This window comes from Calliphora vicina, chromosome 4 (assembly GCF_958450345.1).
Source record: "Calliphora vicina chromosome 4, idCalVici1.1, whole genome shotgun sequence".
In the NCBI taxonomy this organism is placed as follows: Eukaryota; Metazoa; Arthropoda; class Insecta; order Diptera; family Calliphoridae; genus Calliphora; species Calliphora vicina.
The window spans coordinates 57,420,488-57,686,227 of NC_088783.1; the positions used below are offsets into that span (position 1 = coordinate 57,420,488).

General features: G+C 30.3%; 21 protein-coding genes and 2 long non-coding RNA genes across 34 annotated transcripts; 16 read left to right on the forward strand and 7 right to left on the reverse strand.

Moving 5' to 3' along the window:
* Positions 1-8,386: 8,386 nt before the first annotated feature.
* On the reverse strand, positions 8,387-84,239 carry Dsp1 (Dorsal switch protein 1). 6 transcript variants are annotated; one of them, XM_065507816.1, is made up of 8 exons: positions 84,009-84,239; positions 83,000-83,465; positions 61,796-62,365; positions 24,932-25,111; positions 24,033-24,062; positions 10,642-10,805; positions 10,346-10,520; positions 8,387-10,266 (listed from the first exon to the last, which is right to left on the reverse strand). In XM_065507816.1, exons 2-8 carry the CDS (start codon positions 83,021-83,023, stop codon positions 10,075-10,077), a joined length of 1,335 nt encoding a protein of 444 aa, XP_065363888.1. In that variant the 5' UTR covers positions 83,024-83,465; positions 84,009-84,239; the 3' UTR covers positions 8,387-10,074. The 6 variants fall into 6 exon arrangements, with proteins under 6 accessions (XP_065363888.1, XP_065363887.1, XP_065363885.1 ...); XM_065507815.1 differs by having other exon boundaries at positions 61,796-62,386; XM_065507813.1 differs by having other exon boundaries at positions 61,796-62,413.
* Positions 52,941-142,523, forward strand: Arfrp1 (ADP-ribosylation factor related protein 1). Its single transcript, XM_065507817.1, has 5 exons — positions 52,941-52,950; positions 141,393-141,565; positions 141,629-141,881; positions 141,949-142,120; positions 142,237-142,523. The coding sequence occupies exons 2-5, from the start codon at positions 141,473-141,475 to the stop codon at positions 142,319-142,321; spliced, it is 603 nt and encodes a 200-aa protein (XP_065363889.1). The 5' UTR covers positions 52,941-52,950; positions 141,393-141,472; the 3' UTR covers positions 142,322-142,523.
* Positions 86,162-86,835, forward strand: LOC135958989 (uncharacterized). Its single transcript, XR_010576487.1, has 2 exons — positions 86,162-86,659; positions 86,707-86,835. It is a non-coding gene; the product is annotated as an uncharacterized LOC135958989 (long non-coding RNA).
* On the forward strand, positions 89,205-92,633 carry DIP1 (DISCO Interacting Protein 1). Of its 2 annotated transcripts, none has more exons than XM_065510274.1 (3): positions 89,205-89,340; positions 90,815-91,046; positions 91,497-92,633. In XM_065510274.1, exons 1-3 carry the CDS (start codon positions 89,281-89,283, stop codon positions 92,315-92,317), a joined length of 1,113 nt encoding a protein of 370 aa, XP_065366346.1. In that variant the 5' UTR covers positions 89,205-89,280; the 3' UTR covers positions 92,318-92,633. The 2 variants fall into 2 exon arrangements, with proteins under 2 accessions (XP_065366346.1, XP_065366347.1); XM_065510275.1 differs by lacking the exon at positions 89,205-89,340 and adding an exon at positions 90,433-90,686.
* Positions 92,643-97,066, reverse strand: LOC135959187 (nucleolar complex protein 4 homolog A). The gene is made up of 5 exons (XM_065510273.1): positions 96,871-97,066; positions 96,043-96,811; positions 95,641-95,976; positions 92,876-93,069; positions 92,643-92,805 (listed from the first exon to the last, which is right to left on the reverse strand). Exons 1-5 carry the CDS (start codon positions 97,000-97,002, stop codon positions 92,689-92,691), a joined length of 1,548 nt encoding a protein of 515 aa, XP_065366345.1. The 5' UTR covers positions 97,003-97,066; the 3' UTR covers positions 92,643-92,688.
* Positions 97,412-98,044, forward strand: LOC135956532 (uncharacterized protein C1orf131). Its single transcript, XM_065507065.1, has one exon. The coding sequence runs from the start codon at positions 97,458-97,460 to the stop codon at positions 97,998-98,000; it is 543 nt and encodes a 180-aa protein (XP_065363137.1). The 5' UTR covers positions 97,412-97,457; the 3' UTR covers positions 98,001-98,044.
* Positions 98,142-98,577, forward strand: NdufV3 (NADH:ubiquinone oxidoreductase subunit V3). Its single transcript, XM_065507066.1, has one exon. The coding sequence runs from the start codon at positions 98,222-98,224 to the stop codon at positions 98,495-98,497; it is 276 nt and encodes a 91-aa protein (XP_065363138.1). The 5' UTR covers positions 98,142-98,221; the 3' UTR covers positions 98,498-98,577.
* Rpn12 (regulatory particle non-ATPase 12) lies at positions 98,542-99,719 on the reverse strand. Its single transcript, XM_065507064.1, has 4 exons — positions 99,490-99,719; positions 99,243-99,418; positions 98,981-99,188; positions 98,542-98,918 (listed from the first exon to the last, which is right to left on the reverse strand). The coding sequence occupies exons 1-4, from the start codon at positions 99,595-99,597 to the stop codon at positions 98,613-98,615; spliced, it is 798 nt and encodes a 265-aa protein (XP_065363136.1). The 5' UTR covers positions 99,598-99,719; the 3' UTR covers positions 98,542-98,612.
* On the forward strand, positions 100,131-106,092 carry LOC135956647 (M-phase inducer phosphatase). 2 transcript variants are annotated; one of them, XM_065507198.1, is made up of 3 exons: positions 100,131-100,541; positions 100,613-100,781; positions 101,710-106,092. In XM_065507198.1, exon 3 carries the CDS (start codon positions 101,740-101,742, stop codon positions 104,986-104,988), a length of 3,249 nt encoding a protein of 1,082 aa, XP_065363270.1. In that variant the 5' UTR covers positions 100,131-100,541; positions 100,613-100,781; positions 101,710-101,739; the 3' UTR covers positions 104,989-106,092. The 2 variants fall into 2 exon arrangements, with proteins under 2 accessions (XP_065363270.1, XP_065363269.1); XM_065507197.1 differs by lacking the exon at positions 100,613-100,781.
* On the forward strand, positions 108,810-110,371 carry LOC135957954 (ribokinase). The gene is made up of 3 exons (XM_065508805.1): positions 108,810-108,927; positions 109,004-109,552; positions 109,616-110,371. Exons 1-3 carry the CDS (start codon positions 108,863-108,865, stop codon positions 109,968-109,970), a joined length of 969 nt encoding a protein of 322 aa, XP_065364877.1. The 5' UTR covers positions 108,810-108,862; the 3' UTR covers positions 109,971-110,371.
* Positions 110,024-110,525, reverse strand: LOC135957955 (uncharacterized). Its single transcript, XR_010576437.1, has 2 exons — positions 110,417-110,525; positions 110,024-110,316 (listed from the first exon to the last, which is right to left on the reverse strand). It is a non-coding gene; the product is annotated as an uncharacterized LOC135957955 (long non-coding RNA).
* LOC135956443 (ADP,ATP carrier protein) lies at positions 111,748-120,342 on the forward strand. 2 transcript variants are annotated; one of them, XM_065506944.1, is made up of 4 exons: positions 111,748-111,895; positions 118,772-119,075; positions 119,218-119,345; positions 119,428-120,342. In XM_065506944.1, exons 2-4 carry the CDS (start codon positions 118,776-118,778, stop codon positions 119,900-119,902), a joined length of 903 nt encoding a protein of 300 aa, XP_065363016.1. In that variant the 5' UTR covers positions 111,748-111,895; positions 118,772-118,775; the 3' UTR covers positions 119,903-120,342. The 2 variants fall into 2 exon arrangements, with proteins under 2 accessions (XP_065363016.1, XP_065363014.1); XM_065506942.1 differs by lacking the exon at positions 111,748-111,895 and adding an exon at positions 115,761-115,890.
* On the forward strand, positions 121,543-122,952 carry LOC135956442 (ADP,ATP carrier protein 2-like). The gene is made up of 3 exons (XM_065506941.1): positions 121,543-121,891; positions 122,013-122,140; positions 122,211-122,952. The coding sequence occupies exons 1-3, from the start codon at positions 121,592-121,594 to the stop codon at positions 122,689-122,691; spliced, it is 909 nt and encodes a 302-aa protein (XP_065363013.1). The 5' UTR covers positions 121,543-121,591; the 3' UTR covers positions 122,692-122,952.
* Rpt6 (26S proteasome regulatory subunit Rpt6) lies at positions 123,243-124,757 on the forward strand. The gene is made up of 3 exons (XM_065506940.1): positions 123,243-123,408; positions 123,466-123,607; positions 123,676-124,757. Exons 1-3 carry the CDS (start codon positions 123,391-123,393, stop codon positions 124,728-124,730), a joined length of 1,215 nt encoding a protein of 404 aa, XP_065363012.1. The 5' UTR covers positions 123,243-123,390; the 3' UTR covers positions 124,731-124,757.
* On the reverse strand, positions 127,799-128,623 carry insb (insensible). The gene has a single exon (XM_065508476.1). The coding sequence runs from the start codon at positions 128,503-128,505 to the stop codon at positions 127,957-127,959; it is 549 nt and encodes a 182-aa protein (XP_065364548.1). The 5' UTR covers positions 128,506-128,623; the 3' UTR covers positions 127,799-127,956.
* Positions 134,373-139,904, forward strand: LOC135957243 (NECAP-like protein CG9132). The gene is made up of 5 exons (XM_065507949.1): positions 134,373-134,574; positions 135,611-135,816; positions 135,890-136,080; positions 136,144-136,343; positions 138,613-139,904. Exons 1-5 carry the CDS (start codon positions 134,492-134,494, stop codon positions 138,671-138,673), a joined length of 741 nt encoding a protein of 246 aa, XP_065364021.1. The 5' UTR covers positions 134,373-134,491; the 3' UTR covers positions 138,674-139,904.
* A 1,225-nt stretch (positions 142,524-143,748) lies between the features above and the next one.
* AP-1gamma (adaptor protein complex 1, gamma subunit) lies at positions 143,749-182,461 on the forward strand. Of its 4 annotated transcripts, none has more exons than XM_065510216.1 (16): positions 145,460-145,829; positions 153,689-153,832; positions 159,989-160,050; positions 165,543-165,684; positions 165,801-165,989; positions 166,163-166,401; positions 168,491-168,567; positions 174,509-174,765; positions 174,819-175,203; positions 175,265-175,475; positions 175,541-175,679; positions 175,744-176,017; positions 176,081-176,557; positions 176,642-176,782; positions 177,050-177,157; positions 177,329-182,461. In XM_065510216.1, exons 2-16 carry the CDS (start codon positions 153,816-153,818, stop codon positions 177,428-177,430), a joined length of 2,820 nt encoding a protein of 939 aa, XP_065366288.1. In that variant the 5' UTR covers positions 145,460-145,829; positions 153,689-153,815; the 3' UTR covers positions 177,431-182,461. The 4 variants fall into 4 exon arrangements, with proteins under 4 accessions (XP_065366286.1, XP_065366288.1, XP_065366289.1 ...); XM_065510217.1 differs by having other exon boundaries at positions 145,460-145,801; XM_065510215.1 differs by lacking the exon at positions 145,460-145,829 and adding an exon at positions 145,995-146,013.
* A 344-nt stretch (positions 182,462-182,805) lies between these two features.
* LOC135957611 (phospholipid-transporting ATPase ABCA3) lies at positions 182,806-198,431 on the reverse strand. Its single transcript, XM_065508391.1, has 11 exons — positions 198,298-198,431; positions 196,397-197,605; positions 193,623-194,347; positions 193,277-193,563; positions 192,901-193,029; positions 186,959-187,099; positions 186,711-186,846; positions 186,459-186,641; positions 185,735-186,394; positions 185,589-185,654; positions 182,806-183,057 (listed from the first exon to the last, which is right to left on the reverse strand). Exons 2-11 carry the CDS (start codon positions 197,537-197,539, stop codon positions 182,817-182,819), a joined length of 3,711 nt encoding a protein of 1,236 aa, XP_065364463.1. The 5' UTR covers positions 197,540-197,605; positions 198,298-198,431; the 3' UTR covers positions 182,806-182,816.
* Positions 198,432-199,758: 1,327 nt separating this feature from the next.
* On the forward strand, positions 199,759-200,356 carry SLIRP1 (SRA stem-loop interacting RNA binding protein 1). The gene is made up of 2 exons (XM_065508287.1): positions 199,759-199,910; positions 199,974-200,356. Exon 2 carries the CDS (start codon positions 199,993-199,995, stop codon positions 200,254-200,256), a length of 264 nt encoding a protein of 87 aa, XP_065364359.1. The 5' UTR covers positions 199,759-199,910; positions 199,974-199,992; the 3' UTR covers positions 200,257-200,356.
* Positions 200,349-201,190, forward strand: anox (anorexia). Its single transcript, XM_065508286.1, has one exon. It carries the CDS (start codon positions 200,349-200,351, stop codon positions 201,120-201,122), a length of 774 nt encoding a protein of 257 aa, XP_065364358.1. The 3' UTR covers positions 201,123-201,190.
* A 723-nt stretch (positions 201,191-201,913) lies between these two features.
* On the forward strand, positions 201,914-203,545 carry LOC135957446 (transcription factor IIIA). Its single transcript, XM_065508188.1, has 2 exons — positions 201,914-202,134; positions 202,200-203,545. Exons 1-2 carry the CDS (start codon positions 201,949-201,951, stop codon positions 203,478-203,480), a joined length of 1,467 nt encoding a protein of 488 aa, XP_065364260.1. The 5' UTR covers positions 201,914-201,948; the 3' UTR covers positions 203,481-203,545.
* A 27-nt stretch (positions 203,546-203,572) lies between these two features.
* mRpL22 (mitochondrial ribosomal protein L22) lies at positions 203,573-204,727 on the reverse strand. The gene is made up of 3 exons (XM_065507990.1): positions 204,394-204,727; positions 203,925-204,138; positions 203,573-203,854 (listed from the first exon to the last, which is right to left on the reverse strand). Exons 1-3 carry the CDS (start codon positions 204,619-204,621, stop codon positions 203,634-203,636), a joined length of 663 nt encoding a protein of 220 aa, XP_065364062.1. The 5' UTR covers positions 204,622-204,727; the 3' UTR covers positions 203,573-203,633.
* A 1,069-nt stretch (positions 204,728-205,796) lies between these two features.
* Positions 205,797-211,107, forward strand: LOC135958031 (post-GPI attachment to proteins factor 2-like). The gene is made up of 5 exons (XM_065508893.1): positions 205,797-206,045; positions 210,056-210,238; positions 210,300-210,573; positions 210,647-210,868; positions 210,943-211,107. The coding sequence occupies exons 1-5, from the start codon at positions 205,878-205,880 to the stop codon at positions 211,104-211,106; spliced, it is 1,011 nt and encodes a 336-aa protein (XP_065364965.1). The 5' UTR covers positions 205,797-205,877; the 3' UTR covers position 211,107.
* The last annotated feature ends 54,633 nt before the right edge of the window (positions 211,108-265,740 follow it).

Consider the following 265,740-nt stretch of genomic DNA (forward strand, 5'->3'; position numbering starts at 1 on the left):
TTTGTATTTAATAAAAACAAGTTTTTCTATGTTTTATTACTTTTTTTGGGATTTTTTTTTTATATTTTATTTAATATTTTTTTATTTTGTCACTTATTTATTTTTTCTCTCATCAAACTTAGATCTGCAGTATTTATCAGTAAGAACTGTAAGATGTTTTATTTATTTTTTTTTTTTAAATATTATTCAAATTGTCATACATTTGTTTGTTTTATTTTGAATTATTTTATTATATAATTTTTAGATGTTGTTGTTTTAAACCTATATATAATAATTATAAATGTATGTATGTTGTTGTTGTTTTTTAAATGGTATATAAAGTATGATGACATTTGTTTGTATGTATATTGCATTAATTTTTGTTTTTTTATAATAATAATTATTTTTTATTTTTTTTCATACTATAATAATAGTTTTTCAAATATGAGGATTTTTGTTTTGTTTATTATATGCTAAAAGTTTGTTTTGTTTTTTTTTAATAATTACAAGTTATTTAATGATTTTTTTTCGAAATAATGATGAAGGTGTGGTGTAATGTTATGTATGTAAGGGGGGTTTATGTTTAAATGTTGATTTTCCTTGGGTAGCGATTAACGAAAATATATTATTCATACAGTTTTAAAGGTTTTATATAATTTTGTTTGTTTTGTTTGTGTAAAAGTGGGATTAAATACTTTCTAAAAAAAATTTACACAATATTTTATAACAAACTTGCGTTTTATACTTTACGAGTTTGCAAGTTATGTTTCGTATTTAATAATATTTTTGTTTTTTTCTTTCTTTTTCGGAAATTAAACTAGTTTTTAGGCCTAAAAATTTGCGTTTTTCCATGTTTTCTTCTTCTTATATATTATGCCCTAAAATATGCAACATTTTTTTTCAGTTTGTTTTTGTTTTGCTTTGCTTATACTTTTTCTTTGTTTTTGTTTTTTTGTTATTAAAGTAAACTAATTAAATTTAATAATTTCACAATTGTTTTTAATTCATTTTATTTATTTTTTTATTAGTTTTATTTGTATTTTTTAGAAAGTTCAGTATATTTGTGTGTGTTTTTTTTTATAATCAAATATTTAAAACATAATTACTAAGTTCTGTTTGAAATGGTAATAATTTCTTGTTGTTATTTTTTGTATAATTAATAATTATTGTTTTGTTTTTATTATTTAAAAGTTAAAAAGTTGTTTGTTTTTTTTATACTTTTCTTACAATTACTAAGCAAAAAATTAAGAAAAATCAACGCTTAATTATTTTGCAAAATTAATACAAAGAAAAAAACTTTAGTTTTTAATTTTTTTGTTTTCATGTTTATTACTACTTTAAAGAAAATTTTAAGTTTAAGACAAAATTATAAAAAAAAAGTGGGGAGATGATAAAAATACAAGTTAAAAACTACATAAAGTATATTAAATTACAAAATATTTTGTTTTTATTATTAGTTTTTAATGTTGTCAAAATAAATCATTTCAATTATTTTGTTTTTAAGTAAAAATAAAGAAAAAATTTTAAATATAACCTAAAAAATTATAAAATGTTTTTAAAAAAAAAGAAATTAGTTGCTTTATTATTGTTGCTTAATAAGAATTTCATGTTGTTAGAGATTTTGTAAAGGGGTTGGGGATAAGTTTTTCTTATGATTTATTTGCTGTGGAAGTCTAATGCTTGGTTTTATCTTGTTTAATTCTAATTTCATTAAATTTTGTTTGTTTTTTTTATTTAATTTATTTTTTTTATATTGTTTTTACACATTTTTAGTTAATTGTTGTTTTAAGCAATATATTGGTGTTATTTTTATTAAAAAAATAGTTTAGGTTTGTTTAAGGTAGCTCCTATAATTGATGTTATACTAAACCAAATTTCTCTCTCACTTTTTAGTAGATATCTAAGGGGGTTTTTGAATTTTTCGATTCAAAATTCTCTTAAATATTAAAATGTTTGTTAGAATCTCAGTAGCCGAAATTTATTCGAAATTTAGCTGATAGTTTTAAAGAAATTACAAAAAAAATCGTATATTATACAGTAACTCATGTGAATTAAATTTACAGAACTCGAAAAACAAAAACATTACACGGATTCGGTTCTTAGAACAAGGGGTAAGTGATGTAAAAAATATTACCCAGAAGGTATCACACCATCGAATATGTCAGTTTTGTTTCCATATTTGTGAAATTAACAGGTACAGAAAAAACACGTCGAAAAACCAAGAAACGTTATACTCAACAATAATGCGGAATACTCGCTCTCCTGAATCTCAACGGACCAATGGAGGATTTTCGGGCAAAATTGTTTATGAAAGACGAGAACATTTACGTTAAACAAACAACATTTTCGCTTCTGGAGCACTAAGAATCAAGATATTTTTCAAATTCAGTTCATGGTGCCCCATTTTCGTAAGCGATGTTATCAATCCATAGAGAATGCCAAAACTTATACCCCAAAGTTCTCGCCAGAACTATTGAGAATGTACAAATGATCATCAACTATTGCGCGGCACACAGTAAATAAACACTACAAAGAAATTATGATAATAAACTGCACGCTTTGTTTGTTTAAGTTACTTAGCAACGATAGCAGCTAAGAATTATTTGGCCTCTAATAATACATAACGCCATCTCCAATTACGGTTTACGACTAAGAAGAACCTTAACTAGGAAGCTGAAATTCTCGAACACATCTTCTCAATTTTATGGTCTCCACCAAAATCCAAAATGAGTTTTGTTTGGTACTCCACCATATATCAAATATAATTCCAAGGTAAAAATTTTATGTTAAAACTTGGAAAACCTTTTGAATTTAACAAAAAATTTCTAAATCTTTGATGCAATTATTATTAGAAGAACAAATTAAGGCTTTTCATTAATCGGGCTAAACATTTTAAAAGAAATTAACAAATTTAAACATAAAAGAGAAAATTATTAGGGATTTAAAAATTCTAGCTTTCAGATCCAAGTTATAGGTTTTTGCCAGAGCTGTAAATGAATCATTCTTTTTTGATTTTAATTCATTATGAATTAGCTAAATTTTGAATTAATTCATTGAATTGAAAAAATGAATTGAATGAAATTTGAATCAATTCAAACGAATTAGGCAGAAATGAATTTCAATTCATTTTCAATTCAAATGAATTTGTAAAAATGAGTTGCAATTCATTTACAATTCATTTGAATTGAATTGATTTTGAATTAATTCAAATGAATTAGAAAAAAGAATTAGCAATTCAAATGAATGATTCAAAAATGAGTTGCAATCAATCAAATTCAAGAGCAGATCTCTAGGGGGAATGAAAGATTTCTCCTACCAAAATGAAAATATCCAGTACAAAAATTGAAAAGCCTTGTCCTGTATACGCGCCTGATCAATGAAAACATGGTGTTTGGAGTTTATTTCTTCAAGAAGAACTGATTTTTATTTTGAAATACACTGAACGACAAAACATATTTAATATTCAAGAAGCAATTAATAATTTTTGAAATTTTGTGACCCACGACCACCCAACAACAAACTTTTTGCTAATATTTATATTATATTTATTTCAAAAAAATAAAACTATCTTCCAAAAATAATCAAAAATCAGGAAAAATAACAATGTATGTAGTTCAAAACACAATTGAGTTTCATAAATAAGGCTAATTAGATTTAATTAGAATGCATCATTCACCTTAAACAACAATAGCTTTTCAAAATTATCATCTGAAAGAAATCCACGTTTAGGGATGTTTAGAATAGAGGCGTACGAAAATAATCTTTCAACACCAGCTGACGATGGTAACGGCGCATTATATTTAAAGGAAGACTTTTTAACCGTCGATTAATTATACTGCATACTTAATGACATTGAAGAATCTGCTAAATATGCTGCGAATTTCGCGTCGGAGTTGGAAATGAATTGCTAATTTTTTTTCTAATTCGTTTGAATTAATTCAAAATCAATTCAATTCAAATGAATTGTAAATGAATTGAATTAATTCAAAATCAATTCAATTCATTTGAATTGGAAACGAATTGCAATTCATTTTTACCAAATTCATTTGAATTAATTCAAAATCAATTCAATTCATTTGAATTGAAAACGAATTGCAATTCATTTTTACCAAATTCATTTGAATTGACTCAAATTTCATTCAATTCATTTTTTTGTGTGAATGATTCGCGAATTAATTCAAAAATGATTGATTCATTTACAGCTCTGGTTTTTGCCCTTATTTGTTTCATCGTTTTCTATATATGTTTATAATGATTAATAGTGTTTTTTTTTGTTTCATTCATTTATATATATAAGTATATATAAGTATTGTATGTATATATAAATATAATTCTATATAAATATGAATATATATTGATTTCTTATATACTAAATACACATTAGTACATTTGTTTTATATATATTTTTTGTATTATTTTAATATATTAAATGTATGTATAATATTTGTCATTAATAGATATAATTTGTTCCTAAAAATGATTAATATTTTCTTAATATTTTTCAAATAGGAATACTTTTCGAGCCTGAACTTGTTTGCATTGTTTTCTTTTTATTATTATTATTATATTATATATATTATTATTTCTGTATATTTAGTTATTATAAACAAAACAAATTTAAAGCACAAATTTATGCAAAAAAGTAAATGATTAAGAAAATAGAAAGAAGAGAGATTTTTAAAATAAAAATAAATTTCAAGTTAATTTTTTTTAAGAATTATAACCTAAAATTTGTTTTTATTTTTTAAAATATTGTATAAAAACATTACAAGATGTTTTTGTTTATTATATTTTATAAAGAAATAAACAAAAAGATGTTGTAATAGTAATATGTATTAGTTTAAGCTAAATAATTTAATCTTTTGCATAAATATTGCAAAATTGTTGTAAATAACTCAAGCTGTTTGTGTGTTTTTTTTTCTTTCTTTTATACTGTTTTTATGATTTTTATTTATAAAATTTATTTACATTCACTTTAAATGAAAAAAAAAACGTTTTATTTACAACAACCAGAGTTTAAAGATTTTTATATTTTTTACAAAAAATAAAATTTTTCAAATACTGGATGGTTTTTTTTAAGTATATAAAAATTAAATATTATAAACATATTAGTGGTATACGAAAGGCTTTATTTTGATGGAAAAGAATATTTGGTTTATGATTTAAAATTAGATCTTCCAAAAATCAATTTAATTTGAATTCAGTATTCAAATCAAATCATACAAAAAAAATTTAAATTGGTTTCCGATCGTGTTTTTATTTTACATGTATTTTGTTTTTGTTACAATAACCAAAACACATGTAAAATTTCTACTCAAAGTACTCGCTTGTATTATAAAAACAGCACATAAGTGTTTTTCATACAAAAATTTTAAAATTGTTTTCCGATCGTGTTTCTGAATCAGGGGCCGAATTACCGTATTTGCATCTACTCGATAATAAGAAAATTACAATCAGTTTTACCAGTTGTCTAAATGATATTACAGATGTCAACTGGCAGCTATCATTTCGGTTGCCAAAGTGGCAACCAGAAATTTGTGTTTGCCCTCTGGCAATGCAACTGAAGTTAGGTCTTTGACAGGAGAGTTTACGATCTATGATTTAAACACATGTTCGTTTGTTTTATATATTAAATAGTTCAAATCTATAAATCTAATCATCTAAAACGAACTATATTCTATGTTTTAGAGAATTTAATTCAGCTATTATACAAATTTATACGATTCATTGTAATGGATTTAGATATTCAGCCCAATTATGAATAAAAAATTCCGCTGGAGTTTTTTCCCATTGAATTTGAATAGGAAAAATGAGAAAAGGGGAAAAACTCCGGGGGAATTTTTATTCATAATTGGACTGATTATGAAAATTTGTAGAAATCTTAAGAAAATTTAACAATTTTGTGCATTTCTAAAATTTAAGTTTTGAGAAATATATCTTCATAATCTATTTCTTTTCGAGCAAACCAACCTGTTTTTTAATATACAAAATTGTGCGATTTTCAAAACATCAATTTCTCATTTATGAAAATCACTAGTTTGTAAACCATTCAATTTAAAGAACAGTCCCGAATGTTAAATTTAGGTTAGTAAAACCCTAACCAAATTTTTGGAGAATTTATTTTAGAAATTTTTAGCCGAATATTAAAAAACTGTCAAAAATCTTAGGAATATTTACACTTTTTTAATCATTGGTTGATATAGCTTACTATTCATGTTCATTGTTGAGAAATTAATAAAAATGTATAGAAATCTTTGAAAATTAATCACTATTGTGCATTTCTAACCAAAGTATACCAAGTAGTCCGACTCTTTGATAGCAGTACCTAACTCTAAACATGTGTTAGTGAAAAAGTACCTAACTCTAAACATGTGTTAGAAACAAAAATGTAATGTGTTGGTGCCTTTTTAATTTTCACCAGACAGAGTTCTATAAAAATGTTTAAATTTGAATTTATTAAAATTTTGTTCTATTTTCAATACCTTTCTAACATTGAGTTGTAAAAACCGGTAATTTAAATATAAATAATGGTCAATTTTGCGAAGTAAACCCTTAAAAAAATTGTTTTGGAGATTCTCCTGAATTTTTTTTTTTGGCAATTTGAATTTTTTTTTAAATCTTTGTTGAACATTTTTGTTCTCTAGTCTAATTCTTCACAAGATTTAGAAAAATTTAGTTTTGCAGATATATTGTACAAAATTTTCTAAATTTTTTTAAATCTAACTTTAAAAAAATCCAATATTGAAAGATTATTCTCTTAATAAAAGTTCAATATCCAATAGTACCCGACATTCAATCAGGATTTACAGTGCAATTTGATTTAATAATGAAAATGTTCGAATTTGTTTTGAATTACGCAGTAACCTTCTTTAATCTAGTACAAAACTTTCGTAGTTCGAGTTGAACTGCTTAATATATACCCCCTGAGGGTTTCAACTGTATTAAAAAGTTTCGTATTCAATCCTTATTCAAAAGATTTCATGTTTGATTTCGTTTCTATATTTGTTTTAAGTTTTAAAAGAATAGATTTAAAAATGATTCTTGAAATCTATCCAAATTCATTACACAATTTCAAATCGATCGATTTCCATTACATTACCGCAGTCGAACACGATCGAATATTTATTCGAACGTGTGAGTTTTTTCTATTATTGGGATTCTGTTATTCAATATCAAATAAAATTTTAATGCTCGAAATTTATTTCAATGATTTTCAAATCTTTTGTGTAGCGCTTAAAAAAAACTTTTATTTCGAAAGGATTTTTTATTAGATATCTGATCTCTTTTGTATTTGTCAGAGAATTCCCCCCTCCGCGTTAACTTTTTTAACTTCTACAAAAAACAATGGAACAATTTATATAAAAAAAATATTAAAACGAATATTTTTTAAAGGGCTTAATTTGAAAATAATTTTAAAATCTTGTGCTATTAGCCGAAATATTTAGGTTCGTCTTTCGAATCTCATATGTTGGAATATCATTTTTGAATTCAAAAATAATTTTTGAAAAAATTAAATTCGAACTTCGATCAGTACATGAAATGTACTGATCAAACCCGCTAATTCACAAACACGAACGGAAAACAATTTTAAAAATTTTCTATGAGAAACACTCAAAATTTATTTAAAAACTGAATTTTTGTAAAACAAATTTGCTGTTTGTGCTTCTGAATCAGGCCCTTAAATCTTAGAATATTTTTATTTCATTAAAATTGCGATTTAAATTTTTGAATCTTAAATTTCAATTTAAATCGATTTGAGTAAAAAAATACTTAACAATATAATCAGAAATATGATTTTGACAAAGAATAAGTCGTTAAATCAGTACATGAATGAAACATTTTAAAAAACTTCGTACTTCAGTTGTTCGAATATTAAGGTTTTGAATTAACCTGGGGAGTTACTCGATAATTCGATTCGAAAGGAAATCGTTTCGAATTACAATGTAATTTAGTACACCGTTTCGAACATCTCCATTTTCGGTTTGAGTTACGCAATAACCCCCTGATTAATACGCCTTGTGGTGTTATACCTTCAGAAGTTTGTAATTAAAACAATTTTGGATTCAAACAATTTGAATAAAAACTCTTTATCGCTCTAAATAATTTTTAGTCTCACAAATGGAATTACTGTTTTGATATATGAATATAAATCTGAAATACAAATCGAATTTGTTTAAAAATAAGATTTGTGTAGAAGTTTGTAATCAAAATTGTTTTGTATTCAAACTTCCATTGTTATATACAATTTTCATTATAGCCCAAAGTTTAAAAGCCAACTTACAATTTGGGATATTTAATAAATAATACAAAAACTACTAAAATTATGGAAATACTTTAAATAAGTTTACTGCTACTTTACAACTCGTATTTCTAACAATTTCAAATTAAAAATTTCAAAAATAAAATCTTTTGTTTTTTTAGTTTTTTTTTTTTTTGTGAAATTTTATTTTAAAATCTTACAAGTTTAACGCTAAAGTTTTACATTTTCATAATTCAAATTCCAATACAAATATTTGTTAAAACAATAAATATTGCATTTTGTAGTAGTCTGTGTCTAGTCTAAAAGATGCTACAATAAATTTTGTTACATAAACCAAATATTCAAATCAATTTTCCAAAAAAATTCACACTTGGTCTTAAAGAAAATCAGAAATTTTATTTAAAAAAAAAACGTATTTATGTATGTTTGATGTTGGTTGATGTTATGAGTCTAAGCATTGGGAGGACGAAATGATGAATATTTTGTTGCCCAGATGCTGTGTTTGTTATACGTACTTTGTACATAAATTAAAGATTTTTGTGGTATTTTTTTTTTTTAAATATATTGCTGTATTTTTGTCTTTATTTTCTAAATTTCTATTTAAATTTTCTTTTTAGTTTTTGTTGTTTATAATTGAATATACATACGTATTTGTGATTGTTAGTTAAATTTTTATCTTTACTTTTCCTTTAATGTTTTGGTTTTGTTTTTAAAGATGATGACGATTTTATATTCTGTAGTTGTAGTTGTTGTTAATTTGTATCCTTTTTGTATGAGTGTATGTGTGTGAGTGTAAGTAGTTTTTGGTTGTTTGAATTATGAAAAACCAAATTAAAAATAAATATTTTACATTTTTTTAATAATGGCAAAATAAAAAATTGGAAAAAAAAGTTGAATCAAATGAAAATAAAAACGTCTAACACAAATATAATGGAATTAATAATCTACATGCAATCATTTTGTTTTTGTTTGTTTTTCATTTTTAATTGTATATTTTAAATTTAAAATAAAAATAAAAAACTTCATTTCTTAGTTTAAAAAAAATATATAATAATGAATTCAAAAGGGGGGAGAGGGAGAAGGTGGAGGATTTAAAATTAAAATTCACTTTAAAATTAAATATTTAAAATTTAAACATGTCGAGACATGTATGTGTGTGGTTTTCTAACCAAATTATTTATGCTTCAAGTTTGAAAATTGTTTTTGTAAAAAGGGGCGAAATTATTTTAAAAAAAATTATAAATGTATATTTAAAAAAATCAATTACTTGAGGTAATTTGCAAAAAAAAAAAATTGTAGAAAAAAATTACACAGTAATTTTTCTTTTTGTATGAGTTTTTAAAATTACTACTATTTTATTCAAAAAAAAAAACAATTTTCCATATTTTTATGTGAACATATAAATAAAGGGAAAATAAGCTTTCTTCGTATTTGCATAAATGAAAAAATTAGTAATAATAGTAGTAGTATTTATGTATTGTTTAATAATGCTGTTTTATATTAGAGAATTATTAATTATAATCATAATAATAATAATATTTGAAAAAGTGAGAGAAAGAGTATGGTTGAAATTTCGTTTGTTTTGAGTTGTTGACGCTTAGAGTGTAAAAAAAAAATTATAATATAAAACATTTTACCAGAAAAAAACCAAGAACAAAATCATGGAGAAAGTTTGTAAGGTCTAGAGAGGAGTAGGGGGTTATTATATCAAGCTGTTGAAAGTAAGGTGGAATTAGTGAATTTCTTTTTTTGTTGTTTGTTGTGTGTAATTTTTTTTGTTTTGTTTTGTTTTTGTATCTCATAAGCAACATTTTGGGCATATTAATATTTTAAATCTATTGATTTTCATCATCGTCACCCTCGCCATCGTCATCATCATGGTCATCATGATGTTGAGCTGCTTGCTGGGCTGCCTGTTGTTGAGCAGCCACTGCCAGTAATGCGGCTTTTTGCGCCGCTTGTTGTTGTGCTTGCATGGAGGGGGCAGACATAGCAATTTTCCCACTTGTTTTATATTCGGTCATTTCCTAATAATAATATAAAAAAAAACAAACACACTATATAGTATTCATTTTAATTTGTTTTATTTAAACATTTTCAACTTACTCTTTCATATCTGGCCTTGTCTTTTTCAGCCATTAATTCATATTTTTGTTTAACCTCAGGCTCAACATCGGCCCATTTACGTCCCAACTCTTTAGCAATATCGCCTACACCATATTCCGGATTAAGAGCTTTAACTTTATTACGTTCATCATTACAAAACCAAAAGAAGGCAGATCTAAAAAATGCGAGAAAATAATGCAAAAACACAACACATAATTAAAAATAATTGTTTTTCATTTCGTTTAAGAGGTGCTTAAAGACTAGAATTTCTAAAAGATTGTTATCTACGAACTCACAATGATCGTTTCGGCGCATTGGGATCTTTCATTTGTTTCCTTTTCTTGCCGCGTCCCACTACTGTACCCTTGGGTGGTACATAGTTTTGCATTTCCAATTCATAGCGAGCTTTGTCTTTTTCGGCCATTTCGTGGAAGCGTTTCTTTTCCTTGTCAACCATTGTCTATAAATAAAAAACGAATTGGAAGAATAAGTATTGATTTCTTTTATAGATGCTATAAAAAAGTCCAACGGAATTTTTTTTAATATTTTAAACATTTTCTTTGGGAAATTAATAAAAAATATTACTTCTTTTCCAAGTCTAGTTTGAAAATACATACTACATATATAAATATTTTACAAATTTTATTTAAATAAAATTTCCCCAAAATTTTACTTAATTTTTATTTTTGTTGGAAATTGTCATATTTCTATAAAATTTCCCTTAAGGGAAACTTTAAAAACAAGGAACATTTTTAAAATTTTTGCATAATTTAATATGTCGATCAAAATTATTCTAGAAAATAAAATAATTTGCAAAAAATGTTGTTCTAATAAAATTTCCTTTAAAGGGATTTTTTTAAGCACTAGGGAAATTTTCAAAAAACTAAAAAAATATTATTTACTGTTAGAAATCATGCTTGAAAATAATTTAATCTAAAAAAATCCCTTTTAAATAAAATTTCCCGTAAAGGGAAATTTTTTAATAAAAGGGAAATTTTTAAAATTGTTGCGTATTTCAATTAATTTTTTGAAAACATGTTTGAACATATATAAAACTTTTGAAAATCTTGTTTAAATAAAATTTCCCTTAAAGGGAAATTTTTAAAAACTAGGGAAATTTACAAAAAATTAGCAAATTATTTTTTCCTGTTCGAAATCATGCTTGAAAATAAATTAATCTACAAAAAATCGCTTTTAAATAAAATTTCCCTTAAAGGGAAATTTTTTAATATAAGGGAAAATTTTAAAATTATAGCGCATTTCATATTCTTATTCCAAAACATGTTAGAACACATATAAAACTTTTGAAAATCTTGTTTAAATAAAATTTCCCTAAAAGGAAATTTTTTAATATAAGGGAAATTTCCAAAAATTTAACAAATTTTTATTTTTTGTTCCAAATCATGTTTGAAAATCTCTAAATATGTATTTTAAATATCTTGTTTAAAAAAAAAATTCCCTTAAAGGGACATTTATTAATTTGAAGGAAATTTACAAAAATTTAAAAAAAAAATTTATTTCGTTGCTATTGCTTATAAAATTAATTAATTTTCAAAAAATCCTGTTTAAAAAAATTTCCCTTAGAAAATCGTTTTGAATATTAGAGAAATTTTCAAAATTATAAGCTCATTTGAATATCTTGTTCAAAATCATGTTTGGAAATACACAAATACTGTTTATATAAAATTTCCTGTAAAAGTTAATTTTTCAATAAAAGGGAAATTTCCAAAATTTTTGCTAATTTCTATTTTTTGTTAGAAATCTTATAAAAAGAAAAAAAATTATTGTTAAAAATTAGTTTTAAAATTAAATTTCTCTTAAAATTATACACATTTTTTTTGTTGGAAATCGATAATAAAAGTTAATTTTCAAAAATTCCTGTTTCAATTAAAGTTCCCCTATAGAGAAATTTTATAAAACAGGAAAATTTAAAAATTGTAATAAAATGTTTTTTTAAATTATTTAAAAATATATTAGGGATTTTTTGTTCTGTAATAAAAATTAAATTAATTTTGCGTGAATTGTAAAAAGTTTTTAGTTAAAAAACTTTTTTTAAACATAAAAATAAATAAAATTGATTTGTTTCGTTTTATGTAGCGGCTTACAACTTATGTTTTGAGTGCTTAAAAATATTAAAAAACAGCAAAAGTAGCAAAAAGTTTTTATAAAATTTTATGTTAACCTATAAATCAAGATAACCTATAAAAATTAGCTTGTTTTACTAATAAAGATCTTATTTAAAATAAAAATTTGTTGCTCCATTTTCTCAATGTCAGGCAACTTTCTATCGTAACGATATTGTCATATTCATACAATTAATTTAACTGGGTGAATATCGTAACGAAAAACCATAACCAGACATTAGAAAATAGGGCATTAAAGGATCGGAAAATTGATTTTTTTAAATAACTAACATTTCTCTAAAGTAGCTCTTTTAAAACATCCTAAAATAAATGATATTTGTATAAACATCTTTAATTTTCCAAAAAAAAAAAACAACTCAACAGTGTGAAAAATTCAATTTTAAATCCTTAAATATTGTATTAAATTAAAACTAAAAAGGACTCTCACTCCACACTCAGGAAAAAAAAACAAATAGTTAAATTAAATTAATTTCCTAAGAAAATAAAATAAAGCAGAGGAAAAAAAACAGAAATTAAAATAATAAAAATATAAAAAATAACACATTTAAGTTTTGATGGGCACCAACCAAACAGGCTACAACAACAACAAAAACAAGGAAAAAATTAAACTACGACGTAAAATACAAGAATACCAATTAATTTAACGCCCAACTCCCCAGATTTAATAAAATTTTATAACGTTTTTTTTATTATTTGTTTGTTTCGTAGCCATACACTCACAGACACTCTCTTCCTTTCGTTTTGTTTTAAAATTCAACATTTGTAGGGAGGACACACACAACTGCTGTACTCATTTATATAAAAAAACAAAATAAAACACTCAACATTCACAGTAACGTAGTAGTCGTTCGTCTCAGTGTTTTAATCTCCTAACGGGAACAGGGGAATACAATTTGGTAGAAAATGTTAGTAGGGAGAGAGGTAGCTAGGTAGAGGCAGCAGTGTCAGCCAGGCACAAATGACAGTAATGCAAACAACAACAAAAATAATAATAGCACAAGAGAGGGATTATTGCCGTCATATTATATACATCTGTATGGATGTATGTAAAAAGAATGAACAAAAAAAACATGCTACTTATAGAGTTGCCAAATTGTTTGCAAAAGAAAAATAACAGCTTAATAGGAAAAAAGTCAAAGGCTCCTTGATCTCTGAGTGCCTGTGGAATGTTCATATATAATTTGTAAAACAACCTAACCTCTCCTTAACCTAACTAAATCAGCAAACATCATGAAAAATAGCTTACTGTGCTTTAAAAGAGGCCTTAAGTTTATGTCAGGATAATACATCTTTCTCCTATTCATATGATCAGTATCTATTTTTCAAGAGTCAAATTCAACAATATTCTTTTTTATCACTCAAAATATCCAATGGATTGATCATTCATCTACCTTATAGAAGGCGAACTATTTAGGTATTTCCTTAGATAAGAAACCATACAGGAAGAGAAATTGCCACTCCTGAATTGGTGGAAGGTTCGAGATTTACACGAAAATAATTTGGATCAGCGATGTCCTTCATCTGGTATTACTGGAGCTGTAAGGAGTCTTGCTCAGGCGGCCCTGAAGACATTCATGAATCGGTGAAAGTGAGACCAAGCCCATAAACAAAATGTTGTTCGAAATTAGTGTCCATGGGATTACGGATAACAAGGTTACGGGAATCGAATTCGTTAGAGATCCCCGATAGGGATGTCTGGCTTGAGTCGAAGAGAATTTATGAAGGAGAGCAATATACACAGCTAGGTTGAGATTATTTAGGTTGCGTCATTAGGGAAGATTAGCTCAAAGGTTTAAAGTACTATAAGGTCAAATCCAAGATTGTGAGAGAGACTTATGAAGGGAGGAAGTATTCACAGATGGATCGTATGTGTATATAGCTGAGACGGATATTCTAATCCTATATAGAATTTCCGACAAAATATTTCGTTTTCGATGTTGAGATTATGGCGGTAGCTACACTAGAGAATATGGAAGTGTCATAGGGTCAAATCCATGTTAGTGGACGACTGTGACCGGATAGACTTTATGAAGTGAGTGCAATATTCACGAATGGATCTGATGCCTGTACATCGTAGACGGATATTAGAATCTTATAAAGACTTCGACAAATATAGTATCAAAGTAGAAGATATTATAGCGAAAGTGTTACTAGATGAGAGAGGAGGATGAAGGTTTTGAACTGTAATTCAATGAATGACTGTGTTCGAACAGGCTTAATGAAGGGCCTGCAGTATTCACGGATAGATCTAATATCTACAATATATAGCAAAAAGGGATACATACAACTTATATAGGCTTTCCGAAAAATATAGATTCCTCTAGGTTGAGATTATGTTAGTAGCGTCACTATGACGCTTTGAAGTGTCATAGGATAAAATTATTGGACAACAGTAGAAACTTAATGGGCTCGGGCTTTGTTGAATTGCTGGGTAGCGAAATGTGTATCATAATAAAGGTTGCAGAAAAACTTGCTAGACAAGTGAGGTAGATTGAAACCGCCGATCAGCCACATGATCTTGGAAGCTCAGTAGCCCAAGCTAGAGACTGCAAGTACTGCTATTGTAGAGCAGGAAACTACTGACTATATTAGTTCTCATTGTCTAAAATTACAATTTTAGATTTAGATGGATAGGTAAACGATTTAATGAGAGACTTGAGGACATCACGAGTTGCTGACTGCAGGATATATTCTGTTTCATTTTGTACTTGCTTTTCTTATTTGCTTCACTTCCTAACATACAGGTTTGCTGTATGGCAGTAATGCGCAGCCCATACCACAATTGTGGAAAATAAAATCACACGTATTCTTATGCTCTTACATTTTAGTAGTCGTTGTCCACTCAACGAGACAACTAGGAATACGCATGAGCACTGGTGTATTTCTTTATTTTTTCAGTTTTTGTATTTGTGTGTTTGTAGGTGCACTGAATAAAATAAAGAATTGAACGTGTTGGTGAGAGGATTTATTTTTGCGAACCTCTGCTGTATGGTGTTGGTAGATGAGAATGAATAAGAGAGCGTCGAATTGTAGCTAATCCAAATATGTATTCTGCAATGAGGTCAAGACAATAAATTGTGCTCATTCTACAATGTTATTTCTTAACGAAGTGAAGTAGTTTTGTCGGGCAGTTTAACATGTGGAAATGTCATGAGATTAGGGATGAAACGATACCACTAGGGTATCGATATATGTACTCGATGCTGTATCGGTAGTAAAGTATCGATACCTACTCGGTATCGAACAAAAAGCATCGATACTTACTTGTATCGGTCAATTTCTTCACATGATTAGAACCAGTGAAAAGCTGAAGTAAATTTAAATGTACATGGTTCTAAGTACGTGTTGTACTTTGTATGCGCATACTTGTATATACATATAAATATTGTTTAAACCTCTATTTACTGAAAAAACGCTCTACAAATCAAATTTTTATAAAATTTAATTAAAAAAGAAAACTTAACACAGGCTTATTCTATGAAATATATACACATACATACATGTATATAGAATAATATCACTGTCTAACAAATTGGGACTTTTTGATTTAATATCGACCCTATAATTCTGAAAGATCATGTTATATTGTGGAATTTTATGGGGATAATTTTTGTGAAATATCTTAACCCTCTATCTCTTTTCTTTAGGGGTCAATTTGACCCTGCTTGTGCAGATTTAAAGAATTGCCAAAATACCGCACGCTTTCGAAGCATTTTTTAATTTTTCTTTTGTAAAATATAACCACACAGCCGATTTTGTGGGTCCCATTTCTAGGGATTGTTGACCAGATTAAAGTTTTACAACACAAATTAAAAATGATATTGAAAATAGCGTCAACTTAGCTTTGTTTTGTTTAATAATATGAAACGAGTATTTTTTACCGATACGAGTACTTTTAACCGATACCTACTTGGTACTCGGTGCTAAAGTATCGATGCTAAAAGTACTTGGTATCGAAACAAAAGTATCGATATTTACTTGTAGTTACTCGTATCGTTTCATCCCTACATGAGATCTCTGAACACAGAAGTGGTCATCGCTCCAGGAACTTGTTTTTCATTTCTACTGTCGTCAAAAGTTCTTCCCTGACGAAGCGAATTATAGTTGGCTGGGAAATCGAAAATGTTTGGGATCCACAAGCTGGACATAAGTTGGGGATTGTACGGCACGTTCTTTATGCTGAATCTAACATTTTAGAAGGCTTTCTTTCACAAAGCATCTGCAGGGGAATTAGCCAGGGCAGGATAAGGGTCTAGAGAATCTTTGTGGCAGGAGACAAGAGGAATATCCACCTGTATGATTGCCGTTATCTATATATATAAAAATGAAATGGTCCATGTATGTAATGGCATCACGTGAGAACGGCTGGAGCGATTTGGCTGATTTTTTTATTCAATTCGAATTTTTCTGGAGATGGTTTGTAAAGAAACAAATACAAAAATTGCGGGTAAAACCCGGAAAATTTTCTTAATTTTTTTGAGTCCAGTCAACTGTAATAAAAAAATATCCCAAAAGTATGCAGTACAAATTTAGATATTTTATTTGCAAATAAATAAGAACAGGCTGGTGTAGGTGGGTTGGAGAAACTTGAAGAACTAACCTTAGTTAATGCTACCGGGCGAAGCCGGGGCTGTCAACTAGTAGTATAATAATTAGGACTGATGATTCAATGACAGGTTAAAAACCACTGAATGAAACCTATGAAACGATAGGACTGTCGGAATTGAGTCTGACAACCAAAAATTTCTAATCTAATCTCTACTAAAGAACAGCTTGGCAACGTATGAAGTATCTTTTCTGAATCCTTACAAGTTAAAAATTCTTATTTGACAGAAATTTCAATTTGATTTTCAAATATAAACTGGCAACTCTACATTAGTTATTTGTATGCCAAAAATGGAATAGAAAACACAGCTCAGCAGCTTGGATAAATTGCTTGTGAGCCCTTCGTGAACTTTACACAAAATATATGTATAGAATGAAGCATGTATACACCAGGCCACACACAACCCTTATTATTTTTAGTGTTGTTGTTGTTGTTGGTATACCACCTCCCCTTCCCCCTGAACTTCTCACCCTACATATACCACCTCTTTTTTGTTCTAGCAACAGCAACAACAACAAACAACATAATTTATTTAATCACGCCTGAACTGTTCAAGGCACCAACGAACTGAACTGAATTCACAGAACCCAGAACAGAACACAACGAGCCAGTAGAATAGTTGATGACGATGACGATGATGATGAAGAACAACAACATGAAGATGTTGATGGTTGGGAACCGAAAAATAAAGTGTATTGCTGTTAAACAGGCACCACACAACACTCAGAAAGCAAGCAGCAGCAGCAGCATCAAACTGCTGGCTGATGACTTTAAGGAAAAATTTGAGACTTTTTCAAGTGTAAATTTTGCTTTTAGAGCAGAAGTAAAGCAAGAAATTTAATATATTTTTGTTCTGCCATAAATTCAACACCATTTAAGACAATTCCCTTAAGTTGCCAATAGATTTTTTTTTGTTTTATTTCATTCAACATTTTTGTGATTTAAAACATACTCTTTTGATTAACAAAAATAACGAGATTTATTAAAGTTTTATTTCAATGAGTCTGGTTACAACTACTAATAGGAAACTATAAAATTTAAAGCTAAATTTTATTTTAAAATTTCCTTTATACAAGAATGTTTAAAATAAAAAGTTCTGTATAACACAAAAATAGCAACCACAATTGTGTTTTTAAACAGAAGCAGCCAGCAAGCAGCAGCAGGAGGTGGAAGAGTATGAGGGTTGATATCTTAAATTTAGTGGTGGAGGTGGTGGTGGTACTGATTGCTGGTGGTGGTGGTGGCAATATAGTAGTGCCAGTGGGTGTATAAGTGGGGTGTTGCCTTTAGAAAAACAACAACAACAACACCAACTACAATACTAAAGTATAATAAATTTTAATTTTAGGTTGAGTACGTTTTTAAAGTGTTTTTCGCAAAATTTTAATCTAAACTGAAGTAATAATGAAAAACAAATAAATGAAAACATGATGATTTAAGAAGAGATGAATGTGTAAGAAATTTTATAAAGGGGAAAACAAGCAGAAAACTAAAAACAAGTTCTCAGATAAATGAGAAAGAAACATAACCTCAATTAAATAAAATTTCAATAATGATTAGAATTTTAGGCGGAAGTGTTTACGAATTCTTTGTAATATGATACAATACATTTAGGAAATCCATACTTTTATCAAAATTACTATATCATTCATTCCACCATACATCACCCAAAAATGTTCCTTGGGTCTTTAGAACCATTTAGACATTTTCATTTTGAAATATTGAATATGATTTTTGAAATTTGAGAAAATTCAACAAAGTATTCAATTTTATGTATTCATATCTTGCAAAACTATGGTCGAATCATGTTGATTCAGGAACCATATGAGAGGTTATTTCCTCATATACACACACAGCCAGTTACAATTTTCCACTTCTTATTGATAAATTACTCTTGGTTTTGATAACAAAATGTGATATTTTCGAAAGTATAGTATGGCAATAATATTAAGTTTAAGTGGATTAACGTTGGATTAGATTTTTTTTAAGATTAACTAATCTGCTTATTTGGCATTAAATCTTCTTGTCAAAAACCCGCCCTTTGTCCGAATATCTTTTTTAGAAATACTCTTAGATCTATATGAAATCTCCTACATCATTTGCTTCTTGTCTTAACAATGATTTCTGTTTGATGATGAAAAATAGCTACCCAAAAATATAAAAGAAAAGAAACAAAAATATAATTCATATTTATGTTTCCCAAGAACCCTATATTTTACTACGCTCCGTTGCATTGTATTTTATTGTCTACACATTTAGCAATCCAACAGCAAGCAGCAACTACAGCAAAATAATGAACGAACGAACAAACCAGCCAGGCAGCCAGCCAGTCAGTCAGCCATCCAACTAACCAACCATCCAAGCAAAAACCATTTTTCCTTCCTTTCCTCTGTAACCCCTTTATGAGCCTCATATTTGGCACTTTATAAATTGCTTTTTTCTTCGTTCATATTGCAGCAATATACAGAGAAAAACGGCATGTCATGCAATAATATATAAACATGAGGAGAAAGAGTAGGAGACGTGCAACGAGAAGCAGGAGTTTGCAACAACAACAAACAAATGGAATACTAAAGAATAATAGGAAAGATAACAGAAAATATTAAATGCCAGACAACGTTAAAGAAGAGTGGCTGGCTGGCTAGCTGACACATGAGTACTAGAGAAGAAAAATGAGAAAAATTATAAAATGTTGAAAAGTTGGGATCCTAAAAGGATCAAAATTTATAGGATTTTGATTTAAATTAATATCCTAGTCTAGGATTCCTAGATAATCAAGTGAGTGATTTACTCAAATAAAATTGTGGCAGAAATTTTTAAATTGGTTTGTATAGAAAAAAAATTAAAAAATTACAGCTAAAACCGGCTTTTTGAGTCCAGTCAACTGTAATAAAAAAGCCCCTAAAGTATGCAGTACAAATTTAGATATTTTATTTGCAAATAAATAAGAACAGGCAGGGTTGGAGAAACTTGACGAACTAACACATTAGTAAATGCTACCGGGCGAAGCCGGGGCGATCAACTAGTATTAAATAATTACATTATTCTAGATAATCCAGTGATTTAGGGACCTAGCAACTATACCATAATGGTCTGCGTTAGCTGAATTCTTTGAATTCTTAACCTCTTCTCCTCCTTCACCCCCCATTTTTTATCTATTCTCTACTCTTGCAAATTTCACTCCAAATCAATCTCAATTTTCTCCGACTTCTATTTCTCTTTCTGTTTTTCATTTTGTTCTTCAGGTATCACAAAGGGAACGATTATTGGACCCAAGTGAGCTGTACGAGACGAAGGTTTTGGACGGCTGCCTGATTACCATACCATCCCGGTATCAGTTGTGCCTGAAATACTCTTGTTTTCCGCTCTCTAGGAATCCGGAAGATTTTCATTATGATCAATGCCAAGAAAGTGTGCCTCCTAAGGGTTTAGTTCATACATCTAAAGGACAAAGTTAAGCACAATTGGCTGGGCATAAGTTGGAGATGGCACGTCGCGTTCTATACTGAACCAGTTTTCATTAAACCTGTTACATCATCATGGCCTCACTCATATTTACTGCTCTTTTGTAATACGGAGATTTTACATTGTGATCAATATACAGGTTAAGTTCATAAATCTACTGAAGCTTAATTGGCTGGGCATTTTAATATGTTGGGTACCTAAAAGCTGGCAAAAGTTAAGGATGACACTCCACTTCTATGCTGAACCAGTTTGCATAAAACAAATTGTATTTCGTGGACGGTATAACCTTCGTTTTCTCTTGTAGACTTGGAACGAATGGAAAAATATATAGCCAATTGAATGTTTATAAAAAAAATAAAAATTTTAGGTTATGTCAAATTTTTAGGTTAAAACGTCACTGGGTCGTAACATGTTTGTTTTCTGACTAAATTTGAAATACTTTTTATGAAGCTTGGTGGGAAAAGAAATACTTTCTTACTAACTTGTTAAAAATTCTCTGTTAAAATGCAAATTTAAAACGTTAATATCTCTTTTTGACTGACTCAGACTTTGGCCGTTACGAACTGAAGGTTCGTAATGTGCATTTCGTGTTTTGGTTTAGAAAATACAGCCAAATGATTAGTTATAAATACAAAATTTTATATTTTTGAGGTTATCTTGAAATTTGCTTAAATTGTGTTTTTAAGGTTATGTTATTGTTTATTTTGCTTGCATATGTCATTCACTTGAAACTGATGTCTTATACCTAAATGCAGCAGCTTTGCCAATTTAGCGCATTTCACACTGTTTAATTTAAAAGCGCCTTCGATGTTTACTTTTATTATCTATGGCTTGTTCACATAAAAGCTAAACATCAAATAAACAAGTTTTAAGCAATCAAATCTGGGGATCTTGAGATAGTAAAGACTTATGGAAATATCGCCCTGCCGGAATCACAAAATGTACATTATGAATCTTCAGTCTCAGAATGTGTAACATATTAGTTTCAAGTGAATGACATTTGAAAGCAAAATAAACAAAATCATAACCTAAAAAAACACTATCAAACTAAATTTCACCATAACCTCGATTGGCTGTATTTTGTAACAGCCAACGTACGATGGTTTTATTTAGGGGTGTAAAGCACCCTGGAATAAACATTATTAATCTTCGGTTCGTATTAATCTTCGGTTTTTGGACGGAGTCTCACTCGTCCAAAAAGAAATATTAAATCTTAAGACAAGTGTCACCTTAACGTAAAAATTATTATCATAACCTCAAAAATCTGAATTTTATTTGTTAATAACCAATCAAGTGGCTTCATTTAATATTCCAAATTTCCGTCAGAATCTAGAGTTAACAACAGTTTGAAAATAAAATTAAGAATGATGTTACGAGTAACAAAAAAGTCGATACCATATATCTGGAAGTTATAAAATATACATACATTATGTACAAACTCTTATTTCATTACTGAAGAGAATAAAGAGTGAACTAATACATGGTTGAACAACCATGTTGTAGCAAAAACCCTGCAGCAAAAGACAATGATGATGATGATTACGACAATGATGATGAGCATGATAAAATGTTTGTGATATTTAAGTAAGATTTATACAATGATAAATTGCATATATTGAAGGGATACACATTAAATGCAAGTGCATAAAAAAAACACACAAGACAATATAAAATGTTAAAGCTAAATTTAAAATAGCATAGAAAACAAAATTAAATTGAAATATTCAATAAAAACTAAAAATTTCATAAAAAAAATAAATGAAATGAAAGGATTTCACTGTTTTTAAATTCTAGTAAAAGTGTTAATAATTTGTAGTAAAGAAAATACATAAATTTGTTTGCTGCTTTTTTAAAACACCTCATAAGGAGTTTTTTTCATATTAAACAAAAGCATATAAAAAGTACTTGAACTTCTTGTTTAGAGTTTGTAAAGACAAACTCTGAGGTTGGTTTTCAGTATTCTTTAATTTTTTTTATATTGCACATACATACAGCAGACATAATTCAAAGTTAAAAGTAGAAAAAAAAGTGGAAAAAAAATCTTGAACAAATTTCCACATAAAAGGAATTTTTCTTTTTTAGAATCATAAACTTGCATTTGTTTGATTGTTTTCTTTCTTGAATTTTTTTCCTATACAATGATGATGATGTATTTTTATGTACATATAAATAGATAGATAGCAGCAGCAGAAATAGTAATACTCGTAGTTAAGAGTTGTAAAATAAAAATATATAAAAAAAAAAATTAAACAACAAGTATAGAATTTTTTACAAGGACGTATTAAAAAAGACCCACTTATAAAATATAAATACAAACAAATGAAGAGAACTTTCACTCTTTACACTTGTAAAACTTTGCCTTTTTCTGTGCACAGTTTTGTTTTATTTTTACGAGCAAGTACTACTTATAGCTCCGCATTGTTTAAAGGCGTTTTGTATGAATAAGATGAAGGCAGTCAGTCAGTCAGTGTTTATTTTTACTTATCTCACCGTTAAGTGCAAATTTTCACACAGAATGTTTTTTTATGTTATTTTTTTTAAATACTTAAAGATATTATTAGGGGGAAAAAGTAATTATAACTGAAGAAACGTGAGTTTTTTTTAATGAAATTTTTTCAATATCTTTTTTTTGCTAATTTGTGGGAAAGTTTATATTTAATATGCTACTAAAGTTCTGTGTTAAAAGGCAAATGTCAATTAGATTTCGCAATAGTCAGAGACTTGTTCTAATTAAAACGTTAATTTGAGTTCTGGCTGAGTGAGACTAGGGTTTTTACGAATTGAAGATCCAAAAAGTGAATTTTGTCCTTTTGTAGAGGTTATGTTTTGTAATTTTTTGAAGTTATTTTGACATTTTTAGGCTATGCTTCTTATTCTTCCAAATGTCATTCACTTAAACTAATATCTTACATATAAATGCAGGTTTGCTAATTGGGCGCATTTCGCAACATTGCTAGTTAGCTGTTTAATTTAAAAGAGCCTTAGATTGGCACGTTTCACTTAACGGTCGTTTATAATAGGATTGTTTCCTAAATTTGTAGATATTTTTAAGGTTATGGTGAATTTTTTTATGTTATGCTTCTTCTCCTTGCAAATGTTATTCACTGGAAACTGATTACACATCAATGCCATGTTGCCAATTTAGCCTTTTTTATTTTGTTAATTAGCTGTTTAATTTAAAAGCTCCTAATTAATATTAAATTGAATTGTTTCCTCAATTTGTCAATATAAGTTGTATGATTGATATTATTTAAAAAAAAAAACATCAAAAGCTGTAAATTAATTAAATAAAATTAAATCTACTAAAAATTAAAAAAAATCTTTTTACAGAAACAAATCAATTTTTTTTACAAATATTTATGTTTTTTTTTAGTATAACTCACGCAAAATTGTTAGTGTGTGTGTGTATTTGAAATACCACGAGAGATACCCATTGTTTAACACAGTTATTGTGGGGGCCCTAATCACTTACATCTTTTCCTTCCTCGGTGGATTTGAGTATCTAGGAATGAAAAAAGGGAAAAAAAATCGGTCAATTTCTACTGTTTTGATTGAATTGATTTGTTTGTTTGTTTTTATTTAAGGTTTTAATTCTTAAATCGAACAGAAACATTAATTTTGATTTTGAATAGAAGAACAAAAATGTGTTAACAGCGGCTTGTTATAGAAATTTGTTTTCCAAGGCCCCTTAAAAAACCGTATCATAGCCATTTTAATGGCTTTAAAAGACTAGATTTAATAAAATTGAATGTATTTAAGAATATTTGTTTAAATATTTTTCAGAAAATAAGAGAAATTGACTGATTTTTTTTTAGAAAAAGAGTACTACTTTACTAGTACTGCTCTTTAAATATAAAGGATGAGTTTTAATTTAATAAAATAACAAACGGAATGACGTTTAAGCTTCAAATACAAGAAATTTAAGAAGAATTTAATTTTTAGAGGTTAAGGGGCCATGTCATTTGGAAAATGCCTTTTAATTTAAAATTAAGAGAGAAACAAATTAAAAGAAAAACCAACTGTTTTAATAAAGAAATTCAATTGAAGTTGTTTTTTTCTCTCTAAAGAGAAATATTTTACGATAATTTTTTTTAAAAAAAAATTATCCAGAAAATTATGAAGAAAAAAAATTGATTTATTTCTGTAAAATATTTTAAACTAAACAATATTTGTGAATGAGATTTCTTTTTTAGGGAATTTTGTTTTTACGAAAAGAACGAAAAAAAGTTTCTGGCGATTAAGTCAGATAAAAGAAAACTATAGTAGTCCTGTCCAGAGACATAATGGACCACAAGTTTCTTTTAAACGTAAACAAAAATTAAAATAATATGTAATAATATGTTTTAAAATATTCATATTTAAACAACTTACCTTCCATCTTTCAGCGCATTTTCGGGAAAATTCAGCAAATATAACTGTCTCATCGGGATGTTTTTTCTTGTGTTCTTCACGGCATGTCTGTACAAAGTAGGCATAGGCTGTCATACGTCCACGAGGTTTGGCATCCGCTTTGCCGCCTCCACCTCCGGTACCAGTGCGCACCATATTGTTCTGTGGATGATGATGCAAATCAATATATTGATGTTGTTGTAATTGTAATTGTTGTTGTTGTTGCATAGGATTTGTCAAAGTTGGGTTAATAGTTGTAGAAGGAATAGAAGAATTGGGAATGTTAATAATAATAGATGTTGCAGTATTTGCTGCAGAGGAAGTATTAGAGGTAGAGGAGGAGGTACATATTGTTGTTGTTGTATTAGTAGTGATAGTAGAAGGATTTGAGGAAATGTTTTGGGCAGCCTGTTGATGTTGTAGCTGCTTTTGATCTGTTTGTTGTTGCTGTTGTTGTTGTGTTTGTGTCTCTACATTATTAGCTAAGCTTGTTACAGATGTTGCTGTTGTGGCAGCTGCCAATTCATTGGCAGCAGAAGTAGAAGCTATAACACTTGTCTACACATTTTTTTTTGTTCAAACAATTTTTATATTTTTTATACAAATTCATAAAGAATCCATGTATTTGGCCGGGAAAAAAATGGAAATCAAACCCCATAGAAAAAAGAAGAGAAAAAAATCATAGACTACAATTAAAGAAAAATTGTTTTTTTTGTTTTGTTTTTGTGGAACGATAATAAAGTGGAGTAATAAAAGAAACAACTGTATGGCAACACCTTTTGTGAGAATAATGGCAACAATGTTGGAAAGAATACAAAAACATACACATCCATACATACAAACACACAAATGTCAAGTCAAGTAAAACGAACAATAGCAGTAAATTAAGCTGCAATTGTTGTTGCATTGCTGCATGTTGTTGTTGTTGCTGCTGTTAGTAAAGTGTCAGTCTATCCATGTTTCTATGATGAGAATGATGACGATGATGGAGAGAATAGACAACAAACAGTTTTATTTAAATAAAACACACACACGTATTCATACATATGAACATTTACAGACATTACACAAAATGCAAAACAAAAAAATGTGATGATGATGATGATGATATTAAAGATTGTCATTATTATCATGATTGATGATAACAGTAATAATGATGACACTGCTGTTGGTGATAATTATATATTGTATGTGTATGTATGCATATTGTTGCTGGTTTTTTTTACACTTTGTAGCTAGGCAGCTGCCAAGAAACTGGAATAAAAATTCCAATTTGGAATGTTATTGGAAATGCTGATGATTTTATTTTGTTGGCACAAAATAACAAAAATTAAAAACGTATTACAAGGACATTATGTGGTTGAAACATAAACCACAAAATGGGGGGGAAATAAAAAAAATATTGCAAAAAAAACCCATAAAGCCTATAAATTTCAAGTTTAATTACAATAATAAAATTCATTTAAATAATTAAACAAAAAAATATACTAAAGTAGCTTCTAGCTAAATTCTTTTCTAAAATGTTTTCAAAATTATTCATTTAAAAGTGAACATGATTTGAAAATTAAGCTCATAAACTCTTCGAATAGTAAGTAGTAACTACAGTTTTAAACATAATTCGAAAAATCCTTTACTTTACCTACCTAATCCTATTTTAGAATGTTATTAATGTTTAATATGAGTCAAAATTTATTTCGAAATTATCCAAAATAATTCTAAAAACCCTTAATTTTTCTAAAATATTTCTTTTAATCCTTTATTATAAACCAAAATTTATTTAAAAATTTAAAAATGTTATTTTATTATTTAATTACTTATTTATTTGTTTATTTATTTAATTATACTACATATGTATACAATAAATAAATATCTGTCTGTTAGGTATTTGTTGTTGTTTTTGTTATTTTTTTTTGCGGTCATTAGTTTGTTACTCATTCATTATTTGCATTTTAATTAGCACAGCTGTTTGGCAAGTTCAAAAATAAGTAGTACGCCGTTGAGTACGTGTATTTACGTGCAATAAAAATGTATACAGAAATTTTCGTATTTGTTGTCTTTTCAATGAATCATACCATGTGTATGTATAACCGGAAAATATAATAAAAATAATAATAATAATTTATTGTAGAAAGGCGTTTATAAAACCACAAAAAGTAATTTACTTTTACCTATACACAAATCTATATAAAATAAATCAAATCTTAGTATTGTTGTTATTGCTATTTGTGATTGTGAAATTGATACAAACGTCATCTTTGTCATAGAGAATGAAAGAAAAATAATATATGTTTGTGTATATGTACATGAGTGTATATTAAATGTTGTGGTAAATGTCTGAAGGAAATGAGAGGAAGACAAATAACAGTTAATTGATGAGTAATAAGATAACAATGTTGCCAAATCATATGCTAAACAGTTGGCAATGTTGTTTTATACAGTACTTTTGGTTTTACACGTAATGTACAGAAAATCTTAAACGTATTGAAAAAATAACTTACATTTGTATAAATAAAAATGAAAAAGAAGCTGTATATGAAGTTGTTTTTATTAGATTGATAAATGCTCAATTAATAAATCAGCAATTACAAAAATTATAAACAAATTTCGTAAGACAGATACTGTAAAAACTCAAAATTAGATAGAAAGCTAATAAATCTACTCCAAGGCAATATAATTAAATAGCAAGAGTTTAAGAAACTCCCAAAAAATTATTCCTCGGGAGTTTAGCAATAATCTAAAATTGCAAATTATTTGTCGAACTGTTTGTTAGCTGTAGGTAAATGAGGCTGATCTTGGTTGATATCACTCCGCGTAAAAACCTAAGTTTCCATTGTTTTGTCAATACCATAATAATGAATACTTTTTAGTTTGTTTTCTATTATCAGAATTTAATTTTAAAAAAATTTCATAAGAATTTGTTTGAATCATAGAGAACATAGAGCGGAAACTAGAAAAAAACTCAAACAAAAAATTACTCAAAATAATCACACATACGAGTGTTGTTTTTGTTTTCACTGAGTTAGGTTTTTGACAGGAGAGTTTCCGCTCATTGTCTATTCTCTATGGTTTTAATTTTGATCCATAGAAAAAATAGAAAAATACTCAAAAAAGTTACACGTGTTATTTTTGTTTTCATATTGTTTTATACTAATACATTCTCACCACTTAGATTTTTGACAACAGAGTTAGGTCTTTGACAGGGGAGTCTCCGCAATAAGCATTATTACTGGAATTCAAGTTGAAAGCAAGTATAATTCAAGCCTTGAATTAAAACATAATTACATTAGCATTCAAGTCAAATTCCCACAAAATGTTCAAGTGCTTGAATTTTTGGGGATTTGGTGCTTATTGGAAAATATTTGGAAAGTTACCATTGCAATGTCAATCACTCCCTAAATCTCTAAACTTAAATAGTGATCCTCGTTTTCTATATTTATAAAAATCATTTAAATTTCTACTCTTAAAAACACAACATAATTCATTGTAAATTCTTTTATCATTAAAAAAAACTGTGTAATTTTTAATTAATAATAATAATTCCACACTTGCCTTCTCTTTAATTTATGCTGCGAGCGAGCTACTGTTGTTGTTGGCATTTTAAACGTCATATAAAATTTTAATTGTAAATTATGAAAACTGTGTCAACAACCTTTTACAACAACAACAAAAAACTACAGCAGAGAGATAGTCAACAATTTCATTAGAATGCATTCATAAATATGCATGTACCTACTACACAAACAACAATCATTTAATATTCTCCATATACAACGCCTTTTTTTCTATCTAATAATAGAAAAAATACACGCAATGCATTATTATTATTATTATTGTATGTATTTTAAACTGGCAATAACATTTTAAGGGTTTACACTCCCAATCACACTATGTACAATTTTCTCTTATGCACGGTGTTGGGTAAATTTATTAAAGGTAAACAAAACGAGAAAAAAAAACAACGGTTTTTGGCGCCACTTTTGTTAAATCACAACAACACTTTACATAAACAGTTTGTAATTGTAGGTGGATGGGTGGTGAAGTGAGTGTGTGTAGAGAGAGGTTTAAATTATTAAGGTTGCCAACTTAAATTTTCGTTGAAGTTGATCCTGTACATGTCAGGTTTTTATTAAGAATTTTCTATAAAATTTAGAAACAATCGGCTTGTATTGAGTAATGTGTTAAATTGTTGTAATATTTATTTAAATATTAGATCAACAAGATCATTGAAATAATTTTTTTTTTGTACAAGCAAGTAAAATATTTTTAAAGCTAGTTTTGATCTTTAAAAATAAAATTTATAGTCAAACTGTGATAGAATATGCATATTTATGCAAGGTTTAGTAAAAACATTCCACTCATTCATTTAAAAAATATCGTTTTAAACAAAATCTAAAAACAGAAAAATTAATATTTTTACTATTTACTACTATTCCACAGCTGTTGTTGTGGTTGGACTGATGCCACCCCTTTTGTGGCTAATAAATAAAAAAAAAAGTGCGAAATTTTTAAATACTTTTGTTTCTGTATTTGTTGTATATTTCACTCATTTGCTGTTCAATCAATGAATGAATGAATAAAAATATACACTAATAAAAAACCACGTACAAACGTTTTTGTTTAGATATGAATGAAATGAAAATACAACAGAATCACAAAAACAAAAAATACTTAAATAAATGACTAGTAGTAAAAAAAAAATTAAATAAAAGCAAATATCAACACACAAAGTCAAGGTACGTTTTGGTTATTTGTATTTAAAAACAATTTAGACAATAAAAAAAATGCTACTACAAAAACAGTAACATAAATAATACTTAAATATAAACAGAAAGATAAATAATCACACAACACCTAAACACAATGGAATTTTTGTTTATCAAAAGGAGGCAAAATAAGAAGAGGAAAATGTAATTAAATGGCAGCACACACAGTTGCAGAGCTGACATGTTAAATGGGGAATTATTGACAGCATCATAGCTGAAAGGATGAGGGGAGGAGAGTGAATAAACAAACATGCCGCCATTGTAATAAAGTTAAGCTAACGGCCATTGTTGCCACACAAATTGTTTTTAAAGAGCCAAAAATCCTTAAAAATCTATAATAAACTAAAAATCTGATAAAAATTAAGAATTTATATAAAAAATAGTGTGGTTTACGGTTGGTATGAGTAATTTTTTATATTAATTATGATCCATTACTAGTAAAATTCAAAAATCAGATTAAAATTAAGAAATTACATAAAAATAGTGTGGTTTACGGTTGGTATGAGTAATTTTTTGTATATTTATTATGATCCATCCAAGATTCACAGTTTGTTTTTTCTTGAAATTTTCTCAAAAAGTAAACATTTAAAATTTCTCCAAATTTTCTTAAATTAATATGAAAATAAGTTTTAAAACCAAACAAATTCAATAAATTTTAATATAAAATCAACAAAAATCGCATCATAATGCTATTTAGTTTTCACCGATTTCGGCAGACACTTTAGCACAGGAATGTTTTTTGAACTACGGGTGGTATGAGTAATATTTTGCCAAATAATAAATTGAGTTTTTGTTGAGTACTCGTTTTAATTATCGATGGACCCAGAATTGCTCTTCTAAATATGTATATTTACGTTTTGCAAAGTTTCGGAATGTGTAATAAATAATAATTTATTTAAAATTTTCATAAAATGAAGTAAAAAAATCTTTAAATCTCAATAAAGAATACTTTTGACCCAAAAATATACAAATAAAATTTTAAAATAGCTAAAAAAAAATCCCTTTTACTTTTACAGAAATTCTAAAAAATAAAGCAAAAAAACAAAATTTTGTATAACCTAATGGTTTGATGACGTATGTACAAATAATTTTTTACTGTTTCTGTTATTGTTACTAAATGTTTATAAAAGCCGGCTTTCATACAATGCCACAAAAAAAATTTATTCATCAAAATATATAAAAGTTTTTCTCTGCAGACAAGAGTCAAAAAAATGCCGGCTTTTTATAGCAAAAAAAAAAGATATAAAGAAATCCCCACAAAAAATCATTTTACTAACACCCAAAACATTTGCACACTAAAGATAAACAAAAAAAAAAGTGAAGAAACAAAAAAACTGAACAGGAATACAAAAAATTCACACAAAAAAAACGTGTACAAAGCCAACAATATGTAAACAACAACAATAGAAACTCAACATCATCAGGCTAGGAATAAAAAAACAACAAAAAAAAATAAAATACAAACCACAGAAAAACTCAACTGTTGCTTCCGTGAAATAATAATAACAGTGAAAAAATTTAAAAAAAAATATATAAAACCAATAAACAAAAAATGTATATACACACTCAAACATAAATGCCAGGAAAAAAGGCAAAAAAAAAAACTGTAATAAAAGAGTAGAGTAAATAAATGGCAACCCCACAAAAGTCTTTCAACTAAAACAACCCAACCCACCCACTACTTCCCCACTTACATACATTCCTTTCATACATCAGTCAATATGTTAAAACGAAAAAAAAGAAGAAAAAAATACAACAGTAATACAAAAGTAATTGTAATAATCAAGGTCCCTTTTTTGAAAACATCACAATAACAACAACTACATGTGGGTATAAGCATTGAGAAGAGAATGTCTGTCTTTCTGTCTGTCTATTCCTCTCTAATACTCCATATTAAACAACAACAAATTATATTGTATGTATGTTTGTTGGTTTTTCATGTATGAGTGTTTGTTTTCTTTTTTGTAATATGCATAGAAATGTCTGTAATCATAATAAAATATGAATTAAAATGTTGTTAAAATAAATGCAACAGGTTTTCTTATATTTTGTAGGATTTACAAAAGGTTTTTTTATATTATTTGTACATGCAAAAAAAACTTGTTTAAAGACATAAAATATGTTGGCAGCATGCGAATGACAAGTAATTGTCAAAACGGTTAATTTTTTTTGTAAACAAAACTAGTGGAAGGGTGGGGCGGGTTAAGGTGTTGCCAATAGCTTATTGTCCTCTAGCGTTTTTAAGGTTTAATAACTTTAATAAATGAAGACAATAATAATTTAAGGAAACTAAGAAAAAAACATCTAATCCGGTTGATAATAAAGTGAATATAATAGAATACCAAACAAAACAATTTAAGATTGATACGAAGTTTTGAATTACAGCAGACCAGAGTTGTTTAAAATTTTTCTCGAAAAGAACAAAATATAAATTTCGCCAAATTTTGTTAGAATTTCTATACAAAATAATAAATTTATTATAATTTTTTTTTTTCTATTTTAAATTCAATAAAAATGGAATAATGCTATTTAGAGTCCAACATTTTAGACAGATTTTAATCATGTTAGTTTCAAATTAATCAAATTCAAACATTACATTTTTAATGAACTTTTAAATTTAAAATCAAAATGTCAAATTTTAATTTAGAAAATTCCAACTTAAATATTTGATTTTAATGAATTTTAAAAAAATTTCCAAATTTCATAACATAAATTTAAAAATTCATAAAAAAAACAAATAATCAAGTTCAAATTTTGTAAATTAAATTCGAAGTTTCTGAAAAAAAGAGAAAAGTATTCGAACTTAATTTCGAAAAATGTCGAATATTTTAAATTGATTTAGATTGATTTGGAAAATTAAATTTAGAAAATTCGAACTTAAATATTTGATTTTAATGAATTTTAAAAAATTTACAAATTTCATAAAATAAATCGAAAAAATAAAATCAAAAATTTTAAAAATCTAATATTCTAGTTCAAATATTCTAAGTTAATTCGATTTTTTTTACCCACATTGGAATTTGTAGCTTTTCCGAAAATTCGAACTTAATTTCGAAAAATTTCGAATACATATTTTAAATTGATTTGGAAATGTTTTTAAAATTTCGAATATTTTTAATTCATTTTTAACATGATTTTTGTAATTTCGCAAATTCGAATATGTATTGAATTTTCGAAATCAAAGTCACGAATTTCACAATTACTATTTAGTTTTTTGTTGTAAATTCAAAATTTTGAACATTGAATTTTTTGCTTGAAATATGAAATTATCGGTTTTTAGCATAAATTCCAAATTTGTATCTTTTTTCAAAATTCTATCAAAATTTCGAAAATTCGAATTTGATAAAAAAAAATTTAAAAACATGCCACCAGAATAACAATTTTTTTGTAAATCAATATTAACATGAAAATTCCAATAATTCCTTGATTTTTTGCATGATTTTATCAATTTCGAAAATTCAAACTTTATGTAAAATGTTTAAAAAAACATTCTACAATAATAAATCATTAATTAAAAATGCAAAATTTTAATTTGATTTTAGTAATTTCGAAAATTCGAAATTAACTTCGATTTTTTTATAAATCTATAAAATGAACAATTTAAAGTTGAAATAGACGATTTTTCTCTGCTTAAAAATAACATTTGTGTCTTATTTTCACAACATTTGTGGAATAAGGTAAGAAAAATACATAAATATGCCACAAGATTTCCCGTTTTCATTTGTTACTTACTACAAACATATGTGAGGTCGGTCTTCTGCCTTGCTGTAACAACTTTAATCGAGCAATAAATTGTTTTTAAAGCCATAAATTTCTATATATTTTATGTACACATAGAGTGGTTGTAAATTATTCTTTTACTATCTACCTTTCCCTTTTAATATTTTCTTCTTGTTGTTATTGTTCTCCTTTGTTATTTATTTTTTATTGTTTAATTTATTTCGTTTTATTTTTTCGTCTTACAACAAAATCTCCATTATTTTTATGGCGTATTTCTTGTTAAAACAAAAAAAAATAAAGTAAAACTTGTTTTATTACCCATTTTCATGACTTGTTCTTTTGTTTTTTTATTTTGTAAATTTTCAAGATTTCATTGAATTTTACTTTTTTGATCTTGCAAGCACTCTTTTTTAATGAACTTGTTCTTTTTTAAATGTTTGAAATCTTATACATATTTATAGAGAGGGGGAGATTTTATACAAGTGATATTGCAGCATAAACGAGTTTGTTTATTTACTGGAAAGAAATTTTATGTTTAACAAAAGAACTACTTTAAAACAATTAAAGTTTTTAAAAGATTTTAAATTACTAAACGAAATTCTTATGAATTTTCAAAATATTAAAAACAATTTCTAAGAAAATTGCTAAAAAAAAATAAATAAATATTCAAAGATTTCGCTTGAAATGTTTTTCCGTGTTTAAATCAGGTTCTAAAAATTTTAAATTTACTCTAAAAATCTATAATTAATTCATTAATAATAAATTGTTGAATCTGGCAGCACGGTTCCTATGTAAATGTCACCCGTGTCCACCATGTTTAAATGGTTTCTCTCCTTTGTAAACAATAAACGGGAGATTTAATAAATGAGCAGCAAATGTTTGTTGTTTTTGCTAAAGTGTCATTGTGAGGCAAAAGATAAACAAACCAACCAAATAAACCGTTTTACAACACTACACAAATATATGTACCAACAACAACAAATAAATATCCCCGACTGATCTACTGGCCTATCTTTTCAGTTAATTGTACAACATTTATGGTCAAATATCCATGTACAAATAAAATTGTAAATAACAATTGAGAGTGAACATGATTATGACACGAATTGCAGCAGCAGGGAAAAACAGAGACAGACAAAAAGAACACACAACTCATTAAAATAACCATAAAAAGGTGATAGATATTCCATTCCTTTAGTTGTTGTTGTTGTTATTGCAGTAACTGCATCTTTATTCATGCACATACAGTCATGAACAATGTGCAGCAACACATATTGACATAATGTGCAATTTTGTACGAAAAAGAAGCGAAAACAAAAACATTGTTAAAAAAGACAGCTGTTTTTAATGGTGGCTGTTTTTTTTTTGTTTTGCCAAGTAGCAGAAGGCTATTAAAAGCTTTAGTTAAGTTAACAAGTTTATCTTTTTGTTGTTGGATTTTACTTCAATTAGTTGTACATATTTGTATTCAAAATTAAAGTTAGTAAAGCGTAGAGATTTTTTTATTTGAAAAGACACCCATATGAAATTAGAAAATTGTGTCTAGTTTGAATTGAAAAGGCTGTAAAATTCGTATGTTAATACTAAAAAACGGATATTTTTTAAACAATTCTCATCATTTTAAACATTTATTAATAATTCGAAGTAAATTTCGAATTTTCGAAATGGGTAAAATCCTGCAATAAATCTTGAAAATGTTGTAGTTTTCTTGTTACTAATTAAGAATAGATTTTATTTAACAAATTCTTATCATTTTACACATTTTTAAAAAATTCTAAATTAATTTCGAATTTTCTAAAATCATTTTCAAACTCAAAAATATGTATACATTTATAATTAAAATTATATTATTCTAGAATGTTTTTCAAACATTCACAATCAAATTTGAATTTTCGAAATTAAGTTCGAATTTACAAAATCAATAAAAACCTGCAAAATATCTAGGAATAATTTAAATGTTCATATTGAAATTCAGGACTATGGTTTATTTAACAAATTCTTATAATTTTTATAAAATTCGAAATTAATTTCGAATTTTCGTAATTACCAAAGTCATGTTTGAACTAAAAAATATATTGGAAATTTTGATTATACATATTTCAAAAAATTCGTTAAAAATAGAATGTTCGAATTTTAAATTTTTTTCGAAATGAACTTCGAAATTTCGAAAATTGCATTTATTGCTTGAAAAATTATAAATTTTGATATCATTTCCAAAAATTCAATAAAAATAGAATGTTCGAATTTAAAATTTTTTTGGAAATGAACTTCGAATTTTCCAAAAAAGCCAGAAAATTGCATTTTATTGCTCAAAATTGGTTTAGCAATAGACAAATTGGAAATTTTGATTTTATTTCTAAAATTTCATTAAAAATAGAATGTTTGAATCTTAAATTTTTTTCGAAATGAACTTCGAAAATTGCATTTATTGCTTGAAAAATTATAAATTTTGATATTATTTCCAAAAATTCAATAAAAATAGAATATTCGAATTTTAAATTCTTTTCGAAATGAACTTCGAATTTTCAAAAAAACCAGAAAATTGCATTTTATTGCTCAAAATTGGTTATAGCAATACAAATTGAAAATTTTGATTTTATTTCTAAAAATTTCTTAAAAATTAAATGTTCGAATTTTCCAAATTTTTGGAATTATCTTCGAATTTCCAAAAAAAAAAAAAAAAAACAGAAAATTGCTACTTATTGCATAACATTTGATATAGCAGTAGAAAAATGTAAAATTTTTATTTTATTTCTAAAAATTCATTGAAAATAAATGTTCGAATTTTCGAAATCAATGTTCGAATTTTTGAAAAAGTCAAAAATTTACAATTTATTGCTTGTAATTTGCTATAGTAAGAGAAAAATTTTAAATTCATTAAAAATAGAATCTTCGAATTTTTAAATTTTTTCGAAATTAACTTCGAAATTTCAAAAAAGACATTTTATTGCATAAAATTTTATATATCGATAGAAAAATTTAACATTTTTATTTTATTTCTAAAAATTCATTAAATTTTAATGTTCGAATTTTCGAAATCAATTTTCGAATTTTCAAAAAAGCCAGAAAATTACAATTTATTGCTAGCAAATTGTTATAAGCAATAGAAAAATAAAACATTTTGATTTTATTTCTAAAAAAAAAAATTCATTAAAAATCAAATGTTTGAATTTTGGAATATAAATCAAAACATGTTAAAATTTATATAATTTGTATAATTCAATAACATTTGATGATTTTAAAGACTTTTTAGGAATTCTAAATTTCGAAATTACTTAAATTAGGTTTAAAATGAAAAATTATTCAAGAAACTTTTTCAAAATTGTTTAAAAAAGTAAAAGAAAAAAGACCCCCAAGTTTTCGTAAATACCCATAATTTTCAAAACAATGTTTGTAGAATTTTTTTGTCAGTGATAGACAGTGTAATTTATTAGCCACATTTAAACACAGCTAGCTAGCCATCTTAAAAGCAGCTGCAACATAAAAAATTACATTATATCTAGATAGCTATCGCCTCATCATAAATGAACATTTGTAGCAAACACAAATGGCTGGTTATAGAAGCAAAACCAACAACAACAACAATAAAGAGGCACACAAAGAAGACAACAAACGATACAACAACAAAAAATTTAAATAAAAAGTTAAGCGCCAACTATTAACATTTATTCTCTCCTTTTTTCCCACCAAATATAAACGAACGAACGAACATTTACTTAGAAACCAACCGACATAACAACAGCCAACACATAAAAAGAACATAAAAACTGCATATTGGTTTGTAAGTCAGTTGGTTAGAAAAGTGAGTAGCAAGTACGAGAACAACAAACAAAAAAAAATGTTGCAAAAAACTGCAACAACTCCACAGGCAGGCAAGGCAACCAGCCAGCCAGCCAACCTGGTCTGCTAACTAACTCTAAACACACTGGTTGTGGCCTAAAACAACCTTTTACAAAAAGCATGCATGTACATATTTTTGTTTTACTAGTTCGTTTTTTTCTACACAAACAAATTGTTGTTTTACTAGTAGTTTTTTCTTTAAACAAATTTATGACTATTTTTTTTTTTGCTAATTTTAATGAAAAGTATAAAAAAAAATTGTAAATGAAAACATGTGACCTTTAAAATGTTTAATACATTTATTTTATTTAAGCACAAATTTCAAAATTTTATATATAGAAAAATTGTTGTTTGAATGAATAATGTAAAATTATGGTTGAGAGATTTCTAAGAAATTTGTTATAATTAGTTATTTGTAGCAAAATTAGGTCATAAAAGTCATTAAAACTAAAATGAAATAACGTAAGGGAAGGGAAGGAAATTTTATTATTTCTTCATACATTTTCTGGCCATAATTGGATTACAAAAAAATCAAATTATTTTTTAGTTTATGACAGAGAGAAAATTAAACATTTTAAAGTTAAATTTGAAAACATGATTTAATAGAAATTCTTATTAAATAAAAATTGATAAATTTTTCATATTTTAAAAAATTTTAAAAAAAAAATTATATTTTCGAAATTAATTTCTGATTTTCGAAAGTTCTAAAAAATATTGGAAATTGTAAAAAATTAAGAATTTCTTATTAAATTGTAAAAATCTAAATTTTAAAGCATTTTTTTAATTTTCGAAATTAAGTTCGAATTTTCGAAAGTGCTACAAAATATTGGAAATTGTAAAAAATTAAGAATTTCTTATTATAATTGTAAAAATTTTCATTTTAAAGCATTTTTTAAATTTTCGAAATTAAGTTCGAATTGTCGAAAGTGCTAGAAAATTTGGGAAATTGTAGAAAATTAAGAATTTCTTATTATGAATTGTACAATTTGAAAAGAAATCTTAGAATTTTTAATTTTGTTATTTATTAAATTTTCAAAATTAAGTTCGAATTTTCGAACATGCTTTAAAACGTTGCAATTTGTAGTAAATGTATTATTATAATTGTGAAATATTAAAATGAAAAAATTTATAATTTTCAATACATATTTTTAAAATTTTGAATTTAAGTTCGAATTTTTCGAATATACAAAAAATTTTAAAATTTATAGGAAATTGCGAATTGCTTTTCTAATTGTATAATTTTAAAACAAATTTAAAAATTTTTGGATTTTTGTTTATTTTTACAATTTCGAATTTTCGAACATGCTTTAAAAACGTTGGAATTTGTAGAAAATTAAGAATTTCTTATTCTAATTGTAAACTTTTAAAGGATATTTAAATTTTTTATATTTTCAGGCATTTTTAAAATTTCGCAATAAAGTTCGAATTTTCGATATTGCTAAAAAAAAATTTATATTTTAGGAAACTTAGATTTTCTTATTATAATTGTAAAATTTTAAAAGAAATTTTGTTATTTTGAAGTTTCAAAATTAAGTTTGATTTTTCGAACATGCTTTAAAAACGTTGGAAATTGTAGAAAATTAAGAATTTCTTATTCTAATTATAAAATTTTAAAGGAAATTTAATTTTTTTTTACATTTTCAGGCATTTTTTAAAATTTCGAAATTAAGTTCGAATTTTCGAAAGTACTAAAAAATTTATGAAAAATTAAGAAAAAATTTAAAAATTTTAAAGAAAATTAATTTTTTTCTCATTTTTAAACATTTTTGAAGTTTCCAAATTTAGTTCGAATTTTCGAAAATGCTATAAAATATTATATTTTGTTGAAAATTGAGAATTTCTTTTCCTAATTGTAAAATTTGAAAACAAATTTAAAAATTGTTTGATTTTTGTGTACTTTTACAATTTAAGTTCGAATTTTCGAACATGCTTTAAAAACGTTGGATTTTGTAGAAAATTAAGAATTTCTTATTCTTATATTTCTTATTAAATTTTTTTTAAATTTCGAAATTAAGTTCGAACTTTCTAAATTATGTTCAAAAAGTAAAAAATTTTAAGGATATTGATTGAAGTTTTTTTTTTAATTTTTAAGAATTTTTTTAAGTTTCGAAATTTAGTTCGAATTTTCGAAAATGCTAAAATATTAGAATTTGTTGAAAATTGAGAATTTCTTTCTCTTTCTGTAAATTTTCAAAACAAATTTCATTTTTTTTTTTTTATTTTACAATTCGAATTTAAGTTCCCATTTTCGAACATGCTTTAAAAATGTTGAAATTTATAGAAAATTAAAAATTTCTTATTCTTATTGTAAAATTTCAAACGAAATTGAATTTTTTAAAATTTTTAGTATTTTTTTAAAATTCGAAATTAAGTTCGAATTTTCGAACATGCTTTAAAAATGTTGGAATTTGTAGAAAATTAATAATTTATTATTGCAAAATTTTAAATAAAATCAACATTTTTTAAAATTCGAAATTAAGTTCGAATTTTTGAAAATTTTTTAATTTGATGCAATTTTTAATTGTAGAAATTATAAATATTAAAAAATAGAAATTTTTAGAAATTTCGAATACGAAAAACAGAAAAACATCATGTTCGAATTTTCAAAATTACTCAAAACTTGTTAAAACTGAAAATGTTATATTATCGAATTTTTGAAAATTTTAAATTTTGTATAAATTTTATGCAATTTTTAATTGTAGAAATTTTAAATATTAAAAAAATAGAAATTTTTAGAAATTTCGAACACGAAAATCAGACAAACATCGTGTTCGAATTTTCGAAATTACTCAAAACTTGTTAAAAACTGAAAATGTTATATTCACCCCTATCGGCAATAACATGTGAAATTTTGTTCCCATGAAATATTCATTTCCCTCGAAGGGAAAATTGCTATCGTGAAATTCCCCATGAACTTTTCATTCACAATAGTTGATTTTGTTCGTAACAGCTGTTAATTGTTTACAAAATTCCATCTAAAAATGTGGAATTTTTTCACGTGAACAAAGTTGATGAACGAAAAAAGGAAAAGGGAACATACATATTTCATGTGAAATATTGATTCGCGATTTCATGTATTATATTTGTTTTAAAAACTTTTTTCGAAATCAAGTAAAAATTTTCGAACATTCAATTTAAAACAGATTTTAGTTATAAACTATTTCAAATTTTGAAATTTTTAAGGAAAGGAATCACTTTTCATTAAATTTTAAATAGTATTAAGAAAAATTTTTAATAAATATTCGAAATCTTAAAAATTTTATTTAATAAATGAATGAATTGTAATGTAATATTAAGATTAACATTAATTAAGTTTACATTAAATAGATTTTTTATTAAAAATAAATTCTTTCATAAATTCTTTCCTCATTACTTTTATTGGTCAATGACTTTTGAAATAAAATATTTATTTAAATACTTTTTTATATTTATATAGTTATATAGTTGATAAGCAGTTAAAAAATTCATACAACAAAATTCAAAAACATACGATAAATAAAATTTCAGGTTCTGTTTAAAGAAAAAACAAATAAATTTCATATCACACAAAAACAAAGAATGATTTAAACACAAGACACGTTCTTTAAAATATATAAAAAAAATGCCAAGAACTTGTTTGGCCATTAAAACAAATTATGATAATAATATTAAAACTGAACAAACATGCTATAATCTCCACTTTTTGTTCATTCCATTCATTTTAGTAATTTATAACTTTCACTTTGAAAAAAAAAAAATAAAAATAAAAATTTACGAAACTACAAAAAATAAAACTGACCTAATTTTTGGGCTTAAGAAAAGAAAGAAAAAAAAACTAAAAGAAAGAAATTAATGAATAAATAAATAAAATGTGTAAAAATTTTAAGAAAATTTGTTGTCTAATTTTTATAGTGTTTCAGTCATGGTTGATTTAAATTAAATAAATGTGTTTTTTCCACTCCACATTCATTTATTATAATCACTTTTGTACCTCTCTTAGTTTGAGGAGGGGTGAAATGTAAGTTATTTTTTTACCACCACCAGTTTCTTGTCTTGGGTTTATTTTATTTTTTTTGCCTGGAAACTCACTCAACCAGAAATCCCAGCGTAATATTCTGCTGTTTTACGTTTTTCTTTTTCACTTGGTTGCCAGTTAATATCGTTATTTTTAGTTTTATTTATTATACATTTTTCTTTAGTTTCCTTTAATATTTTTTTTACCTTGTTTCCTTTTTGCTTAAAAAAGAATCATAAGAAATACAAAAAAACTGAAAAATATTTTTAAGTAACCAACCAAAAATCCATCATGACTGGCTGTATTTGGTCGGTTGGTTAGTTGGCGTTACATTCATTATTTGATTTGATATTCAAAAAAGTTCGTTGACCAAAATTATTTCAGTTTTATTTTTTCCTCTTCTTTGTAGTTTTCTTTCATTTCTAGGTACTTTATTTTGTATTTTTTTTTTCTCTTTAATTTAAATAAAATATGCATAAATGAAATTAAAATAAAACATTTTTGGAATTTTTTATTAAGAAGGTAGGTATTTTTCTTTCTTCATACCCAAAAGCCCAAACTCATTAAGAAATTAATTCACAATTCTAGGTATGAGAGGCCGAGTCATAAATTTTTATAGTTTTTTATTAACATAAAACAAATTAGCATACTTTAAAACCAAGGGTGTCAAACCTAAATACCCGCTTCATTTGAAGTGAGTGAAGATAAATATGCCGAGTTAAATATGTTTCGACGTAAAACTTTACGTCATTACATATTTGCAAATATGTTTCGGCGTAACGCCTTACGTTATTACATATTTATAAATTCGTTTTTAGTATTTGTGACATATTTGCCAATTTAGGACATATTCACAAATATGTTTTGTTTTTTGTGACATATTTGCAATACTTACATACACTCATATTTAAAAACTATTTAATACATATTTTTTAAAAATAGCTCGTGGACAAACTATGATAGATGACAGGATGGGACATACCTCATTTTAAAGGGAAATGAACCAGCATTAGTCACCAACATAGCTCTTTTTCCAAAATTTCGTCTGACTATTTTTAATATTTTTTTGAAAATTTTCATTTTTCAATGTTGATCCTTGGAACAATTTTCGACAATTCTGGACAAACTAAGATAGATGCCAGGGTGGGACATACCTCATTTTAAAGGGAAATGAACCTGCATTAGTCACCAACATAGCTCTTTTTCCAAAATTTCGTCTGACTATTTTTAATATTTTTTTGAAAATTTTCATTTTTCAATGTTGATCCTTGGAACAATTTTCGACAATTCTGGACAAACTAAGATAGATGCCAGGATGGGACATACCTCATTTTAAAGGGAAATGAACCTGCATTATTCACCAACATAGCTCTTTTTCCAAAATTTCGTCTGACTATTTTTAATATTTTTTTGAAAATTTTCATTTTTCAATGTTGATCCTCGGAAGATTTTTCGACAATTCTGGACAAACTAAGATAGATGCCAGGGTGGGACATACCTCATTTTAAAGGGAAATGAACCTGCATTAGTCACCAACATAGCTCTTTTTCCAAAATTTCGTCTGACTATTTTTAATATTTTTTTGAAAATTTTCATTTTTCAATGTTGATCCTTGGAAAAATTTTCGACAATTCTGGACAAACTAAGATAGATGCCAGGGTGGGACATACCTCATTTTAAAGGGAAATGAACCAGCATTATTCACCAACATAGCTCTTTTTCCAAAATTTCGTCTGACTATTTTTAATATTTTTTTTGAAAATTTTAATTTTTCAATGTTGATCCTCGGAAGAATTTTCGAAAATTGTGGACAAACTAAGATAGATGCCAGGATGGGACATACCTGATTTTAAAGGGAAATGAACCAGCATTATTCACCAACATAGCTCTTTTTCCAAAATTTCGTCTGACTATTTTTAATATTTTTTTGAAAATTTTCATTTTTCAATGTTGATCCTTGGAACAATTTTCAACAATTCTGGACAAACTAAGATAGATGCCAGGATGGGACATACCTGATTTTAAAGGGAAATGAACCAGCATTATTCACCAACATAGCTCTTTTTCCAAAATTTCGTCTGACTATTTTTAATATTTTTTTGAAAATTTTCATTTTTCAATGTTGATCCTTGGAACAATTTTCGACAATTCTGGACAAACTAAGATAGATGCCAGGATGGGACATACCTGATTTTAAAGGGAAATGAACCAGCATTAGTCATCAACATAGCTCTTTTTCCAAAATTTCGTCTGACTATTTTTAATATTTTTTTGAAAATTTTAATTTTTCAATGTTGATCCTCAGAAGAATTTTCGACAATTCTGGACAAACTAAGATAGATGCCTGGGTGGGACATACCTCATTTTAAAGGGAAACGAACCAGCATTAGTCGCCAATATAGCTCTTTTTCCAAAATTTCGTCTGACTATTTTTAATATTTTTTTGAAAATTTTAATTTTTCAATGTTGATCCTCGGAAGATTTTTCGACAATTCTGGACAAACTAAGATAGATACCAGGGTGGGACATACCTCATTTTAAAGGGAAATGAACCTGCATTAGTCACCAACATAGCTCTTTTTCCAAAATTTCGTCTGACTATTTTTAATATTTTTTTGAAAATTTTCATTTTTCAATGTTGATCCTTGGAAAAATTTTCGACAATTCTGGACAAACTAAGATAGATGCCAGGATGGGACATACCTGATTTTAAAGGGAAATGAACCAGCATTATTCACCAACATAGCTCTTTTTCCAAAATTTCGTCTGACTATTTTTAATATTTTTTTGAAAATTTTCATTTTTCAATGTTGATCCTTGGAAAAATTTTCAACAATTCTGGACAAACTAAGATAGATGCCAGGGTGGGACATACCTCATTTTAAAGGGAAATGAACCTGCATTATTTATTTTGGATTTTCAGTAAAAATTTACAGACTTAATTATGCAAAGTTTAGTTTTTGTCGTTTTTTTGAGATTTTGAGTGTTAATAGAAGCGAAAAAAACTAATTTTTGGTACATCTGTTTACGTTTGGAGCACATTTATATCTGACAAACTCTTGTCAGATTATGCGATGGAACCACTGTAAATAAAAAACGGATCTCACAAGTATTAATTTTTACATACTTCCAATATAAATAACAACAAATTTTAATTAATAAAAATTTTGTCCATGTTAATAGAAGCGAAAAAAACTAATTTTTGGTACATCTGTTTACGTTTGGAGCACATTTATATCTGACAAACTCTTGTCAGATTATGCGACGGAACCACTGTAAATAAAAAACGGATCTCACAAGTATTAATTTTTACATACTTCCAATATAAATAACAAAAAATTTTAATTAATAAAAATTTTGATGTGTGTGAAGTTAAATTTCGAAATTTATAACCCTAGACACGAACCAGTTGAGTTAACAGAGTTCTGTTTAAAGGCTAACATAGCACTGTTAAACATTGGAAATCAAGGTAGGTGTATTCAAAATGGAATAATAATCACACGGTTGGACCAAATGGACCACTCACGTTGGAAACGGGAACTCATCTCCCGCTTTTTCCAAAAACTAAGTCAAATCATAAATTTCAAACATATTTTTACATTTTTTCGGAATTTTTAAAATTTACTTATAATGGATGGATGAATCTAAATTCCTGGAAATTGGGAGAAGATGGGCGGATGAATCTTGCTGGAATATTTAGGAAGGGTGTTGGTCTATCATGATCCGTGGTCATAACCTTTAACAGTGCGTGTTCTGATAGAGAAATTTAAATTTTTCGGAAATTTAAATTTCTTGGGAGGATGAATCTAAATTTCTTGGAAATGGGAGAAGATGGGCGGATGAATCTCTCTGGAATATTTAGGTAACAGTGGTTATGACCACGGACCATGATAGACAAACATCCTATCTATATATTCCAGCAAGATTCATCTGCCCATCTTCTTCCATTTCCAAGAAATTTAGACTCATCCTCCCAAGAAATTTTAAATTTTCGAAAAATTTAAATTTCTCTATCAGAACTCGCACTGTTAAAGGTTATGACCACGGATCATGATAGACCAACACCCTATCTAAATATTCCAGCAAGATTCATCTGCCCATCTTCTCCCATTTCCAAGAAATTTACATTCATCCTCCAAAAAAAAAAAAAAAATTTCCTAAAAATTTAAATTTCTCTATTAGAACTCGCACTGTTAAAGGTTATGACCACGGATCATGATAGACCAACACCCTATCTAAATATACCAGCAAGATTCATCTGCCCATCTTCTCCCATTTCCAAGAAATTTAGATTCATCCTCCCAAGAAATTTAAATTTCCGAAAAATTTAAATTTCTCTATCAGAACACGCACTGTTAAAGGTTATGACCACGGATCATGATAGACCAACACCCTTCCTAAATATTCCAGCAAGATTCATCCGCCCATCTTCTCCCAATTTCCAGGAATTTAGATTCATCCATCCATTATAAGTAAATTTTAAAAATTCCGAAAAAATGTAAAAATATGTTTGAAATTTATGATTTGACTTAGTTTTTGGAAAAAGCGGGAGATGAGTTCCCGTTTCCAACGTGAGTGGTCCATTTGGTCCAACCGTGTGATTATTATTCCATTTTGAATACACCTACCTTGATTTCCAATGTTTAACAGTGCTATGTTAGCCTTTAAACAGAACTCTGTTAACTCAACTGGTTCGTGTCTAGGGTTATAAATTTCGAAATTTAACTTCACACACATCAAAATTTTTATTAATTAAAATTTTTTGTTATTTATATTGGAAGTATGTAAAAATTAATACTTGTGAGATCCGTTTTTTATTTACAGTGGTTCCGTCGCATAATCTGACAAGAGTTTGTCAGATATAAATGTGCTCCAAACGTAAACAGATGTACCAAAAATTAGTTTTTTTCGCTTCTATTAACATGGACAAAATTTTTATTAATTAAAATTTGTTGTTATTTATATTGGAAGTATGTAAAAATTAATACTTGTGAGATCCGTTTTTTATTTACAGTGGTTCCATCGCATAATCTGACAAGAGTTTGTCAGATATAAATGTGCTCCAAACGTAAACAGATGTACCAAAAATTAGTTTTTTTCGCTTCTATTAACACTCAAAATCTCAAAAAAACGACAAAAACTAAACTTTGCATAATTAAGTCTGTAAATTTTTACTGAAAATCCAAAATAAATAATGCAGGTTCATTTCCCTTTAAAATGAGGTATGTCCCATCCTGGCATCTATCTTAGTTTGTCCAGAATTGTCGAAAATTGTTCCAAGGATCAACATTGAAAAATGAAAATTTTCAAAAAAATATTAAAAATAGTCAGACGAAATTTTGGAAAAAGAGCTATGTTGGTGACTAATGCAGGTTCATTTCCCTTTAAAATGAGGTATGTCCCACCCTGGCATCTATCTTAGTTTGTCCAGAATTGTCGAAAAATCTTCCGAGGATCAACATTGAAAAATTAAAATTTTCAAAAAAATATTAAAAATAGTCAGACGAAATTTTGGAAAAAGAGCTATATTGGTGACTAATGCTGGTTCGTTTCCCTTTAAAATGAGGTATGTCCCACCCTGGCATCTATCTTAGTTTGTCCACAATTGTCGAAAATTCTTCCGAGGATCAACATTGAAAAATTAAAATTTTCAAAAAAATATTAAAAATAGTCAGACGAAATTTTGGAAAAAGAGCTATGTTGATGACTAATGCTGGTTCATTTCCCTTTAAAATCAGGTATGTCCCATCCTGGCATCTATCTTAGTTTGTCCACAATTTTCGAAAATTCTTCCGAGGATCAACATTGAAAAATTAAAATTTTCATAAAAATATTAAAAATAGTCAGACGAAATTTTGGAAAAAGAGCTATGTTGGTGAATAATGCTGGTTCATTTCCCTTTAAAATGAGGTATGTCCCACCCTGGCATCTATCTTAGTTTGTCCAGAATTGTCGAAAATTTTTCCAAGGATCAACATTGAAAAATGAAAATTTTCAAAAAAATATTAAAAATAGTCAGACGAAATTTTGGAAAAAGAGCTATGTTGGTGAATAATGCAGGTTCATTTCCCTTTAAAAGGAGGTATGTCCCATCCTGGCATCTATCTTAGTTTGTCCAGAATTGTCGAAAAATCTTCCGAGGATCAACATTGAAAAATTAAAATTTTCAAAAAAATATTAAAAATAGTCAGACGAAATTTTGGAAAAAGAGCTATATTGGTGACTAATGCTGGTTCATTTCCCTTTAAAATGAGGTATGTCCCACCCTGGCATCTATCTTAGTTTGTCCAGTATTGTCGAAAATTGTTCCAAGATCAACATTGAAAAATGAAAATTTTCAAAAAAATATTAAAAATAGTCAGACGAAATTTTGGAAAAAGAGCTATGTTGGTGAATAATGCAGGTTCATTTCCCTTTAAAATGAAGTATGTCCCATTCTGGCATCTATCTTAGTTTGTCCACAATTGTCGAAAATTGTTCCGAGGATCAACATTGAAAAATTAAAATTTTCAAAAAAATATTAAAAATAGTCAGACGAAATTTTGGAAAAAGAGCTATGTTGGTGAATAATGCTGGTTCATTTCCCTTTAAAATCAGGTATGTCCTATCCTGGCATCTATCTTAGTTTGTCCACAATTTTCGAAAATTCTTCCGAGGATCAACATTGAAAAATTAAAATTTTCATAAAAATATTAAAAATAGTCAGACGAAATTTTGGAAAAAGAGCTATGTTGGTGAATAATGCTGGTTCATTTCCCTTTAAAAGGAGGTATGTCCCATCCTGGCATCTATCTTAGTTTGTCCAGAATTGTCGAAAAATCTTCCGAGGATCAACATTGAAAAATTAAAATTTTCAAAAAAATATTAAAAATAGTCAGACGAAATTTTGGAAAAAGAGCTATATTGGTGACTAATGCTGGTTCATTTCCCTTTAAAATGAGGTATGTCCCACCCTGGCATCTATCTTAGTTTGTCCAGTATTGTCGAAAATTGTTCCAAGGATCAACATTGAAAAATGAAAATTTTCAAAAAAATATTAAAAATAGTCAGACGAAATTTTGGAAAAAGAGCTATGTTGGTGAATAATGCAGGTTCATTTCCCTTTAAAATGAGGTATGTCCCATCCTGGCATCTATCTTAGTTTGTCCACAATTGTCGAAAATTCTTCCGAGGATCAACATTGAAAAATTAAAATTTTCAAAAAAATATTAAAAATAGTCAGACGAAATTTTGGAAAAAGAGCTATGTTGATGACTAATGCTGGTTCATTTCCCTTTAAAATCAGGTATGTCCCATCCTGGCATCTATCTTAGTTTGTCCACAATTTTCGAAAATTCTTCCGAGGATCAACATTGAAAAATTAAAATTTTCATAAAAATATTAAAAATAGTCAGACGAAATTTTGGAAAAAGAGCTATGTTGGTGAATAATGCTGGTTCATTTCCCTTTAAAATGAGGTATGTCCCACCCTGGCATCTATCTTAGTTTGTCCAGAATTGTCGAAAATTTTTCCAAGGATCAACATTGAAAAATGAAAATTTTCAAAAAAATATTAAAAATAGTCAGACGAAATTTTGGAAAAAGAGCTATGTTGGTGAATAATGCTGGTTCATTTCCCTTTAAAATCAGGTATGTCCCATCCTGGCATCTATCTTAGTTTGTCCAGAATTGTCGAAAATTTTTCCAAGGATCAACATTGAAAAATGAAAATTTTCAAAAAAATATTAAAAATAGTCAGACGAAATTTTGGAAAAAGAGCTATGTTGGTGACTAATGCAGGTTCATTTCCCTTTAAAATGAGGTATGTCCCACCCTGGCATCTATCTTAGTTTGTCCAGAATTGTCGAAAAATCTTCCGAGGATCAATATTGAAAAATTAAAATTTTCAAAAAAATATTAAAAATAGTCAGACGAAATTTTGGAAAAAGAGCTATATTGGTGACTAATGCTGGTTCGTTTCCCTTTAAAATGAGGTATGTCCCACCCAGGCATCTATCTTAGTTTGTCCAGAATTGTCGAAAATTCTTCCGAGGATCAACATTGAAAAATTAAAATTTTCAAAAAAATATTAAAAATAGTCAGACGAAATTTTGGAAAAAGAGCTATGTTGATGACTAATGCTGGTTCATTTCCCTTTAAAATCAGGTATGTCCCATCCTGGCATCTATCTTAGTTTGTCCAGAATTGTCGAAAATTGTTCCAAGGATCAACATTGAAAAATGAAAATTTTCAAAAAAATATTAAAAATAGTCAGACGAAATTTTGGAAAAAGAGCTATGTTGGTGAATAATGCTGGTTCATTTCCCTTTAAAATCAGGTATGTCCCATCCTGGCATCTATCTTAGTTTGTCCACAATTTTCGAAAATTTTTCCGAGGATCAACATTGAAAAATTAAAATTTTCAAAAAAAATATTAAAAATAGTCAGACGAAATTTTGGAAAAAGAGCTATGTTGGTGAATAATGCTGGTTCATTTCCCTTTAAAATGAGGCATGTCCCACCCTGGCATCTATCTTAGTTTGTCCAGAATTGTCGAAAATTGTTCCAAGGATCAACATTGAAAAATGAAAATTTTCAAAAAAATATTAAAAATAGTCAGACGAAATTTTGGAAAAAGAGCTATGTTGGTGAATAATGCAGGTTCATTTCCCTTTAAAATGAGGTATGTCCCATCCTGGCATCTATCTTAGTTTGTCCAGAATTGTCGAAAATTGTTCCAAGGATCAACATTGAAAAATGAAAATTTTCAAAAAAATATTAAAAATAGTCCGACGAAATTTTGGAAAAAGAGCTATGTTGGTGACTAATGCTGGTTCATTTCCCTTTAAAATGAGGTATGTCCCATCCTGTCATCTATCATAGTTTGTCCACGAGCTATTTTTAAAAAATATGTATTAAATAGTTTTTAAATATGAGTGTATGTAAGTATTGCAAATATGTCACAAAAAACAAAACATATTTGTGAATATGTCCTAAATTGGAAAATATGTCACAAATACTAAAAACGAATTTATAAATATGTAATAACGTAAGGCGTTACGCCGAAACATATTTGCAAATATGTAATGACGTAAAGTTTTACGTCGAAACATATTTAACTCGGCATATTTATCTTCACTCACTTCTTCATTTGTAAGATATTCATTCAATTTTTAATAAAACCTGTTCTTTTCACAGTTATCTTAATAGAAATTATGAAATATTAATTAAATTGTTCCTTATTCCAAAACTATCTACCATTTGACCCCATAAAGGTTACCCATTTTATAGGTTATTTATTTAATTTAAAATTCTTGTCAGCTTTACCAACAATTTTTGTTTTTCAACTATAATTTCTCAAAAAAAAATTGGCGCCAAATTAAAATTCAATTTGTTTTACATGTGTTTGCTATTTAATTTGTATAATTATATACAACAAATGTCGGTATGGTACGTTTTTTTCTGTATTTCTCTATTACGAGTACATTATGTATAATACAGTTGGTTTTTTTTATAATTTTCAATTGAAATTTATATGAATGTACAATACTCTATGTATGTATTTGTATTACTTGTGTTAGATGTCAATGAATTCTGCTAATTTGTTTACTAAACCGCGCAGTAGCATTAACTTTATAATTAAAATCATTAAACAAAATAAATGTTTAGTAATACACGACTTAGAAGACTCCCTTAACTTGAAAGCATTAAAAATTCAAAAAAAAAAAAAATTTAAAACACATTTTACAAACTCGAAATCATGTGTGAATTTTGGATTTTAATTAGCAATGAAATAAAATAATTTATAAATATCTTAATAAGCATTTTTACTAGAATTCAAGTTGAATACAAGTGTAATTCAAGCCTTGAATTATAGTCAAGCAATAGAATTGTCCAGTAAAAAGGAAACTTAAATTCAAGTCATATGTTTTTTTTTTTGTATAAAAAATATTTAATAACATTTGCATTTAAGTCAAATTCCAACAAAATGTGGTTCAAGTGTTTGAATTTTTGGGTTTTCGGTATAGATTAATTTTAGAATGTTTTCATTTAAATATATTTCAAGGTTTTGAATTTTTATTAAAAAAATTTTCTTTATTTTGTTTAAGAAATTCATATTACAATTTTAAATAAAATGTTTCATTTCTTAAAAAAAAATACATTTTTTTATACCTAAAATCTTTTTATATTGAATTTTCAAAAATTCGAATTTGTAAAATGTGTTTTAAACAAATATAATTAATGAAATAATATAAATTTTTTGAATTTTGAATAAGTTTTAAAAAAAATCGTTTTTTTATAAGAATTGCTCGAATTCATACAAAATTTGAAATAAGAAATTCTCAATTTCTTACAAATTTTAAAATATTTTCGAAAAACCGAACTTTATTCAAAATTTAAAATGTAAAATTTTTTATTTCTTTTAAAATTTTACAATTATAATAAAAAAAAATTAAATTTTCCACAAATTCTCACATTTTGTAGAATTTTCAAACTTAATTTCAAAATTGTAAAAGTAAAATTTTTGTAAAATTTTTTATTTCTTTAAAAATTTAACAATTATATAAAAAAAATTTAAATTTTCCACAAATTCTCACATTTTGTAGAATTTTCAAACTTAATTTCGAAATTGTAAAAGTGAAAAAAAAATAAAAATTTTAATATTTATTTTTAAATTTCTACATATTCTATCATTTTAAAGAATTTTCGAAAATTCAAACTTAATTTCGAAATTTTAAAGTTTCCAAATTTTTAAATTTTCTTTTAAAATTTTACAACTAAAATAAGAAATTCTAAATTTTCTTCAAAATTCCAACATTTTATAGCATTATCGAAAATTCGAACATAATTTCGAAATTGTAAATGTAAACCAAAAATAAAAATTTTAATATTTCTTTTTAAATTTTACAATTAAAATAAAAAATTCTCAATTTTCTACAAAATTCGAAAATTTTATAGGATTTTCGAAAATTCGAACTTAATTTCGAAATGTAAAAATAAACAAAAAATCAAAATTAAAATAAGAAATTCTCAATTTTCTACATATTCTAACATTTTCAAAAATTCGAACTTAATTTCGAAATTTTAAAGTTTCCAAATTTTAAAATTTTACAATTAAAATAAGAAATTCTCTATTTTCTACATATTTTATCATTTTGTAAAATTTTCGAAAATTCGTTAATTTCGAAATTGTAAAAATAAATAAAAAATAAAAATTTTAATATTTTTTTTAAAATTTTACAATTTAGATAAAAAATTCTAAATTTTCTACAAATTCTAACATTTTATGCATTTTCGAAAATTCGAACTTAATTTCGAAATTTTTAAAAAAAAATTTTTTACAATTAAAAAATTCTCAATTTTCTAAAATTTAAATTTTTTTACAATTTTCAAAAGTTCGAATTTAAAATTTTAAAATCTATGAAATTTTCTTTGAAACTACACACACTAGAATTAGAAATTCTTAATTTTCCAAAAATTTTAATATGTTATAAAATAAAATGTTGCATATTTTCGAATTTCTTTATTAGAAGAAAGTTAGTTGAATAATTTCGAATTTTCGAAATTATGTAGTACATATAATTAAAAATTTTATTGGAATTTTGAATTTTTTTATAATTGTTTTTAAATTTTAAAAGAAATTAATAAATTTTATATACATATTTTTTAAATTTTTTTTAAATTTCGAATTTTTGAAAAATCTTTAAAATTTCCATGTTAGTAAAAATTTGTTTAGGCATTTCTAAAACTTGAAAAAATTAAAAATTTTATGTGAATTTTGAAATTTTATTAGTATAATTGGTTTTACAGTAAGAAATTAATAAATATTTAATATTTTTTAAATTCGAAATTTTCGAAAATCTTTTTTTTTAAATATTTATAATTAAAAATTGTATGTGAATTTTGAAATTTGTTTATAATTGGTTTTATTGTAACAAAAACTAATAAATTGTAAATTTTTTAAATTTGAAATTTATGAAAATCTTAAAAATTTTCCAAGTTATTAAAAATATGTATGTTTAGGCAATTGTAAAACTTGAAAAAATGTATTCATTTTTATTAGAAATAAAATTTCCAAATTATTATTTTGAAAATGTCTTATTTTTGAGAAAATTTCAGCAATAAAAACATAAGTTTGATGCCAAATTTATTGAGAATTCATAAGTAATGTTTATTAGATATCAAACAATTTTCGAAAAATATGGAACTAAATTAAAGGAAATTAATATGTTTCCAAGCGTTTGAAATAACTTTTAATTAAACAAATTTGTTTATAAGGATTTAATTATTATTACACATATGATTGTATATAAATAAGTATATTGTACAAATTTGTATTTCCACATAACACGTGGTTGTAGAGTAGAGTTTAGTTGTTGTTTTTAATGCTGCTGCTATTGTTGTAATTATTGTTTTTATTATTATTATTGTGACCAATAATAGTAATAATAATAATATCATTTTGCAGTTTATTTACAAGTTTTGTTTTTGTATTTTCATAAAATGAGTACTAGTAAAAATGTTTTCTTTTTTGTTTTGTTGTTATGTATTGTTAAATATGTTGTTATTGTTGGGCTGTTTTTTTGTTGTTGTTTATTATTATTATTGTATTTTGTGATTCAATGTCAATGTCATTTCCATTGGTAACCCAGTGATAATATGAGCAGAAACGTCAAAAAAAAATAAGAAAAATAAAAGCAGCAGCAACAACAACATAAAACTCTTATATTAACAATGTGCCTTTGCAACTTTTTTTTATTTTCTTTTATGTGTTTTTTTTTTGTGTTGTTGTACATATTTGTATAAACGAATATACTACACTTTTTGTCGGTTTTTTTTATTCGTTTGCTTTTCTTTTATTTATTTGACATCATTATTTGTCTTCAGACATTTTTTTCCTCTTCATATACACATATTTTCCTACATTTACACAAGTATGTAAGTTTGTAAGTATGTAAGTGTTTAACAAAAAAAAACTTTTCTTAAAATATGTATGTTTAAGTGTATGTTGTGTTTTACATGCATACTTTTGTGTACGTAGACGTACTTACTTTTTTTCTTTTTGTTTTGATTTGTTTTGTTGTGTTTTTTTTTTGTACCGGCTTCTGAATGTAAAAGAAGAAAATTTACTACTGGGTATTAATGTTGCCAGATTTGATGATTTATCATCATATTACGGAGAATTTTCAATGGGAAATGAATGGCCTCTTAACAATTTTAAGATGTTTCCAGTAAATTGCTTATTTTTTTGAATAGAATTATGCTAATGCATGCCAAATGTATGTACGAATTTAAATAATATATAAAATATAATTTAATAATCTTAAAAAAATGACTCATTTTAGCTATGTAACAAATATAACCAAACTAAAGTTAAATTAAGAAGCCTTACATGACTTTAAACTAGTAATAGTCATAGAATTTCCTTAAATTTCTTTCTTGTGTTGTGTTGCAAACAGTTTTCTATTGAAATTATATATCTACATGCGTTTTTTTTCTTTCATTCATATAACCACTTCTTTTTCTGATAATATACAGAATATCAATTGATTTCTTTCGAATATTGTTATAATTTCCCTAACAGAGAAAGGAAACAGAAATACTTCTAATTGAATTGATAATCCCCCCGAAATATGTGCACATTATTTAAAGCAATCTACAATTACGTTGTCCACAACACATGTTGCAGTTTTGCTTAATATTCTTGAAATATTTTAATATATTATTTGTCTTTTAAACATGTGAATATTATGAATATTATGACAAATCGATTTTACTTTATAATGTGTGTTGTGCTCAAGTGCATGTGTATAAAATTAATCACAGACATTTTATTTTATTGATTAATTTTTGATAAATTTTCTTTAAATAAACACAAAAAGAAATTATCAAATTTTAGTATGTATTTATAACAACACACAGTCTTATCAGCAACATTTATAGATAATAATTTAATTATATAAATCAGAGAATTGTATTTATAAAACACACATATTGCTCAGGGGGAAAATTAAATATTTTGAATATGAATAAGTGCTAATTAAGGCACAACAATGAAACAAAAAAATCTCCAATTTTGATAGTAAATTATTTAGATTATGATTCCATTATATAGTAAAAGACTGAGAGAGAAAAATGACACAAAATTTTATTTGGAGGAAAATTTTCAGTCAAAACCTAAAAAATGTTCAGACATTTTCTCTAATGAAATGGAGAAAATTTAAAAGAAAATATTTATGTCATGATATGAAAATGTTCTCTAAAGAAAATTATTATGTCAAGACATAAAACTACTTTTATGTCAAGACATAAAAATTTGTCTCTAAAGGAAATTTAAATGTCATAAAATAAAAATTTTCAGTCAAAACATAAACGATTCAAAATACAACAAAACTTTGTCATAAACAATTTTTAATATTTCCCATTTCTTGCAAATGTTATGTCAAAAAAATAAAGTAAATATTTATGTCAAGACATAAAAAATATTTATTTTAAGGTATGAAAATGTTATCTAAAGAAAATTTAATAAAAATTAAAAAATTTAAAAAAAAATGTTTAATGTCAAGACATTAAAAAATTTTCCCTAACCCCCTGTCTATACTTGACAAATTTTTATCATGATAAACGTCAAAATGGTTGTCAAGATAAAAAATTATCAGGTATAGTCTCCATTTATTAGTATTATTGCTTCGTTATGACAAAATTCATAGTGCTTTTGCTAAGACAACTTTGTCTTGACAACAAATGTTATTTATTGTTATGATAAATATTTGTCAAGTATAGACAGGGGGTAAAGAAAATATTTATATCATGACATATAAAATTCTCTATAAAGAAAATGATCATGTCTAAAAATAAACAATTTTCTCTTATGAACATTTTTTGCAAAAACATAAAATTGTATTTAAAGAAATTATATATGTCAAGACATAAAAAAGTTCTATAAAAAAACAATTTGTGAAGATAAAAAAATGCTCCATATCAAGACATAAACATTTCCTCTAAAGAACATATTTCTATCAGAAAAAGAACATTTTTTATGTCAGGAAATTTTCAAATATTTATATATTATCTATGTTAAGATATAAATGAATTGCTTTAAACAAAATGTATACAAATTTCTATCTAAAGAAAATATATATCTCAAGACATAAAAAATTATATCTAAAGAAAATATTTATATCATAACATATAAAATTTGCTTTCTGTCAAGCATCAGATATAAATGTCAAGATATAAACAATTTTCTCTTATGAAAATTTTTTGTCAAAACATAAAACGTTTGTATTTAAAGAAAATGTTAACGTTAAGATATAAAAAAGTGCTATAAAGAAAAAAATTATGAAGACATGAAAAAATTCTACATATCAAGATATAAAAATAACCTCTAAAGAACATTTCTACATCAGAAAAATAAAAATGTTTATGTCAAGACATCAAAAATGTTCTTCAAAGAAAATATTTATAACATGACCTATAAAGATAATAATGATCTTTTCAAGATATAAACAATTTTCTCTTATGAAAATTTTGTGTCAAGACATAAAATGTTATAAAGAAATTATGTATGTCAAGACAATAAAAAAGTTCTATAAAAAAACGATTTGTGAAGACATAACAAATTTCTCCATATCAAGACATAATAATTTCCTCTAAACAACATTTTTATATCAGAAAAAGAAAAATGTTTATATCAAAATATAAAAATGTATCAGGTATAACCAGGGAGTAAAGAAAAATGTTTATGTCAAGACATAAAAATTTGTATCTAAAAAAAATTTATGTCAAGACATAAAAATTTTATCCAAAGAAATTTTTTTTGTTTTTTTTTTATTTACAAGTCATACAAAATGTCCTCTAAAGATAATATTTATGACATGACATAAAAGATGTTCTTCGACAAAGAAATTATTTATGTTAAGACATACAAATTAGCTTCAAAAGAAAATGTTTCTGCTGATATATAAAAATAAAAACTCTTCCCGCTCTCTAAACAAAGTTTATATAAAATTAAGCCAAAGTGAAGAATGATAAAAAAAATTACTCAAGTGTGGGCAATAGATCTAGATTTGGTTTGTTTTTAAGCATATTTCATTTATTTTTGTACTAGGTTTCGTTAAAAGGGATGTTATTACGAATTTATAGAGAAATTTGTATGGCTTGACGGAAAACATTCAATAAAGAATGATTTCATGATTGAAAAAGCCCTATAAAATGAATTTTAAAATCATTTAATGTTGGAAAATTTTGATTTCGTGACAGAAAATATAGCCTGCTTTATATTATCGGCAGAAAATTTTTAATTTTTTGTATCAAAATTTGTCAATTCTTGCTCTCGACACAAACCCCCTGTTCCGTAAATCGAATCTGAGTAATGTTTTCGATTCTAAATGAATTCACACGATTTATTGTTCTGTAAATCGAATCCACATGATATACTCATTTTCTTTTCGAGTACACAATCCTCTTTTAATGTACAAAATTGTGCGATCTGCAGATCAATCTGTCAATTTCGTTTTTCAAAATCGTTCGATTTGCAAAACGTCAATTTCCTTTTTGAAGACACTCTATTTCCAGAACAGGGGCGAAAATATTCAAATCTTGTCAGAAATTGTTCAAATCTTAGTGAACCATTTAAAACCATTTCTGATATATTGATTTATTCCCTATCCCTAAATCCATCTTTTAAAACTAACTCAAATAACAGCTCCTCTTGCAACCTGTTGTCAAATTAAAAAATTATTTCATATAAAATACACATGTGCGCGCGGTGATTGTTTAAATTTTAAAACATTCTAGGTATGTAGTCTGTCTAAACAATCATAAAATACGTTTGACTATAAATAAATAAAAAAATAAATAATAGAAGAAACATGTTGACGACGACGACATCATTTATAGTTTATCGCTATAATTTACATTATACCGGCATATTTTATTATCATATTTCTAACATTATTTGTTGTGTTTATCAAACAAAAAAAAACAGCCACCAACCACCAACAAAAAATGTGTAATTGAATCCATAGAATAATATAGAATAGAATATGCCAGCCAAGTAAATTCCATAAATAAAATAAAACAATTCATCCATATTTTTTTTTTCTTTTACTACATACTTCTACTCTCCTACTTTCCCCTACATACAAACATACATATGTACATTTGATTGTAACAGCTGTTGCGCTTTCTGCTGGTACAACAAAATGTGAACACACTGTTTTTGTTTGAATACTGGGGAAGCAAACAAACAAAAAAAATTAAATAAAAACTACTGATAAGGAATTGTATACACATGTGCTTTTTTTAAGGTTTCGCCAAAACACTCAGACATACCATACCTACGACTCAATCGAGAAGAATTTTAATGAAAAAATGTGTTTCAAACTAATTTAGAAACAGAACTAAAATGTGTTATCAATAATTGGCTGGCGCAATATGTTTGATTGGAATGTTAATGTACAATAGTTTGTACTCGTATGCCAGTGATGGTATAGTAAGATTAATACCAGCAGTTAAGTAGTATTTAGTTCAAGAGATATGATTTTGTTTAAAATTTATTTATACTCTCAGTTATTCTGTACCAACAGCAGCATTCTGCCTCAGCGTTCTTTAGATACATGAACATTATTTATGTCCTGACAATATGTTTTTATTTAGACTGAACATGTTTTATGTCCCAACAATCGTTTTCTGTCAAGCCATACACATTTTGTCAAGTCTCCTCAATTGTCTGTCCATACATTCAAATTTTATGTCAAGAAATCACATAATGTTACTAAAATTAGTTTTATAGGAAATTTCAAATATGAAATCATTCTTTATTGAAAATTTTCTATCAAGACATAAACAATTCTGTATAAATTCGAAATTACATCTCTTTAAACGGAACCCTGTGAAAAAAATAAATAAAATGTGCTTAAATATAAACCAAATCTAGGTCTATTGCCAACACGTGAGTAATTTTTACAGTTTTTACAGTTTAACAAATTAAATGCTTTAGAAATGAAACGTGTTTTAATTATTTATGATGGACAATGATGATTTGTGTATGAATGGAACTAAAACAAATCATAGGGAAAATATTGAAATTTTTAAATAAAATATAAACAAATAAGAGTGTTTTATACCGCTAAACCGAATCTTAAATACTTTTCAACAAATTATACTACTCCAAGATAAAGATTGAAAATATTTTTTGGTAAATAAAAATAATTTTTGGATTTTTTTAAAATTTTTTTTTAATTTGTTTTGTCAGACAACGTTATATCCAGATATAGTAATACCAAGACAAAGTTATGTCAAGACAAACTTATGTCAAGACAATTAAATTTATATCTCAGCCATTTGAGACCCGATTTATTGTTATATCAATCATGTTTGAAAATTATTTTGGAGCTTCGAAAAGTAGATTTCAACAGACAGACAAAGAATATACGATCCAGAATATATAATTAATGGCGGGAGCAGAACATTTTTATATTGGAAAATGAAAAATTTTTATGTCAAGACATGAAAAATTTTTTTAAAAAAGATTTCCTTTAATGAAAATTTATAAAAAAAAATGTATCTAAAGAAAATGTTTATGTCAAGATAAAAATGTTAAGACATAAAAAAGATTTTCTTTAAAGAAAATGTTTATGTCAAGTGATAAAAGCAGAATTCCCTCTAATGATTTTTATATCAGAAAAAGAAAAATGTTTATGTCAAGACATGAACATTTTTCTGTAAGGCAAATGTCAAATATTTATGTTTATATAAAGATATACAATATTTCCTTTAAAGAAAATGTTTAAAAAAATTTATCTAAAGAAATGTCAAGACATAAAAAATTTTGTCCAAAGAAAATGTTTATGTTAAGACATAAAACTTTTTATCTAAAAATAAAATTTACTTCAAGACATACAAAATTTACTCTAAAGATTTTTATATCAAAAAAGAAAAATGTTTATGTCAAGACATGAACAATTTTCTGTAAGGCAAATGTGAAATATTTATGTTGTGTATATTAGATACACAAGATTTCCTTTAAAGAAAATGTATAAACAATTTTATCTAAAGAAAATTTTTATGTCAAGACATAAATGTTAAGATATAAAAAAGATTTCCTTTAAAGAAAATGTATACAAAAATGTATCTAAAGAAAATATGTATGTCAAGATATAAAACATTTTATCTATCGAAAAAATGTACGTGAAGACATAAAATTTCCTCTAAAGATTTTTATATCAGAATATGAAAAATTTTTATGTCAACACATTAAATATTTTCTGTAGGTCAAAACTCAAATATTTATGTTTATCTTAAGATATATTTATGTTAAGACATAAAACATGTTTTATGTCAAGACAAATTTCCTCTAAATATTTTTTTATATCAGAAAAGAAAAATGTTAATGTCAATACATGAACAATTTTCTGTAAGGCAAATGTAAAATATTTATGTTTATGTTAAGATACAAAAGATTTCCTTTAAAGAAAATGTATAAACAATTTTATCTAAATAAAATATTTATGTCAAGACATAAAACATGTTATCTAAAGAAAATGTTAAGACATACAAAATGTCCTCTAAAGATAATATTTCAGCAGAAACATTTTCTTTTAAAGCAATTTGTATGTCTTAACATAAACAATTTCGAAAAGGGAAAATTATAAAATCCAGAAAATATATTTGAAGGGGGGGTAGCAAATGAATTTGGAAAACACTCAAGAAAACGAGCGAATTATTTTCGAAACAATCTTAGAATCCTAAAATAAGTATAAATAAACCATCATTTAAACATTATTTATCAGCAAATTTAAAGCCAAATATTAAATTAGAGATTATTATAAACGTGAAAAAAGGAATATTCCTAGAACCGAATTACCGCATTCGTGATCTAGTCAAATTGATACGAAAGAAGCAAATTCATTCACGAATGCAGTAATTCGTTCAGTGAATATTATGTGAAACATAAAACAGCAGAGCCTATAAGTAGATAAGTAGAAATAACCTGAAAAAGAGTGAGTTAAATACAAATATGAATAATGTTTGCTAGGTTGATTTGAGAATCCAAAACCAATCTATAAAACGCATAGTTTTTATCACTACAATTTGAAAGTATGTAGTAGACACAAACACAACAACTTTTGATGCATTTAAAATGTATAATAAATAGTTTAATAGTAAAAATAGAAAAATGTATGGAATATTTAAGGATTTCTTTCAGTGCATTAAAAGGATTACAAACAAAAATCTAAACAAACTTGTATGTAATTTTCAAAGAAAATCAAGTTGTCCAGAGTTTTGGAGTAACCCCAATGAAAGGCGTGTTGATGTTATTAGTTGTAAAAGTATTAAATATGGGACACAATGATACAACAGACACAAAAAAAAAACAGTAAAGTAGGTGGAAACATACAAAAGAAATGGAAGAACAAAATCATGTATGATGAAAGGGACTGAGAGGACTCGAGGTAAGGAAGGAAAATGTGAACCAAGGGCCAAGGCAGGGGAACAACAACACAAAATGTGAAAATGTAAAAGAAACAAAGAAGTGAAACTTACCGCATTTGCTTGCTGTTGCTGCTGCTGTATTTGCTGTTGTTGCTGCTGCTGTTGTTGCTGTTGTTGTTGCTGCTGCTGTTGTTGCTGCTGTTGCTGCTGCTGTTGTTGTTGCTGTTGTTGCTGCTGCTGTTGTTGCTGCTGTTGTTGCTGCTGCTGCTGTTGTTGCTGTTGCTGCAATTGGGCGGCTGTATTAGCATCGATTTGTCCTTGATTGGCTGCCGAATACCACCACTGGGAACCGGGTACCGCAGCAGCTGCGGCGGCCTGGGCCATATTTAGGCGATAGTCGTAGGCGGGTGTGCCGGCTGCATTCGATGTCGCCACAACTTGGGCCATTGTGGTGGCTGGATTTGGAAAACTACTGGCCATTTTGTAGGTGAACAATTGTTGGGTGCCCACGCCGGACGTTGTGTTGGCGTTGTTTTGATGCGCTTGCTGTTGATTCTGTTGGACGACAACTTGCTGTTGTTGCTGCTGATGCTGCTGCTGCTGTTGTTGCAATTGTTGTTGTTGCTGGACAGCAGCGGCTGCGGCAGCGGCTTGTTGTTGTTGCTGTGCAACCAATTGTTGCTGATAATGTTGTAAAGTTTGCTGATCAATTGTTTGTTGTTGTTGTTGCTGTTGTTGTTGGTGTTGTGTAGCAGCCGCAGCGAGTGCGCCTGGCCACCATAAGGCAGCGTCGGCAGCAGTCGCTTGGCGTTGACCCCAAGCGCTGTGTTCTGACATAATAATTTTCTGAGGTCTCTTTTGTTTTCTTTTCTCTATACTTTTGCTTGTAATTTTATCGCTTAAAGACTAAAAAACCCGCAAACGCGCAAAAGTAGGTGGGTGGTAAGGGGGTTGTATATTTATTTTTTTGTTTGTTTTTAAATTGGAAGTGGAATTTGGAAGTATGGTAACGAAAATGTTTAAAATTAAAGTAAAGATCAGGAAAATTATTCACACGATTCCAACCAACAGAATCAAAACAAAAAAAAGTGAGGTTAGTTTTAATGGAATTGTTGCTGTTGTTTGTTGTAAACAAAATTATTATAAATAAATCTATTTTATTTTATAAATTATTAAAGAAGTTTTCACTTGTTTTCTTGTAGATTTATTTGATTATTTAAGTTTTAATCTCTTAATTAAGTTGCTGCTGTTATTATTGTTGTACTATGTTGTTGTTGTTGTTTTGCTGTTACTAATTGCTGGGGTACTAATTCTGGTAGTACATTTTTGTTAAGTTAGTAACTTTGTCGTTTTATTTGTGTTATTATATTTTTGTGTTTTATAATTATTATTTGTCACTAATAGTAAACTCCTTAGCATGGGCATTAGTTGAAATTTTTGTATTAATTTTATTACTATTTTAACAAATTTTATTTATTTTATTATGTTTTATTTTAACACTTTTCATTAATTTTCTTTCTTTTAATTTATTTTTGGCTTTTCATTAATTCAGACGCGCAGGTATCTATTTCTTGTTACTCTTTTATGTATGTTTTTAGCTATAAATTTAGGTAAAATTTTATTTATTTTAAAGGTTTTTAATTTTTAAAATTTAATAGAACGAACGAAATTTAATAAATTAAAAAAAGAAACTACTTTTGCAGCCGCCATTAAATTTTCAACAACACAGAAAAAAGGGGGAATTATAGGAAAACACACAAATTTTATGTACCACAGACAGACGTCAATGATGGTATATGACAACAGCCAAACGTTGTTGCTTGTTCATTTTGGTTTTTTCGTTCGTTTTTCTGTTTCTTGTTTCCTATATTAAATACATGTGTTTGTTAGTTTGTTTGTTACTGTGTTTGTTGTTGTTCTTCTTGATGTGTGGTTTGTCTGTTCTGTTCTGTGTGCGTGTTTGTTTGTGTGATGCAAAAAGGGAGAATATAGAAAAAAAACAGGAGAATTCTGTTTTGTTTTGTACCTTTGACAAGGAAGAAGAAGTACTAACCGTCAAAATGTAGTCCTTTAAAGATACCAGATCGTTTTGTTATGGTTTAATGTACATATTTAGTTTAAAGATCATACGTTTTAATTTAAAATTGCAATTTTATTAAATAAAGTTAACTGAATTTTTATTATTAAATATTTAATCAGGTCCTTGAAATTATCTAATGTTTTTAATATTTCTTAATAATTGGCTAAATTTATCCAAATGGCAACTTTTTTGCAGAAAATATTTAAAAAAAATGAGAAATTCTTTTAAATGTTATAGAATTCTGGATGTAATTATTGAAATTAATATTTTATCAAACTAAAAACAAGAGAAAATATTAAGCTTTATAAAATATTGAATACAGGCGGTATTTATTTAAATTAAAACTGTATGAATCCCATAAAATGTGTTCAGCCACTCAAATGGTCTATATAAAATTGTATCCTTATTGTACTGATTTGTATAACGAATACAAATTTATTCTTATTTAAACTTCGAAAAATAAAGAACTAAAATTCATTAAATCCAATCCTTCAGTCCAAGGTCAGGTCCTTTGATTTTTAAAGTTATATCAAAACAACGTTATATTAATACAAAGTTAAATCAATTAAATTGAATTGAATAAGTGGGGAGCCGCAGAACAAAAAGTGCTTTTTCGAATTTTTTTAAAAAATTGATTTTTTGATATTTTTATATTTGGGTTAAAATCTTCTAGGAAAAATCAATTTTTGAATTTTCAAAAAAGTACCTTTTGTTTGCGGCTCCTCAAGTGCTTTGTTGTAGTAAGATTTGTTGTTTTTCCGGAGATTTCTGTGATTTCCATTTTCCCCCATTTTCAAAATTGCCCATTCAATTTGTCAATATTTTGTAATAATTTTCTTAATAATTCCGTTAATGAATTAATTCATTGGCTTAATTACATTGTACTTCAAATGTATAAAATTCATTACTTTGAGAATTCATTCATTCTTTATAGAATCATTCAAATTTCCTTGAATTCAAATCCATTACATTACAAGCTAAAGAATTTTAGTTATGGAATGGATTTATTGCATTGAATGGCTAATATTTTTTAATTCCAATTTAAGGTTTTAATGAATTAATTAATTCGAACGTCTGCTTTATTTTTTGATTTTTTATTAATTTTTATAATTTTTAAATTTTTCTCGATTATTAAATTTTAAAAATTAAATTATTTTTGTAACACTTTAATTATTCATATTCTTTTAATTGTTTATTGCATTAAATAAATTTAAATAGTTAACATATGCTATTAATTTATCCTGTTTTTTCATTTTATTTGTCATAGAAATTCTTTGCAGTGTGTAATGTTGCCAGAATGTAAGCAATGTATGGGGAAGGGGTAGAGTGTTGCCCATACGTATTAAGTTTTTTTGTATTATTGATGTTTATTGTTTTTGGGGAAAGCATTGATTGAACACATGTGTTTACATGTGTGTAGCTGTATGTATTTATTATTAAAATGTCACTTTTTTTGTAAGTTTTGTTTACATTTTAATGAGAGCATTATTATTATTATTAAGGATCTCTTTGATTTGTATCAAAACATTAATAAACTCAAACAAAAAACACTTTTCATTATCCTATTAAATCACATCACCAAAAAAAAAAAACAAAAACACCAGGTTTTAAAAACCATTAACCACAAAAAAGGTAACAAAGTAAAAACTAATTTTATTTTTTTTTTTGTAAGGAAAAGTATGAATTAACATTGGTAGTTAAATTGTTTTTCTTTTGCACATACTATCTACATATATACACACAAAAACCAAGAAGGAAAAAAAACGATTTAAAGAAACGCTATGGTTTATAGACAGATAAATAGCTGGAGATGGATAAATGTTAAAAGGTATAACAAAAAAAAGTTTTGTTTTTTCACACTGTACAAAAAGCATACAGCAGCATACTACTGCTGTATGTAAGTACGTAATGTAATACACATTCTTCGTACAATATTTGTTTGTTGTTCTGTCGTTGTTGTTTTTTTTTTTATTCCTTTTTTTTGTATACTCTACATACAATAAATACACTACACTCACTACACAATGCACACACGGTAGCTATTCTATAATGCTTTTTTTTTTAATATATATTTTTTTTACTTGCTGGCTGGTGTTTAATACGAAAAAGAAAAAATAACAAAAAAAAAAATTTTTTTTTTGTTCAAAAAGAAGAAACTTTTTTGTGCTGTTTTATTATTATAGGGCGCGCTTTGAATTACGAGGAACTTCTTTGGTTTGGCTTGCTTGGTTTATTTTCTTTTTTGTTGTACTTTTTGTGTTGCTTTTATGATTTTTTTTTTTTGGTTTTTTGTTCTACACACTATATTCTATTATAAAATACACACAAGAGCAGTCAGTATAAAAACACAACACACAATTCACACAATGCAATGCAAACGACGTTTCTTTACCGTATGTTTATTGCTTGCCTGCCTACTACTGCTGCTTGCTGCTATACTACTAGCCCTTGGCCACTAATACGTTTGCCTTTACCATCCATCCATGTACATTCGGTTGATGGCAGAGTCGTTGTTGTTTTTGTTGTTGCTATTATTGTTTTGAATATATATACATGTGTGTGTGTGTATGCTTGCTTATGTGCTTTACACCACGCTTGTGTATTATTGTATTTGCTATAGTTAGGTTTTTTGTACTCTCTGCGCGCAGCGCTGCCAACTTCCCTTTCCCCTTCTTCTCTTTTTAAACAATTTATTTGAGTGTGTGTGTGTGTATTTTGTGTAAAGCGAAAAAAAAAACAGTTCAATATGTGTGTATGTTTTAATAGAGTGTTTGTGTGTGTAGAAAAGGAAAAAAGAAATAACCATTAATAACAACAACAACTACAAACATCGTCATCATCATCGCCGTTGTCGTTGTCGACGACAATAAGAAGACAACAACAAATAATAACGAATGAACGAACAAAAAACGACGTAACTAAATAAACAGTGTTGTTTTGAAGCGTTTATTTTCTGTGTAATAAAGCGAGTTTTAATTGAAAATGCTCGTTAATGGTGTGAAATATTAAAAAAAAATTAATAAAAGCCCAGAAAATAATTTTTTTAATCTTATTTTTACAAAATCATTTTTATTAAAAAATTGTGTATAAAAATGAAGTCCGTGGAGGACTTAAATTATAAAAAATTACCACTTTATCGAAAGGTTGGCCAGAAAGAAACTAAAAAGTATACGCAATGGACACTCCTTGAAAAAACAATGGAAACTTATTTATTATTATTGCATTATTGAATCAATTAACCCCCTGAGTCTTCATTTGCCCTTATACGAAGTACAAGGTCCACAGGAACATATTTCTATTTGTATGAAATTTTATATGAATTTTTAGAAATTTTAGAAAAAAAAAATTATGTAATAACATTATTAATTTTTTATTTATAACACAATTAAGGGTAAATTCAAAGAACTATTTTGAAATGTTTTCATGAAAAGCCAAAAAAGTGCATTTATTAATGATTTCTTGAAATTTCACTACAAGGTCCCAGCTAGAGTATCCAAAACCGAAAACCGGTTTTTTTATCTTTGTAATCTCGACCTGGAAAAATTTAATATAGACCTAAACTGGTTTACCGGGTTTTTTTATAAGATTAAACCCGAAACCGGTTTTTTCAAAAACTCACTTTTTCAGTTAAACCGAAAACAGGTTTTTGAATTTGTCTTTTTTTGGACACTCTAGTCCCAGCGGACCTTTTCACACAACACCTGTAAAATCTCAATAGAAACTAAACTTGAACTGTTTTTAAACGATTCTAGATACAATTTCCTTGGAACACATGTTGGGGTCCGATATACTTCCCATGGAACATCAAGGAGTAATTTGAGTTTGAAAAGGAAAAAGGTCCCCTTCTCACCCATCGGAGGTTAATAGAATCAATCATCTCCTTTGAAGTAATTAATCATTATATATAATATAATAACCACAATAGTTTCCATTGTTTTGCCAGTGCTAAGTAGTATACGATCATTTTTTTTTTTTTGTTAAATGCTGTAATTTACTATATTTTTACATCGTTTTCTTAGATATTATTTTTGTTTTAGTCTTCTTACAGAAGTTTAAAAGTTTCCATTGTTTTGCCAATGCTTAACAATATAACCATATTCTATTAATATATTAAACGCTGAAATCTCCTATATTTCAATAGAAAACCCAGGAAATTTCAATTTACTTTAGAAGAAAAGTTTCCATTGTTTTTCCAATTCTAATATTTACTATATTTTGATAGAGAATCTGGTAATATGAAGCTGATTTTGTTACAAAAACAAATAATAAAATACTAGTGTTTTAAGTAATTGCTGCATTTCTGTTATAAAATCCTATTAGAAATCTAAAATTTCTCTACAAGCCACCTAAATTTATAAAGCCTTTGCATTAAAATTAAAAAAATCGCTAATTTTGTTTTTGGCAAATACGAGCTTTTTTGAATTGCTATTATTGACAACCTTGAAGATTACCAAAAACAAAAAGAAAACACACAGCAGAATTTTCCTATACACTCATTTCAATTGAGTGGTGGTTCTTTCTTTCTTCTTCTTGTTGTTGTTGTTTTTGTTTATGTGGTGTTGTGTTTAGTAGCTTCGTGTATTCGTATTATACATAACGAGGTTCGTGTGTGTGTATATCTATTGTGTGCATATAATGGGTTTTGTTGGTGGTGATGTTGTTGTTGTTGCTGCTGGTTTTTTCTTATTTCTATATACCATGTGCTAACTTGCCCTGCCTGTATTGTTGTAGTTTTTGCTTTTATTTATTTATTTTTTTCTTTTTGTGTTTGCTCTCTTGTCTCTTTGCATTGTTGCCCTTCGAAACTTTAGCTGTAGTGTTTTCTAATTTTTTTTTCTTTTTTTTTTTATTTCGACTTGTAAAAGTATGTTTGGTTGGTTGTGTTGTATGTTTTATGTTGTATTTAGAAATTCTTGTTCATTTGTTTATGCTTCTTCATCGTCATCATGATGATATTTATAGTTTTCTTCTTATTGTTGTTAATAATGAAGTTATTTGATTAAGAGTACGTGTTTTTTTCTGCATTTTTCTTTATTATTTGGCGTCATACAGTGAAAAAGTTTTTCTTTTTCTTAAACAATGACAAAAAAAATCTATACAACAAAGTAAGTAGCAGTCATTTAGTAAAAGCAAAAAAAAGAAGAAAACAAGATGTGTAACAAAAAGTACAACAAAATATATGGTAGCAAATGTTGTTGTTGTTTTTGTCGTGTTGCAGCTTTGCGCACCAGCAAAAAAGCGAACAAAAATCGACCGGCTGGTTTGATTATAATACGAAGGACCATTTAAGCTTAAGGGAGTTGCCAGATTGTTATTAAGTATATTTATATTTGTATATTTAGCAAAGTTTAATGGGTATAACGATAATTATGTTAATTTTAAGTTTCTTTCTGCTTTTTGAAAGAATGTGAACTGAAATGTTTAACAAAAAAACTTTTATAGGATGTGGTTATAAATTTTAAAATTTATGTACTAGTTTTTCGTTACTTATTAGCATTGGCAAAACAATGGAAACTTTTGAAGAATGTTTAAGAAACTATTGAAAAAGGAATAAAGTAAAATTTTTTTTTGTACTTTTTATGAAATAAGAAATTTCCCCCCTGGATCCGCGCCAGCCTTAATTTAACTTTTTCCAGGGAATATATCCTTGAATTTGTCCCTTTTAATTGCAAGTGTTAAATGAACTGTGCAAGCTCGATTAGTCATGTTATCTAAAGACTTAGGCATCTTGCAGTAATAAAACGATGTTAAGAGCTGGAGCATGATCAATGTTTGAGTTAGTTCTCTAACGATTTTGGCAAACAAATGTTAGTTTATTACACGGAATTGGAAGTTCTTCTAAAAAAACTCTGATGGGAAGGTAACAAAGTGATAAAGAAATAAAGAAATAAAAGTTAAAAGATATTAAAAGTCAAACTTTGAATAAGGTTTAGGCCAAACTAGTCCTCTTAAAAATTCTCGGATTAAAGCAAAATTATTATTTTTAAAGGCCTACGATTGTAGCTAAATAAAGACACTATAACGATTTATGATTGAAGCTAAAGCAGGATATTTATAAAGATCTCAGATTGTAGCTTAAGGAAGACATTGGAAAGACCAACGATTGAAGCTAAAGGAAGACCTTATATTGAAGCTAAAGGGAGACATAATAAAGATTTATGATTGAAGCTAAAAGAGGAAATTATAAAGATCTCAGACAGAAGCTTAAGGAAGATATTGGAAAGACCGACGATTGAAGCTAAAGGAAGAAATTATAATGATTTATGATTGATGCTAAATGAAGATATTTATAATATCTCAGATTGAAGCTTAAGGAAAATATTGGAAAGACCTACAATTGAAGCTTAAGCAAGACATTATAAATATCTCAGATTAAATCTTAAGGAAGGCATTGGAAAGACCTACGATTGAAGATTGAATCAAAAGGAAGTCGTTGTAAAGACCTTATATTGAAGTTAAAGGAAAATATAAAGATTTACGATTGAAGCTAAATGAGGACATACGATTGAAGGCATTATTGAAACTTAAGGAAGACATAGGAAAGACTTACGATTGAAGCTAAAGAAAGACATACATAATAAAGACCTTATATTGAAGCTAAATTAAGACATTATAATGATCTCAGATTGAAGCTTAAAAAAGATATTGGAAAGACCTCCGATTGAAGTTTAAGAAAGACTTTGGAAAGATTTATGATTGAAGATAAAGGAGGACATTTATAAAGATCTCAGATTGTAGCTTAAGGAAGATATTGGAAAGATGTCAGATTGGAGCTTAAGGAAGACATTGGAAAGACCTTATATTGAAGCTAATAGAAGGCATTATAAAGATTTACGATTTAATCTAAAGGAGGACATTAGAAAGACCTAACATTGAAGCTTAAGGAAGACACTGGGAAGACCTACAATTGAAGCTAAACGAAGACATTATAAAGGCCTTATATTGATGCTAATGGAAAACATAAAGACCTACGATTAAAACTGAAGGAAGACAATTTAAAGACATAAGATTGAAACTACAGAAATAATGTAACCTAAGATTCCTTTGTTTTGTTAATATCCTAATAATGATAACTTTTTAGTTTGTTTTCTAATTCCAGAATTTACTCCAAATTTCTGGCATCACTTACATTTAACGATGATTGACCTTTGTGAGGAAATAATAAAGAAAAAAACTCAATACTCAACATGAACTTTCGTGTTTTGCCACATAAAAGAACAATCAAACAATAGTAATACAAAAAAAGATTTTGCAACAAATTTAACGCGTGCAAAATTATTAACACACTAGACAAAGGACATTCCCCCTAAATTCCCTTTTATAACTGTTTTTCTTTTTTCGTTTGTAAACACAACAAATAAACAAAACATTTTTTGCACAATTATTTAGCCTTGAATTTTTTTTTTTTTTACCTACAAAATAAAATTGTATAGTACTATGTGTTGTTTGCACATTGTCTATGAATAACTCTACTCAAAAAAAAACCAATAAAAAAACCCTTTTTTCCGAAAATAAAAACTTTTTGTTAGAAATAACAACAACACACCAACAAAAATTTGTGTTGAATAAGAAAAAAAAATCCCCCACATTACAATGAAAAAACAAGCCAGAAAAGGTTATAAAACAATGCAAATAATTGAAAACATAGATACAAATACACTACACACACACTTGCAGTTAATGTTACCAGATAGCTTAGCAACAAAATTTTAAAAAATCGTCAACATTTTTATACAAAAAAAAATTCAAAATTTTATAAAAATAGGCTGTAAATATAATTTTGTTAATTAAAAGCAATAAATTTAATAAAAAATATTAAATTTATTAAAACTAATTAACAAAATTTGGTACAAAAATACATATTTCACTAAAAAATTAATAAAATTAGTGAAAAGTCAATATTTACAATTGTTTAATCTGGCAACAATGCACACACAAAATTGCAAGTATGGATGGATGGATGGGTGTGTGTTTGTGTGTATGAACATTCAACTTGAATGATTAACATGCTGCTGAGTGACGTGATGGCGGTTGTTGTCATCTCAATTGCATTGAGCAAATAACACGAGAATCATAAGAAGAAAATACCAAAAACAACAACAACAAGCATGATTTTTATAAGGTTTATTTATTTGTTTGTACAATTGTACACACACAATTCAAACCCTCCTCGGATGAAAAGGAAAACACAACTTTATGACTTTTTTTGTTGTATGCTGTGTGTGCTGTGTGTTTATGTATGTGATTTGCTATATTGAGTAGTTAACATAAAAGAAAAGTGTAAAGAAATACAAAAGAAACGAAACAATAATAAAGACAACACAAAAACAAATACACTTTGACGCCTGCAGGTGTAAATTTAAATTGAGCTAATGTTAATGTACATATTATTATTGTTGTTTTTGTGTTTACATTTTTTATTTTATTTCCTTTTTTTTTTTTTTCGCAAATTCTAAGAAACAAAAAGTTCATTGACTTGCAAGGGATTTTTTTACTACATGTGAAATTGAATAAAGGAAAGCAGAGGCACTATGATGAAAAAAACCCAAATAAAAATGACCTAATTATAAAGAGGAAGTTAAAAAAATTAATATAAATACAATTTGTGGTATTTCTTCGCTATTATTTTATAATTAAAGTAAAGTGTTATAAATTATATGAATGAATGGGTGTTTTAAGAGTAAAACAAATATTTATTTACAGTGAGTGACAATATAAAGGAAACTTTTTTGAGAACCACATAGTACTTATGAGGCCATCAGTGTAAAAGTGGTGTATCCTATAATTTTGGTTGGTTGCTGTTCTGGTGTAAAGGTAGGGTCATGCATGACAAATATTTGACGAAAAAGACGTAACCACTAAATAAAGTTAATTTGAATTCAATACAAAAAAAAAATAGTTTTATTTGATGCTGTTTGATCTTACAAAACACTTGTAAGAGTAAACATGTCAAACAAATTTGTGTCTTTACTATAGTCTGGACTATAGTCTTTACTATAGTCTGGACTATAGTCTTTACTATAGTCTGGACTATAGTCTTTACTATAGTCTGGACTGTAGTCTTTACTATAGTCTGGACTGTAGTCTTTACTATAGTCTGGACTATAGTCTTTACTATAGTCTGGACTATAGTCTGAACTATAGTCTTTACTATAGTCTGGACTATAGTCTTTACTATAGTCTGGACTATAGTATTTACTATAGTCTGGACTATAGTCTTTACTATAGTCTGGACTATAGTCTTTACTATAGTCTGGACTATAGTCTTTACTATAGTCTGGACTATAGTCTTTACTATAGTCTGGACTATAGTCTTTACTATAGTCTGGACTATAGTCTTTACTATAGTCTTACTATAGTCTGGACTATAGTCTTACTATAGTCTGGACTATAGTCTTTACTATAGTCTGGACTATAGTCTTTACTATAGTCTGGACTATAGTCTTTACTATAGTCTGGACTATAGTCTTTACTATAGTCTGGACTATAGTCTGGACTATAGTCATTACTATAGTCTGGACTATAGTCTTTACTATAGTCTGGACTATAGTCTGGACTATAGTCTTTACTATAGTCTGGACTATAGTCTGGACTATAGTCTTTACTATAGTCTGGACTATAGTCTTTACTATAGTCTGGACTATAGTCTTTACTATAGTCTGGACTATAGTCTTTACTATAGTCTGGACTATAGTCTTTACTATAGTCTGGACTATAGTCTTTACTATAGTCTGGACTATAGTCTTTACTATAGTCTGGACTATAGTCTTTACTATAGTCTGGACTATAGTCTTTACTATAGTCTGGACTATAGTCTTTACTATAGTCTGGACTATAGTCTTTACTATAGTCTGGACTATAGTCTTTACTATAGTCTGGACTATAGTCTTTACTATAGTCTGGACTATAGTCTTTACTATAGTCTGGACTATAGTCTTTACTATAGTCTGGACTATAGTCTTTACTATAGTCTGGACTATAGTCTTTACTATAGTCTTTACTTGGTTACAGTGGTTACGCTTTTTTGAGCAAATATTTGCCATGTGTGACCCTACCTAAAGGAATGTATGCCTTGCATTACCAACTATCAATATTATGTGCAGTAAGCCAGCTTTTGGTATTCAAAAGCAGATGGAGCATAATATACATAACAAAGTAATAGAGCAAAAGTGGTGTAAGTTACCCCTAAGTAAATAGTTTGGGGTTACACCACTTTTGATCTAATAGCATCATAGTCTGCTTTTACACAGGCCAAGTTTTTTTGCCGCAAGTCTGAGTTTATAGGAGAGAGAAGCAAAAATAAAGAAGAGTGGTACACAATTGCTTGTACTGGCAAGTCTCTTCTTTAATTTAATAGCATAGTTTCTTTATTAACAATCTAAAATTGGAAAATGGTTGTGGCTGAGCTTGGACTTATTTGTAAAAAAAACCATACTGCTCGTAGGTATACAATTTGCGAAAGATTTGAGAAAGAAATAGAGCACAGAGGGGTTAGTCCCTAGTTCTATTCGAAAGTAAATCTTTTCGAATTACAATGTATTAGCACACATTTTCGGTAAACGCTCTGTTCTCTTTTCGGACGAATCCAAATACAACAAGGCGACTATTGTCAGAATTTTGCTTCAATTGCAAGAGTTAATATAGCATCAACCGAAAGGGCCTTTCTTTACATGCTCTTCGTTTAGCTTCTATAGCAATTTATACCAATGTATAGTCAGAATTTTGCTTCAATTGAGATGAGTTGATTCGGTGATTTCGAACTTGAGCCCTGATAGAAAATCTGAACTAATTCTCGCATTCGTATACGTGCGAATATTTGGGTACGTTCGTAAATGCAGTAAATTTGTGCATCACTGCCGCAGTTATGCCAAGTTTTGTTGCTGATGCGTGATCAGCTGTTAAAGATGCTTTGCTACTGCGCAACAATTGCACAGAATTTTCTTTTTCGAACTCTGCAAAATTTTCGGCGTATTTATTCCTTTGTTATTTCAAAGTCCGGCTTAATTTTTGACAGCACCTTTCCCCACAAGACCGACTTTTTATCTTTCTTCCTGGAACTTTGATTCCATGTCCAACCTGGTTCTTATTATTAATTTTTGAATATTAAACGTAAAATCTTCCTCGGAGCTACAATCCATTTTTCCACAATAGGTATAAAATTTTCATTTATTTTAGTTTTTTCAACAAAATATTCTAAAACGCGCACTATTGCAACATTTGCGGCAGCACTGCAAATTGTTTGCAACTTAAAGCTCCTGAGTGTTACAGAGAATTTACAACTCAAGTTTAAAAGTGAAATAACACTACTTCATAATAGACGATTGTTTTGTCACTCACTGTATATAGCTATTTCACATCAAATGTGTAAACAATTTTAATCGTATCAAAATTTATCACTCATCCCTCCTTGCATGGAGGTACATATTTCATAAATATTCTTCAACATTCTTTTCTCAAAAAACAACACAAAAATGCATCGAAACAAATTTTGTAAACAGTCCGTCAGTATCGCGTGCTATTTGTATTTTGATGTTATTATGTATTTGTTGTTGTTGTTAGTGTTGTTGCTACTGTGGTTTTTTCTGCTGTTTGTTGTTCCTAAAATAACGGCATTTACGACTTCTTTAATGTGGAAAAAAAACAATTAAAATGTCATGCAAAATATTTAATAATCATACCTACATACATACGTACACACACGTAAACAAACAAACAAATGTAGAAATGTATGCACAACAGCAACAACAACAAAGTCCAGTCAATTACAATTCATTCATGGAAAGACAACTAAAGCAACAACAACAAAACTAAATACCAATCGATACGTAATAATAATAAAAACGGCAGCCAGCATGGCGCATTAAAAGTGCAAAAAAACGAGTGTTTAAAAAAAATTTTACGCCAAACGCAAATTAGATAGATAATATTTGCATAATAATAAAATCTATAAAAAAGGAAAATAAAAAAACTAAACAAAGTAGGTACCTAGGTTAAATTAGAAAACAAATAGGTACCTATTAAAATTTATTTTAAATTTAAAGTTTTTTAATTTTAATAAACCCTTATTTATTTTTTTGTATAAACCAAAAAAATTAATTGCTTTGAATTTCGGCAACGTAGCCTTAAAATTTTTATACAATATTGAGCCTGTATGTTTTTTTATATATATTTTTTTAATTTTATTGTCTATGTAATTGAAAAACCGGTTTTAATACTCTCTAATTTAAACACACATTTTCACACACAAACACAGAAAGGGACACATTTGTTTCTCTAAAATTTAGTGTATATAAAAATGTATGTTCTCCTCTAAAATATGCTCTCTCCCTGTGAAAAAACACCCCAAAATAAACTTGAAAATACTCTCATATTTATATGTTTAATAAGAGAGAGAGTAGTAAGCAGCACATATTTTTTAAGGGGAATTTGATATTTACTTTTTACTATATAAAACAATATATACAAAGTAATTTAATTATGTAAATAAATAATAAAAAAAAAAAAATAAGAAAAACTCTTGGCTCTCTTGGGCTCTCGCTGGTTCTCATCCGTACTCTGGGATTGTTTTGGAAAAAAGGGCTGCATAGCAGCAAGGAAAAAATCAATTCTTTTTTGGTAACAAGTTTTTTTTTCTTTTGTGGAAACTTTTCCATGATTATAATGGGTGCTTAGTTTAATTCTAGATGAATTTAATTCAATCTCGAAAACCTTTTGAGATAATATTTATGCATTTATGTATGTTTATTTTATTTGCATAAATAAACCAAAGAACACAGCCAAACCTAGTTAAATAGGTGAAACAAAAAGTCGAACTTCCGACTTTTTTTTAAATTTTGAATAGGCGAAAAGTCAACATTTTCCGAACTTTTCAACTTATATTATTTTACTTTAACTAATATATGGTTGCTAGATTTATTGATAGAAAAAAAACCCATTTTATAAAATTTTTATAACAAAAAATCTACTTTTTCGAGGTAACGTAATCGATTGTTCGACATTTTTCTGACCAAATTTTCGAATTTTTTTAAGCAAAAACTGACAGGTGTCACGATTAAAAAATAACTGTGGCAATATTATGTAATTTTATAATAATATGTAATTTTGGCCTTGAAGGCTTTGTATTACTTGAATGAATAAAATAAATAAATAAAAAAAAAAAATAAAAATATTTTAATTCCACTGTAAATTAAAATAAAAAATAAATTTGTTTCTACTTTTTTTGAGGTAACACAATTGATATTTTTCTGTCCAAAAAGTCAATTTTGACTTTTTTTCTGCAAAAACTGGCAGACATTAAATAAATTCCCAAAATAACTGTGGCAATACTGTAACTCAATTTGGTAAATATGGCAACAAACTCACCAACTAAATTAACTATGGCAATATTGTTGCCAGAGTTTCATTCATGTCTACATGAATTTGTCAGGCAAAACACCCGTTATATTTTCCTTTGCGTTCATTTTGTATTTGACACTAGACATTCTTGTTGTAGTTGTTTGTTGTTGTATAATATAATACCCCTTTATTTCAAAGGACATATTATTTGTTTAGCTGTATATTTTCTTTTTAGCATACAGGATTTTTATTGTATTGTTGTTGTTATTTTTGTATGCTGAAATTCTAAAAAGACCTAAACTTATATCGTTGAATATGCCGTCGTCATTTAATGTTAGCTTGAGGTACAATAATATGTTGATGATATTCAACAGGTAGACGAGAAATACTTTTTATGTTTTATACAGTTTTTTGATGGGCTTTTCTATGTGTTTGGGGTTAGTTAAAACATTATTATATTCAAACTGTAGTCGTCATATATTGTGAAGTTCTATTACATACCTATTTAGTTGACATTTCTAACAGTTGTAATTTTTGTATTCAATTATATGTAGTTAGTTGTGTGTGTTTGTGTGTTAGATAAATTAAGACCGACTTTGTGTTATCGTTGAGAAATTCAATTTCCTTTCAACAGTATTCATTTGGCAGTTGCTGAGTTTAGATGAAATAAAATTCATGTTATTGAAAACAAGATTTAACTTCACGGAAAATTATATAAATGAAATATGTATACCTATTAAAAGATTAATAAAATTAAAAATATGTTTTGCCGTTATCTTAGTCTAGGTTTGCCAACACATGCGGGTGTTGCCAACCTTTGTTAGCTTCAAGTTTTAACCCTATGTCTATACTTGAAAAATTTTTGTCATGATAAACTTCAAAATCAGTTATATTCTCCAATTATTGGTGTTATTGCATGGTTATAATAAAATTGTTAGTGCTTCAGTTTATAAACATTATTAAATGTTATCATAAATATTTGTCTAGTATAGACACGTGTAAAAACAAGAGCTGCAAGTCTAAAAAGCTAAAAATGATAAAGTAAAGAGCAACTTAGTCATAATTGAAATAATAAAATGAAAAGTTCTAAAGTGTTTATTTTAACTTGAGTAGTAAATAAGTTTTTTTTTAATAAATTATTTCATTGGCTTAGTGTGCAAAAGTGTCAAGTCCACTTTTAATGTAAATTGAGATTTTAATGAAAAACTTGAATTTTACATGTAGGATTCCTAATTTTTCAAGCGTATTCCATTCCCGGGAATTATTAAAAAAAATCAAAATTCCAAAGGCCCTAAAAGACCTAGGAAGATAAATTTCCTGTTTTAAATAAACATTATTATGTTAAGTCACACAGAGAAATTCGGTTGGTTTGCGATAACTGACCGAATTTTTTTTATATGACCGAATTTTTCTGTTGCTGACATTTTTTAGTTATTTTATTTCTTCTGTATAAATTGATTTTCTGTTGATAATATCGACTTTAAGAAGAAAACTTATAAAAACAAACCCAAATTTTTAATTTTTTTGTTAAGGAAATACTGAATCCTTTAAAAATGTATTAGAAAGCTTTAATATCTACTTTATAACATATAAATAACATGGTTCTATAGTCGTAAAATAATAAAAATTTAGTTTGAATAAAATTTGCAAAATCTTAAGAGAGTAGTTTAAAAATCCAACAACATCCATACGATCACGAAGAACAGGCTTGTCTGTCAAATTTTTTTGAAGAAAATAAACATTCTGACCCAAACACGGAGAATGCTCTATAATTATAGGGCACTGCTACACGTTCAATATATATTGTGATATTTGGATCGCGATCCATTGTATTGGATCACGCAAAATTAGGTTATTCTGCGATTTGGATCGGATCTATCAATACATACTACATGTTACACGTTCAATAAATATCGCGATACAGAAATTGATTAAAAATTTTAGAAAACTAAAAAATTACAATCAAATATCAATTCCATTTTGAAAACTGAAAGTGGTTTCATTCCGAAGAAGCAAAATACGGAATTAATTCCATTTTCGATCGGAATGAAATTCTGTGACAGGCCTGTATGTCCTTAATTTTGAAAACATGTCCATCATTTACTACTTAAAGCATTTGAAAAAGGTATTAAAGAATGATATATAATTACAAAAATATTGTTTTATTATAGGTTTTATTATTCCACTAGGGAACAATAAACCGCTTAATGGCATCACTTTTACAAGAGGGGATCAGAAACTTATAAAGTTGGCATCACCGCATTAAGAGAGCGCTTAATTTATACTCTTTTCTGTGAGAGAAAGATGTTTACTAAGCATTGTTGCCACATGAAAACAATAAACTTCTGTGTGCGTAAATAAACGACAAAAACAAAGCTTTAAATATTTAATGTGGTACCTAAATATTTGTGTGTGATAGATATTAAACAATAAGCGCTATTTTCCCGCCAATATTTGCTATTATTTAACTACAGTTAAATAAATTATGTACGTGCTGAAATGATTTTAAGAAATAGCTTAAAATCGTTAAACTGCTGGATTTTTTTAATTAAAGAGATAAAGAAATTAATAAAATGCTAATATTTCTTACATCTACAAAAATAAAATTTTTAAATGTACACATCATAAAATGCATGAATTGTATAAACATTTTAATATTATTTTCTAAAAATAACTATAAAGCATTATATTTTTCTATTTTTATTTAGCTGTAATCTATTATTAACTAAAATTGTACAATGCACAAAATAAAACAACAAAAAAAAGCCCGCCAATTTTGTTTCTGTGTATAATTGCTTGTTTATAAACATGTTTTCCTATTGTCCATAATACAAACACACAAAAACAAACGGCAACACTGTATTTATTACAACAATAAAAAAAACTCGTATTGGAATTCTCTTTTAACAACAAAAAAAAACTCTTTTTCTCCCATTATTACTGTGAGAGTTCAGTTTCTCTACTCTCGCTCTCTAGCTCATTTTTTCATCATATATAAAATGGTGGCAAATTAGTATTGCAAAAAAAATGCTTATTACTTCGGGAGACTTCGTTATTTTGTTGTTGCTATAGAGACCAAGCAGACGACTCTTGCTTATTCACATATTTTTATATGTATTTTTTTTTGTGAGAAATCAATATTTCACAAAAAGTTGTGTGGTTTTTTTTGTTAGTTAAATGAAAGCAAAAAAAATTCCAATCAGTTAAATGGGAAAAAGTATTTAGGAAAAAAAATCTGCATGTGTTTGTTTTGTTTACATATCATTATAACAAACAAAAAAAATTCTATTAAATTATGAATTAAAGAAAACCAAGCACATGTTTTATATTTTTATATGCAATTTAGTTCCAAGTGGAAGTCTCTTATTGTTGTTTTTGTTTTATTTGTAGCTTTTAGTCAAGAGAGTAGATAGATAGATGTATGGTGTTTTTGTGCTGTGTATATCAGTAAACAGATGTGTGTGTGTGTATGTAGTAGGTGATTTTGGTTGTTGGTTTTTTTGCATTGCGTCGTAAAAAAATAATATGAAAAAAAAAACAAATGCAATCGCTTACATACATATACATTAAGAGATTACGCAATTTATAGTGTTTATTTGTATTATTTTTAGTTAAATGTTTTTAATTTTCCTATCTAGTTCTTATTTAAATTTTTTATACCTATGAATCACTTTAGTTTTTCTTTTCGAGTTGCCAATCAATTATTGGAATCCATTTTTTTGTCTACCTCATCATTGCAGGGTGTAGACAATGTGGCGTTTTTTCGTAGGTTTATTATTATTATTCATCTTATTTGCTTTGTTTTGATTAATTTTGTTTTAATTAAGTTTAATTGTGTGTTTTAATTATTTTTTCTTAATGAAATTTTACGTTTTGTCATTAATAAAAAATACACAAAAAGAAATAATTGTAGTATTTTGTTGGCAATTTGGGTCTATATTGCGTCACTTTTTGTGTTTTTTTTTAATTGTAACGTAGTTTTTTTTTTGTTTATTTTTTTCTTTGTTATATACCTACAAGTGAAAACTTCTTTATATAATATAAAATATTGCGCATTACAAGCTGTATAGATATAGAGATTTAAGTTTTGTTTGTTTTCTTTTTGTAAAAATCAAAAATTTTTACAATTTTCTAATTTTTGTATTTAATTCAGAACATAACGCTTTTAAAGGGTTAAAGACGTACTTAAAAACTAATGTTGTTTGGTTGTTTTATATAATATTGGAAATTGATTTCTTTGTTGTCATATATTGAGTTTTTTTTATAAATTATGCAATTTAAATTCGACTTTGTAAAAATCCCAATTAAAGTAACAAAATTGTAACCCACAAAAAATTAAATATGCAGTTTAATTTTTATTTTCAAACAATTAAGAGATCCAGACTGAGTAAAAAATTGTTGGTAAAAACAAATTCTTACTGAAAAAATATTTCCGATTTTAACCCATTGTCGATTCTAATTTTTGAGGTCATATACTCCAGATATAGACATACCTAGGTAAAAAATCGAGGTATTGGCGGTTTTTTGTTGGACTATAGCGGATATATTTGATAGGAACAAGAAGAAAACAGCCGAAATATGTTGGATTATTATCCACCTTGAGATCAATGTTGGATCATTCTCCATCTTGTTATCATTCTGAGATCTGCACAAATAAGAACTTCGTTTCCACGAGAAAATGCTCTTCAGAGGACATTTGTAAAGGTATTCAATAGATAAAATATCGTTTTTTTATTTTCTTTAAGTAAAATCCTTACACTAACTCTAGAATAATTCGATCTAAACATTCATTTTATATGAGCAAGGTGAAGTAACCGATATCAGAATGATCTTGTGATCATTGTGATATTTGTAAGCAGTGAGGATTATTTTCTGTTCTTGTGATTTTTCTGCGATATAAACTGATAAGAACTTCATTTCATGGAGAAGATGTTGTTCAGAGAACATGTGTATGCAATGAAAGTCCTGGGAGCCACATTTTCTGGTTGTGCGGAGGCAGGACTGTAGAATGAGAATATCGAAGGACTTCGATAAATTATCATGTTTTCTGTTTCTTGTCTGTTTATGTAATCTTTCTGAGGTCTAAACCGATAAGACCTTTGATTCTTCGAGAAGATGCTGTAAACGGATAGGATATATCCAGGTTATGATCTCTGTTTAGTTTTTTACATGTGACTATTAAGAGATCTGAACCGATAAGACCTTTGTTTCCTTGAAAGGTGCTGTTTTTTAAATAATGACTGGCCAGAGATCAACATTTTCAGATTGAACGGCAAGCAGAACCGTAGAATGAGAATATCGAAGAGTTTAGTTAAATCCAAGACAGTTTTTCACATGCTTTCTGTTTGTAAAAGCCTTGCGTGTAAAATGTTAAGAACAATAAAGCTATGAATTCTTCAATTTTAAGACAATTAAAACAAAAAAGTCATCGGACTCTTGACCAGTAATCACAATAATCAAGTATCTACACTAGGTTTGCTAACAAACCGTTTTTCTTAAAAAATTATTATACCTACTATCAATAAAATTTTCCAATTATAAACCTATCAGATTTCATTCATAAATTCTATTAGTGCATTTTGGCATGCGTTGCCAACTTATATACAAATCTTCTAATCACACTAATTAGTGTCACATTTAAACACACCAAATATGTCAAATAAAACCAAAACAAACAGAAATTAAAAAAAGTACCGTTAAGTATTCCAATAACAATAAAAACAATTATATGTACACAGTGTATGTACCTGTTATTATATTCGTACAATTGAAATTGGGATTACATTAAAATTACTTTGCCGTGGTAATTAAAATAAGTATATTAACCACAAACAACGATTTTTTTCTTTTTGAAGACAACAACAAAAAAATCAATATGCGAATATTATAGTTGAGCTTACCTGTATCTGATGAAAATGTTCCATGTCGTGTTAGTATGTTTGTATATGTAAGAGTTTGTGGTTGTTGTTGTTGATTTTTATATTGGCCTCATATACGACTCTTGTTCGTTCTTCCTTGATGCTTCCGAAATGTTGTTTAATGTCAACTCCCAAAATAATGATACGCTTCCAAATGATGATGATGCTGCTCGGATGGTCGGTTGATTTTTCTTCTTGTTAGTGTTGCTTTAATGCTTTTTAAAGGTCTAGGTTGGTTGTTTAATTAATGGCTGTAGAGATAGGTTTCTCTGTGTCTAACACCAATTGTTGTTTAATTTCTTTAAAATAACAAATAATACTTTTGAGTACTTTAATTTTATTTTTTTTTTTATATTATTCACTTTTAATTAAAAATAATTTGTTTATTATTTTATGCGCTTTTTATTTTGTATATTAAGCTTCCAATAAGTTTTTTTTATTTTATACACTATAATTAACGCAGAGAGAAAAGACGAATATATTAAACTTAAATTCACACAAAAACAAAATATTACCGAAGAGAAAATAACAACACACACAAAACTTCAAAATAGCAAAATAAATAAAAAAAAATAAAACACCGTTATCATAATTGCACACAAACAATAGAATAATTCATTATTATTACATGTGACTCTTCTTCTTGTTGTTGCTGTTGTTGTTGACGTAGTAATTCTATTGCGCTTTAGGAGACACTCTTATTAGATCATAGTTTTTATTATTATTATTGTCATTATTAAAATTACATAGAAGGGGTTAGGCTGGAAATAATAATAATAATAAATCCTCTCCAATATTCTCCAAATCAAATGGTCTACAACAAAATTGTTTCAAATAATGAAACAAACAAAACTAGAAAAAATGTGAAGAAGAATCAGTGGTGTGAATATTTATTTGCCGTTTTTTATACGTTTTATGTATGTTGTTGTTGTCTTCTTATCGTTTTCGTCGTCGTCAACGACGTCGTTGTTGTTGTTTTTTGTTAGCTTGCCTTTAACTTGCGAAAAAAACACTGAAAATGTTTTTGTTGTTTTCTTCTTTTTTTTCTGTAGGTATGCTTCTTCTTGTTGTTTTCTGTTCTGTTTTTTTTTTTTGTTTTACTTGACTCACTATACTGTGCTGTATATTATAATGCTGCCGTAGCTGGTATATTAACAAAACACACTGTGTTGTACGTACCAACAACGAATGCTATGGCAATTGCCTTTACAAATGCTATTGAATTGAGTTTCTTTAGCTTGCTTGCCTTAAAAAAAGAACTTCATATGTATATTAAATAAAGAGTGCAGGGAAAGAGCATAAAAACCGCGAGTCAACTCTCGTAAACAAATGCTCTCTCTCCGCTTTGTGTATGTAAACGGGAATAGTTTAATGTTTTGTACAGTTGCTATCTCGCTGGCACTGCTGTGTGTTAAATGGCATCTGTCTTTCTCTAACCTTATATACGTCAGTATTTTTCCAATTAAATAGATGTGTATAACATTTGCAAATCATTGTGGAGCAGTGTTGCCCATTTCATATTTATACTAGTAAAGTGGGGTTATTGTTAGTAGCTTCCATTAGAGGTTTTAATTCGGAATATAGTCAATATATAAAGAACTGTTTATTTTTTGCGACTCATTTCCACAGAAAGTCAATTGTTCTACAGATTTACTTCATAAAATCCTACTAATTTCTATTAAAATTGTTTATATTGTTTTGCCATAAGTTAAAGTTAAATTTTATTGAGCCTAACTTTAACATACATAATTAAAATCATTTCGATAATTTTAAAATTATATATAGTAGAACATGTTATATATTATTGATAGCATTTGTTTTGAAAATCATCATGAGCGATAAGGCGCATTTTTAATAAGCAATCTCTTTGTTTATGGGGCACTAAAAATCCGCGTGAATACGTATTTTTTGGAGGACGTCATCGGCAATACGGTTACTGGCGAACACCTTCATACTGTCAGAATTGAATGAGCAGGGCTTGTTGAACATGTGGTTTCAACAAGTCGGTACACATACAGCAGCAGACATATTTTCCAATTAACAGAAAAAATTGCAAAGGTCCAAATAAAGATTTCCACCACTCAGAAGTTACTCAAAAACAAAATTGTTTAATTTTGCGCCACCTTGTATATATTGCTTATATCTGAGTTACAGAAGACTTACCCCCTGTCTATACCTGATAAATTTTTATCATGATAAACGTCAAAATGGTTGTCAATATAAAAAATTATATTGACAACCATAGTCTCCATCTATTAGTATAATTGCTTCGTTATGACAAAATTGTTAGTGCTTTTGCTCAGACAACTTTTTCTTGACAACAAATGTCATTAATTGTTATGATAAATATTTGTCAAGTAGGTATAGACAGGGGGTTAGAAACCTTGCCTTCTCTTGAAATTTTGAACGTTCTTTTGGTATATTTGTAAACATAAGCTATCATACTGAATGTATGATAGCTGCTGAATTTTGCTACATTAAAACTGAAACTGGATATAACATACTTTCTAATGCATGGTATTTATTCAATATTTTTTTCATTTGAAAGCTCATTGATTGCATTCAAAAGTTTAATTAAATGCCCGTCCTGCTCGTTGATGCAGGTGTGGCAGCTTAGAAAATGTTGTTCATTACTGCCAGCAAAGTTGAGACTGGAATTGCAGCTATTGCTAGAACTGATTGTTTTAGTTCAGTTTTTAGTTCATCCTCATTCGCCGGTTGCGATTTGTATACTTCCTGTTTACAATAACCCCACAAGAAAATGTCCGGTGGAGTTAGGTCAGGCCACCTGGGGACCAATAATTCCCATTTAATGCCGATTTTGTTCCTATTTCATGTTTCTCCTCTAACAAAATGGAGATTTTATTAAAGTTTACCCACCTGATTAGTTCAAAATTATTATATTGCTCACAATATATCCCATTTCCTTAGTATTACAGTTATTTTTCCAACAAAATGGCGATTTTATTTTGAATATTATTGATTTGAATTTATATTTTGTGACACGACAACCCTAAAAATATTCTCTCCTCTTTCGTACAAATGGCGCATTGTATAATGAAGCGTCTATTGTATATGAAAAACAAAAATAAAAAAAAAAAAAATCTCAAACTAAATCCAAAAAATATGTATAGTATATATAACTACAACAATATTCTCACGCAATATTTTTGCACTTTCATGTTTTTACTATTCATTATTGGGAAAAATGTTTTGTAGAGAAAGTGTATGTGGTAATATTATAAAAACGCAAAACTCATATCACAGACATTAACCAAACTCTGAATACAAAAAAATAAATAACACACAGCTAAAAAGATTTCATTTTCTGTAAATTTAGATTTTTCACTTAAATTCAAAAATGCTACGCTACGAGCAAGTTCATTTTTTACACGGATTAATTTTCAATTAAACTACACACCTTGTTACATACCTATAGAGAATATTAATTAAATTACTACATGAGTTTTTCACATGTCAATAAAAAGGTAAACAAGAATGTATTTACAAAATTTGGAAGAAAAAAAAATCGAAATCGGTACTTCAGTTTTCCATTGTATGGCAATATTCAATATTTTGAATAACGGTACTACTGATACACTGCAAAAATATTATAAGCTATTAGAGTTCCCCAAACAATAGGTAAGAAAATGAAAATTTGGTGCGGTTTTTTATCAGTTTAATTTCAGATGGCAAAATTTATAAGAAATTGATGAAGCAGCAGCAGTCAGTACTAAAGTGAAATTTTAATAAAATGTTTTGTGAAATATCTAAAAATTATGGTTATAAGAAATAAATAAATTTTTAATAAAAAAAAACAGTGTTTTTTATGTATTTTATTTTATTTCTTTCTCTTTTATTATTTTTCCCAAAATATTTTTTATAAAATATTTTTTTACCCTATTACTATAGCACAAAGTGTTTAAAATATGTTTTCTGTCCAGTGTATTTTGGTTTAAATCTTAGTTTTTAAAATTAAGTTATATTTATTATGTAGTACATTTTGTAAGAATAACAAATATTTGCAAAAAGCCTATTTTCGTATATTTTTTTTCCAAATTATTGTCCGTATGTTTTAATAATCTAAATTCATGTTTTTCTTATAGAAACCGTACATTTTCTTTTAAATGTATGACTGTACTTTACGCGCCTTTTTTCTGTGTGTGTGTTTTGTTGTTGTTAACCCAAAAGAGACAAGAAAAACATTTGTATTTTTTTATGTATCTCTGGTTTCTCTGCAATTGTTGTTGCTTTTATTTTATAGTTGGTCCTCTACATTGTATACAACATAATAGTTGTTTTTTTTTTGTTCTCTTATTTACTTTTAGCAACTAACCGGCTGTGCCTTTCTCTTTTTTTTGATGTGGAAAATAATATACATAGCGTTTTTTTTGTTATTATTATTTTGTGTAGTCATGTTTTTAAAATACATATGTAGTAAAGGCTTGTACTGAAAATTTGCAAATATTTTATGGAAATTCTATAAAATTTGATTAGGTTCGAATTAGTACACCTTTTACAGACATTTATGATATATGTATGTATATAGCCTTTAGCTTATGAGGTTGTGTGAATTTTACCACTTTACATTTTAGCTAAAAATTGTTTCGTTAATATTTGCTTTTTAAAAAATATTAACAAAACAGGCACATTATGTTGCAAACATTTTAAAAACTTAAAAAAAGGCAATTTCGAGTCCTCCCGAATCCACAAAAATTTACTAGAGCGCCCTCTGGCGGCACTCAAAAATAAAATAAACCTCCATGTCCATGATTATGACATATAGAGGTCAAATAAATCTCTAATTACTATGTCAAAGTTGAGGTTCATGTGCAATTATTAATGAGTAGTTTTAAGCAATTACACAAAATTTGTCTAAGTGTGTTAATAAGTTCACTAGAGCTGCATATAAAAATGCATAAGTTGGCAACTCGTTCTAAATAAAAATAGGGGAAATGTAGGCAGCGTTACCGTTGTGTAAATTAAAAAAGCCGTACAAAGGAGAAATTTTCCGATAAAAATAAAAATTCTTTTTATTTATACAAGAAATCGTCTTGTCTATTAACTATATAGATTATAAATGGGCAGCATACACAATTTTATATATTTTTGGTTTATTAAAGCTATGTATACATGGTTGTCAGATCTTACAACGTTGTCAGAAAAATGTTCAGTAGATGGTTAACAACCACATAAGTTCACCATTTTCTGACGTTTTAAGATCTAACAACCGTGTATTATTTGCTTAATACAAAGAATTCCATTATAATTAGCGGTTATTTACAATATAAACAGATTCTTGTTTAAAATATTGCTGTAACATAACTTACCCCCATTATCACAAACACTTGTTATGTGTAAACTTATAAATTAAAATAATTTTTGTATGAAAACTGTCATTTTAACTTTAGGTTCAAATTTCATAATGTCAATTTTCCATATCTGCATTTTAAAATTACTAGTGTTGGCAACTCTAAATGGTGTCTCCACACGCAATAAACTTGGAAATAATGATATACTAAACTGTCAAATTCTATTGTGAACACATGGTAGTTCACGTGTGGAGCTCAGAAACAGTTATTTGCACATATATTGCGATAAGAATAAGAAATTACAAAAACAAATTTCATGAATATGTATTCTACCCCAATATTATTGCTTCATTATTAAAAAATTTAGCTCAGACAACTTTGTCTTGACAACAGACGTCATTAAATGTCATGAGAAATATTTGTCAAATATAGACAGGCGATTATTCTTCGTGTTGACGAGAAATTAGTGCTGTTCTGCGGTTTTTGTTTACAAACAGTTGGCAACACTCTTTTTTTAGCATATGGTTTTTTTTTTACAAAACTTCTGGCAACATTAATACCGGCTCGTTTGTATTCATTAAAAATATGTTAAAATCTGAAATTTGTAGTAATCCTACCATTTTATCAACGTAAACATGATATTTAAACCGATATATATATGCTATTTCTTCTTTGAAGTGAACTTTTAAAGCTGTATAGTGTGGCGTTTCAATGGTGGTAGCTTGCAAGCAGTTGGTATCACTATTTTTAGCATGTTTTTTTTTTAATAAAAAACATCTGGCAACACTTATAACTGCCCTATTTGCATTCTCAAGAAACAGTCGCCATTTTCATTCATTCATTCGGGAACAGTCGTATTGGAAACAACAATCTCCGGTTTTTGTTCGTTACAAGAATAATAGAAAGAAAAAGTTAATTTAAAAAAAGAATTAAAACAAAAAAATATTTAACATGAATCGCAGACGTGCTCCAAATAGTAATCAAAAAGCTTTTGTTGCTGGTGGTGTTCTTGTAAGTATTAAAAGATTCTTATAAAAAAAGAAAATAATTTCACCAGATTTGTTATTAGGAATATAGTATGTACATATGAATGTATATTATGAATCAATTAATCAAGAGCTTAGTCATTCTTAGTAAAATATTATTATACATACTAATTCTATTTATTTTTTTTGTTATTTTTTTTTCTTAATAAATAAAATTAATGTTTTAATTTTTATTTCTTTTTATAATTTTACAGCGAAAAAGTCAGTATTATGGTTGAAAGAAAAAAAATCAATAAACCAAATTCTTAGACTTTTTTGCAATAATCTTTAGAAGCGCTACTATTTTCTTATGTGTATACTAGTTTTTATAACTTAAGAGAGTTGAGGTTTGTGTTAATTCTCTTTGTTTTCACCCCCTCACAAACGCATACATACTTTGCTCTCTTATGAGTTATATCAACTTGGCGATTTTTTTTTCGTGTGAGTTTCGTTGTGAAATATGAGCCAGATATTAGCGCTTTTGAACGATTATTGGAAATCGTTCTATGTGAACTTTTGCTTAAATTATCAGTTTTGTGTCCTATAGTTATGTACATTTTATTTTGCTCATTACTCAAACGACAAAGAAAACCAATTCTTCTTAAAGAAGAAACTACATGAAGTTTTTAAATCATTTTGTTTAAATATAAAACTGTTTCAACATAGACATTTTACAAGGATCAGGTGATTATTTTATTTCATTTAGATCGTATTATATTGAAATAAAATAATTACTTGAGGCTTCAGTCACACTGTGTTGTAATACAAAAAGAAATTGTATTTTCTACATGCAGTTTTAATACTTAAACAAAATGGTTTAAAAAATCAAGTGTAAAAAACAAAATGTGGGAAATTCTCCAAAGTTGTTGGCGTTGATGGTGTAGATTTGACACCCCCTAAAAATATTGGTGGTGGCTTTTTACAAAATCGTCCACCCTTAACCAACTCTTTACAGTTTTCATCCACTATAAACAAGCATTTTTCAAACTCTTAATTTGTGGGAAATTTTAAACAAATTTTGAGTTTTTTTTTTTGTTAAATGTTTGTTTATCTTTGTTTAAATTTATTGTTTATAAATGAAACAAAACGATATATGTAGATATGTTTGGGTTTTTAGCTGCAGAAAATGTTCATAGCTATTCCTAAACTATAGTTTCAGTAGTAATATAAAAAATATACCTACATAAAATCAGAAAAACCAAACTAACCTGATGTGTGGCACAAAAATAAATGAAATAAACATGTTGGTGTTGAAGTCTTGCGTACAGGATAAATACCGCCATTATTTGGGTTATTGGTAATATTTTTTATGTAAACGTTAGTATGTATTTTGTAAGTTTAAGTTATCTACTATAATTCAATACAGTAATTTGTTTTCTTGTTTAAATTTTGTAATAATTGTATAAGATTGCATTAATTTATTTTTACATTTAATTATAATTTATTAAAAATTAATTTAGGATCCAAGTACCCCTGTTAAAAAGGCTGCTGCACCACAGCCCGTTGCCACACCAAAGCAAGCGGCATCTCCAGTGCCACAAAAAACACAAACAAATGTTGTACCACCATTGGAACCACCACCAGAGAATCCCTTCAGAGAAAGTTCCCTGACTCTTGATACCTCCGATCTTGTGGATGAAAATGGCAAAGTTAAATTCAAGAAAATCTTCATGACCCGCAAGAAGGCTTCCGGTAGGTTTTATTTACGTTTTGTTTAATGTTTCAGTAATAGTGGGTGGGTGAGTGCGCAAATCACCTACAAACTTTTGCAACAGTAAACTAAATGATGCATTGATTTCAGCAATATGCATTAAAAGCAAATATTTTTTTCGATCGCTAAACTTTAGTTATGTTTGTTATACACAAACATTTCTATAGAAATTCTTGTTATACACAATATTTTCTATAGAAAATCTTATTATACACAAAATTGTCTACAGAAAATTTTGTTATACACAAAATTATTCATAGAAAATCTTGTTATACACAAACATATTTATAGAAAATTGTGTATAACACAATTTCCATACTTTAATTTCTCTTGAAATTACTTTAATCTCATTGTCATTTTAATTACTCTCCGTAATACTCTGCATCTAATTAACAACTTGTGTTTTATTTTTTTTTTGTATATTTCCTCAGTTCGCACCAAGGAGAAGCGTATTAGACAAAATCGCCGCTTGCGTAAAACCATCATACCCAAGAATGGTTTGATGGCTCTCAATGAATTGAGGGGAGTCTCCATCAGCGAGTTCACAGTTAGTAGCAATCCTGGCGGTGGCTTTACCGCACTGGTAACTGTTAACAACAGCCAGTATGAGGGACGTGGCAACTCAAAGGCAGCATCTAAAAATAATGCCTGCGAAAAGGCTTTGCGAGATTATATTATTGCTAAATTGCGCGAGAATCCCCGTAATCAAAAGGGAGGCGGCAACAGCAGCTGCAATAATTCGGTGTGCAATGAACCCATGGACACTAGCGATGACAATACACAGAACTCAAATAATGAAGATGCTGACGATGTGCCCATGATTAATTTGGCTTCGTTTGCCATCTACAAACTGTTCTCGGATTGGGAAAGTGAGGGTTATGTTATACCGGAAATGCATCCAGTCATGGGTGGTAATGCAAGCGACAATGAAGGAGCGTCCGCTGCCAAGGAGCCCAAGAAGGCACCCATACGCAATGAATTGCCACCCAATTGGGAGGCTATGCATCCAGCATCGTTATTGTGTGTGATGCGTCCAGGTGTTACCTATGTCGATAAGGGTTCCAGTGGCGAGAAACCACATGTCTTGCAATCGTTGGGTGTCACCGTTGATGAGCAGGAATTCGTGGCCACAGGTCGCTCTAAGAAATTGGCCCGCCGCAATGTGGCCGCTTTAGCTTGTAATACTTTGTTCAATACCAATTTTGAGCTGGACATAACAGTTGAGTCTGCTGCACCCGCTAAGGAAGTGTAAAGCAACAACAGCTCCAGCATTGCAGCAGTAGTTCTAGTATTATACAAACAAAATTCATTGTATGACTTTAAAAAAAAAGAAAACATTGGAGAATTGGACAGTTTTTTTTTTAATTCAAATATTACATGAAACAAGACACAATTTTAAAATCTCCCCTCCCAACAAAAAAAAAACACAAAAACAACATAACACGTGTAGTAGTAGACATTAGTTTTACCCCCTTAGTCATAATTTATAAATGGTTTATAAAACAAAATTTACATACAAAATCTGTTTTATAAACCTTTGATAAAAACAAAAATTAATAAAAAATCTAAAAAAAAAATTTTGTTTTTCTTTTTAATTAAATTTATTCAAAAGCAAATTCTTAATTACACTAGACACCAGTGTTGTTGGAATTTATCATTTTTAGGCAAAAATACCGTTTGTGGACGTTCAAAAGCCAGAGCATACTGTTTAGATTTCTTGGTAATTTCCTGATCAAATATCTGTTGATGATGAAATAAAAAAAACAAGTTAAAATTTTGTTTAAAAAATAATTACAAGAAGCAAACTTACATCATCTTCTTTAACTTCCAAAACTGTTGATAAATCCCATTCTTTATTGGGCAATGGCTGTGCTATAAATCTGGCAGCTGTGGCCACTGAGGGTATGGCATGCTTTTGTAAGGCCACAACTTCCCAAAGAGAACTTTTGATAGCATTCGATTTTGTGGGTTCACGTTCTTCCATTATAAAGGGATCCTCGGCCACTAAAAGAATTGGATGAGAAATAAAAATTATTAATAAACGAAATATTTGATAACCACAAACTTAAAGAAATGTTATTAAAAAAATACTAGGAACAGTCATATATGGTAAAATCATATCAAAAGTTTTTCTGCGAAAAAATAAAAGGGTTTTTTTTGTATACTCTTCACCATGAGGGGTAAGGGTATAGAGACGACTAATATGGAATTTTTATTCATAATTGGGCTGGATCAGCCTCTATTTTGCCTTATCGGCAAGGGCTGTATTTTACCTTATCCGTTTATAATTTCTACATTTTTCAGAGACCGAAAATAAGGGGTCCTCTTTCATTTCAATGATAATTTCACAAACTTAACGATTTAAAAAACGTTTTTTATGTTATAACACTGAATGAGTGATTTAAAAGGTAACATTTTAGGTTAGTGGTTGAGAGAAACAGAAAAGAAAACAAGTAGGAGTGTTATATTCGGGTGTGCCGACCACTTCTTTTTGGTCTCGTAGTGGGATCAAAATATCAATCAATCAAAATAAATGTTCTAACACAAAAATTGTATGTCTTGACTTACAAAATATTTATTTTGATAGATATTCCACTCGCATCCCACTACGAGACCAAAAAGCTCTTAAGGGAATAGACCTAAGCTTTCTTTTGAGCAAAAAAAAAATTTTAAAAAACGCCCGCTTTGGAAAAAATGTTCGATTTTGAAAAAAAAAACCTGAAAAATTGCATGTTTTGAGTTACAAAACATTTATTTTGAAAGATATCCCACTAAGCCACCAATATGTCTGAAAGGAAAATATGCAAGCGTTATTTGGGCAAAAAAAGGGTCCATTTTGAAAAAAAAAAAAAAGTCAACAAAGTTTTTGATTTTGCAAAAACAGTCAAAAATTGCATGTTTTGAGTTACAAAACATTTTTTGATAGATATCAAACTCGCATCCCACTAAGCGACCAAATAGGTCTTCAAGGAAAATATCTAAGCTTTATTTTAAGAAAAAAAGGGTCCATTTTGAAAAAAAAGTTAAAAAAGTTTTTGATTTCGGAAAAAAATATTAAAATTGTTTTTAAATATTTTTTTTTCGAAAGATTGAAGAACTAGCTATCTAAACTATTTGGAACACATTTTGCTAAGAACAATAGGTAATAAGTTACATGGATGAGAAAAATCACATGTTTTGCCAAAATGTCAAATTTTGACCCCCTCTAACTAAGAGAGTTCTGGACCGATCTTGTTGAAAAATTGTGTCTGAATAAATGAATAAATAAATTACTATCCAATAGGTCTAACCTTGGTGTAAATTTCATCCCGATCGGAAGACATCGATTTTAAAAGTTGGTTCACTTGACGTGAAATCCCCCATAAGTTTGTCATTCCGTTTGTAATTTCCACAATATAATTTTCCGACTCTATAAAGTATTCTGGATCGTTATAGATAGCGGATTCGATTAAGCCATGTCCGTCTGTCTGTTGAAATCAATTTTATGAAGACCCCAGATATCTTCGGGATCCAAATCTTCCATAATTATGTCAGACATGCTTTCGAGAAGTTTCCTATTCAAAATCAGCAAAATCGGACCACAAATGGCTGAGGTATGAGGAAAAAAAGGACAACCTCGATTTTTGATATAGACAATATGGATATCTATATTTCAAAGACCTTTGCAACGACGTATATAAGACTATAGTAAGTTGGAAATACTATGGGTCAAAATCGGAAAATATATTTTTTAACCCGAATTTTTTTTTCACCAAAAATTTTTTTTAAATTTAAAAAATTTTAAATAATTAAAAAAAAAATTCAAAAATTAAATTTTGTTTACCTAAAAATATTTATAATTTGTATTTTGAATTTTTACTATTTTTATGGCCATTATTACAACTTGCCGTTATAGTTAAAGGTAACTTTAAGCAAAAAAACTAAAACAACACATTCAATATATTTGTAAAAAATTTATGTACATGCTGTTCAGATGTACATATTGATAGACTACAAAAATTACAAAATAAATCTATGCGTGCAATACTAAGATGTAATAGATACACAGATAAATAACATGTTAAGCACTCTTAAATGCCTTAATATAAAACGTTTAGAACTAAATACTCTAAATTTAATACAAAAAATGAAAATAGAAAAAGCACTAGAATATCTGAAAGAACAATTAATATACATATGTTGGTGAAATTCAACCCTATAACTTAAGGAATGCTCAAGACTTTCGACTACAACGTGCGGATAATAACAACACACAAAAATCACTTTTCTATAAAGGTTTAAAACTATACAATACGATGTCAAATAGTGTAAAAAACGAGACAAACAACACCCCCTCTTTAGAAGGAAAGCAGTTGAATTTATAAGAAATGTCAATATAAATTAGAGCTTAATCTTACTATGTAAAAATTTTGTTATACAAAAGTATTAAAAATACTACTAATAAAATACAAAAAAAAGGGAACCATTAAAGGTAATTTTAACTATAACGGCAAGTTGTAATAATGGACCTTAATCTAATGATCTTCATTCATTAGATTAAGGTGTTGTTTTAAAAAATAATATTATTTGAATTACCTTCTTGAGGCTGCTGGGCACATATTAATGACTTAAGACCGCTATGTCTTAGTATTAAATTGCCTATGAAATACAATATTATAATGGCATCTTGTGGTGGAGCGATTAAACTTAAACGCGCCAAACGTTTGACAAAGGCAGCCACTAAATTTTCGGGTAAATGTGTTGAACTCAGGAAAATGTCAGCCAAATAGAAAAGTCGTGCCTTGAATTTGGTATGAAATATTTCGGGTTCAAACATGCTGTAAAGTTTCTCATAAATATTTGGATAAGTAATGTTGTGTTTCTGTATAAGTGTGAAAACACCCTGAAGCGCCAAAAGGGATACGGCGCCACCTAAAAAGTAAAGACAATTATAAGTAAAAAATAGACAAAGTTGTTTTTGCTTGATACAACACTTACCACAATCTAATGAATCCATTAAAAAGTCTGTTAGCATAACGGGCTTCTCCAAATGTGTTAGTATACGTTCCAATAGCACAATTAACATTTGTTTGTGCACATTTTCTGGCACTTCAGTGTCTAGCCACACCATTAGATTGTTCCACACTTTATTTATACATTTACGAGTGCTAGTATAATCGAACAGCTCTGAGCCGGGTGCACTTTCTGCCAATGGACACAAGAGTTTATTTTGTTCTTGTAGATTTTCTGTGACCGGTAGAGAGTGTATGAGTTCGAGATAATTTAAGGCTAATGTTTCTTTCTTAAATGCGGGTTTTTTCACAAGGTTTGGCAAAGTGTGCCAACAATTTTGTACCACATCCAAATATTCGGCGTATTCTTTAAAACTTTGTATGGCAGCTGTTTGAGGGCGTTGTGCACTAATAAGTTTTTCCAAAATGCGACGTAACCGTAGACGAGGAAATTTAAGGGACTCCAAGGTGTTTAGAGGATGTTTACCCTCTGCTGCCATTAGTTTCATACATGATACTAAAGCTTGAGCAGATTCCTGAGGCTTTTCACAATCAATGGCGCTTAGCATGAGACACCAGGTTTCCTCATAACGTTCGGTTAACCAATTGCGATATTTAGTTTCGGCTTCCGAGGGATTTTCTTCCACATTGACATCTTTCTCATGTAATAAATCTCTCCTTCTTAAGAGTTCTATGAATACCACCTCTAAAGTTAACAGAGCCGGTGTTAGCGATTGTTTTTCCTTCAAGCCTTTCTATAAATTAAGTTATTGTTAGTAAAAGAATACGGAATTAAAGCTTAATGAAAACCTACCTCCAAATATTGTATGATATCCAGCAAATTGTTGGCCTTTGCTTTATTGTTTAAGAAATCGTTAGCTTTAGAACGGAGCTCTTTGGATATTTTGTTTTTCAAGGGATTAATATTTTTGTCAACACTAGCCATTATTAGTAAAAAATAATATTATAAATTTTATTAAACAAAAACACGTTTATAAATAAAGTTATTGCTTGCTGCTTAACAAAAATAAATTACAACAAAAATACCATGTGTGTGGTGAAAAGCAACAATAAAGTTGCCACATTTTAAGCAAATCTTGAAAATGCACAAAATGTAAGCTAAAAGTATTTTTTTAAGAATTATATTTATTATGTTTATGCGGTATTAAAAATAGTTATTTATTACCTTTTAAATATACGTTAATTTGCTATAAAATAAATTTTATATATACAATAAGATCTGAAAACTTTCTGGTATCTCTTTAAATAAAAATCATTAAAACAGAGTTGTTTATCAGTCGTGGTGAATTTTTATCAAAACAAATACCAGTCGACACATGTTGTTTGTGAAAATTTGTAAATATTAAAAAATTTAGTTTTTAAAAGGAAAATATTAAAAATATGAACGTGAGTTCGGAATATAAGCCTGTATTAACAAAAGCCGCTTTGGCATTGCAAAATAAACAAAAGGAATTTAAAGCTTTGGTGTTTGAAGAACCTAAAGGACCCATAACACCTCCGGAGGAGACCACTGCCAACAAATTTATAAAGAAGAAATCTTTTGGTAAAACAGAGCCGGAGGAAGACAATGAGTTTGATATTAAGAAAGCTCGTCATGAAGTCTTAAATTTCGCAATGAACAATCAGCGAGTTCAAAAAAATCAAAAGAAAATGCTAATTTACCAAATGGTTAAATTGGGTGCCAAACCACCAAAGAAGGCCTACAAAAACTATAAAGATTTATTAGATGAACGCAAAAGACTGAAAGACATAAGAGAGGAAAGAAAAAAGTTCCACCAGCTGGGTAAAAATCAAACGGGAGCTGCTTCGGTCAAGTGTCGCAGTAAAACAAAAATGGATAAACAAGCTAAGAAGAGGGCACCGGTGGCTGCTATAGATCAGCATTATGGTGTGGTTAAGCCTAAATTTAAAAAGAGGAAATAAGTTAATTAAGTTTTTCTAAATAAATGTTTATAAAAATAATAAAAGCAACTATTTATTTTTACATTTTCCAACACTAAACTAAATATATTCACCATATTGTTTTAGTATTGTTAACATATGGCATTTGACAGTTGAGGTGACAGGCGAGAGTGCTTTTGCGTAAGATTACGTGAATCTTTATTAAAAAAATAGACAAATTTTAAGTTAAAATAAATTCAACCATGAGAAACTTAAGAAATTGCCAAAATCTGCTTAAACGTTGTTATACAACAGGCGGCGCCAAGACTCCTGGTGCATCAGCTCCAGCCACTAGCAATGTCAAGGGCTTATCCAGCAACTGTGTCAAACCTGTCTCGGAACCCGTAGGACCTGGAGCCTCTCCAACTGGCCAATACAAAGTACCAGAATATTTTTGTTTCAATCGCTTCAGCTTCGCAGAGGCTGAAATCGAAATGGCCAAATATCGGTGCCCACAACCCACGGCTGATAGAAAGTAAATGTGAATGGCGTATGTGTGTGTGAATTAAAAGGCAAAACTAAATTTGTTGTAAAATAAAGTTGATTATTAAATGATAAATGTTGAGTGTTTATTGAATTCATAAATATGCTGATTTAAACAATCATTTCCAGTTCGCGAGCATAGAATATGGCCTGTTCAGCCAATTCCACAGATGGTAGTATTTCTTTTGGTTTTATCGATTTATCAACAAAACTGTATACATTATCAGCTCCTAAAAGCCAGTTACGTTTCTTGCCGAAGGCTTTAACATCTTCAATCGATTTGAGATTGAGACGTTTGCTAGCCTCTTCTATGGAAATTTTTTCATAGGCTTTTTCAATGCAACCAGCGATTTCATCACGCACAGTGCACAACAAAATATCCATAAAATAGCAATAGATTTCGGAAGGGGCACAGCTCTAGCATAAAAAAGAAATAATTATTAAGAAAACTGTATAAAAAACAGAACTCAGCGATTTACCTTGGCTTGGAAAATTTTATTGTAACGTCCCTCCATTATGTACTGTTCCAATGCTAATATAGGGCATATATATTTGTTTGAATGAATAATTTCGGCCTGTAACAATTCCAATTCAGTATGAAATTCCGAAACACGATTTACCGACAGCAAATACAACAGATTTAAGCCCAAAAGCTTATACATATTTTCAGATTCACCGATTTGTTGTCTGCAATATATTAAGCATTAACACAATTTATTTAACAAATTAACTTAAACTTACTTGTAATCATAGTAGTAACATTTCAATTGTGACATGTATCTTTCAAAGGCTGGTATGTCTTTGGTGACTACACTGTATTCTACGGCAATTTCCAAGACACTACGCGATAAAATCATTTCATTTTTCGAAGATTTCACATCTTTTGTAGGCAAAAAGGCCAATTTGGTAAGGGCCACCTGAAAAAAGGACAATTTTTATAATGATAAGCAAAAACTTGCATTAAGTTTTGAGGTTATCTATTGGGAACCTTTAATTGATCCAGCAATTGGCCACATTTCTTAATATTTTGCGGTTTTTTATTCCATTCTGTATTTAGTTCTTTATACAAAGTTTCAACTTCAGTTAAATCCGACATTTTTTAACAATTCTTTATAAAAATCTCACTGAAAACACTAATAAATTTCTTCTTGTAAATGATTTGCAATTTTTGTTTCTGTTGTTGGCCGTTGTTTGTTTGTTGTCAAATCCGTTTTGTTCTTGCTGTTCTCAACTGTCAAAATTGACATTTAGCTTTGCTCAGTGTATGGCTACATCTATTACAATAATAAAACGAAATTTGTAAATACAGCTTAAAATTCTACAAATTTAAGTAAAATTTTAATTGTTTTAAAAAGTAAAATAATTTTAGTTTCAAAATATTGATTCAATGCTAGGCTTCATTAGCAGAATTGTTAAGAAATTAGTAATTTAGTTTTAATTGTAATAGATTACAGAGGTTATTTGGTCCGCCATTTTCTACTCAAATGTCAGTGGTAGTCTATTACTATTGCTTATACAAACTCACCACATTTTTACCTATATACAATTATCGCATTCTTACTTATGGATAACCCCTTGTGTTCTGTCAAATTGCTGAAGATACATTTAGCTAGTCATCTCTTTCTTGGGAAATCAAAGAGAAAATTACCACTTTTTTCCAAGTGCTGCCGTACAAAATATCATCAAGCGTTGGTCGACATCGTTTAACGTTGCAATTTTATTGATAAAATTCCTTAAAAATAATAAGAAATAAACATTAATTTAGTGCAAACAGTGAAATTAAAACATGATTAAGATAATCAGTCAATAATATCATAAAAATAGTGAATTAAAACATTGTATTGGCCTGGCATTTGCGTTCTTTGTGGACGACAAAAAAAAACACACCGAGAAAAAAAATCTTTGATAATTTCGTCGAAAGAAAAAACGAAAAACTAATCTAGCTGTACATTTTTAATTTTGTTGTGAAAATTTCCTTTCTAAATGAACGACGATTATTTTTGTTGCCAAATCTCATATATCTGTAAAAGTTTATAAAAAGTAAGTGATTTATTTTTTTTTTGGTATGTCCAAGTCTAATTATATTGTTTTTCTTTGCTGTTGGTGAAAAGTCCGCGCAATAAAGAGGCAGGCTGACTGGATTGACTCTGTGACTTACGTACTTGTATATTGTTGTATTTGTAGTTCGTGCGTGTGTTTAGTTGAGTGCGAGAGTGTATGTTGTTGCATTCATATATTATTTTGGTCTGCCTGCCCGTTTGTTTTCTTATGTTTTAATTTGTGAGTACAGTAGGGCAAAAATAAACTAAATTTCTATGAAATCTTATTGTAAATTATAATCTAGTTTAACAATATTTAATTTATTTGTGAAAATTGTAGAATCTGTGTTAATGTTATTTGAAAAAAGGTTAAATTATTTGTTTTCTATTGGATTTTTTTTCGTGAAATTCCCGCCAATTTTTAATAAATGGGTTGCCAGATTTTGGAAAATATTTTAAAGGGATCAAATAGATAATGGGTGAACAAAATTCTATTAAATTCGAGTCCAATATGCTTAATAACTGTATATTAAAACGTACATAGTAAATTTTATATTTTTAAGATTCTGAAATGTTTTTTCAAGTCTTATTATTTATTTGAAATCCAAATATTTCAATAACATCTGTTATATTAATGTTCTTTATGTCGGTGCAAACCGCAGTTTTTCATGGCTCAAAATAGAAAAGCGACAATTATTCTTAGATTATCAGAACTATTTTTAACAGAAAATTTTAATATTTTGAACTGGAAAATATACTAGGTATTATCTTGTAAGTAAGATCCGACAGTAAATAACACGGTTTTAGACCCGGAAATCTATCCACAATATATAAAAGAGTTTATTGAACAATTGGATGCAGAAATAACAATTATTTTCGGGCTCTGAAATATTCATAATTCAATAAATCTTTATTCGTTGTCCAAATTTGTTTTTAATATGGAACCCATTTCGTTTTCGAGAAGCTGTCAAACAATATAATAAATACATATCAAAAATACTATAAAAAAAATCAAAGACATGATAAAACATCATTTTTTTTTCCATAATCACCTTATCCCCTATTTTAAATTTGTTTTATCCCTGGCGCACATAAACTAAATTTGTTCTCAAACGTTATTAGCATTTTGACATTTAGTTTAATGTTTTAATTTTTTTTTTTATTTTTAGCATATTTCTACCGTTGATTCTATGTGAAAAATGCGTGTTGGAAAAAAACCCAACGTCGTGGAAGCCAAAAAGACACGTTCTTGTGTAGTACGCTTAGAGAAATTTTCCAAAAAATCACCAAACGTATCGCCTTCTCCGGAAGATAATCGTAAAACTACACGTTTAAGTTCAACGGCTATGGCTCCAACACCTAAGCAACGCAGAGGAGGAGGAGTGACATTACAACAAGAAGAGAAACCCTTCGGTGGGACCATAAAAAAGAGAATCGTAGGTGGCAGCAATAGTAATTTGCAAACTCCACAACAAAAGGCCACAAACACCAACATGTCTAATATAAGATCAAACCAAAAGATCAAGATTATTCCCAGATCTAATAAAACTACACCGGCCTCAACACCATCTAGAGAAGAAACACCACCGCCAACAATTGCCGCCGGCCGATCAAGACGAGCTATAAAACCCAATCCCAAATATGCCAGTGAAGATTTGGTCACACCGAAAGTTGTGCGCAATGTAGCGACGCTAGGCTCCTCCACGAGCAGAGGGTCTACAACAGCTGGCAAAACTCGTAAAGCATCTACGAGTTCTGATGATTTCTATAACCGCAATTCAGATGATGAGTATGATGGAAATCAAAGGGATATGGACGACGATGATGAGGATGAAGACATGCGTAACGATAAAGCCTATCAGGCCAATGATAAGGATGAAAATGATTCAGATTTTTCAGTTATTGAAGAACAACCCGTGCGAGCAGCTAGACCACGCGGTCGTCCCAAAAGAGTTCAGGAACCTACACCAACTAACAACAAATTACCAACTCTTGCAGCCTCTTCTAGTGTAAAACGCACGACGAATTCTGCAACAGTAGCCAACTCTTCAAATCTCCGTTCAGCTCCCTCACAGTTACAGCAAATAAGACGTTCTTTAGCTTCTGCCAATGCTCAACGCAACATAAATTTATTGTCTGGTACGGCCCAAAAACGCAAATTGGAAGAATTACAGGATTCTAGTGATAACGAGAGCAGTTATACTATTAAACGCAAACAATTAGTACTTTCCAATTCGACGGGTCCCAAAGTAATAATGCCGGTTAAAGAAAATAGAGTTAATGCGTCCTCCACTCCCTTGGCAAAGAGTCGCTTGGCTATGCAAAAAATGAGCACGACGACACCACAACACATGCAACAGCCTCAAACTGTAAATGGTAGCAATAAGATAAATAATAGCCAAACGACTTCCTCACGTCGGGCCATCGAAATATCAGCCAAATCCCATACAGAATCAATTACAAAATCATCGCTAAGACAGACAACAAACGCAAACGCAGCCATGACTAACCAACATATGCAAAAACCACAAAACCAAAATTCTCTTACAACGCAAGCAAAAATATTGGCTGCAAAATCCAATAGACTACGTATAGGTTCACCTAAACTACCCATGCAAAAAGAAAGACAAAATAATGGATCTGCGATATCAATATCTTCAGGGTCAGCTGGCTCGTCGTCTTCGTTGAATACTAACAGCAAAACCAGCGACAAGACGAAAGCTCTAAATGCAAAGTCCTCCGCATTAAAATCAAAAACCACAACATCACCACACAACACAAACGCCAATAGTTTGGAAAATATAAATGAAATTAAAGATGATTCACCAAACTCCACTATGGATGATTTCGAAACAATGCCCACATTCACGATTGTCAATGTGAATGACATTATCAACAAGAAAGGAGATGTTCTCATAACAAAAGCAAAAGCGAACAACAACAGCAAAACAACACCCACGGTAATAGAATTTTCGGAAAGTATTAGTTTAGATGATGATGACGACGACGATGATAATGACAATGACTTTAACGACGATGTGCAGGAAGTTGCAGCGGTGGTCGCTCCTCCTCCAAAGAAATTACAAAAATTATCCACTCTCAATAATAGAAAAGAATTTGAGAACAACAGAAAATCTCCCATGACTCGTTCGAGCGAATCATTGAGGAAGTTACCCACAAAACCAGCAACTTCCGCGGCCGTTTCCTCCTCCAACAAAAACCAAGCACCTCAAATACTTAATCATAAATTGGGCTTACGCAATTCAAGAGTATCAGCAAAAGCGACCACAACCTTAACGGCCACATTAAAGTCGCCGGATAAACCGGCACCACGTATTCTAAATTCAGTGGTGGGTAAGAAAACCCAACCGGTCAAACCAATGATATCAAACATGGATGATTCGGCCGATGAGAGTTTTCCGTTGTCGTTGGATGAAGATGATGATGATGATGCTGAGGTGGAGGAAGAAACCGAAGATGAGATCGAGAGTAGAACTTCAAACCTTATGCAAATGACAGAGAAAGCCAGAAAGAGAGATCAGCAACAACACCACAACCACCAAAACTTAATGGAGGTTGACACCGAAGACACCGAGTCTCAAAATACGGAAGAAGACGATACCGTGTTACAAACCACCAACAATAACGCTAACTTCACCAATGCCTCCAATGCTGTGGCCTTAACACCCAAGCAAAATACTGCATCTCAGCGCAGAAGACGTACGCCAGGCGTCTCAAATACTCCCATTGTGGTGAGTAGTAATAAGAAGCGCCTGACACCGGCAGCGGCTAAAGAAAATTCCTTAGCGGCCACCAATCAACAAATCAACGATACAACGACTGGACCTGCTGCAAAACAATCCCTGGCTACAACGCTACCGGTCCCCCGTAAATCGAATGCCGAAAAAGTTGTAATTTCCAAGCAGGGCGATAAAATCATTAAGAAAATCACTTGCTTTGAAACCTGGTATGTCATCAATATGCCAATGGAGGCCAAACGGCCCGCGGTTATGAAAAATCAACTGGAAATGCCTTTAATACGTTTGGCCAACAATGCTAAAAATGTTTGCCTGCCTAACGATCTGTGGAGCAGTAAAGTCACCCTCTATGAACTCTCTGCCCAAACACTGGGTAAAGGCACTTTTGCCCACTTTACGGGCGACCTATATGAGCATCATATCAAAGAAGAAGATCGGGGAAAATATCAGCCGTCGTGCGTCATGTTCCGCCGATCGATTGAGAAAAATCACGCATCTCGAATGCCCTATGATCGAGCCGTTATATTCAAAAATAAAACCTTCTACACCAACATCGAGGGCAAGAATGTACGCCTAGTGGGAGCACCCAGTATAATAAATACCGAAAAAGAAATTGAAATTCTTCTGGAAGTGGTGGATGGTCTGACTCTTCAAAGTGATTTTGTTGAACATATTTCTATAGTACAGTAGGAAGGAAGAAACAGCGAAGAAATTAGTAGAACATAGTAAATCCTAAATTTCTTTTGTAAAATATGTATAAAACGTAACTAGGTACGTTATAACTCTAAATTTACTTAGAAGTGCACAATACATTGCGTAACAAAACCTAAACCTAAACATGCTGACAAAAAGTTGAGAAACTAAACAAACAACAAAATTTTAACATTTTTATACCAAGAAAATTACTAATAATTATAATTTTTAGTAAATGATTTTGATTTTAATTTTTTTTTAATTACAAAACATCAAAAGCAAAAGTACTCTTGAGTATGGAGTATGTTGCTTGCTTTTCAACTTAAAATTGAAAAAAAAAAAATAAGTAATTTATTTGAAAAACTCATCATCCATCATTTTGTTAATCTATATATCTATTGTTTTCTGTATTGAAAATAAGGACCTTTAGTTTTAATTTATTTAAGTTACAAATAAAATCTAATTATAAACAAAACAAAAACAAACAATAAAAATAAATAAATAAACTTAAAATGTAATTGAATTACGTAAGAGTAAATAATGTAAATTTCGCTTTATTAACTAACAAAATAATTTAAAAAAAAAACAATATTATATAAAACTAAGAATAATAAAAAAATATTTGAAATATGTAACTAATGAAACGACTTTAAACAAAACATGCAAGTTTACGTTACAGTTTTAATTTTGTATTTCTTAATCTGCACAGTTGTCATACAAACTCACTCTACATACATTTTTAACATACAATTTTTTTGTCTTAAATTTAACTATAATTTTATCATATAATTATTAAAGAAATTCTTAGTTTTACATTTTAATTTTTAATGTAAATTATATAGTATGTGTAGACAAAACAACAAAAAAAAAATAAGAATAAGAACGTTAAACATTTTTTTAAAAACAAATTTAAAAAAGTATATGGGTTTTCTTCATTACTAAAAATCGCCTGGCAATTCATAAGTTTTTCATAAGAGGGCTTTTTTTATTTTATCTTATCAAATCTGTTTAGTTATATATATATATAATTAATGCTAATTAAAGTTACAAATGTATAATATTTGAAGTTTAATAAAAGTTAATAAAAAAAATCAACAAAAACCCCCATTTCCTTGAATATTTATAGACCTGGCAACCCTGCCCGTTTTGCAGTGTGTTCAGTATTATATGTAAAAAATCCGTCAAGGGTTGTATTACAAGAACAGTGATGGTAATTTAGAGATTTCCCGTGAAATCTAGCGATTTAGAATCCTGGTTGGTTAACCCTAAAATCGAATTTGAAACCTGAAATGCATCAAATTTGCAAATCGTAAGTATTTTCGTTGGTATCGTATTAGGGAAACTCTGAGTTTGCACAGGTTGTATGTGTCGTATGGGCAGTGCTACACGTTCAATATACATATATTGTGATATTTGGATCGCGATCCGTAAAATTAGGTTATTCTGCGATTTGGATCGCGATACATGAACACTGCATGCTACACGTTCAATAAATATCGCGATACCGGATCGAGGTCAATATATATTGAACGTGTAGCAGTGCTCATATATAGAGCGCGATCCAGTATTGCGATATTTAGTGTAGCATGCAGTATTGATGGATGGCAGAATAGCCAAATATGCTGAAATCTAGATCGCGATCCAAATATATAGATGATAGTGATTTAAAAATTTTTATATTTTAAAATCTCATTTTCCCAAAGGAACGGTGTAACCACTATTTTTTTTGTTTGGGATTGTTTACTCTTACAAGTGTAATCAGCGTCAAATAAAATAAAACTAAGACCCCGATTTGCGTTATTTCGACATACATGTAAGTAATTTTTAAAATTTGAATTTGGAAAGAATTTCTTTGAGTGTAATTAAAAATGATAATTCAGACCATTTGCAAGGACTATATCATAAACAAAATTTGGTAAGAGTTTGTCATTCCGCTAGTAATTTCCACATTTTTTATTTGGTACCCCAGCATAAATATTTTGGATCGTTATATATATATGTCCGTTTGTCTGTTGAAATCCACTTTCCGAAGCTGCCAATAACTTGCCAACTTGAATTCAACGTGGTTCCGTTGCTGCTTAAAATAGAGAAAATCTGCCCAAAAAAACGATTCAAATTTTTTTCACCAAAAAAATTTTTTCAATTCTTTGGTGAGGGGCATGGCAGAATCATGCCATGGATGAGGGGTATTTATGATTCAGCACATTACTTATATTAAAACAAAACCAAATACAAAATATGTGTATAAAAATTAGAATCATTTAAATATAATACATATAAAATCCTTTGAATGAACATAAAATAGTTATCTGCAAATGATTTTATAAAATGAAATTCTAACATTTTTTAATTCAAATTTAAGATTTTGGCGAATTAAGCTCAAAGGTGTGTTGAAATTGAAAAATTACAAATAAGCTTTATAAAATTTATTAGATCCTTAGCTTTTTTCAGATTAAATCTATTACAATTAAGCTTTAATTTGTAAGAGATTAAAACAAAAATACAAATTCATGAAAAGATATTTTCATTATTTTTTGAGTATGAATCAAAGCAATTTGAATGAAGCTAAAGTATTTCCAAAGTTAGTTCTCTGGAAATTTAAAGATAAATCTCATAAAAATTTTGGTATTCAAATAAAATTTAATAGAAATAAGTTTCATATAGAAATAAATCACTCGACTTAATTTCATGCCAAATTCCGAAAATCAATTACATTTTTGCTCATTTATTCAGTGTAGGGTATTATATGGTCTGGCTTGACCGAATGCAGCAATCCTTAAAGGCTTTGTAATAAACGGATTATATCAATAATTTTCTGAGGTCCCATTTGTTGTACTAACATTTTTAATACAAATTACACTACATTTATAACGAATTGATTATATAACGAACCTGTTTAAAAGTCCCTTAAAAAATACATACTTTAAACAAAATCTATCTTAATTAGTTAAAAATAAATTTAAAAATATTTAATATTACACTTCAATAAATAATTATTTTTGAGAATCACCTTGAGGTACAGTCAAAATGTATGATCAAGTGAGTGAAAAATTTAAAATTTTCTCGATTATTCGAACGAATAAAAAGTATTATTCGAATAATTTACAAAAATACATTTTACGAGATTTACATGATAAGTTTTTTTGTGACATCATGTCTTGACATTACTAGTCGATTCAATTGCGTGACATTGGATTCAAGGCTTGAATTACACTTGCTTTCAACTTGAATTCCAGATAAAATGTTTATTGAGTGTATTATTATATAGCTTCGCAATAAGCCTTGAGTTTACGAACAATTAATTGGTATGAAAATAATTAAATAACATTTGCAAACTGATTTCCTTCCATACAAAACACTTCAAAAAGTAAATTTTTAAATATTTTAGCTAATTTTGGGCAGTTTTTATTTGAAGAGACTTGCGCAATTAAATTGCATAATGTGAAAGGGGTCTCACAAATGTAATGTGAAATGTTATTAATAAAAAATTATTAATTTGTTCATGCAATATTTATTCTCACCATATTTTTACACTGAACGAAAAAGTGTATAAGGCAATATTTAGGTTACATTACTACCAGAAAATAAGAGTTGCAAAATATTGGGATTATTTGTTTATAGGTACATATATATATACCGTTATAATATTAAAAAATTTTAAGATGACACTTAAAATATAAAAAAAAACTTCATATATTTAATTACCACTACTATTTACCTAAAATCAACAAGTTTAGATAAGAAATCCACAATTAGTAACAACATGTATTGGAATGAAAATATATTCAACAATTTTGCAGCTGTTTTACTAGTTCCGAGTCAGCATTAATTAAGAAAACAAGTGAGTAAGAGCAATCTAAATAATAATCAAATGAATGATAAACTGAAAAATATTGACGTTTTGGTTTACGGTTCAGCTATAGTAGATTTTATATGGTATGTATGGTATTAAAAGACACAGAAAAACTATTCGAATTTTAATATGTAATTTTCTAATCTTATACAAACAAAGCTATGTTGATCGGTTACCAAAGGTCGGTGAAACATTACATGGCCACAAATTTGCCAACGGTTTTGGTGGCAAAGGAGCCAACCAGTGTGTGGCTGCGGCACGTTTAGGTGCTGAGTCAGCCATGATCGCCAAATTGGGCACGGACTCGTGGGGAACTCAATATGTTGGACAATTTAAACAGGAACGTATTAATGTGGATTTTGTTAAACAATGTGAGGGAGAAAGTACGGGAATTGCCCAAATTGCCGTTAGCTCCGAGGGAGAAAATCACATCATTATTGTGGCAGGAGCAAATAATAAATTGAATGCCAATGACGTAACTGATGCTCAAGAATTATTTGAAAATGCCAAAGTATTACTTTGTCAGTTGGAAACGCCTTTGGAAGGAACATTGGCTGCTTTGCAGACATTCAAAGGCATTTCTATATTGAACGCAGCTCCTGCACTAAAGAACACGCCTACTGAACTATTGAAAGCAGCCACAATTTTATGCGTAAATGAAACAGAAGCTGCATTAATGTGTCAATTGGACGATATACAAACATTAAAGTGAGTAAATATTCCTATGGTTATCTTAGTACTTCTACCAAGTTAATTAATCTATTAAAACAGCCAAGCCAAAACTGCAGTCAATAAACTTTTGGACATGGGAGCGTCAACTGTAATTATAACTTTAGGATCCCAAGGCGCCGTTTATTCTTCTAGTAAAACTAAAGGCAAATGTGTACATGTCGTTGCCAATAAAGTGGAAAAGGTTTTGGATACTACTGGAGCTGGTGATGCATTTTTAGGAGCCTTAGCTTATCATTTGGCACAACACCCTGAAAAGGAACTTCACCAGCATATAGGTTTTGCCAACTATGTGGCATCTTACTCCGTACAATTTCCTGGTACACAGTCGAGTTTTCCTAAAGCGAAGGATATACAAACTATTTTACCTCAAAACTACCCCTATAGTGAAATATAAAAACGTTAAGAATAAAAAAAACAAAAAAACTTAATTGTCTATAAATATTTGTAAAAAAAAAAGGCTGTACACATTTATTGTTAACTTGTTAGGGATTTTAGAGTAACATATTTAAATAAATGCTTATAAAATTTATTTTTTGCCAGACTTTTTGATGCCGCCTCCTACTAAAGGTCCTTTTTGGGAAGCCTTTTGCTTAGCTGCATCTAAAGCCTTTTGTTGTTCCTTTTGTTTTTGTTTGAAAGCTAATTCATCATCGTCCATTTCTTTAGATTCTTTTTTGGGAGCTTTTAAGGGCTTCTTTTTTCCACCTTCACGACCAGACATTTTTTGTTAATATATCGTTCTGTAAATAAAATATTTCAATATTATAAATGTTCTAGAATTAAGGCACGTTTTTTTTAATAAAAAAAAGAATGAAATTAATAAGAGAAATTGTTTCTAACCTCCCCGTACGCTCAATTTTTTTTACACAATACTAAAGAAATTGTGAGGAAAAGAGATCAAGAAAATCACACTTGCTTAAAATCGTAGTATATATGTAACGTATGCAAAAGGGTATTAAAAAAATACCAGTATTTTACAATTTAAGACTGCCAGACTAATTTGGGATTGAAATAGCGGGTGTAGTATGTGTTTTGATGAAATTATGCGCTGTGCGGCTTTAATATAACGTTCTGAATTCGTGTATGCTTAACTATTTTTATACCATTCACCTTCGTGGAAAGTATATATCTTCTGGATCCTTATAGATAGCAGAGTCGATTAAGCCATGTCCATCTGTCTGTTGAAATCAATTTTCTGAAGACCCCAGGTATCTTCGGGATCCAAATTTTCTGCCAGACATGCTTTCGAGAATTTTCCTATTTAAAATCAGTAAAATCGGTCCACAAATGGCTGAGATATGAGGAAAAAACCAGGAAAACCTCGATTTTTGACCTAGATATGGATTACAAAGTCTTATTAATGACTTAGACAATATGGATATCTAATGATAGATATTTCAAAGACCTTTGCAACGACGTATATAAGTTGGACCTACAATGGGTCAAAATCGGAAAAAATATTTTTAGCCCGAATTTTTTTTTCACCAAAAAAAAAAATATTAAAAAAACAAAATTTTTTTTTTTAAAATTAAAAAAAAAATTTTAAATTAAAAAAAAAAATTAAAATTAAAAAATTTAAATAAAATTTCGAAAATTTTTTTTTTTAAATTTAAAAAAAAATGTTGTTTACCTAAAAATATTTAAAATTTGTATTTTGAAGTATGATTTGGTGAAGGGTATATAAGATTCGGCACAGCCGAATATAGCACTCTTGTTTGATTGCTATCTTTATTGTAAACATAGACATTTTGTACCTGATCTCTCTTAGGAGTTACAGGACTTTAAAGTATTCACATATAACAATAAATATCTGAATACTTTTCTAATTTAAAATATTAAATCCATCTGGTTTGCCAATAAATCGTTTTGAAAATTTCAGAAAAATTAAAAAAATCAGCACAGATAATATGACAGTCCAATACGTCTGCAACACATACCACTTCTTATATTAGAAGCATCCAACTCTATAGTTAAAATAATCTACACTCTGGATTAGAAAGTGTTCAAATATATACAAAAAAAGATAATGAAATATAATTTACTGCAGATTGGAGTACTGGTACGGTCTGGTATCTCTAATATCGAAAATAAGCCATAAGTGGCTACGCTAAATACAACTCTGTTGTGAGCAACGAAAAAAAGTAGGGAATTTTTTTTTCGCAAATATCCACCATTTTAAATTACCAGTTACCATCACTTTACGAATTACGGTCGTTAAGTGAGCACGCGTTTTTTTGTCAACGCCAAGTGGGAATTAAAGAAAATTCTTTTAAAAGAAGTTTTTATTGTGTAACTTTTGAAAGAAATCTAAAACAAAAGGTATTTAACATATATTTTTCTTAAATTTTTATTACAAATAACAGTCTAATGTAAAAATTAACGTGATATTTCGCTATGAATGCGTGTGTGTGTGTAACAAAACGATGTAAAATCTAAAAGTGCAAAATTTTTGTCTCGTCAGAAAAGGGTATCTTTTTCAATTGTATTACTTTTTCTTTAAAATTGGTAGCAGTTATAAGTGTTATATAATGTAAATTTTATTTAGCATTTTAAAATGTATCATTTCTTTTAGTTAAAATATCTTATGTAACTTTCATGGGTAGGTAGTGTTCGTTTTTTTTTTCCTGCCACCAACCCCGCACTTGAAAAAGTGATTTGCCTAGTGCTTGCTAGTGTTCTCATTTTTTCAGCAAATCAGTCACAAGGCAAATGGGGTTTTTTTCTGCAACAACGTTGTTAGATATTTTATTCTACTTTCATAATCTCAAACCTAACCTAAAAATGTGTATATTTCATTAACATTTTATATTGGTGTTGGTGAGAACAGATATTTTGTTTGAATTTTTTTTTTGTGATAAATAATTGCTAGTGGTTGTTTTTACTCATATTCTAGTATTCTCTTTGTATTCTTACATACACAATTTCGTTGGAGATGTGTAATTTTCTTTTTTAAGTTAAAAAAAAATTGTTCTCGTGGCAAAATTCACTGGATACGTTTGTTGGAGCAGTTTTTAATCGACCTTTTTTTTCTTGTTATGCCATGTGTTTGTGCGGCTTTTAACTTTTTTTTTGAGTATTTAGCATTGAGAGAGAAGACAAATTTAACTTTGAATTCGCAAAACAATTGTCATCTGTTTCTCTTGCACGTATTTTATTGTAATTGTAAATTCTCTTGTAATTTTGATTTGACGTTTGTTAGGCCAATGTTATCAGTATTGTCAACTTTACGAAACAAAAAGATTAAATGCGTCTTGTTGAAAAAAGTAGCTAGAAATTATGTTTATGTTTAAGCACATTTTTTAAGGTTTATATTTTTACTACATTTTGTTTTGAAACTCAATTTGGGTTGGTATCTATTGTACTAATTAAATGTCTTGGCTTACTACCTGAGAAAACAAACAGGTAATTGACCTTTGTAAGCTATAAACCAGTTTTTAGTATGTATTTTAATGTTGCTTCGGGGATGAAATTGATTTTCTTAAACAAAACAATTTTGTATTGTAAACAACCTTGTTTATTTAGAAAAACAAACGTCCTCAACACAATTTTCTATTTGGTTATATTGCACTGTCTCCTCCATTCATTTGGTTGCAAGATCGTTCTAATTTTAAAGAAATGTTGGCCTTTTGCCAATATATTTTGTATCGAATCAATTATCTAACTTTTTATAAAAATTACATTGGTATTAAAACATTTTGCACGTTTTAGCGTTCAATGTTTTAAACTTGAACTTATTTTGTTGTTATTGTTAATAAATAAAGATCACTTTGTTGTATTTGTCTTATACAATTTTTTCCTGAAGATCAATAGTACCTTATAGTATTTTCAAGTTTAGTTTTTCATCTCATTTTTGTAAATAAGAGCTTTACATAAAAGCTTTTTAATGTAAAGAGTAACTTGCTTGGAGCTTTTATTTTATTTTAAAGTTCATTGACATCAAGGCATATTTAATGTTAATATGTACATCTGGATTGACACTATACATTATTTAGCTGCAGTGCTGTCAGTCAGTCTTTATTTTTTTTGTGAGAAAATTGATAATTTTGATAAATAATTTGTTAAATTATTGGCAAAATTGGTCTTTAAAATGATACAATAAATAAAATTAAATATTTGCCCAATTCACAATCGAAGTCGTAGCGTTGTAAGTTGTTTGTGAAAAATATTTTCCAAACAAAATTTTTTGAAACAAAAACAAAATACCTATTAATAAAAAAATTACGACATACAACGCTACAACACTACGACACCAATTGTGAATTGGGCAATTGTATGTGTTATTTATTATATGTCGTCTGGTTTTACAAGATTTGTTTGAATGATTTTTTTTAGTACATATTTTCTTTGTAAAGATTTACAAATCTACCCTTTGAATGTATCAGGAATGGATAAAGTGGATACTATCGTAGTTGTTTTAATTTTTTTTAAATGAATTTCATCTACATACAACTCGTACGATAAGCTTTGAGTTCAAAAGAGGGCGGTTTTGAGCCGTTGCTTAGCTGCCGCCTAACTTTTTTTTTTTAGCTGTTTGAGCCGCCGCCGTAACTTGCGGCCTTTGTAGATTTGCAAGTTTACGTGAACAAAATATGACAAATTTTAAATCAATTTTACTGATACATACAAAATAATTGCTCATCGAATTTTTTTCACTTTGGAAACCTGACTTAATTTTATTGATCTTCTATGTATGGATTTGTAAATAAGTACATATTTATATTTGTCTAGGAAATTCGCTTAGTTGCAATGTCTCTTGATCCTAGTACTATTTACTTTTTCTGTTGACAGATGTTTATTTTTTGCAAATTAGAAACATCTGTTTTAATACAACTAGGGACAGCTGTTTTATTGAAAATTTATTCAATTGTATCTAAAACAAAATCTTCATTTAATTAAGTAAAACAAAAAATAAAGAATGTTTTTCTTGTGTTTGTTTTTTAAAATTTAAAAAAAATCAAAGTTAACTTTTCCATTTTTTTGAAATGAATACCCTCAATATTTTAATCAAAACTCAAAGAAAATATGTATAAAATTTTAAATAAAAAAGTATTATGTAAAATTACCATCTAGATTTTTTGCCAAAATGATAACAAAAAATTCTTAATAACAAGTTTCATATACATTTTTTTTATTTTGTAATTATATTCATCTGTCTTTGATAAAATGTTTTATAGGTATAAAATTGTTTTATTTGATTATAGGTACCCATATCAAAGGTCTTATTCACAATCATTTTTTTTTAATTTATCAAAGGTTTATACAACAATAATTCAATAAAAATTTAGCTTTATAAACCTTTGATAAATTAAAAATTTGATTATGCTAAAGGGGGCAAATAATTGAGCAGAATTCATTCATTTGAAAACTTTTTTTTATTATGTTTTAAACTTCAACAGACAACCTTGAAATTTATTCTTTTTTTTTTTAACAATTTCATTAGTACCTATATCTTGGCAAATATTCGTATTTGTTTGATTAGTTTAACAAATTTGACGTCATATGGTCAAAAATCATTTATAAAGTCACATGTCTGAAAGGGCTAACATTTTATTAAAAAAATATGAAAATTCTTATATAAAAATTTTGGACTTGGAAACAGTTAAAAAAGAAACAATATGTTAAAATTTTACGTCACGTTATATACGCAATATTAAAGTTTAATTATATTTGTTTTCTTTTTTTTTTTTCATACACCAGAGACAACAATTTATTGTTTAAACAAAAAATATTTTTTTATTTAGCACATGACAGATAGAGAGTTTATGGTTTAAAACTTTTTGCGTTTCATTCAAAATAAGCTTTTTCTTATTTTACTCTCTTTTTCCTCTATATTTTCAATGCGTTTTCTGGCTGTGTTATATAATTTGGCAATGAATTTAATTTTTATCTTGACTGAATAGTTCATTTTTTTGTTAGATAGAGAGATAATAAGAAAAGAGGTAAAATGGAAAAGCAAAAGAAATAGAAAAAAACTCAATGAAAATCTATTATAATTCATGGTCTTTTTGTTTGAGATTCTTCTTTTTAAGTATTTTTCTTCATTTATTGATTGTTACGTCACGGTAAAGCTTTTTTAAACATGTGTCTCTCTATTTGCTGGCCAACATTTCTCATTGTCAGTTTTTGAGAGAGATAGATAGATGTGAAGAGAGAGTAATCGAAACTTGAAATTTTGTTCTTAGCTGTGGACTTATAGATTTTATTAGAATTAAATTTTATTAACGTTTAAGTTGCCGTCCGGAGCAGACATACCTTTGTTTCAAAAGGAATTTTTGGAATTTTATTTTACTGTGATAAATACACATAAAAACACAGTACGTTTTATAAATTAAATAATTATTTTACTCAATTTATTTAAATTAAACAAAAAAATAATAGAAAACAATTATAAATAAGATAATAATATAAGAACTAAAAGTGTGGGTGCATTATTTGTAAATAATAGTTTATTAAACATTTTTCGGTGAAAACAATTAAAATAAAAGTTATTTAAAGTGAATTTTATAACAATTAAACAAATTTAAAACTAAAATAATAAATTGATTCTTATTTATAGTGATTTATTTCATAATTGCAAGAATTTTTAAAGAAAATTTTATTTTTTTTGTTGCAAATAAATGTTATGCAATCTATTTGATACTACACTACTACTGCTAAAAGAGAACACTACTACTAAAGCCTACACCCCTTTCTTTATTAATGTAAAGCTTTGCCAGCTATTACAAATAAATATAATTAAAAGAAATTAATCAACATAATTTTATAAGAAAAAAATTTATAACATTTTTAATTGTATTAAATAAAGAACATTTTATAAAATTTTAAGAGACAATATTTTCATAATTTTTTTGTTCTCGCTTGACATGATTTGGAATGACGTAACGTAAGGTGGTAGCCTTTACATTATTGAAATATTTGAAGCAAAAAGCGTAACCACAAAAAAAAATTTGTTTATTCAAATTATATGGTTTTATAATAAATCATCTAAGATCAGATAAACATTTATTGAAAATAGTTGTTACGTTTTTTTTTTTGTCCAATATTTGATCAATGTGAATGTACCTTTACATTTTCCAGCTCGTATGAGTGAAAATTTTTCAGTTATTATGCATATTATTAAAACAAAAACAAATTTTATTGTCATTTGATTAAATGTTATATAAATATAAATTTTCTTGTTAACATTGAAAAGAAAAGCATTCAATCTTCTCTCAGTTACAAACATTTTAAACATTTCTTACTATATTTTCTCTCTTAGAATCTATAAATATCAGACCTTGTTTTGTTAATTAAATTTTTTTTGTTTTAGTTTTTCTTGGTCAACAGATTTTTCTTTTTTTTTTCATTTTGACCATGAATTGTTTGAATTGTTAACGTCATCACTGATTGTGGCTGTTTTTTATGGCTGTCAGAGTATTTAGTATAAGATTGTATAACATTTTAATGAAATATCTTAATTTTCTATTATTTCTAACAAAATAAGTATTAATTTGTTTAGTATTTTCTTTAAGCAATTACGTAAAACCTAAATTTTCTTAAATAATCAATTGCTTTCTTAAGAAAACGTATTTATTTTAAATATGTATCATGGGTAGACAGAGCAAAGTCTGTCTCTTAGCAACAGCAAACTCTTGGGGCTTTTTTTCTTTTAACCACGTGCTTTATCAAGACTTTTTGTTGTAGTTGTTGCTTTGTTTAAAGCATGAGACATCGCCAACGTCTGGTTTCTTTTGTTTTATGTACATTTTAGCAAAATTTGTTTAATAGTATGAGTAATCGTTAAAAAACCCGTATCTTAGCATAATTTTTTTTGTTTCTTTTTTTTGTACCGGTTTTAAACTGTAAAAATAAAAAGCCGGTGGTCGGCGAATGTTTAGAATTTTTAATGAGTTTTATGGAAATCAGTATAAAATTAGAGATCAAAGTAAATTATTTATTTATTTAGCCCAAATGAGCAAAAAAAATTAAAATTGAACTGGCTTTCTGAACATTTTAAAATCCAAACATTTTTTAAGTAATTTTTCTTTGTTTAAATCTACTTTTTGGAAAATTGCCATTGTTTAAGAAAATGTTAAATAATATAAAATTTTGTACTTGCTACATTGTGCTTGTGGAAACAAAAGTTTGTGTGCCAAAATCTAAAAAAACGAAAGACAATTTTAAAAATTATATTACTAGCTAGTATTTAAATTATTAATTATTAAAAAAGAACAAAAATTTGAAAAATTGCCAATTTTTTGGAGAAGTGATCTTTGAAATCATAAATTATGAAAATAAGATTATGAAATTTATGTGAAATTGTTTTAAATATTAATTCAAGATGAAACCAGGAATACAGAAGAAATTAGAAATGATTTCATCAATTATAGCAATCAAACGCTAGCATTAAAGGATTCAACGTTAAATAAAAGTAGACTAATAGACAAATCAAATCCTCAAAAGGAATTTGGTTTGAATTGCATTTCTGTGATCATTTCCATTATACGAAATTGAAGAAAGAAAAGTAAAAAAAAAATCTGAACAATTCATAAAGATAAAATTGAAAGATTGAAATAGTCTACTAATAGTTAAAAAAAAATAGGCAGTGCAGAATCCGCAGAATGAAACACAAACTCAAGAAATAATAAAATCAAGTCTAAATATAAAATTCAAGAAAGAATAAAAGCCAGTCTATACAATTAAAGAGGGAATACAAGCAAGTCTAAATAAAAAACTCAAGAAAACAATTTATAAAGATAAAATTGAAATCTAGTCTATCAATAGGTAAACAAAAATTGACAACTCAAGAAAGATTTAAATCAAGTCTAAATAACAAAACTCAAGAATGAATAAAAGCAAGTCTATACAATTCAAGAAATAATACAAGCAAGTCTAAATAAATCACTCAAGAAAAATTACAAGCAAGTCTTATAAATCTCAAGAAAACAATACATAAAGATAAAATTTAAAGATTGAAAGCTAGTCTATCAATAGGTTAAAAAAATAGACAGAATGAAACACAAAACTCAAGAAAGAATAAAATCAAGTCCATACAGAAAAAATAAAAGAAAGTTTATAAATCTCAAGAAAGAACTAATGAAAAAAGTATGAATGAACGAAAAAATTTATAAAATCTCAAGAAATGTATAAAATTTAATGTCCGTCGCCATCAAGATATATAAATGTTAACGTGATTTTTTTTTCTTGGAATTATAGCAAAATGGGCAAAGAAGCTGCTGATCCCCTTGGATTCGTTAAGGATTTCGCTGCCGGTGGTATCTCCGCAGCCGTCTCAAAGACTGCCGTCGCCCCCATCGAGCGTGTCAAGTTGCTCTTGCAAGTACAACACATCTCCAAACAAATCAGCCCCGATAAGCAATACAAGGGTATGGTTGATTGTTTTGTCCGCATTCCAAAAGAACAAGGTTTCTCTTCGTTCTGGCGTGGTAACATGGCTAACGTTATCAGATATTTCCCAACCCAGGCTTTGAACTTTGCCTTCAAGGATAAGTACAAGCAAGTAAGTGTCAAGAGAGTCAAGTCGTCAATCAAGCACATTTAAATTCCATTCATTCAACCAACCATCCACATCCATCCATTTGAATAAACTCATCTATGGAAAGTATATGCTGATATTTATGCCAAAACACTTTTTGTTATAGGTTTTCTTGGGTGGTGTTGACAAGAACACTCAATTCTGGCGTTACTTCATGGGTAACTTAGCTTCCGGTGGTGCTGCTGGTGCCACTTCCCTCTGCTTCGTCTACCCCTTGGATTTCGCTCGTACTCGGTAGGTTTTGAAAACAAGCATAAAATTGCAACACAAAACAACATACTTACTCATTATCCATTATTATTATTCCATTTTTTAGCTTGGCTGCTGATACAGGCAAGGGTGGACAACGTGAATTCACTGGTCTCGGCAACTGCTTGGCCAAGATCTTCAAATCTGACGGTTTGGTTGGTTTGTACCGTGGTTTCGGTGTATCTGTACAAGGTATCATCATCTACCGTGCTGCCTACTTCGGCTTCTACGATACTGCCCGCGGTATGTTGCCCGATCCTAAGAACACCCCCATCTACATCAGCTGGGCTATCGCTCAAGTTGTTACAACTGTTGCTGGTATTGTCTCCTATCCCTTCGATACTGTCCGTCGTCGCATGATGATGCAGTCTGGTCGCAAGGCTACCGAAATCATCTACAAGAACACAGTCCACTGCTGGGCCACCATCGCCAAACAAGAAGGTACTGGTGCCTTCTTCAAGGGTGCCTTCTCCAACGTACTCAGAGGTACCGGTGGTGCTTTCGTACTTGTATTGTACGATGAAATCAAGAAGGTCTTGTAAATTAATTAAATTACTCTTACCTAAAAATACACACACTACACCTACAGTTAATAAAATTTTAATTTAATTTTAAATTTATCGAAAAAAAACAAACAAAACCCATTTATAATTGTAATTTAATTGAATATTATGTACCAACAACAACAAACAAAATTCATTAAACAAATCTTATGTTGTAAGAACAAAAACAAACAGCGTGTTCGTTCGAATTGTATGTTAAGTTTCATTATTGTATCGCCAGATAAACTATTACAAGTGTGAAAGTTGAAGAAAAAAAAAAGAATACGAAAAATACAAAGAAACAAAAAAAATAATTTATGAATGATCACAAACAAGGAAAAAAACCAACTACCAACTCTTAGTACGTGTTCACCCAGAAATACATTAACTAAGAATAAAAATAAATAAAACAAAAACTATATAAAAATAGTAAAAACCTATACTTCTGTTTAATTTGAAATGTTAGTTGAGATTGAATTATCTGTTGTATAAAGGTTAGCTTTGTGATTTTTACTACTGAAAGTTTATATTTTTTTGTCGTGAAGAAGTTGTTTTTGTGAAAAAGCTCTCCTTGCAAAAGCTCCTTTGAAAAACGATTTATTTGAAAGCTCTGCGAATTTGTTTTATATAAAAGTTCTTGTCTGAAGAGGCTGAAGAGCCAAAAGCTATTTTGTATTAAAGCTTTATTTCAAAAAGTTTTTCCTATAAAAGCTTATTTGTTTTAATTTGTATCTGAAATGAGCTTTTGATTTGTATACCCTTTACCATGAGTAGTGGTATATATAATATATCATTCGGTAATATCTACATATGTTTTGTATACCCTTCACCATGAGTGCCATAAGTTTGTCATTCTGTTTGTAATTTCTACATTTTTCATTTGCGACACCACAAAGTATATATTCTGGATCGTTATAGATAGCGGAGACGATATAGCCATGTCCGTCTTTCCGTCTATATGTTGAAATCATCTTTCCGTCTATGTTGAAATCATCCGTCTTTCCGTCTATATGTTGAAATCATCTTTCCGTCTATGTTGAAATCATCTTTCCGTTGCCAACAAATAACTTACATGATTCATGCATCAATATATCGGGAATTCTTCCAACTCGGTTGCTATTTAAAATCGGCCCACATATGGCTGAGATATAAGAAAAAAAAACGGGACAACCTCGATTTTTAACCTATTTTTGATCAATATCTGGATTACTAAGCCATTATTTTAGACAATATGGATATCTAATGATAAATATTTCAAAGTCCATTGCAACGATAAGGCTATAATAGAAAGTTTGGTCAAAATCGGGAAAAATATTGTTTAACCCAAATTTTTTTTCATCATAAAAAATTTTTTCCAAAAAAAAAAATTTGTAAAAACTTTTTTTAAAAAAATTAAAAAACAATTTCGAAAAAAAAAATTTTTGAAAAACAATTTGAAAAAAAAAAATTTTGTTTACCTAATATTCGAAAAAAATTAAGAATTTCTGCAAAATATTGAGAACAAAATTAAGAGAGAATTGAAAATTTTTATAGAATAATTTTAAATCTTAAACTAAATTGCGCTGGAAATTTGGAAGACTGAATTCTAATTTCCTAATTTTATTTAAAAATTTTCCTTTTATTTGAATAAAATTATCTGACAATAATTATTTTTTAGACGTCTTATAATTGTGAAGCCCCAGTATCACCATGGGTAAGGATTTAGCAGATCCGATGTCTTTTTTAAAAGATTTTATGGCGGGTGGTATATCAGCTGCCGTCGCCAAAACAGCAGTAGCTCCCATAGAACGAGTAAAATTACTGCTGCAAGTTCAACATGTATCGACACAAATAAGCGAAGCTCAACGTTACAAAGGCATCATCGATTGTTTTGTGCGTTTGCCGAAGGAACAGGGTTTTATGTCCTATTGGCGTGGTAATTTGGCAAATGTCATAAGATATTTTCCAACACAAGCGTTAAATTTTGCATTCAAAGATAAATATAAACAGGTAAGTAAACGGCAAAAGGCCCGTGTAGGGTTTCGCTCCCACACATCTCCCGATTTTTTTAAATTTTGACATCTTGACTACATTATAAATATGTAATATGATTTGCATTTAATATGTTTAGATATTCTTGGGAGGCGTTGATAAACACGAACAATTTTGGCGTTATTTTATGGGAAATTTAGCATCTGGTGGTGCCGCCGGTGCTACATCATTATGTTTTGTTTATCCCTTGGATTTCGCGCGTACACGGTAATATTTACTAAAACCCAATATGTATACCCAACTTTAGAAAAATGAAATGAATATTTATACTTTGTAGTCTTGCTGCCGATGTTGGCAAAGGAGCTGGTGAACGTCAATTCAAGGGTTTAGGCGATTGCATTATTAAAATCTTCAAAAGTGATGGAGCTACCGGCTTATATCGTGGTTTTGGTGTTTCGGTGCAGGGTATTATAATATATCGTGCTACTTATTTTGGCTTTTATGACACCTGCCGTGACTTTCTGCCAAATCCCAAGAATACACCATTTTATATAAGTTGGGCTATTGCCCAAGTGGTGACGACCATCGCTGGCATAACATCGTACCCCTTTGATACGGTACGACGTCGTATGATGATGCAATCTGGTTTGGCGAAAGAGAAAATGGTTTACAAGAATACGGGCCACTGTTGGGCAACTATTTTAAGAACCGAAGGCATGAATGCATTTTTCAAGGGAGCTTTGTCGAACGTTTTGCGTGGTACTGGTGGCGCGTTGGTGTTAGCGTTCTACGATGAGATCCAAAAGTACATAAATTAATGTTTAAGAGAGAACTGCTATATTTTCCTTTCGTTTAAACACATTACTGAAATGAAATTAAAGGAACTTTAACTGCATTATCTATTTTAACTTTTGATTATAAATTTATAGATGTAAGTTCTTATTCATAATCAATTTTTAAATTTATTAAAGGTTTGTTTACAAATTTAAAATTGATTATGAATATGAGGGATATTATTTTTTTACTTATTAATTAGTAATACCATGTAAATAAAAATTAATGGAAATATACACGTATTATTAAAAATATAATATATGATTTGAAAGTGGAATTTTTTATTTTTATATAGACGCTAAATATGTTTTAATTTTCGTACGAATGCGATGTCTGTGGCACCTATATGTATACAATTTTGATTAGTTATTTTAAGAATGTGTATATAATTTTATTTTTCGTTCGTGTAAATGTTTGCAATCTCATAAAACTCAAATTAAATTAACGGTTTTAGAAACATCCCTGCTGCATTTAAATGAATAGAAGACCTATAACAAAGCTGCGTACTGTGAAACATCATCTACTTTTACTACCATAAATTACAACTGTGTGTGTTGACTTTGCAAAAATTTCTACTAGTGTCATTGTGTTTTATTTTAACAGAAGCTGAAAAATTGGAAAGGAAAATCAAACGATTTACAAGTTTAGTCCCTATAAAATAACAAATAAATTATCTCAAAATAATGACCGTCACCAATCGGGTAAGTCTTAAGCAGCAAATCAAAGAAAATTCCAGTAAAAATATGTAAAAACTTTAGATGGACATAGATGCCGCCTGCAAAGGTGAGGGCTTTCGTTCCTACTACATACAAAAAATCGAAGAACTTCAATTGATTGTTGCCGAAAAATCACAGAATCTTAGACGTCTGCAGGCTCAACGCAATGAATTAAATGCAAAAGGTATTAAAAGCTCTTTATTTGTTGATTGATTGTTTGAAAACTAAATTAAATATTTTGTCGTGCTTTAGTTCGCATGTTGCGCGAAGAGTTGCAGTTGCTGCAGGAGCAGGGAAGCTATGTCGGCGAAGTTGTTAAGCCCATGGATAAGAAAAAGGTTTTGGTTAAGGTGCACCCAGAAGGTAAATTTGTTGTAGACATTGATAAAAACATTGATATCAATGATGTTACACCCAACTGTCGTGTTGCCTTGCGCAACGAAAGTTATACTTTGCATAAGATTCTACCCAACAAAGTTGATCCTTTGGTATCGCTTATGATGGTGGAAAAAGTACCAGACTCTACCTACGAAATGGTTGGTGGCTTGGATAAACAAATCAAAGAAATCAAGGAAGTCATTGAATTGCCCGTTAAACATCCAGAGCTTTTCGATGCCTTGGGTATTGCCCAACCTAAGGGTGTGTTGTTGTACGGTCCACCCGGTACTGGTAAAACTCTTTTGGCTCGTGCTGTTGCCCATCATACCGAGTGTACATTTATTAGAGTTTCGGGTTCGGAATTGGTACAGAAATTCATTGGTGAAGGTTCTCGTATGGTACGTGAACTTTTCGTTATGGCTCGCGAACATGCACCCTCAATTATTTTCATGGATGAAATCGATTCGATTGGTTCGTCACGTATCGAGTCTGGTTCGGGTGGTGATTCTGAAGTTCAACGTACCATGTTGGAGTTGTTGAATCAGTTGGACGGTTTCGAGGCTACCAAAAATATTAAAGTCATTATGGCCACCAATCGTATTGATATCTTGGATCCTGCCCTTTTGCGTCCCGGCCGTATTGATCGTAAAATTGAATTCCCCCCACCAAATGAAGAGGCTCGTTTGGATATTCTCAAAATTCACTCACGCAAAATGAACTTAACTCGTGGCATTAATCTGCGTAAAATTGCCGAACTAATGCCTGGAGCTTCGGGTGCCGAGGTTAAGGGTGTGTGCACAGAGGCAGGTATGTATGCGTTGCGTGAGAGACGTGTTCACGTTACACAGGAGGATTTCGAAATGGCCGTTGCTAAAGTTATGCAAAAGGATTCCGAAAAGAATATGTCTATTAAAAAATTATGGAAATAAAGTTATGCATACTTTGTTTTTGTGTAATACTTTTGTAAGATTTTTATTTTTTATCATTTCTCAATGAGATACATACATACTTTATTACAAGCGATTATCGTCTAATATAAATAAATATTCTATAAATTATTTTAATCAGTTTTACACTTTTTACATATATAAATTGTGTAGGATACCGAAATGTGGCGTATGTTTGTTAGGCATTAAAAATGTATTTACAACAAACGTCCAAATAAATAGTTCAGTTGCCATCGAACAGCTATGTATATCATTTTGTTTGGTTAGATTAAACGACTATTTTTGTTCTAAAATTCAAGTTAAGATGCAATCCCAAGTAGCAAAAAAAACATGAGAGTATAGTCAAGCCCGACATTGTATATATAGTCGGGCTTTGACTATAGTCCCTCGTATATGTATATAGTCGGGCTTTGACTATAGTCCCTCGATATAAGAATTAGGAATAGTAAATATCTATTGCGAGAGGAAACTTAGATGTAGGCTAAGCAATATAAATAATTTAGACCAATTCAAAGTTTTTATTGGTACCAATATTTGAGAGCAGATACCGTAAATAACCTGTTCCACTTTCATTTCAATAGTAAATTTACAGTCTTTTTTCCATTTCAAAATCGTTTTTTGTGTTATATCACTGAGAGTGATTTATAAGAGAACATTTTATGTTAGTGATTGAGAAAAACAGCAAGGTCAGGTTATAGTAACCATGATAACCTTTATTTGCGAACTTTATAAATAAATTGCATCAGTTCAAATCAAATCAACGCTTAAATATTAAATTACTAATAAATCATTGAAACTAAAATTTTCAATTCACAAATAAGAAAAATCATAAATTTTGCCAAAAATTTACGAAAAAAAAAATATTTTTAAATTTTTTCAAAAATGTATAAACTTTTCCAAAAATCTCAATTTAAAAAAAAAATTATTTTTTTTATAAATTTACCCATGTCATGCTGGAATCTCCACACTAGAGATATATTTTCCTCAGCGTATGGATACATAATCAGCCCAATAATGAATAAAAAATCCGCGTCCGTTTTTATCCTTTTCCCATTTTCCCTATTCAAATAAAAATGGGAAAAGGGAAAAAAACTACCGAGCAGTTTTTATTCATGATTGGGCTGTATATCATTTTAAATGGATCTATCCAATTCCAGTCATAATATTTCCACCAACAAACATGACTGTCTTATTTGTATATTTGGTCTCTTTCCCTTCGGCCGTTTTATAAATGTTCTTCAATCACTGCTTCTTAAATTGTAATTGAATTCGTCCGAAAAGAGAACATAAAAAGTCGATTTATATACCCTTCGTGAGAAGGGCCATTCCGTTTGTAATTTCCACAATATAATTTTCCGACCCTATAAAGTATATATATTTTGGAGCCTTATATATAGCGGAGTCGATTAAGCCATGTCTGTCTGTATGTCTGTCTGTTGAAATCAACTTTCCGAAGCCCCCAAATAACTTACATACACGATTCATACATCAATATCTCCGGAATTCTTCCGGCTCGGTTGCTATTTAAAATAGAGAAAATCGGTCCACAAATGGCAGAGGAATGGCAAGAAAAAAACTAGGACAACCTCGATTTTTTACCTATGTATATATGGATTACTAAGTCATTAATATAGACAATATGAATATCTAATGATAGATATTTTTTAGACCTTTGCAACGACTTATATAAAACTTCTGTGACAAAATCGGAAAAAATATGTTTTAACCCGAATTTTTTTTTCACCAAGTTTTTTTTTTTCGCTAAATATTAAAAAAAAATCAAAAGACAAAAAAAAATTTTAAAATTTAAAAAAAAAAAATTTTAAAATTTTAAAAAAACAATTTTAAATTAAAAAAAAAAAATTAAATTTAAAAAAAACTAAAAAACAATTCGAAATTTTTTTTTCAAAAAATGAAAAAAAAAATAATTTTGTTAACCTAAAAATATTTAAAATTTTTATTTTGAAGTATAATTTGGTGAAGGGTATATAAGATTCGGCACAGCCGAATATAGCTCTCTTACTTGTTTCTTTTTAATTTATCGACAAAATTTCTAAGATGTACAAAGAATTTAAAAAAAAATATTTTATAATTTTTGATACCGAGGAGATCAGGTCCATCCAAAAACGAACATTTTGTATGTAAAACTCAGCTTTAGGGCCATTTTAGATGGTCCAATATGTTCTTAATTATCTTGTAAAGGGTTCCGCCACTAAAAATCCGATTTTTGTGATTTTTCAAAACCTTTTTAAGAATTGCGTTAACAAATTTCAAAAAAAATTTATAAATAAAAATTTAATTTCAATTTGAAAAATTTTTATCTTTGCCAAAACTTAATAAAAAGCATTTTTTTGTCATATTTTTCAAAAAAGTCTTCCATGAATTTTGTAATTGTCAAAAGCTATATATATTTTTGAAAAATAGACAAAATCACCTATCCATTGATATATAATTGCTTAATTCACAAGGTCATAATGTCCTAATATTTCACAATGGTTATAAATGTTGACAATTTTGGTGAATTGACCAAAAAGGGAAAATTTAACATCTCGCAGAGAATTAATCTAACAGAAAAGTATCCTATCTAAAGATGTTTTTATGAATAAAAATATCGGAACACAAACGAAGAAATAGTATCGTTTTAAAAATTTAACATACACTAGGTGTCCTAATTTGGTGACCAATGGCCGAGCTCCTGGTGGTATCATTAGGTCCAAATTTAAAACTTAAACTCGACAACAATTCCTCTTTGCGCATGTCAAATTTCATTTAAATTGTTACAGTTACAAAGTTTTTAAAGTTACAGATTTATTTCCATTTTTTTCTATACCACCGTGCGACGTGTAACACTATTCTTATTTGAATAAAAAATCACAATTTTAGAAAATATATACTTTAAAATTTTTATTTTTTCCTTGTAAATATTTATAAATGCAAAAATATTTTTTGTTTTGTGTAAAAATTTCGTAAATAATTTACAATACAATATACAATATTAATTATTTTCTTAAATCAAATTATTTACATATGTATGTATAATTATATGTATGTGATTTCATTCTTAAGTTTAACTTAATGAAAAACATGACTAGATTTTTCTTTAAAAACTAAAATTAATTTTGTTTTATGTTTCACAGAAACATTTTTAAACAATGACTAGACGTTTAAAAACAAACACTGGGCAATGAAATATAGTTTTTACTTTTTCTTATTTCCTCAAAGATGAATCAAGTTGAGAAGGTCCTACTAAAGCATCACGTAATCGTGTATACAGTATACTATCCGAGGGTACGCCTTCTCTTTGCAAAAACAACATGGTCTCTTGGGCACACATGGCGAAACCTAAAGCCTCGGCTTCTTGTTCGGACATTTGATTGTTCTGATGATGTTGGGAATCGTTAAGATAATAGTAGTCTTCTTCCTGAGCTTCAACATCATGTTCGAATGCATCCAATTCGTTTTGTAATTCCAACATTTTCAATTGTATGGCCTCGAGTAAATGGCGATTTTGTTCGGTGACCTGTGGTAGGGGTGGTAAATCCAAATCCTCTGGTTCTGGGGGTGGAGTATCACAGCGTATACGCTTATTTTCCGGTTGTCTGTCAGAAGTTTCTTCATTTTTATTACGCTTCTCTAATGGCGAATCTGATGATGAGGGTGATGTTGATGATGGTGTATCTTCTACATCCACTTTATTATTAAGTGACGATTGATGTGTTTTATCCAATTTTCGTTTCATTATTAATTTACCCGACATTTCGCTTGATTTCTTTTATATATAACGTTTCTTTTAAACGATCACTTGCTGAATACTTGTTGTTACTTTGCTGCGCAACGTTGTGCACTAGAGCTCATCCAAAAACCGACTGACTTGCACTGCACATTATGCTCAGCTACAAAAACTCTATCTCTAATTTGAACCCTTAAACATTGAAAAACAAAAAAAAAAAAAACAATTCATAACATAAGGGTGACTGACTGACAACTATCTCATCCCCTCATCATTCGCCGAGCATATTTTCGTTTAGATACTTTTCATTCAAAAAAACAGCTGAGACAGCTGTTCTTATACATTATGGCCTTAGATGTGTTGTAGTATCTTCTTTTTTGTTTTTATATTTTATTTTTTTCTGGTGTGTAGCTGGATCAACGCTTATGCAGCAACAGTAGATCTGTAAATAAGCGAGTAACTGACTGACTGAGTGAGTAGTGGTTGCTATAAGCAATATGTTCAATTCAATTCAGTTCAATTCATTCGCATTTTTTACTTTTCCATATGAAAACAACCCTTGTTGATCGTAACAACATCAATTTCAGTTGTTGCCGGTTATCAAACTTTATGTACGACTGAGAGTAGCGGTGGTAGCAGCTGCAATGCTTTACGAATAAATATGTTTGTATGCCTTTTATGTACACATTTATGTTTGTTTTTTTCTTTTTTTGGCCTTTTTTCATCATAATCATCAACGCCACGCGACCAAATGTTTATTATACATATAAGCGACTTACCGAAGCTTATGTTAATTTGAATAGTGTAACGTTGATAAACTTCAAAGTATTGCATATTTTCCAAAAGTTAGGTTTTAAGATTTATTTTTATATTTATATTTTTTAGTTAAGATTTATATACTATGCATGCAATTTTTAGATACTCTTGTTACATCTTTTAATGAACATTTTGTCATAACAAAGTTTTCCACAACTTAAGGAAGAAAACATTAAGATATTGGCAAAACTATTGACATTTTTTTCGGAAGCTCTTTTGTCACTGTCACGTTCCCCAAGTCTTTTCTGTTGGTCCCTTTGCGTTATTTGAAAAAAGTAGAAATGGGGAGAGAGCTAGTGATGAAGATAATAGGGGGAGATAGAAAGTTTCAAAAGAAAATGTTAATAAAATGAATTTTGAGTTCCAAATCATATGATGGATTTGAGGTACCCCGACAAGATTCCCATATTCGGTCATGGTAACCAGTTACGATTACTAATAAACGCATTTATATAACTTCATTCCCGATAGTTCAGAGGTACTGCCGAAAGAACGGTTTTCTAGAAACCTAATGCATAAATCTCCTAGTGGCCGTCAGTGGCAAAGAACTTCAAAAATACTTTCATCCTCTTCTTCATTATGACAACTCCGTCAGATGACATTGTTGGGCAATCCAAGTATCCTAGCATGATTGGCAAATCCGATAATCACCGCCATCATGTTGCTCAATTGTATGCTTTAACTCATGTATTAATAATCTTATACTAATACATTCCAACGACAGTAGGATCTTCGTTCCGGAATGAAAAAGAGTCCAAATCAGCTAAAGATAGTAACTGTTTTTTTCAACCGGAAGTTTTGTCAACTTAAAAAGCTTTCAGCAACAATGGAACTGTTAGAAAAACAGCTAAAACTTATATTCAAGTTGGTAACTGTTAGGATCATAATACATGATCTTCAGGCGGCTCCGATTAGAATGTCAATTAGGTACCCGTATCTATGGATTTATCAGACAAGCAGCAGTAAAACGCAATTTGTAAATTAAAGGCACCATTACTTTCCCTGTGACAGAGTTGGACTCATAAAGGTCCTGGTAGTGGGATTTATAGCGAAGATTTAATGTTAAGGTAATCTTTCTGAACAATGACTAGTATATTTCAGTCGATGGTGGCGATATCCAGAAGTGATATCAGTTTTTCATCGATCGCTACACGATTGAGGATTTGATATATGTAGATGCTTTTGAATATTTAATCTGGGGATTCTGTAGGTCGATCAAATCAAGTCCAAGGAATTGAGCTACTTCGACAGGTTGAGTCGGATGTACGTAGTGAAGTAGGACCGGCTGAACAGTTCTATATGTGGGGGGAGTGTGTCATGAAGTTCCTGATCTTAGTTGTGGCAGAAACACTATTGTTTTTCAGTCAAAGCTGTCATATTCGATCTGTGGTCAAATGGATCCTGCACATACCTTTTTATGCTCTGCTCGTAGGAGAATTCAACTGTGTGATATCGATGTTTGAATGACTCCTCCGGTGACATCCCAGAAGAAACTGTTGTGACAACATGACATTGTGTTCCTTGACTGGTAAAACCTTAATCTTCTCGTGAAGATGGAAGATGTTCGGAGGTTATTTGAAGACAGCCTGTGACTGTCCTTAAGGCTGCATTTTGACAGCTTTGAATATTTCTCCACAGGATATCAATCAACGAATGTGACTACTCTGGAGCAGCATAGTTGTCCATTGACCGAGCAATCGTCTTGTAGGCAGCTATCTAGGTTTCTTTATACATACCCTAAGTGCTGCCGGTTAGTACCATGTTTCTATTCAGCAATTTGTTATCCATCACCACAACAATCAAGTGGTGATGGCACCTCCAAGTAACTTCGTTCTACATGACCTCAACAGGAGACAATTAAAAAGTATATGTTTGATTTCGTTCTGCAAACCCACTGAATTAACACATTCTGATCACAGCATTTCCCAGATCGAACACCACCTTGTAAGTATCATAAGATCGCTCTTATCGAGTGATAATAACATCTAGGATTTGTCCTTTGAAATCGTAACAAATCGATTTGCCTAAGCCACAAGTGGCGAATAAACTCATAATCTATCCAGTAACAGGACTTTAGCCTATCCATAAAAATAATTCGAGCCCCTGTTGGCTAAGCAATCTAGCACAATCTTAATTTGTCTTTCTCTGTGTCGTTCAAAGATATGTAATACATGACAACTCAAAGCTTTATTTCATGTGTTGATAAAGATTTGAAAGAAATTAAATTTCGCTGGAAATATCATGATTAAGTGATCTTATGAGATATTTAATAAATCTCTTATAAAAACTAAATTTTCCAGAAGTATGTAATTCCCCTATTGGGGATAACAAAAAATAATAATAATAATCGGCTAATGATCTTTGATTTTAATAGAGTTTGATGGAAAAGTCTATTGAAATTGTTGTAAATATATTTCCAATATCCAATTTCCATATTCGGCTAAACTGAAAGTACAATTACATATTCGGTCGAACTTTATATCTCCAACGTACATATGTACATAAATAAACATTTTTATTGCTGTTAATGATCTTCGATTTTAATCGAGTTTGATGCAGATGAATACTTACTTGTCTTTCCTTCTTTTCTGTTATTTATTATTTATTTAAAAAAAAATGTTTTCTATTTTTCCACCACTTCCTTTCCGTTTTGCAGATGTGTTATTTTTAAACATGTATATAAAAACAATACTGACAAACATACATACTATACGAATACATATTTTATTCCGCTGAATATGAGTATTATAAACGATTTTACAATATAAATGAAATACAATATGAAGGGCATGTTATGTGATTTTTTAATGTGAAGGACTAAAGGATAAGGGTGGTAACATGTTCATATGTAGTATGTGCAATTGTAGGTCAATCATGTTTTTGTTCTCTCTACAGTTCAGTACAAAAGGTGATATTATTCAAATTGGATTCATAGTGATTTTATTGCATTTTAGAAATTCATTTGGGTTAATAAAACATAGTCTCCTTTGAGCTCTATGCACTTTGTCCAATTTAAAAAAATAAGATTTGTCGAGGTCATCAAAATAGGTATTTTTTGTGAAATGATTTCATCGTTGGAGTCAAATCTTTTTTCGCCGAGACATTTCTGCAGGTTTGGAAACAAGTAATAGTCACTCGGGGATAAATCCGGAGAATAATGGGGAAGAGGGAGCATTTTGTAGCCTAACTCATGGATTTTTGCCATGGAAGCTGCACATGTGTACCCTTTTGTGCACCCGATTGTGCGGAAACGCGGCAACCATTATTGGTTAAGCTTTCTCATACTCACAAAAGTGGAGAGATGACACCACCTTGTCACAACTTTCCTTGTACTACCAATACCTATATTTGAGTTTATAGCCCTGCTATTAAGTTATTCCCTGCCCTACTGAAATTATCAGGGGAGGGGATATTCTTGACATATATATCGACCAGTGTTTTCAATAAAAACGATGACAAACTGATCGGCCTATAGTCCTTTGCGGTTGTGGTTTACCTTTCCCGTTTTGCGGATAAATACCACTGCAACCACTCTCCATTTATTAGGAATGTATCCTGTATCCAGGATGCTTCTAAATATCCTAATAAGCCATGTCATAATGGCTGAAATCGATTTTTGGTGTGACGCTGGGAATATGCCATCCGGCCTATTTTGTGTCTCCATAAGCAGCTCCAAACTTTCGGAACTACTTTCAGTAAAGTTACCATCCGGTTTCATAAAGAAGTTCTGAACAACGTTTGGATGGAATTCTCGATATGTAAGGGTAAATCGAATTGCAGGCAAATTGAGAAAAATCCATTGCAATCTATCAACTTCTATAGTGAAACGCAAAGTCCAAGAAACTTCTCCTAAATTTAATTGGCTATTTATGGCTCACGTCTACCAGGTGATGAGATTGATATTCTGGTCGGTTCACCGCTATCCTGCTGTAAATCACTTATACAGAGTAGATTATTTGAGTAAGCTCAGATGGTCTAGTCTGACAAATTGCTCGATATCGAGGATCACTTGGCCCATTTTTGACCATCACAGGTCAATGTCCTTCCCGGGGCTATCAAGGGCTAGGCTGCGAACTACTGATATCAGTGCTTACTGGGCACTGCTTGATTGGTGCGCATGCTAGGAGAGTGAACACTCTATACAATGACTTTTGTAGAAGTTGCCATGATGAAGACGAGGAGGAAACTGGTGAACATCTCCTGTGTCTTTGTCCTACTTTATCGGGGTTCGGACTGCGACAATAGGCAGTGCTTTTTTGCACGGACTAGCTGATCTATCTACTGTGGATGTCAGGAAGATAGATTCGTTCATTCGTGCGACAGGTTGGTTCGGCACTGAACCCGTTTCTGACATGTGAAGGACCTATTGAGGACCTGAGCATGATCCTATCACAAAGGGACCAAATTAATGACCCAAGTGAGCTGGTTAATACTAGCTGCCTTCATAACCTAACCTATGTGGCGTAAGGATATTTATATCCTTTTGGTTGCATCGTACATGATGAATAAGTGGTCACTCCTTATTTGTAGGAAATGGAAAATACCAAGAAATTCTACTTTGTTTCGTTTCAAACAGTTAACTTTTTTCCTGATTTGAAATATTTAAAGTGTGGCAACCTTTAAAATATCCGTTAATATGTTTACATAGTTGAGTTTACTGTAAAAACATTTTAATATTATTTGAATCATACTGTTAACTGTCATTATATAAATGTTGTGTTAAACGCCCTGTTATTACAATTTTTTTTTGTTTGATGACAAGTGCAAAAGCAAGGCGAATTCTTATATGATGGAGTCAGTGAAACAGCTGATTAGTTTTTTTCAGCTTGTTTGGTTCGAGCGGCTGTAAAAGCTTTTTGATATATATAAATATCTACGTATTGTAAGCTTATTAACGAAATATTAATGTTTTACATAATTAAGTTATATTATTATTAATTAAATATCCACAATATTTTAAATGTTAATACATATTTTTATAATTTTTCATTGCAGTTTTTTGACATTTGGTAAGACCAATTATTGTTTTTGTAGAACTGCCAGCAGCTTATATGAATTCGCCTTGTGCAAAAGTGTCAGCAGTAAAGCAGCGCAGTCTACTTTTTTTTTGGGAAAAAACAATCATAAAAATTTCGTGAATAAGTTTTTGATATTTTGGGGCGATAGAAATAATAATTCTTATTGAAATTTTTTAAAAATGGATTATGAAAGTGTTTTAATTGTTAAACCAGAAGTATTTATATATAAAATTCCACCCAGAGCCAATAATCGTGGTTACAGGTAAAAAAGCACTCACGAGAATAAAGAAAGAAAATTGATTTGTATTTAATTTCTCATCTCACTACTTATTTTCATTTTCAAAGTGGAAAAACTCAACATTGAAAAAATGTTTGCAAAAAAAAAACCAAACAAATAATATCGTCATGCTTTGTTGGCTTAAATACGCCCTCAATTTTTCACTTTCTATTGTTTAAAAATAAGAAAAATATTTATTTTGTTAATTTGTTTATAATAAATGTACATATTTCGGTTTTATTCGCTTATTTCCTGTATGTAGTATGGTTTGTATATACGTACGTACGACTGTGTGTACGTTGTAATTTTTTTTTATTAAAAAAAAAATAAGAATCTTCCCAATTTGCGATGTGTGTGCAATTTTTCATTCTTTCTTTATTATTGTTATTCTTGCAAGGTTAAAAACATCTCGACAGGAAAAAAAAAGAAATTCAATTGCAATTTCATGCTGTTTCGTGCGAAATGTTTCTTTTGTTATTACAATTGAAGTTCAATTTTAATTGATTTTTTCTTCTGGCGGTCGTCTGTTTTATCGATCTTACCACGTAGTTTTTATTTTGTATTTTCATAATAGTTATTAAATTTAACAAATTGGAATGTTTAGAAGGAAAAATATAAAATTAACATTTTGTTTAAATGGTTTTAACAAAATGGTAATAAATATTAATGTTAGGAACTACTAGTCTGATTGGAATTTATGTTTAGTAATTGGAATTTAAATGTTTCAAAGATGATCCGATCGACTGTGAAACCTTCCCAATAATAACAGGAGTTTAAACTTCTAAAAAACTATAAACCATCATAGGTGTTTAAACCGTTAAATTTAAAATCAGAAAAGTTGACTGACAATTTGCGATCGGTTCCTCTCCGGTACCTATTTGTTGATATTATAGAAAATACATAAAATTATTTATTCCAATTGGAATTAAACCCAAATCTATCTTTTATTCTGATGATGTGATAATTTTTTATTTTAAAAAAGTATGTCATTAACTTTATTTTCTGTTGTTGTAAATTTAAGAGCCGCTGATTGGAATTTGGGAGAACCCACCTGGACTGGCCGCATGCGCTTGGTAGCCAAAGGTACATCATGTAATCTTAAATTAGAAGATAAAACAACTGGTGCTTTATTTGCCAATTGCCCCATTGAAACATATCCTGGTGTAGCCATCGAAGCGGTATCAGATAGTTCACGTTATTTTGTCATTCGAGTACAAGATGATAATGGTAAGTTGCTGCTAACATATACAATTAAATCTCTACTTAACTTCTTCTCTTTCTTTTATAACAACCAAAAAAGGTCGCTCGGCATTTTTGGGCTTAGGTTTTGGTGATCGTTCAGATTCATTTGATTTAAATGTAGCCCTACAAGATCACTTCAAATGGGTTAAAAATCAAGAACAAATCGAAAAGGAAAAAACCCAACCGAAACAAGAACTGGATTTAGGCTTCAAAGAGGGAGAAACAATTAAAATTAATATGAGAATAACGGTATTTTAAACTTTTATTTTTGTGTTAAATGTTTTGATTTATTATGTTTTTTAAATTTCATAGAAAAAAGATGGTTCTGAGGGCAGTGGCCGTACAAAATCTAAAGCTGGCACAGGAATTTTACCACCACCGCCCGGTGGAATGGGTAAAATAGCACCACCACCTTCAGCCACAGGTTCAGTACGTCAAAGTCCCGGTACATCGCCTGCTCATAAGGCTCCCGGTAATGCGGCCACAGAATGGACAGATTATGCCTCAGCTGGGTAAGTATTTTTTTTTTTTTTTGGTGAAATTTGTGTTTAAGCCTTTTGTAATTAAAACAAAACTTAATACTGGTTTTTCTATGTAATCTGGCTTTTTGTTGTTTTTATAACTTTCACCATGAGTGGCAAGGGTATATATAAGTTTGGCATTCCGTTTGTAATTTCTACATTTTTCATTTGCGACCCCACAAAGTATATATATTGTGGATCGTTATAGATAGCTAAGCCGATATAGCTATGTCTGTAATAAACTTACATACATCAATAAATCGGGAATTCTTCCAGCTCATTTGCTATTTAAAATCGAGACATTCGTCCCACAAATGGCTCAGATATTTTTTGATCTATATCTGGATTACAAAGTCATTAATATAGACAATATGGATAATAAAAATTTCAAAGACCTTTGCAACGGTGTATATAAGGCCTTAGTAAGTCGAACCTATAATTGGTCAAAATCAGGATAAATATTTTTTACCACGAATTTTTTTTCCACTAAAAAAAATTTTTTGTTAAATAATTTTCCCATACAATTTTTTTCGCTAATAAATTTAAGAAAAAAACTTTTGAAATTTTGTTAAATTTTGTTTAACTTAAAATATTAAATATTTTTAATTTAAAGTATAATTTGGTGAAGGGTACATACGATTCGGCACAGCAGAATACAGCTCTCTTACTTGTTTTTAAGTATGACTGTTTTAAAGTCTAAAATAAATTGAACTTAAGTTGTGATAAAACATTTTTTTTATGAAGAAAATTTTTTTTTCGCAAAAGCTATTTTAAATCATTAGTCATACAAATTTTGTGAAATTATAGATTTTTTTTTATAAAATCGCGTTATTTTTGTTGATTTAGCTTTTTTTCTAAAATAAGCTGTGTTGGATTTTCATGGTCGTGCTGAAATCTCCAAACTAGGGTTATATTTCCTCAGTATAATACATAATATCGTTTTAAATGGATAGGTATACAATTTCAGCCATAGTATTTTTTATGATATTTTATGACAGGTTGTAGAAAATAAATAAAATAAAAATATTGCCACCGCCAAACTTGACTGCCTTATTTGGGTACTTGTGGACCAGTATATTTCCCAAATGTTCTTCCATCACTACCTCTAAAATTGTATTTGAATTTATCCATTTCTGTCTCGACCAGTTTACACTTCCACTTGGAGACCATAAGTTCCATTGTGATTCCCTTCAAGAATCAGAGAAAAAGTATGCCATTCCTAAAATAGAGGGTCATACACAAAAGATAGATGAAGAAAGGTTGTTTCTTAGAGATAGAAAAGGAGGAACTAAAAAAAATCAGAATCTGAGTAAAGAATTACGGATTTGAATTCACCGTAGAATATCCTTTAAATAGCCAACATATTCCCATGACAAAACCTAGTATGTTTCCCAATTTACAGTCAGCAACACTCCCAAATTCATTTAGAAATCTGTTACCTTGCCATTTAAATCCATGACTCTGCAGTTGCACATCCCCATTTTTTTTTTAATTTAGTCAGCACAGATGAGGTGTGCTACTCCAAAGAAGGAGCTTCTAGCGATACAATCGTAAAAGCAAAATATTTACATTGAATAAACAGAAAAACAGATTAACTTAAGTTCTACCATACAATAACGAATAGGGAATTAATATCCATATGTTAGGCTAACGTGTTCACGAAGGCTCTCCAGCGATTTCTATCTTGTGCCATATGTCGGATTTGAGGCCACGTGAGTCCTCGTTGTCGATGTTCCGCTTCTACAGATCTTCTCCATGCTGTTCGTTGCCGTCCAACATTTAACTTCTGAAAAAAAGCTTTTATTTTCCGCCTAAAAAAAATGTTTCACCAAAAATTTTTCACCAAAAAATATTTTTTTAACAAAAATTTTTGTTTCGCCTAAATTTTTGTTACTAACAGTTTGTTCATTAAAATTTTTTCAACAATATTTTTTCATCTACCTAAATTTCACAAAATGATTTTTTTCTAAAAATTTGTCTCCATAATTGTTTTTACACCAACAATTTTTAAAATAGTTTTTAACAAAAATTTTTGTTTCGCCTAAATTTTTTTACCAGCATTTTTTTCATCCAAATTTTTTTCAACATTCTTTTTCATTAAGATTCGGCTCAGCCGAATTAGTACTCTTACTCTTACTTTTTTTTTTTTAATTTTGTGATTGTTTTTATTTGTATATTAATTGAATTTTGTCTTTGAAATAAATTATTCTCCTATAGATATTTTCTTTTCTCAATTTACAACTTTTTCTTCTCTATTCAGATCTGCACCTGGTCAAAATCCTCAGCAAAGTTCTGCAAATGCTAATTGGGTGCAATTCTAATTTTAAGCCTAAAGCTTGTCTAAGGTTTATTGAAACAAATAAACAAAACAAAATAAGAAATAAAACAAATAACAACAACAACAAATAAATAAACAAAAAAAATCTTAATGAGGACACAATACGAATTATATAAAAATTTAATTAAAATGTTTAAACAAAATATATATACATATAAACAAATTAAACAAAAAAAAACCACAACAACAATTTAAGAAAATTATACATATTAATTATTATAAATTAAAAAATAAATAAAGGAAAACAAAACAAATGAAATTCAATATAAGTTTGTTAGATTTTTTGCGTTTAATACTAAAAAAAAACATAAACAATATACAACAATAAAAAATAAAATCAAATTACTCTTAAAGCAAACAACAACCCATACTCCTCTATGTTTTTCTTTTTGTTAAAAACAAATAATATATTAAATTCTACAAAAAAATGCTTAAAACATATTTAAGAAATTATATTTGTTACACTACATAAAAATAAACCACAACAACAATACAAAAATAAAAACATATAAAATGTATAATTTTACATTGTTATCCTAGTTTGTTCTCTCAACTAAACTTAACTACACTCAATAACAAACATTTACTACTATATAACAGCAAACAAAATAAAACAAAAAAACAATTAAAAACTGTTTATATTTATGTATAAAAAATTGTACTTATATTTTTAATACACTACACAACAAGCCCGCGCCTCTATTATAAAGATTCCCCTTACCAACTTTATTTTCAATCTATCTCTCTCTTTCTCTTTTAAACACAAGTTTTATTATTTTTTTTTAATTTGATCATCATGATAATTACCGTTAAATTGTTTAGCTTAAATTTATAGTTAAAAACTCTACATCTACTTACATACATACAATGTTTTTAATTTGATCTTAAAAAATCATTATTATAATAATTTAAAAATTAAGCTTTTTTTACATTTTATTTGAATTTTATTCTTTTTATTTCAACATTCCTTTTTTTTTTGATATTGAATTACTGCAACAAAACCACAAATCTTGTAATTAATCAGTTATTAATTGTGTGTATTTGAAATTAATTTAAATTGTAAAACCATTAAAAGAAAAAAAAAATTACATTAAAAAGAAACGCAAACGTAAAAGTGTTTTGTAAAATTTATTTTTTTAAAACAAATATTATTTTCTTATTGAATTTTTTTTATTATTATAATTGAAAATTTAATAAAATTAAATATATACATATTTTTTTGTTTGTTTTGAATACATACTAATAGACAATATGTTTTATTTGAATTGGGGCCATACAATGGTTTAAAAACTTTTTATTTTAGGAAATAATTCGGTAGCTTGTGAACGATTAAAGATATCTTAATGAAATTTCACGTGGTAAGTACTGAGGTGTTTTTGAGTTGATTTGTATTTACATGGGTTCGTAGTTGGAAAAAAAATCACCAAATTTACATACAAAATAATTCAATTCATACATAAGGTCGTATATCAGAATTATATTTTCCAATGGATTCAATACTAGTTTTTATTTTATTTATAGATTATTTCAAAAGGTTGTAAAAAGTTCAGATTCTCAGGAAATTTCTTTTTGTATCCAAAAACTAATTCGGTAGCTTGTGATCGATTTAAATCTTAATGAAATTTCACGTGGTAAGTGCTGAGGTGTTTTTGAGTTGATTTGTAATTACATGGGTTCGTAGTTGGAATAGGGGCTATTGGAAGTTCACAAAAAAAATCACCAAATTTACATATGTACCAAATAATTCAATTCATGCATAAGGTCGTATATCAGAATCTGATTTTCCAACGGATTCAACACTACTTTTTTTTATATTAATAGGTTATTTCAAAAGGTTGTAAAAAGTTCAGATTCTCAGGAAATTTCTTTTTGTATCCAAAAATGAATCGTAAAATATTCTGTTTCTATCTAAATTATATAATGTGTTCATGATATGATTTAATGGGAAATACTGTTGGTTTATATTCATTGCCTTTCTGAAAATCTAAAGTGTTTGTGCTACCATAAATTCTATACTTTTTTCCTACATTAGTTTCAACTATTGGGTGTATGACTTAAAAATGAGGGATATAAAATAGATGGGGTTTCTTTTGAACGCGGGTTCGACCCCTTTTCTGGTATTTCCCTTGTTAAATGCAAGATGGCTGTGCAGCAGATACTATATTAGTCTGCTCAAAGCAGGTGGACCAACGCGTCTTCCTGTGTTATAACGAGGTCTACTTGTCCCGTATATGATGTCAGCAGGACGAATCTACTTATGCCAAATTGGCAACCAGAAATTTGTGGATGCCCTCTGGCAACGCTACTGAAGTTCGGTTGCCATCCATAATCGACTCATTATATTGTACAAATTTAAAAAAAAAAAACTAAAAATTTAAAAAAAAAAAAAACATTTTTATTCATACACCCAATATCATATACGGAAACTGGTCATATCTAATCATTTTCATACAAAAACTGTTATTGAAGTGCTTGTCCAAAGAAAATTATTGTAAAAATTTAATATAACGCTTTACGTATTCTATCTACCACCTGTTAAAGACTTTAACGCCGTCAATTACCATTAGGCTACTTCCCCCCAAATATCAACTCTGTCATTTGTTTACAGTTACGGTAGACGCAAAAAAAACCAAACAGCTGATCGATGACAACAACCAATTATTTGTTTTTGGCTCCGCCGCTATACGTGTAAAGAAAAAAAATCTTTTTTTATTTAAATCTTAATGAAATTATAGTGAAATTCTGTGTAATTTAAGTACAATTTTATTAAGTTCAATTAACTATGTATACTTTGCTAAATGGTTTCTATAAATATTTAACACAAAAAGATGAATATTGTGTGGTCATCTTGGGTCTGGACAATGCTGGCAAGACGGTATTTATTAATGGATTTATTAAAACTAGGCACCATACATAATAAAAAAAACCCTAATTGCAGACTTATTTGGAAGCAGCTAAAACAAAATTTACGAAAAACTATAAAGGCATGAATCCCAGTAAAATAACAACGACCGTGGGCCTAAACATTGGCACCATAGATGTGCAAGGGGTGCGTTTGAATTTTTGGGATTTGGGGGGACAATATGAACTGCAATCGTTGTGGGATAAGTATTACCAAGAATCGCATGCGGTCATCTATGTGATTGACTCGAATGATAGAGATCGTATGGAGGAATCAAAAGTTATTTTTGGTAAGTGGTTTATAATTTTTTTTATTGTTATTTAACATTGTAAAACTAAACTATAATTTTCATAAAGATAAAATGATACAAAATGATTTACTCTCGGGTGTTCCTTTGCTGATATTGGCTAATAAACAAGATTTACCTGATGTTATGGGTGTCAGAGATATAAAACCAGTATTCCAACAAGCGGGCGGTTTTATTGGCCGACGTGATTGTCTTACCATACCGGTATCTGCTCTTACAGGGTTAGTTATTCTTTATAATAAAAAAACAAAATATATAAACAGCATCACAGTTTACAAATGCTGTAAGTTAATTTTTCTTTATTATTTTATGGTCTTTTTTATTTTTTTATTGACAGCGAAGGTGTAGATGAAGGCATCAAGTGGCTGGTTGAAGCCATAAAACGACACTCTCTAGTACGACCACCCCGCGTGAACGACTGATGATAGATTTGTAATTTTTATTTTTTGCGAGAAATGAAAAGTTCTTTTATTTTAATAAGCTTTTATTTTTAATTAGCTTTATGCTAAACTATATTCCAGATTATTTTCTACTTCTTTTTTTCTTTTGTAAATGTACAAAATGTATTTTAAAAAAATCATATAAACGAATCTTTATAAATTATATGGAATTTTGAAAAACAAATGGATTTCTGGGAAGCATTTTTGATGAAAACCTAATTCCAGTTTCAATTAAAATGTAAGTTTGATCAAATTTTTTTTAAAAAAGAAAAAAAAAATCCACATTTTAATATGATGCCTCGTTTAGTCTATATACATATTCTGGATCGTTATAGATAGCAATGTCCGTCTGTTTTCTATATGTTGAAATCAACTTTCCGAAGCCCCAAATAACTAATATACATGATTGATACATCATTCGGCTATAGTACCGGATAGGTTTGGAAAAATCGGCCTACAAATGGCTGAGATATAAGCAAAAACCACGACTGCCTCGATGTTGGACCTATATTTGATCTATATCTGGATTACTGAGTCATTAAGATAGACAATATGGATATCTAATGATAGACATTTCAAAGACCTTTCCAACGATTTTTAATTTATACTACCCAGATAGAAAAATAAATCTAGTTTGTATATAGACCCATCATTAGATCAAAATATAGTAGACATTTGTAATATAATTCTAAAAAGCGAGAAAAATATTGCAATATTTTAAATCTCCATCAAATACTTTATTTAAAAAACTTTGTTTTCAAAAAAATTAACAATTGTGAAATACCGGTTACATCTTCTTTTTATACTTGTGGCACATTATCCGATTTGTACCTTTTAATAAATTCCCAAACTGTCATTGGTTGCTCAATTTGTTCTATTTACCTCTCACTTTTTTTTATTTATTTAATTTACCATTTTTTACATTTAATTAATACAAATATTTTACAATATAAAAACGTTTCACTCACCTCCTAGAAAAAAAAACAAAATAAAACTTCTTATCACTTACCATTATTTCATTGCTCTTACAGATAAGGCTTTACCAAATACTAAACTAACTAACTAGATACTCACCTGGTAATAGCAGGTATAACACTCACTCTCATTTATATATAGAGCAGACGGCACCAAAGATAAGCTCCATACCAAAAAAAAAGACAAGGGGTTTCTCTATTTTATAAATTGTTCATTCAACAGTTATAGACATATTTAAGGTCTTTTCGAAATTAAACTTCTTACGGTTTAGATAAAAAAATAATGAAAACGAATAATTTAGTATAAAATCAATGTTTTTTCAAGTAAAAATAATTGTAAAAATTATTTATATTAATTAATAAATAATTAAAAGAAGTGTGTATACAATTATTACAAATTTAGAAAAAAAAGAAGAAAGAAATTTCTAAAATAAAAGATAACACCACATAAACGCATATGTTATCAGTTGTATTGTGTTCAATTGTTGTTAGTATGACTGTAAAAAGTGTTATTTTTTGATATCGTTTAAAAAAAATTTCTTGCACAAACAAAATTGTTACAATCAAATCATTAATTTAATAAAACAAAAAATCGTCATTATTATAAATTGAAGGGGTTAAAAACGAATCGTTTGCTCCCTCATTTAATATCGTTTTGCTTTGGATAAAGAGTTTGTGTGGAATTTTGAAATATGTATCCTTATTATGAGCAGGATTGGAGTGTTTTACCTCCGGATAATAATCGTAGGTAAGTACAATTGTTTTTTGACGAGATTTAAACATATTATTATCAATATTATTAAAGTCATGTAACAACATTATTTTTAAATTATTCAATATTTAAAAGATTGCTTTGTTCACTTAATTGCTAGTTTATAATATTTTTACTAGCTTTCGATAACTTTAATACAAAAACTAAACAAAATATTGGAAAATAGTAAAACTATGAGGCGACGAACTGATTGAATATTTTTTCCTATAATTTCCAAATCTTTATTAACCCTCAAACGATCAATATGTTTTTATACCCTTCATCATGAGTGACAAGGGAATATATAACTTTGTCAATCCATTTGTAGTTTCCACACTTTTTTAATTTGTTTTGTTTTTACCAGCTTTAGAAATTTTCAATACAAAAAGTGAACAAAATATTGGTAAATAATAAAGCAATTGTAGACAAATTTTGTCCTACAATTTCCAAAACTTTATAAATCCTCAAACGCTCAATGATGTCTTTTCTATTTAAACTCCCCGTTCCAAATTATACAAATCAAGCAATAATGCCTATATTTTATTGACATTCTTATAGATTGGTTAGACAAATCTTAAGAGCTGAATGATTTTATGAAATAAATTTTAGAATCCATATAGAAACTTAAATTTCCTTAAAACGCATAATACTTTATATGTGTATCATGTGTTTTTTTAAACATAACTGACATATATTCCGATTAGGTTCTGTGGTCAACCACTTTTCATACCCAAGAAGTAAACAGCAGGTCTCATTGGACACTCCTTGTTGCATTATTGAAAGTATGTGTTTCAGATTCATCCTCGATAACTCTTCTAAGCACGAGAGGAAAGGGGTTCCATGTGCACGTTCCGGGTAATGAGAGAATAGGTGGGACACAGTCTCCTCCTAGAATGTATTTCTATCTCATTAAGAGGAACACGCCATTAAGCGGTTAATCTAGTGTATATTCCGATTGGAATTGATTGATTTTGAGTCCAAAGAATTTGATGATCGGTGTGTTATTGATAATTTTAGAAAGTGAAAATCTTAATCTAGTTCAAATCTGAATGTAAAGGTGTTAATGGTGTAGATGGTTTAAATTTGAATTTGAAAGTAAACCAAAATTATCCTGTGGAAAAGTATTGGGCTCTTGTAAAAAAAAGATATCTACTTAAAGTCCAGAAAATCAATACGTCTCCACCTAAATGCAAATCAATGTCCAGAATAAGAGGATTCGTAGGGTAAAATGATAACAATTAAATTTATTAAAATATTTATAACAATAAAATTAAAAAAAAAATACAAACAATTCTATAAACTCTTATTGATTTGATTATATTGCCTTTAACATCCTAAATAAAATTTAGTTCTCACTATTCAAACTATTTTGCCCACTGTTAACGTTAGTTTTCCTTTACGTAAAATACCCCCACTATTCCAATTGGAATTTAGCTGTCAACAGTAGTAGCAACAGTCTGGCTACACTCGATGATTTTGACACATAGTGGTTTTTTCTTTTTTACGTGCAAGCTGCTGAAAAATTTTCGGAATTTTTTCAATGTTAAAAAAATCTATTTATTTGCATTAATATTATTTAAAATATAATAAAATCAACGGCAGTAGTACGTGTAATTAACGGGCAATAATATATTGAAAGAATAACTACGCAAACATTCCACAAAAAAGCAAAATATTAAAGTGAAAAATTAAAAAATTGAGTCAAGGAAAGAAAAAAATTTGTCGCGTTGTTAAAAGGTAGAATTAGCCAAGTAAAAGAAAACGGGTAATAAAAAGTAGTAGTGTATAATAACGTGAATGATACGAGTGAAAAGAGTGTCTGGCAAATGATGAAATAAGAGATTATTTAAAAAAGAAAAACAATAAAACAAAATAATTTATAATAGTGCTAATAAATAATAATTAAAAACAAAAGATATAACTACAATACAAAAACGTAACGTAACACGGTAAACTAAATAATAAAGTTTATGTCATTTCGCTGAGAAAAGAAAGGAACAAAATTTTAATTAATTTATACTATAGTTTTCCCAAAAACTTTTTACACCTCAAAAATTCCATAACATCATTATTATTTAAACACCTGTCATGTTTTGTATTTTCGGCTGGTTTCTAGCAAACAAAGCAATTTTACAATTTCCTAATAGCCCGCCTAAGGCTATTATTTTACCATTATCCTGCCATTTTTACTTGCGCAGTACTTCCCTCTTTTAGCCTTTTTATTTCACACTTGACCAATTTTTGTCGTTTTTCAAAATGTTTTCTTTTTGTTTAAGTTTGTTTTCCTTCCTCTTTTTGACCAATTACCCCTGTGTTATTTTTTTTTTGTTATTGCTGCTGTTATTGTTCTTGTAGTTGTTGTTGTCATCATTTTGTTTTGTTATTTGTTCTTGTATAGTTTTTTTTTTGTTATTTATTTTCTACAATGTCATTTTACTTGTAAATTTAAGTCTCCAATTGCATTTAAGAGGCGGTTTTCTTTATATCGCTGTACGTACAAGTTATTTATATAAAAATAAAAGTAAACAAATAAAATATTACTGTATTGTGAATGATGACTAATATTTAATTAACAAAAACTCGTTAATGTTAGTTCATTGAATGTGCAAATACCGATTCACTGCTTTTACAAATATCTGTTGTGTAGACATTAAATAATAATTTAATTTTGTTCGTAGTGTTGCCAATTGCTTCATTTGTATGTACGAGGGTAGATTATGAATATATTTTATTTAAAGTTTAAAACAGTTGAACAAATCAAGATCCCAGTAACAGTTTATATTTTTATATTTTTTTTGGTTAATATTCATACAGTGAACTCGCGATAACGTGAACTAATTTTTACCAAGGCGGTTCACGTGTACGAGTTTATTTACGTTATCGAATGCTAAAATTAAATGATAAACAAGTATTTTAAAAACATATATTTTATTAATTTTTAATAACAAAAAATACATTTATGCAATAATTTAGTTCACTTTTGATAGCAAGTTTGTTTGTTTTCAACCTAGCACTCTTCTCCAATGAGCTGCTTCCAGTACAAACCGGATTCGTCAGCATTATAAAGTTGATTTTAAACGGGTCAATATATTGTGGCTGATCCGAAAGCATTTCTCCGGAAATTTTGAGGAAAATTGGCTTAAATTTTTGAAGCCAGCCATCGCCAGCCATGGCATTAAAACCACGATCACTTTCATTAATTTGTTGGTGAATTTCTAAAGCTTTTGCTTTTAGCATCATTCCGCTTACCGGCATTTTTTGTTTCGCATGCTAAGGAACCATTTGGACAGAGTTTTTTTCCATTTTCGGAAGTTCAGATGTACGTAATGTTTTTCGCATTCCGTATTATTTACATGATTTGTTATTTTCTGTTTTTTCTTTTTAATGGAACATACTGTTGATTTCGCAACACCATACTTTCTTGCCAAACCACTCACACTATAACCCTTTTGCAATATTTCACTAAAGTAAATACTTTATCTTTCAAAGATAACACTTTCGGATTTTTAATGACATTTTCGTGAATAATAATTTTTAATAACTTTCAACTTTTACCAATTTAAAAAAAACAGTAAAGAAAAAAAAATGTGTTCACGTTTTAGAGCTTCCAGATTTTGTTCACGTTTTAGAATAGTCTGTATAAAAATAAATTTGTTTCTGAGACGTTCACACTTTCGAATGTTCACGTTATCGCGAGTTCACTGTATTTCCACTATTGCCGGCCTTCAGTCGGACGCAGGTACTTTAAACTCTGGGGAGTATCGAACACCGGCTTGCTCACTTTTTCTCAAAAAGGAATTTTTGGTTCACAATATTATTAAACAGTACCATATTATATATCATCTTAAAGGTATTTTGAAGCACTATTCAATGATATTCATAATGATCAGATTATTTTCCAAATATTTGAGACATTTACCCCCATTTTCTCAATCTCTGGTTATTTTTTATCGTGACGATATACTAGGGATGCCAAACGGGACTGGGTTTTACAAATCCCGGGATTCGGGATTTTAGAAATGTAAATCCCGGGATCCCGGGATTTTTCGGGACCCCGGGATTTTTCGGGATCCCGGGATTTTTCGGGATTTCGGGATTTTTCGGGACTTCGGGATTTTAGTTAAACGTCAAAAACATCAAATTCAACAATAAAAACTATTGATTTTATTAATATATTTAAGTAAAAATATAACAAATCAAAAACTAATGCATTAAATTAAAATAAATGGTCCATGATTTCCCCTAGCTTCATACAATTGTCCCCCGGATTACTGTTTGAGCAGTCATAAATATCTTGATTATACGGCAATCCTTACAAAATTTTGCACAAAATAAGTTGTAAGTACTCTGAAATTATACTGTAAAGTACTGCGGAAATCGGACTACATTTGCCCCTTCAGAAAATAACTTGAACATAAATTTCGTAAAAGTGTAAAAGCCTGTCAATGGAAGGGAGACGTGCTGCTTCCTGATTCAAATGAAAAAATCTGGCTGTGTTTGGATTTGAAGCGAGATTATTATAAATATGCTGAAATTTAGCTTTCTAAGTATTTTGGGTGCTTCAAAAATCTTCCTAATAGTGCATTTACACCGAAGCGAAATCTAGTACATATAAGATTTCGAGCCAAATCTAGCTATTTTGACGAGATTTCCCATACAAAATGAAATCTACTTCGTGACTAGATTTTGGGGAAATCTCCTCAAATCTACTCAGTACCAAGTGATGCAACCGTGAATTTCTTCATAACGGACTAAAAAATACAGCACTGTACAAGTAAAATTTGACAGATACAAATAAAAAAAATAATATAAAAAGTGCGGAACAATTTTAGCGTTTGATAAATATTTTCAATGGATGCAAATATGAATAAAAGTTAAATTTATAAATTATAATACTACAAATTTACTTATTTACTGCGAGTTTTGTTAGTCAGCTGTTTTTGTTATTAAATGAAATCTTGCTAAATATCAGAAAACAGCGGTGTAAACGGTATAAATTTTGAACAAGATTTCAATTAAAATCCACTAGATTTCGCCTAGGTGTAAATGCACTATAAAATATCAAAAATCTCATAATATTTCGGGATTTGTTAATCCCGAAAAATCCCGGGATTCTTTTTCACAAATCCCGGGATTCGGGAAATCCCGATCCCGAAAAATCCCGGGATTTTCGGGATCGGGATTTCGGGATTGGCATCCCTACGATATACTGATAGTTCTCATACAAAAATTATATTAATTGGAAGTATATCGTTACGAAAAACGATAACCAGAGATTGAGAAAGTGGGGGTTACACTTATATATGCTGACTTTAAATTCCTATAAATCTTACAAAAAAATATTCCAGAGCAGGTACCACAGTTTCAAGATTCAACTCATTCAACACAAGCTTTCTAGTTATTATAGTAAAGATACGAATCAGCTGGTTAGATTAATATGTCAATAGAAAAGAAACAAAAGAAAATGTCAAAATGGTTGTGGTTTGGAACGAGTGCTCAAAAATATATCACACTCGCCGTCTATTGAAAATTGTATTTTATCTCTCGCTCTTCAAACCACAACCGTTGAAAAGTGGTTGTAGAAAGACAAAAAAATATACGATTCGATATTACTTCTTTGAGAACTGTCATTTGTTTCGTATCTGTGTAATCTGTGGTAAATATCATTGATATTTCAGATGCAATGTTTTGCTGATTACAAACCATATATTTTACTTTTAATGTTGTTACTTTTTAATGTTAATTTTTCAAATTACCCTCGTTACCTAATTACCAACTTCCAACGATATGGCAACCTCACATCTATCTATTGCATAAACTCTCCACTCTCCATTCTATCTGTAGCTGTCAAATACAGATGTGTCAGTGTTGTTGCTGTGCCGTTTCGGCCAACAATGAAAAAAAACAGTTTTTAGGTAGTAACTAGTTAGTAATTGTCACATCACGGCTATTAACAATTAACAAATGTATAAAGTAAAGTGAAAAGCAAAATGAAATAAAGAAAAACACAATTCTTGAAATACAAAGAGCGAGAAAAAATAATTAAAAATTAATTAAATGAAGTAAAATATGTGTGGCACGTACCAATAAATAACTATAAAACCGCTGTTAAATAAATAGTGATTGATTAAACATTTAGTTGTTGTTCTCCCTTAACCTTTTGTAATTTCTCTCTACTAATTCTACCGATTTTTTATAGTTTCTTTTTTTTTCGTAAAGAAAAGGTGATAGGAATAAAAGTACATAGTAGCTCAATGTAGCTGCTTAAATACAAATAATGCCTTGTAATATGGATTGAATGTAATGAATGAATGAATATAGAATTCTTGCACAGGAAAGAGCTATAGACAGACGGACTTATGGACGGAAACATATAAATTGACCTCTTCTTTATATTGTGTTGGTGTAGCTGTTGTTGTTAGTGCAACATTATTAAATACTTAATACAGTTTTATTAAGTGGCTTAAGGATGAAATTCAATACATATAGCAAATTAAAAGAATGATGATGAAGAAAAGAAAGAATTGATTAAAAACCAAAAGAAAGATTGTATAAAATAATGCAAAAGTGGCAACTGAAAGAAGCCCAAAATAACAAATGTGTATTTATTCGGGTAACAAACATCATTGCAACAAATTACATGCAACGCAGACACATCAACATTAAAGCCACTCACAAACATATTTTTGTTGCCTTCCTTATATTTTTTTTCTAATTTATTTAGCAATTATTTAATGCGGAGGTGTGGGGCTTGATAGATTTGCAAACAGACATTGTGATTTGCAGTCATTGTTACTTTTTCTTTTGCAAAAATTTAACATAATAATTTTTTAAATAAACACCAAATATTAATTTTGTTAGCCACGTTTGTTGATGATTAAATAATTTCCTAACAAGCAAACATTTTTTTTTTAAAGTTTATTAATTATTTTGTACTATAAATAGAACAAAGATTATTCCACGTAATAATAATAATAATAACAAAAAAGTTTATAATAATAATTTTAATATAAAATTTTTAAATTTTGTTTATAATTTTTAACAGTTTAAGAACAAATTTTGACTATAACTAGAAACAACATTTTGAAAAGTTTTCTATAAATAGGTACAAAATTTGGAAAAATTTCGGACTTAAAATGAAGTCATATTTGAAGTTAAAATATACATACTTGGTCAATTCACAAGGTCTCTTATCATGTCCTATTGTCATAATGTATTAATATTTCACAATGGTTTTTATTGCTTTTCAAGCAAAAAATGTCCTAAAATAATACTACTCTGTTTGCTATGTTTATTGTGTTATCGTAACCAACCAGCAGAGATCTGCACCGAATGCCTAAGAGTCGCTTAAGCCGAGCCGCCGAGTCGTGATACATTAAGACATTATGACAATATGAATGATAAGAGACCTTGTGAATTGACCAACTATAAATAAAGCACAACCACGACTAAGGCGAAATTTAAACTATAAATACAGCCACAAATAAGGTGAAATTTAAATTATAAATAGAGCAACGATTAAGGCGAAACTTGGACTATAAATAAAGCCACGAATAAGGCGAAATTTGGTCTACCACGATTCAAACGAAATTTAAACTATATATAGAGCCACGACTAAGGCGAAATTTGGTCTACAAATAGAGCCAGTAATAGGCGAAATTTAAACAATAAATAGAGCCACGACTTAGGCGAAATTAGGTCTACAAATAGAGCCAGTAATAAGACGAAATTTGGATTATAAATAGAGCTACGACTAAGGCGAAATTTGGTATACGAATATATCCAAAAATAAGGCGAAATTTGGATTGTAAATAGAGCTACGACTAGTGAGAAATTTAAAATATAAATAGAGCCACGACTAAGGAGAAATAATTACTATAAATAGAACCACAACTAAGGCAAAAATAAAGCAACTTCTAAGGCGAAATTTGGACTACAAATAGAGCCAGTACAAGGCGATATTTGGACTATAAATCGAGCCAAGTATAAGTCAAAATTTGGACTATAAACAGATCTACTAAGGCAAAATTTCTGCTATAAATATAATAATAAAAATAGAGCTACGACTTAGGTGCAATTTGAACAATAAGGCGAAATTTGAACTATAAATACTTCAAATTTGGACTATAATAGAGGAGCTACTAAGGCGAAATTAGGACCTTAAATAAAACGACTAATGTGAAAATTTGACTATAAATAGAGCTAGGACTATAAATAGAGCCACGCCTAAGGCGAAATTTAAACATAAATAGAGTCAGTACTAAGGCAAAATTTGGAATGTAAATAGAGCCACGAATAAGAAAAAATTAAATCTATAAATAGACCTATGACTAAGGATAAATTTGAACTATGAGTCCAAATTTGGAATATAGATAAAGTCAATATTAATGCCATATTAGGACTAAAATTAGAGGTATGATGCAGGCTAAATTTGGATTATAAATACAGACATGTTTGAGGTAAAATTGGATATTTTAATCGACCTGATCAAAATATCTTTATATATAAAATTCTTCTGGATGGTTTAGATTCTCAATTGACCTATATAGGTACAATGGGCATGGCACCTCCCATACAAAGTAAACATTTATTAATGCATATCTGGAATACTATTATAGTGGGAGTCTTCAAACTTTGTGTGAGCTATGGCAGAACAACGTTTGCCGGGACAGCTAGTATACTATAAATAGTGATCGTATTTAGATATTTGTTTTAAAAAAACTTGTGATTTATTTAAATTTTGATTTTTAATTATTCTCTTTTATCGATTATTTTGCTATAGACTTTTTGTGTAATAGAATTTTTTTTTCTAATTTTTGTTAAACAAATTATTCAATACTTTCCACCTTTAACATCTCAATTCGTTAAATAAACGTTTAAACACAATTTCATCTCAACGCCAGTAACAATATTAATTGTACTTACATCTGAAAGGGCTTAGCTAGAGATAAAAAACTACATACATACTTGTAAATAAATATTATATAGGTTTTTATTTATCTTTTGTGTACTACACATCTTAATCTTTAAGTTATAGTGCCTACTCAGACTGTGTGAGTGTTTGCGTGTGTGTAACGTTGTAAAAATAATATTAAAAATATAAAAAAAAAAATAATATTTTTCTTCGTCATCATTGAACAAAAAGTGAGAATTAGAAAACAGACCTAAAAAATAAAGTGTTAATCTATATTTTATTAACAGAGGCAGCGAACCCTTAAACAACAATAACACAAAAGCTGTAACAATCCGCTTTAGAAAATAATAATAATAATAAAACAAAGTAAAACATCTCAGATACATGGAACATACTACATACATTCATGCCATTTGCATTTTACCTATTTAAACACGTATGATACAAGTACATACGTTACTTAGATCGAAAGTATGTGTAATGTATAATTGCTTAGACTTTAGTATTGGGTATTGAGTGTATGATTGCAACAACAACAAAAAGAAAAAAATATTTACTTGAAATAACAATAACAAAACAAAAAGTGTTAACAACAACAACTAACAGATTAAGTAAATCAGTCAGTCAGTTAGTTAAGTGATTCATTGATACTACAACAAAATACTACTCTTACTCGCTCAATCTCGTCTTCTCCAACTCTCTGCGTCTAGTGCTGTGGTTTGGTAATAATCTCATCATAATTATTTCAATACATCACCACCACCACACACCGTCATCATCATTTTTTATCAACATTGAAAGTAAAAAAAAAACAAAAACCAATAATAACAGCTCAATATGAATTCGGAGCATGGGTAAATGTCACTGCTTACTTTTTTTTATAACTTTTTTATTATTAATAATTTATTTTCAATAACTATTATTTATTTTCTTTATTAATTATTACGTTTTTTATTTATTTGTATTATATAAATTTAAGCTTTATTTAGATCAGTACAGTAAATGGAAAAAGTGTTCGTACCTACCATAATTAAGTTTTAGGAAATCTTTAAAGAACTGGAATGTTACTAAACTAAATCATATTTTACTAAGTATAAGTTATAAATTATAGTGGTTGACAAAACAATGGAAACTTTTCAAATATTTCATTACAGGCCTAAAATCTGAAATAATTTTTTAAAAAATTTTAACATTTTTTTGTATACAATGGAAACTTAGGTATTATTTTAACAAATATGGTCTAAACTTTGCAATATCTCAATATTTTGTTGGGTATCCCTTATTTTTTATAACTGCTGCACATTGACGATGCATTGAACCAATTAAAGAGTCAATGGTCTCATTTGAAATATTTTGCCAATCCCTTATAACCGCCTCCGATAAATCTTCCTTCCTGGAGTAATTTTGGGTTCTTATTTTACGATCTACAATTTCCCATATATTTTCTATGGGATTGAGATCTGGCGATTGGGCAGGCCACTTCAAAACACGTACCTCGTTGGATTGTAACCACTCGGTTACAATCCTAGAGGTGTGTTTCGGGTCGTTGTGGTGTTGGAATCTGCAAACTAAGGGCATATTTTCCTCAGCGTATGGATACATAACATCGTTTAATATGGTTCTGTATCCTATACCTGTCATGGTATCTTTTATAATATGAATTGGGCCCTTACCTTGCCCTGAAAAACATCACCATACCATAATATTGCCACCGCCAAACTTTACAGTCTTATTTGTGTACTTTGGATCTAATCTTTTTCCCTTTGGTCGTCTTACAAATGTTCTCCCATCACTGCTATTAACAACCTCTCGAGGAGTTATTTTTGGGAATTTCTTGAACTCTCCCGCTATTAAATTATCTTGTCTAGGAGTAGTCTTAAGAGGTCTTCCACCTAAATGTTGAGTTTTTACAGAACCGGTCTCACGAAATTTCTTTATAATTTTTGAAACTGCTGATTTATTTATTGAATATTTGTCACAGATACTTTTTTGTTTTAAACCAGCTTTAAAATCGTTAATTATTTTATTTTTTAAGTCTTCACAAATCTTAACTTTAGCCATTTTCGTTAACTTTGAAAAAAAGCAATTATGCGAAAAACTTAGAAAAAGAAATTGTGAAAAATTACCAGAATTTAAAAATAAAAAAAAATAACTGCAAACAAAACTATATAAGTAAAATACTAAAAAAAAAATTTTATTTTAAAAAAATATTTTATATTTTGGGCTACATATGGAATATTTGGAAAAGTTTCCATTGTTTTGTCAACCACTATATATAAATAGAGACATGATGCTGACGACATTTTTACTGTAAATAGAGATATGATCAGTCCAAAATATGTTGGTCTATAAAAGAATCCGCAATTAACGATTAAGAGCCAGTTTTTGACTTCGTATTTAAATATGAATTATATTTAAGTTCTATTTAAATACGAAAATGAGTTTCTCACTGCTTTTTTAAATGATACTTAAATGGTCAACGTTGGCCATTTAAATTTTATTTAAGTTTCATAAACTACCATATGTTTTTGACAGCTGACTTTTGTTGTTTGGTTTTTTTCACTCTATTGTAGTGAAAAAAAACCAAACAACAGGGTCTTGCAAAAACTACAATTTCGATGCGGGGCAATTGGAGCTTCTTTTGTGCATTTTCCTACCAATTATTTTATTGTTTAATAAACTTTTATTTCCTATTGGGCAAAATGTATCAATTTTTGTTTTGGTTGAACAGCTGTTTTAAGCAAAACTATCGATAAATTTTTGACATTTAGTAGTGCTACCATACTTTTATCTTATTTAAATAAGACAAATTATGTAGCACTGAAAAACTCAAACTGTATTTAAATACAACTTATTTTTAAGTAAAAATTAACTAAATACGTATTTAAATAACAAGTCAAAAACTGGGCATAAGAATAAATTTGAAATATAAATTTGAACAATAAATATGGCCATAAATAAGAATTCATTTGAGCAATAAATTGAGCCACGATTAAGAATAAATTTTAACAATAAAAAGAAGAAATTTGAAATATATAAATAGGCTTGTTATTTTGTCTAAATTTTAAATATAAAAGGAGCCGGGATTAGTGATAAATCTCGACTATAAAAAGAACCGCGATTAACGCAAAATTTTAAATATGGAGAATAAACTTGAATAAATATTACCAATAAATAGAGCCACAATTAAGAATAAATTTAAACTTTAAAAAGTGTCGCGATTAAGAACTGCAATAAAAAGAGCAGTGATTAACTCCAAATTTTAATAATAAATAGAGCCACAATTAAGAATTAATTTGAACAATTCAGAGAGTCACGGATAAGAATAATTTTTAACTTACGATTACGATTTTGCCAAAATTTTAACGATAGAGTAGCTATTAAGGCTAAATGTTTTTAAGTATAAATCGATTAAAAATAAATATTAACTATAAAAGAGCAACAATTAAGAATAAATTTAAACAATAAATAGAATTAAAATAAAGAATAAATTTGAACTATAAAAAGATAAGCGATTAAGTGCAATTTTGAAGAATTAATAGAGCCATGAGTTTTAGGATAATTTAATCTATAAACGACTTAAGTTTTTACCTAAAGACGCCGCGTTTAATCTATAATTGTGCAGTGATTATTGCTAAATTATAACTATAGATCCACCATTAAGAATAGTTTTGAACAATAGAAAGAACCGCGATTAGGAATAATTTCCTTTTCTCACCACTCTGGATGCGCGCTAGAGTGTCCAAAAAACGGGCAAGTTTAGCAAACCGGTTTCCGGTTTAACCGAAAATGTGTTTTTTGAAAAAACCGGTTTGAGTATTGTCTCTTAAAAAACCGGTAAAGCGTTTTCGGTTTTTGTCTTCAAAAAAAAACTGGTTAACCGGTTTATAATAAATTTTTATTTAATGTGTAAAAGGTATACTTAAATTTATTTTTATTTTTGGGTGCTAATAGGAAATGTGTTAAGAATTGTGCACTAAATCTTCGGAAATTTAGCATTTTTGAATTCTTAAGGCTCTAACTTTATGCAATTATTTTATATATTTTACGAAATATTGTCAAATGCTATAATTTAATATAAAATAAATCAATATTTTTAAAAGTATTATCAAAGTTTTTCATAAATATGTAGATTGAGCTTTAGAAAATATATGACATTAAAACCGGTTAGCCGTCTTACAAAAACCGGTTTTTCAAAAAACCGAAAACTTAAGAAAACGTAAACCGGTTGAGTTTACAAAGATGAAAAAACCGGTTAACCGGTTTTCGGTTTTAGATACTCTAATCCGCGCATATACTTTATGGATTCCAATAATACGTAATTAGTATAATTAATATATATTACGAAAATAACTCATACGACCCATAGTTTTATTATAATAATTTTTTTGTGTTGTACAATAACGAAATTTATTCTGAATGAAAATTATTATTATGATTGGGAATTATAAATTATGAACAACACAAAATGGGACATATTATATACGCAGACTTTTTCTATTGAGTGTATACATTTTATTTAAACTCGTTTGGCATTTAATTTCTCTGCATATAAATGTGTTATTTAAGTTAAATTTATATCATGTATTTCTCATTCTTATCGTTTGTTATTTAAGAAAATATACAATTAAATAATTGTGACTTAATAATGTCTAAAGTTCGTTTTACTAAATTACACTAAAGAAAATGGAGAAATAGTAAAAAGAAACTTGATTTAAATTCTATTAGAGATAATATATGTAGTATTAATTAAAGGGAAGTGTTTCGCCTAAATTCAGAACAACTGCTTCAAATGGGACAAAGATTATAGAAAAAAATGTATTATCGATAATTTTTTTTTACAAAACTAAAGTTATCAATTCTAAAGAACAAAAGTTATCGATAACTTTTTTATAGAAATCTAAAGTTATCGATAACTTTTCTATTGAAAATTAAAATTATCGATAACTTTTCTGTAGAAAATAAAAGTTATCGATAACTTTTCTATAGAAAATAAAAGTTATCGATAACTTTTCTATAGAAGTTATCGATAACTTTTCTGTAGAAAATAAAAGTTATCTATAATTTTTCAATATAAAATAAAAGTTATCGATAACTTTTCTACAGAAAATAAAAGTTTTCGATAACTTTTCTATAGAAGTTATCGATAACTTTTCTGTAGAAAATAAAAGTTATCGATAACTTTTCTATAGAAAATAAAGGTTATCGATAACTTTTCTAAACAAAATAAAAGTTATCGATAACTTTTCTAAACAAAATAAAAGTTATCGATAACTTTTCTATAGAAAATAAAAGTTATCGATAACTTTTCTATAGAAAATAAAAGTTATCGATAACTTTTCTATTGAAAATAAAAGTTATCGATAACTTTTCTATTGAAAATAAAAGTTATCGATAACTTTTCTATTGAAAATAAAAGTTATCGATAACTTTTCTATAGAAAATAATAGTTATCGATAACTTTTCTATAGAAAATAAAAGTTATCGATAACTTTTCAATTGAAAATAAAAGTTATCGATAACTTTTCTATTGAAAATAAAAGTTATCGATAACTTTTCTATAGAAAATAAAAGTTATCGATAACTTTTCTATAGAAAATAAAAGTTATCGATAACTTTTCTATAGAAAATAAAAGTTATCGATAACTTTTCTATAGAAAATAAAAGTTATCGATAACTTTTCTATAGAAAATAAAAGTTATCGATAACTTTTCTATAGAAAATAGAAGTTATAGATAACTTTTCTATAGAAAATAAAAGTTATCGATAACTTTTCTATTGAAAATTAAAATTATCGATAACTTTTCTATAGAAAATAAAAGTTATCGATAACTTTTCTATAGAAAATAAAAGTTATCGATAACTTTTCTATAGAAAATAAAAGTTATCGATAACTTTTCTATAGAAAATAAAAGTTATCGATAACTTTTCTATAGAAAATAAAAGTTATCGATAACTTTTCTATAGAAAATAAAAATTATCGATAACTTTTCTATAGAAAATAAAAGTTATCGATAACTTTTCTATAGAAAATAAAAGTTATCGAGAGATTTTCTACAGAAAATAAAATGTATCGATTTTTCTACTGAAAATGAAAATTATCGATAACTTTTCTATTGAAAATTAAATTTATCGATAACTTGTATATAGAAACTGAGATTTATCGAGTAGAAAAAACTGTGTGATTATTTTGAGTAATTTTTAGCTTGAGTCACTTATGTTTTTGAAACTGAGTTAGGTCATTGAAAGGAGAGTTTCCGATCTACTATATGTATTTATCTATGGTTGAAACTAGAACCTAAAACCATTAAATTGGATTAACGTTAGATTCGATTTATTTTTAGCTTATCTAAACTGATTATTAATTGGCATTTGATCTACAAGTAAAAAACTCGCCCTAAGTTATTTTCGATGGTTTTTAATAGACCGATCGATCGTCTCAACATTAACTAAAATAACTTATTTCTGTTGAATTTTATATGAATACTAATACATTGAGAGTATTTATGAGGGCTATTTATGAGATTGATAATCTTGCAGGGGACTTGTATGGGGTCGAAGTGAAATCGTGGACTCAAATCCAGAATTTTAATAATTTACACAGGTTGCGTACATGGCCCGAATAAAACTTAAGTTTTAATTTAAACAAATTATTTTTAAAATTTTAATTTTTACTTCTTACAACGTCCTAATTTAATTCTAATCAGAAATTCCTTAGAAGTATTATCTGATATGTATCTACATTAAATTATTTAAGTCTTATTTTTTTAATTAGTTATATTGTATGTGTGCTTTAATTTCTTATTATTTTTATTACCTTAATTGTGCATTAATGTGCAGTTGTTGTTCTTAAGCATTATAAATTATTTTATTTGCATGCATTTTACTACTTCTACTATATTTGCCACTTAGAATAAACAACCCTTTACTAATCATATGTATTTTATCACGTGCCTTTTTGCTTTTATTTGGGTTACGTGGTACTTTTCTTCCCCCCACTCTACTTACAGATTTAATCCAGCCTTTAATATGGCCACCATAAGGCAAGCCTTCTCAGAGGCTGTTGAAAGAGGTAAGTGAGCCGTTTATAAAAACGTTCTTTTCTCGGTTCTATGTTTCCTTTGTATAATTTCGTTCTTTATGTTTTTTTTGTTTGTTATGAATTCATTACGTTAAATGTTTTATTTTTTGTTTGTACGGTTTTTGGCAAAAAAAGGCATTTTCTCAACTAATTGAGCAATATAAGTATGTATGTATGTATGTAGGTACATTTAAATGTACGTAGGCATTAATTAACACTCATGAAACTGGATTTCAAATAAAATTTGTTTTAATATACATAAGTAAGAAGTGGAACCAACAAAAGCTGCCAGCTGAATGGTTACAAAAATACTAATAAAAAAGAAATGAAGACTAAAAGAAAACCAAGTTTGCACATTAATCTTCAAACACCCACCATTACAGCCAAAGACAGTTTATAAATATACAATGGTCTCTGAATGGAAATAAAAGCAGCAGACTGACTATTGCACTTCAGTTTTCCCTCGCCTTGCTACAATTTGCCATTTTTATTTACAGACCCAGAAACACTCACACATAACCCCACTCACGTAATGTTGCATTAGGGTTTCCAAAAAACAACTGTTGATAAACTGTTGCTTGAGTCTAGGTGACGTGTTTGTGTTACGTGGAGTAAAACTCTACACTGTGTTTTACCTGGGTAGAGACAATATTGAAACACATACTACTAGTTTATGGGTTTTAATGTATTACATTAAATCTGCCATTTCTAACCGGCTAATCCAATTGACTTAGACCCCTCAGGAGCGTCGCTGTGGGGTCTCAAAGTAAGACATGCCAGACATGCAAATTTTGTTAATGCTTATCAAAAATCATTGCTTTTAATACATATTTAATGCCTTTGAATTTCCTTCTTCAAGCATAGACCTTAGACTTCAAATATCCCTACAAAAAATTCAATAGTGTTAAATCTGAATGACAATTCTGATCACCGAAACGGGAGAGTACACGACAAGTAAATGTCTGATGCACTCAATGATTTCTTTACGGCCACATAAATATCATCCAATTTAGTCATAGATAAATCGATTATAATACACATTCAGCCCAATTATGAATAAAAATTCCACTGGAGTTTTTCCCCTTTTCTCATTTTTCCTATTCAAATTCAATGGGAAAAAACTTCCGGGGAACAAACTTCCGCGGAATTTTTTATTCATAATTGGGCTGATTATGTTGAAATTCTGTATTCGTTATTGAACATTTTCCTACATCTTTCGCACTTCATGCTGAAATAATTGGAGCTTTTATTGACACCATTGCAATTAGAGATACATTCCAAGGGGACGTAATATCACTAACCTTGTGAATTCTGGTATTAAATCAAATCTTCCTGGATCTCAACACTTTTGAAGTATAGGCTGATGATGTTGTTTTTTTAGTTAATACACAAATTTCCGACTACTCTCTCCGGAGTAATGAAATAAATAGAACAGACCTAAGGGATTTTGGTATTCAATGAAATTCTTCTGGATCTCAACACACTTGGAGTTGCATATGCCGATCGCTGATATTAATACTCAGACAGACTGTTCTATTTACAGGTGTAAGAATACCGAACTTCAGGATCCCTAAACTTGAGACAAAATATCTAAAGCTGTCAAAGGAAGTAAAGTTTCTAGGTGTGATTTTCAATATTGTTGAAATCAAATGTTGTCCACATCAATATCATACTATTTAAGCAGAAATAACACTGTTATCAGGTCACAATATCGAGCACCGGTAATAGTTACCAGCCTCATATTTGAAGAAATTTGGTGCAATGATTCATCCATAAAAATCAGCACAGAACATAAAATAAAATCAGCACAGAATAGTTACTCGTTGTTTCTCGATAATGGCAAATGATCAACAAATCCCTCATAGTGAAAATATGCTTCATCGCTTAGGATAATTTTCCTCAAAAAATCAGCTTCCACTTGTTGATGATCAATAATCCTTTCAAAGAACTTTATGTTTGCTGCTTCAGGTTTTGTGTCAAATGAACTTTGTAAGCATGGCGACGTAGATATTCTGTGAGTATACGCTGAATTACTATGGGCACTTACATATTAATGTCGATTACTGCATCGCAAAACCTTTTTTCGATAGGCAGTTCCATATTTTAATTCCGAATAGGGATTTATGGCAGAGCGGACTCTTATCCCCTGACAATGTCAGAAGGGTCGGTGGTGGTTTCTTCATTGATAACTATGGGATTAAATCCTACTTCAGACTACCTAACTTCTGCACGGCTCTTCAGGCGGAAGTTACGCCCATTAAACCTGCATCCAACTGGCTGAGATTTTATCGAATATCTGGTGATATATGCATATTTACTGATAGCAAGGAAGCCGTTAACGGAATAGCGGGTGTCTTCACGACATCTAGGTTAACCGAGGAATGCCGGGTATCCCTTAATGAGATAGCGAGATATTCTAGAATAACGCTTATATGGGTCCCTGTTCACGATGGAAATCAGGGTAATTGTAGCAGGCGAACTGGCCAAAAGGGGTGCCATGATGGATGATGAGGAGATCGACCTCTTTTCTGGTATTTCCCTTTTTAAATGCAAGATGTCTGTTCAGCGAATACTATATGAATCTGCACAAAGCAGGTGGACCAATGATTCTTCCTGTGTTATAACGAGGTCTACTTGACCTGTATATGATGCCAGTAGGACGAATATACTTATGGAATATCGTCGTGAGCAAATAAGGCTAATTGTTTCCTTCATTACAGGACACTGTATAATTGGGACACATGCTAGGATATTGAGTCCACGTTACAATGACTACTTTAGGAGCTGTCATAATGAAGAAGAGGAGGAGACGGTGTCCCACCTATTCTGAGGGAACGCATCCTCGGATTACCATTCCTATTATGCTTATATGAGCTATCAAGGTTGAGTCTTAGACGAATCTACTCTTTCATCAGAGAATCTGGTTGTTTTAGCCTGGAAACAATGGACGTATAATTAATAACCAGATGTTTAGCCCTTGGGTATCACAATGGGATCAGTTTTGAATGGACCCAAGTGAGCTGCTTGAAGAGTGGCTACCCATGGAACCTAACTTATACGCTGTGGAGATCATCTTGAAAGCTGAATTCTGATTTGATATTAACACAGCTTGTTTTTGGACACAGTACGTTTAACATAACCCAATGATGGCTTCCGTTGACGCTATGATATCATTATCGAAATAACAGCAATTACCGAGATATAATCGTAAATACCGTTTTCTCTAAATCGGTATTTGCTTAATCATTCAAGCTACACCGAAATTACCGTTATCATTACTGTTACCGAAATAATCCAAATTAGCGTTACCCATACCTTTCAACCGTTTAGAATCGGTAGCCAATCTTGGCATAATCAATTGATCCAATCTCCCTAAATTTTCCAATTACTCTTTTCACAGTTAACGAAGTTAAATCAATGTTCTTTCTATATTTTGTACGAAATTTATGAACTGTGAAAGCAAAACTTCCATTATTTTTAAAAATATTGTTCTGTTCAACAATTAAAACGCGTTGTTCTCTCTTGTATCTATTTTGTATGAAATTTATGAACTGTGACCGCCAAACTTTCATTATTTTTGAAATATTGTTCTGTTCAACAATGAAAACGCATTGTTCTCTCTTGTATCTATTTTTACTAACCCTAAACGGTAAACTCTCAAACTTTTGTTTGAGAGTTGTGTGATATTTAGCTTTTTCATAACAGTTGCTTCTATTTCTTGTATATTCGTCTCCACTCTCTTCCGTAGCTCTTTAACGTTACGTCTTCGATGCGTTACCTCACTTCTACTGACATTCCTCGGCATGTAATCGTCTGTTGACGAACCGGCAGAGTTATTCCTAATCTTACTTTAGTCTGAGACATTTCCACTGTTGACCAAATACCTCCTGTACCCTCGACCTCTGTATAATTCTTATATCCAAGTAATCATTCAAAATTCAAACCACTGAGCCATGTGAGATGCCTTCCACAATTTCTCGCACCTTCAATCTCCGATCGGTCAACAAATGTAGTCGTTTTTTTTCAAATCCTCATTAAATAGGCCTAATAAGTTGAATGTACTCAATGTGGAATATACCGCGTGCATCCGAGAAACCGGTCGCCATGACTTTATTGGATGATAAACCCTCCTTGGCCTATTTTGGCGTCGATTCACCCCGAGAAACCCACAGCTTTGACTGCTGTTTAGTTTCTGGTATGTTGAGGTGCAACCACGGTTACGAAATGTCAACACCAAGTCAACGCCAAACACTCCTGCGAAGTTGTCTATTGTGTTTGTGGTCGATTGTGAGCAAACGCGGCACCTATCTTTCGGAAAGCTTTCTCATACCCAAGTAATCATTCAAAATTGAACCCAGTGAGCCATGAGATTAATATGGCTTCCACAATCTCGCTTTCAATCTCCGGTAGTCCAACACTATATACCGGATCCAGGTCAACAATTTGGGGGCCATAATAAATTAAAATTTATTTTATATTTTTTTTCTTCCTTTTTTATATTAAAACTTCGGATTTGTGGAGCGATTTCCTTGGACTACAACTGGGCGTCCAGAACGTCCGGACCTTTCGTGCTTAATGAGCACACGTAATTCACTTTTTTCCATTTTCTCCTCAACTCACGTGGTAGTCTGTTATCATGGCTGTCTGATACAAACTAAATGACTCAGCTTGTTCAAATTTTGACAGGAGTCAACTGAGAAATGCCTATTGACAAGAGCGGTCAATTTGCGGGAAATTCAAAATGTCACAAACTTATTGAACCACGGTCGCACCTGTTACCCTGCGTCTCCACGTAGTAATATTTATTGCTGCAATTGTCAAATTTGATTGCGTCAATAAAATTTGCGAGTGTAGACCGCAAATTGCCATATGTAGCAATCCATTGCGCAATGATTGCTCTACTGATTGTTTGAGCAATTATTTCTAAGTAATAAGCTGTCAGTTCAGTTGTCATTAATGTAAAATTTCTTCTATGATTCGGGTGCGATTAATTTATACATATTTAATTTATTTAAGTACCAAAAGTAAAAAATACAAAGAAATTAGTGAAAAAATCATTCAATAGAAATTATAAGCAAAATACACCACAGAACTTCTAGAACTTTTCGCGTTAAAAATTTTGTATTTGTGACGAACGTTTTCTCCACCTAAAGCAATCAGCAATCACTCTGTTGTTGTTCTGTCGACGTTATTTCTTGTGCTTAGCAATATAAATTGCTACGTGGAGACCTAGGGTTAGGTGAAGTTATTTTTGTTACAGGAATAATCTCTTCAATTTGACCAAATTTATTAATAATTCGCACTTTTATGCGTAACATCAGTTTTTGGAAACCCTACATACTGCAACAAATCTAATTTACATAACTTTTAGTATCTTTTTTTTTTTTTTAAATTTCTGTTTGTCGTCTTCCTCCTTTATAATGTAATTTTTTAATGTTTGTATATCTGTATGTTTGCTTGTTTATTTTTTCCTTTTCCTGTAGTGAGGATGCCTACACCTACACGTTTAAGAGATCTCATAAGACAGATACGTGCTGCTCGTACAGCTGCAGAAGAACGTGCTGTTGTTAATAAAGAATGTGCCTACATACGCACCACTTTTCGAGAAGAGGATCCAGTATGGAGGTTAGTAGACGATGATTAGATTTGTGAAATAGCTATAAACGAAGATACAACCATAATAAAATAAAACTTAATCTAAATATTTTTTTATAATCGTTTCTTGTTTTTGCTTTTTACAGATGTCGCAATATTGCCAAATTATTATACATACACATGTTGGGCTATCCGGCACACTTTGGGCAATTGGAGTGTTTAAAACTGACGGCGAGTACACGTTTCACAGATAAACGAATTGGTTACTTGGGAGCCATGCTGTTGCTAGACGAACGTCAAGATGTTCATTTATTAATAACAAATTGTTTAAAAACGTATGTTTAATAATTGTATTACAGCCTGTTGCTGTAAGCAAGCAGCAGACCTGTTTTAATAATAATTAATTGTTTTTCCTTGTTAATTTTTAATTAAATGTAAAATGTGTTTTTGTTTTTTATATTTCTTTTTCAATACAACACAACTGAACACCATCACCATAAATCAACAGTGATTTAAATAGTTCAACACAATTTGTTGTAGGTTTGGCACTGTGCACCTTGGGTGCCATTGCCTCGCCTGAAATGGCACGTGATTTAGCCAGCGAAGTGGAGCGTCTTATGAAATCACCAAATACTTATATACGCAAAAAAGCCATCCTTTGTGCTTTTCGTGTTATTCGCCGCGTACCCGAATTAATGGAGATTTTCCTACCGGCCACTCGTTCTCTGTTGAGTGAGAAAAATCATGGTAAGTGTTGTTTGCGTTTTTATACTTTTCTTGTTTGCATACGATATGGTTTATTATTGTTAAATTTAAGGTTTTTAATGCTTAGTTTTGCTTAAACTATTAAGGAGTTGATTACGTTGTAACATGCAGGTCATCTGTTACTAAATATATAGTTTAAAATCTGTTTTTTTTTGTTGGTGTTTAGTATTTGTTCTAAAAGATTTATGTTTTTCATTGAAACTTTGTTCACGGAAAGAAATTTAAGAAATATAATAATAAGGGTTACCATTACCGTTATCCCTAAAATACCCTTTTAGTTTGACTACTACATATTATTCTTAAAATATCGCTATCGAAATCAACAAGGAAGCTATCGGATAAACAATTTCCAGCTTATCTTTGACAGTCTCTTTAGCATTGCAACAACAAGGGTTTCATGGATAAATAAGACTTGTCGAGGTCATCAAAAAGGGTATTTGTTTGTGAGATGATCATCGTTGGAGTCAAATCTCTTTCCCCAGAGCCATTTCTTCAGGTTTGGAAACAAGAAATAGTCACTCGGGGCTAAATCCAAAGAATAGGGCGGATGAGGGAGTAATTCGTTGCATAATTGTAGCTTTGTTTACAGCACATGTGTGCACGATTGCCTTTGTGGTCGATTGTGAGCATCTTACCATCTTGCGGAAAGCATTCTCATACCTAGAGTTTCGTGTTCCGTTTTAATCGAAACTGAGACCGCGGTTTTTCAAGGCCTAAACCCGAAACCGACAATTATTCTTCGGTTTTAACTTTTAATCTATTTTCAGTAGAAAAATTAAAAATTTAGATATGAAAAAACTTTTTCATCCAATGATTCATCCAAGTATTTCCTGAGAATTAAAATTCAAATAACTGTTTATTTATTTAATTTAAAAAAAGAATACAAAGTATTTTTAACAAAGACATAGTTTTTTCAAATATCCAATAAAAGTATGGAGTACTGGCTGAAGGAAATAGTACTATTACTATTAAGAAGGAAATAGTACTATTAAGTCTCCTAATGAACCACTAAAGTTTCAGGTTTATTGGTTCATTTTAATGTGGATTCTAGCTCATTTGAAACGCATTATTAGAATTAAAAAAGTACCATAAAGTACCATTTTGAAAAACGAAAAAGTACTCCTTAGTTTGTTTTAGTTCTCCTTTTTTTGGTATCATAATACCATAATACTTGAATATTTCTTTACTGAGAAGCTTATTATCCAACTTTAATGTATATAAGCTAACTAATTTAATATATTAAAAAAGTTCCATTAAAAAAATGTACCAATTTTCCTTTATCTTCTTCAACATCCGTCAAGTTTGAATTTTAAATTTGTTAGCTTTTCCTATATTAGACCCCTTTCACACTAGGCAATTTAGTTGCGCAAGCAACTGATTTTGTTTCTATAATACTTGATATTTAATAAATTATCACAAAACCGATCTCTAATCTACTCATACCTATGTGATGATTCAAAATTGAAACCATTGAGCCATGTGAGATGCATATGGCTTCCACAATCTCTCGCACTTTCAATCTCCGATCAGCCAACTCCATATCGTAAATTTGTTCTATTGTTTCGAGTGTGCAGAGCTTATCCATGGTTTGAATGATGGTTTTTTTTCCACAAAAAATAATGGAAAAGTTCAATTTTTTCCATTTTCTCCTCAACTCACATGGTAGTCTGCTATCAATAGCTGTCAAAAACAAACTAAATGACACAGCTAGTTCAAATTTTGACAGGAGTCAACTGACAGATGCCAGTTGACAGGAGCAGTGTTGCCGCTTTCAGTTAAGAGGTGGGGAATTGCAAAAGTCAAGGACTTAATTAATTAAAATATTTCTACTTTAGACTATATTCTCATCAGCTTCGCCCGCTTAAAAATTTGTTAATTTTATAAAATAGTCTGTGGATAACAGCTTCAGCCCAATTATGAATGGAAATTCCCTGGGAGTTTTTTCCCATTGAATTTGAAAAGGAAAAATAGGAAAAGGGAAAGAAAAAACTCCCGGGGCATTCATAATTGAGCTGTTTATAAATATGTACTATTAAAAAAACAAAACTAAATAAATACTTCTTTATTTTAGGTATTTTAATAACGGGCGTAACATTAATCACAGAAATGTGTGAGAACAGTGCCGATACTTTGATGCATTTTAAAAAGGTAAGTAAGCTATAAATTATATCAAATTTACTTCATTCAGAATGTCAATCTTAAACATTTGTCATGCATTTAGTAAAAAAACAAACAAAGATGTGCTAAAATCTAAAACATATTTTCAATCTATGTTCAAAAACCCATGATTTCCATAACAAAAATTATAACAAATATAAAATGAATGTCTGAACAATTGGAATGCCCGCCCATTCATTAATATAATGTAGTGATATTTTCATTATGTATTTATGTTTTCTTTTGTATCCTAATTATTATATATTTATTATTACTACTACTACTACTCCAAGCACATGCTCACCTGCTCTTTACTTTAAATGTGAAATGTTTCCTTTAAAAAAAAAAATCTTTTCTATAAATCGAAAATGAAAAATCTTACATACAACAGACAAATAAAGCATCGTGTTGGCATGTTGTGGCATTTTTAGTCTAAATAAATAAAAAAAAGAAATACTACTCTATTCAAAACTAAAAATAATCAAACATATTACTTACACCCACAACAAGTACTTCAAAAACTTCCCCTACTTCCAAATTATTGGCATTCCATTATTGCTTTATGTTTTGAAAATTTTATTTCAATATTTTTGCGTTTGGCCAAGTTTTGTTTTTTTTTTAATTTATTTAGTTCTTTATGCTAAACAATTAATGCTAATTTATTGTTTTTTCCTTTAAAAAAATAAAATTACAAAAACCAAAAAACATCAACAACAAAAAAAAAAAACATATACGTAAACTTTAATTGTAATTTGCTTGCCAGGATAGCGGAAATCGAGAGGTATGAATATGATGTAAAATTTTGATTTGAAGCTCTGGTCGTTGATTTTCGTTATTTTTTTTATTGTTTAAATTGTTGAATTGAATTCTTGCGGCACTTTTAAGTTTAATTTATTCTTAATAGTTTTTGCATTTGTTAGCTTAAGATTTATGTAGAATTTTAACTATTTGAAGTCTCATTTCATTTACTTTTTGAGTTAGATTTTTGGTAACTCTAGATTTAGAATGCCTATATTCAAGCATTGTTAAAAAAACTATGTTCATACAATTTAGATTAGATTTGAATTGACAAAACTTTAACCATTCAAAATTTTAATGAATATTATTAACTTTGATTATTAAGAATTTATTTCTTTTGAATTACGTAATTGGAATAAAATCCTTTGAATGAAACTAAAAGTTAAACCAGTTCCATGAAGTTGTTTGGTAACTGGTTTCTGATCTATAGGAATAAACTAAATTCAATATTTTTAATCGATATAGAACTAGAGAATTTGTTTATGCTTATTTTATTACGTTGCTTAGAATAAATATATTTCAAATCTAAAAAAGGTTTAGGTGGTCATGAAAAAAATATCAATACACCAAGCTAAACATGTGCATTCTTCGCTGTCTCAGTGACGACTAAATAAAAGTGAATAAGAATATGTGTGTGGCTAGCTAGCAGTAGGGTCAACATATTTATTATTGTCATGATGGAATATTACGGTTTCATGTCTGACCGCATATTTTTTATTTTTTTTTTTAAAGTGAAGTAACACTCATGCAATTAATATGCCTATATTAAATGTGTTACTTTCTTTGGAAAGGGGTTAGAGTGTACAGGAAAAGGTGGTGAAAGGAGGAGAAAAGCTTTTTAATTGACAACTCTGCAATTGCGTGTTATGTTTGTTATTAGTGCAGGTTGCAGCGCCTCTGGTGGTGAGATGGCGCCTTAGTCAAGCCAACATCCTTTATTTAATTATTTTACTTCGGTGGCGTTTTAGTGTTATACCACCGAAGGAGGGCGCTGTGATAAATATTAGTTATTAGTAAACTAATAATTATAAACTGATGTTGTTGATTGGCAGCGGCTGGGAATCGAACCCATGCCACAAATACCATATCATCTTAATGATCAAACGCGCTAACCAATTTCGCTCAATGCTCGCTTCAAATCAGAAACCTTTGGTCCCACCAAATACAGAGTATTATCCTAGCGCCATGGATATTTGGCTTTGGTGTCGATTCGGCTGGTTGGCCGAGTTTCACACACGATCTCTTATGCTTTTGGATTAATACTGCTGGTAGCAAAGGTTTTGAAAATGAGTTTGACAACAATCTTCATTCCTCATAAGCTTCGGTGTGCTTCAGCTGCACTTTTTTATACCCTTCGTGAGAAGGATATATGTATATAAGTTTGTAATTCCGTTTGTAATTTCCACAATATAATTTTCCGACCCTATAAAGTATATATATTCTGGATCCTTATAGATAGCGGAGTCGATTAAGCCATGTCCGCCTGTTTATCTGTTGAAATCAATTTTCTGAAGACCCCAAATATCTTCAATAATTCTGTCAGACATGCTTTCGAGAAGTTTCCTATTTAAAATCAGCAAAATCGGTTCACAAATGGCTGAGATATGAGGAAAAAACCAGGACAACCTCGATTTTTGACCTATTTTTTACCTATAACTGGAGTACTAAGACATTAATATAGACAATACTGATATCTAATGATAGATATTTCAAAGACCTTTGCAACGTATATAAGACCATAGTAAGTTGGACCTACAATGGGTCAAAATCGGAAAATATATAATTTTTAACCCGACTTTTTTTCACCAAAAAAAAAATTTTAAAACCAACAAATTTTTTTTAAAAATTTTAAAATTTAAAAAATTTTAAAATAACAATTCGAAATAAAATTTTTTTCAAAAAATTAAATTTTGTTTACCTAAAAATATTAAAAATTTTTATTTTGAAGTATAATTTGGTGAAGGGTATATGAAATTCGAATATAGCTCTCTTGTTAAATTAAAGAAGTAAATCAAAACTTCCCGCATATTTGGCTTTGTTGGCACACAATTCAACATTTTCGAAGCAAAAAAAAGCTGTTGTTTACACTATAATGTTCAATAACTAAGTGAGAATAAACGACAGATACGCCATCTATTGTAAATCCCGTATTTTTAAGTCATACGCCCAATATAATAGCAACTGTATTATTTTTATTGTTTGTAAAACATCAAAATATTAGTCGCAGACCTACATTCCTATATATATTCTGGGTCCTCATCAGATTCTAAGACGATCTAACTATGTTCGTCCGTCTGCCTGTCTGTTGAAAATACGATAGGGTCCAAACGAAAGCAGCTATTTAGATTTTACATTAGAAGCGATTTCTAATTATTGTGTAAGGACAGTTTTAAATAGTGGTATTCTATTTATCGTTTTTAAGGTAGCTGGTAATATTTTAAAACACCCACTTGCAGAATTTGTAGTAGTTCTGATTATACTAATACAAGAGTGAATTATTTAAGAGTGATTTTTATTGTAGTAATTAAAGTATTAAAAGTTCCTATATTTTTTTTTATTAAGAGAAATCATAATAATTATAAATCCTATACAGGCCTGTCACAGAATTCCATTCCGATCGAAAGTGAAATTAATTCCGCATTTTGCTTCTTCAGAAAAAGTGAAACGAAAATTTCTTTCGGAATGAAACCACTTTCAGTTTTCAAAGTGGAATTCATATTTCTTTGTATTTGTTTGTTTTTCTAAAAATTTGAATCAATTTCTGTACCAAAAACTTCACATTTGTTTTAATATTAAAAACGTAGTAAAATTTAAATCTGAAATACAGAATTATTAAATATCTTTTGAATTAATAAGTTACACGGAATCTGAAGAAGCTAAAACGAATTCGATCGGAATAAAAACTACGAAATTGAAACAATTCCGAACAAAATATGTGACAGGCCTGATAATAGTATGTATTTCTAATATTTTAATTTATTCTTTAGTGAATCGAAAATAGTATAAGTAAACTCTCATTTCTTTATTTTTCCATTCAAATTTTTAAATAATATTTGGTTTTTTATATTAGTTAGATCTCTTTGGCAGATTTTATGTGATTTAGTTAATATACTGTAGAAACTTCTAGAATAATTAATTTTATTTGAATATTTGAAATTTAATGTTCTTAACACTATATAGTTTTAGTTATTTCAATTTAATGTTAATAAATATTTAGAAATAGTTTTTTATATTTTTTATCTTTTTTTTTTTTAATTAAGCATGCTTTTTTACAAAAATATTTCACATCAAATCACATAAACTTTTCAAAATAATAGATTTTTTTCTAAGACTACATTCTTGCTTTACTCACATGCACTAGTTAGTTTAAGCAAACTTTTAACAAAATAGCACTGTTTTTAACATAAATATGTTTTAAATCAAAATGTATGTATATTATTCACTATTAAAAATTAAGGTTTATTTTGTTTACATACAAATTTCCTAGACAAAAGTGTGTAAAAATTTTAGAGAATCTTGTTTCTACTTCGCAATTTGTGCGTGATTGTAATGGTATTAGGAAGTACATAACTAGGCTGTCAAAGGTGACCCTGAAATTTTGGCTCCATTTGCTACGAAGCCAAAGTTGATATTTACCTTCTTCGTCCAGGTGGTGGAGAGTGTTGCTACATATCGGTTTAGGTGCTCTAGATCGGCTATGCAGACATAGATAACAGCAAAAAACCTAAGCCTGTTGTGAAAAACTTAATTCATAAGAATGTATTGCCATGTATTTTGTTATTGTATCATCGTGTGAAAAGAGAGTTATTATTTTCCATTCATATTTCTCTCTTCATCCGTTCTATGTGTCTATTCTATGTATGCAGATTTAAATTTTTCATAAAATCTCACCCCTATCGCGAATCAATATTTCACATGAAATATGTTCCCTTTTTTCCATTTTTCGTTCATTAACTTTGTTCACGTGAAAAAATTCCCCATGTTATGAAATTTTTAGACGGAATTTTGCAAACAATAAACAGCTGTTACGAACAAAATCAACTATTGTGAATAAAAAGTTTAGGGGAATATCACGATAGCAATTTTCCCTTCGATGGAAATTGATATTTCATGGAAACATAAATTTCATTATTTTTCTAAATTTCTTTTCGTATTGGGTGTGTTTTATTGGGTAATCTGGATATTTGACCTCTTGACCTGTTTTAACACAATCATTTTGTTTCATATTATCCGATATCAGATCGTTTCTATAATTTTAGATCAGCTTTAGACAATTCAAGGTACAATCACAGATACCCAGATACGAAACCATTGACAGCTGTCAAAATAGTAATATCGAACCGTATGGTTTTGTTTACCATTTTTTCAATTCCACCATTAAGGGAGATCTTAGAGCGAGAGAAAAAATAAAATGTAGTAAAAAATCGATGAGTGTGTGAGACGAGATATAGAAAGATAAATTTATATGTTTGTCCCTCTTTTAAATCTACCGTGGTTTATTATTCATTTTCTTTTGTTAATTTTTCGTAAATTTTTTTTGTTTGCCTCCGCCATATTGCTAAAAACAGCTGATTCGGGTCTATGTTAGTCTATGGGTACAATTTTAAAGGGAAATTACTCTTCACACCTGATTAAAACGTATTTAAAGTTTAAATTTCCAAAACTTTCCTGTAGAATCCTGTAGAAATATTTAAAAATTGGTCGTATGAGCTCTTGAGCTCTTACTGACAAACAATAAATTTGTTTCCTATTATCCTACATTAGACCATCTAAATTTTTGTATCTTATCTTTTGATATTACAAGATACAATTTTAAGGGGGAATTACGCCTTACCCCAGTTTTAAAAACAATCTAGAATTTAAATTTCCTAGAAATTTAAACATTTAATTTAAAGTTCAATAATATTTTTATGAGAGTAAGTAGTATTCCATGAAAAAGGTTATGTTTTCATATTTTTTGTTCAAAAAAAAAATTTCCTCTTATGCTGGAATTTCATTAGGAATCCAACAGCCGTTTTAATTAGTATATTGAAATACGATTTACTCACTATGTAATATAAATTTTCAAATATTTTACTTACTTTTCAATTCAGCTAATTTTTAAACTAATATATCCATTATTTTCTTTATTTAGATTGTACCGAATTTGGTGCGCATTTTGAAAAATCTTATATTGGGTGGATACTCGCCCGAGCATGATGTTAGCGGTGTTAGCGATCCATTTTTACAAGTGAAAATCTTAAGATTATTACGTATTTTGGGTCATAACGATACTGACGCTTCGGAGGCCATGAACGATATATTGGCACAGGTGGCCACCAATACGGAGACCAGTAAAAATGTGGGCAATACTATATTGTATGAGACGGTCTTGTCTATAATGGATATAAGGTGAGTTTCTCTAATAAAAATTGTCGAGTTTTTAATGATTATTGGTTTATTAGATCTGAGGGTGGTCTACGTGTTTTGGCTGTTAATATTTTGGGACGTTTCTTATTGAATTCGGATAAAAATATACGTTATGTGGCTTTAAATACATTACTGCGTACGGTTCATGCTGATACTTCGGCTGTGCAGAGACATCGTACTACTATTTTGGAGTGCCTAAAAGATCCGGATGTTTCGATACGAAAACGTGCTATGGAATTATCGTTTGCTTTAATAAATGGCCAAAATATACGCACTATGACAAAAGAACTGTTGCTATTTTTGGAGAAATCTGATCCTGAATTTAAAGCTCAATGTAGTTCGGGTATGATTTTAGCAGCAGAACGTTATTCGCCCAATACAAGATGGCATTTAGATACACAATTGAGTGTTTTAATAGCGGTAAGCATTTGAAATTAAAAGTTTTGTTCAAATTAAATGAATATGTTTAATTGTTATTTAGGCTGGTAATTATGTACGTGATGATGTGGTATCATCTACCATACAACTTGTTTCTAGCAGTCCAGCTTTAGAGCAAACTTATATTACCAATCGTTTTTGGGAATCTTTGCAAGTCTCCAATCATTGTGAAGATAAGCAGCCTTTACTGCAGGTGGCTGTTTGGGCCATTGGTGAATATGGTGATATGTTTATGTATAGTTCAAATGATGATGGTAAGATTATTTAATAAAGTCCCTTTTTTAATCTTAAATATAAATAAAATTCCTATTTTTTCCAGAATTTGAACGTCCCTCAGAGAGTGAATTAATTGCAATGTTCCATAAATTTTTAACTTCTGCTCAAGTTTCCATAACTAGCAAGCAATACGCTTTAGTGTCTTTAGCCAAGCTAAGCACTAGACTACAGAGTTGTGTGGAGTAAGTTCAATTATTATTAATACATATTCTTAATTACTTATTTTAATCTCTAAACAATTTACAGAGAAGTCCAGGCTTTGATTACCTCGTTTGGTAGCCATTTAAATGTTGATTTACAACAAAGAGGTGTAGAGTTCTCTCAACTTTTTGGCACTTGCAAACATTTACGTCCAGCTCTTTTGGAGAAAATGCCAGCCATGCAAGTGAGTCGCATGTCTTCACAGAATGGTGAAAGCAGTGGTTCATATGATGACAATAGTCCCGATCTAATCGAAAATGGCTTAGCTGATGAACAAGTCCCTACCGAAAGCAATATGAATAACATAAGTGATAATACGGTATGTTAATACATATTTAAACAGTTTTATCAAAATTTATTGGTTTCTTTTTGGTGTGTTTAGAATATTCTATTGGATCTTTTGGGTGGCTCAGAGTTAACAACCACCAACACCGCCACATCAACAGATTTATCGGTGCAAAAGAAAAATACGCTCAATGCTAATAACGATACAACAGCTAATAATCAAGATTTTCTCGATTTATTGGGCTTGGACATGTCTTCGGCCACACAATCATTAAATGCCACAACAACAACAACAATAAATGCTACCTCCAATGCCCTCAACACAAATATGAATAATGTCTTAGTGGGTACTGGCATTGGCGGTGTTGGTGTCGGAGTTGGTGGCATGGTGGGTGGTTTAGGTGATTTAAGTAGTATTTTATCAACAACAACCACCGTACCTACAAATGGTAATGATTTATCATCAATTATGGCTGCCGCTAGTTTAACTTCACCCTCAATGGATTTATCACAACAGAATTCTCTAATTAATGATCCTTTAGCTACAACAACAGCTTCAAATAATGTCAGTGTGGTGAGTTGTGGTTTTATTTTATGATTTTATTAGTTTTCTGTATTGTATATTTGTGTTGTAATAAATTCAATTTTTATTTTATAGCCTGAAGGACCAAAATTGACAGCTCTGAATAAAAATGGTGTTTTGGTGCAATTAGTACCAGTTAAAGCTAACGATTCAATGCAAATTTATATGACAACCACAAATAGTTCATCAACATCATTGGAACAATATCTATTTCAGGTATATTTTTTTATTTGGAATCTTTTTGTGCGATATTGTATTTTAATAATATTTAAAGTTTTTGAAATCAACTTTCCGAAGCCCCCAAATGATTTTTTGATTTTGTATAGATTTTTTAACATTTCCCGCGAATTGGAAAAGTTATTAAATTATGAGCCCTAATATCAAATCATAAACAATTTATATTGTCTAACAATTTTAATAATAGAACTCGATTTTTGCCCTATATTTTTTAAATAAATTATTTTCATTGATGTTTGCTTACAGGCGGCAGTTCCTAAAAGTTTTACCTTACAAATGCTGTCACCATCTGGTTCAGTTTTACCACCTGGTGGTGTTATAACACAAGAAATGCGTGTTGTCAGTACATCAAGTGTAAGTAGAATATTTAACAATTGCGGAGTTTGGTATTTCCGGCAAATGGTCTTGCAATAATGCAAATGCAAGATATAACAGATAACACATTAAATTTTGTACTTAATGCTAAACTCCGCTAATTTTAGCAAAGCTAAACAAATAATATTTATTTCCCTTTATTTTATTTAGGCTACTCTACGCATGCGTATACGCATATCATACGTTATCGATGGTGTTAATGTTCTAGAACAGACAGAAGTGAGTGGTTTTCCTGATACAACACCTGAATAGGAATAACTTTAAGTTAAATATAACAGAAGCAAAAAAAAAATAAACAAATTACAGTATAATAACTAAAGAATAAAAACAACAACAAAACCTACATAAAGGAAAACAGCAACAGCAAAAAAATAAAAACAAAAACTTATAAATTTAATCATACCATATACTATAAACATATAGTGATGATGCAGAGATAATGTCGTAAAATAACAAACAAACACACAATTAGCAAAATCAAATCATTCATTTAAACAGGTAATTAACTTTAAAATTACATTAAAGCAAAAAATATATAAATGAATTAAAAAGTATACAAAATTACTACTAAACAACAACAATTTTATGAAAACAAACACAAACTCCCTCCCTTTTTGCGATATGGAAACGAAAATAAAATTTCTTTGGAAAAGAATGTGAGATAGAACTTTTGAATAGGAAAAAAAATAAAAACAAAATACAAAAATACATAATAATATATATTTTTTTGTAATATACAACATAATTACACTAAACAAAGGACTTTTTTCTATTATATATCTTTTAAAATACAAAATTCAAAACCATTTCCACTTTTGTCATACTCTATATACTCGTAACACCCTTTGAATCCTTACACCCACTCCACCCCTCCTCCACACAGTTTTTCATACACTCTATACTCTATATATACATATATTTATGTTCAACAACAAAACAACAACAACAACATTTAACTGACTAATCTACTATATATTTAAAAGAAAAACTTATAAAGAAATAATAAAAAAACAACAAATTTATACTAAGGCATATGTTAAAGTTGTAATTTGTAATATATACTAAAAACTAAAAACAAAAAAACACAAAAAATAATAATAAATAAAATATATTAATAAATAATAATTATAAACAAAAAAAATAAATAAAATAACATATATATTAAAATTAAAAAGAAAACAAATAAACTATAAATAGTAATCAAAGAATATAAACGCTTGAAATCGGTTGAAATATAAAACAAAAATTTTACACTTTTCTGTTCATACATACATTTTTCATGCTATACTTTAGGGAAAAACAATTAAATGTGATTTGCTTAGGTGTCGAATTAAATAATTGCTGGTTGCAGTTCTTGTTAAATTTACAAGTTTTAAAAACTTTAAATCTAACAAGAACTGAGGAAATTCACAAAATTAAAATACATATTCGAATTTGTCCTCATAACACATTTGGTCGTTTCACAAGGTAACCAAACAGCAGAGACCTGCGCAGAACGCCTAAGACTCGGTTAAACCGAGCCGAGCCGTCGAGTCGTGAAATATTAGAACATTATGACAATATGTTTTTAAATATCTAGTACTTTGTTCTTTTTATACCCTTCATCTTCGTGAGAAGGGTATATATAAGTTTGTCATTCCGTTTGTAATTTCCACAATATAATTTTCCGACCCTATAAAGTATATATATTCTGGATCCTTATAGATAGCGGAGTCGATTAAGCCATGCCCGTCTGTCTGTCTGTTGAAATAAATTTTCGGAAGACCCCAGATATCTTCGGGATCCAAATCTTCAATAATTCTATCAGACATGCTTTCGAGAAGTTTCCTATTTAAAATCAGCAATATCGGTCCACAAATGGCTGAGATATGAGGAAAAAACCAGGACCTATATCTGGATTACCAAGTCATTAATATAGACAATATGGATATCTAATGATAGATATTTGAAAGACCTTTGCAACGACGTATATAAGTTGGACCTACAATGGGTCAAAATCGGAAAAAATATTTTTTAACCCAAATTTTTTTTTCACCAAAAAAAATTAAAAAACAAAATTTTTTTTTTTTAAATTTAAAAAAATAAATTTTTGATTTAAAAAAAATAATTTTAAAATTTAAATAACAATTCGAAAAAAAATTTTTTCCAAAAAATAAAAAAAACAAAAGGAAAAAGAATTTTTGTTACCTAAAAATATTTTAAATTTGTATTTTGAAGTATAATTTGGTGAAGGGTATTTAAGATTCGGCACATCCGAATATAGCTCTCTTACTTGTTTCTTGATAAATTCGTAAAGATAACAGTTGTTTTAAATAATTTTTGGTATTTTTATTTAATATTTGAAATATTCCGTGACTTCACCAACTAATCCTGGAAAAGTTGGACGGATTGTCAAGTGTCCAAGGCCTTTTGGTCAATACTGGATGCAAAGGCAAACAAAACACTAATTGGGTTGGATGAATAGGTGTAGTCACAGAATTCTAGTAGGAGTGCTAACCGGTCACTATTCAATTGGGGCGTTTGTAGGTAAATAGGAATAGCCCACAGGATTTTTGTAGAGGATGCCCGAGACTACAGAGTCATAGATTTAAATGGCTTGGTAATAGATTTCTAGATGAACTTGGTGTGTTACTGGCTGTAAATTGGGTAACATATTAGGTTTTATCAGGGGAATAGGTTGGCTATTTAAAGGATATTCTAGGGTTAATTCAAATCTGTAACCACTTTTCACTCTTTACACAGATTTTGATTTTTCTTTTTGTTTCTCCTTTAGCTATTTCTAAGACATTACCATTCTTCTTCTTTCTTTTCTTTATGTCCCCTTTTTTTTTAGGAATGGCATACTTTTCTTTGGAAGTGCACATAGTGCACACGCCTTCCAAACTAAACTTTATTTATTCCATATTTGGGAGTATAAGAAATGTAAAGTTATTCAAAGTGGCCGACGTTTGCCTTACAGCACAACCGAAATCTGACAAGTCAACGGTCTATAGCTGTACGCATTAAATCCATAGGAAAATTGTCCAATGGGCGGATAGGGACACGCTTTAGGGATTCCATTGGGTGACCAGTAGTGCAGACCTTGCTCAGTAAAACAGACGGCAATTTATAATCGTTTCGAAAAGAAAATCGTTCGAACTTGTTTGCCTTACACATTGTATTTCGAAAGTGGTTTCTTTGGAATCGTATTACATAATAACCACCCAGGACTTTCAGAAGGCCAATCATCAATCAGTAGAAATAAAATTGGACACATTTTTTTTAAACCAAGTTTGTGATGTTTCTGGCTAATATGCTGGTGCAGGATCCTGCAGAAATGTCCCTGGTTAATTTTTAAACAATATGTTGTTTGGTGGATTCACAACTTTCTCCAAAAGGTAGGATTTGTACAAAATTACTGATGCTATTAATATATTCAAGATGATATTTGTTTTAAAAGGAAACCAGCATGTTTACCAACTGTTGAATAAACGTCAGATTTTCTTGTCTTCCTGCATATTGTAATTTATTTCTATATTTTTATATGAAAACCAAAATCATTTTTGGTTTTTGGGAAATATTTAAAAAAATCTGTTCAATCCCTGCCCTTTTGAGACCACGAACGAATAAAGCCAATTTCAGATACTCTGTTCTGAAGTGAAGCGTATACCAGAGAGAGCGTTCTGTATCGATCGAAACAAAGAGTAGTCGGACAGGGCAAGGTCTGGACTATAAGGCGGGAGAAGCATAACTGCCCAACCACTTCTTTCCAAAAAGTGTTTAACATGATGGAATATTACGGTTTCATGTCTGGCCGCATATTTAAATCAGAATGTATATAATAACAAACTTAAATCATTATTAATTATTGTAATAGTTCTTATAAATGTGAATATACTTAGAAGTTTTAACATCATCTCAATAATTATTTAAAAAACTTGAAAATTTCAAATTTGTATTAACTACTAGAACTGTTAATTTCCCTTTTTTAAATAAACACTTTTCTGTTTTTGTCACACAGAGAAAATAGTTTTAGTTGTGATAAGCGAATTTATTCCTAATCAAATGATTCAGTCTAAATGACCAAATTTTTCAGCTGTGGCTAAAATTTTTTAGTTAAGTTGACAAAAATTTTGTTATTTAAATCTTCTGCGTAAACTAATTTTCTGTTGCTAGTATTGAACAAATCTTTGGATATTATCGACAACAATTCGAATCGAAGAATTTCTAAAAAATATTTCCGTTACATTTACCCAGGGCACACTTAGAAAGGTGACTGCATCACTACAACAATACAAAAACAACGGGTACTGTTGTTGTTTTTGCTTTTGGGTTTGTTGTATTTTTCGCCACAACAACCACAAGTGAATTGACAATTCAAACTGAATAAAAAAAATAATCAGCTGTTTCATCGCAGTCACCTTTCTAAGTGTACCATGCATTTACCTCAATATTCATAAACAATTTTTAAATACATATATAAAAGGTTTATAAAACCAAATTTCCATTCAAAATTTGTTTCATAAACCTTTGAAAAAGTTAAAAAAAATGTTTATGAATATGGATGTTAAACTTTAGAGACTTATTTTAAAAATTTATTAAAAATAATGATTGATCAATAAAACTAAACAAATTTTTCAAATTCAAACCTTTTGCAAATCAAAGTATTCATTTACATTTATCCTCCTTCAATCGCCCTCCAATTCATTATACATTTGTTTAAATTTTCAATTTATGTTTCAACCGACACTTTATTATTTAATTCAACTATGTTATCGTTTGGCAAACTCTTCCTCGTTTTTATCATTCCCATTTTTACGCTTGACGCTTTTTTATATAAATTAAAAATAAAAAATAAAGACAATTTATAGCTGTTTAATCATATTGTTTTATGTATTTCTAAAATGGAATTTTTTTAATAAATTTCAATAAATTTTATTAACTTTTATAAATTTGTTTCTCTAAAATAATTATAAATTATTTATTTGCGTGTACTTATGTTTTCGTTAAAACACAAAAATAATTTTAATTAAGTTACCCTCAAACACTATTTTATGCTATAAATTCTTTTGTTTTTGTTTTCAAATTGAATTAAACTGAATGTGGTAAACAAAATTTTAGATAATATTATAAGTTACATAAAAAGTCTATATACATATAATAATAAATTTAACAAAACAAAAAAAGAAAAAATAAATTTGTAGTTATATATATAAAGAAATTGAGAACAACAACATGAAATATATATATTAAATATCGTATTATACATCAGGCGAATAAAAATAAAGTTTTGTTTTAATAAAATTTTGTATTCGAAGTATTGTTTTAGAAGTACGGAATAAGGATAAAAGAATATTCGTTTAAGATAAACTTTGTTTAGCCTAAAACATATTCTAATTCCGTAAAAATAATAATAACAACACGATAAACATATGAAGGAGATCACCGTGCGCATCACATTTTCATCACTTTAAACTATGTTGATTTTCGAAGAACTTAATGAGCAAGATTAAGCAAAATTCTTCTACATACAAACCTTTGAATTTTGTTCTCAATAAAAATTAATTTAAAAATTGTATTAAAAAATATTTAATATTTATAAAAATTATATATATAAGTACATTTAATTTAATAATTTCCCATGTCTCTTTCCTCTTTCTTAATCTCTTCTTGGTAAAGTTTTTGCATCTTTTAATACGCTCATTCGTGATCTCTCATGACGTCTTTTTTCTTTGCGTGATTTTTGCAATAACCTCAATACATTGTTCAAGGAAAATGGTGACAACGTGTAGTCGGCTATATTTAGACGATGACGATGTTTTTCTATACTTCCAAAGATAAACGAATAAATGACATTTTCAACGGGTATATAGTATTTGACTACACTGCCACAGCGGTATCTGTAAAATAAATTTTATAATTTTAAAGGAGTCAAAATAAACAAGAATCTTCTGCCAACTACAATCAAAGGTTCGAAAGAATTAATTCCACTGTGCTCGAATTTGACAATTTTCTGTCAAGCGGGGCAACCGACACTGAATCCAGTGGTGCTAACTGTGTTTTTATACCCTTCACCTTCGTAAAAAGGGTATATATAAGTTTGTCATTCCGTTTGTAATTTCCACAATATTATTTTCCGAACCTATAAAGTATATATATTCTGGATCCTTATAGATAGCAGAGTCGATTAAGCCATGTCCGTCTGTCTGTTGAAATCAACTTTCCGAAGCCCCCAAATAACTTACATACATAATTCATACATCAATATCTCCGGAATTTTTCCGGCTCGGTTGCTATTTGAAATTGAGAAAATCGGTCCACAAATGGCTGAGATATAAGGAAAACCTCGATTTTTTACCTATATCTGGATTACTAAATCCATTAATATAGACAATATGGATATCTTATGATAGATATTTCAAAGACCTTTGCAACGACGTATGTATATAAGACCATCATAGTAAGATGGGCCTACAATGGGTCAAAATCGGAAAAAATATTTTTTAACCCGATTTTTTTTTCGCTAAATATTAAAAAAAAATTAAAAATAAAAAAAAAATTTTAAAATTTAAATAAAATTATTTTTTAAATTTAAAAAATTTAAAAAAAAACAATTCGAAAAAAATTTGTTTCCAAAAAATTAAAATAAACAACTTTGGAATAAAAAAAATTTGTACCTAAAAATATTTAAAATTTTTATTTTGAAGTATAATTTGGTGAAGGGTATATAAGATTCGGCACAGCCGAATATATCTCTCTTACTTGTTAGGGTAGCTGTTGTTTTCGAGATATACCGTTTTTTTTCGAAAATGGAGGAGGTTGCACAACATACAGTGGTTGACAAAACAATGGAAACTTTTCCAAATATTCCATATGTAGCCCAAAATTTAAAATTTTTTTTTAAAATAATTTTTTTTTTAGTATTTTACTTGTATAGTTTTATTTGTATAAATTAACTGAAAAACAATCAACATAATTAATTATATTCTGAAAATGGGAACAAAATTAAAAATATTCACTATTTCGCTACTGACAAAACAATGGAAACTTTTAAACTTCTGCAAGAAAGAAGTGTAAAACGAAAATAATATTTAAAAGAACGATGTAAAAAGCATCCTAATTACAGTTATTTTATTTTTAAATTCTGGTAATTTTTCACAATTTCTTTTTCTAAGTTTTTCGCATAATTGCTTTTTTTTCAAAGTTAACGAAAATGGCTAAAGTTAAGATTTGTGAAGACTTAAAAAATAAAATAATTAACGATTTTAAAGCTGGTTTAAAAAAAAACAAATATTCAATAAATAAATCAGCAGTTTCAAAAATTATAAAGAAATTTCGTGAGACCGGTTCTGTAAAAACTCAACATTTAGGTGGAAGACCTCATAAGACTACTCCTAGACAATTAATAGCCTAAAATTAGTAATAAGTACCCGAACAGTTAGTCGCAGGGCAAATGAGGCTGGTCTTGGTTGCTATCGTCCTGTGAAAAAAACCACTCATTTCTAAAAAGAACCGTTCCGCTCGTCTACAATTTGCCAGGGATCATTTAAACTGGTCGATACAGAAATGGAATACTGTCCTCTTTTCCGACGAATCCAAATACAATTTAAGAGGCAGTGATGGGAGAACATTTGTAAGATGACCAAAGGGAAAAAGATTCTAATCCAAAGTACACAAATAAGACTGTAAAGTTTGGCGGTGGCAATATTATGGTATGGGGATGTTTTTCAGGGCAAGGTATGGGCCCAGTTCATATTATAAAAGATACGATGACAGGTATAGGATACAGAACCATACTAAACGATGTTATGTATCCATACGCTGAGAAAAATATGGCCCTAATTTGGAGATTCCAACACGACAACGACCCGAAACACACCTCTAGGGTTGTAACCGAGTGGTTATTGTTATTGCAAAGTTTAGACCATATTTGTTAAAATAATACCTAAGTTTCCATTGTTTTGTCAATGCCGTAATAAAGAAATCTTTTAATTTTGTTTTCTCATTTTTAGAATTTAATTAATTATGTACTTTGTTTTTTGTTAAATTAAGTTACAAATAAAATACTACAAAAATGTTAAAATTTTTTAAAAAATTATTTCAGATTTTAGGCCACTTATAAAATATTTGGAAAAGTTTCCATTGTTTTGTCAACCACTGTATATTCGCGTAACTCGAAAACAGTTTAGGTTATTGAATAAAATAAAAAAAAACGAAATTCCGCAATAAAATTACCTAAACAAAGTTCAGCCTTTTTTAAAGGTAATTTTATTACGGAATTTCGGTTTTTTTAGTCAAATTTACAATATTGTAGTGATATGAGTTTAATAGTCTGCCTGTTTCGATTTGAAATAACACATTTTCCAATTACAATGTATAATTCATACAAATTAAATCTTGATTTATATCTAAATTCAAATTTTAAACTTACAACAATTCCGATTCCTCATGAAAGAACATTACAAAACGATTCAGATTTTCCACATCATTATTTAAACTAGAAACAGAAAACAATTCAAATAAATACCAACATACAACTTCTATTTAGGAAATTTCTAAAAAAAAATCCATGCATACTTCTCTTCCACTTCCTCCAATGTCAAACCATCCGCATACAGTTTTATCTCCAAATAAAAACCCACATTATATTGATACTCCATATTATGAGAACTATCAAAGACCAACATTTCACCATCATTTACCGCAATGCTCACATCAGACAATTCTTTCAATTCCAACGATTCATTTGTGGTAAAAATAATTGTATTGCCCAAACTGCGATAATATTTTAAGATATTCCATATTAAATGACGATCAAAAGCCGGTAAACCTTTAGTGGGTTCATCAAGTATTAAAATTTCTTTGTGAGCAACTAAGGCAACGGCCACATTTATTCTACGTTGAATATTTTCGGGTAAATCTCCTATTCTAGAGTTCATATAGTTGCGTAGTTGTAGCGTAACACTAAGATCACGTATATGGTCAAAACGTTTTGATTCGTTTACGCCGTTTATCATTAAGAAATAGGTTAGCAGTTCACGTGGTGTTAGAAGTTTATTAAAGCCTTTATTTTGTGGACAATAGCCAATGTGTTTCATGGCCTTTTCCAATTGTTTTTTACAATTAAAGCCCGCTATGTAAACTTCACCAAACCAATAACCTTTTTCGCCTATTAGTTGTTGGAGTAAATGAGATTTTCCTGAGTGACTGCAACCGTATATGCCCAAACAGGAATATCTAGGGGGGCAAGAAATTAGGATTATAATAAATTGTAGTTATTTTTTATTAATCAAGTACTTACTTGTTTAAGGCAAACGATATAGCATTAACGCGATTCCCTGTTTTAGGCAATTTACTCTCCAATTGATCCACCAAAATAGCCTGGGCCCTGCATGCTTTTATATTCATATTCGATATACGCACCTTTTCTTTAACCACACGTTCATCATCATATGGATAGCAAACGGAAGCCAATTGTTTGACTCTGAAATTTATTTAAAAATTTCATTTAGACCTAGAAACTATTTTTCGATTATTCTCTAAATGAACTTACTTTTTAGGCGTAGACTGTAGATAATGTCTACGATAAACAATAACCGCTACAAATATCGTAAAATATATGATCGATATTAATAAAATATAGCATATCGAGTCCAAAATGCCTGGTTTATTCCATTGGAAATATAAAGCTTTAAAATAAGTTTAAGATTTTAGATTAATTTAATTTATTCGACCTTTTTCATTATTTTTAATTTTTTTGAGCTTGCGGTCACATTTATAAATGTATTCATTAAAGCTTACCTAAATCAAGCCTTTCATTGTTATTAAAGATTTTGGTTGTGCCATGTAAGACACTAAAGCCCGGCGAAATCATGAATATATAAAATAAAAATTCAAAATAATCTTGCAATATATTGTTGTATAAAATATAAGGAAAAAGACCTGAAATTTAAAAATAAGTATATGGGGGATTTCATGTCAAGTGAACCAACTTTTGAAATCGATGTCTTCCGATCGGGATGAAATTTGCACCAAGGTTAGCTCTATTGGATAGTAACTCAGACACAATTTTTCAACAACATCGGTCGAGAACTCTCTGAGTTATAGGGGGTAAAATTTTGACAATTTGGTCAAACAGGGGTTTTTTCTTATCCATGTAACTTATTACCTATTGTTCTTAGCAAAATGTGTTCCAAATAGTATAGATAGCTATTTCTTCGATCTTTCGAAAAAAAATATTTAAAAAAAAAAATAAAAAATTTTTAATATTTTTTTTCCGAAATCAAAAACTTTTTTGACTTTTTTTTAAAATACGCTATTTTTTTTATTTTTTTTTTTTTCTTAAAATAAAGTTTAGATATTTTCCTTGAACACCTACTTGGTCGCTTAGTGGGATGCGAGTGGGATATCTATCAAAATAAATATTTTGTAACTCAAAACATAAAATTTTTGACTTTTTTTGCAAAATCAAAAACTTTGTTGACTTTTTTTTTTCAAAATGGACCCTTTTTTAATCTTTTTTTTTAGGTCAAACAAAAGCTTAGATATTATCCTTGAAGACCCTTTTGGTCGCTTAGTGGGATGCGAGTGGGATATCTATCAAAATAAATATTTTTTAACTCAAGACTTACAATTTTTGACTTTTTTTTTTGCAAATACGATTTTTTTTCCAAATGGGCCCTTTTTTTAAAATTTTTTTTGTATTCAAAAGAAAGCTTAGGTCCATTCCTTTAAGATATTTTTAGTCCCTTAGTGGGATGCGAGTGGGATATCTATCAAAATAAATATTTTGTAACGCAAGACATACAATTTTTTAATTTTTTTTTGCAAAATCAAAATTTTTTTCCAATATGGGCCCTTTTTTAATTTTTTTTTTTGCTCAAAAGAAAGCCTAGGTCCATTCCTTTAAGATATTTTTAGTCCCTTAGTGGGATGCGAGTGGGATATCTATCAAAATAAATGTTTTAACACAAAAATTGTATGTCTTGAGTTACAAAACATTTATTTTGATATATATCCCACTCGCATCCCACTAAGCGATCAAAACCATCTTAAAGGAATAGGCCTAAGCTTTCTTTATAGCAAAAAAAAAAATTACAAAAAGGGCCCATTTTAAAAAAAAGTCAAAAAAGTTTTTGATTTTGCCAAAAAATCAAAAATTGTATATCTTGAGTTACAAAATATTTATTTTGATAGATATCCCACTCGTATCCCACTAAGGGACCTAAAATATCTTAAAGGAATGGACCTAAGCTTACTTTTGACTAAAAAAAAATTTTTAAAAAAGGGCCCATTTTGAAAAAAAATTCGAATTTGCAAAAAAAAAGTCAATAATTGAATGTCTTGAGTTACAACATTTTTATTTTAATAGATATCCTACTCACATCTTCCTAAGTGACAAAATAGGTCTTAAAGGAAAAGACCTAAGCTTTCTTTTGAGCAAAAAAAAATTTTAAAAAAAAAGTCCCATATTGGAAAAAAATTTCGATTTTGCAAAAAAAAATTAAAAAATTGTTACAAAATATTTATTTCGATAGATATCCCACTCGCATCCCACTAAGGGACTAAAAATATCTTAAAGGAATGGACCTAGGCTTTCTTTTGAGCAAAAAAAAAAATTAAAAAAGGGCCCATATTGGAAAAAAATTTTGATTTTGCAAAAAAAAATTAAAAAATTGTATGTCTTGCGTTACAAAATATTTATTTTGATAGATATCCCACTCGCATCCCACTAAGGGACTAAAAATATCTTAAAGGAATGGACCTAAGCTTTCTTTTGACTACAAAAAAAATTTTAAAAAAGGGCCCATTTGGAAAAAAAATCGTATTTGCAAAAAAAAAAGTCAAAAATTGTAAGTCTTGAGTTAAAAAATATTTATTTTGATAGATATCCCACTCGCATCCCACTAAGCGACCAAAAGGGTCTTCAAGGATAATATCTAAGCTTTTGTTTGACCTAAAAAAAAAGATTAAAAAAGGGTCCATTTTGAAAAAAAAAAGTCAACAAAGTTTTTGATTTTGCAAAAAAAGTCAAAAATTTTATGTTTTGAGTTACAAAATATTTATTTTGATAGATATCCCACTCGCATCCCACTAAGCGACCAAGTAGGTGTTCAAGGAAAATATCTAAACTTTATTTTAAGAAAAAAAAAAAAAAAAAAAAAAAAAAAAGAGAAAAAATTTAAAAAAAAAATCAAAAAAGTTTTTGATTTCGGAAAAAAAATATTAAAAATTTTTTATTTTTTTTTTTAAATATTTTTTTTCGAAAGATCGAAGAAATAGCTATCTATACTATTTGGAACACATTTTGCTAAGAACAATAGGTAATAAGTTACATGGATAAGAAAAAACCCCTGTTTGACCAAATTGTCAAAATTTTACCCCCTATAACTCAGAGAGTTCTCGACCGATGTTGTTGAAAAATTGTGTCTGAGTTACTATCCAATAGAGCTAACCTTGGTGCAAATTTCATCCCGATCGGAAGACATCGATTTCAAAAGTTGGTTCACTTGACATGAAATCCCCCATATCTATATTTATATGTATCTATATTTGAATACATTATAGGCGTTTTCTTTTCTAGATAAGATTAGATTAGAAGAAGTATGTACTAAAATGAAATGAATGAAAGAAGTTAGGTGAAATGAAACCCCGGCCAGAAAGAGAAGAAAATAATTTTATACCGGTATTCTCCAAAGACTCATCTAAAATAGCCCTGATAAAGCCTAGTATATTGCCTAGATCTTATCCAGTTATATCTATTCCCAATGTGTTTTACTGTTTCTAGCTCCTCAATATTCTCGCACATCCTACAAAGGACCTGTGTGTGTCACTATCCCATTTCCCGATGAAGACTCCAATTCAGACCTGAGACTTCTCTTATCCAACACAATTAGTATTTGGTTTGTTTTTGCATCCAACTTTGGAAAAATAGATTTAGACAACTTGTAATCGGTTATACTTCTCCTGGGTTGATTTGTAGATTGCCGGAATCTTTAGAAGTTCAACCTATAATATTGTCAGATCCGAACCAGAGACCTGTGCCGAACGGCTGTAAGCCGTCTGAGAAACCTGTAATCGGTTATACTTCTCCTGGGTTGATTTGTAGATTGCCGGAATCTTTAGATTCACAAGCCGAAATTTGTCCGGCTTGAAAATATCCGCCGATTTTGATAAAAGTTCCTTAGTAATTTCATAAAATTTTCGGAATTTCACTATTTAAATTTTTGACATTGAGTAATTATTTTTTATTCGTCTAACAGCCCGCTTTGAGCCGCCGTCGAAAATTTTTGGAATCAGCCGCCGCCGAATTGAAATTTAGTCGGCGCAGGTCTCTGATCCGAACCCTGTATGACATGTTCATCTGTTACCTCATTAATGTGTATGTTACAATGCCGCGGTATCCAACACAAAATGATTGTGTATAGTTCAAATAACGCTTCTCGACGCCTGACTATCTATATAAATTATTACTTCGTGGCTTTCCAGATCGCTAAGATTACTTCCTGGAAGACACTGCATTTGTCCGGGATCGCTTACCAGGTACAGTATCCCATGGTGTTACTTCAAAAAAGTAAGACCAGTGACACTAGTGACGAAAATGTCCAAGACATTACGACCGAATCACGTCCAAAGACGAACAACATGAACGGTGGGTAACTCATTATTAGGAATTGTTCTTCTCAAATTCCCACAACACTGAGCAAAATATCAATATTACCACACCAGTAATGTAAAAACTCTCAAGAACTACATAGGTCCAGGTTCGAAAATATATCCCCAAGCTCTATAACGAGCGCAGAACATATTTTTCCTGACGAGCTTAAAGAAGGCACTGTTGTCAAGATACCCAACTTAACAAATTGTAACAACTAGAGGAGAATCACATTATTAAGTAGCTGTACAAAGTCTTAAGGCACTAACGAACGTATTAATGCCGGGATTAAGGAAACAATAAGCTGGATTTTTCCCTAATATGTCGTGTGTTGATCACATTAACTCGCTAAGAATAATAGTAAAGCAGTCAGTTGAATGAAGATATCCTCGGTACCTTATATGAAAAGACATTTGATACCTTGTCACACAATCCAAAGGCGTTCCACGTAAAATAATTAAATTAATAAATGGTTTATACACAGGACTCATTGCTATCGAAATGGCGGAAACCGAGGAATTGGCTAGTGGTTGCACGTAAGATTAGAGGTCCTTGAATACGCCAGATGACATATGCCTTCTCTCTCATAGATATTTTGACATGACCGATAAATTCAAGAGACTTACGTATCAGCAAAAGCAGAGCAGAAAATCAATATAAATAAAAGGAATTCAGAAAACTTACCCAATAAGCACCAAACCCCCAAAAATTCAAGCACTTGAACATTTTGTTGTAATTGGACTTGAATTTATGTTTCCTTTTTACTGAAGAATGCTATTGAAATAAAGTGTAATACAACTGCAATTCAATTACTTGACTATAATTCAAGGCTTGAATTACACTTGCTTTCAACTTGAATTCCAGTAAAAATGCTTATTGGGTAAATATAGGCCCCTATTATGAGTTGCATTCGACAAACGATATTCGTTGGCTATCGAATATCGACTATCGAATGTAAAATTCGTATTATAAGTTGGCATCGCTGTCGAAAATTTCGTTGTGCATCGAATATTTTAACAAACACAATTTTGCTTTCGACACTGCTAATAAAATTAAAAAAAATTGTTGAAAATGTTAGAATTTGTAATTTTATTTGTTTTTGGTGGACCAAATACCACTAACTGAAATATTTTCGTTAATTTTATGCAGGTCTAAGGTTGTAAGCAACGAATGTGCGCCATAATACCAAATGTCAATTCGTTCGATCAGCTATTTCGACTACAGTCGAAAATCGAATTTAGTTCATAATAGGCACCATATTTTTATATTTTTGATAAACAATGTAGCATTAGAAGAAGTTGAAACCTTCGGCTATTTTGGAGCTACTATAAATCGAACTGGTTGATTACAACGTTCGACAAATAGAGAACAAATACAAAAATTCGTTAAACACGAACCGGATGATATACGTCTGAAACTATAAATTTAATGGAGTTTTTCATTTCGTGATCCTGTGTCCTTTTTTAAGGACTTCAAAGTTTATAATTATAAGGTAATACAATCATTTGGCCAGCTCACCAATGTCTGGAAAACATCTTTAATTTCATCGCCGCGTTACAATTAATATTTTCAAATCCAATCTAAAATCAACATTGTTATATGGTTGTGGAACTTGGAATGCTGCGCCCCAGGACATAAGCTTTCTGCAAGTCATTGTAAATCAATGTTTTCGAAGAATTCTACGATATTTTTTTCAACAAACCATCTCAAACAGCAGTCTGAGGAGTGGAACTGGATTGAACATACACTTCGAAAATTACCGTCCGATATCGTCTCAGGGGAGTCGTAAAATAGGTCGACCAGCTTACACATGGCAAATGCAATTGGACAGCGAGATAAAGAAGATGCGTAAAAGCTGAAGTGAAGTAAAAAATACAGCGATGGACAGATCTGAACGGAGAAAGTTTGTTGAAGACCTATGCTCCTTATAGGACTTACGAATTATTCGATCTGAAGGAGGAAAGCATTCCGTGGCTTATTTGATATTTACATCACAAATATCAAAACAAAACAGAAAGTTGGCGCCATCTGTATATTTTTTCAAACGCAAACATTTTGAGTCAGAAAAGAAAACGCCATCACAACTTACCTAAAAACATTTGTATCAAAAAGATGTTGATAAAGGCTCTCGATTTATTATCCTCAGCTATAAACAAGGACATCAGATAAACAAATAATATGCACGGAATGCCGCAGAGAAAAAATAATAAGAAGGCAGCTGAAATTTAAGGAAAACAAACAGTTAATAATAATAGCAATTCGTAATAGCTAGAGTCGTATAGAGGGTTCCTACGCGGGAAATATTTTTGTTCTACAAATTCTGGAGACATTTCGGGAATATCTTTATACGTTTTCTTCTTGAAGTTACAATATTTAGATTTTCTTTAGTCTTAAGAGCCGGGAATAAGAATATGTTTATAATATTCCCCGGGGAGGAAAAACTACGGGAAATTAAGAACCCTTACCTATAACAATTTGCCATCTTACATTATCTATAACACATGTAATTATGATTATAATATACAAAGCTGAGACTAGTAAAAAGACTGAATAGTCCCATATAAATGTCAGCAACCATTTCATTCTATCATTGAGACCTGCAATTCTTTGCAATGCCAACATATTTGAGAAACGTTCTTCTTGGAGAATCACAAAAACTATTGACATGGTTAAGGGCATAATTGTACCCAATATAATGTGGAGATCATGATCCGTTTGTAGGTTTATTGGTTTATTAATGTAGATGCTATCACTGGAAATGAAAAAGATATTTATAAATATAATTTGAATTCAAAATTGGGATTTACTTACTTTAGTAAATAACTAAAACCCAAATTAAGCGCCAGGGGAGCTGAATGAAATATGTCTTCATTCATCCATACCGATCTTTGAGGTTTTTTAAACTCAATAGCAGCCAAACTATTATAATTTCTTGAAAATTTATGCTCATAAGAATCGTTACCATATTCCACTTTGCTATAGGAAAATAAACCATTTGTAATATCGTTTACATTCAAAATTTCCATATAAGAAGAGAACGAATCTTTCGATACTCCTTCTCCCGAGAATGTTATACTATGAACATTCAAACTTGACAGAGACATTTGATCAAAAGCCAGTATCAAAAAACAAGCCAAACAAATTATAAAAACTGGCAGGGAGTTTTTAGCTTGCTGGGATAATCTCTTATAAAGAAAAGCTTTTTTAAAACAATTTTTCAGTTTTGATTTCTTTTCGTGTAAAAATTTTAAGTTCTGTTTAACATCGGGTAAGAGAGGTTTTGCTTCCTGTTTCAGGGTCATTGCCATATAGACATCATTTAGACTACTGCCAGTCAGGTAGATATTGGTGATGCCGAATTTGCTAAAATCTTTTTCCAATTCGATTAACAGACGCTGGAAGATGGGTTTTTTATCAGCCGGTATTAGATAAATCACACGATCAATAAAGTGATTGTGAATTTTGATATTGGTTATATATTTTTCTAATAGTTGGGTAATGGGTTTGATGGGTTTCATTGGTTGTATGAAACATACCTGTAAAATTAATTTGAAAACCGGAGAAATCCGGATTAATTAATTAAATTTAAGCTTAATTCACTGAAATCTTAATTCAGAATAAAACATTTCCATAAAACCATTCGCAACATAAATTCTATAGCTTCATTCAAAGACTTTTATTTGAATATAGAATTCATTCATTGTTGTATTAAGAAATATAAATGCTGAATTAATTCATAATGAATTCTTTAATGGAATGGAATTTGATTTTATTATATTAATTCTTTCGAACCTTTGTTTCAAAGTAATTAATGAGGGTATTCATTTCAAAAAAAATCGAAAATTACACTCTGATTTTTTACATTTTAAAAAACAAACACATGAAAAACAAGCAAGAGAGCTATATTCGGCTGTGCCGAATCTTAGATACCCTTCACCAAATTATACTTAAAAATTATTTTTTTTTAAAATATTTTAATTTTTTTTTTTCGAAATTTTTTTTATAAAAAACATTTTTTCTTTTCGAAATTGTTTTTTATTTTTTTTTTTAAAAAAGTTTTTTCCATTTTTTTTTTTAATTTTTAAAAAAATTTGTTTTTGGAAAAATAATTTATGACAAACAAAAATTTTTGATGAAAAAAAATTCGGGTTGAAAAATATTTTTGCCGATTTTGACCCATTGTAGGTCCAACTTACTATAGCTTTATATACATCGTTGCAATGGACTTTGAAATATCTACCATTAGATATCCATATTGTCTATATTAATGACTTAGTAATCCAGATATAGATCAAAAATAGGCCAAAAATCGAGGTTTTCCCGGTTTTTATACCCTTCACCTTCGTGAGAAGGGTATATATAAGTTTGTCATTCCGTTTGTAATTTCCACAATATAATTTTCCGACCCTATAAAGTATACATATATTCTGGATCCTTATAGATAGCGGAGTCGATTAAGCCATGTCCGTCTGTCTGTTGAAATCAATTTTCTGAAGACCCCAGATATTTTCGGGATCCAAATCTTCAATAATTCTGTCAGACATGCTTTCGAGAAGTTTCTTATTTAAAATCAGCAAAATCGGTCCACAGATATGAGGAAAAACCCAAATTTTTTTTGAATTTTAAAAAAGACATTTAAAAATAACAATTCGAAATTTTTTTTTTTCAAAAAATTAAAAAAAAACAACTTTGGAAAAAAAATAAATTTTGTTTACCTCAAAAAATTTTGAAATTTGTATTTTGAAGTATAATTTGGTGAAGGGTATATATACACACCTGTCACAGAATTCCATTTTGATCAAAAGTGGAATTAATTCCGTATTTTGCTTCTTTAGAAAAAGTAAAACGAAAATTTCTTTCGGAATGAAACCACTTTCAAAGTGGAATTAATATTTCTTTGTAATTATTTGTTTTCTAAAATTTTTCATCAATTTCTGTATCAAAAGCTTCCCTTTGTTTTAATATAAAAAACGCTGTAAAAATTTAAATCAGAAATATAGAATTATTAAATATGTTTTGGAATTAATAAATTACACGGAATCTGAAGAACCTAAAACGAAATCGATCAGAATTAAAACCACGGAATTGAAACCATTCCGAACAAAATGTGTGACAGGCCTGATAAGATTCGGCACAGCGAAATATAGCTCTCTTACTTGTTTCCTTATATCTCAGCCATTTGTGGTCCGATTTTGTCGATTTAAAATAGCAACCGAGCCGGAAGAATTCCCGACATATTGATGTATGAATCATGTACATATGTATGTTATTTAGGGGCTACGGAAAGTTGATTTCAACATACAGAAGGACAGACGGACATGGTTATATCGACTTCGCTATCTATAACGATCCAGAATATATATATGTAGAAATTACAAACTTATATATACCCTTGCCACTCATGGCGAAGGGTATAAAAATTCAAAAAAAATGTTGTATTTTTTTTGTCGAGTTTTGATATATTAGGACATTATGACAATATGACTGATAAGAGACCTTGTGAATTGACCAATAGTGTAATTTTCCCTTTCTTTGAAATGCATACCCACAATGTTTAATTCAATATTTTTTTTTCAATTTCTTACCAAAAAAAATCCCACACCAAATTTTGTTCTCAAATAATACGTTGTGCCCCAAGCGGTTAGGTCACCTTCATTAAGAATTCCAATACGATCGCCAATTTCTGCAGCTTCATCTATTGAACATGTCGCGACAATAATGGCACGATTTTGTTTTTCTTTTTTCAAAATGTCCCAATAACGAAACTGATCCTCAGCTTTCATGTGTAGAGTGGGTTCATCCAACAAAACCAGGGAGGTATTACACAACAAGGTACAGCACAAGGTTAATAAACGTCTTTCTCCAAAACTTAAGGTTTTAACAAGTTTCTGGCAGTCGTTTATACGAGGCTTTACAATGTTAAGCCATTTATTTAGTTCTGATTCTGTTAGAATTTGATTTTCTTGGCTTTGTTTAAGTGAAATAAAATATTTAAGAGTTTCCCGTATCGTTAGCATATCAATTAAAGAGTTGTTGGGCATTGAAACATCAATATAGTTTCTGTAATAGGACCATTTCTTTGTTATATCATGACCTTGATACAATATTTTGCCCTCATAAGTTTGCCAACCCGGCAAGATACTAATTAATGTAGTTTTGCCGCTACCGTGAGGACCCAATATCACAGAAATTTCATTTTTAAAAAATCTCATGGAAATGTTTCTCAATAGAGGCTTATTCTTAAGCTGATCAGAAAAGGTACTGACATTTTTTAACTCTAGCACTTCAGCTTTTAAAGGACCATATTCCATATTATTTTCATATAAATTGGTTTTCAATTCCATGTAATTCTTTTTCCTTAGTTTTTTATTTTGTATTCTACTAATTTTTGTAATATAACGTCCGGGCCAATAAAAATCCACACATTTTAATAAACAGCCAAGGAATAGGAGTATCATTAATTCTATAGTCAACAATTCCATTATTTCTTTTAGAGTTTTGTTTCCATCTCTTTGGAAATAGTCTTTTAAACCATTTGGCAATATATTGTTGAAAAATACTAAAGAAATGATTATAATTTTGGGTTTGAGAATAGCAAAATTAGTGATATTTAGTAGTTCCGAAAATATTGCATATGAAGTGATCCATAAGGTGGCTCCACACCATACAGCGGTTTTTGCATTTGAGATAAATGCAGCCAGGATCATGGCATAAACGATCAATAACATGTTGTAGAGAAGTAAAAATACAAACAAAAGAGAGGATTTATCAGAAGAAAGAGGAGGCCAAGTGAACTAGAAGTAATGAAAAGAAAAGCATTGAAATAATTATAGAACTATTCTCTTACAATTTAATTCAAATTTATCTAGAAAAGTTTCCTCAAAACAAACTTGAAATCTTATATACTGACCTGTCACAAAATTCCATATTTTACTTCTTCCGAAAAATAAAACGAAAATTTCTTTCGGAATGAAACAACTTTCAGTTTTCAAAGTGGAATTGATATTTCATTGGAATTATTTGTTTTTCTAAAATTTTGAATCAGTTTTGGAATTAATGAATTGCACAGAATCTGAAGAACCTAAAATTAGGGGTTGTCCTGGGTTTTTCCTCATATCTCAGCAATATCTGGACCGATTTTGCTGATTTTAAATAGGAAACTTCTCGAAAGCTGCCTGACAGAATTATTAAAGATTTGGATCCCGAAGATATCTGGGGTCTTCAGAAAATTGATTTCAACAAACAGACGGACAGACGGACATGGCTTAATCGACTCCGCTATCTATAAGGATCCAGAATATATATACTTTATAGGGTCGGAAAATTATATTGTGGAAATTACAAACGGAATGACAACTTATATATACCCTTCTCACGAAGGTGAAGGATATAATTACGGAATTGAAACCATTCCGAACAAAATGTGTGACAGGCCTGATAATAAGAATGTGCTGTAATTTTATATATTTTAAACAAAAGTACTTACAACAATAAATCCAAATACCAGTAAATCCAATAATATTAAGTGAAGTAATGATACAATAAAATGAGCAAATCGTTGGACATTATATGAATAACCATATATCCAATGGTGAGCAAATATGTTCTCCTCGTGTTCTCGGGAAAATTTCTAAAAAAAATCAACTTTAACAAATTTCAACCAATTTTTCCAGATGGCCCTTAGCCTTAGTTACTTGCCCATACTAAATTTAAAAACGGCACAAAATATATAAAGTAATATAAAGACCAATTTAAAAAGCTGTCAGGAGTCATCAGTTTTCTGCTAACATCATTAACACAACCCACTTTAGGTTCTCTACTATGATGCATAGAAATGACAGCAGGCATTTCATACTCTTCAATCCCCACCTTATTTTCCACTTCCAGTTGAGTCCTTGCAATAGTATAAAGAAGTTGAAGAAAACCTTCTCGTTCATAGAAATCTAAATGATTCTTGTTATTATCTGCATCCAAGAGACCTGAACATCTTGTTAACCAAAAATCTTGCGATTTATAATAGTTTTTATGGGTTGTGGTACGAAAATAGTTGGGAAATCTTAAAGTCACATTATGACCTAGCAAAACAACAGCTGCCAACGTTTGGGCCGCCCTAAAATCTTCTAACATTTCAGTTTCCGTGTCGAATCCTTCGGAACCATTTAATTTTAATTTCTCCGCAGTTATTTTGAACACATTTTGTGTGTAATTATTATTTGGGGTAAAATATAGTTTATAAGGAATTGTTTCGGACTTTATAGCCATTAGTTTTCTGCAATATTATAATGTAGTTTTATAAAACTAGTAATTGTTTTTAATAGCTTACTTAAATTGGGATAAATCATTTAGTATTATATCTTTATGAAATGAGGTTTCCTTTAAAGTTTCCTTGGTTGTCAATTGCTGCATGATTATTGTTAAAAATATTGCTATAATTGTAATAATTTCTATTATGCTGCTTCCATATGATCTTTGTTCCACTATTAGATTCTTTTTAAGCAGAATGTACAAACTTTTCCGCGCCATTTTAAAAAGATTTACTCCCTGTTTTTAGAAAATTCAAACAAAATAAGTTTTGAAAATTTGTATTGACATCTATTTTGTTAGTGAAAGAAATTTATAAAATGTTATTAATTCATTTATTTATGTTTGACTTTCTCAAATATGTATAACTAAAAATCAATACAAGTACTTTTTTGGCTGCAAATCAGATTTTTTCAATTTAAAATAGCACTATTAATTATCAAATTCACAAACCCAGTAATTTGTATTAAAACAAACACTGCATACTTTTAGGATAACATTTAATACAAAAATACTTTTATATTTACAATACTTTTCATTGTAATTAAATGATGTGGCATTACTGTTATTTATTACACAACACTGAACAGTCTTCAGCTGCTTCAATCAAAAACGTTACACAACACTGACCGACTGAAACGGTTAAAAACTGTCAAAACACAGCTGTTTCATTAAAAATGTCATCATTTTTCTAACCTCAAATTTTTGTTGAACAAAATAAATTTCATACATGCAATTGTTGTTAGAGAAACAAGAAAACTTTGCTGGTTACTAAATCCAGACAACTTTACGCAATAGGTAAATTAATTTCACAAAAATAAAATTGTTAAAATTTATTAAATAAAATTACTTTGGTTTTAGAAAACTCCGTTCATACCAAATGGCCACAGCAACAAAGGCGAGTAAAAATATTTACAGACTATTTGTGGGTAATTTACCTTGGACAGTTAGTCATCAGCAATTGAAAGTGTATTTCAAAGATTTTGGTCGTGTAATCAATGCGAATGTAATATTTGACAAAAAGACCGGTCTATCAAGGGGTTATGGATTTGTAACAGTCAACAGCTTGAATGCAGTGGAAAAGATCGAAAACGAACAGAAACACGTCTTGGACGGCAATTATTTGAATATACAAAAAACCTAAACCAACTAGCAATATTTGTATTGCAAGCATTTAGTTTTATAAGTTAAACATAATTAAAACAAACAGAATATAAACAAATAAAAGCAGAGAATATGTACAATATGGAATATCAAGATAATCAAAACGACAGCGATTGGGAGTTTGAAGACGGCGATGAAAATGATGAATTATTTACAAAAGCTACGCAGCAGGTGCAGAGAACACATGACAAATTATTACCCAATGATTTACTGGAACTATATGGTCTGTATAAACAGGCTACTGTGGGCAGATGTAACACCTCTAAGCCGGGCATGTTTAGCATGCAGGCTAGAGCCAAATGGTGTGCCTGGCAGGAACTGGCCGATATGCCCAGTGATAAGGCCAAAGAACTGTATATAGAAAAAATGAAACAACTAGACCCCAAGTGGTTTGAAAATATACAAAATGGTGTTAAGTCTATGGTTGGTGGCATGGGCTGGGTGGTTCATTCTGTTGAATTACCACCCGATGATCATAATGCAAAAGCGGAACATGAAAAAAATGTCTTTGATTATGTCAAAGACCACAATCTTAAGCGCATAAAGGAGACCATACAATCATCGGACTTTCAGTTATTGGATGAACATGGCATGGGCCTCATACATTGGGCTGCCGATGCTAATGATTTAGATATTTTAGAATTTCTTTTATCCTCCGGCTGTCCGGTGGATTTTCGTGATGCTGAGCAACAGACCGCTTTACACTATGCTACGTCTTGTGATCATTTGGAGTGTGTGCAATTGTTGCTGAGATTTGGTGCTGATAAGACGATACAAGATGCAGAAGGTCAAACTTGTATCGATGTGGCCAATGATCCTAGTATACGCTCATTGTTGGAATCTTAATATGACGAGAATTAACATTTCTTTGCTTTTATTTTAATAAAAAATAATAACCAAAATATAAAACAAAATTTTTGATTATTTTTGAAAACATTTTTTAAAGTTATCCTAGATGATAGAATATTTGCAGTTTAAAGATCATTTATAGACATATCCTAAGGAAATTTTGTAAATGATTATAGTTATTTTCGGAAGTGGATTTTATATGAGAGCTATGATCAATTATGGACTGACAGTCATAAAACTCAGTTGTATGATTTGATATGGGCCGATCTTTATTGTTTCAGGTACGGCGATTCTTGTTTGCATGAAAATTATTGACGTCGAATTTAAAACTGATTATGATATTTATAGTAGATTTATGCATATTTAAGTGATTTTTGGAAGTGGACTTGATCGGTTATATAAGGACCGATATATACAAAATTCAGCATATTGATTTTTGCATATATGTATATTATCTAACTGTGTAAAAACAACTTTCTAAAAAACATATTATGTAAGCATTTTAAGATTTCATGAACGATTTCCTGAAAAACTCTCAAATATAACTATTAACGTCATGGTCTACCATGTAGTAATGTTATTTCAATATAATTTTCTTGCCAGTTTTAAATCCTACACCAACACAGTAATAAAATGTATCTTTTTTCGTTTTGCTTTTAAACGCCAATGATAAAAATAATCTTCACATAACTATTTAATTTTTAAAATTTGGCATCACTGTTTTTTGCATTCTCTTTTCACTTGTCTTTCTAAACTGAAATAAAAACGTGAGATTTGCAGAGAATTGACAAAACAAATAAATTTTGAAAATATTGCTGCAAAAATGCCTCCAGGTGGTCCAGTTACCTCTGATAGTGACATGGAAAGTGTCCTATCTCTACACAACGAAAATCCTAAAGTTCGTCGTAATAGTGTGGGACCAAAATACTATTGTAATATAGAAGGATGCGGACAAAGTTTTAAGCGGTTGGATCATTTGGATAGACATGAATACAAACATACAGGAATTGTAAGTTTTAAAAACAAAATTATGATTGTGTTACAAATTTAAACAAGCATTTTAAATATTTGTAGAAAAAACATGCCTGCCATTATGATGATTGTTTGAAAACCTACACCATAGTCACACATTTAAAAAGACACATACGTTCTACACATGAACGGCAGGAACAGGAACCCATAAAAAATGTGCCCTGTGAGGTAGATACTTGTGATAAACTCTTCACCAGTATAGGCAATATGCAGCGACACATACGTGAGGTCCATGAGAATCCCAAAGTTTATAAATGTCAATTTTGTGAAGAGAAATTTACGCAAAAACTGAAAATGCGTAGACATGAGATAAGCAAACATACGGGAGTTTATCCTTACAACTGTGACAAGTGCTCTAGGGGATTTTATCAAAAATGGCAATGGGAAAAACATGAAGAAACTTGTAAAGTGTATCCATGTCCTACCTGTCACGAAACATACGACAAGTGGACATTGTTTTTGAAACATTGCAAGGAAACCCAACATTCACGTAAATACTATAAATGTGAATATTGTGATCGAGTGTATGTTAAGCCGGGAGAACTGCAAAAACATGTGGCAGCCAAACATTTAGAGGATGAAAGTGGCACATCAGGAGCCTATAAATGTTCCCATGAAGGTTGTCAGAAATCGTATGCTTATGAAAGAAATTTACGCCAACATATTGCCACTACACATAAGGGAAAGAAATTCAAATGTACCGCACAAGATTGTGATAAGGAATTTAGTTCGTTACAAAATGTACAGAAACATTTAAAGAGAGATCATTGTACAGATGTGAGTTCTGTGCAAGAGGAAGCACCTTCCACTTCTACTAAAACATCTCTGAAACGTAAAAAACGCAAAGATGCTGGCATACCAAAAGTTTCCCATTTAGCTCAGCTTTCTGGAATAACGGTGGATAGAGAATTGAATAAGAGATTAAAATCTAGAGAAGTAGACGCTTTAGAAGAGGTAACAAAACATTTGTCACAAGAAATGGATATCAATTCAGGTTCGGAAGAGGAAATTGCAAACGATTCATACAATTGCAAACATGATTCTAAAATTTGTAACAAAAGTAATGGGATTGGAAAAAAGTCTACTTTAAATGTAACAAATCAAAAGGAGGAATCAATACTTGAAAAAAGTAAGGAAATAAAAGAAAATTCAACTTTAGAAAATAAAGACGAAATAATGAATGAAACTGAAATAAATTGCAACAAAAATGTTAAAGATAGTCAAATGACCATAACGAGAAAGTTATCTGATAATGACAAGATTGAAGAAACAGCTAATAATAGTCAAGAAATGGAAAAATTAGAGGAAACTGTTTGTATTTAGAAGTTATTGGAAGCATGTACTTGTATAAATATACTTTGAATATGTATAACAATTACAAAATATAATATTCGTTTTAATCCAAAAGAAGCAAATTTAAATGATTTTAACAAATCAACATTTTTATTTTTAACAAAATTTTCAAATTAAAACACTTTATAACGAATTGATAACCTTGCGCTTACGCATTTGTTCCAACCAATTTTCAAATTGTTCCGAAGGTGTTTGGGGATTAGGTAAATAGTAATTCTTTGGTGGTTGACCTTCTTCTAGGCGCACAAAGTAATGACAATATTTATATTCTACAGAACCATAACGTCCACGACCATGACGTCTGAAGCCTTTGAAAACGCGTCCTTTGCCCACAAATGATTCAGCTGGAGAATAAATATAAATACAAGCTTATTAACGTTTTCTTTAGATAATTAATTTTGTAGATAAACTTACCAATCCATAAGTTGCTTTTGTATTCGACATTATGACTTTTTTGGGCCAATTCCATAGCTTCTTGTATGACTTCCTTAACATCGACAGCTCCTTTCTTTAAAACAAAACTAAGCTGTTTCAAAGCCTCATCGACAGACATGCCTCTCACAAAGGAGGCAATATACCACATTTTATCGGGACTATATTTGATATTGGTGCGCATATGACAGACGTACTGAAAGAGGAGTATGGTCAGATTAATATCGAGTTAATTTGTTAAACTTAAATTAAGCAATGAAATTGGAAGGCATTACAAATGAAGTTGGCCTAAACTTGATGCATACATATATAAATGGTTAAGGAATTATGACTCCGACTGCTACTGGCGCATGGTAAATATGTTACCTTAACAAATGTAAATTCAATGTAGTTTTTGTTAAAACCGGCTACTATTTATCACAAATTATTAAATTGTAATGGAAAAACTTACCGCTTTTCTTGGCTCTTCTTCGGGTTTCTGTGGCGGATGTACAACTTTATTGTATTGCAACCATTTCTGTGGTCCTGTATGGTGTTTATTATAACGAGCTGACACACTAGAAGTCGTGTGCAAACCAGCCGCCACTATTGGTGCTCCTAAATTTACTAATTTATTGGTTTTTAACAAATTCAATGGCGTAACCGAGAGACGCGTTAACTGCTTCGTTAAATTATTCATTTTAAATTTGTTATTAATACGATTTTAAGTTAAAATTATAGAATTTAATTGAAATATTTGCTAAAAATTGCACTGCGTAACCAAAAAATGGCAGTGGATGGAAGAAAAAGAGCCGTTACTTAACAGCTGATTGTCAAATGTCAGTGGGGAGCTGTGTGATGAGATAAACTTGGCAGCACTTTATTATAAATAAAGTAGGGGTTGCCATAAAATAAAAAAAATAATAATTTAAATGTATATAACTTTTTGGTATCTTTGGATCATTACCAAATTTTTAACAGATGGTCATCTTTTTATGTTGAGCATGATGGTATATTTTGTCGCCAGTACATATTTCGCGAGATATGGGCCTTCAAAGTTCGAATATTGGACAAAATAAAATAATTTTGTTAAGAACAATGTTTAAAAATCATCCGCCAATTGTTTTCAACTATAAGAAATATTTCTCGAATAAAAATAAACACATCAATTAATATGTGAACGATCGTGTTTAAACACTAGGTGTTGTTTTTGAAAAATAATCATTAAACACGAATGTCTGAATGTAGCATCACATATTTTTTTCAAAAAGGAGATTTTGTTACCAATTCCCACAAAAGCAAATATTTTACATCAATTCCAATTCAATTATGGGACACCCTATTAAAATCTTTCACTTTTTCCGTTTGCCACTATGGCATCTCTACAATAACTCTGCCATTTGACTTTAATCGTCTTCCTTGTATATTACCGTTATTCCTTTTTGCAAAATACAACAACAACAAAAACAAGTGAAAATAAAACATTGTACGTTACAAAACGTCACTTTTTTTCGTCCTGTTACTTTTTGTGCTGAAATTAGTGTATAAAGTAGCACTGTGGTGAACATTTTTGTTGTGTATAATAAATCTGAAAATTTTCCCAAAAAATAATACATAAAATTGAAAATCAATGAAATAAGCAAAAATAGTTTGTAATAAATAAACAAAATCTAATAAACAAATAAAAATTGTATAAAAATATGTTTTCCATTTAAAAGAAATTTAAAATTTACATAATCTATAAGCTAAAAGTAGATGAAAAAAAAAATAAAAGAAAATAATGTCCTAAACGTGGGTGTGTTAATAAAAAGTATTTCTAACAAATAAATAAACGAAAAATTAGCTGAAATCTAAATAAAAGAAAATCTTTAAAATTGTAACAAATTTATACACAAATAATTTGGTATAGATAATAATATTTAAGTAAGGAAAATCATATAGGTACCTATAGCAAGTATGAGTGATTCTCGGGTTAGTGGTAAACGTGCCTCCTCAGCTAGTAAAAGTGATGCTAAATCAGCAACCGGAATTAGCAATACAATGTCAACGAAGGACTTGGACATATTGGATTTACCACCAGAAACAAATCTACAAACACTTGATACCACTAAAACAGTCAATCAAGTAAGTTATAATGTTTAGCACAATTAATTGGAAAAAATTGCAAAGTTTTCATTACTAGCATTATATAATATTGGGTAATAAAGTTTTATGACTGTTTATTTTCATTTACCACCCCATTTTAGCCTTAAAATCTTGCGTTTTTTCTGCTATTTTCAAATGATATTTTGATTATTTTTTTGTTCTGCTGTGTACTCACTCGTATGTGTGTGCGTATGTATGTCTATTTTCTAACCCCCTTCTGTGATATTTTTGTAATACAATTTTCGTATCGTTTGTTTCATTCATTCTTATTTTCCATTCAAAATATTCTTTGTCATATCCACCCTTTGGCCATGTTTTGCTCTTGTCTATTTTTATTTTGTTTGTTTTACAACAAATAAACATTAGTATCTTCTTCTTTTCTTTGTGTTCCATCACTTTATATTTTGTTGATTTTCTTTCGTTTTCCTTTTCTATTTACGTTACTTTGGCATTGTTGCCATTAGTTTGTTACTTGTTTAGCCTTTTCGTTTTGCGTTTTCTTGTCCCACATCCGATGGGTTTTTTTTAGCTGCTTTCTGTGTTTTGTTTTTTTTCATGTTCCACTTCCGATTGTTTACTTTTTTGCTAGTTTGTTTTGATTTCTCTAACTTACCGCCATTTTTGCTGTGTGTAGCTGTTGGTTTCTTTTACTTTTTGTGTATGTAAAACATGTGTTGCGTTTTTAATCGCTAATATTAAATTCATATTTTATTGATTTTCTTTTACGTGTACGTTGTACTAAAATTCTTCTTTGGCTCCTTAAGTCCATGGAGATTTATTTATTTACCTTTTCAGTCTTGTGTACATATTTGCTTTGCTATTTTGTGTCATCTCTGTGTGTGTCTATTTTGTAAGAAATTTTAATAAGGATTTTTTGTTAGCATTTTTGCATGTTAGACTTGAATTGGGTCAGGGTTAAGTGCAAGTATTAAATGTTTTGAGAATTTTCATAATTAACCATGAAATTTTTAATAACACCTGTTTATTTAAGAAGAATTTTATGATCTTGATGCAGATGTTTTAAAGAATTTATTGTTTTTTGTGTTTATAGAATACGAATTTTTATAGTAAGTGGATCATAAACAAATTTGGGAGTATAGTATGTATTGTTAGTTTGATAGTAACGCATTATATTATATAGAATATGATGATCGGATATCTAAATCTATATATATATAAAAGAGTAATTAATCCATAACGTATTAGTAAGAGAGATATAATCAGCTATGCCGAATCTTTTATACCCTTCATCAATTATACTTAAAAAAAAATTTTAAATATTTTTAAGTAAAAAAATTTTTCTTTTTTAAAATTTTTTTTTAAATTTAAAATTTTTTTTTTGTTTTTTCAATTTTTTTTAATATTTTGCGAAAAAAAACTTTTGGTGAAAAAAAAATTCGGGTTAAAAAATATTTTTTCCGATTTAGACCGACGGACGGACATGGCTTAATCGACTCCGCTATCTATAAGGATCCAGAATATATATACTTTATTGGATCGGAAAATTATATTGTGGAAATTACAAACGGAATGACAATATTATATATAGCCTTCTCACGAAGGTGAAGGGTATAATGACAGCCAATTCAATGATGTAATTGTGAAAGTTCGGAAGTCCCTATTAGAAATCCCTTTATATTTAATTATACGGATCTCCATTCTAAAGAGTTCACAGAACTAAAGCAAATTCGATGTCGACATTAAATAATTTTAATAACATAATTAAACAAGAGTATATTTAGTTTCACATATATTTCTAAATCTCATTTAAAAATGTGTCCTAATTAATGAAGGCAGTTAGAATGAATTGTAATGTATAGGGTGTTTGTTTTAAGCCCGTTAAGACTTACGAAAGTGTTAACTGTCAAACAAACTGTCATACTGCTCTCACTTTTTGAGATTTATGATCAGTATACTCTGGCTAGTCATTGAACTTGAACAACGCTACCAAATTATCGAAATTTACTTTGATCAGTCATCACTTCAGGCAACTTATAGACGTCTATTTAAAATTGTGTTCAGCGATGGGTGAGATCAATCCACAATATACCCTACAGACTCCATTACATCCAGAAAAATGTACCATTTGGTGCGGTTTACACGCTGGTGGCATCATCGGATCTTATTTCTTCAAAAATGAAGCCGGAGAGATCGTTACCGCATCATGATCAATGATCTTTTGTTTGAAAATATGGATGGCATTGATCCGGGCGAGATATGATTTCAATAGGATGGAGCTACATGCTGGCGACCAAAATCAGCGATTTATTGAAATAAAAATTTGGCGATAACTTGATTTCGAGAAATAGACCTGTCAACCTCTCGATTATTTCCTATGGGGCCAAGTGAAGTTACTGGTTTGAGGCCTTGGAAGCCAATGCTCAAAAAGGTGGCCTAAAATTGGACGTCCAGAATGCGCTTCGTCAAAAATAGCTGCGAAATCATTTTCAATTATTAATGCCATGTATTGATCTTTCGAATAAAACTTTAAAATTACATTTTTTTTGCTCGGTATTTATTTTTAGACATATTCTGCGTATTATTAATATTTATAACTAACTACCTTACAAAGTATAACTCATACGTCCTCAACTACTTTTATTAATAAAATAAAAATAAGAATTTATTTCAAATTCTGTTTAATATTTACTAGGGTATTCAATCGATTAACCGTTAATCGGTTAACCAATTAATTTTGGTCGGTTAACTGTTCGAATAATTTAAAATTGTCGATTTTCAAATAACAAATAAACCGATTAATTTGTGTTGATTAACTGATTAACCGAATATTTTTTTTGCACTTTATATAGAAATATTGTTTTAAAATACAAATTTTATATACAAATGCGAACAATTTTACATGCTGTTTGACAGCTAGCAGGTGGTTTTAATTTCGTGCGAAAGAAGTGCTGCGTATGTTATTTCGTGTTGAAAAATAAGGTTGTATATTTCACATGTTTTCCACAATAAAAACAAAGTACTGCTTTTGCGAAATTATTTCGCATATATTTCATTCCAAATATATGTAGTTTGACAGCATTTCTCACGAAATTTTCAACAGAGTACCTAGCTTAACTCGTGAACATTCCCTTCTAGCAATAGTTTAGTACGAAAACTGAAACTAAGGAATTTGGAAATGTCCTTTTTTCTAGAACGTTCTATGATGAACCTTGTCGTAATGAGTCGGAGGACGAAATGGTAATAAACAAAATAGAAGACATTACTGACACGAGTCTTTTATCAGAACATAACGAAACTATTAAAGTATTCAAAATCTAAAAAGAATCCAAAAAGGATGATGGAAAAAAACTAAAATAAGAACTGAGAAATTGGTTATTCTTTATTATGCCTTACATTCGATTTCTCCAACATCTACAATCAGTGAGAGAGTTTTTTCAAATCAAAAAAAAATATTTTAAAAGGAAAGCATTTAAATTATATTATTTTTTTTGAATGATTATTTCAGAAGATCTCCCTAAAATCCTAAAAAACCTCACATGTATATATCGCACTGGTTCCTCTATAGAGCGTTAACTCAAAATTTTTCAATTTTCACTTTTTGCAAGAAATCGATGTGCAGTGCTATCATTTTCTATAGTCTGCTATCATTTTCTATAGTCTTTCGCCAAAAAATACAGTTGTATCCGTACAGTTGTTTCATTGTTTGTTTGCTTCTACTGAACATTTTAAAATTTTGAGTTGACGCTCTTTAGAGGAATCAGTGCGATATGTTTATTTATTGTTTTGTTGAATTGTTATGTTTGTTTTTTTATGTTTTTGTTCTTTTTATTAACAAAATGCGTATATAAGTACACAAAATTCGAGTTTTTCTTTTCAATTTCAAATTAAAATTGAAATTATTCGGTTAATCGAATAATGTAAAATTAATCGATTAATAACCGATTAATTATTTGCTCGATTAATCGATTAAACCAGAAACCCGATTAATTGAATACCCTAATATTTACTATCTACATTGTATCTTTCAGCCACACACTCCTCAGACGTACACAGCTGAATCGCCAAATGATTTTCCATTTGCTCTACATTTTTTAGCCAATTTCCATCATATTTGTGTATTTACAGCACTGTTGCCTTTGGTGACACTATTTACATGTTTTGTAACCGCTTATGTCTTCCAATATGATGAAGTACATGAAACACATTGTAGGGTAAGTTAACACAATTACTCTTAAAACCAAATTTCTGGCAATAAATATCTCTTCTTTAAAGGTTTATAACATTGTACCCTCAATAAGTGCAATTACCGGCGTTAGTCCTCAGCGTTATTTTTGGCGTTTTAGTATTGCCTTACATTTGGGTCCACGTCTGCCCATTGCATTCATCTATAAAAACTACTATCGCATTATGTTGGCCAAATTGCAAAAGGAACGTCCTGAGAAGGTGGGCAATACTGTATATATGGTGTACTTGATATTGGTATTGAATTGTATAGAAATTGCCTCGTTGGGTGGTGTTACCTATATTTCGAATCGGGAAAATTATCGTAAGTTTTTAGGGAAAGAATTTTGTTATGTATTTAAGCATTTATGTATATTTTCTTTTTTTAATATATAAAGCTATACATGAAAAGATCTTTATTACCTTTATGATCTGCTCGTTGTGTTACATGTTGGCCACCATTAAATTGAATGAAATCATACATGAGGATCACACCGAACTGACGCAATTGCAAAGGGATTCGATTAAATGGAAGAAGATTTTATTTGCCATGTCAATTCTTAGCACAATTGGCCTACTGATATTCTTTGCCAAACATCGTTTCTATTGTCATGATTTGGGTAAGTTTTAATTAACACTCTTTTTACATTTTTTTAAATTACAACTAATTAATGTGATTTTTGTTGTTGTATAGCCTTCAGTTGGTTTGCATTCTTTGAATATTTAATTGCCATTGCCAACATGCTGTTCCATTTCACCATCATCTGGGATTTTCCCTTCCAATATATGCTGGTGGTTCAAGGGCCTCGTGCCAAACTAGAAGAAATATTCCGCAAATCGTTAGCGAAACTGGACTAAATTCATTTAAAGAAATGCTGACATCAAAAAAAGGGCTTTAGCAACATTTTAACAATTTAATTTAACATACAAAAAAAGTCTTCGAAAATTTATATAAAAAAAAATTTGAAAAAAAAAATTCATAAAAACAGAAAAAAATAACGTTACCAGTTTATTACGCATACAAAATAGCAACTACAAAAAGAAAAAACAAATGAAAAAAATACGCACTTTTTACAACTATTATTATGTATATTTTTTTACTAAATTATTTTGTAAATTTTTTAGATCTATGTAATTTTTTTCTTTGTAGTAAAAAAGCGCTTCCAATTTATTCGCGTTTTGCTTTCTCGATTTACTCAAGTTTTCATTGACGTTAGCTTTTGTTTTTGTGGTTCTATACTTTCTGAATTTTCCTCTGAAATTATCCTCCTAATGAAGTAAAAGTTCCTTTTAAACTAAAACAAATAAACAAAAAAAACACTAAACAAATAATAATTTTAATTACAGTATTACATAATAGTTAAATCTAGATAATTATTTTTTTAAAGAGAATTTTATTTACATATTTTGTTATTTATTGTTTTAGTTATTAAACTCATAAAGTTCTAAAGCTATATTTTTAATAACTGAGTTTTGTGATTGAAAATATACATTTGAGAATTTCATTTCAATCAGCTGTGTGTATGCGACTTAGCGCTAAACCAGGTTTAAACCTACGATTAGTAAAACTACTGTGCAATTTAAACTAAATATATTTACGAGTTTCCTGTTTCTGAAACTTCTGAAAAACAATTTTAAATGGTGTATTGTTCCCCAACAGGGAATATTAGTAATCAAACAACTATATTTTGAGTAAGCGAAGAAGAAAAACTCAAAAATATAAGTATTTACAATTGTAGTTGTATTTTACTTGAAACTGGTATGCCGACAACATTCCAGCAGTTCTAGGGGACTGTCCCGAACTAGTGATTTTACCTATCATTTAGGCTGACAACTAGTTACATAACTAGCTACCTCACTAGTTATTCTAACACATGCATGTCCCTACCATTCTTACATTGAGTCAGTTACCTGACTGGCTACTTGTTCAGCTATATATGTAGCAGACATCTCATAACCAATTGCCTGTAAAAAAACCTTCATCCAACAACTCTCCAATAGATTACTTCTGCTGAGTTTAAAGTGACTACACTCTAGTTTACTTAGAGACACTAAAGCGACAATCGACTTCACTCTAGGTAAAATGGGGTGTCATTTTATATCCAGACAATTTCTATAAAACAAATAAACGTTTAAAGTGATTACACTCTACATTACTTAGAGACACTTAAGTGACAATTATCTTCTTTCTAGATTACCTGGGATGTATAAAGTAACCAATTGACTTCTCTGTGCACTACTAAGCGCACATACGTGTAAAATTCCCGAAAACATATAAATTGGAGTTAGCCAAGACATTAATGACAATTACTGTCTATAAGGTATACATTGAATACTTGCTTAACTGATGGGATAGTCAAACTAAAGCCCGATAGAACTTACGAAAGAACTAACTATCCAATGATCTGTCATACTTCGCTCATTTTTTGACATTTATGATCAGTGTACTCTAACAAATCATTGTGAATATATTAATGCTTGAGCAACGCTACACAAATTATCGAAATTTACTACTTACAGACGACTTTTTATATCCTTCACCTTCGTGAAAAGGTTATATATAAGTTTGTCATTCCGCTTGTAATTTCCACAATATAATTTTCCGACCCTATAAAGTATATATATTCTGGATCCTTATAGATAGCGGTGTCGATTAAGCCATGTCCGTCTGTCTGTCTGTCTGTCAGTGGAAATCAACTGTCCGAAGCCTCCAAATAACTTACATACACGATTCATACATCAATATCTCAGGAGTTCTTCCGGCTCGGTTGCTATTTAAAATCGAGAAAATCGGTCAACAAATGTCTGAGATATAAGGAAACCAGGACAACCTCAATTTTTGACCTACATATATCTGGATTACTAAGTCATTAATATAGACAATATGGATATCTAATGATAGATATTTCAAAGACCTTTGCAACGACGTATATAAGACCATAGTAAGTTGGACCTACAATGGGTCAAAATCGGAAAAAATATTTTTTAAGCCGAATTTTTTTTCGCTAAATTTTTAAAAAAAAAATTGAAAAAACAAAATTTTTAAATTTAAAAAAAAAAATTTTAAATTTAAAAAAGAATTGGAAATTTTTTTTGAAAATATGGATGATCGATTTATTCGGGCGAGATGTGGTTTCAACAGGAGTGAGCTACTTGCCATACGGTGACCGCAACCATTAATTTATTGAAAATTTGGGGATAAGTTGACTTCGAGAAATCGATCTATCAATTGGCCTAAAAGTTCGTGCGATCTGACACATCTCGATTATTTGCTGTGGGGTCACGGGAAGTCACTGATTTATGCTGATAAACCAGCAACAATTGAGGCCTTGGAGGCCAACAGAAGCTCGAAAATGTGGCTCAAAATTGGACGTCCATGGACCAATGTATTGATTAAAATGTATATGTTATTTTCTACAATTTCAAGTACTGTCGGGTTTATAAAACAATGATATTTAATTGCACGATAGTTTAAACTTCAAAATTGTTTTATTATTAAATATGTGTAGATGTTTTACTTTTTAATAAAATTTAAACTTTTAAAACAAGATTGGTTTACCAGATCTCATGCCCTAATTATTTAGTCCTACTCAGTTACTAAATATATAGCTTTAAACACTTTAAATGTTATTAATTTAAGTTAATTTTTAACATTATATTTTATAACGCACATTCTTAAATACAAAAGAAAAAAGAAATATTTAATCTCCATAGTTTTAAAATTAAAATAATGAAAAGCATTTGAAAAAAGTTGTGGGCCAACTATGTTTTGCTGCCTGTATATTATTTTTTATTTTTTTGGAATATATTTATTTTAGTGCAATAATACTTATATTTAAATAATTAAAGGTTTTAATTAAACAAATGTATCAGTCTGGAAAAAAAAACTTTTTGTAATGGTTTTCATAAACAATTTTTAACTCACCTTTCTTTCGATATCACGAAACTGCCAGATTATTTTTGCTAACAATTTTGCTGGTACTTTTGAAAATGTACTGATGCTGGAACCTGATTAGATGGATCAAATAATACTCATTAAATAATATTTAACAGCATTTGACTAAAAACTGAGGGGTAAAAGGATAAGCATCCTTTTAGCAATGTTTTCTAAATTGGCAAGAAATATATTTGGTAACAAGACACATTCACATGGGCAGTTTATCCAAACACTATAGTGGTTACAATTTGACAATTATATTTAGCAGCAGTTGGAACTTTTTACATTATCAATACGGAGGTTCAAGATATTTCGCCAATCTCCTAAACGTAATGATCGTAGAATAATTTATAGATTTCCGCAAGCATTTAGATATTTCGTCACATTAATAGAAGAAGCCCATGAATCTACTGATGCAGGGAATTTAGCTAACAACTGTAACAAGCTGTTTGTTGAAGCACCTGGAACTCTAGACATTTTCAGTCCGAATTTTGGAGACCCCAATGGGATGAATCCAGAAGTTCAATAGATGTAGTGATTTGAGATTTGCTGTTTAATTTAGTTTGAGGAAATTCTAAAATAAGTTAGAAATAGGACGGTCTATGTTGGACCATCCTTTGACTGAATTATTTTGCTGGTTCTCTGTGTATTTAGTCAGCTCTAAATAGGTATTTCCTCAGCTACCACAATCCCACCAGATGTAGGGTTTGGCTGGCAATGGAATATGAGGGAGAATAAGAGGGACACTGTGGAAGAAGTTAGAGTTGGAACGATGTTAGCATCATGTGGAATAAGTTTGAAATGGGGAGATCTTTGCATCATGTCTGTTGATCCTTGATTTTGAGGACATGATCTGTTCCTACTGAGTTTAGTGTCTATGAATAACGGAAGGCTTTTCACATAATCCACATATATATGTATATCATCTTGCTGTTTTATAATCTGGGTATATTAATGCCCTACAAGAGAGTTACTGGAGATGTCGAATCTAGGAGGATTAAAGAAGACTGGTGAGACGATATACAGAATTTCTTGTTATACACTATGCAATGCAGTTTTGATCATAAATTCCTAAGGAAAAACTTCCATTTGGTGTATCTTTTGCTAAGTAAAAAATCTTTATCCCGTGCATTCCGTAGCAAAGATCTTGTTGTTGAGAGAACTACAACAAGATCGAATGTCATTGATTCAATCCACACATCTACTATTCTTTTACAAGTTCATAATCTACGACATATGTACAAAATTGGTCATCTGATGTAAAGAATTTCTTCTTTTTCTCTATATAGTTTGATCATAGATTGCTAAACTCCTTTGCTATCGTCGAAAAACTTCCGGATGCTGCAAATTTTGCTGACTTAAAAGTTTTTAGCTGAGATAGACTCTTCTCATTCCGTAACGGAGATCTTGTTGTTGTGCGAATGATGTCTGAGAATTTCGAATGTCCTTGATTCAATTCCCCCAACTAGCATTCATTTACAAGTCATCTAATGCATAAGATCATGATCAATCTATGTAGCTGTTCGCGAAATCACAGACAAGTTGTTTCTATGTGGAGTTATTAGGTTTAAATAAAGGGAATGTAGTAATTACAAAATCTCAAAAAAAAATTCAGATTTTTCTGATTCTGAACCTTCGGAAAATAGTGGACCAATAATCCGATAAAGTGTATACAAAAATTCTAATATGTTGACGAATTCTGCCGTACATACATATGTATGTCTACAGACTGAATGGAAATATTTGCTCTCAAACACGTTGCTCTTGGATTTAAGAAACGAATTCACTCGATACATTTTCCAGGATCGTAATAATTCTCAAGTACTTTAAAATAATGTTTTAATATAGGGATGCTTAGGAGGATTTAATTTTCGCAATAAATATCCTCCGTTTAAGGAGGTCTCTAACACATTTCCTTGGAATCACAAAACGTAATTGAAAGTTATCTCGAGATTCCCAAGAATTCGCTTCGTTTCATAACCGTTTCATAACATTGATTCATTAAATGCACTATAGTGCAAAAAAACTCTCGAGTAGAGAGATTCTTCATCTCCGAAGAAGGCTACGGTAATCAGTAATGGTCTCTAATACATTGCCTTGGAATCACAAAACTTAAGTGAAAGTTATATTGAGATTTCCACGAATTCGCTTCGTTTCGTAACCGTGGAAACCGTGCACTATAGTGCAAAAAACTCTCGAGTAGAGAGGATACAAAGTTGATCCATAAAATTAACTTTAGTGCAATAAAACTCTCGAGTAAAGAGATTCTTCGTCTCCGAAAAAGACTATGGTAATAAGTAATGGTCTCTAACACATTGCCCTGAAACCACAAAACGTATGTGAAAGCTATCTAACGATTCTTCTGAATTCGCTTCGTTTCATAATCGTGGACACAAAGTTGATTCATAAAATGCACTGTAGTGCGAACAACTCTAGCGTAGAGACATTCTTCGTCTCCGAAGAAGGCTCAGTAATGGTCTCTAAAACATTGTCTTGGAATCAAAAGTTAGTGAAAGTTATATCGAGATTCCCACGAATTCGCTGCGTTTAAAATCGTGGACAAACAATTGATTGAGATTGAGAGATTCTTCTGGGGAGTTTTAGTTGTTTCAGAAATTAGTCTTAGATTTTCAACTATTCAAAACTTAGTTAAAATTTGTTTAATATCAACATTTATTTCTTCACATTAAAATGTTTGCAACAATTAGTTATTAGTAGGTATAATTTATACAATTAATAAAATAAAAATTGCTGAAAATTATAATCAAACCTTAGTATAAATATTATTAATAACATTAACATTATCATTTGTTTTCAATATTTTTAAATACTAAAACAAGCACTTACTACTTTTACCACCGCTGTTTTCTATAACGCAGAGTTGCATTTGTGTAGCATTTGGCCCTCAATTAAAAAAAAAAACAAGTACAAAATTTGTCAAAATAAAAAATAAAATAAAACCAGCCACACAATACACATTTTTAAAAAAATTCTTTCTAATTGTTTATTTCAAATAAAATCTGTTTTTTATTTATTGTATTTGTGTATGTATTTAAATAATATAATTAAATAATTCGACTAATTGGACCAGTCTAAGTATACGGGTACTGATTTAAGCTTTAAATATATTAAACAAAAAATAATTGGAGAAATAAAAAAAATCTACTTGAAACAAAATTACTGAAATAAACAGTGTTTCATGATTTAGTTAGAATTTTGAGGAATGAAATAAAATTCTGACTAAAACTAAAAAACCCTAACCCAAACTTTAAACCCACTATAATGCCTTGGCTTTTATTCTATTATTTACATTTGAAAGTCTTTTGATCTCAAAATAATTTTTTTTGGCAAAACTACTAGATGTACAAGAATATTTTCTTTAACTTTTTCTATTAACAAACAGAATTTTAACTTTTTTTTTTAAATTTAGACTTAACATATCGAAAACTAAATAAAATGATAAAACCGATCTTAAAACAAAAACCTAAAATAACCAGAGAAATTATTAAAGAACGACAATAGTCATTAAGTATTGTATTTTTATTTGGCAAAAAAAGAATAAATCCAAAAAACCGTTAAAGAAAATACCTAAAATTTGTAGATTTCATTCATCAAAATTTTGAAGAAAAAAAAAATCCAGAAAAATTGTTTTTTAGTAGAACATTTTTTAAAAACTAACATTAAACCATAAATTTAAAAAAAGGGAATTAAAAATGTTTAAACAAAATACTCATAAATATTGAGATTAAGATATTATAATATTAAATAAAAATCTCAAAAAAAAACTGAAACATTTTTGCATAACATTTAAGTTAATGTTTGAGAATATGTAATATGTTTATTACAAATAAGTATGTATTGTATTTTAATTTGCAATAGTTGAAACGCACCAATATTTTTGTTTTAAATTTATTTTGTTAAGTAAACAATTTTAAATATTTTTTATTTTTTAATTTTTTTAGTTATGTAGTTGTTTAAACCAGAGTTTTTTGTTCAAAACAATTTTTAAAATTCCATTAAAGAAATGAGAAAAAAACCAAACCAAAGATAATCGAAAATGTTACATTTGTAAAAACAAAATGAGCAACATGAAGAAAAAATACTTTGATTTTAAATAAAAATTATATATAACAAGCAAAATGGTTTTTTTTAATTACCTATCTAAGTAACTGAGCTGCTGGTTAAATTTGTAATGTTGAGGATTTTACGAAAACGCAGCCGACAACAAACCTTTGCTAGACAATGAGGAATAGCGTGGGGTGCAAAGAGTTTCAAGAATCTTCTCGACTGATAAAATCAGGGAAATTGTCATGGAAAATATTTCCTGGTTTGCACTTAAGCAATGAAATTCACTCATCTTATTTTCTAGATTCCGAATCATTCGCAAAAACTCTACTCCCTATTCTGCAAAGAGATAGAAGAAGAAAATTGTTGTTTCAAAAACTGACTTGTCAAGTGAAAACCTTAAACATTGGTGGCTAGTTAATAAGCTTTTTAAGGTCACAAAACTTTTTCCTTGGCAGCTTGAAAAAATTATAATATTTTTTTTTTATAATTACACAAACATCCTTAAAAATTAAATAAATAAAAGCAGATTGGAATTTATGCTTTCGATACAAAACGTTTCTCTGCACAAAAGAGTACAAATAACATATTGAAACCGAAAAAAACTTTAAGAATTTTTTGTAAAAAGCAAAAATTGCGCAAAAAGAAAAAAAATCAAGTAGAATTTCAAAGCAAAGATGTTGATAATAATGCAACAAAAAAGATTAAATTAAATAACGACAACAGCAACAAAAACATGGCAACATTAAAGGCGACAAGGCGACAATGACCAGACCAATAACAATAACAACAAGCGACAAAATATAAAAACAAAAAAAAAACACACACACAGAAAACTAAAACCCCAGCCACGAAGCAAACATTTTAACAAATGTGAAAACGAGACTGGCGGCAATATAAAATGACAACAAAGTTATCATCGGTTCCAAGTCAAACAAGCTGGTCAGTTGGTAGTTAGTTGGCCAAAGCCGTCATACAGCCAGTCGACCAGCTACAGCCATAGCCACTGAACGATCAACCAAGCATTCAGTGGGAACGAGGTACTCACCACTTCTTCTTCTTCTTACTACTACTAACTTGTATTTAATGCTCCATAAGAGTTAATAAGTGCTGGTAGATGATCATTGGTGATACCGAACAACAAAACCAAACCAAACATGAAGGCAGATTTTATAGATGCCACAAATAGTTTAATTGGAAAAAGAGAAGGGCAAGAGAGACGTACGATAGAAGTTTGGTGATAATAATGATGATGATGAGGAATCCTCTTCATATAAGGAAAATGAAAAATTACTTGGCATTAACAACAGACAGAAGAAAAAAAAATAATGATGTAAGAATGAAAAACGTACGGCTCACACAGTGAGTGTGAGGTGCTGAAGAAGGGCAACTGTAAAAAAAAATTGAATATGGTTGCAACTAAATATGTATGTATTAATTGGATTAAGCAGCATCAGCTGATCATAATTTTGTGCTAATGAAGACTATGGAGGGCAGGCTTAACCTTCGCTTTACCAAAGGTTTTTTATGTACATGGTTTACCAATACCCACCCGGGTGACACTACACTTCTATAAATATATGCGACGAACGAAATTTTAAAAAATTGAAAAAACCTTATAAAAATTTTAAAATGGTTCTATTAAATTCTATAGAACTCTAGAATTTGTTCAGTGAGTACAAATTTCATTTAAATCGAAACAAAATAAAAAAAAATATTAAACCAATAAAATCGATGTGGTCACCCGGGTGGGTATTGGTAAAGCGAAGGTTAAATACGTGCACTTGAAAACCTAGTTTAATAGCGTCTGTTTTTCCCAGGGGTATGGCTATCAGACGTTCCATCAAACATATCATCTTTCTCTTGAGAAAGGATATTCAATAGGACTGAAACATTGGATTTAGTACTAAAATGTTATTGTCCGACTGATTATATGTGCCCCGATAGACTTGTCGATAGTGCGCTGGACTATTAATCTAAGGGTTGCGGGTTTGATTCCCGCTAGTGACTCTTGGAGTATCTGCAGACAAGCAAAGTAGCTATATGTCATAAAATATTCACAAAGTTCAAGGTTCGAAGGCTTGTTAACCCTTTCGGGACGGAGTTTTATTTTGAGAACCAAAATATATATGGTAGACATTTTTGCATATTCCAAAAGATGAGGAAAAATATTATGTTCTGCATACTCACAAATCCTGAAATCGTCCTTTTATCGTGCGACATATAATCCCATTTTACGTGGGAAATAAAATCTCAATCAGTGTTCTTGATGAGTGATTCGAAATTAAAAAATTAATAAAACATCAGAATATTATTAAATTTAGATGAAAGTACACATTTATAAATGTAATTAGGGATTTGATTTGTGAAATGGTCCAAAACACTTGTATCACCAAGCTTTGTTGCAGCCTAGGCATATCATCTTTGTACACTTTTCGATACCAAGTGAAGACCGGAATGCTCTACTGGCATACTGGTCTAATAAAATAAAAATGGAGAAATTCGGGAAATATTTAGACCCTCTGATATCAAAAAAAATGGAGCAAGGTGGGTAAAGATTTAATTTTTAAATACGAATATCTCCTAAACTATAAAAGATAATTGATAGATACGATAAGGCTTAACGAGGAAATTTTTTATTTGTAATTTTTTTAAAATCGGAATCCATACGAGGGTATCCCAAAGTGACCTACTTTGGGATCCCCTGGCCGCGCTCCTGGTAGATCCATGAGGTCTAAACTCAAAACTTGAACTCGACTAGACTTCCTCTTTGCGCATATCAACTTTCATTCAAATTGGGCTAATCGTTTAGAAGTTAGATATTTATTTGCCTCTATATTTTTTCTATACAACTGTGCGGCCGACTTCCAAACTGCTCAAATTTCAGCAATATTGTGAAATTCATTTCCAAGCTGCATGAATACGCTGACATGTACCGTTATGTTTTTATTCAAATGTTATAATGAACTCTTAAACATAGTTTAGGTGTTATTTAGATAAGAAATTGCATTTGAGAATTGCTGGGAAGTATTATCCCAGTAGTCCCGAAAGGGTTAAGGAAAAAAGGAAATTAATATGAAGATTCTAAAGTGCAAAAGCACCCTAACAGATTTGTCTAACTATCCCCGATTTAAAAATCTCTCCTAAGGGAGATGGTTACATCTAGATGTTTCATCTTCTGATTTCTTGTGCAACTATGATCGATAAGCTGATCTCATATAATCATCTGCTCTAATTAAACAATTTAACTAGCAAACAGCGAAATTCCCAAAGACCCTATTGTGGAAAGATGTATTTTGGTACTTGTTTTTGCTACCCCATAAATCTGTTACACCAATAAACATACGATTTACTCAAATCTCTTTCTGCCGATCCATTTCTTTACTCCCTGTCTATACTAGACAAATATTTATCATAACAATTAATGATGTTTGTTTTCAAGTCAAAGTTGTCTGAGCAAAAGCACTAAAAATTTTGTCACAACGAAGCAATAACACTAATAAATGGAGACTATACCTGATAATTTTTTATCTTAATAACCATTTTGACGTTTATCATGATAAAAATTTATTAGGAATAAACAGAGAGTTAGGTTTGGAAACAAGAAATAGTCACTCGGGGCTAAATCCGGAGAATAGGGCAGATGAGGAAGAAATTCGTAGCCTAATTCATGGATTTTTGTCATTGAAACTACACATGGTTGCACCGTTGTGATTGTGGTTGATTGTGAGCAAACGCGGTACCCATATTGCGTAAAGCTTTCTCATACTTGAAAGCACTGTGTCATGTGAGATGCTAATGGTTTTCACAATCTCTTGCACTTTCAATCTCCGATCGGCCAAAACCATATCGTGAATTCTTTCAATTGTTTCGAGCGTAGAGGCCTCAATTGCGCGTTCAGAATGATTGGTATCTTTCGTGCTTATACGGCCACTAACAAATTCAGTAAGCCATATTTTTACCTTTGAAATTGATGGTGCAGAGCTCACATAATATTTATCTAGCTTAGAATTGGTTTATAGCATACGAAATTCGATGCATAGTTTTAAAAGAAAAACTCAAATATCAAAAATCTTTCATAACTTTATAAATACTTCGATTTTTGGGAAAATAAGTTCAATCTGTGATCACTCATATTTTATAACAAAAATCGATTTTTAAAATAAAATGTCTTAAATCGTTAATTTTTTTATATACTGCGATTTTAGGGAAAATAAGCTCCATCTGTGAACCCTCATATTTTAAACCAATAATTTGGACAACTATTACTGAAGATATTTGCGAATAACAAAATAATGTCAAGGTAAAAAAAGGATATTTCGAAATGGTAACTTAAATATTGGGACTTTTTCCAAGTTTTATCTTTTCTTTTGAAACATTTGTATAATATAATTTAATTGAAAGTATTGGCCATTGTTAGCTATGACTTTTTCCCAAATTTCTGGCCACATATGGATTCCGAGTCAAAAGAACTGCTCGTCTTTTGAGGACAAGAACGAATCAAGCCAATATCGGATACTCTGTTCCAAAGTGAGGCGTATCCCAAAAAAGCGTTCTGCATTGATCATAACAAATAGTAGTCGGACGGGGCACGATCTGGACTATAAAGCGGATGATACAAACTTCCGAACCAATTCATTCTAAATACTTTTTAACAGCCTTGTCATGGAGAGTATTTTGGCCGGGCTTAACATACGATCTATGCTTCGGGTTATCGTAATGGATCCATTTTTCATCGAAAGTAATGATTCGCTGCAAAAATGACATGCAAAATCGCCTTTCAAGGTCTCTAGGGTTCAATTCGTATGGTACCCAATTCCCAGCTTTTGGATGAATCCTGCTACTAGCAAACGTTTTGAAATTCATTTTGCAACCTTCATGGATGCCTCCAATTCTTGGTCTTCATACTTTTTTGTCTGGCCTGGGCGATCTTCGTTTTCCATGTCAAAATCACCACTTCAGAACCGAACAAACCATCTCTCGCACATTGAATCCTATGGATCATATTCACCATAAACTTTGATGAGCAGTCGGTGTTCTTCAGCGGCACTTTTTTCCAAATTAAAGAAGTAAAGAAAAACTTCCCCAATATGAAGCTTTGTTGCCACAAAATTCGACATTTTCGAAGACAAAAAAAAAACGAGCTAACGGGATGGTCATACCTTTCATTTTGTGGAAGCTAATGTCCTCCTGTACCCAATATGAAGCTTTGTTGCCACAAAATTCGACATTTTCGAAGACAAAAAAAAAACGAGCTAACGGGATGGTCATACCTTTCATTTTGTGGAAGCTAATGTCCTCCTGTACGTTTTGTTTGTACATCATTTTGCAATCGCACGACTGCAACAACCCATTAAGTATGTTAGAAGAGACTGCGCCGAATTTGAACGGAATTTTCAAGGTTTTTGTGGCCAGCATGTGCTAGGAGACTATATATTTTGAGTGTCGTGAGGGAGAAAAATGAAAAAAAAAAATTATAAAATCAGAATTAACTCCGTTCATTTTTAATTGTTTGTTATTTTTAGTATTTTTTTTTCTAAAAAGTTTGACGTCCAGGAATTTTGTTCAATATTTTCCCCAAGTTAGGCGACCTGAAATAACAAACCCATATAAACTAGTATTATCGGAATATGATCAGCAAGAATTGTAGGATTACACTAGGATCATTTCGTGTTCCTAGTCATAATATGACCATGTTTTTCCTTCTCTTTACGAGACCGATAATGAGAAGGAAATGTGAACCTATGTGAGTTATGATTCCTTATGAAACTTAAACTGAAGTTCTTTCTAAAGCCTAACAAAATACTTATTCTAAAGCTCATTGGATCGGCAACAACTAGAGATCACACACAATACTGATTTAAACATTTCAAGAAACGTTCAATTAAAGTCAAATAATCTTTTTAGACAGTTGTTTTAAACAAGACTTTATTAATTATTTTATATTCTTTAGCTTAAAGCTCTCATAGCATGGATAGATTTTTAAAGCTCAACAAAATGAAAAAAAACTTCTTTCAGTTCAGGAAACAAATAGGCCAATTCCTAATAAATCTTTACTGCTGCTTTTTAAATGTATTAATATGAATTATTTTTTCTACATAACTTAAGTATAAAATAAAATACCCACCATTAAGTTGGGTTTAGCTACTTGTTCTCAAAAATAATAATAATCCAAGTTGTGGGGACAAGTAGCAACCAGTTGCTGGGACAAAAACAAAACTGGTTCACACGAATCCATTCATATGATCAATCATATCCATGTTAAATGATAAACGACTACATATTAACTGGAAGCTCCCTGAACGACAAAAAAAAAAGAAGCAAGAAAGACGACGACGACTGCAACAACCCATTAAGCTACTACTTTATATTGAGAAGCGAGAACAGCAACAAAAGTATCTTTCTTTAATGTAAAGGGTGTTTTTTTCAAGACCGATAGAACTTACGAACTGTCATACTGCGCTCACTTTTTGATATTTAGGATTTGGCAAATCATCTTGAATATAACTCATCCTTGAAAATCAGTCATCGATTTGGGCAACTTATAGACGACAGTTTTATCGCAATTTTATCGTATTGAGGGATGTGGCTAATTTTTGGCATAATGGATTTCTTAAAAAAAATCCTACAGACTCCAATACATCCGGAAAAATGCACTGTTTGGTGTAGTTTTCAAGCTGTTGGCCGTATTTCTTCAAAAATTAAGCCGGAGCTCGTTATCGCATCATGATCAGTGAGATGTTGTTTCAACAGGATGGCGCTTCGTACCATATGGCGACCGCAATCACCGATTATTTCTTTTTAAACTTTTTTTTAATTATCTTTTGATAGCCCTTTTATCTCCTCAGCACACGCCATTGCAATCACGCATAAACTGCAAAATATGAACAAGGTCCTCGAGGCACTAGCCGACAGCACTTGGAGTAAGGACAAACAAACCTTGTTAGCTACATTAAAGACGATTGGCCGGTCAGTGGTTAACTATTCTGCCCCAGTGTGGTTAAGTGATATACAGTGGAGAAATATTCGAAGCTGACAAAATGCAGCCTTAAGGACCGACACAGGATGTCTTCAAATTACCTCCGAACACCACCTTCTATGGTTCATCGTCATGCTGACACAACAGTTCCTTCTGGGATGTCACCGGAGGAGTCATCCAAACTTCAACATCACACAGTTGAAGTCTCCCTCGAGGCATGTCAGACCAGGACCTTAGAAAATACGAGGAGAGCATACAGATGTATGTGCAGGATCCATTTGATTGCAGCTCATATATGACAGCTTTGAACGACATTCATAGAGATGCCATCAATTCCGCGGTAGCACGATACCGTATGAATTTCGTACTTGTAGGTCGCTGACCATCGATAGCAGACGCCGAGAAGATTCTGCCACGTAAAACATGAGTCGTTCTGGCACAACTAAGATCAGGATGGAGCAACATGCTTCATGCCTTCTGGTCCCGCATAGACCGTGCCGTCTTCAACCATCAGGATCAGGTCAGGATCCTCATGACACCCTCCACATTTTCAACTGTCCAGCCAGCCATACTTCATTTCACATTCAGTGGATTTATGGACTCACCCAGCAGAAGTAGCATAATTTCTTGGACTTGATCTTGCAGAACCCCAACATTAAATATTGTAAAATTGTTCACGCTGCTACAACAACCGATTAATTATAATCAAAATTTGGCGATAACTTAATTTCGAGAAATGGATCTGTCAATTGACCTCCAAGGTCGTGCGATTTGACACCTCTCGGTTATTTCCTGTGAAGTCACTGGTTTATGCTGATAAACCAGCAACAATTGTCGCCTTGGAGGCCAACATTGTTAGAGTTATTCATGACATACCTCCAGCAATGCTAGAAAAAGTGTCCCAAAATTGGATGTCCCGAATGTGCTCCACCAAGAACAGTCGCGGTGGCCATATGCCCGAAATAATTTTCAAATATTAGTGCTATATATTGATCTTTCGAACTTACAATTTCAAATTATAACAGACTTAAAAAAACACCCTTTACATAATGCATGATTGTGACATTGCGGTTGTATTTCGTTGAATACGTGTTTTTTGTTTTTTCGTTTCTTGTACATTCAAACGTTCTACGAACCAGAGAGTGCAGACGTCAGTGCCAAGCAAAAGCAGCAATTTAATGTAATTCCAGAAATTCTTTAATGCCTCAAGAATGAAGAAAAATGCCGTCCGTGGAAAGAAGAGAAACGAGAAAAAACATTCTTAAGATTGTTGAGAAGAATTTCTATGTTGCGAATTCGATATAAAAACAAAACAAAACTGGTCAAACATATGCTTTTTAAGAATGCATTAAGCGAACCTACAGATACAACTCCACTCCACACAGACACACAGATACTACTATTTCACATACTAAGGCACGGGACAGTAAGTAGTAACTTGCTTAGTGGGGAATGGCAAATGTTTGTTTGTTGTGTGATGTTGTGGATTTTCTTTCGATATCTGAGAAATATCGTCTGATGGTATGCAGACCATATGTATGCCGACGTTGTTGTTTCAACTATGTGAACGTTCTTCAAATTGTTGTGTTGTTTTGTATGTATATGTAACGTTTTTGTTGTTGTAGCAGCCGCATCCGTTGTAGCAAGTAGTCGTGTCAGTCTTATGTTTTGTCCAGTAGTAGTGTTTTGCCTGTTTGTTGCAATTTGCAAGTTTTTCATTTCGTTAGTTGTTACTGCTGCTGCAGATACTGCTGCTATTGCTGACTTCTTTGTAAAAACAGATACTGATATAAAAAACACTGAAACAACATCAACAACAATCGTGCAACATTCATGTGGGGAAAGAAAAACATGCTGATTGGCATTTAAAGTTGTTGTAGAACCTTGGCGTATTTTTATTTTATTTTAATTTTATTTATTTTTTTTTTGTTTGTTTTATTTTTCTTGTGAATTAAAAAGTTGCTTAGCAGAAACATGTAAAATTAACACAAACAAAAAAATAAAAAAATCAACATTCATTTTGTGGAACAAACAGTTTAGTCTTACGCTTCGCTACATTTGCCGCCATTTATTTAGTTTAAATGGCAGCAGAGTTGCCAAATTGTTGGCTATAAAGTGTTTCCTGTTTGAGAGAAGTTTCCTTCCTAAAACATTAAAGGTTAATTAAGGATGTTGTTAAAATAGCAATAAGAAAATGTTATTAAACAACATTGATTTAAAAAGATTTTATGAGTTTTTGGAGAAAACTATGAGATTTTTTTAATACAGGCTTGTTTTTTAGAGGCGGAGCACGGTTTCAATCTTAGATAGCAGATTTGATAGTTCTCGGTTTTTTTGGTTTAGCAATTTACTATTAATAGGCTAAAGCCTGAAATTTATTTTGAAATTGTTGAAATTTATTATGATTCAATTTGACAAACTCATCCTGCATGTCATGGTGCTCATAATCGTCCATCAAATCGATTTATTGGATAAACTATGAATCGTTTTCGCAATACGTTTACTCTTAACGATAATACGCGTCCCGAAAGATGTCGTACAGTGTACAGAGAACAAACGATACCTATTGAACAGCATAGCGTGTTGATGATGATCCAAATGTGTCAATGTAGGGCTTCTATTCCTGTACGAGTTCAATCTTGTAAGCACGCAAACCAAGAACATTACGCAAAATGCTCCATAAAGCGAATGGACACAAGTTTAATTGCTGATCACATACAGGAATGAAAGTCTCATGATCATGGTCCGCGCCGTATATTTGGTGAATGGGCTGAAGGACACATCGCTATATCCTTGTACATCAGGTATCAAGGAAAAATAAAAGTGAGACGAGTGCTCAGGATGTATTCTTCCTTGAACACTGTCAACCTTTAGAACATTATGCCATTCAAGAGGAGTTCAACAACAACTTCAAGGAGTGCCAAACACTGGCAAGTTACAACCTATGGGGAAAATATAATGGAGGAAATAAAATTCATCAGGAGACTCGTTGGTGTTTTTACTCGACAGAAAGAGTGGTATGGGAAATTTCTGAGACATTATATATTGAAGATTAAATTCTTATTCTATGGTTCTTGCTTAAATCGCGCAATATTGGAGAAAGTTAGAAGAAGATAAATTCCAACACGAAATATGTAGATTTGTTTATTATATATATTCCAGGCAACTAAGGTATCATGACAAATAAATATCGAGCTATCCAGAATCGATTCCTTCTTAGACACCGTCAATCTTGACAATACTTCGTTCGTCAGTTGACAATAAGGGATCAACAGACGAACTAGCTATACATGAATGAAGAAAATCCTGAAATAAAATAGATCTACTCTGAGGAGTGCTAGGTCTTTTGTAGGGGAAGTTAGAAAAAGTCGAGAAGACCGAAACAATGGAACATTGTTATATTTAGTAGAATATGGAACATATATTTGCTGAGCACCTTAGGGGCTTCGATTAGAAATCCATGAGATATTGTATAGATGAGACTTATCTGGAATATTTGGCAATGTTAGAAGAAGATAAATTTCAACACGAAATATGGAGATGATTATCTGGATCCCAGGCAATATAGGAATCTGTTCTTCCTCAACTAATAGGAAAAATAAAACGGAGAAAAGCCTGAATTTTAATTCTTTGTAGGGCAAGTGAAAAGATAACGAAAATACCGAAAATCTGGAATTTGTGAGGGACTCGGGGGCTGGAATTGGGAATGTGTGACGTATTTAAAGAGGAGACTAGGTTTTTATCCTAGCAGATTACCTGATACAGATATTGAAATGACAACTATTTACTAATTTATTAACAGGGTAATAACCATGTTATGAATGATTATTTACAAGTATTGATAACAGTTAGAAGTTAAACAAGTAAGAGTGCTATATTCGGCTGTGCCGAATCTTATATACCCTTCACAAAATTATACTTCAAAATTTTAAATATTTTTAGGTAAACAAATTTAATTTTTTTCCAGTTGTTTTTTTAAATTTTTTTTAAAAAAAATGATTTAAATTTTTTTTTTTTTTTAAATTTTAAATTTTTTTTTGGTTTTCTGAATTTTTTTTTGTGAATTTGACCCATTGTAGGTCCATCTTACTATGGTCTTATATACGTCGTTGCAAATGTCTTTGAAATATCTATCATTAGATATCCATATTGTCTATATTAATGTCTTAGTAATCCAGATATAGGTCAAAAATAGGTCAAAAATCGAGGTTGTCTTGGTTTTTTCCTCATATCTCAGGCATTTGTGGACCGATTTTGCTGATTTTAAATAGCAAACTTCTCGAAAGCATGTCTGACAGAATTATTGAAGATTTGGATCCCGAAGATATCTGGGGTCTTCAGAAAATTGATTTCAACAGACAGACAGACGGACATGGCTTAAGCGACTCCTCTATCTATAAGGATATAAATATCCAAACTTTATAGGGTGGGAAATGAAAAATGTAGAAATTACAAACGGAATGACAAACTTATATATACCCTTCTCACGAAGGTGAAGGGTATAAAAAAAGGTTAAAGATGCCCGCGCCATGAGTGTTCCGATATACTAGATGATGGTGGGCTGGACAAAGACTCAGAATACTTCAGTATTCTACTTGTTAATCACACAGGACTGGAAAGTAGTCAAGGTTTATGAAGCTGTAGGAGGTTCCAGGAAGGCCGTTTGATGGATTTGGAACTATCTTTCTCAGAGTCTACAAAGGTGACGATAAATAGAAGTTTGAATCTAGGGAGAACAAAGAAACCGATCTGATGATGAGATGTGATGATGATTGATCTGGATCGTTATAGATGGCGGTTTCGATGTCCGTCTGTTGAAATCAATTTTCCGAAGCCCCCAAATAACATAACAAAAATGATTGATACATAAATATATCACAGCCGTTCTATTGTAAATCATCAGTGCGACATATTTAGGGACATATTTAAAGACAAATAACAGTCTCAACATTTCACTGCAAGACCGGTAAGCGGGAAATTATACTCGAAGAATGACAATTTAGCTCTGGAAAAGGGAATACCATTTTAAGAGAGCTAAATTCGGCTGTGCCGAATCTTATATACCCTTCACCAAATTATACATCAAAATAAAAATTTTAAATATTATCGAATTGTTTTTTTTAAAATTTTTATTTTTAAATTTTAAATTTTTTTTTAATCTTTAGCGAAAAAAAGCTTTTGGTGTAAAAAAAAAATCGATATAAAAAATATTTTTCCGATTTTAACGCATTATAGGTCAAAGTACTATAGTCTTACATACATCGTCACAATGGACTTTGAAATATCTATCATTAGGTACCCATATTGTCTATATTAATGACTTAGTAATCCAGATATAGATCAAAAATATTCCAAAAATCGAGGTTGTCCGGTTTTATCCTTATATTTCAGCCATTTGTGGGCCGAATTTCTCGATTTTAAATAGCAACTGAGCCGGGTGAATATATATTGATGTATCAATCATGTTTGTTTCGGGGGCTACGGAAAGTTGATTTCAACATACAGACGGACAGACGGACTTCGCTATCTATAACGATTCAGAATATATATACTTTGTGGGGTCGCAAATGAAAAATGTAGAAATTACAAACGGAATGACAAAATTATATGTATATACCCTTGCTACTCATGGTGAAGGGTACAAAAAGGAATTTTGTATTCCCAAAAAAAAAACGTTTGATAAAATTCTTTTCATTAACAGAAAACTCGCCATCTGGCAGCACTACTCTTTTATGATTTCCCCAACATCACTCATCACTGTTATAAATCCCCCTTCCCCATTTCTGCAATCGAACATTCGTGTATGTTCGTTTGTATGATGTACGTTTGCTTTACTACTTCTTTGTTTGTTTGTTTGTCGGTTGCTTCTATTTTTGCTATTGCTATTTGCTTTTACTACTTTACTTTTCTTTACAATGAGTGAGTGAGTGTGTGTTTGTGTGTAATTTTTTCATATTTATTAGTTCGGTCTGTTGCATTTAGTAACGCGCGCGCATATTTCTACTGCGTTTTGGAATTTTTGTGTTCGGCTTAAGAATTTAGTTTTTGTTTTTGCCATCAACATTTATACTTGTTGTGCTGTGTTTTTAGCATTTGCAGAAATGAAGAACAACAACTAAAAATAAGAAAAAAACAAGCAAACAACTTAAAATAATTGGCAAAAAATTAAGAAAAGAAAATGTAGAAATTCCAAATGTTTTCGAGTGAGTCGTCGTCGGTACGGTGGTTGCATTGTATATTCTGTAAAATAAATTGTTGTTTTACGAAACGAAATGAAAACATGTTCATGCATGTAAGAATGTTTTTGTGTGTTTTTTTGCTAAAACTAAGAAAGTGAAGTGAGAAAAAAATCAAACAGATTGGTATGCAAAAAATAAATAAATAAATTAACTAAATCAAGACAAGTGTTTTATGTAGTTAGTTATTGAATGAATCTTAAATTGTTATTAAAAACTACAATAAATATTCTTTTAAAATATGTATTAATAAATAGTGCATGTGTTTTGTTTGTTTATTTGTTTGGTGGTAAACAAAAACATATTTGCAACAGTTGTTGAATTCGCCCCTAGAAAATCATATGGTTTTATAAAGTCTTGTTTATTAATGTATCTATTGTCATCTCTTTCTCGCTCTCTGTTATTGTTTTGTTTGCAAGTTAAAAGGAAAAGCGAATAAGAAAAATACTTGACTGCAGTTTTGGTGTTAGTGTAAGTGTGTATTCTACAGTGGTTCGAGTTGGAAAAATTTATGATCAACATAGAATTTAATAAATATTTAAAGGTAAGTGGACATTTTCTTTAATTTTCGATTTGGTTTTAGCAATAAATTAACAAAATAAATAGTAAATACTAAAGTAATAATAAAAGGGAAGTGTCTGTTCGAATTTAAAAACTACTGCATCGAATTAGACAAAAATGTTAAGTTCATACATATTGTCATTTAAAATTAAAAATAACGTTACATGAACCCATTGCAAAATGAAAAGTATCTCTGTTATAAACTTAATTTCACATATTTAATTTATAAACACATTGACAAACCTATTTCAGAATCAAGAATTTGATTTCTTAAATTATTTTTGAAGTTATTTATCATTATCAATCAAACGATATGTTTTATAGGACGGAAGGAATCCATCGTTGAAGTTTTGTGAACGATACATGGAGCCATAATTCTAAATGTTAGATAACTACACCTAAATCACTTTTGATCCTTATGTAGAAACCACTATATAATGTTTATAAAGAAAGATAAGACGAGTACTTTTTGCACAGGAGAATTAATGATTGGCTACCGCTAAGCTGTCGTTACCCCTGAAATACCCTTTTAGCTCGACTAAAATACAATTTTGACTTTACACGGGACTGTCTGTCAGATATCCCGCACAATTTTCACTATTGCTCACCCAAACCTTTATACAATACATACCACATATCAGTGTCGACCAAAGATGAACAAACTGAAAGGAAATATGCGGGTGTATATTTCCTTTCAGTTTGTTCATCTTTGGTCGACACTTGTGAAATAACTATTAGAGGCTTTCACTGATGGCTGAAATTAGAAGAAGATGGATTTTAGTGGAGGATTACATACTTACTTTTAAGCATTATGAGGAACAAGAATATCTTAAGGTGTTTTTTTCTCCTTGGACCAGCACTCAGGGGATGAACCCTACTCATACAAAGCATTGTATTGAAACTAGGAAAATAGGAGGGAGGAAAGAGGGAGTAGTGTTTGTGGACATTCGATTCGAATTTTCCGACGTTGAAAATGACAGGAAAGACTTCAGCCGGAAATTTGTTCCACATACGGACAGTACGGCTAAAGAACGAATTTTCCCAGTAGGAATGTGTTCTTGACGAAAAACGTGTATTACTTAGAAATCTGCGCGTATCAAAAATAAGTTCCCTAATTGATAAGAACACATTCCATTGCAATACCGATAGAACAGTGAAACGCAGTCCACATTGCGTCGGTGTTCCAGCAAATCAATAGAGTTGGTCGAGATGCTCCAAAATAGACTTTGCAACACTGAGTCTGGAGAGCGTTGAAAGCGACCGTATTCGCACGACCCCATTCAGAGATTGTCACAAGGTCCCGATTAAGGGAATCATTCATGTTTTGCCACATTGCCTATAACTGAATGAATATGAATGGTTTGGAAGTTTGACGTAGAAAAATAAGAAATAGAATAGGAGAAAGAACGAAGCTTTGTGCTTGATTTCGTGAATGGCATCTACTGGATACCAGATCGCCAAGTTGTACCAGCCAATCTCTAAGTGGATATTGACCAAGTTGTTGGGGTGCTTTGCCTTTGTGTACTACTTGTATATTGAGAAGGACGTCTCTGAACAACATCCTGCAGACTGTGCAGTGGATTACCACTCATTGAATCTCCCATGTACTGGATGCTGCAGAAATTATCAATATGGGAGAAAAGACTGTGTTGCTAGAATGAGGGGCTGAAGGAAATGGTAAGAGACCGTCTCTGCCACTGTCTAATGTTTGCGGTTGAAGATACGAGACTCTGGGTATCTTTTCTTTACGTGATCTTTAGGATCTGTAGAGGAAGAATTTCCTTCGTAGAACTGACAGATTTTGTTAAGGACTTACTAAGGACGGATGGAGTACTGCTGTTGGTTCACATGTGTTTTAAGTTATAACAATGGGATCGATGTTGAATGACCCAATTGTGTCACTCTAAGAAAGGGATAACCTGCTTAACCTAACCTGCGTTGGGATATAATGGAGCTCCTTCATAAAATATCGAATCTGTTGTTTAATGCGAATATGATTTGAGGCATTATCATGCTGTTCATATGTGTAAAAAGATTTCTATATGGGAGGTTCTGCATCTAGGGAAAGCCCAAGGAATTGAACTATTTCTCCAGTGTTAGTCCATAAATACATTAAACGAATTGAGGTAGGGTTTTCTGGGATGTTGAAAATGTTGGGGTATCACGGGGACTCTGATCACATTCTGGGCATACATTTGGGACTATAGTTAAGGTCTATGAGGGACCAGTAAGCATTAAGTCCAGGTCCATCGCGAGCTCATTTGTTCCAGAACTACTCTTGTTTTTCGCGGCGTCTATTGTTGTAACAATTCTCCATTCGAATCTAAAGGATTTTTTATTAAGCGCTTTCTATCTTTAAATTTAAAAAGAAAGTGAGATATAATCTAAATTGTTTATTAGTTTTAAAGGCCTATCGATGCCAATATAGTCCAGAAATGTTAAATTTTCCATGACTCTGGCTCATAAATTAGACTGAATTTGAGCGATGGCGAGGGTTATATTTGTTTTAAGGGCCGCTGTGGTTTTGGCTTAATCGCGTAGATCTGCGTTCACATCACCTCCAATCGAATATCATTCAATTCATGTCAAAAAAAACTTGGTAATCAGCGACCTATAGCGCTCGCAGTTGACGTTTATGGCCAGTCTCCAGACAGTGACTTTTTCGGGATCCTTGGATGTCACGAGGATTGGTATTGTTCCAAATTCGATAATTTTATTTGTTGACGTACCCATTCATCCAGAAATGTCTCTCATCGTAAAGTACGGGGAATGATGCCCGAACAGAACACAAATTTTGATAAAACATTTTTATAATTTTCACATGTTGTTGATTTAGTAAAACAAATTGAATAAATGACAGGCAATGTAGCTTCAAAATTTCAACTGTGAAACTTCGGAAGTCCCTTTATGTGGCAGATTCCATGGGCTACCTAAAGCTCCTCTCTTGGGTTTATTCAAATCTGATTCCATTGTGATTTATGTTGCAGAGTCATTGACAAATAAAGAAATTTAGTCTGACATATGTTTAAATCTCTACGTAGGACTATTATTTACACTGCTACCATTTTTATCACAGCTGTATGATTCATTGCCGCAAAGGCAAAATAGCTACCTACCCACTGTAAAATCTTGTCCATTGACTTAATAGACAATTTTAACACACATCTGCTGTGCTTTAAGAAAAGCAAGACGATAACAACAAAAATCCAACTACACCAGCATTTACACATCCAAACTCAAAATAACCAGAAATCTCTAACAGTGTATAGGTGAATTCGCTTTTAAAACTCGACATGCGCTCTCCAACAGCGAGATGCTAACTTGTTTTAACTTTTTACACTTGTTCTTGTTGCTGTTGTTTTTGTCTTGGGCACACAACAATGGCTGAATTCAGCAACAAATACAAGTTTATTGTTTTCATGCCAACTCTCTCTAACCCATGCACTCACTATGTAGTTGTTCTATTCTAGCGCATGCAAATTGCGGCACGATGTCAAGTGATGTTGGTATTTGTTAACAAAGGTTGGGGTAAAAACGAATAGAAGAAGCAGCAAATTCGCCGCACATTCTTCAGCGCATTTTTCCGGTAAATTTCTAAAATATTTGGAATTTTTGTGCGTATATACATATATCTTCTATGTAGTATGTGTGTATCTATGAGATACATACATATAGCAGCGAGATATAGCTTGGCATTCATAGTTTTTTTCTTTGTTTTTGTTGTTGTTGGGTGTAAGTATGTGTGCCGTTATAATAAAGTTCAAAATATTTTGATATAGATGGCGCTAAAAGACCCAAACAAAACACTGAACTAAACAATAAAAAATTGCAAAAATAAAACGAAAAAATGTGGGAGAGTGACATGCTCAGTTTTACTCAAGTAGAATTTCAATATGTACAAGTATTGTTGTACCTACTACCGTATTGTTTAGGAGGAGGTGTGGATGGATGGCTTGGCTGGCTGGCAGAACAGATGGATGGATGGATGAATAACTGTATGAATGGATAGATGTTGTTGATATCACTCGCAGCAACAACAGCAACAAAAATGTACATTAAATATTACTGTTCTAGATTTTAACCTACAGCAGAAAGATGATTCGAGTTTGGGTAGAAAGAGGCCAAATGCTGTGGGAAGGGGCAGGCAGGGCTGTTGTAGATGACGGACGTACTGACTGAATCATTATTTGCTCTTTAATTTTATGAAGTTGTTTTATTTATTATTTCGTCGTTCTTTTTTGTTGTTTTTGTTGTTAAGATTTAAAATAAATTCCTAGAATTTAATCTTGAAATTCATAAACTTTTTTTCAGTTTTTTTTTGCAATATTTTGCTCAAATCATTTAATAAAGCAGTGGTTTAACGATTTTTTTTTTGTGTTTGTGTGTTCTTTTAAATGAGTATACAAGTGCACAACAAAAAAAGCTGAATGTTTAGCTTTAATTTAAGAAATTTAAAAGGAAATGTTAAGATTTTTAATAAGGAAATATTGTTTGCCGTCGGCAAAAGTTGAAGTCGCTGCTTAGATACAGAAATTTAGGTTAAGTACAGGTTGTAGCGAGGAAAGGTCTTTATTCCTTGTGATAAAACGAGTAAGGGGTTTCTACTCCATGTCAATATTTTATAGCTATTGTGGACCCCTTTATATTTATTTGAGTAATTGATTATTTTGTATTGGTTTAAAATCGATTATTTCGTATAGGAAGATATATAGGAATACTCTGTATCTTACTGTATTCATGTTATCAGTCTGGAGAAGGTAGAACACTGTGTAAATAAGAGTTCCAGTTTGCTGCGACATCATTCTGGCAATACGTACACGGTATTCCTTTCACGAACTTTTCAATATTATGTCATCTCCGTGATTTTTCTGGCATATAAGCAATTGAATTTGAATTTTTATGATAAAGCGCTCAATTTCCTCAATTTTCCCGATCAATATTGTTACATCTTCTCTGTACCTTTAGATCTTGAGTCAATTGAACCACGAGAACATCAAAAGAGTGTAAAACTCTTGATGCTGAATTAATGTTTCTGGGTTCCTTTCCCCACACTATCATTAATCAGTTAAGTCAGAACTGTGCTTGCTGTTCCTGGTCAGCATGAAGATGAAAATGCATTGTATGGATGGATGGTTCGATAATGGCTGCAGATCTAAGACGGCACCAAACCCATTGTGCATGCAGTGGTATATAAATAATAATTCGTGGATGTTCTTAATTCCAAATTAAATATGATGTTCAAACATAAAGATGATGTCGTTCGATTAACTATTCAAAGATGTATATTCACAGTACCCTATTAATGAGTGTTAGAGTAAAATCTAGCAAGAGAAGACTATCATTCGAATATATGTTTCGGAGTTCCCAGCTTCACTCTCATGAACCATTCAACGAACTCTCTTCGCCATTCTCTTTCAATTAGTGAAAGATTTTGTGTAAATTGAACATTGTTAACATGAAGAAGCAATTCTATCCTTAGAAAATGGTGTTGAGTGTTTCTCTTTCTTTTTTTTAACGATTCAACGAACTCTTTTTGCTGTACCTTTTTAGTAAGTGTTAGATTTTGAGTCAATTGAATCCCGACAACATGAAAAGGGCTTAGAAGTGGATAATTATAGATCCCGATATCGAATTAATGTTTCCGAGCTCCCAGCAACACTCTCATGAACTATTCAACGAACTTTCCTCAAGAACTAAACCCAACTGACCAGGAACATTCAGTTAGGTTTAGTTCTTGAGGCAATTGAACTTTGTCAAAATGAAGAGGTAAATCAATCGAGAGAGTATTGTGTAGTGTGTTCTTCTTTTGTCGATTAAAGATTCAATGAACTCTCTTCGCTGTACCTTGTTAATGAATTTTAGTTGTAACATCAATTGAACCTCGTCAACATGAAACGAGCATGGAAGTGGAAAATTATTGATCCCTGAGCCATTCTCTATCCAATCTATCGTTAGAATATGGAGTAGAGAATTTTTCTTTCTGTTAACGATCCAACGAAAAGAAAGAAAGTGTTAGATTTTGAGTCAATTAAATCTCGTCAACATGAGAAAAATTAACTCTCTTCGCTGTACCTTGTTAATGAATTTTAGTTATAACATCAATTGAACCTCGTCAACATGAAACGAGCTTGGAAGTGCAAAATTATTGATCACTATGCCAAATGGATTCTTTGGGGCTCCCAGCAACACTCACATGAACCAGTCAACGAACTCTCTTCGCTGTTCTCGTTCAATTAGTGAGAGATCTTGGGTAAATTGTGCATCGCCAACATGAAACGAGCTTCAAAGTGTAAAATTCTTGATACCGATGCTGAATTAATGTTTGGGGGCACGGTTATTATTCATTCAATGAACTCTTTGCTATCCCTTGTCACTAAGGTTTAGTTCTTGGGTCAATTGAACTTTGTCAACATGAAGATGCAAATCTATCATGAGAATATAATGAACTTTCTTCGTAGTAAATTGTTAATAAGTGCAAGGTCTTTCTTCAATTCTTCATCACGATGACCACTGATGTTCCCAACACTCTCATGATTAGTTCAACAACCTCTCTTCGCTTCTCCTGGTCAATAAAGTTGGGATCTAGAGTGAATTGTGGTTTGTTAACATGAAGATTCAAATCTATCGTAAGAATATGATATAGAGAGTTTCTTTTTTCGCTGTGCTTGGTCAGTAAAGTAGATGTAGATGTTTCCAATATGAAGACCCAAATCTATAATAATATGGAAAAGATAACTTTTCAAAATATAAAATTCTTCATCACGGTGTTATATAAATGTTTTTGTATACTCAGCGAACCTTCCATGAACTGAATTGTTTTGTGTTAACGATTTATTGAAGAACGACCAAAGAGTCTAACATAATAACATAATAGTAATTGATATTGAAAAATTACAACTTTCGAAATGTCATTGTAATTAAAATTAAGGCTTTAATTCAACTTCAATGATCTCTCTTCACGGTATCGGTTAGGAAATTTCAGAGCTAGAGTCAAAAGTTTCTGAACTTTGAGCAGCTCTTCCATGAACTCCTTTAATGTTCTGTGTTGAACCATTTGTTGAAGGGACTTTAAAGTATCTGACGTCTTACGGATTTATTTTTCAACTAATCTCTTCTGTTAGTGTTCAATGAAGTATCATTATTCCAAGTTTGAGATCATCGTACATCAATTTCCGAGTGTTCAATATGGCATTTATAGCTTTAGTTGCATTCTTTCTTAAGTTTTTTCCTTACAGAATTAATTCTAGATACGAACTACTACTCTACTCTTAGTCTTCCTTTATCTGTGTTTACTTTGATGTCAAATCTGGCATTTCCATATTCTATTTTATTATTAATATTCCACCATGATTGATCGCCTCTAAAATAGAGGCTCTTTAATCCTAATATTTGTTATCATAACGGCTTTGTTATCATTAAAGACGGCATGAATTTTTTAACAATTTGGGAGTGTCTGGAAATCTCAGACTTTATAGGAATAGATAGCGATCTCTAATATGGAGATGACTGGGTAATTTCCTTACTCAATTCTCTGACTGTCGTCGACAAATTGACAATGAGAAGAGGAATATTTTTTTTTTTAACAAACTGCGAAGCTTTTTGCTTGCTGCAGATACACACCCAGTCTCAGACGGGAATCGAACCAGCAACCTTCAGATTGATAATCCAGCACCCGTAACCGTGAAGAGATGGAGACAGAAATGTCTATGAAAAACATTAAATAAATTTACCTTCTTCTCAAACTTATAGATGATGCAATAACAAAGTTAAACTAACCATTACCTGATGAAGGAGTAGATTTGTCTAAGACTCATCTTTGATAGCTCATCCAAGCATGATAGGAATGGAATTCCGAGGATGCGTTTCCTCATGTCTATGTAGATCGTTCACAATTCAATTTTGAAATTTGGTAAATTAAAGGAAGTCACAGGTTTCTGTCAGTTGAATGATGGCAATGATGCGATGTTAATATTACCCAAAATTTTGTGGGAGAAGGATATGTCGTGTTTTGGTATTGTTTTTTTATTATTTGATCAAAGATGTCTGAGAAACGAATTGACCATTATATGTTGTTATATTGGCATGGCTATCGGCGTCCAAAAAGAATAAATGTACTTGGAATATCTGCGAAAGGTGACGGTCGGGGCTGGTCACTAAAGGTCAGTATGTTAATCTGCAAACTATTATTGAGTTTGTGTATGTCAAAAATCATAACTGACTGACATGAATGGCATGTCTTTATGAGAACTCCAAGTCAAAAGTCATTTGAAAAAAACATTCTGAGTACGTTAGCCAGTTTTGGAGAATCTATAGCAGTGTTGTAATAATGTAATATACAAAAGATTTTAACTAAATTATTTATTTATCTCCATAATTTTTTCTATTTTTCCAAGAAATAACACCTTGACACACCATTTTAAATCCAACCATATAAAAAGGCGTTAATAATTTCCTTAACTAATCTGCTATATTAAATTAGATTTATCATTACACAATTTCATTGTCATCCATCCATCCATCTATCTATCTATCATCAAACATAAGTAGTACATGTTTGCTTTTGCTCAATCTCAACCACTATTCATTGTTTTTTTTTTGTGTTTTGTCAGATTGATTTGCTGATTTGTATTATAAGTTTATGCTTCATTTCTTAACAGATTTCCGGTAAATTTTATTTTCTAAAATATTTATTTACTACAAAATCATAAGATATACGAATGAGTATGAGTTGGTGAGTCTATGTTTGTGGTACATTTCCAATGTTAAATTCCATATAATTTATCTTGTTTTGAAATATTTTTCAACCTTAATGGTTGCTAAAAACAAAAAACTAACAACCAGTAATATATAAGTATTGCAGTGTACTTTATATTTCTTTCTAGTTGTATCTATTTTATGATGAATTACATATAATAGAGGTACAGACAGACGATAGTCTGTCAAAGTATTGCATTCGAGTTGACAAATCAGTTGCAAACGTAAATATGGTCGTTGGTTGTTTCAGTTTGAAATATGTTTTCATTAATTGTTGGTAACATGTGATCTTAAGTGAAACAAATTTATACTGCCATTGAGTGTACAATACAATACATTATTATTATTATTTTAGTTATTTAGTTAGTTAGTATGCTGTATGTACGAGTAATTATACCATCTACAGATTGTTTCTTTAATCCTTATTTGAATTTTTCGCATTCGTACATATAAATTGATAAAAGAACACACATGTTTTGTAAACTCGCTTGCAATAGGAGGTGTTATTTTTTAAAACAATGTTTCCAAAGCTATGATTTAGTCTTTAAAATAAGAATTTATTTCAGATTTCAATGAAGTTGTAATTAGAATCTGCAGTTAAATGTGAAACAAAAAATCTTTGCATATATCCTAACAAACTGTATTATTTTGCTGGTCAACAAAACACTTGTTCCAAATAACTCTATACATATTGCGCTTGATCAATTCCTGTTTACCCATCCACTAATGCATTTTGTCTCCAGAGACCAACTTCTTTCATTGGATCGGATACAGAGTGCCTGACCAATTGGAGCCATCAACCAAACTATTCCGTTGCAAGTATGAATGTGTCCAACCTTCTGAGGTCTGTCTCTGATCTGATCCGTCAGGTCGTGCAGGAAGAAGTCACCCAAAATTTCAAATCTTTTATCAGTCAGGGACGGAAAGTCCCAGAAGAGGTGACTCACTCTCTCCTCCAATCTTTATTATTCATTCAAAATGTTTCCCCATTTCTGTTTGAGAAATGTATTGATCTAACAGCTATGTTAACGAGCGACAGCCGTTTCATAGTTCCCCATTGAATAGCGAGAACCAATTCCCTTTCTAGTATAGCTAAATGGGCTTCCGAAGAATTATTCGGGCTCTGTGAAAACTCAACAAGTTCTTCTGTTTTCCAAACATTGAAGTCTCTTCGTTAAGCTGCAAAATATGGATCTATTAGCTTAAATAGAGTGATCTATGAGCGATCCTATTGAAGGACTGCTCTTTTTCTCGGATGTAGCTATGCTTTGAAGAGTGAATTCCAATTAAACCCAATTAAACCCAAGACAAATATGAAGTATCTTCGTTTATCTGCAAAATCTGCATTGTTTGGTTTCCGCATTGGCTAAAAAAGATTGATATGAGATTGATTATTAAGCTACATCTTTCTAGTATACCCAAACGGGTTTCCAAAGAAGTTTTCCGGCTCTAAGAAAACGCATCAAGTTCTCCTGTTTGTCAAACAGACATAGAAGTATCTTTGTTTATCTGCAAAATCTTGTATTAGCCAAACGGACAGAACAATGAACCCTTTCGACTGCATGAACAGAATATGGTTTCGCTTTAACGAACAAATTCCTTTCTTCTCTAGACATGATGAAAAATGATTTCGATCCTATGAAAACGGATCAAGTCCATATGTTTGTTAAGCAATCACACCATTCTTTCCCAATATGGCACTCAACGACTAGACACCCAGCACAATGTCCAATTTCAACCACAGATTAAAAATAGTTTATAAAAAAAACCCTGAATCTTTTCTTCAAAAACTCACTAACAGAAACGAAAATGGGGTAAATCTCCACTTGAACTAGTGTTGGGTATTTATACAAACTAGTATATCCCGGTGCACTTCGCTACCCCTATCCTATTAAAATTAAACTATGTACAATGGTATGATAATAACACATGCAAAATATTAAGAATCTCTCAATTACTGTTTATTTGATATTCAAACATTAACTAATTTGGTATGGGACACACTACTTCAATGTTCTGATTTTATGTAAAAAAATAACTCATATTCACTTTAACTTTACTTTATATGGGAGGCGTCATTCCAACTAAGCCGATCATGTTTAGCTAAACTTTGTAAAATGATCAAGAATAAATTCGTTTTTAATATGGTAATAAATTGATTGATATACATTTTAAATACTTTTAGAATTATAGTTCTCCAGATATTCGAAATTAATTATTTACTTTGAATGAGAGGTGCCACCACTAATGCAATCCCGACCACTTTCAGCCAATCTCTGTAAAATGGTAATAGAGCTATGCGGACAAAGTTTGAAGAATCATGTAATTATAACTTTGTATGGGAGGTGACTCACATCCTTTTCCGACCCTCCCATTTTGGTTCCCCAGACATTCGAAATTAATATTTACATTGTATGGGAGGTGCTACGTCCTCTAATCTAATTTCGCCTATTTTCAGTTAACTCCGCACAGTAATAACAAATTAATTCGTAAAAAGCTTAAAGACTTTTATAATTGTAATAGTTCTCCAGATATTCGAAATTAAATATTTACTTTGTATAGGGTGTGCCACGCCCACTATTCCAATCCCGAAAATTTTCAGCGAAACTATGCAAAATGATAAAAGATCCATATAGACAAAGTTTGAAAAATCTTGAAATTATAGTTCACAAAATATTTAAAAATAACTATTTACTTTGTATGGGAGGTGACTCGCCACCTGTTCCGATCCATCTCATTTTTGGTTAAACTTCATGCAGTGATAATAAATTGATTCGTATAAAGTTTAAAGCCCTTCGCAATTATAGTTCTGCAGATATTATAAAATAACTATTTACTCACAATTACATATTGAGAAAATAAAAAAAAACCTTCAAAATATTTCTTTCAAGCGACTTTAAATTACATAATAAAATCTTCTTCTTCATTGTTTTCTATAACAACTCTCACTTAAAACAGAGCGAAATCAATACTGTTTAATTGTTTCTCTTATTTATTTACAACAACAACACGCATTGCTTTGTTTACTTTTTAGCTTAAGGTTCACATGTACACGTTTTTGCATATGTGTTAGTAACATCTTAAAACGCTTATAACTCCTAAAAAACTGAACCGATTTCAATAAAATATATATTCTGCACTTCTGTGAATAAATCCCTTTAAAATGGTATATTTCTTTCCTAAATTGAATGTATAATGTGAGCGTAAAAGGGGTTTAAAGAAATCGACTTGCCTATTATTTATACAAATGCGAAAGTACTTCGAAAACTCTGTTATTATTAACCTCCTTGGAACAGTCAGGGAACCTAACCTGATCTACCTCAATGAAATTAAAAAGGATTCGAAGGTATTTTGAAGGCCTTAAGGTCGAAAATAACAAGCATAGCTTAAGCAGGATAACAAAGCCAAGTCCACAATGCCCAACAATACGAAGAGATGGTTAGTGAACTATCTGAGTGGCAGGTTGTCGTTCGTGGAGTTAAGGGACAAATGCTCAAAACTCCGTAGAGTTAAACAAGGAGTCTCTCAGGGGAGTATCCTGTCGTCGCTCCTGTTTAACTTCTACCTCTCCAAACTCTCAGTGACGCCACAGGGTTTGGAGGTAATCAACTATGCGGAAGACTGCATGAGTTTTGCGGTATTGTAAATGGTTATCTCTACGAAATCTGCATTTTCTTCACTGCACGTAACCTGTAGTTATTAACGAAGTCATCGGCAATACCCTTCAACACCTGGACGAAGAAGGTAAAACTCAACCTAGGCATCATGGTCGACGGCTTAAAAATCGTGCGTGTCACTTATAATAGGTACAAGGTTCTCAAGGGACTAGCCGGTAGCACTTGGGGTATGGATAAAGAAACCTTGCTAGTTGCCTACAAGACAATTGGTCGATCAATAGTCAACTATGCTGCTCCACTGTGGTCGCCTTCGTTGAGTGGGACTGAGTGATATTCAAAGCTGTCAGAATGCCTTCAAATTACCTCCGAACACCACCTTTACTAGGAAACTAAGTTTCTACCGGTCAAGGAACACAACGACATGTTGACGCAACGGTTCCTTCTGGAATGTCACCGGAGGAGTCATCCAAATTTCGACATCACACAGTTGGAGTCTCCGCCGAGGCATGTCAGACGAGACCTACGTAAATACGAAGAGAGAATACAGAGGTATGTGCAGGATTCATTTGATCGCAGTTCTTTATAGAGACGCCATCAATTCCGCGGTATCAGGATACCGTATGAATGTAGTGCTTGTAGGTCATCCACCACCGATAGCACATTCCGAGAAGATTCTGTCGCGTAAAATAATAGTCGTTCCGGCACAACTAAGATCAGGATGGAGCAACAAGCTTAATGCCTTTTGGTCCCGCATAGACCGTACCGTCCTCAACTTATGCCCAGCATTTGGTTCTCTTGACACCCTTCATATATTCAACTATCCAACCAACCCTACTTCACTACATCCAGTGGATTTATGGACTCATCCAGTCGAAGTAGCACAATTCCTTAGAATTGAACTACATGCTATTTTACGATTATATATCGTAAAATTGTTTATCATGCTACAACAACAATAACCCAAGAAGAATATTCTTAAAATGGAAATTTTTCAAAGATTGATTTCTTTAGACTACAATATATTTAGAAGTTCTATTAGGATAGTAAGCACTTATTGATTATCTATCCAACTCAAAACACCGTCGAAGAAGTCTCATCAGTTACTAAAGACTTAGAGTAGCAGAAATCACCATCTTATACAACCAATGAGATCCTATTCGTGTTATCTATTCCCAGCTTTCCAGAGACCATTAGCAAACTATGATCTCGAAAGAAACACGCGCAGTTTTATCTAGCTAATAAACTTCCATTTAGGTACTTAATTGGGAAATAGCTAAGGAAAATATGAAGAATAGTGGATCGATGTAGAATGCTCTCTCTGGGATATGCTTCACTTTGGATCAGTGTATCCGATATTGGCTTGATTCGTTCTTGGCCTCAAAAGATAAGCAGTTCTTTTGGCTCGGAATCCATATGTTGCCAGAAAGATGGCAAAAGGAAAAGTTTGATAGTGAAGTAGGAATAAATCCATTTATTTTTATCCAACTCATACGTTCTCTGAACTTCAACTAAGCAATAACAATATAAAGGAGAAGAAGGCGAACTACCATCGAATACAACCAATATCCTGTGTTTAGTTTGAAAAGATCAGGCCCCCAATTTTGGAGCCCAGCTCTTGGGTTCTAAAACCGACCTCTAGCAAGAGGCCAACTTGACCCTTATTACCCTCTATCTTTATAATCTTAATTTAGAACACTAAAAAACATTGAAAGCAAATCCCCTTCCAATTCCAATAAAATTTTCTTTCCCACGCATTACTCACATTAAAAAGACAACAACTCAAAGAAATCATTATTCATTATCAAGCAAATATTTTGCTAAATTAAATTAAAGCTTCTACTAAATATTCTGCAAAAGCAGTCTACTTCTGTATGCCATCATGACATACCAAAAGCAAACCCAACCAAACCAAACCATAGGATGATTAAGAAGGCAGAAGCGGAGTCAGAGACAGGCTGAAAGCCAGCAAGCAAGAAACATATAAACATGAAAATGCTGCTACCACCTTAAGACAAGAGAGCATTTTGTAGATACAAAATATACAACACATCATTAATTTTCATTAAATAAATCATAATGAATTGTGGTCTAATCTATTGAATGGAATATGTATTATTAAAGATGAATATGTAAATTTATATGTACATATGTATTTACTCGTATAATGTAGAGACCACAAAAACCAAACCAAACATACGAGAAGTACTAAATATAATGTTTAGTCTGTGGGTCGGTCTGTGGTAAGCGAGTGTGTTGAAATTGGGACCAGCAAAATGTTGTTTTAACAAAATGCTCTAATTTGGATTCTAGTCCTAGTTTATAGAAACTAGAAGGATGTAATTCAAATGGATTTACGAAATTTCTTCTTTTTCTTGTCAATTCCACGAAATTCTTTTTAATTTTTTAAAGAGTCTTATTAGAACCTTATTAGAACCTCTCGCTGGGTTATTTTGATTACTTTTATTTACATATATGTAAATAAGTAATAGTAAACATACTTACATATAAGCTGATAAAAAACTCCATCTTTGTATGTAAAAAATCATGCCAATCTTACGCAAATATCCAAAATCCAAACCTCACAATTTGAACCTAAAAAACAATTCATACAGCCACAACAAAATATCATTAAAAATCCATAAATGCGTAGAATTTAAACAAATACGGATGGATATTCACTCGTATCACCAACCAGCCAACCAACCATTCATCCATCCATCCAACCCCATGATGATGGCTTTTTGTTAAACATTTATTTATTTATTTGTTTGACTCTTTGTCTATCTACTATCCACTATTTAAAAAAGCATCTTCTTTTTTTTCGCTTCTCGTTTTCATATTAACGTATGTGTAGATATGGTTTTAATAGTTTTAGAGGCTCGTATCACAGACATTAGCGATTTGTTTCTGGCTTTTATTTACATTCATTAATCATTTCGATATTTCTTATGATTTTAGTGACGTTTTCGTTTTCCTACCACCAAAAAAAAAAACAAAACAACTAATGTTTGAAATATTGCCAAAGAATATAAAAAAAGAAATATCTTATACGTTTACAGTAGACCATTAGGTAGATATGTATTTAGGAGGTGTTGAAAAAAACTAATTTAAAATGGTTTAAAATATACTGTACACATTCCAAACACTTTAGTTATTTAAATCTTACTAAATTTTTCGATTTGAACTTAAGTACTACAGAGTTGTCAATAAAATTAATTTATGGTAAGAATCACCTAAAAATATTCAAAATATTCCAATTTCCCCTCCCAAACCATTGGGCTAGTTCCGCGCCTGTTCTATACTTTATTGTTGTTGTTGTAACAGCGTTAACTATTTTACAATATTTAATCAGGAGGTTCTCCATGTAGATCAAGTCCAAGGAATTGTGTGGGTCCATAAATCCACTGGACGTAATGAAGTAGGGTTGGCTGGACAGTTGAGGATGGCACGGTCTATTCGGGACCAGTAGGCATTGAACCAGTTGCTCCATCCTGATCTTAGTTGTGCCAGAACGACTCTTGTTTTACGCGGCAGAATCTTCTCGGCTTCTGCTATCGGTGGTGGGCGACCTGATGTACGATATTCATATGGTATCCGGCTACCTCGGAATTGATGCTGTCTCAATGAATGCCGTTCAAAGCTGTCATATACGAACTGCGATTAAATGGATCCTGCACCTACCTCTGTATGCTCTCCTCGTATTTTCTTAGGTCCTGTCTGACATGGGGGAGACTCCAACTGTGTGATGTCAAAGTTTGGATGTCTCCTCCAGTGACATCCCAGAAGGAACTGTTGAGTCAACATGACGTTGTGTTCCTTGACCAGTAGAACCTTAGTTTCCCCGTGAAGATGGTGTTCGGAGGTAATTTGAAGGCAGCCTGTGACCGTCCTTAAGGCTGCATTTTGACAGCCTTGAATGTTTCTCTACTGAGTATCACTCAACGAAGGCAACCTGGCAAACTGACCGACCAATCGTCTTCTATGTAGGTAGCAAGGTTTCTTGAGGACCTTGTTCCTATTTACCAATTTATGCGTGATTGCAGTGCCGTGTGCTAAAAAGGAAAATTTTCTATCAAAAGTGATTCTGCTACTGCGGAATTGATGGTGTCTCTATGAATGTCATTCAAAGCTGTCATATACGAGCTGCGATCAAATGGATCCTCTGTATGCTCTCCTCGTAATTTCTTAGGTCCTGTCTGACATGCCTCGGGAGAGACTCTAACTGTGTGATATTGAAGTTTGGATGACTCCTCCCATAAGGAACTGTATACTTTGTAGTCTCAACTGTCACTTCACTAGTATAGATCATAGGTCGGCACCAGGAATGAAAATTCTGTTTAGGTATTAAAATAGTACTTTTTTCAACCTCAGAGTACCAAATTTAAAGTTGTCTTGAGTTCAAATCTTCTAGTGTTTACACAAGATTTTTAATAGAAAATTCTGTTTTCTGTAAATTTGCTATAGAAATTACTGCTATTTAGAAAATATCTTTTGAACGCGACAGATGGTTTGTGCGGTTCAGAAGTGGTGATTTTAACATGGAAGACAAAGATCGTCCAGGTCAGACAAAAAAATTTGAAGAACAAGAATTGGAGGCATTACTCCATGAAGATTGTTGTCAAAATCACTGGCACTGAATCATTATTAACGATGAAAAATCAATCAATTTCGATAACCCGAAGCGAATCGACACCAAAGCCAAATATCCACGGCATCAAGGTAATGCTCTGTATTTGGTGGGACCAAAAGGGTTCTATCTATTATGAGCTGCTGAAATCTGAACAGACCATAACAGGGAACCTGTAATATTCCATCATGTCAATGCTAGGCCGCATGTTGCAATACCTGTTAAAAACATTTTGGTAAGAAGTGTTTGTGAAGTTTGACTAAATACCATTTGTTTCGATCGATGCATAACTATATCTCTGAGATACGTTTCACTTCAGTACAGATTATCCGAAATTGGCTTGATTTGTTCTTGGCCTCAAAAGATGATCGGGATATGCTGATTAAGCTTATGATATTCACACTTATTTTACACATGTACAAGTTTGAATCAGCAGCATTCCTTGAGAGCCAAATCAAAAGAAAACCAATAATGAGACGCAGGTCAGACCAATTAGAAATATCCAAGATTCTACCATATAAAAAATACTAAATTGGCGGCATTTAATTCTTCACAAAGAACAATTCATTGTGAAATGATCGCAAATAAAACCAGTAATGAGTCGCTAGAAGTTCAATATTCTCCTGTCTTAATAAAAGATAAGAATGTTAACCAGTATCTACAAGGATCAATAGCATTAGCGGAGTAGCAAAGGACAAATTAATTTACTATGGTAAATAATTCACCTTTTGGTAAGACAGCATCCTGATCGCATTTAAAAAAATATAAAGAAACAAATAGCTGGGGTGACTTAATCAATTCATCCGCTTCTCTTAAACGAATTGTATTTAACAAAAGATCCAGGGTCAGAACATTAGATTGTTGAAGGATTTCCTCATGCAATGTCAACAGAGAATGCATACGAATGCATTCTGGATCATTAATGATATAAACCACCTTCTTCCTGGGTTTATATCAGATGATACATTAAATTTACTACATTACAAAGTTCCACTTCCTCTAAGACATTTACACATGAGAGGAGAGGTTTATATAGTGAACATTTGATCATTGCAAGCTTGAAATAGTTCATGCTGGCAAAGCAGATGCCAAAAGGCTTCTATTGATTAACAAGTTCATGGAGATACTTATCATGATACCTCACATTGCAAGTATTAATCAAGGAATAATAAAAACAGTGGATTTTACGGAGGCAATAGCGACAGGGTTTTGGAATGAACGCGACTGTTGTTAGATGAAACGTAAAGAACTCAAATTAGACTATAAGCTAAAATAAAATTTAGTGAATAATTCAACTGCTCAAATGAGATTTTTATCATGTGCTCCCAGGACATCTGTGTAAAAACTAAGGAAGACTGAAGTCGGACACATATTCCAGTTCTGGAATATTCTCCGTTGATCTTTCATTAAGTCGATAACACGGTCTCCACTGAAGGAGAACAGATTGGCCACAATTTACTTACTCCGTGATGTGGTTTATCGAGGATTTGCTCCAACGATGAAGTATTAATGTTGGATGAAACACAAGGAACTCAAATAAGACCATGAGCGGAAATAAAAAAAATTTTGTGAATAATCAATCCTTCAACTGCTCAAATGAGATATTTATCATGTGCTCCTACGACATCTGTGTAAAAACTAAGGAAGACTTGGTTTTCACTGAATGCTCGAAGTCAAAGATACATATTCCGGTTCTGGCATATTCTCCGTTGATCTTTCATTAAGTCGATAAACATCAGAACACATAACACGGCCACGGTCTCCACTGAAAGCTCAAAGCCGGATACATGCTCTGATTCTAGAACATTCTCCAGTGATCTTTCATTAAGACGTTGAACATCAGAACACCTAATAGATTGTTTACAAGTTCCTTACTCCGTGATGTGGTTTATCGAGGATTTGCTCCAACGAAGACGTATTGATGTTGGATGATACATAAGTAATTCAAAAAAGACTATGAGCTGAAATAAAATTTAGTGAATAATCAATTCTTCAACTGTTCAAATGAGATTTTTATCATGTGCATCTAGGACATCTGTGTAAAAAGTAAGGAAGACTTGGACTTCACTGAATGCTCGAAGTCGAAGACACATATTCCGGTTCAGGAATATTCTCCGTTGATCTTTTATTAAATCGATAAACATCAGAACACATAACACGGTCACGGTCTCCACTGAATGCTCGAAGTCGGACACATATTCCGGTTTTGGAATATTCTCCGTTGATCTATTATTAATTCGGTAAACATCAGAATACATAACTCGGTCACGGTCTCCAATGAAGGCTCAAAGTCATGTTCCGGAACATTCTCTGGTGATCTTTCATTAAGACATTGAAAATCAGAACACCTAATAGATTGGCTAACTCCGTGATATGGTTTATTGAGGACTTGTTGGATGAAACATAAGGAGCTCAAATAAGACTATGAGCTTAAATAAAATTTAGTTAATAATCAATCCCTCCACTACTCAAATTAACACATTTGTGTTAAAACTAAGGAAGACTTCTAAACTATTAAGTCTTTCTGAGCTTTTCATTTGAAAATCTACTGTACTGTTTAAAGGCAAAGCAAGCAAGATATACAATATCTTATTTTTTTCTTATCCAGAATTTATTACAACTCTTTTAAGCTATTTATATATGAAAATAACTCTTTACTTTAAACAATTTGTGCCATCATTTTATTTATCTCCTAAAAAAGTGTGAAATATTTGCACTATCAATGGCAATAATATTTTTTCCCTAAAATAATCTATAGCAACATTATGAAATCAAGACAGGTAACACAATATCAACCATAATTGGCTTTCCAAGACATTTTCCTATAATTTCTATACTAATTTTAAATATTTTCAAACTAAGAAATAACATCTTTATATAAAAGTTTTGAAAACAAAGTAAGCAACAACTGCAAGAATAATAAAAATAGTATGTAGTAGTGGCAAATAAAGTCAACTGCCATAGCTAGTGATGAATATCCGTATAAGGATACAGTATTAATTGCCCTCTTACCGCAAAACAAAACTCAACATTCTACAGTCTAATGCCACTTGAACATATTTCCATTACAAAACCAATTCATATATGAAATCTTGACGCACCGTACATCTACTTATTCAATTCTATTGTATTGTATAGTATTCATATTTTGCGCTCCTCAACTGAAGCAAAATGTATTTAACAGATGAATACTAGTAGAATGAAGAGATGAACAAAAAAAAACATTCATGCTTCCATATTGAAATGAGATTATTTCCATAATATAATATTAAATACAAATAAGGGTACTGATTAAGAAAATTAATGATGCTTTCAATTATGGATGTGTAACTCTCCAAACGAACACACACATGCTTTATTACCCACCAGCTACGAGAGTAAACAGGCAGGAGGAAGGCTTCATCAGCATCATCATCACCATTGTTGTAGCACCAACAGCAGCAGCACTAGTTGTAGTAGTAGCAACAAATAAATATCACACATACGTTATTAAACAGGAAATGAGCAGGGAAATTATACACAATGATTTATAATATTTCACTCTAATTATAGGGCACACAGAGAACGAGAGAGATTGAGTATCAGAAATGAGTTGAATTCTTAAGCTTGCGCTTTAACCATCAAAAACTAACTCAACTCAAAATGAGTTTGTTTAAAATGAAATGAGTATTTAAGAGACAAATATTCTCCTCTCTCAAAGTAACTCAACTAAATTCCATTAAGTTCTTAAGAGTTTTAAAGCTAAAACGAGTAAGAGTACTAACAAAACAAGTAAAATGCTTGGAATTGTGTTAAATGCTGCTCTTTCATGGTAAATACACAATGTTGTAAGTGCATTAACGCATATTAAATAATGTAAGCACACACGAACAATATGCTCCACAGGGTCTACATGTTTAGGGGAGAGTGTGTATTTGTGTGACCCCTAGTGGTGAGGATGGTGGTGGCTTGTAAAGAAAAGTACACATGTAAGCACTTTCAAGGAATATTAAACATACAATACATGCACTGAGAGAGAAAGTAAAATCTTATGAAAAACAAACAAACAAATGCATTTGGTGATTTTGGGGTTTATTTTTGATTTCCTTCTTCTTCTTCTTATTTTTTTGCCAAGATGTCTGCTGCATTCTGTTCTGCTGTTTTATCAACATGTATGTATAAGAAGTGTATGTACTTTTTGTTTGCAATATCCTGCAGCATGTATTCTTGCAACTGACAAACATATTTACCGTTAAACAAGTAATCAAATAAGGCAATGATAAGTGAGAATTGGCAAAATGGTACCAAGAGTGTTTGTACTATAATTGTAAGGCAAATGGTACGAATATTTAAAGTAGGTTAACTGGTTAGGTTAGACGTTATGATGAATTTTGATAGAAACTTTGGTTTTGAAACAACAATGAGAGACGATTGTGCTTAAATTATGTACTTTGGTATGAGGAGATATCGGTATTCACTGAAGGCTTGAAGTCGGATACTGGAATATTCTGTTGTGCTCTTTTATTAAAACGTTGAGCATCAGAAAACCAAGCAGATATCAATGGACACAAATTCCTTACTCCGTGATACGGCGATCTCGGCGTTCCCTAAAGCTTCAACAAGGATACCGTTATTGATTCTGGAACATTCTCTGATAATCTTTCATCAAGACGTTGGACATCAGAACACCAAGTCAAATAAATTCCTAACTTCGGGATTCGGCGATCTTGGTCTTCACTGAAGCTACAAGATGGATACACAGAGAAAACAGAATCGTGATAGCAACCGAATGTTGCAATCGAATGATTCGGTTGCAAACATAGAATTTTTCGGTTCTATCAACAGAAAGTCAGTTGACAAAGAAGAATTTCAGTTAAAGCACCCAAACTTTTGTTACCCCTTTCAAAATTTTGTATCTGCAACTGTAAAATTCGGTCACTAAGGTAGAATCATTCGATTGGCAACAAATTCGGTTGCTATCACGAATCTGTTTTCTCTGTGTACAGTTATTGATTCGGGAATATTCTCTCATAATCTTTCATCAAGACTTTGGATATCAGAACACCAAACCCAATAAATTCCTAACTTCGGGATTCGGCGATCTTGGTCTTCACTGAAGCTTTTGAAGTCGAAATGTGTACTCGAATGCACCTTTTCAGACTTGGCTATATTGAATTAGTATGAGAGCATTCGAATATTACATATCCCTTTATTAGGAGTGGAAACTCAGAGAGATTAAGGACTGGTGGTCTAGTTTTTCTACTTGCCGAATAAACTTCCCAGGATAACACTTCGCAAAACACCAAGTAGGGACCGCTGGACATAAATTGTTTACTCCAAGATGTGACGATCACGGTCCTCACCGAAGCCTCAACTTGATTCTGGAACACTCCCACTTGATTCTGGAACATTCCCACTCCACTCTGTACTGTGAATATGGTCAGTATTGCGGTTATCCAGTTGGACAGTCTTTGTTTGTATATTTTTAAGTCAAAATGTCTTAGACGGTGGATGAATTATATTTCATATCTATATTCTCTTAAGAAATTGACGAGAGAAAACTCAGAGAGTCAAAGCAAAGATAGTCTACTATACGTATTTGCTGAATAAACTTTCCTGGATCTCATCCACGTTAAATAGAACTAAAGCTCTTCTGTGGTAACTCAGATGCATTTCTTATAGCTATAATAACTGCTCGGTACGAATCATTCTGTTTGTCTGCTCCGATAAAGAAACGAAGACGAAACTATCTGTATTTTGGACTGCCTCAGAAGGGATATATTTACTGAGAATGTCGGAGATTGTATCCTCTTTTCTAGTGTACAGGTAGCTCCAACGACGGTTATTCAGATATGTAATTGTTTTGTTTAAATCATTTTTCGTTACCCAATCTGCACCATATAACTTTAGTATTCTAAAAATTCGGGATTTTTTCAAATTTTTAGCTTTTATTTTGAAACATTTGTACAATAGTTATCGATGGACATAAATTCCTTACTCGGCATCCCTAAAGCTTCAAGAAGGATACCGTTATTGATTCTGGCACATTCTCTGATAATCTTTCATCAAGACGTTGGACATCATAAAACACCATGCAACATAAATTCCTTACTTCCGGATGCGGCGATCTTTGTCTTCTCTGAAGCTTCAAGATGGATACAGTTATTGATTCTGGAACATTCTGTAATGATTAAGACGTCGACAATCAGTATTAATATGGCCAGTCTTACAAATATCAAGTTGGCAATCTTAGTTTGTATATTTTGAAGTCGAAATGTCTACTCGAGTGCACCTTTTTCAGACATGGCTATATTGAATTAGTATGAGAGGATTCGGATATTACATATCCCTTTATTAAGAGTGGAAACTCAGAGAGATAAAGAACTGGTGGTCTAGTTTTACTACTTGCCGACTAAACTTCCACATCACAAAACACCAAATAGATATCGACAAACAAATTTTACTCCAGGATATGACGATCTCGCTTCAAGATGGATACAGACATCAGAAAATCAAGAAGAGACCGCTGACCATATATTCTATACTTCGGGAAGCGACGTTATCGGCCTTTCCAGAAGCTTCTGGAACATTCTCTAATGATATTTCACTAAGACGTCGAAAATCAGTATTAAAGTGTTCAGTTTTACGAATATCAAGTTGACAATCTTAGTTTATATATTATGAAATCAAATTGTCTACTGAGTGAGCTCTTGGACGTCAAGCCAAGCTCATCCAAAGCAGCTTTAGCCCTCGCTGATAATAAACCAACAACAGTCCCAGCTTTGAAGACTATGGAAAATACAGTTGTCCCTGCGAAACCGTTACAAGTTGGATCGTCGAACCAGATGTCGGGTTCAACTACCGTAACCTCACCCGCCATTACAGTACCAACGAATGCCCCCACTCGCAAAGAACCATCAAGAAGGGCATTCGTACAAAAGCGTACCAAGTCGGTCGATACGACGAACTGTCTGCTCTAGATTGGATTAAGGGACCATGAGACCATCCCACCAGTACCGATGCAACAGACCAAGATGCTCTGGTCTATGACCTTTTCCCATCTTTCCGACAACATATGGATTTCGAGCCAAAAGAAATGCTTATTTTTTGAGGCCAAAAATGAATCGAGTGAAGCGTATCCTAGAGAGCGTTCTGTATCGATCGAAACAAATAGTAGTCAGACGGGGCACGTTCTGGACTATAAAGTCTAATCTTCCCAACCACTTCATTATAAATACTTTTTAACAGGTATTGCAACATGTGTCCGAGAGTTGTCTTGATGAAATATTATGGTTTCATGTCTGGCCGCATATTCTGGACATTTTTCGGCCCGTTCTCGCTTCAAACGAATCAATTGTATTCGGTACAGGTACCCTGTAATGGTCTGGTCAGATTTCAGCAGCTCATAATAGATAGAACCCTTTTGCTCCCAACACATACTGAGAATTACCTTAGAGCCATGGATATTTGGCCTTGGTGTCGATTCGGCTGATTGATGTCGATTCACGTACGATCTCTTATGCTTCAGGTTATCACAATGGATCCATTTTTCATCACAAGTAATAATTCTGTGCAAAAATGATTTTCATTTATAGCGTAGAAGCATCATTTAGGACATGCAAAGTCGACTTTCAAGGTATCTAGGCTTCAATTCGTATGGTAACCAATTTCTCTACTTTTGGATGAATCCTGCTGCTTGCAAACATTTTGAAATTGCCGATTAAGTAGCTACCAATGATTGCGCAAGCTCAGGTTGAGTTTATCTTCATGGAGTAATGACTCTAATTCTTGGTCTCCCAATATTTTGGGCTTCAGCGGCACCTTTTTTTGCAAATTAAAGAAGTAAAGCACAAATTGCCGCATATGACGCATTTTTGACACAAAATTCGACATTTTCCAAGCCAATATTTGGGCTTCATGAGCCACACAAAAAATAGTCTTCCATCAGCATAACACACTGGTCCTTAGTCGACAGAGAGAAATTTCTTGATCTCCTCAACGATTTGCATATCAACATTTTTGCTTTTCACATTTTGTCACCTGTGACTGTTTCTTAATTCAGCGAATAGTGATTTGGCGCCAACGATGAGATCATCGTTAAAGCAAATGTTCAGTATTTTCAACTTGAAGTTCTTGCTTAGCTTAAATTCTTTATAAAAGATTCAGGAACTGCAAATTCAAATTCCCAAATAACCTGCAAATCACTTTCAACTATAGATTTTTCATATTTTAATTTTGTTGTAGAGAACTAAACATTAACATATTCCAAAAGTACCCAAAATTCCCTTAATGACTTCCACATCCCAAATAAAATGATTCGCAATGTGTCTGTCTACACGGTATATTGACTTTATGTATGTTTTTTGGTTTGTGTGAAACATCATTGGATCTGTAAGTACGTGAGCAGCGTATATTCCGTAGTCTACACCATGGAGTCATTCATTCAGTCAAAGTTTTATTATTATTGCTGTTGTTGCTGCTGTTGTTGTTGTTGTTAATCCTTAACACTTAAAGATAGCTGGTTGTTGTTGTTATCCTCCATACATGTGAGTGTGTGTACGTGACACAAACACCATGAGATTAATTTTTAAATGTTTTTTTATTGCTGTGTATTTGAGTCCTTTGGGGAGACATTAATACGTGTGTTTGTCTCCCAGTCTCTCTCTCTCTCTCTTTGTTTTCCTTTTACACTGACGATGACAGCTACAACAGTAATATTAACGATAAAGTCTGTAGATGATGTTGGTGATGACTGAGTGTTTGGTTGGTGTGTTGTGTTTTCAACATTGATGATGAGCTTTATAACTTTCATCATTTGCATATGTGTCTGTATGGTGTGTGTTTTTAAGAGTGTGTTTGTGTGTTTATATGCAAATTTAAACGTAGATTAAGATTGACATACTGTTTTATTTGATACGAGTTACTTAAACATTGTACTCTGAACTACATATTTGTGCAAGTGCTTTGCATTAGTTTGTGAGTGGTGTTGGGTCCCTTGCAATATTTTAAATTTATTTTATCTTTAGTTGTTCTTAATAGATAAAATGGATTTGATTTAATTATGTTGGATTTATAAAAGCAGGGAAATTGACTACCATACGAATTAAAGCAGGGATACATTGATAGACGATTTTGCATGTCCGAAATAATGCTTGAACACTAATTTTTGCACCCAATCATTACTTGCGATGAAAAAAGGATCCATTACGATAGCCCGAAGCTTAAGAGAAGCCCGACCAACCAGCCGAATCGACACCAATGCCAAATATCCAAGGCGCTAAGGTAATGCTCTGTATTTGGTGGTACCAAAATGGTCCTATATGCTATGAGCTGCTGAAATCTGACCGGGCCATCACGGGGAACCTGTACCGAATGCAACTGATTCGTTTGAAGCAAGCATTTGCCGAAAAACTCCCAAAATATTCGGCCAGACATGAAACCGTTATATTCCATCATGACAACGTTAGGCCACATGTTGCAATACCTGTTAAAAATTATTTAGAAAGAAATGGCTGGGAAGTTTTGCCTCTCTCTCTCTTTGCCCCGTCTGACTACTATTTGTTTCGATCGATGCAGAACGATCTCTCTGGGATACGCTTCACTTTGGAAAAGAGTATCCAAAATTGGCTTGAATCGTTCGTGGCCTCAAAAGATGAGCAATTCTATTGGCTTGGAATCCATATGTTGCCAGAAAGATGCCAAATAGTATCATTCTTAAGTCTGTCAAGACCGTACATTGTCAGAGGAGATTTTCAATCGTCTTTTTCACGTTTCCATTATAGCAGCTTATTTCCAAAAACATTTTATTATGAATATGTGCTATGTTTGTTGTGCACTTAGCAGTGATCTGATGTCTATAAAAGGCAAATCAGGAAGGCAAGAGGGATTACTTTGAGGCACTAACTAGTATTAAAGATACTTCTAGATTGTTAAAACTTTTGTCCAAACAAGATCTTTGGAAACCTACGTAATAGAAACAACCTAAAATATAGACCCCTCATCTTTTTTTTAGAGACATTTTGCAGATTGTGCATGGATGAATGAGGCCAACACATTATTTAATAGCTTCTATCGATTCCATCCATGTACAGAAAGAAGTCAGAAGAACGATAACTATAGAAACGGTAAATGGGACAGCATTAATCCGATGGTTGGAAAAATTCAGCACCATATCCCCAAAAGACTTTAGAGCAATTAGTTCTAAGTATTCAGTAGAAAGAAGGACGGGCAAGACAGGCTTGAAATCTTTACATTTAGAGCAGGGCTATGCTAAACACCAAAGTAAAATGGAGAAAAATCTACGATATGAACAGGCAGGTTTCCGGACAAATAGGAGCTGCGTAGCTGATCTACGCATTATAATAGAACAATCCCTAGAATGAATTACTTTCCGTATCTACTGTTCGTAGATTTTAAGAAAGCCTTCGATACCATAAGACAGACTGCCATATGGAAAACATTGAGAAGAAAAGCAGTACCCAAGAAAATAACTTGAATCATCAGAACTATGTACGAGGATGCAGAACTCTCAGTTCTTCACAACGGGAATATAAGTCAACTATTTCAAACAAACGCTGGAGTTAAACAAGGATGCCCCCTATCACCCCTGCTATTCACTATAGTGCTGGATGAAAACATGAGCGATGCCTGATCAGAGAGAAGACCCAGTAAAATTTTTTGTATTTTTGGAAGTTAAAACAGGTCGTAGCGCTGTTGGTACGCTTACTAAGAAGCCTTATCAAGCAAGCAACAAATAAGATAATACTATGGAAAGCATTTTTGTATTAATGTAAGCTAAAACAAATAAAAATCTTACTCTTATCCCTTATAGAGAAGCAGTTACAACCTGCTTCTGAAAATTTGAAATATTTAAATAATTAATGGACTTACTCCTGTCGCTTACAAGAAAGCAGGTTGTATTGCGGAGTAATGCTTCCAAGTGGGAAATCGCCATATAAAAAGCATGCCTTCTGTAAGCAGGTTTGTAAGGTGTAATATAGCTTCTCTCCCTTACAAACCTACTTAAATGTAAGCTAAAATTTTTGCTGGAGAGTAATCAAATGGAGTCTTTCACACCAACTCGACGATTTGCATATGCGGATCTCCAACAAGATCTCCAACATGCAAGCAAAAGTAGAAGAAGAAGCAATATCGAGTGCGGAATTCGGAAGACTACAACCAGTATGTTGAAGCTCACAAATATCCAGACAAACCAAGCTTAGAATATTCATTACATGTGTAAAGTCTACTCTGTTTTACGGAAGTGAAACCTGGTTAGTATCGAACACCGTAACTCAAAAACTACAGGTATTCACCAACAAGTGCAACATCACCAACGCGGATCTGGAACCTCACCCACGAGAAACTTATACTAACACAAATAAAGCGTAGGAAATGGAGGTGGATCGGCTAATAACAAGGATGGCGTTGGAGTTGAATCCTCAAGGCTCAAGAAGCCGTGGTGGGCCAAAGAACACAAGGAGATGCACGATACTCCAAGAACGAGAGCATGGGGAGACGCAAAAACAAATCGTGTAAGATGGAGATGCTTTGTGGAAGCCATATGCACGCAAGAGGAGTAATGGAGAAAAGAAAAATGCAAAATAATATAAGCCTTGGCATCGGAACACTAACATACCAACCGAACTTGGAATGTTATCTGTAGGGCTCATTGTATACATAATCTGTGAGATTACAAATAATGATATCCGCATTGGAAAGTCAGTATTCATAAGAACTTCCAACGTTTCGTGAGCTATTAACTCTAGTTAATACATTTGTGTTCGGATCTTATGAAGGCATGCCTTACAACTAAGTTTATACAAGGTGGCGCAAAAGTAAACTTCCGATGTTTTTTGGTTGTAATTAAAAAAATAAAATGAAAAACTTTGATTTTTCTTGTGGATTATTTTTATTTGGTCTTTTAATTTTTTTACATCAAGTCGAGAATATGATGTCATGTAAATGGCTGCCGCCACAGTTGATTGTCATTTGAGCTCTTTTTATGGCATTTTCCATCACTTTGGCCAAAACTTCCGGCTATAGGTCCTCACATTCTGGACGGATATTGTCTTTAAGAGCTGCAAGAGTCTGAGGCTTGTTGACATAAACCAGCGACTTCAAAAAGCGATCATCAGGCGATCTTGCTGGCCAGTGCAAATCGTCAAAACGGGAGATTAGGCGCCCGGGAAATGCATTCTTCAGCATATCGGTTGTGGCACGTGCAGTGTATGCCGTTGCACCGTCCTGTTGGAACCACATGTTTTCCAATCCCAATTCATCAAGTTGCGGCAAAAAGAACTCGTTGATCATTGCTCTGTAGCGCTCACCATTCACAGTAACCGTTTGGCCCGCGACGTCTTCGAAGAAAAAAAGTCCGATGACTCCTCCAGCGAAAACAGCACACCATACAGTGACTTTAAGCAGGTGTAATGGCTCTTCGTGGGTTACACGCGGATTTTCATTGCCACAGAAGCGTAAATTTTGCTTACTTACGTACCCGCTAAGATGGAAATGGGCCTCATCACTCATGATTATTTTTGATGAAAAATCATCTTCCTCTTGGTGGTGATTAAGGATGGCTTGAGCGTATGTTAGACGCGATTGGCTGGTGTTTCACCAGTAGGCGTTGGACGGCCAGGATCTGCGACGAAATTCACGTTGTACCAAAGTCACCGACCGATTATTGGTCAAATAAATAGTCAGCAATATTCCGCGTTCTGGAGCAGTGTGGCGCAACATTGTTTATTAACGTGTATTTCGCATGTGTTTACTACACAAATGTCAAAACAGAACTGACATTAGGGGCCAATCGCAAAATTTATAGCATTTTCTGATATTAGGATTACTTTTGCGCCACCTTGTATATAGTTTACGATACGATGTTAAATCATGATAAAAGACTTTTGCCAAAATGTGTGTAATTCAATTCAATTAACGCTAAACTTCTTAGGACATATCTCCATAATACGAGTACATAATTTCAAAAGCAAAACCCAAAACAACTAATTGTTTTTCTTATACAAACAGCCATGTAAATAATATCCAACTACACAATAGAAATATAAAAATAAAATTTCCATTTGCTTTTGGAAAAGTCAAAACCCTATCACACACAATGTTGTGCCCGTAAATGTGTGAAAATTGCCGCAACTACATGCCATATTGTTAAGTTTTGTTTGTTTGTTAGTTGTTGTTGCCACCATTTAGTTTCACATGAGATGAGTGTTAATGTAGCAACAAAAACTGTTATCAGTTTTGTTGTACTCGCAAAATCTGTATGTGTGTGTTAATATCTATGTTTTGAGTATAATTTACAACGGAAACGGAAGTATGAGGATTTTGTTTTGAGGTTTGACATTGTTGCTTATTTCAACATACATGAACTAACATGTTGTGTGTAGAAATAGGGTTTATTTAAATCCCTGAGAGTAACTCTAAGCGAGTGTTTACATAAATATTTGCAATAAACAGTTATAACAAAATTTGAGAGAGAGTAAGTGAAATAGAGAGAAAGTATTCATACAGACATTTGTATTTTGTTTGTTTGTTTTTGTTTTGCCTTCTACTTGTTGTGTTGTGCTTAAACACAACCACATTACACGGATAACTGAATAAAGGATCAGGGTACAAAGAGGGGGGGGGAGATAGAGAGGTTTTCTGCCATGTTACCTTGTCTGTTTAATATTAAGAAATACAGAGTTACCCATGTACGTATGCGTGTGTGTTGTATGTTTGAAATGTAATTGTTTTTAACTGTTATTACTCTTGTTCTTGCTGGATATTACACGTTGGTAAGTGTGTGTTTATTTGACTTTTGGATTCTATTCATTATTGCTATTATTATTGTTGTAGTTGCTGTTGCTGCTGTTTATTTGTTTGTATTTGTAAATAAAATTTAGCCATGCTGCCATATCCAACCAGCGTTACATGTTTGTAGCTATGTCTACAACTTGTGGCATTATACTTGTTCTACTACATGTTTTATTCTATTGTTTCCTTTTATTTCCTACAAAATGATGATGGCGTTTGTATAAATTTCAGAGTGAGTGTGTATGTGTTTGTCTGGTTGTTGCCTTTGAATGTAGAGTAGAAGCTGCCCAGTCGTGCTGTGTTGTATTACAATTGTGTGCCTTTTTATGTTGTTTACCAGTGCAAAAGGGGTGCCAAGAGACATATTGAGGGGGGGGGAGGAAATACACTACCAAATTAAATTGAAATTTGTGCTTGATTTCAATTGTTTTATTTTATTTATTGTATGTAAGTCTTTACTGTCTGTCTGTATGTCTGTCTATCTTTTGTGTATGGTTTTGTGGAACATTTAATATGTTTATGCATGTCTTGATAATTTGGAAACATGACCAAATGACTTCTTTAATTAAAATTTTGAAAAGAAAAAAAAAACTTATTATATTTAAATATAAAACGATTGATTAAAAGATAAAGAAGCTACACGAGTAATTGTGGTTGCAAGCCGGTAAGAAGGGTATAAAGAGTGACCAATTAAGGATGTTTCTACAAATTTGTTTACGATTTCGGTGGTGCGAAACGAAAAATGTTGAAAACTTTATTTTTTTTAATGAAAATAAAGAATCTCTATGATCACTCACAAAAATATAAGAAAAATTGACTAAAAATTTATTATTATAAAGAAAACTAATCAAATATTTTAAAACTAAGCACAGTAGAGTGAAATCCCGAAAATTTTTTGTTAGTGGCAAAACTGATAAAAAATTATTTTTCAAGATCACTGGCAAAATTTCAAAAAAAATTATTAAAAACTTAATTTTATCGCAAATTGAGTGTATTAGAATAAAAACATAATACATTTCCAATTAGTAGCAAAACTGATCGAAATAATTTTTCACGATCACTGACTGAAACTAACGAAAATGGAAAACTCTTTATCTTGATACAAAAAACCGAAAATAACGAAAATGTTTGATCACTGGTAAAGTTCATCAAAAAAGATTTTTCACGATCACTGAGAAAAATTACAAAGAATCCTAAACTATAAATGATCGAAAATATTTTTTTAAAATTTGAGATCACTGACCTGCTAAATAAAGAAATCGTAACCTAGGCGCAGCAGAGGGAAAATAAGGGAAATTTGGGACCGACAATCGTTTATTAAAAAGAAAATTAAATAAAATATCGAAATGATTTATCATGATCACTAACAAAACTGAGCAAAATAGACGGACATTTAATATTTATTGTAAATGTAATTATTTGAGAGTGATTTTTTGCGATCTCTAGCAAAAAAACTGAAAAAATTTAATTTACGATCATTTAAAAAACTTTTTAGGCAAAACACTAATCACTATCTATGAAAAAAACTAAAGCAATCATTGGAAAAACAGGCAGAAAATATTTTTTTTATGAAATTTGAGATCACTGATCACAATTGATCGAAAATTGGGTGTATGACTTTAAAATGCGTAATTTTTTCAAATTTTTAGCTTTTATTTTGAAACATTTGTACAATAAAAATTTATTGAAAGTATTGGCCATTGTTAGGTATTCCGAACCAAAAGAACAGCATATATTTTGAGGTCAAGAACAAATCAAGCCAATATGGATACTCTATTCCAAAGTGAAGTGTATCCCAGAGTGAGCGTTCTTAGATCGAAACAAATAGTAGTCGGACGGGGCATGGACGGTCTGGGCTATAAAGCGGGCAAGGCAAAACTTCCACACCACTTCATTCTAAATACCATTTAACAGGTATTCGGGGTTGTCATAGAATCCAATCATTGTCGGAATCAGTTTTGAAAACGACAAAAAAGGTATATTTGACTTATGAAATCCAATGTAATTTTTTGTTTAATCGATAAAGAATTTACTTCTAGATCGAATATAAAACTGATAACTTTCGATTTCACGAGACCATTGTACTTTTTATGTCGTTTTTAAAACCGATTCCGACAATGATTGGATTCTATGACAACCCCGAATGTAACATGTATCCGAGCGTTAGCATGATGGAATATTACGCTTTCATATCTGGCCGCATATTCTGGGTCTTTTTCGGCTAATGCTCTCTTTTGCATTCGGTACGGGTTCCCTGTAATGGCCTGGTCAGATTTCAGCAGCTCATAATAGATAAGACTCTCCCACCAAATACAGAAATTTACCTTAGTGCTATGGATATTTGGCTTTGGTGTCGATTCGGCTGGTTGGCCAGGCTTCACGTACGATCTCTTACGCTTTGGGTTATCGTAATGGATCCATTTTTCATTGCAAGTGCTGATTCGGTGCAAAAATTATTTTGTTTTATAGCGTTCATGTAGCATTTCGGACATTCAAGGTCTCTCGGCTTCAATTAGTATGGTACACAATTTCCCTTCCTTTGGGTGAATCCTGCTGGTGCTTGAGTAGCTCCCAATGATTTTACAAGCTCTTGTTGAGTTTGACAATAATCTTCATGGAGTAATGCCTCCAATTCTATGGTCTTCAAACTTTTTTTGGCTGGCCTGGTCTTGTCTTTCGTCGCCACTTCTGTATCAAAAGCTAAATTCAAAAATTCATATAAGTCTACTGATTGGTTTTAAAACCCAAGTTCAAATGGTTTCAATTGCTTTACATCCTACAAGAACATAGTAAATTGTTTCTCTATATTAATTTAACATCTAGTTTAATTAAATCCTCCCACACTAAAGGTTGCCTGGCCATTTACTTATTTCTTCTAAAATATAATCATGACCTTATAATGTTTATAACGACAGTGATGACACA

Bases quoted from the DNA above. Each gene is read 5' to 3' on its own strand.
- Dsp1 (XM_065507811.1), bottom strand. From the start codon at position 62,521: ATGTCAGAACACAGCGCTTGGGGTCAACGCCAAGCGACTGCTGCCGAC. The intron at 24,063-24,931 runs GTAAGTTGTTTA...TTTCATTCCTAG, and splicing joins AATGCGCTGAAAGATGGAAG to ATACTCAAATCCACCGAGGA. The intron at 10,521-10,641 runs GTGAGTTCGTAG...CGCATTTTTTAG, and splicing joins AATGCGCCGAAACGATCATT to ATCTGCCTTCTTTTGGTTTT.
- DIP1 (XM_065510274.1), top strand. From the start codon at position 89,281: ATGAATCGCAGACGTGCTCCAAATAGTAATCAAAAAGCTTTTGTTGCT. The intron at 89,341-90,814 runs GTAAGTATTAAA...AAATTAATTTAG, and splicing joins TTGTTGCTGGTGGTGTTCTT to GATCCAAGTACCCCTGTTAA. The intron at 91,047-91,496 runs GTAGGTTTTATT...ATATTTCCTCAG, and splicing joins GACCCGCAAGAAGGCTTCCG to TTCGCACCAAGGAGAAGCGT.
- LOC135959187 (XM_065510273.1), bottom strand. From the start codon at position 97,002: ATGGCTAGTGTTGACAAAAATATTAATCCCTTGAAAAACAAAATATCC. The intron at 95,977-96,042 runs GTAAGTGTTGTA...TTTACTTTTTAG, and splicing joins AATGGATTCATTAGATTGTG to GTGGCGCCGTATCCCTTTTG. The intron at 92,806-92,875 runs GTAAGTTTGCTT...CATCATCAACAG, and splicing joins TGGAAGTTAAAGAAGATGAT to ATATTTGATCAGGAAATTAC.
- LOC135956532 (XM_065507065.1), top strand. From the start codon at position 97,458: ATGAACGTGAGTTCGGAATATAAGCCTGTATTAACAAAAGCCGCTTTG.
- NdufV3 (XM_065507066.1), top strand. From the start codon at position 98,222: ATGAGAAACTTAAGAAATTGCCAAAATCTGCTTAAACGTTGTTATACA.
- Rpn12 (XM_065507064.1), bottom strand. From the start codon at position 99,597: ATGTCGGATTTAACTGAAGTTGAAACTTTGTATAAAGAACTAAATACA. The intron at 99,419-99,489 runs GTTCCCAATAGA...TCCTTTTTTCAG, and splicing joins AATTGCTGGATCAATTAAAG to GTGGCCCTTACCAAATTGGC. The intron at 99,189-99,242 runs GTAAGTTTAAGT...AATATATTGCAG, and splicing joins TGTTACTACTATGATTACAA to ACAACAAATCGGTGAATCTG.
- LOC135956647 (XM_065507198.1), top strand. From the start codon at position 101,740: ATGCGTGTTGGAAAAAAACCCAACGTCGTGGAAGCCAAAAAGACACGT.
- LOC135957954 (XM_065508805.1), top strand. From the start codon at position 108,863: ATGAATGATAAACTGAAAAATATTGACGTTTTGGTTTACGGTTCAGCT. The intron at 108,928-109,003 runs GTATGTATGGTA...ATACAAACAAAG, and splicing joins GCTATAGTAGATTTTATATG to CTATGTTGATCGGTTACCAA. The intron at 109,553-109,615 runs GTGAGTAAATAT...CTATTAAAACAG, and splicing joins GACGATATACAAACATTAAA to CCAAGCCAAAACTGCAGTCA.
- LOC135956443 (XM_065506944.1), top strand. From the start codon at position 118,776: ATGGGCAAAGAAGCTGCTGATCCCCTTGGATTCGTTAAGGATTTCGCT. The intron at 119,076-119,217 runs GTAAGTGTCAAG...TTTTTGTTATAG, and splicing joins TCAAGGATAAGTACAAGCAA to GTTTTCTTGGGTGGTGTTGA. The intron at 119,346-119,427 runs GTAGGTTTTGAA...TCCATTTTTTAG, and splicing joins TTGGATTTCGCTCGTACTCG to CTTGGCTGCTGATACAGGCA.
- LOC135956442 (XM_065506941.1), top strand. From the start codon at position 121,592: ATGGGTAAGGATTTAGCAGATCCGATGTCTTTTTTAAAAGATTTTATG. The intron at 121,892-122,012 runs GTAAGTAAACGG...TAATATGTTTAG, and splicing joins TCAAAGATAAATATAAACAG to ATATTCTTGGGAGGCGTTGA. The intron at 122,141-122,210 runs GTAATATTTACT...TATACTTTGTAG, and splicing joins TTGGATTTCGCGCGTACACG to TCTTGCTGCCGATGTTGGCA.
- Rpt6 (XM_065506940.1), top strand. The intron at 123,608-123,675 runs GTATTAAAAGCT...GTCGTGCTTTAG, and splicing joins CAATGAATTAAATGCAAAAG to TTCGCATGTTGCGCGAAGAG.
- insb (XM_065508476.1), bottom strand. From the start codon at position 128,505: ATGTCGGGTAAATTAATAATGAAACGAAAATTGGATAAAACACATCAA.
- LOC135957243 (XM_065507949.1), top strand. From the start codon at position 134,492: ATGGATTATGAAAGTGTTTTAATTGTTAAACCAGAAGTATTTATATAT. The intron at 134,575-135,610 runs GTAAAAAAGCAC...TGTAAATTTAAG, and splicing joins GCCAATAATCGTGGTTACAG to AGCCGCTGATTGGAATTTGG. The intron at 136,344-138,612 runs GTAAGTATTTTT...TTCTCTATTCAG, and splicing joins ACAGATTATGCCTCAGCTGG to ATCTGCACCTGGTCAAAATC.
- Arfrp1 (XM_065507817.1), top strand. From the start codon at position 141,473: ATGTATACTTTGCTAAATGGTTTCTATAAATATTTAACACAAAAAGAT. The intron at 141,882-141,948 runs GTAAGTGGTTTA...ATTTTCATAAAG, and splicing joins GGAATCAAAAGTTATTTTTG to ATAAAATGATACAAAATGAT. The intron at 142,121-142,236 runs GTTAGTTATTCT...TTTTATTGACAG, and splicing joins CCGGTATCTGCTCTTACAGG to CGAAGGTGTAGATGAAGGCA.
- AP-1gamma (XM_065510214.1), top strand. From the start codon at position 144,006: ATGTATCCTTATTATGAGCAGGATTGGAGTGTTTTACCTCCGGATAAT. The intron at 165,685-165,800 runs GTTAGTAGACGA...TGCTTTTTACAG, and splicing joins GAAGAGGATCCAGTATGGAG to ATGTCGCAATATTGCCAAAT. The intron at 165,990-166,162 runs GTATGTTTAATA...ATAAATCAACAG, and splicing joins ATAACAAATTGTTTAAAAAC to TGATTTAAATAGTTCAACAC.
- LOC135957611 (XM_065508391.1), bottom strand. From the start codon at position 197,539: ATGTTATTGATCGTTTATGCCATGATCCTGGCTGCATTTATCTCAAAT. The intron at 186,847-186,958 runs GTAAGCTTTAAT...CTTATTTTAAAG, and splicing joins CAATGAAAGGCTTGATTTAG to CTTTATATTTCCAATGGAAT. The intron at 185,655-185,734 runs GTATGCATGGAT...TTCTGTTTCTAG, and splicing joins TTGGAGGAAGTGGAAGAGAA to TTTAAATAATGATGTGGAAA.
- SLIRP1 (XM_065508287.1), top strand. From the start codon at position 199,993: ATGGCCACAGCAACAAAGGCGAGTAAAAATATTTACAGACTATTTGTG.
- anox (XM_065508286.1), top strand. From the start codon at position 200,349: ATGTACAATATGGAATATCAAGATAATCAAAACGACAGCGATTGGGAG.
- LOC135957446 (XM_065508188.1), top strand. From the start codon at position 201,949: ATGCCTCCAGGTGGTCCAGTTACCTCTGATAGTGACATGGAAAGTGTC. The intron at 202,135-202,199 runs GTAAGTTTTAAA...AAATATTTGTAG, and splicing joins AATACAAACATACAGGAATT to AAAAAACATGCCTGCCATTA.
- mRpL22 (XM_065507990.1), bottom strand. From the start codon at position 204,621: ATGAATAATTTAACGAAGCAGTTAACGCGTCTCTCGGTTACGCCATTG. The intron at 204,139-204,393 runs GTAAGTTTTTCC...CTCCTCTTTCAG, and splicing joins AAGAAGAGCCAAGAAAAGCG to TACGTCTGTCATATGCGCAC. The intron at 203,855-203,924 runs GTAAGTTTATCT...TTTATTCTCCAG, and splicing joins CAAAAGCAACTTATGGATTG to CTGAATCATTTGTGGGCAAA.
- LOC135958031 (XM_065508893.1), top strand. From the start codon at position 205,878: ATGAGTGATTCTCGGGTTAGTGGTAAACGTGCCTCCTCAGCTAGTAAA. The intron at 206,046-210,055 runs GTAAGTTATAAT...TGTATCTTTCAG, and splicing joins CCACTAAAACAGTCAATCAA to CCACACACTCCTCAGACGTA. The intron at 210,239-210,299 runs GTAAGTTAACAC...TCTTCTTTAAAG, and splicing joins TACATGAAACACATTGTAGG to GTTTATAACATTGTACCCTC.